Source organism: Heloderma suspectum, chromosome Z, assembly GCF_057233095.1.
Source record: "Heloderma suspectum isolate Gila_16-S chromosome Z, 16-S_ref, whole genome shotgun sequence".
In the NCBI taxonomy this organism is placed as follows: Eukaryota; Metazoa; Chordata; class Lepidosauria; order Squamata; family Helodermatidae; genus Heloderma; species Heloderma suspectum.
In genome coordinates, this window is record NC_139476.1 from 3624702 (window position 1) to 3880338 (window position 255637).

At 47.3% G+C, this 255637-nt stretch overlaps 9 protein-coding genes, 1 long non-coding RNA gene and 2 other non-coding genes across 21 annotated transcripts in view; 8 read left to right on the forward strand and 4 right to left on the reverse strand.

The window, feature by feature from the left end:
• The first annotated feature begins 783 nt into the window (after window positions 1-783).
• On the forward strand, window positions 784-5110 carry ARRDC5 (arrestin domain containing 5). Its single transcript, XM_084826365.1, has 3 exons — window positions 784-1033; window positions 3272-3480; window positions 4631-5110. Exons 1-3 carry the CDS (start codon window positions 784-786, stop codon window positions 5108-5110), a joined length of 939 nt encoding a protein of 312 aa, XP_084682491.1.
• A 15062-nt stretch (window positions 5111-20172) lies between these two features.
• On the forward strand, window positions 20173-44770 carry LOC146333502 (perilipin-3-like). The gene is made up of 7 exons (XM_084826269.1): window positions 20173-20220; window positions 23186-23381; window positions 28957-29039; window positions 30069-30579; window positions 31809-32008; window positions 38910-39041; window positions 41939-44770. The coding sequence occupies exons 1-7, from the start codon at window positions 20173-20175 to the stop codon at window positions 42593-42595; spliced, it is 1827 nt and encodes a 608-aa protein (XP_084682395.1). The 3' UTR covers window positions 42596-44770.
• Window positions 44771-46520: 1750 nt separating this feature from the next.
• Window positions 46521-58947, forward strand: TICAM1 (TIR domain containing adaptor molecule 1). The gene is made up of 2 exons (XM_084826268.1): window positions 46521-46607; window positions 51406-58947. Exon 2 carries the CDS (start codon window positions 51651-51653, stop codon window positions 53622-53624), a length of 1974 nt encoding a protein of 657 aa, XP_084682394.1. The 5' UTR covers window positions 46521-46607; window positions 51406-51650; the 3' UTR covers window positions 53625-58947.
• FEM1A (fem-1 homolog A) lies at window positions 54506-61884 on the reverse strand. Its single transcript, XM_084826267.1, has one exon. It carries the CDS (start codon window positions 61604-61606, stop codon window positions 59621-59623), a length of 1986 nt encoding a protein of 661 aa, XP_084682393.1. The 5' UTR covers window positions 61607-61884; the 3' UTR covers window positions 54506-59620.
• A 20765-nt stretch (window positions 61885-82649) lies between these two features.
• On the reverse strand, window positions 82650-100105 carry LOC146333505 (uncharacterized). The gene is made up of 5 exons (XR_014786509.1): window positions 99868-100105; window positions 92920-93073; window positions 89547-89659; window positions 89139-89331; window positions 82650-83909 (listed from the first exon to the last, which is right to left on the reverse strand). It is a non-coding gene; the product is annotated as an uncharacterized LOC146333505 (long non-coding RNA).
• A 15558-nt stretch (window positions 100106-115663) lies between these two features.
• On the reverse strand, window positions 115664-145269 carry LOC146333506 (uncharacterized). Of its 5 annotated transcripts, XM_084826430.1 has the most exons (6): window positions 145111-145269; window positions 122410-122506; window positions 121648-121751; window positions 118914-118983; window positions 117613-117650; window positions 115670-116442 (listed from the first exon to the last, which is right to left on the reverse strand). In XM_084826430.1, exons 1-5 carry the CDS (start codon window positions 145137-145139, stop codon window positions 117630-117632), a joined length of 321 nt encoding a protein of 106 aa, XP_084682556.1. In that variant the 5' UTR covers window positions 145140-145269; the 3' UTR covers window positions 115670-116442; window positions 117613-117629. The 5 variants fall into 5 exon arrangements, 3 of the variants coding, with proteins under 3 accessions (XP_084682554.1, XP_084682556.1, XP_084682555.1); XM_084826428.1 differs by lacking the exon at window positions 117613-117650 and having other exon boundaries at window positions 115664-116442; XM_084826429.1 differs by lacking the exon at window positions 117613-117650 and having other exon boundaries at window positions 115670-116264.
• On the forward strand, window positions 144378-144450 carry TRNAV-CAC (transfer RNA valine (anticodon CAC)). The gene has a single exon. It is a non-coding gene; the product is annotated as a tRNA-Val (tRNA).
• Window positions 144912-144983, reverse strand: TRNAG-UCC (transfer RNA glycine (anticodon UCC)). Its single transcript has one exon. It is a non-coding gene; the product is annotated as a tRNA-Gly (tRNA).
• A 645-nt stretch (window positions 145270-145914) lies between the features above and the next one.
• Window positions 145915-204086, forward strand: DPP9 (dipeptidyl peptidase 9). 5 transcript variants are annotated; one of them, XM_084826050.1, is made up of 27 exons: window positions 146026-146146; window positions 148728-148817; window positions 154265-154521; window positions 156156-156268; window positions 157877-158050; window positions 158710-158878; window positions 160267-160380; window positions 160870-160998; window positions 162837-162898; window positions 165643-165743; window positions 166582-166759; window positions 169054-169219; window positions 170396-170475; window positions 173077-173229; window positions 175044-175179; window positions 176338-176483; window positions 178947-179093; window positions 180236-180388; window positions 182206-182348; window positions 184952-185063; window positions 195695-195835; window positions 196926-197048; window positions 198190-198348; window positions 199850-200077; window positions 200895-201063; window positions 202188-202302; window positions 203703-204086. In XM_084826050.1, the coding sequence occupies exons 2-27, from the start codon at window positions 148762-148764 to the stop codon at window positions 203800-203802; spliced, it is 3624 nt and encodes a 1207-aa protein (XP_084682176.1). In that variant the 5' UTR covers window positions 146026-146146; window positions 148728-148761; the 3' UTR covers window positions 203803-204086. The 5 variants fall into 5 exon arrangements, with proteins under 5 accessions (XP_084682174.1, XP_084682172.1, XP_084682176.1 ...); XM_084826046.1 differs by lacking the exons at window positions 195695-195835; window positions 196926-197048; window positions 198190-198348; ... (2 more) ...; window positions 202188-202302; window positions 203703-204086 and adding an exon at window positions 186286-187951 and having other exon boundaries at window positions 145938-146146; XM_084826047.1 differs by lacking the exons at window positions 146026-146146; window positions 195695-195835; window positions 196926-197048; ... (3 more) ...; window positions 202188-202302; window positions 203703-204086 and adding exons at window positions 151728-151822; window positions 186286-187951.
• An 8825-nt stretch (window positions 204087-212911) lies between these two features.
• Window positions 212912-227382, forward strand: LOC146333510 (cathepsin K-like). Its single transcript, XM_084826072.1, has 8 exons — window positions 212912-212937; window positions 214204-214329; window positions 215640-215762; window positions 220290-220448; window positions 220789-221013; window positions 221961-222126; window positions 223719-223833; window positions 225825-227382. Exons 2-8 carry the CDS (start codon window positions 214207-214209, stop codon window positions 225919-225921), a joined length of 1008 nt encoding a protein of 335 aa, XP_084682198.1. The 5' UTR covers window positions 212912-212937; window positions 214204-214206; the 3' UTR covers window positions 225922-227382.
• A 3375-nt stretch (window positions 227383-230757) lies between these two features.
• EBI3 (Epstein-Barr virus induced 3) lies at window positions 230758-242454 on the forward strand. 2 transcript variants are annotated; one of them, XM_084826179.1, is made up of 7 exons: window positions 230758-230979; window positions 233847-233931; window positions 236168-236413; window positions 237170-237284; window positions 239160-239332; window positions 241046-241209; window positions 241687-242454. In XM_084826179.1, exons 1-7 carry the CDS (start codon window positions 230959-230961, stop codon window positions 241837-241839), a joined length of 957 nt encoding a protein of 318 aa, XP_084682305.1. In that variant the 5' UTR covers window positions 230758-230958; the 3' UTR covers window positions 241840-242454. The 2 variants fall into 2 exon arrangements, with proteins under 2 accessions (XP_084682305.1, XP_084682306.1); XM_084826180.1 differs by having other exon boundaries at window positions 230812-230979; window positions 236171-236413; window positions 241687-242264.
• A 2653-nt stretch (window positions 242455-245107) lies between these two features.
• YJU2 (YJU2 splicing factor homolog) overlaps window positions 245108-255637 on the forward strand; it is a 16158-nt gene continuing 5628 nt past the window's right edge. The window contains exons 1-6 of the mRNA XM_084826245.1: window positions 245108-245166; window positions 247316-247416; window positions 248997-249141; window positions 250199-250333; window positions 252708-252889; window positions 253808-253928. Coding sequence (XP_084682371.1) covers window positions 245143-245166; window positions 247316-247416; window positions 248997-249141; window positions 250199-250333; window positions 252708-252889; window positions 253808-253928 — 708 coding nt within the window. The 5' untranslated portion in view covers window positions 245108-245142. The remainder of the gene's footprint in view (window positions 245167-247315; window positions 247417-248996; window positions 249142-250198; window positions 250334-252707; window positions 252890-253807; window positions 253929-255637) is intronic.

Here is a 255637-nt window from a genome sequence, read left to right on the forward strand (position 1 = left end):
CGGGAGCTGCGTTACGCAGTTTCCAATGTGCCGCACAGCCTCCCCTCTCCCCTCCTGCTCCGAAGCTCCCCAGCTAGACAGGCGAAATTGGCCATCTAGCCAAAAATGCAGGGCTGCTGGGCATGGAAGTGAGAATCACCTCTGTGCTCTGGCCACCCTGCATTCGATGGCCTCTAGATAGGCTGACAAGCTATCTTCATAGGATTATGCCCTTATTTATTTGTGATATTTATATACCGCTAAATATAATAGAATCCCTAAGTCGTTTGCATACAAATATTAAAACCACATTTCAAATACAATGTTAAAAGCACAACGTTAAAAATAATTCCCATTGAAACAGTACAATACAAGGAGCAGTAAGCTGGAGCAGCGTGATTAATTTCATTACAAGCCCGGAAAAGCTTGGGTGAACAAGGAGCTGTTTGAAGGATGCCACATTTTCCGCTTCCTGAACCGCACAGGGGAGGGTTGTCCAAAGTGTAGATGCTGCTACCGAAAAGGCCCGCTGTCGAGGTATTGCACGGCAACCCGCTGTTAATTTCGGAATGACCATATAGGCAAAGACGGGCTTAAGGTAACCATAGCCAAGAATATGTAGGGCGTCCAGTGGCACCCCCAAGCTACTGACCCTATGAATGCTTTCTTGAAATATGCACACACAGTTGTGATGTCACAAACTCTCTGACATCAGCCAAAGCACCAGCCTCACAAACATAAGCCCTTGGGGGGAATTCCAGGCGGTGGAGATGACAGTTTCTGAACTCCTCAGAGTCCCCACCCATGTCGGTGGTGAAGTCCATGCAGCTGGTGATCCCGAAGGAAGTGTACATAGCCGGCTCTGACGTGGATGGGAAATTGGTGCTGAGCCTTCACAGTACACTGGTGGACCCGCTGGTGAAGGTCGACCTGATTGGAAGGGGCTACCTGGAGTGGATCGAAGAAGCCGACGTCAAGAAGGATTACAGCCAGCTGGCGACTTGCGTCAACAAGGCCGATTACGTCCACAAGACAAAAACCTTCAAGATAGAGCGTGAGGGCAAAAGGGGATCCATTCTGGCTTAACTGCAATTAGTACACTGCAGTTAAGCAATGGGCAAGGGCGGGGGTGTTTCGGGATATTTATTTATGAATTAATGAATGAATGGCCTGAAACACTTTACGAATATGTCTTGAACACTAAACAGATCTGAAGGTACCAATATGACCCTGGTCCACTTGTGTGAAAGAATGATAGAGTTTATTGATGGAAAATGGATGCAGAGAACAAAAGCCAAGAAAAGCTTACACGCATCCCTCTCTAGAGATGGGGAAGGTGCACCACCTGCTCAGATAACCAGCTCCTTGGGATGATGCCTGTTACTTCAAGGGAACCAGAGTAGCTACAGCTTTGTGCTGATGGGCATGTCTAAGCTTCTCTTTCCTTTTATTATCTGCACCCATTTTCCATCAATCAGCTCTATCATTTTTTCACACAAGCGGACATGAGTCATATTGGTACCTTCAAATCTGTTTTTTGAACTGTCCAGAGGGCTTCAGCTATTGGGCAATATAGAAATGAAATAAGTAAAATAGTGTGGGTCCTGGCTGGATCAGGCCCCAGGTTTAAGACAGAAGAATTCAGACAAATTTGATCAAATTCAGAGAAGGGTAACCAAAGATGATCAGGGGACTAGAAACTAAGGGGCAATCTACATTACAACTTTAAACTGGTTTCAAACCTGTTTTTAGTGATTACGGCTACCAAATACAGGAATTCTGGGAATTGTAGCTCTAGGAAGAGGGGCTGCTTGGGCAGAGGACAGGGGTCTCTAGCAAAGAATTCTCAGTACCCTCATGAAACTGCAGGATCCCTTTAGATAAACCGGTTTGAAACCAGTGTAAAGTTGTAATGTAGGTTGGCTCTAAAAGTAATGTGGAGAAAGATGGAAGGAACTGGGTGTGTTTAGCCTTCAGAACAGAAAACAGTACAGGGATATGCTAACATTTTTCAAGTACAGGGCTGTCACACAGAAGAGGACCTCAGCCTGTTATCTGTCATCCAAGACTGTAGGACATGAAATAACGGGCTTAAGTTATAGGAAGGCAGATTGCAGTAGAACTTCAGGAAAAAATTCCTAACGGTCAGAGTAGTCAGACAACATAAGCAACCGTCCAGAGAGGTGGTAGGCTCTCCGTCACTGGAGCTATTCAAGTAGTGACCAGACAGCCATCTGTCAGGGATTCTTTAAATGGGATTCCTGCTGTGCTGAGCAGGGTGTTGGACTCAATGGCTTAAATAACCACTTCCAGCACTATGATTCCATGTACACCATTTGTATCCCTCCCAATTAACAACATCCTCTAGGCCATTAACTGTAACCCACCCAAGTGTGAAAAATGCCCCCAGCTCTGAATTGCATGGCACAATAATAAAGGCAAGAGTGTCCCTAATCACTGGCAGAGTGCCATTCCTTCACAGCTGGGCAATCTCAGCAACCGGCTCCCTTTCGGACGTTCTGGAAAGAGCTCTTGTCAGAAACCTTGGAGAGCCACTGTCAGTCATTCTAGTCAACACAGAGTAGATGGACAGAAAATGCTGCCTTATACTGAATTAGACCCTTGGGTTGACCTAGCTCAGTATTGTCTATACCAGGGGTGGGGAACCTCTTTCAGCCTGAAGACAAAACTCAATTTCAGAGAAGAAATTCGGGGGCCACATTCCACTGGTGGACAGAGCCAAGGGCAAATCAAATAAATAAATAAATATCTGACAGAAAGACTGCCCCCTCCTATAGGAACCTGCCCGTACTTTACAATGTGCCTGATAGGCCCTTCTGTATGTCTCACCACCAAGAGAGGCTCAGTTGGAGGGAATACGGGACAGGGCCTTCTCCAGGGTGGCCCCCCAATTGTGGAAATCTCTCCCTAAGGAAATTAGACTGGCCACTTCTTTGCACAGTTTTAGGCAGATGGTTAAAAGTTTTTTGTTCCACGTGGCTTTCAAAGTAAAGTGATTCACAGTACTCTCTATTTTCAAGAGATCATTTCTCGCTGGCTCTTATTTTGACTGTGTGTGATGTCTTCCAGTTTCAGAATTGCTTTCAGATTCCAAATCGTAAGTCACCCCAGGGTCCCAATCTGGGCTGATTCAGAAGTGACTTGATTGATAGATAGATAAATAAATAAATACAAGAGATCCATTTTCCCAACTTCATCCTGGGCTCACGCCACAAAGAAGTCCATGTGCGAAAGCAAGGAAAAGTCAGCAAAATCTCTTTTTGGCCTGCAGGGAATTGGCTGGGTCCAGGTGTCCACACTTTTGACTTCCACTTCGTCTTACCTCCCAGGATCCCATCCACCTTCACGAGTCGGGTCGGCCAGATCTCCTACTTTCTCCAAGCCATTTGTGCCACACGGGAACTCATCCTTGGGAAGCAGAAGAAATATCTCATGGTTCAAGGGACCTCCGTCTTCCGCCAGGACACTCTGGAATCCGAGGTAAGACTCTGAGTAGCAGCCGCTCTTCTTTGCCGAGGGACGGAGCAAGCAAAGTCTCGGAAGGCCAACGCTCTACGCTGAGATCCGGCGTTCTGTTTTGCTCCTCTCCGTGGTCACCACAACCTTCCAAAATTCCAGAAGCCTGAAAACAAAAATGGACGGGACTGGATTAGACATGAGTTCTACCTTCTCAAGGAGAACAAATTAGGCCAGAACTAAACATGCAGGAGGATTATTATTTATTTAGAGTCCATCTTCCCTGCAAGGAGCTCATGCTCCCACACCCATTTTATCCTCATGCCAAGCCTGTGGGGTAGGTGACTGGAAGAGATAGTGACTAACTCAGTAGAGATTTGAACCCATTCCTCTGCAGCCCCACTGACCGTGTTAACAGCCACTACACATCACACTGGCGTTTAATAGAAGGCAGTACTGTGGTAAATGGACCCAGTGCTGGCCCCAAGTTCTTCCTCTTTCCCATCATGGCTGCAACGTCCTTGCATGACAGGCAGAGAGTCAGGGAGCAAGCAGGCAGGGGTGTCTCCTGCTCCACTTTCTCACCACCGCTGTTGTCTGGGCCGGAGCGAGAGGCCAGGGAACAAGCGGGTCGCAATGGGGAAGAGGAGGAGCAGCTCCAGCGGGCCCCTGCTGGGGTGTGGGCCCCTCAGCACATGCCCCACCATGCCTACTCTTGACGCTGGCCGTGATTTAGGAGGGAAAGCTGAAATTGCGAGAGGGAGGTGAACAAGCACGTTGCAAGGGTGAAGAGGGGGAACAAGTCCAGGGGGCTCTTGTCAATGGATTCCTCCTGGGGTGTAGGCAAGTGCCCAACCATGTCTACCCTTGACGCCAGCTCTGGATGGACCAAAGGTTCTGACCCAGTGGAATGGAATTCCTTTTGTTTCATGTATGTATGTATTGCATTTATACTCTGCCTTTCTTCCAAAGGGCGTAAGGAACATACCTATTTCTCCCCCAACATTTTATCCTCGCAACAATCCTGTGAGGTAGCTGCATCTTGAAGATGGCCAATGGCTTCCCACTGACCTTCACAGCGGAGTGGCGGGATTCAAACCCTCCTCTCTGAGGTCCTGTTCCAACACTCTCACACCGTGTGTGTCCTTTTTTTTCTCCCTCCGACCCCTCCAAGTACCCGTTGGTGGTGGAAGTCCGGAAGATCCTCCTGTACAACTGCTGCTTGAGGAGTGCACCCATCACCCTGCGCATCTCCCTGGGCAAAAGCATCTATGCGCCCGGCGACGACGTGACTTTCACGACGGAGATCACCAATCAGACTGGCAAACCCATCAAGAAAGTGGTCTTTGCCCTGCACTCTGTGGTCCTTTACAAGGCTTTCAACCTCCGGGCCGAGCAGCGCACACTGGAGCAGCGGGAAGAGATGATGCGCTTGGAGTCGCACATCGAGCGGGGCACCTGCGAGGTCACCCGGATCCACAGCACCCTCTCCCTGCCGCAGGTCCTGCCCATCAGCACCTCTTCGAAGTCTGACGACATCATGGACATTGGGTACGAACTGACGGGCATCGTCCATTTCCCCTGGTGCATGAGCACTGTGGTGGCAAAGATTCCTGTCGTGGTCAGAAACGACGCGGCCGACCCGAAAGAATGAGAGAACTGAGAGCGCCTCCCTGCCCCTCCCTTCTTATCCACATATGTTCCTCATTGATCCATGGATCTTATGTATAAAGACAGACATCTGAGTGTGTTGGAGCAATCCAGATGAATTAAAAGTTTGGTATACGTTTACATTTGGAGGACTCTCATTTTGATTCTCTCTGGGACAGGGGGCTTTTTTAGTTGCCAATTTATATTGATCACATTTATAGTCAGTTTAGGTGTATGTATTTTGATGGATGCCAGCTGCTTTGGGGAATCTTGTGTGGGGCCAAAAGGCAGAGTAGCAACAAACCCATAAACGCAAGGTTCGATCTCCAGCGTCTCCGGGTAGGGCTGGAAAACCCCTGCCTGAAACCCTGGAGAGTCACTACCAGTCAGTGTCGACAATACTGGGATGGATGGAATCAAAGGTCTGACTCATTAGAGCAGGGGTGGGGAACCACGTTCAGCCTGGGAGCCGAATTCCATTTCAGAGAAGCTCTGGGGGCCGCATTCCAGTGGTGAGCAGAACTGAAGGCAAAATGGGCAACCCAAAAATGCAACAAGACAAAAACAAAAAACACCCCACCATATTGTAGCTGAAGCATGCAATCCTAGCCATGTTTAGACAGAAGAACATGCCTAGGATGCCCAGCATGCCCCATTCTATGCTGCAGACCTAGCTGTTGGAGTTCCTTTCTGTCGAGTCCGGTCTAAGGCAACCACCTGGAGGCTCCTCGGCCCTTCACTCAAGGCCAGGCGCAGTCCCTGCTAATTGGGGAGTGACACCAGCTGGGTTTGGTGGGGAGTTCCAGCCTCTTGGGGGCCAGGGTGGCCCACTCAGGGGCTGAGCCGGTGACTGGCTAAAGGAAAATCTGTCCTGGGTTGCCAAGGCTGGGCTTTAAAAGTGGGCTGAGATCCAAGCATGGGGTCTCCCTTCGTCTTGGTGGTCCTGGACCTGCAAATGGCTGGTTGCTATCCAGGGAGACCCATTCTTAGGTATGTTAAGGATAGGCCAGGTAGCTTTCTTATTTTGCTTGAGTTTGCATTTATGAGTCTCTCTATGTTTAAGTAATTTGGTTTTGTACCCTCGGGTGCAACTTGATATTCCCCCTCTTCCTTTTCCCTGTACCCCCTTTTTTACCTTAATAAATATTTATCCAGTCTTTAGTTGGTATGATTTTCTCTGCATAACAGTGCTAATTTCAGTGCCTTTTGGCCGAGGAGGGTGGCTACTGGGTATTTTGGGGGACTGGAAGGCCAGGTTGGGCCAGTAGGAGAGCTGGAATTAGTTCCAGAGCTGTCCTTCCTTGCAGGAAGGTTGGAATTCATTCCAGCAATCCTTCACACCTTCCAGCTCTATGTTTCTATGATCCTGGCAGAAGGCCCGGCTGACTGGCTCCTTTGAACCTTGAACAGGAGCATCCACACAGCACTCTTTTTGTTGCAAAGTTCACTTGCATCGTAGGGCTGTGATCATAAAATATTTAAAGTAGCTGGGGTGGGAGGAGGGTGCAAACCTGTATCCCAGAGGTGGGGAACCCCAGGTCTGGGAGCTAAATTCAAACCTCCTGGGGATCCAATCCAGTACTCCAGGGTTCCCCACGTAGGTATCCCCTTACCCCCAATTACCCATCATTTGGTGGTTTCCCGGCTTTTGTGGTTTTTCCCCAATTGTAAACGGTTGAAATGCCTCTCCTAGAGCTTAGTTACTGTCAGTAAAAGCTTTCAGCTAAAAATGCTGACATTTTGGCTCTGCCTACCACAATGATGGTCCCGCCCCCGCCCCCGGGTTTTCCAAAATTGAATTTGACCCTTGGGCTGAAAGAGGTTCCCACCTGTGCTGTAATCAGTTTCCTGGGAGTAAGCCCCCTTAAACTGAATGGGACTTACCTTAGATGTAAACTGGGTTCATACATCACAACAGCCCATACTCAAAGTTGAGTACAGGTTGAGAGTGGGTTGTCAATGAGCCATTGGTTGTTGTGTTGTATGAACCCAGTCACGCTAACAAATTATGGTTTGTTAACCATGAGCAACCCAGAGTTCACAACCAAACAACAAACCATGGGTTATCTTCATGAGTTGTTCATGGTTAACAAACCATCCTTTTTAGCACAGCTGGGTTCACACAACACAACAGCCCATGGTCCAACAACAACCCACACTCAACCATAAGTATGGGTTGTTGTGCTGTGTAACATAGCACATAGGACTGTGCCATTAGACAGTAAGATCCTCAACAGCAGGGTCCCTCTTTTCCCCGTTGATGCTTCTCAGTGTGCATCATGCGCACGCAAAGTGTCATATCCATAATAACTGTGATCGTGATAAGGAAACACATATTCACAGCCCTAGAAACAGGGTACTGGGCTTGATCCCTAATGGCCCCTGCCTCAGACCCTCCATTCATCCCCCAACAGATGTACTCTGGGTTTGCGCATGGCCTCCCTTTTCTGGAGGCTTCTGGGATAGATCCACTCTCACCTAATTCCAAGTCCAGGCAGCAACAGAGTTTAGGAGCCTGTTGGCGGTTTTGAAATGTGCCATTCCTTAGGCTTTCGCAACCTCCGCCTCTCTGCTCCTTCCCCATTGGGCAGAGGAGGGAAAGATAATTCCTTGGTCGGACTCGTCTTCTTCCACCCATCACATGCTTAGCGATTACTTATATTAGCAGGTGCAGGCACAGCAAGTCTGCACAGGACTCTGTTGTCAGAGCCAGAAGGCGGGTTACGAGGACAAGAGAAAAGTGCAGGTAAGAAAAGTGGTTGTGAATCGGGTCGGGATGGAATGGAAGCCCCTGTTGGAAGAATTCTTTTTAATTGGGCTTGGGAAGTTTGAGAGTCCCTCCTCATCAAATACTTCTAGGGAACAAGAGACGTAGCTGAGGGCACATGAAAGAGCCACTTTGTCGAAGCTAAGCTGAAACAGACCTAGTCAGTTTTTGGATGGGAGGCCACGTAGGAGTCCCACGATGGGGGAAAAAGGGCATAAAAGCCTGCTGGATCAGACCAAGGTCCATCTAGTCCAGCATTCTGTTCACACAGTTGCCAACCAGCTGCCCACAGGAAGCCCACAAGCAGGACACGAGTGCAACAGCACCCTCCCGCCCATGTTCCCCAGCAACTGGTGTACATAGGCTCACTGCCTCTGATACTGGAGGTAGCATAGAGCCATCAGGACTAGTAGCTGTTGGTAGCCTTCTCTTCCAGGAATGTGTTCAGTCCGCTTTTAAAGCCATCCAATTTGGTCGCCATCACTATGTCTTGTAGTAGCGAATTCCATAGTATAACTACACGCTGTATCGGAATATACACAGAATATCAAACTTCTGAGTAAGTAAATAAGATACAAACTGGAACATGTCTAATGTAGAGCAAGGTGCCCAGGAGATCAAATCCGAGGAGGAAAGGTAGAAAAACTTGGGTGCTTTTCACCTTGAAAAGAGTAATCAAAGAAGCAATATGGCAGTTGTCTCCATTGCTAGGCACTTAAAAGACTCGGGTCTCAGGCCCGTAGGACACAAATCTGCATAAAATCCACATACGTTGATTTATATCTATAGATGCACATTTAGAAATAATTACTAGAATGTATTTAAATGTTACAGGAGGCAAAGCATCTAAAATAAAATAAAGATTTCAGATAATTTTCACCTTGACCTCAGTCATCCCAAACCAATGGAAACGGTTTTTTTTTCCTCAGCTCAATTGCTATGCAGGGGAAGGTTTTTTTTTCGCAGGGAGGGGTGTGTTGGTTACATATACTGCGTTTTTTTCTTCCAAGGAGCCCAGGGCCCCTTACATCGTCCTCCTCCTCTCTAGTTTATCCTCACAACAACCCTGTGAGGTAGGTGAGGCTGAGAGTCATTTACTGGCCCAAAGTCACCTACTGAGCTTCGTGGCCAAGTAGGTATTAGAACCCAGATCTCCCAAGTCCTAGTCCGACACTCGAACCACTATACCACACCGGGAAAATTATCCCCTGCGTGGCAGTTAAGCTGAGGCAAAAGAACACCTTCCATTGGCACCTATGGACACTCAGGGTTCTGGGGAACAGATCTGGGGTACTGGGAAATAAATGCAGAGCCGGGCCTCATGGGGCCCACGTTTAACAATGCTCCTGGTACAACCCAAAGCAGCAGTGTCAAATGAAAAGAAAGGCAGATTTCGACTAAGCATCAGGAAGGACGTCTTCCTGACAGTGTCCTCGAATAACTTTTGTGCAACAGCACAGCTATTGATGAGGGCGGAAGCTGAAAGGTTTAGCTTAAATATATATTTTTGAATACTCTGCTGTTAGTCTTTCTATCTTTCTTATACATTTATTTATTTACAACATTTATATTCCACTCCCCATCTAGACAGCTTCCAGAGCGGTGAACAATAAAAGATACAAGATGAGATAAAAGAATAAAACTCCATGTTAAAAATTATTATTTTTTTAAAAAGAAACAGAATTCCAATAGAACCATGGCTGGTCAGTCAAGCAAGGATTCCTGGAATAAAGATGTTTTCAGGAGGCACCAGAAACAGCAGAGTGGTGGTGCCTGCTTAACCTCCAGAGGCAGGGAGTTCCAAAGAAAAGGGGCCACCGCACTGAAGGCTCTTTTCCAGGTGGACTCCAATCGGACCATGGGTCTGTATGGAACCACCAGCAGCATGCCCACTGATGACCTCAGTGCCCGGGCAGGTTGGTAAGGGAGAAGGCACTCTCTCAGGTATCCTGGTCCCAAGTTGTTTAGGGCTTTGTACACTAGTGCCAAAACCTTAAACCTGGCTGGGTAGCGAATAGGCAGCCAGTGCAATTCCCCCAGCAAAGGAATTGCACACTGAAAAGGGGCAGCTCCTGACAACAGCTGAGCTGCTGCGTTCTGCACTAGCTCCAGCTTCCGGACCAGCTGCAAGGGCAGCCCCACATGGAGTGTGTTGCAGTAGTCCTGTCCTGAGGTTACTAGCACCTGTACCACTGTGGCCAAGCTGTCCCTGTCCAGGACAGGCCATAGCTGGTGAGCCAGCCAAAGCTGGTAAAAGGCACTCCGAGCCGCCATGGCCATTTTGGCCTCCAGTGACCATGATGGATCTAGGAGTACCCCAGACTACAGACCTGATCTTTCAGAGGGAGTGCAACCCCCTGGATCGGGAACCACTCACCGATAGGGCCTCCATCTTGCCAGAATTCAGGTTCAATGTACTGGCCCTCATCCAGCCCATTACCGAGTCTAGGCACTGATCCAAGACAGGCAAAGCCTCACCTGATTCAGATGGCACAGGGAGATAGCGCTGTGTGTCATCAGCATACTGATGGCACTTGGCTCCAAAGCCCGTAATGACTACTCATATAGATGTTGAACAGTATTGGGGACAAGATGATATTCTGAGGAACCACATAGCACAATTGCCAAGGGGCCAAGGAATAATCACCCAATGTTACTCTCTGAAATCGACTCCCTAAGTAGGACTGGAACTACTGTAATACAGTGCCTCCAATGCCCATCTCAAGGAGTCAATCCAGGAGGATACCATGGTCAATGGTATTAAAAGTTGATGAGAGAACAAGCAGAATTAACTGGGTTGCACTCCCCCTTTTCACTCTCTCTTTCTGTCACCCCCTTTTCACTCTCTCTTTCTGACACCCCCTTTTTACGCTCTCTCTCTTTCTCACCCCCCTTTCACTCTCTGTTACTGACACTCCCTTTTCACTCTCTTTCTGACACTCCCTTTTCCCTCTCTTTCTGACACCCCTTTTCACTCTCTCTCTTTCTGATATCCCCTTTCTTCTCTCTCTCTCTCTCTCTCTTCTGACACCCTCTTCTCCGCGCACCTTCCTCCCTGCCCAGCAGGCTGTCACGGGGCAGGGTTGCACTCCCCCTGTCTCGATAAAGACCATCCATCAGGGTGACCAAGGCTGATTCAGTCCCGTAATCAGGTCGAAACCCAGACTGGAGTGGGTCTAGATAATCAGTATCCTCCAAGAGTGCCTGCAGTCGCTCCGCCACAACCCTCTCAAGTATCTTCCCTAGGAAAGGAGTATTTGCGACTGGGCAGTAGTTGCTAATATCACTGGTTCCAGAGTAGGCTTCTTCAGGAGTGGTCAAAACTATATATCCCAATTAGTTTTACTAGGCACGAGGGCTTGCAAAAAATGGGTGGTCCCTGATATAAAAGTATTGTTAGGTCTCGCCACTAGCTTCAGCTATGTTCGCTACATCACGATGCCTCTGAAAAACATTAAGAAAAGACAACTAGTCCAAAACACAGCTCCTAGATTATTCATTGGAGCATGCCATGCAGTGCATATATTGTCTAGTTTCCATTGATGTCACTGGCTCCTATTTGGTTTCTGAGCCCAGTTCAAAGGGCTGGATGTGACTTTTATTTATTCAATATTTTCATCCCGCTCTTCAGGCAAAAAAATAAAAAAGGCTTGCAAGGCGGCTTACAATCAATCAGTCAAACAAGACAGCCCTGCCTGCAGACTTACAATCTAAAAAAGACATGATACACAAGGAAAAAGATAAGGGAAGGGAAGAGGAAAAAAATTGAGACTTTCAGAATGGCCCTGTTTCCCCTCTCATCTCCTGGGGGAAGGGCCATCCAACTGGAGCAGATCCAAGGTTCCCATTGCCTGACCCTATCTCCCTCACTCCTTCTTCTTTTCCACAGGGCAGTTGATGTCATTTAGCATTGTGGGGCTTGAGGTCTTTTAAAGCCCTAAATAGTCTGGGAATCAGGAACTGCCTGCTTGCTTAGATCATCTTCTGAATTCTTGTTCCAAATCTCCCTTCTGCTTGATATTTAGCAAGTGTCCTGCATGAGACAGGGCCTTCTGAGTGGTAGTGCCTAAATCAGATAACATGTTTTTATCCTGCTACAGGTGTTAATTAGCTCACCAATGGCAGGATGTGTGTTAACACTGAAACTGCTTTGCAAATGGTCACTGTATTTATTTTACATCTATGTATGCTTTAACATAATTGTCACAATCTGTATTTCTTTGCATTCCGTTGTGCTCTGACCTCACTGCTTACATTTTTTCTCTCTGTCTCTCCCCAATGTGCATATATAAACCTGCTTACCTGGCATAACACTTCATGCATCTGAAGAAGTGGATTCTAGTTTATTTTTATGTATTTATTTCAAGTTTTAAATAAGTATTTTAAAATATTTTTAGTTTTGTCTACAAAAGCCTATAATAAATTTGGCAGTCTTTAAGGGCACAATCCTGTCGGGATAGGTGGCCGCCTCCAAACTCAGAGGCAACCACCTATCTAATGCAGGGCAAGAGCAGCATGGAGGGGATTGTCCCCTCCGCCCTTCAGCCACCCTGCATTCATGGCTACAGCTATGGGAGGGGGTTCCAGGGAATCAACCTATCCTACGGCTGTCTAGCCGCTGACTAGCAGCCATAGGATTGCGTCCTAAGGTGCCACAAACTCTGTTGTTTTTACAGTAAGCTTTAGAATTTGCTCTTTTGAATAATGAGTGTTATCCCTAGGCCTTATTTGGTTTCTCTGCATTATTTTTTCTGTTGCCCCACCCCCATACACACACACACACATACACACACACACTTTTTGCTCTTGATTTCTGATCCTCCCTTTTCGCTCTCTGTTTCTGACACCCCCCTTTTTGCTCTCTCTGGTCACAACACAGGGGTAACATTTCTCAGTACGGTAAACCAGGGGTTCCCCAACATTATGGGCACCTCCAATACCGCCCAGGAAGAAGGTCCCACTGTGGCACTCACAGACACCCATAAAACTTTTTTTCAAATGTTAATGTCCCCCACATTTTAAAAATATACGTACATGGATTTGCATATATACATATGAATACAACTTTCTAGCAATTATACATGGGCTTCAACAAAAGCAGACCAAATATCCAAGGAAGTATCCATTTGGAGGTGGCGTCTATATGCCACCCATTCAAATATTGAAAGCACTGTAAGGCCCTCATTCCATTGCATTACAGGAGGTGAGTGTTTATTCTTGCATTGTTGTAATATTAGTCTTTTAGCTGTCAAAAGGGCACAGAGAATCCACTTATGCTGATCGTTTGTTAATTTCCACAAAGCAGGTAAATAATTTTTAAAAGCATGTACATCAGTGAATGGTAAAGACTGTTCCAGGCCAAAATTTATCAGTGTAATAACCTCCCCGCAAAATGAAGTAACTACTGGACATTGTCACATGTTTCAAAGAAGCATTAGCTGTACCGCGCTGCCAGCACTTAGCCGAATTAGACAATCCCTTATTGCGGTGCGCAATAGACACAAAACAAAAGTTTCTGCTGAATAAGACGCAGCCTAAGATCTGCAGATGTGACAGGTGGACACCAAAGCAGCGATCCACTGATTAGGCATTTTGTGATGGTGCCCACAGCAGTTTCTCAAATTCCCAAATGTGCCCTTCGGTCCAAAAAGATCGTGGGCCTTTTTTCCTAAACGACTGTGCCCTAGAACAGTTGGTTGACCAGTTCACCAGAGGGCACTTCAACCTCAATGTTGCAGCTCAGGTACTAGTAAGGGATGCATATATCACTGAAATGATTAGAAACAGTGAAAACAGAGCTATCAAATTTAATTTATACGCAAGTGGGAAATTGCCTAGGAAGTTCAACACAGTCACATTTTACCTCAAAAGAGGAAACTTCTCAAACATGAGGGAACTGGTAAAAGGAAGTTGAAAGGGGGAGTCAGGAGGGTCACATATCTCCAGGACACTTGGCAGGAGGGGTGGGGGTGTTACTCCAATCAACATTAATTGAAGCTCAGCTAGTCTCTATACTGCAGGTCAGGAAAAGTTGCACTGATGTCACTAACCTGGTTAAAAAGCAGTGTCAAGGAAGCCTTTAGAGAAAAGAAGGCTTCCTTCAGGAAATGGAAGTCTTGCCCAAATGAGGAGAACAAAATGGAACACAAACTTGCACAAAGAAAATGCAAGGTGAAAAAAAGGAGGCAATAAAGGGATTTTGAGGAGCATATCGCTAACAACATCAAGGCCAACAATAAAGAATTCTTTAAATATATCAGAAGCAGGAAAACAGCCAGGGACGTAGCTGTACCCCTGGATGACAATGGAGTTAAAGGAGTGCAAAAGGAAGATAAGATTTCAGAGAAGGGGAATGAATTATTTGTGTCTGTCTTCACTGCAGGAGATGTGAGGCAGATATCAGTGTCTGAACTGATATTTTCAGGAAGGGAGTCTGAGGGACTAAAGCAAATAGTGGTGATGAAGTTCTAGGCCTAGAAATCCCATCAGGCCTAGCCAATATAGCCAATGGGGAGAGATGATGGGAGTTGTAGGCCAAAACATCTGGAGGGCCACAAGTTGCCCACCCACGGCTTAGGCCTTATTGACAAATTGACAACAAACAAATCATTGGGCCCAGATATTACCTGAGAGTTCTTAAAGGGCTTAAAGATGAAATTGCGGATCTTTCAACAACATGTATCTTTTCCTCTGTACCACATATACACTGATGGGGTGTTAACTGATAACAGGATCTTGGGGTTGTGCTGGACAGCTCGATGAAGACATGTGCCCAGTGTACAGCTTCTGTGAAAAAGGGAAATTCCGTGCTGGCAATCATTACGAAAGGAATTGAAAATAAAACTGCCAATATGCCTGTATACAAATCTATGGTGTGACCATACTTGGAACGTCATGTACCTTTCTGGTCACCTCATCTCAAAACATGACGGAGGTGTATAAAATTATGCACGGGGTGGAGAAAGGGAAGAGGGAGAAAAACTCTCATAATACCAGATTCCAAAGGGGTCCGCCGAGGCAGCTGAATGGCGGGAGATTTAGAGTAGCTCAGAGGAAGAACTTCTTCACGCAGTGCTTAGTTAAACCATGGAATTTGCTGTCATAAGATGGAGTGATGGCCACCAATTTGGATGGCTTTAAAAGGGGGATTAGATAAATTCCTGGAGGAGAAGGCTATCAATGGTTATTAGTCCTGATGGCTCTATGCTACATGAGGTATCAGAGGCAGTATGCCTATGTACACCAGTTGCTGTGGAACATGGGCGGGAGGGTGCTGTTGTGCTCATGCCCTGCTTGTGGGTTTCCCATTGGGGCATCTATGGGAACTGAATGCTGGACTAAATATGCCTTTGATCTGATCCAGCAAGGCTCTTCTGATGTTCTCAATCACTCTGAGTCTCCAGCACAGAAAGTCTTCCCTTCATCTGCTACTGATCCTTTTTTTTTAACTGGTCATGGCAGGGATTGAAGCTGGAACATTTTGTCTCTCCCCAAGGTTTCTGTTTTAGTGTGCGTGTGCAAAGGCTAATGCCTTCACACCCTGGGTGTCGGCTTCCCAGACGCTGCTGGCTGCTGTCATCTAATAGCCCCTTTATCTACATGCCATTATATAAATTGGAGCACTGTGTGAGGTATGCGTGGGAACCTCGAGCACTCTTGGCCATGTGCCGTTAAGCCTTGGTCCACATCTCTCCCATTTCCCCAACCATCCACCCACCTGTGTCACGCTAAGTACAGCTGTGGCAACCACCAGCGCGTTCTCACATTGCGTTGTAAGGCTCTTGCCTAGATCCAGATTGCCCAATCAACCCACACATCTGATTGGGCAATGTAGACAATGCTTCAAAGAGCAAGCGATGGACAGATGCCCAGTTGGAAAGTTTCCTTTCCCCAGTGAGAGTTGGTGCTGTAGAGCCCTGCTGGAACAGCCGAAGGGTCCATCTTGTCCAGCATTCTGTTCACACAGTGGCCAGCCAGCTGCCCACAGGAAACCCACAAGAAGGACATGAGGGCAACAGCACCCTCCCGAACATGTTCCCCAGCACTGGTGTACATAGGGATACTGCCTCTGATGCTGGAGGTAGCACATAGCCATCAGGACCGGTAGCCATCGATAGCCTTCTCCTCCTCTTCGTTCCCCCAGTCAAACAACTGTTCACTGGGGGAACAGGGATGGAGTTAGGGGAAGGGTTATGGACATATGAGGAACGCTTGAGGGCTGGATTTGTCCCCCAGGCCTGAGGTTCCCACTCCCTGCCCTAAATATACGAAAGCTAATCCAAGTCAGACTGTTGGTCTATCTAGCCTAGAGCTTCTTAAATTCATGCCCCCCCTTGAGACCGCTGACAATGACTGTGGCCCACCAGTCATAAAATGGCAGCCTGGGACAGAGCCAGACACAAAATGGCAGCAGATGGAGGCAGAATTTGGCACTAACAGACTGAAATTACTGATATAATTTTATGTTGCTTCCCAATCCCTCTTTAGACATTGCTAAATTCTTTGCCACATATATTTCTTTGTAGCAGAGAGTTCCAAAATTCAGCTTTCCTCAACTGAAGTACAGAAATGGGCTCTGGAAGTATCATGGCTCAGCCTCCCTATTTCAGGCTGAATTTGCTCATCCAGACACTCTAACCGGTGGACTTTTGCTTATATGTTGTTTTCCTCCTTCCCCTGCGTGCCGCTCGAAGCAGTCTTACTCATCTCTTGTTATTTCTTCTCCCCTTCTCCTTTCACATTTAACTTCTAATTTCTCCCCCCACACTGCCAGTTTCTTTCATCCCCCTCCTACTGGAGATCCTGGGTGGATTACAGCACTGAGCCCCACCCAAAAGTAGGTTAAGTGTGCAACCCTATGCAAGTTCAGTCAGAAAAAAAAGTCCTACAACTCCCAGCAGGAATACTGGGAGTTGTAGGACTTTTTTTCTGACTAAACATGCATAGGGTTGTAGGACTTTTTTCTGTCTAAACATGCATAAGGGTTGGACCTTAACAGACCCAGCAGTGGTCCCCAGCTCACCGTTTGATAAACACTAATTTAGCCTCACATATTATTATCTTTATTTATTTATAGACCTCTCTATATCCAGTAAGATTCAGTAATTGTAATTATGTGTTGTAGTTGTTTTAACTGTTTTTTAATTGTTTTTATGAATGTTTTTGCAATTATTCTGCAATTTACTTGTATTTAATATGTAACATAATGTATTTTAATTTTTTTTTTCATTTTCTTGTAAATCACTTAGAGACATTATTAAATATGGGCAGTCGTATATAAATATATTAAATAAATAAATGCTTTCCCAGTTTTCTTTCCTGATAAAAAGAGAAAAAGACTCAAAAGACAAAATCAAAATATTTAAATTCAAGGGGTGCCGATAAAACGTGGCTAGTGATTCAGGAAAAGCTTGTTTAAATAAAAATGTCTTTCGCGGACACTAGAAAACAAAACATGGCCACCTGCCTGACATCAACAGGCAGGGAGTTCCACAGAGAGGGAGCCAGTACACTGAAGGCTGTACTCCAAGTGAGCTCCAGACAGACTGTGGGTCTATGTGGAACCACCAGGAATGCCTCATCGGATGAGCTCAGTCACCAGGCGGGCTAGTAAGGGAAAAGGCGCTCTCTCAGGTATCCTGGTCCCAAGCTGTTTAGGGCTTTATCCACCAATAACAAAACCATACACTTGGTCCAGTAGCAAATAGGCAGCCAGTACAATTCCTTCAGCAATGGTGTTGCATGCAAAAATGCGGCAGCCCTTGACAACAGCCAAGTTGCTTCATTCTGCACTAGCTTCCAGACCAACCTCAAGGGCAGCCCCACATAGAGCGTGTTGCAGTAGTCCAGTCTTGAGGTTACTAGTGCCTTACCACTGTGGCCAAGCTGTCCCTGTCCAAAAGAGGCCGTAGTTGGCATACCCATCAAAGCTGGTAGAGGGCACCTTGTGGCTACTTGGGCTTCCAGCAACAACGATGGATCCCCAAACTACGAACCTGATCTTTCAGAGGGAGTGCAGTCCCATTCCGGAACAGACAATATGCCTATCTCGTAGACTTGGGAACCTCTAACTCACAGGGCTTGGCTTCACCTTATTGGCCTGCATCCAGCCCATTGTTGAGGCCAGCCACTGATCCAGGACTTGCACAGCCTCACCCGATTCAGATGTCACAGGGAGACAGAGCTGTGTGTCAACAGCACAGTGACGGCGCTTTGCTCCAAATCCCCTAATGACTGCTCCCAGTGGCTTCATAGAACACTGGGGACCAGATGGTAGCCTGCAGAACCCCATAGCCCATTTGCTAGGGGGCTGAGTTACAGTCACTCGCTGTTACTGTCTGAAACCAACCCCACATACTGCTAGGGAGTATTCTTGGTCCTACTTTTGCTTCTGTGGTCAGGGGTATGTTTCAGGCCTGAAGCCAGCCTAAAAGGGTGTGTGTGTGTGGGGGGGGAAGGCAGTTTATCTGGTTTCCAAGCCTTTTAAAGACAAAACTGGAAACAGTTTTTTAATTATTTTGTAAAAAAAAATAGGGGCCAGAGAATTTTTTTTGGAGGGAAGGCTGCCCCCAGTCCCCCCCCCCACAACTACAGGCCCGGCACTTTTAAAAACATACGTGGCCTTTTCCAACCATTAACTTGTCTAAGCATTGTTATGCTTTTATAACAATGTATTGTTTTGAGATTTGTTGTAAAGCTCTTCAGGATTTTTAAAATGGGAGGCGGTCTATAAATATTCTAAAATAAATAAAATAAATTTCATCCGTGCCCAGGAAGATCATTCAGGGGTAGGTGACGTGGTGCCCTCCAGATGTTTTGGATGACAACTCCCATGGTAAATGGTCAGGGATTGTGGGGGTTGTCTTCCAGATGTTTTCAACTACACCAAGTTGTTTCTCTCTGTTCTACTGCATATTCCAGCATTCTCCATCAATAAATGTGTCAGACTACAACTCCATAACCCCAGTCAGCAGTAGTCCAACATATCTGGGCAGTGCCAGGTTGAAGGCTGTCTGGGCTGCATCCAGTTTGGACTACCAGCATACAGGCACCAGTGCTAATAGGGACCAGAAAAAACAGCTGTAAGGCTGGAAACCAAACTCAATAAAGAAACAGCTGCACCAATTCAGTTTCCAATATGTTTCGACACTTGGTCTTTATCAAGGGAAAAACTCTTGGAGATTCTTTTAGAGGATTCCCTTTCCAACATGTCGAAACACATTGGGAATTCAGTTGGTGCAGCTGTTTCTTTTTTGACTTTGACTACCAGCATACACGCTACCTGGGTCTGTCTTCGGAAATATCACCAGAAATGTCCACAAGTTCAGAATGCGGCAGCAGCAAGGGTGTTAGATGGTGGTCATCCCTGGGAGCATTGCACACCCACGTTGCCACAGCTCCCCTAGTTGCCACACCACTCTCCATCAATTTCGCTGAGAACAGAACCAGGTCCTTTGGCATGCCAAGCAGGTGCCCTCCCACGGAGCAACAGACGTGCTGTCATTGTCCACAATGAAAATAAATGGGTACTTCACAGCCTCGTGATGTTCTTGGAGCACAAACAGGTTGCAAAACAGGTTGTGTTTCCCTGTGTGTGTGTGGGGGGCAATTTAGGCCATGATGCATGCCTTTGATGTGCCACATAAATCCATAATCCTCATCATCCAATGGCCTTCCCCCATGCCCTTTTCCTGTAGGTTTTCGGGAATCTATTGCCAAGCAAGTTTCCGTTCTGGAAGATAAAATCTTGAGACATGATGGCCCACTGGCTCAGACAGGTTTAGAAATGGATTAGCCAGATCCATGCATCAGAAATGGATCAGCGGCTATTGGTCATGTGGCCTATGACAAAATGTTGAAGTGTGGAGTGTTCCTGCTTAGTGTTGCAGCCAGCCAGCAAGCCAGGCCCTTTCCCAGAATTCTCTGTCGAGTTTTCTGTTTCCCATCTTGAACAGCCAGGCAGCATTCCAACTGAGTGATGTTAGAGGGAAAATGAAATGCAAAAAGTACAGACCTGTGACAGTGATGTTAACGCTTAAATGAGCACAGTGACCATTCAAGAAGCAGAGTGCTGACGATGACACCTGGTCTTGGTAAGCTAATTCATACTTGGTTACCTGGCCTTGGGAAGCTAATTAACACTTGTAGTGGAATAAAAAAGCCATTATCTTGACTCAAGCCATAGGTGATAAAACTGAACTGCCTGAGAAGTTGTAATTCAGCCTGCCCGCCCAGAAGTCACCCTTGCTAATCAGCTTTCCTGGGTTTTGGCTCCCTCTGCAGTTGTGCTTGAACTCGCCATGGCCACTGATGTTAAAGAAGAGAGCCCTGAGGATGCAAAGACTGAGGTAGGTAAAGATCAATGAACTTGCAATCATGCAGTATAAATATGGCCCTGAAGCAGAGATGCTCCTCTGCCTGAACACCTTCTCACTGCCATTGTCACCAACAGCTCTTGCTCCTCCTCCTCTTCCTCATCATGGCTACCACTTGCTTGCCAGACAAGAGAGCCACTGAGCAAACAGGCAGGGGCCTCTCCTGCGCCTCCTTCTTGCCACCTCCATTATCTGGGCCAGAGCAAGAGGCAGGTGAACACTTAGGTGCAACGGGGAAGAGGGGGAGCAACTCCAGGGGAATCTTGTCAGTGTACCTCTGCTGGTGTGCGGTCCCTTGGCAGGTGCCCAACCATACCTACCTGTTATATAGGTAGAAGGAATGGCTGCAGAATTGGCAGGGCTCAAGCACAACTGTTCTTTAATTCGGCACACTCAGAAGTGACCACTTAGCAGAAGCTCCATCCCCTGTTGCTACTCCCAGATCTACAGGGAGCTGCCAAGGTTCAAAACAAGAACTAAGCCACAGTCCCGTCCCACAGGATACATAACACTACCCTTGATGCTGGCTCTGTCTAAGGAAGTTGTTGCTTCAGCAATGGGGCAGAGAAGATCTAGGTTCCTGGCCTGGGCATGGCTGAACCTTGACGCCCTACAAAGAGGCAACTAAGGGTTGGATGCGGGGAGTTGTTAAGGGCAGCGCGACAGACAAATTTGATCCAAGGGGCGCACACAGCTCATTTCAAGGAAAAAGCTTCTTGGTGGTGGTAGATACTTACTCGAAATGGCTGGAAGTAGTCTGAGTACCATCACAAACAGCTGCTGCAACAATCACAGCGTTGCACCACTTATTTGCAACCCATGGGTTGCCTGATACTAAGGGGCTCCTTCACACGGACCATTTTATCTTGCTATTGAGTGCGCTCACTCACAGAAGTTTGCAGGTCTTTTAGATGATGCCATGAACCTCCAGGGCACATCCAGAGGCATTTCCTGGTTATTTCATCTCTAAAAGATCTAGAATTAATGAACTATCTTTTCAACTTGGAATGTTATGTGATTAAAACAGCCACTAGACAGCGCTGTTTCATTGATCTCTATGGAACCTTGAAAATTAAAAGCTTCCCCACTCAGCAATCAGGTGGTTGCTGTCTGGAAGCCTGCTGTAAACACAGAAAGGCTCAAGAGCGGAAGGACTGTGCAGGTTTTCTTTAGTGCAAAGGCAGCTGTAGTCTTAGACAACGGGGCTGCTTTTACATCTGCTGAATTAAAAACATTTGCAGAAAAGAACCTTATTTGGGTGGTCACCGTTCTACCTCTTGGCAAATGGCCAAGGATGGTGCAGACAGCAAAAGATGCCCTGAAGCGTGTTGTGGCCAACATGCCTTGCCAAGTTTCTTGTTGCTCAACATGTTACTCCTTGCGCAACAACAGGAGTCAGTCCTGCAGAGTTACTTATGGGGCGGCGTCTAAAAACTTGCCTTGACTGTCTCCACCCAGATTTAGCTGAAGACTTGCAAAGCAAACAGGAGCAAACTCTGGATGCTGCCTTCTCAGCTCCTGCTCTCCGTTCATTTGCCCTACAAGATCAGGTGTTTGCTAGGAACTGTGGTGCTGGACCGAGGTGGGTTCTTTCCTCCATCATGGAGGTCACTGGACCGGTGTCATACAAGGTCCAGTGTACAGATGGGTCAGCGTGGCATCGCCATGTTGACCAGCTGAGAAGGTGTTCTGGGCAGGGTGGGTTGTCATCAGCAGAGGCAGGTGCTGAAGATCTGTCTGGAACCGATGTGTTTCTCTCACCACCAGCTGAAGCACCAGAACCACTAAGTGATGAGAGCAAGACTCCTTCCTTACCTATGGCAGTAATTGCAAGGATGTCATCTGAGCAAGCTACACCTACTAGTCGAGTGCAGAGGCGGTGCCGTCAAAGGGTACTTTCTCGTTGGTTGGAAGACTACGACTGCCGAGGGGGGAGGAATGTTATGTATCTTGGGGCAGGGCGGGGGCACTTCAGCTTAGTTATTGTTTTGAACCTTGGCAGCTCCTGTAGAGTTGAGAGTAGCAACAGTGGGTGGAACGTGTGCCATGTTCTTCACTTCTGTGTGTGATAAATACAGAACAGTTGTGTTTGAGGCCTGCTGATTCTTACAGTCATTCCCACTACCTGTACAACATCCACCATGACTGGTCTAAGCCCCTTCTAAGGCTGTCCAAGTTAGCAGCCCTCACGACATCTTGTGGTAGTGAGTTCCACAGTTTATGCGCTGCGTAAAAAAGTCCTTCATTGGAGACATAATGCTGCTGCCTGGCGCATACATCGCGCTCGTTTCAGCACCAGGTGAACACCTTTCTATTCTCCCAGGCATTTTCGTGTTTGTTTGTTTTTATCTGGTATTGTATTTTAAATTTTTGCACTGCTGCTGGCTTCTGTTGGTTATTTTTTATTTTTGTGTCGTAGTTTTAAACTTTTAAATTGTATTTTGATCGTCTGTATTTCACTGTCCGGATTTTATTTTATTTATTTACTTGTTACATTTCTATACCGCCCAATAGCCAAAGATCTCAGTGAGCCTGTGTGCACCATATGCTGGGGAACATGGGCGGGAGGGTGCTGTTGCACTCATGTCCTGCTTGTGGGTTCCCGGTCGACAGCTGGTTGGCCACTGTGTGAACAAAATGCTGGACTAGATGGACCCTTGGTCTGATCCAGCAGGGCTCTTCTGATGTTCTGATGTTCTTATCTCTGGGTGGTTCACAACAATTAAAACCAAAAATGTGTCATAAAATACATAAGAAATTTAAAAGCTCAAAACTACAATACAATATTTTATGGTTTTAATTGTTGTGAACCGCCCACAGAGCTTCAGCTATCGGGTGGTATAAAAATGTAATAGAGAAAACATCTGCAGGCCACAGGAGGTCTGTGGATCGTGTCCCAGCTGAGCCTGAAAGAATTCCCCTTCTCCGTCCCCTGCAGAGTGTCGTGACCAGGGTAATCAACCTCCCCTTGATCAGTTCTGCGTATGGCATTTGCTCCTCCTTGTACAACTATGCCAAAGAGAATCATCCACACATCAAAACTGCCTGCAACGTGGTGGAGGTCGTGGCTGCCGTGGCTGTCGGGAGCGTGGTCGGTGGTGTCCGGCCGCTTCTCAACCATTTTGGGTCCCAGGGTGAGTACAAAAATGCTGCCAGCTCGTGAGGAGTGAGGCGGGTGAGGGAAAATTCCCTTGGTGGAATGCCTCATCCCTCTGGCATTTCGCTCAGAATGTGGCGCACAGCGTCAAATGTTGCATAGTGAGACTCTGCTCTCATTCAGAAGACTGCCCAAGTTTCTAGACCTCATGGCTGAGACAAGATGTTTGCGAACATACACACAGTGCCTTGTGTTCAGACCTGCCACCCACTCCTTCCAATTTTAAGGCCATTCTCCCTGCCCTCTTCATTGCAGCTTAACTCGGCAAGGTTGCCTTTCTCCCTAACAGTTTCACATCCACTGATGTTTCCCAAATGTTCTTATATGGCAACTAAACTAAGTGGTCCAAAGACCTGCACCTGCTGGATCAAAAAGCAAAATCATTGGGTTGGATCCAGGCTTTCTCATATTTAGGGCACAATCCCATGCATGTTCCCCTTCATGGATCACTGCCTTGTTGTGGCGAAGGGGCTTGCGTAACTCAGTGAAGCCATAAGCTGTGCCGTGCAGGGCCACCCAAGACGGACAGGTCATGGTGGAGAGTTCTGGCAAAATGTGGTCCACTGGAGAAGGAAATGGCAACCCACTCCAGTATTCTTGCCAAGAAAACCCCATGGAACGTATCACAAGGCTAAAAGAGATGATGCCGAAAGATGAGACCCACAGGTCAGAAGGCGTCCAGTATACTACTGGGGAAGAGCAGAGGGGATTTCCAAGTAGCGCCAGAAAGAGTGAAGCGGCTGGGCCAAAGCCGAAAGGACACTCAGCTGTGGATGTGTCTGGTGGTGAAAAGAAAATCTGATGCTGTAAAGAACAATATTGTTTAGGAACCTGGAATGTAAGGTCAATGAATCAAGGTAAGCTGGAGGTGGTCAAGCGTGAGATGGCAAGATTGAACATCGACATCTTGGGAATCAGCAATCTAAAATGGACAGGCATGGGTGAATTTAATTCAGGTGACCATCATATCTACTACTGTGGGCAAGAATCCCTTAGAAGAAATGGAGTAGCACTCAGAGTCAACAAAAGGGTGGGAAAAGCAGTACTGGGGTACAATCTCAAAAACGACAGATTGATCTCAGTACAAATCCAAGGCAAACCATTCAACATCAAAGTAATTCAAATCTATGCTCCAACCACTGATGCCAGAGAAGCTGAGGTTGATCGGTTCTATGAAGACCTACAACACCTTCTAGAACTAACACCCAAAAAAGATGTCCTCTTCATCATAGGGGATTGGAATGCTAAAGTAGGAAGTCAAGAAATCACCGGGATAACAGGCAAGCATGGCCTTGGTGTACAAAATGAAGCAGGACAAAGGCTAATAGAGTTTTGCCAAGAGAACATGCTGATCATAACAAACACTCTTTTCCAACAGCACAAGAGGCGACTCTACACATGGACATCACCAGATGGTCAATATCGAAATCAGATTGATTATGTCCTTTGCAGCCAAAGATGGAGAAGCTCTATACAGTCAGTAAAAACAAGACCTGGAGCTGACTGTGGCTCAAATCATGAGCTTCTTATTGCAAAATTTCGGCTTAAATTGAAGAATGTAGGGAAAACCACTAAACCATTCAGGTATGACCTAAATCATATCCCTTATGAATATACAGTGGAGGTGAGGAATAGATTTCAGGGATTAGACCTGATAGACAGCGTGCCTGAGGAACTATGGACGGAGGTCCATAACACTGTTCAGGAGGCAGCAACTCAATCCATCCCAAAGAAAAAGAAACGCAAGAAATCAAAGTGGCTGTCTGAGGAGGCTTTACAAGTAGCTGAGGAAAGAAGGGAAGCGAAAAGCAAGGGAAAGAGGGGAAGATCTATCCAACTGAATGCAGAGTTCCAGAGATTAGCAAGGAGAGACAAGAAGGCCTTCTTAAATGAACAATGCAAAGACATCGAGGAAAACAACAGAATGGGAAAGACTAGAGATCTCTTCAAGAAAATCGGAGATATCAAGGGAACGTTTTGTGCAATGACGGGCATGATAAAGGACAAAGAAGGCAGGGACCTAACAGAAGCAGATGAGATTAAGAAGAGGTGGAAAGAATACACAGAAAAACTATACAGGAAAGATCTTAATGTCCCTGATAGCCATGATAGTGCGGTCACTGAACTTGAGCCGGACATCCTCGAGAGTGAAGTCAAGTGGGCCTTAGGAAGCATTACTAACAACAAAGCTAGCGGAGATGACAGTATTCCAGCTGAGCTATTTAAGATCCTAAAAGATGATGCTGTTAAAGTGCTGCACTCAGTATGCCAACAAATTTGGAACACTCAGCAATGGCCGCAAGACTGGAAAAGGTCAGTTTACATTCCAATTCCAAAGAAGGGCAATGTAGTGTTCAAACTACAGCACAATTGCGCTCATTTCACATGCCAGCAAGGTTATGCTCAAATCCTACAAGCTAGGCTTCAGCAGTATGCGAACTGAGAACTACCGGAAGTACAAGCTGGGTTTCAAAGAGGCAGAGGAACTAGAGATCAAATTGCCAACATTCGCTGGATCATGGAGAAAGCAAGAGAATTCCAGAGAAACGTCTATTTCTGCTTCATTGACTACGCTAAAGCCTTTGATTGTGTGGATCACAACAAACTCTGGCAAATTCTTAAAGAGATGGGAGTACCAGACCACCTTACCTGTCTCCTGAGAAACCTGTACGAGGGTCAAGAAGCAACAGTCAGAACCAGACATGGAACAAACGATTGGTTCAAAATTGGGAAAGGAGTACGACAAGGCTGTATATTGTCGCCCTGCTTATTTAATTTATATGCAGAGTACATCATGAGAAACGCCGGGTTGGATGAATCAGAGGTCGGAATTAAGATTGCCGGGAGAATTATCAACAACCTCAGCTACGCAGACGATACCACCCTAATGACAGAAAGCGAAGAGGATCTAAAGAGCCTCTTGTTGAGGGTGAAAGTGGAGAGTGCAAAAGTTGGTTTGAAACTCAACATTAAAACAACGAAGATCATGGCATCTGGCCCCATCACTTCCTGGCATATAGAAGGGGAAGAAATGGAAGCAGTGACAGATTTTACTTTCTTGGGCTCCAAGATCACCGCAGACGGTGACTGTAGCCATGAAATTAAAAGACACTTGCTCCTTGGGAGGAAAGCTATGGCAAACCTAGACAGCATAGTCAGAAGCAGAGACATCACCTTGCTGACATAGGTTCATATAATCAAAGCTATGGTTTTCCCAGTAGCAACGTATGGCTATGAGAGCTGGACTATAAGGAAGGCTGAGCGCCGAAGAATCAATGCTTTCGAACTGTGGTGCTGGAGAAGACTCTTACGAGTCCTCTGGATGGCAAGGAGGTCAAATCAGTCCATCCTAAAGGAAATCAACCCTGACTGCTCACTGGAAGGACAGATACTGAAGCTGAAGCTCAAATATTCTGGCCACGTAATGCGAAGAGAAAACTCCCTGGAAAAGACCCTGATGCTGGGAAAGACTGAAGGCAAAAGGAGAAGGGGACGGCAGAGGATGAGATGGCTGGATAGCATCACTGATGCAATGAATATGGACTTGAGCACGCTCCGGGAGAGTGCGCAGGACAGGAAGGCCTGGCGTGCTCTGGTCCATGGGGTCACGAAGAGTCGGACATGACTGAACGACTGAACGACATCAACAACAACCCATGCATGTTTAGGTAGGAAAAAGTCCTACACTTCCCAGCATTCTCCAGCCAGCATGACTGGCTGGGGCATGCTGGGAGTTGAAAGACTTTTTTCTGTCTAAATATGCATAGGATTGCGCCTTTTTTTATTTATTGCATTTATATCCCGCCTTTTTTCCTCTTGCAAAGAACTCAAGGCGGCTTACAGGTCCTCCTTCTCCTCATTTTATCCTCACAACTCATCTGTGAGGTAGGTTAGGCTGAGAGTCAGGGACTGGCCCAAAGTCCCATGCTGGATGTGCCCGATCTCGTCTGATCTCATCAGCTAAGCAGGGTCAGCCCCGGTTAGTACTTGGATGGGAGACCGCCTGGGAGTCAGGCTTCCTGCATTGAGCAGGGGGTTGGACACGATGCTGTCGCAGGCCCCTTCCAACCCTATGATTCTATGTCTATGTCACCCAGTGAGCTTCCATGGCTGAGTGGGGACTAGAATTCGGATCTCCCGAGTCCCAGCCCAGCACTTTAACCACTTCGCCACACTGGCCTTCAGAGTTTATATGGCTGTGTCATATAAAGGATATATATATATATATATGCATTACCATATATGCATGTGGGGGAGGAGGTTAATTACTCTAATGTTTTATTCCTGTTATACATTTTGTAATGTTGTAGAACTTTTATTACTTGGCTTTGGCTTGCAAAGAAATGACTGACGGACTGACATTAGAGTACACCCATGACAATGGATGGGACTTAAGTTTTTCACAACTCATTAGAGTTTAATTGATTTCAGTGGTTGTAGTCTAATTAAGACTAAGTCTGGATCCAAGTCATTCTCTGCAAGGCACCTCAGATCCCATGCAAGTGCCTTTTTGGCACAGCCTCAGCCCCTTTGCAGGTGAGTTAAGGCACATGAGCTGTTCTAGGGCTAATGACCCAGGTCTTGCAAGAAGACCTTAGCTTCATGACTGTAGCTTTTTTAAAAAAGAAGACGGTGTGTGTGTGTGTGTGTGTGTATCTCAAACAAAATAGAATCATAGAATAGCAGGGTTGGAAGGGGCCTATAAGACCATCAAGTCCAACCCCTGCTCAATGCAGGAATCCAAGTCAGAGCATCCCTGACAAATGGCTGTCCAGCCAGCCTCGTCTTGAATGCCTCCAGTGTGGGAATAAAGGCAGATTTCAGTTTCAATGGATTTTAAAGCTAAATATGCATTGTACAATTTCAGCACTCCAAATCAGAGTCAGACATCAAACATTTAGGTACCAGGGACACATTTTCCCCACCTTATTCTCTTCCTGACTTTACAAAGGCTTCGGAAACTTCCTAGGCTACGTGGCTTTTTGTGAGACATTTTTGGTGCTGGCTCAGGTATTATATTTTATGCTGATGACCTTTTGAACTATTTGGTATTGTTTCCATCATGGTTTTATTGCTGGTTTTGTTATTTTTATTCCATGAGCTGCCTCAGATGATTTTTTTATTTTTTATTTTTTTAAGTGGGGTATAAGTGATTAAAAGCAACCGTAACAAATACATTAGAATTATTATTTTTAAAATTTTTGTTCCATCCTGATGCTTTTTTCCAGTCTATTCTTGATTAGTTCTGGCTCAGACTATAAGTAGCATTCCGACACACTCTCATTTGTGACTGAAGCTGGCGTGTTATGCCGAAACATTTTCTCATTTTAAAATCTGTTTATTTTTTTAAAAACCCATCTTTTAAAATGTATACACTAAAGGTGCAATTGCTGATCTTTTATTGTGGTTTCAAGTGATGAGCCATGCACATCACATCACCAACATATCAGTTTATTATTAGTAGCATTAGTATTTTAAAAGCCTATACAAAATGAAATAATTTGTGAGACGGGCCAGGAGTGTTAAAATGTGTCTTGTTTACTTCTGCCTAGTTGTAACCATGAACGAATTTGCTTGCAAGGGGCTGGATAGACTGGAGGAGACCCTTCCATGCCTTCATCAGCAAAGTTATGAGGTAAGGCAGAGCTGCCTCCCACTCTGCAGAAACCTAGCTAAACGGGCGAAAAAGCCCATCTAGAGTAAATGCAGAGCAGGAGGAGTGTGGAGGTAAAGATCATGGGCTCCAAGTCTGGAAGCTGACGGGCATCCGGACAGGATTGTGCCCGAAAGGAAGGATGTTTACAGTGCAATCCTATGTGTGTCTACTCAGAAGTATGTCCCATTGTGTTTTATGGGGCTTACTGCCAGGTAAGCGGGTAGAGAATTGCACCCGTTCTTGGGCCTCTGTCAGAAGCTTATGATGCCGTCATAAAATTGTTAGCCTAATCGTATATATATCTCCACTCAGAAGTAAGTTTGATCCAGATTTAATTATGCTTAGAGTAGACCTATTGAAATCAGTGGGACCTAGCTTAGTCTTGACTTACTTGTCCCATTCATGCAAATAGGTCTCCTTTAAGTATGACTAAGTCTTGTTCCAACTCACTGAGTTCAGGATGGGGAACCTCAGGGCTAGGGTCCCAATCCAGGCTTCTGGGGTTCCCCAGATGGCCACGCCGCTTCCCTGGCCCTACCCTTTTTCTTTTCTTTCTTTCTTTATTAGATTTCTATACCACCTAGTAGCTGAAGCTCTTTGGAAGGTTCACAACCTTTCTCCCAAACACCAATCATTTGGTGGTTTCCCGGCTTTTGCGCAGTTTTCTTCCCACACTCTAAAAGGTTGAAACGCCTATTCTACTGCTGAGTTAGTGGCAGTAAGGGCTTTAAGCTACAATGGGCTGGGATTTGGGGGTTTGGGGCCCCAATTCTTTTCCCTTCAGCCTTGCCCAGCACTGGAATACAGCCCCTGAAACCCACCATCTTTCATACCACACACATACACATTTCTTGTGCGACAGCAGCAGGGAGGTAGGGGCTGGTGCCTGTTCTGCGGAGACCCCAGTTTGAGCCCTGCAGTCCCCAAGGGACAGTGCTGCAAGGTCTTTGGCTGCAACCTGAATTATTCTCTGTTGCCCTTTGGCTTTCCTCCTCCACCGTCTTCTAGATCATTGAAGATGGCGTCACCTTGACCAAATCAGTGGTTAGTTCCACAGTCAACACAGCCCGGGACGCCGCCACTGGGGCCCATCAAATTGTGACCCACAGAGTTGCCGAAGCAATAGACCTCACCAAGGACATCGTCCAGGACAGTGTCGCCTTGACCAAATCGGTGGTGAACACCACTGTCAACACCGCCGTGAATGCCGCCAACGAGGCCAAGGTGCTCGTCTCTCACAGGGTGGCCGATGTCGTCAACTTAGGCAAAGAGACAGCTCAGGAGACTGTTGACTTGACCAAGGCGGTGGTTAACTCCACGGTCAACACTGCCCTCCAAGCTGCCCATGGGACAAAGGATCTCGTCCTGACCGGAAAAGTGCAGAATTCTGGTACTGTCCAGGAAGGCATTGAGATGACCAATGTCATAAGACAGGTGTTGACAAGTGGAATGGGCGCCATGTTGAATAAGACAGAAGAGTTGGTGGATCACTACCTTCCCATGACTGAGGAAGAACTGGGTGAGAATGGGTTTTGATGCCCTGTGGCACTGGGCAACATTTTTATACATTCACTTCTGGAATGGTCTGGGGCGGGCTACAAATTAGTAGTAGAATTTATTTTATTTGAGATGATTTAGATGAGAATGTAATTGGCTGGGTTTGCCTCCTGTGAAATGTATATTAATCCTAATACTTATTTCTACATCTGAATATAAAGGTATGAAGTAGCGCGTGCAAATTTTATGCAGATTCACATCCTATGGGTCTGGGCCCTGAATCTTTTAGGTGCCTAGTGATGCCCCTGCTAATAGCTATCTCAATTCTCCAAGTGCGGACCGTTAGGTAGTGAAAACAGCACCATCCACATACAAGAAGGCTTAGTGGAATCCCAAGGTCTGCAGAACAACATACACACTTTAGGGGAAAGGAAGCTAAAGTGAAGGTGGGGACTCCAAACCAGCCCAGTGAGGATGGACTGTATGGATGGGGGAGAGAAAACTGGGTAGGAGAGGGAACGGAATGGAGTGTCCTGGAGGAGGAACTGGCTGGCCGGAACCCTGGACCGGAGAGCTTCACACTGCAACATGTTGTATACAATAATACCAAACTTACAATCATGGCAACAATATAAAATCTTCAAAAATATATCAACTGAGCAAAGATGTAGAAGGCTTTACATCTCTTGTGCTTACCCCCTCATTTCTTTTAAACCACAATTTTACATGAACCCAATATGACAAAGCAATCATAGAAATTGCCTATATCAGGGTGCGCAGCTGTTTTGGCCCTCGGTGCCAAATCCAGTCTTGCTGGGGGGATCCGAGGGCCCCACATACACTGGATTGGGTGGGGAGATGCACAGACACCTGCTTTGGGGTAACTGGGTAAGGCAGGAAGCTGCAACTTCCTCCTGCTCCTAGAGCCCCCGACACGACCGACATTTATCTCCACTAGAGAGAAGAGAAGGGATTCCTTTGGTTATCTCCAGTCTCTGATTGGAGATAACCAAAGGCCTGGCCAACTGGCAGAAGTAGCTTGGCGGGCCACATGCATCCCACAGACTATGCCTTTTGCACCCCAACCTATACTGTACATGTTGGGGGTGACTATTTCTGCCCCTTTCTCCAACCAGTTTAATCCAAACCCCTCTTCTCTGCCCAAGGCAGCAGTGTTTTGTTTAAAAAAATACAATTTGGGCAAATCCTTTCTGCATACACTGGGTCATACTGTTGTCAACTTTTTCACAGATAACCTGGCTGCGGAGGTCCAGGGTGACAGCCCAGCTTCTGTCCAAGAGCAGCGGCAACAGCAGAGTTATTTTGTCCGCCTGGGCTCCCTCTCCAGCAAAGTCCGCCATCGGGCCTACCTGCATTCTCTGAAGAGGCTCCATCTCGTGAAGGAAAACACTCAGAATACGCTCTCCCAGCTCCAGTTAGTCATCAGCCTGGTAAGGCTTCCTCACCACTTTGTGCAGTCCCAGCATTCTGGCATGTGCTCCGGTTAAATGACCATGTGCCCTGTTTTGAACACAAGAACATCAGAAGAGCCCTGCTGGATCAGACCAAAGGTCTATGTAGTCCAGCATTCTGTTCACACAGTGGCAGAACAGATGCCTTCCGGAAACCCACAAGCAGGACAGGAGTGCAACAGCACTTGTGTGTTCAGAGGCATTACTGTGACTAATGGCAAGCTGGTGTTTTGTAAACTAGCTTAGAATCATAGAATAGTAGGGTTGGAAGGGGCCTACAGGCCATCGAGTCCAACCCCCTGCTCAATGCAGGAATCCAAGTCAGAGCATCCCTGACAGATGGCTGTCCAGCCTTGTCTTGTATGCCTCCATGTGGGAGAGCCCGCCACCTCCCCAGGTCATTGGTTCCATTGTCGTATTGCTCTAACAGTCAGGAAGCTTTTCCTGATGTTCAGCCGGAATCTGGCTTCCTGTCACTTGAGCCCATTATTCCGTGTCCTGCACTCTGGGATGATCAAGAAGAGATCCTGGCCTTCTTCTCTGTGACAACCTTTCAAGTACTTGAAGAGTGCTATCATATCTCCCCTCAGTCTTCTCTTCTCAAGGCTAAGCATGCCCATTTCTTTCAGTCTCTCCTCACAGGGCTTTGTTTCCAGTCCCCTGATCATCTTTGTTGCCCTCCTCTGAACCCTCTCCAGTTTGTCTGCATCCTTCTTCAAGTGTGGTGCCCAGAACTGGACACAGTACTCCAGATGAGGCCTAACCAGTGCTGAGTAGAGGGGAACTAGTACTTCCTGGGATTTGGAAGCGATGCTTCTATGAATGCAGCCCAAAATGGAATTTGCCTTCTTTGTAGCCACATCACATTGTTGGCTCATATTCAGCTTGTGATCGACAACAATTCCAAGATCCTTCTCGATTGTAGTGTGGTTGAGCCACGTATCCCCCATCTTGTAACTGTGCATTTGGTTTCTTTTTCCTAGGTGCAGAACTCGGCATTTGTCCCTATTAAATGTCATTCTGTTGTTTTCTGCCCAGCGCTCCAGTCTGTCCAGATCACTTTGAATTTTGTTTCTGTCTTCCAAAGTATTAGCTATCCCGCCCAATTTTGTGTCATCTGCAGATTTGATCAGCATTCCCTGCACCTCCTCCTCCAAGTCCTTAATAAAAATGTTGAAGAGCACTGGGCCCAGGACTGAGCCCTGCGGTACCCCACTCGTTACCTCTCCCCAGCTTGAGAACGTCCCATTGACAGTTCATCTGGCCCTGGAGATTTGAACTCAAAGTAATTAGGTGTTCTTGACCATATGCCTGTTGATCTCAAGCTGCAATCCTGCCCCTTCAGCCTGCACTTCGCCTTTGCCAGGGGGTCATAGACCCTCTTTTGGGAGAAGACTGAGCCAAAGTAGGAATTGAGCCCCTCTGCCTTTTCTTTGTCATCTGTTATCATTTTGCCATCCTTATTTAATAGCTGAACAATCATTTATTTCCTCTGCCTTTTACTATGCACGTAGCTGAAGAAAGCCTTTTTGTTGTTTTTAGCATCTCTCGCTAACCTCAGCTCGTTCTCAGCTTTAGCCTTCCTGACGCCATCCCTGCAATTCTGTGCTACCTGCCTGTACTCTTCCTTTGTTACTTGGCCTTCTTTCCATTTCCTATATGTGTACTTTGTTGTTTTCAGGTCATCTCTAAGCTTTTTGTGAAGCCACATTGGCTTCTTCTGTTGTCTTCCACCTTTTCGTCTTGTTGGAATTGTTTGTGATTGTGCCTTGATAATTTCCTTTTTTAAAAGCTCCCACCCATCTTGGACTCCTTTTCTCGTTAGAGTCGCTTGCCATGGGTCATTACTGATCATTGTTCTGAGTTTATTAAAATCAGCTTTCCTAAAATCCAGGGTACGCGTTTGGCTACACTTGGCTTTTCCTTCCCTTAGAACCAAGAACTGAAGTACAACATGGTCGCTTTCCCCCAGGGTTCCTGTAACTGATGCTTCACCCACTAAGTCATCTCTGTTGGTTAGGATCAAGTCAAGGTTAGCCAATCCTCTAGTTCCTTCCTCTACCTTCTGCAGGAGGAAGTTATCCGCCACACAAGTCAGGAATGTCCTGGAGGGGCCATGTTTTGCAGAATTTGTCTCCCAACAAATATTGGGGAAATTGAAGTCCCCTATTACTACTACATCACGCTTCCTTAAAACATGGGCTATTTGCTTTTCAAAAGTTTCATCCTCATCTTCTCCTTAATTGGGTGGCCGGTAGTAGACTCCGACCACCTGGTTCCTTTTATTCTTTGCTTCATTTATTTTGATCCAGATGCTCTCGATGGGGCTACCAAGCTCCTCCTCCTCTATTTCTGTGCAGAGATAATGTATTTTTCACATACAGTACAACCCCACCTCCCTTTCTGTTCCTCCTGTTCTTTTTGAACATGTTATAACCTTCAATTGCTGTATTGTCATGAGAGTCATCCCACCAAGTCTCCGTTATACCTATCAAGTCATAATTTCCCTCTTGTATTAAGAGTTCAAGTTCAATTCTGTTTGTTTCCCATACTCTGGGCATTAGTATATAGACATCGAAGACCCTGTGCTTCATAGTCTGGCTTTCTTCCTACATGTGTCTGAAGACTATTATTGGGCGCTATCAGAGCTGTTCTCTCCGTTGCAGTGCATGCGCCTATGTCCATCGTTACCCCCAACATTACATCTCCCTTCCCCGTAAGATTCAGTTTAAAGCCCTCCTGATGAAGTTCTTCATGCTGTGGCCAAACACATTCTTCCCAGCCTTTGTGAGGTGCAACCCGTCCCTTGCCAACAGCCCATCTTCCCGGAAGTATAGCCCGTGGTCCCAGAATCCAAATCTCTCATGCCGGCACCACCTTTGTAGCCAGTCATTCACCCGGAGTATTTTTCATTCCCTTTCTATCCCTCTTCTAACTACTGGAAGGATGGATGAGAAAATAATCTGGGCCCCAAAGTTCTTGAGTTTCCTTCCCAAAGCTTCAAAGTCTGACGTGATTTCTTCGTAGCTCCGCTTGGCGGTGTCATTTGTTCCCACATGGATGAGAAGAAAGGGATACCTGTCAGTGGGCTTTATGAGTGCAGGCAACCTTTCAGTCATGTCTCTAATCCGTCCTCCCGGGAGACAACATACCTGGCGAGTCCACAGGTTTTCGCGACATACTTGGGTCTCGATCCCACGCAGCAAGGAGTCTCCCACTACTACCATTCTTCTCTTCATGTTGTTGTCGGCCTGGGTTTCATCGCCTCTGTTTGACTGAACTTCAGCCTCTTGCTCACTCTCATGTAGGTTCCCCTGTGATTCTTCCTCTGCAGGCTGCCCTCCAGTCTCATCCTCAAGTACCTGGAATCGGTTCCACAGCTCCACTGCTTCCACTGGTGCAGAGTGGCATCTAGTTCTTCTTCTAACTGTCACCTTTTCCAAGGAGTATCCCCTACTCCATTTTTCCTCCCCTCATCATTTCCCACTTCTGCCTCATCTTGCTGTTGCTCTTCAAGCTTCTGGTCTTCCCTTTGCTGCTGTAGTTCCCCCATTCTGTCCAAGAACTCTTCGTGTTCTCTTATTCCCCGGAGGGTCGACAGTCGCCGCTCTAGTCCACTTACTTTTTCCTCCAGCAGCGTGATCAACTTGCACTTGTTGCAGGTGTAGGCCATGTGGTTCTCAGGCAAGAAAACAAACATGGCACACACCTTGCAGGTCACCACCACTGGAGAGTCCTGTCCTTGCATTGCCTCTTTTCCCTTTTTGTGTCTAGCTTTGTGATTGTTCTAGACTAGCCTGTGCCTGCTCCTCTACTCAGTAGAGGTTAAAAGCAGAGTCCCACTGGTGTGGAAGTGTGTGTTACAAGACACATAAATGAAAAAAAGTTAGTTAAAAAATAAAAAAAAATAAAAAAATGAAAAAAAAGATGTTAGGGGCCTCCCCCTTGACCTCCCCTGCCGAACTCCCCTGGCCAACTCCTGTTTGCTCCTCCGTCCACTCACTCTGGTCGCTCGCTGTCTGGGAGCTTGCTTGCTTCTGTAGTGCCTGGACCAGCTGGAGCAGCTTGCTCTGCTCTGCCCTGCTCAGCTGGGAGGCGGGAAACATGCTGAAGCTTCCCGCCCACTCAGCTGCTGGGAGTACTCAGGCCACACACCCCCAATTCAGTTGGAGCTCTCAGAAGCACCTGGTGAGCTCGCAGCCACTCAGAAGGATAAAGGGCAGCCCCCTGGGCTTCCTGCAGCCCACTAACCTCTTTGCCTCTGTCTCCTTTGTCTCTTCTACCGCTGCAACTCCCTGGCCAACTCCTGTTTGCTCCCCCTGTCCGCTCGCTCTGGTCGCTCGCTCTCTGGGAGCTTGCTTGCTTCTGCAGTCCCTGGACCAGCTGGAGCAGCTTGCTCTGCTCTGCTCTGCTCAGCTGGGTGGCGGGAAACAGACTGAAGCTTCCCGCCCACTCAGCTGCTGGGAGTACTCAGGCCACACACACCCAATTCAGTTGGAGCTCTCAGAAGCACCTGGTGAGCTCACAGCCACTCAGAAGGATAAAGGGCAGCCCCCTGGGCTTCCTGCAGCCCACTTACCTCTTAGCCTCTGTCCCCTTTGTCTCCTTGGTCTCCTTTGTCTCTTCAACCACTGCAACTCCCTGGCCAACTCCTGTTTGCTCCCCCTGTCCGCTCGCTCTGGTCGCTCGCTCTCTGGGAGCTTGCTTGCTTCTGTAGTCCCTGGAGCAGCTGGAGCAGCTTGCTCTGCTCTGCTCTGCTCAGCTGGGAGGCGGGAAAAGCTTCTCTCTCTTCCCTTTCAGACCTCAGTTCTAAGGCATGTATCATTTTGTGTTTTATGTATATTATATCAGGAGGGAGCAGACCACAGATGAGTGGGTCTGCTTTGTTTTTTACTAGAACAAGGTTGCGGTTGTCTTTCTCTGAACTGCCATTATTTGGTGATTTTCCAGCTTTTGCACAGTTTTTCACCCATTCCAAACATTTGAAATACCCCTCCTAAGGCTTAGCTGCCAGAAGTATGAGCTTCAAGCTAAACTACGCTGGTGTTTTTTGTATTTTGGCCCTGCCAATTTTGCTGTTGGCCCCACCCCCTTTGCCTTTGGCCCCTCCCACCACTGGAATGCAGCTCCCGAGAGCTTCTCCAGAATGGAATTTGGCCCTTGGGCTGAAAGAGGTTCTGCACCCCTGGAGTAAAGCCCTGAGATGCACCAACCACAGTCTGGTGGAAAAAAATGACATACCTGTAGAGTTAAACTTCTGAATGAGAGTCTATGGCTGTTCTTCAATAGCAGTGACTGTAACCTCAGGATTGGACTACTACAATGCACTCCATGTAGGGCTTCCCTTGAGACTGGTCTGGAAACTGCAGCATATGTAGAATTTGGCAGTTAGGTTGCTGAGTGGGGCAGCCTAACGGAAACATGTCACACCTTTGGTCAGAGAACCACACTGGCTGCCAATACATTACCAGGCCAGGTTCAAGGTGATGTTATCGACATAAAACACCTAAACAACTTGGGACCAGGCTATCTGAGAGAGCACGTTATCCCATATCAACCTGCCCATTCACTGAGTCCACAGATCAGGTCCTCCTGGTTGTCTCATCACCTGCACAGGTACATCTGACAGCAACCAGGGACAGGGCCTTTTCCACTGTAACCCCCTACCTTTGGAATCTTCTCCTCCCCTCCCCGCCCCCAATGCGACATGCACAATCCTTGATGTTGTTTCGGTGCCTGGTGATGTACTGATTTTAATACTTAGCTTAGTAAATTGTTTGTTTCATTTTTATCTTTGTATTTTATTTTACTTGTTTTAATGAAAATTTTACATCACCCTGTGATTTGACAATGAAGGGTGGCATATAAATATAATTTTATTTATTTATTGCATTTATACCCCACCTTTTTTCCTCTTGCAAGGAACCCAAGGCGGCTTATATTATCCTCCTCCTCTCCATTTTATCCTCACAACAACAACCCTGTGAGGTGGGTTGGGCTGAGAGTGTGTGACTGGCCCAAAGTCACCCAGTGAGCTTCCATGGCCGAGTGGGGACTAGAACCCGGATCTCCCAGCTCCTAGTCCAACACTCTTGCCACTACACCACACTGGCATATAAATATAATACGATGCATAAATAAATATGAGTCAGCAGTGTGATGTGGCTGCAAAAAAGGCAAAGGCAATTTTAGGTGGCCTCAACGGAAGTATAGTTTCAAAATCACAGGAAGTAATAGTTCCACTCTACTCTGTGCTGGTCACACCTCACCTCGAATACTATGTCCAATTCTGGACACCACACTTTTAAGAAGGAATTGGAACAAGTAAATTGGAATGAGTTCAGAGAAGGGCAACAAAGATGATCAGGGGACTAGAAACAAAGTCCTGCATGGAAAGCTGGAAGGAACTGGGTATGTTTTGCCTTGAGACGAGAAGACTGAGCGGGGTATGATAGCACTTTTCAAGTACCACAAAGATTGTCACACAGAAGAGGGCTGTAACCTGTTCTCTATCATCCAAGGCTGCAGGACACAAAATAATGGGCTTAAGTTATGGGGAAGCAGATGATGGTAGAACATCAGGAAAAAATTCCTGAAGGCCAGAGCAGCAGTCAGACAATGTAAGCAACCGCCCAGAGAGGTGGTGGGCTCTCTGTCACTGGGGCTATTCAAGCAGTGACTGGACAGCCATCTGTAGGGATGCTTTGAACAGGATTCCTGCTGCACTGAGCCGGGCGTTGGACTCAATGGCCTCAATGCCCCCTTTCGACTCTATGATTCTACGATGTGAAATAAATAAACAATCAATAAATGTGCAAGTAAATCAGTGTTGTTGCAAAGATTGTCGGTTGTCTTGTACCTTTTCCCCCGACCTTGGCAGGTTGAGCACCTGAAGGAAGGAGTGGGGCGGCGATTCCAAGAGGCTCAACAGAAACTTAACCAACTCCTGCTGGAGTGGCTCCAGACACAGCCGGGAGAGAATCAGGCGGTGGGAGGAGACACACTGCCAGAGGTATCTCTTGCCCCTGTAGCCTTCAAAAAAAGCAATCCTACAGAATTCCACCATCTATAATAATAAGGGTGCACTGTCTGCTCGCCACCACCAGACCATGAAACTGAGACACCTGAAACCTGACATGCACACTAAGGGGATCAGAGGGGTGTGCACATCAGGGTTACTTTGCTTTTCAAAATGCATTAATTAATTTCAATTAATTTAAATGTGGCCATGTGGTTGAAGCTCGCAGGACCGACTTCAGTCAATAGGTGGCAACCTTCCCTAACTAGTCTGATTCCCCCCCCCCATGGAGTGGATAGGCCCCTCCCTCAGGGGGTTATAGGAGTGGTTGGGGATTATAGGAGTTGTAGTCTAAAACATCTGGAAGCATTTCTCAGAAGAGACATATTGGACCCTTGCCACCTGTCCTGGGATAAAGTCCCACTCTTTCATATATAGAGGTATTGGGGGACAGGCTGCTGTTACTCAGCACTGTGGGAAAGGTATTCTGTCCATGCTCAAAGGCTATGTTTAAATTCCCAAATCCAGATGTGTTTATTTTTCATTTGGCCGCTTGGCTGCAAAACGTTTATAACCCGAGAGCATGTTTTCATCTCTTGAACGCATCAGATCTGTGCAGTCCAACATTTCAGCGTCATGACAGTGTCTGAAAAATACACATTCCAGAACAGACATTCTGCAATTACCAGTCCCGCCCACCCCCAGGCCACTTTTCCAAAATCGAAATTAGAACGTTAGCAGATCCCCCTCTCCCGCAGACTCGATGGAGTAACTTCAAGATAAACATGCAATGTTTTTGTTTCACCGCTTGGCGATAGGAAAACCTTAAGTACTAGCAGGGCCAATAACAAAGGTCGCCATGGTTGGGCATGTACTGAGGGGCCCACGGCCCAGCAGGGGCCCACTGGCAAGCCTCCGCTGGAGCTGCTTCTCCTCTTCCCCATTGCAACCTGCTTGTTTACCGGCCTCTTGCTCCAGCCTGGGCATTGGTAAGGAGGAAGAGCAGGAGATGCCACAGCCTACTTGCTCACGGACTCTCTGCCTGGCAGGCAAGCAAGCAAGTGGTAGCCATGAGGAGAAACAGCAGCAGATACAGGGCTGGATTAAGGCATTTTTGTTGTTCAGTCGTTCAGTCGTGTCCGACTCTTCGTGACCCCGTGGACCATAGCACGCCAGGCCTTCCTGTCCTGCGCTCTCTCCCGGAGCGTGCTCAAGTTCATACTCATTGCATCCGTGATGCTATCTAGCCATCTCATCCTCTGCCGCCCCCTTCTCCTTTTGCCTTCAGTCTTTCCCAGCATCAGGGTCTTTTCCAGAGAGTTTTCTCTTCGCATTAGGTGGCCAAAATATTTCAGCTTCAGCTTCAGTATCTGTCCTTCCAATGAGCACTCAGGTTTTATTTCCTGATTAAGGCATGCTGAGGCCCTAAACCATGTCAAGATTCAGAGCCCCCATCCCATAAAAAATAAAGAGAACAACATGTGAATGTCAGCGTATGAAACATATACAGCATACTTATTTTTCTCTAGAAGCTTTTGAATAATTGCTTGGATTCTTCAAGTGAACTACTGTTGACGCTCTGAGCAACTTTTCTGTGTCCAGAATGAAATTTCGCCCTCAGTCAAGACACTTTCAACATTTCTCTTCATTGTTAGAATTATTATTTTTTGCTTGGCCAATGGTGCTATAAAAGTAGTCTTTAAAACAGTCTACATATTACATGAATAGGCCTCTAGGCCAGTGTGGTGTTGTAGTGGAAGGGTTTTGCACCGGGAGTTGTACTTAGAGGCATGCAAGGGAAGCAGAGAACAGTAGGGTTGGAAAAGGCCTATAAGACCATTGAGAAAGAGTCAGTGAGAGGGTAGAGTAGTTGGAGTGTGGCCTGATGGATTAGTTTTCAGTTTTGCTAAGCCCCTGAAATAAAAAAAAGCTTAAAGTCCTTATCTCTGGTAGACTATAATTCTTACAACGCAACATCCCCCTATATTTTTGTAGGGTGATGAGGCTGGCTAAAGGCCTGTGTGGTGGACTATGGAGGGGAGGGGGTTGGAAAGTGGCAAGGAGATGATTAGCGGAGTTGATGCCTGGTGCGGATCGGGACTTTAGAATGTGTTCGTAGGCTGACTCCCATTGTCTCCTCCGAGGTTGGAGGTGAGGCTGGGCAACGTGTGGATGACATGAGTCGTCCAGCAGCTCTGGAAGGGAAATTGATGGGGTTGGGGGTGCATTGGGATGGGGAGCGCAGGGTCCAGAATTTTGGTGGTGGATTTGATATGAAAAGTTACTTAAGCCAAAGGGATTTCAATCAGAATAAATCTTAGTTTTCTTCAAAGTATTTAGAGGCCCCTTGTAACATGAGGCCCTAAAGCCATGGTTTTCTTGGCTTGTTTCTAAGTCCGGCACTGAGCAGATAACAATGCTGGTGAGAAGTGAATGCACTGAGGGACCCATTCAATGTTACTTGCCTGTAAAAAGGTAAAGGTGTCCCCAACCAGTCGTGTCCGACTCTAGGGTGCGGTGCTCATCCCCGTTTCTAAGCCGAAGAGCCAGCGCTGTCCGAAGACGCTTCCGTGGCCATGTGGCCGGCATGACTGAACACCGAGGTGCACGGAACGCTGTTACCTTTTCCGCCGAGGCGGTACCTATGTATCTACTTGCAATTTCTTGCTTTCGAACTGCTAGGTTGGCAGGAGCTGGGACTGAAGGCGGGAGCTCACTCCGTCACGCGGCACTCGGGTCTTGGGTCTCGAACTGCTGTCCTGCTGACCTTCCGGTCTGCAATTCAGCGTCTTAACCACTAAGCCACCGCAGCCTGAGGGCCCTCAAAAAACCTGGATCCAGCACTGTCTATGTATAATAATAATAATAGTAATGTTGCTTTGTCTCTGCAGGTGGAATCCCGCACCCTCGCTATGCTTCTCATCATGACTAAAGACCTGGGACCGGCCTTCACACAGCTGTTGTTGAGGATCGCAGGGCTCCCAAGCCATCTCCGCGAAAGGATAGACAAAGCCATTTCCAACATCCGTCAGCTCCACACCTCTTTCTCATCTGCTGCTTCCATCCAGGATTTATCCTCCAGCATCCTGGCCCAGAGCAATGACAAAATAGCCCAGGCCCGTGAAGCTCTGGACGTGCTGGTGGACTACATCATGCAAAACACGCCCCTGAACTGGATTGTGGGGCCTTTCCAGCCATCGCCGGCTGCCGACGTGACGAAAATGGAAGTATCTCAGCCCGGTAAGCGGGAGACACCGAAAGAGTCGATGGACGCAGGTGAGGCAACGATCAAGTCATTGGAGGTGATGGAAGAGTGGGTTATGGCACCCAGACAGATGAAGGTTGTGCGCAAATCAGTGAAAAAAAAAGAGAAGGCAGAGAAAGAGGAAGACGGTGAACCCAAAGACACCACCAAGGCCTTGGTGGAGGAGTTTCCCGAGTCCCATACGCCGAAGAAAGCAAAGAAACTGCTCGAGGTTGTGGAGGAGGCGAAGGCTAACAAAAGCTCATTGAATCAGATCTCTGACGTTCCCAAGAAGGAGCTTTAGAAGGAAGTCTCCGGAGTTATTCCCAAAGATTTCCCAAAATGTCTTCACCACCCTGAACTGTAGCGCTTCCGTCTGCCAGTCCCGGCTTGTGTGCTGCACAAAAAGGGTTGTGTTTGCCGCCGTGATGAAACCCAGGTGCTTCCAAGCAACGCTGTTCTCCTGCCTCTTCCATGGAATATTTGGAGGGGTCCAGTTGACAGGGCCTTCCATTTGTGACTCTCCCATGTTTTCCCACCGCTTCTTCCAGTTTTTTTCTTATCAGGGAAAAATCCATCAAGAAGGAAAAGACGGAAGAGCTGCACGATGCCTGTAGACTGCTAGCACTTTGAGCCCTCTATCTGGAAGCACCCCAATCTATCAAAGGAAAGAAAAATAATATAGGTTGCTTGGAGTCCCAGCTCCAACTAGCCACTCACAGAAGATGGTGCCTTCTGAGTGACTGGCTACTCTTCCAATCAGGAAGCATGCTTGGAATATGCAGAAGCACAAGGGGCAGGGTCTTCTCTGGAAGAGGCGTGACAATGGTATAGCCACGCCCCCACGGAAAATCCATAGCCACGCCCCCACAGAAAATCCATAGCCACGCCCCCAAGAATCCATAGCCCCGCCCACAGGATATATATTACTTCTTTTCTATTGTTTATACTCAAAGGAGCAAACACTCCGGTTAAAAATTCAATCGCAAAACAGCAGCATCCTAAACAAATGAGGCAACTACGAATATAATCTCACAATGAAGTTTCCAGGTCACGACTACAGTCCTGTGCGCGGTTACCTGGGACTAAACAACACTGAACTCGGTGGTGCTTCCTTCTGAGTGCACCAGCTCATCTCACAAAATGCACTGAGCTTTAACAGCCAGCTGAAATGCAACCGTTAGCTTTGAATGAGAAATGCAAATGACCTTGCAAAGATATGTTCCCATTTAAATGGCTAGTGTGAAGTAGCGACCTGTAGAAGAAAAGGAACGAAGCATCCAGCCTCTGCGGGATTATTTTCCTTGTTCTCTGACTTCCTCTATGCTAACTTTGTCACAAGTAAAACTTGAAAGCCTCGTTATCACCACATACACTTGTTAGAGCAAGGAAGAGCTATCAGTTGCCCTGGCGCTCTGGCAGATAATGTAATGCCCTGGAAAATGTCCTGGAGCGCTGCTCTTTTGCAGCAGTGCGGGCTCCAGGTTTTGGAGGGTCCTTCGGCAGCAACCCCTCCCAGGGCCCCCTCCCTCAGCGAGTCCCCCTCCTCACTGCCACTGTCACCAGCTGCTCTTCCTCCTCCCCTTCCTTCTCGTCATGGCTACCAAATGCTTGCTTGGCCGCCAGAGAGCCAGGAGCAAGTAGGACATGACGTCTCCCGCTCCTCCTTCTCTCCACCACCACTGTCTGGGCCAGGCGAGAGGCAGGTGTACAAGCAGGTTGCAAAGGCGAAGAACAAGAGCAGCTCCAAGGACTCAGTGGGCCCCTGCTGGGGAGTGGGCCCTTGACAAGTGCCCAACCATGCCTACCCTTGACACTGTCCCTTGTCTTACCCCTCCACTACACCCCTGGGTGGGCTGATTTATGTCCTAAAAGGAATTCTTCTCGGGCGCAAGGCTGAAACATGGCTCTGCTTTTAATTCACAAAACAAAAGGCATCAGCTGTCAGCAACCTGGGATGCATGGGCTAGAGTAAGCTATATCTTGCATGAGGGATATTCTTCCCTGGGCTGATGGGTGTTTATTTATGCATCTATGTTAGAGAGAACTCTACGCCTTGATTTCGCCCCCCTCCCTTTCCCCTTTATGCGAAGCACGTTGCAGTAGCTAAAAGCAAGCAGGGCTGTGCATATTACTCCGGGCATCCATTATTGTGACACGCCAAGGAAGAAATTGGGATGGCACAGAATCTGAATCCACCCTTCCTTCAAAACCAACCGTCTAGTCCTCTGTGGTGCAGAGGTTAGCCTGAAAGCCGGATGGAGGACTGAGGGGTTGAGTTGAAGGCGTAATGGAAAAGGCAGGTCTGATAAGAGAATTGAACATGGGAGGAGTGGGAGTGGTTCAGCTGCTCTGGGAAAACGTTCGGTGTCCGGCTATGCTGGACTGTGGTGAGTTAAGCAGCAAGGATTCAAGAGTTCTGTGTAGCTCTTTGTTTCTGTCCTATGACCTGAAGAAAAAAATAAAATAAGGTGCATGCAAATTCTCATCATTCATGTAATTTATTCTGGGGGTACGCTCCTGTTTTTCGTAGTACAGAACTGGGGTTCTTTAGGCACAACTGCAGCTTGTTCTTGTTGTAAAGCATATGTACAAGTCTAGCGATAAGAAACTTGTAAAGAAATCTGTGAACATTTCTCAGCCGGCATAAATCTCTGCTAGCCCACCTGCCCAGAGTCCTCTATTGTATGCTGGTGGCTTAGAAGAAGAAAAACAGCCAACTTTTTAAAAGCTTCCCTCCCTATTCACCTGGAAACAGTTCCTTCTCGCCATAGGCAACTAGGAGTCGTTTTTACCACTCTGGGTGAGAAGGGAGTGTTCAGCAAGGCTGTTGTGTTCAGCATGCAAAAGTTTGGTTATTGGCTGCAGAGAAACTCAGCTAGTGTTTTTCAAAAACCATGTAAGTTTCTAGCTATTAATTCAAATGCGCCTGTGGTACAGTCCTTCCCTGATTGTACTACTTTAGACTGCCGGTGAGAAAAGGCATGTCTGAAAAATTTCTCACATGTGTTTTCATTTAGTTATTTGCCACATTTACATCCTTCCTACTGAAGAAGCTCAGGGTGGCCTGTGTAGAGATGAACCCTCCTTTTAAGCTTTCCTTTACCCTCACAACAACCCTGCAAGGTAGGACAGGCTGAGACTATGCAATTAGCACACGGTCACCCATCACAGCTGAGCAGATTTCAGCCCAGGTGTCAGGGCTGGGATGGGGGCAGCAGTCTGAGGTGACCCAGGAACCAGGAAGCCCCAGACAAGTCCGGACTCAGCACCAAAGGGAAACCAGAGGCCAGGGAAATGGGACTGAAGAACTAAGGCAGACTTCGCCAACCGGCTGTCTCCAGATGAATTGAATGAATGTGGGAGGACATCAGTGAGAAACAACCTGCTCTGCTCCAAAGAGATGCCCAAACCATGCCACAGGCATTTTACTAGCAAATAATAATCAACAACTGGAAAGTATTAAAAGCAATTTGTAACCAAGGGAGCAATTCATAACAAAGGGGGCAATTCATAAAAGAAGCAGTTGATAATAAAGGGAACCACAACGGGCTCTGTGCACACACCACGTTATCTGATCATTTCCCTGTGGTAGGAACATAGGAATCCATGTTATCCCAAGTTGGGGCATCAGTCCATATCGCTCTGTATTGCTTGCACTGGCTGGCATCCGTTCTTCAGGGTTTAAGATGAGAGTCTTTCCCAACCTCCCGGGTGATACCAGAGATTCTACCAGGGACCTTCTGCATGCAAAGCTGGTGCTCTGCTACTGAGCTATGGCCCTTCCCCTAAAATGAAAGCATGATTCCAGTCCTCATGGTTTTGTATAAAGGTCCCATTTAAACAGGAACACAGAAAGCTGGCTTATACCAAGTCAGACGATTGCTCTGTCCGGCTCGACACTGCCTACACGAGTATTCCCCAGCCTGGTGCCCTCCAGATATTTTAGACTTCAACTCCCATCAGCCCCAGCCAGCATGTTATGGGAGTTGTAGTCCAGCCTTTCTGGAGGGCGCCAGCTTGGCTAAGAAGTCACATTTGAGCCAGGAAATAGAAAGTAAGTTGAACTTTGCAGAAGGGAAACCCAAGTGGCATTTGGTACTCTTTCTTCCAACGCCCCCTGTTCCATTATGGCTTTACTCCTCCCTTCCCCATCGGGGGAGGAGGGACAGGCTGGCTGGGTTTTGCCTTTTGCCAGGGCAGCTTCCGCCTCTCAGTTCCTCTTCCTCCTCCGCCCGCCAACTGCTTTCCGAGGCTTGCAAGCCACTCTTGCAAGACCCATGCTGAACTTCTGGAACTTTTCTTCGGTGCGCCAGGTAAACCAGCGCGCTCAGGGGCCCTGGGTGTTTCCCCCCTAGAAAGTGTGCTGGGCTACTTGGAGAGGGGGCGGGGGGGGGAGAGAGAAATAGGCCATAGCTCTTTGGCAGAGGGCATGGTTTGTATGCGAAGGGTCAAGGGTTCTATGCCTGGCACCTCCAGATAAAATGACCAGATCCTGGGAAAGACCCTTCTTCGCTTAAGGCCCTCAAAGACTGCCAGGCAGAGTAGATAATGCTGAACTCCGTGGAGCCTGGGTCTGACTTGGTACAAGGCAGCATCCCTTTAAATCCAACCTTGATTCAGAACCATGAGGGCTGGGGCCTTCCTTTGGTGGCAGGGGAAGGAAGGGCTGTAACTCAGCGGTAAAGGGCACTTGCTGTGTCAACAGAATATCCCAGGTCCAGTCCTGGCATTCCCACGTAAGGGTGGAAAAGACCCTGCTCTGAAACTGAGCCACTCAACCTGATGTTTTGGACAACAGCTCCCCACACGGACATGCTGCTTGGGGCAGATGGGGGTTGAAGTCCCAAACACCCAGAGGGCACCGGGTTGGGGAAGGAGATAATGTTGGGCAAAAATGATCTGAGCTGGACCGAGGCTGCTTCCTATGTCTGCATGTTGTGGCGTTGATGCATGCCCGGTGCATGGGATTGCTGAACGTACCTGCCACTACCTCCCTGTACCACCCGCACTCTGACAAGGGTTGCTCCCCTTGTCTCCAATGATGGACAGCCTTGCCGTTCACCCGTCAGGTCTGTATTATTAGCCACAATGGTGAAAGGGAACCAGTATGCTCATTGGCAAGGTATTGCTGAGGTCTAGCTGCTTGAGACGGAATGGAATTTGGCCTTTTGGTTGAATGAGGTTCCCCACTGCTGGGCTAGATGGACCTTTAATCTGACACGCCAGGGCAACTCTAAGCAGAGGGCCAAAATAAACACAAGCCACCTTTTATCCATCACATTTGAGTCTGTCTGGGTGGCTAAATAATGGATTTTCCCAGTCTGGTTTTTAAAGAGCCAGATGTAAGCTGGCATCCCATAACAGCCTAAGAAGCTGCAATCCTATACACACACGTACCTGGAGTAAGTCCCATTGAACTCAACGGGTTTCACAGCTGAGCAGACAACATGTGCTGTGAGCTGCAAATCAGGGAGTCCTTGGCTTTTAATCTCTCCTCCATCATGAATTTATGGGGTAGCCTTAAACAAACGACTCTGCCTTCGTTCTTTCCTTCTGAAATATGGGGACAATGCTGATTTACCTAACAGGATTGTTGTGAGATAATGTATGTGAAGTACTCTGATCACTCCAAAAAAGGTGAATTATATTTATTGTTGTTGTTGTTGTTATTGATGATGATGATAATAATAACAACAATGGGTTTTAATCAGCTTTTCCTTATGTGAATGCATGGGGGCCAATTCTGAAACCTTTTAAAAAAAGATTTCATTAGCTTTCCAAAACAAGAGTAAAGAAACCAACAAAAAGAAAATTAAAAAATAGATTAAAATACATTGAATTTAAATCTAATTATTGACAGAGGGTAGTACATTTAACACACACACACACACATCTACACCCCCCCTTTACTTTACAAACCAAGATATAGGTGGAATCCAAAGGCTTCTTGAAAGTTTCCTTTATAATTCTTCACTATATCAAATAATTATATTTAGAGATATCAATGCATGTTTAGACAGAAAAACCTCCAACTCCCAGCATTTCCCAGCCAATATGGCTGGTTGGGGAATGCTGGGAGCTGTAGGACTTTTTTCTGTCTAAACATGCGTATGATTGCAACTTTAGGGCTTCTCTACACATGGCTTTTATCTTGTGGTCAAGATTGGCCACTCACAGAAGTTTGCAGGTCCATTATTATTATAATTACTATATTTATATAATGCCCAACAGCTGAGGCTGTCTGGGCAATTAACAACAGATTAAAACCATAAACGGACCATAAAATACAATGTTGTCAACCTCCACTGCTCTCCCGTGCTTTCCAACCATTTCCACGGCTTTATTTGAAACAGAGATAATGAGCTAGTTTTAAAACCCGATTTGAATTTGTCCATGTAAATAGGGATGTCAGAGAATTTCACCACGAATCTCGGGGAGGCCGAATGCCAGCACATTTGGTCCCCCGAAATTGGTGGCGAAACGGTCTGCCCCCCCCCCCCCCCCGGGATGGGACTTACCTTGGGCGAATCTTCCTGGCGGCGGCGGTGGCTCCGGCGGCGGCCAGTCTTCCAACCGGCTGCCACCGCCACCATTTCCAGTAAAAACAAAAACAAAAAAACGTGATAGGCTACGTAAAGATTTACGTAGCCTATCACGGCTAGATTTTTAAAAAATACGTTTTTTAAATAAATGTTTACGTAGCCTATCACGGCTGAGTAAAAAAAACCACGCGTATGCAAATGGCGGCGCCCATGGGCGCCGCCATGTGTGTTCCTTATTTTGGCACGTCTAGACTACATAAACATTTACGTAGACTACGGCGAAAATAAGGGGAATGCAAATAGCGTAGCGTCTACACTATTTGCGTTCCCCTTATTTTCGCTGTAGTCTACGTAAATGTTTACGTAGACTAGATGTGCCAAAATAAGGAACACAAATGGCGGCGCCCATGGGCGCCGCCATTTGCGTACGTGTGGTTTTGTTTTTTAGTCAGCCGTGATAGGCTATGTAAACATTTACATAGCCTATCATGGCTGACTGCAGGGACGCAAACGGCGGCGGCTATGGCCGCCGCCATTTGTGGACCCGGCCGGCCATGATTCGGGGGGGGGGAGGGACAAAGCGCCTCCCCCCCGGCCAGAATTTCAGGGGGAGGGACGGAGCGCCTCCCCCCCACCTCGAATCAAATTTCGTTGAAAGGTAAGTGACTTTCGTACATCCCTACATGTAAAGAGGAAGTTGTGCTATAACAGCAGTGCCATCTAGTGTCTGTATAATGAAAGATGTAGAACTTGTAGATAAAGACAATACCCCAGGAAAAAAAAGAAGAAGTACATGTGAAGGAGCCTGTCTTAATGCTGCAAAGAATCCAGAAGCGGAAGCCCTGCTAAAGTTGCGAGATAAATAGCCTGGTGTGGTGAAGCCCTTAGTCTCTTTTCCAGAGTCTGAGGAAAGGCTTTGACAAATACTATTGTGTATGTCCCTGATCAGTATATAAAATAAAATCCTGCCGTATTTGTTAAAAAGTCAGACGTTTGGAGTTTGCCTTTGGCTAGTTTCAGCTGGTGTGTCAGTTTTTCTGCCGTGGCAATTCGCCATCGTTCCATATAGCAAGATTTCAGTGTTAGAAGTTCTGCAGTTTTCCATTTCTGAACTGGAAAGAATAATCTTGAACCTTGACAGATGACTTCCACTGTCTGCGGGGCTGTCACACGTAAGATGGAGCAGAGATGTCCTCTGTTGCTCCCGAGGGCAGGACTAGAACGAAGGGATGGAAACTGCAAGCAAGCAAAACACTGTTTCACAGTGGAACAGGCTGCCCAAGGAGGTGGTGGGTTCTTCTTTGCTGGTGGCATTTTAGCAGAGGCTGGGCGGTCATCTGTCCAATTAAAATGTATATTCCACTAACTTGACTGTTTGTTTCGCCTCCCACCCTAACATTACCAATTCTGGGTACCGCTAGTTTTATAGATCTCAGAAACCAACAAGAAAATGTGTGTGTGTGTGTGTACACACACCTAGCTAGAGAGAGGGCATTTTAATCCTTAATATCGCCTTAAAATCCATCCACAAAGAGTTATGATTGGGGCTGTTATACTTTCTAAACAAATCCTTCCATGGTAATGTTGACAAAGATCAGAACACTCAAAAGCAAAATCCTGAAATGCTACCAACACATTTTGTTCATATTCATGGCGGGAGGGGGGATCATTTTGGATTATGCGTACAAAACTAAGCAACAGCGGTTTTTCTGGCCATGTTCCCCTCCCAGTTTTGTGTCATTTGCAAATCTGATGAGGATCCACTCCTTCATCTTAAGACATCATCCCTCTCGTGTGTGGTGATGCAATTTTGGGGCTATGCAGGGATCCAAACTTGGAGAATAAGTTCTCAGTTAGAATATAGGTGTGGTAGTAAATTTATTTATTAGTTGTTAAATGCATTTCTTTTTTGTCCCACTCTTCAGCAGCAACCGCTGCTAGAGCAGTTTATAGATCAACTAAAAAATGAGACAAAAATAACCTCCTCTGGCTCAGAAATCTAGAAAGACATGACACAAAAGGAAAAAGGAATGGGGAGGGAGGAGTGGAAAGAAGAAACAAAGTCAGTCACCAAAGTTACAGTTCTTATAATGTGCAGTGGGGATGGAAACAGTCCAGGAAGCACGACAGAATGGCTGCTGCGAGGTGACCGTTGAGGGAGGAGAGCCAAAGGCAGCTGGTGTCTCAGCAAAGGCAATGGCACGGCCCTGCAAACCTTCTTTCTCTCTGCCGATGGAAGAAGAAAGGGTTCCCCATCCCTGGTCTTGTTGTTGTTGTTTACTCGGTCAGTTGCTTCTGACTCTTCGTGACTTCATGGACCAGCCCACGCCAGAGCTTCCTGTCGGCCGTCGCCACCCCCAGCTCCCCCAAGGTCGAGTAGACCCCTGTCGAGTAGAAGTCGAGTAGACTTCTAGACCCCTGGTCTACAAGATATATATTCTGGAGTAATTCCTCTAGGGTACAACAGAGTAGTCAGTTTTGTGTCTTGAATGTGGTTCCTTCATTTGGGTTGCCCAGACTCTGCCAGAGCTGTGTCTAATATTTTCTCCCCTCCTTTTTTAATTTGCAGGTCTACAGAGCACAAAATGAATGAAAGAAGGCAACCTCTACACACGCCCCCTATCTAGAAGGATCCATGAAGATCTAAGCAACAAGACAAAGAAAAAATCTTGCTGGGAAAGTTGATGATTCACCATGCCTAGCCCCAAATCTCTTGGCACAGTAGCAGGCTGCTCCACTCTGCCCCGCCGCCACCACTCCAGGTTGTGACGTGCTGTTCCCCCAGGGCACTGCCTCGCCAGGTTGTTTGGCAAGATGGCAGAGAGTGCTGAGGCACATCCAAGCGTGCAGGGGATCTTTGGAGTCTTAGCCCGGGTCCCAGAAGACAGGCTGGTCCTCTACAAACACAAACTGAGCTGCATGCGGCAAGATCGAAGGAGCTGTCAGCTCCTGCATTCCATGATCCTGTTGACCTTGAGACGAGAGACAGAGGCCCGGGTGAGGTTAGAGGCTTTGGGGGACGACGCAGTAGTGGCCCATATCTATCGGAGCCACTGGGGCATTGCTGAGGCAAACGAGGCCAATCCAGTTCCCCTGAACCAAGAGGCAGGGGTGGCACAGGCTGTGGCTCGGATCTACTCGCTTCTGGTAGACGAGAAACTCTGCAGTCACTGGGCTAGAGACGAGGCCTACCGAGAGGCCATCAAAGCCTTCCAAGCGAGTGGCATCCAGAGAGCTAAGTTCAAGAGCTTCTGGGACGAAGCTCAGGAGAAGTGTGGGCAGGATTTCATGCCGACAGTGGCAAGTGTTCAATTTGGTGATTCAAGATCCAACACAGAGAGGTCTCCACTGCTGGCAGAAAGGAGTTCTGTGCCGATTAACACATCCTGGGATGCCTTGGATCTACGTTCCACTGGCAGCCCAACCTCCCTTCTCAGTCACTTAGAGATCAGCCAGTCCCCGACGGTGCCGTTTCTCACTGACTCAGTTCACCAGCACGGCGTCCCCGAGACCAGCAAGCTCTGCGGAAGTGCCTACAGTCCCTCCGTGCCTGTTGGCGAAGGGGATACCGGCCCTGGCTCACTGGACAACTCTGAGAGCTCAGCGAAGTCCTCTGCACAAGAAGGCCGGCCCCCAAACAGGGGTGGTGGTGATTTCCAAGGTGTACGGCCACTCGAGGAGACCGTGCAGCATCCCGCGCAATGCACTGAACTCCCAAACACAGAGCGGCAGGATGTTGGAGGAAGCGTACCCTCAAATCAGGAACCCTCATCCACGTCGCGACGTGGCTCAGGAGATTCTGCAGGCAGCGTCCAAAGGGGTGTAAGACAATCCTCTTCCCCATCACAAAGCACCGGCCCTGGCAGACGTTCTTCAAACTCTGCTCCTCCTCCTCCTCTGACAGAATCCTCATCAACAGATCTCCCGGAAGACAAAAAACAGTTCTTCACTTTCATGGTCCTGCATGCCTACGAAGACGAGGCCATCGCCTGCCGGGTGAAAGAGCGGCTGGAAGCCATGGGTGTCTCCAATGGGACAACGTTTAGCGAGGATTTCCTGATCCCCGGACGCTGCCAGCTCAGCTGCTTCCAGGATGCTTTGGACAACGCGGCCTATACGCTTTTGCTCCTGACGGAGAACTTCAAGGGCCAACTCTGTGCCTACCAAACCAGCGTAGCCTTGATGGACTCCTTCACACGTTTCATCAAGAACCACACGGTGATCCCGTTTGTGCCCAAGGAGAACCCCATCAAGCGAGCAGATATGCCCATCCTGCTGGCGGGCCTTGTGTCGCTGGATGAGAACTCCCCAGTTTTCCCCAAAAGGGTCAAGAAAACATTCACAGCAACGGCAATCAAAGACAAGAAAGTTGCGTGGAACTACATGCGACAAATCCAGGAAAGAGAGCGATTGCAGGAACAGAATCGCGATTACCTGAAGGCGCTCGAACGCCTGTCTGCGCTCAGCATCAACCCGCAAGATCCAAGGTCCTCTCCCGCACCGCTACCGGGCTTTGCTGGATTACAAGTTCCCCCTGGCCACGTTCCACAACCGTTCTTTCACCCAACGTTCCCCGCTCCTGGGATATCCCAGCCTCCGCCTGGATCTGACCAACCCTCCCTGCCCCAGCCATTTATGGTCTCCATGTCAGGGGGACCTCAGCCCCACCTCATTATTCAAAATGCCCAAATGGTTCAAATTGGAGACTACAACCACATGCAGGTGGAGAAGACCAATGCGACGCTGGGCACAGGCGGCGAAGAGGTTGGCGAGGACTGGCAGATGTAAGACACTGCAGGGAAAACACATGGATGCTGCAAACAAAAATGCCCCAATTACCGTTACGGCTTTATATATATGTAAAATGCATTGGGAATTGTGGCCGCGTTTGGATGATCGCAGGGGAGAAAGAACCCACCGTGGGTTCTTTCCCCGGCATGCCAGTTGTGCAGCCATAATTTCCATAATCAACACAGCAACCCGTGCTGCATTGTGCATAATTATGCAATTCATGGTCATGCGATTGGCACACGTGGGGAAAGAACCCACAATGGGTTCTTTTTTCCCTGCGATCGTCCAAACAGTCATTGTGTTTAGTTCCAGCTGTCCTGTCCCAAAAAGGACATCACAGAGCTGGAAAAGAGACAACCAAAATGATCAAGGGGTTTGGGGATCAACTTGGGGAAAGGCAAAGGTGTTTGGGGGGCTTCTCAGAGTAGGGTAAATGTCAAAAAGGAGAAAAGAAACAGGCTATGGAAATTAATAAAATGATGCGTATTGCTGAGAAGAGACGGTATCTCTCTCTGGTTCCCCACACCTGACCCAGCAAAACACATTTAAAAGAGGGCCCCATATGCAAGGTGGGAGCTGAAGTTTTAAAATCCCCCTCCTTTACCCATCAAGACCCATGCAGAACAAAACGTTTGTGGTTGTGTTTGGGGGTGAGGGACTCCACCTTGCTTCACCAGTGTAAACCAATGAGACTTTGAGAACTTTTGAGCTTTTATCTTTGAATATGGAGCTAGTTGGAACATGCTTCTCTTAAAAATGTACTACGATAAGGTCTGTTAAAAATTGTTCTTGAATGTGAGCATGTGTGCCATGATCTCTGTGTAAGTTTGCCACACCTCTTGCAGGAAAAAAAACCAGCAATAAAAAAGCTGCTTCAGTAAAGGATATTTTTCCTCCTGTTGTACAGCTCTTGATCTCAGGTGGCCCAACGTATCAGAAGGCAGATCTGGAAGGTTTTGGACCCCCAATTGTCTAAGAACAGCAACAGTGATCATACTGCCCCTATACAAACCTAGGGTGCAACCACACTTGGAATACTGCGTACAGTTCTGGTTACCACACCTGAAAAAGGATGTCATAGGGCTGGAAAAAGTGCAGAGGAGGGCAACTGAAATGATCAAGGGGCTGGAGCATCTCCCCTATGAGGTATGGTTACAACAGGTGAGATTGTTCAGCTTGGAAAAAAGGAGGGTCAGGGAAGACATGACAGAGGTCTACAAAACGATGCCTGGTGTGGAGAATGTGGATCGGGAGACACTTTTCTCCCTCTCTCATAATACTAAAACCCAGTGGGGTCCTCCTGTGAAGCTGATTGGTGGGAGATTCAGGACAGATAAAAGGAAGGACTTCTCCACACAGCGCCTGGTCAAACTATGGAATTTGCTACCACAGGATGCAGTGATGACCACCAATTTGGATGCCTTTAAAAGGGGGTTGGACAAATTCCTGGAAGAAAAGGCTATCGATGGCTACTAGTTCTGATGCTTCTATCCTTCCTCCAGTATCAGAGCCGGTGTGCCTGTGTACACCAGTTGCTGGGGAACATGGGTGGGAAGGTGCTGTTGCGCTCATGCCCTGCTTGTGGGTCCCTGGTCGACAGCTGGTTGGCCACTGTGTGAACAGAACGCCGGACTAGATGGACCCTTGGTCTGATCCAGCAGGGCTCTTCTGACGTTCCTAATTATAAGCTCACTTTTGGTACTGAATTCCTGCACCTGGCAACATGCTCCTTAGTTCAAAGTGTTTCTCTCTGCCCCTAAAATAGAGGGTGTCAAACTTCTCTTAGGCCAAGGGCCAAATACCAGTTTGAAGAAGCTCCAGGGTGTCTACAGACTGGGCCAGGAAAGACCCCCCCCCCCCCCCCCGAAGGAACCCTGGAGAACCACACTGCCACCTGGCGTGGGCCATATTGGGCTGGATGCAAGACATATAAGGCAGCTTCCTGTGTTGCATCTTTTGTGCCTGCCAGCTGTGCACAGCTGGAAAAGTGCCGCCACACTGACACTAAGCCCCACCAGGGCTAAAAGGGCCCTGAAAGAGAACCAATGCGCTACAGCACGTATTATTTCCTTATTTCGTCGCATCCACTGCTAGGATGCTTGACATATCTGAAGAGACATCTCAAAGTGGTTTGCAATACAAGATTCAAGGTGCAATCACATGAATGTTTAGACAGCAACAAATCCTACAACTCCCAGCATACCCAGACAGCATGGCTGGGGAATGCTGGGAGGTAGAGGACTTTATTACAGTCTAAACATTGCCAGAATCATGCCTTGAATGGAGCTTTGTTCTGAGCCTCACGGTAATTCTTCTGCTCGTAACCTGCTTTCCCATGGATACAAAGATCTGAAGAAATGTAGATTTCTTTTTCTCCAGCAAAGGAAATGCCATTCCTATTAAGCTGCCTTCCTCAACCTGGTGCCCTCCAAGTATCCTGGACTGCAATTCCCATCTTGGCCACTGGGAGCTCCAGCCCAACATATCTGGAGGGCACCAAGGGCAAAATCCAACGTAAGTCCTACTTACAGTAAACCCATCAAAATGAGTGGGAAGTTAGTCACGACTAACTGAAGTTCCAGTTATTTCAATAGGTCTAAGTAGGATTTATGTTGAATTTTGCCCCAGGTTGGGGAAAGCTGCTAGACAGTGAAGCAAACAGCCCCAGCCACGATTCAACATGCAATAATGAGACATCGATGTTTTTTGTTTTTAGCAGCAAGACTTTCCTTTTTCCCCCCTTTTCTTTTTGAAGGCTCCGTTTATTTATTTCAAGTTAGGATCATTGGCTCGCAAATTTTACACATTCCACTTTTGCAAGTTTACATTTCCACCCAACCTCACTCTTTTCCTTCATGGCAGAAACAAAAGCAACACACACACACACACACACACACAGAACACAAAACGAAAACAACCAACTGAAACCTTTTGTTTTATAAATCGAACTCTCAAATGCTTGCTTGCTTTTAACACTGCAAGAACTAAAACAGGCTGGGTGATGGCGTTCCTTGAAAGCCAGCCAGGAAAAAAAAAAGGTTGAGGTTTATGGTTCAGCTGTTGGCCTGTGCCGGCCTTTCCCAACCCGTGCGCACCAGACGTTGTGGACCGCAGCTCCCAGAACTCCTGACCATTGGCCATGCTGGCTGAGGTCCAAAATATCTGGAGGGTGCATTTGGGGAAGGCTGGCTATGCAGAGAAGCGTATAGCCTACTGCACAAGGGCCTTCTAAAGTCTGCTTACTACCGAGTAGCTGGTGTCACCCCTTCCCACAATTTCCCCCTCCTCTAACTAACATCCCTCAACCCAAATACCAAAGTCCTTTGGGGCAGCTTCCAATTCAAGCCAAACTGGATTTGCACTTTTCGTGGCCAATGTAGATGTAATGGGATTTTCTTGTATGCCTCGTATGTCTACTAGCGCCGTGCTTTCACCTGAGCTCCAAAACGACAAAAAACTAAAATGGATTCAGATGATGTCCCTGCCCCCCATCCTTGGTCTATGCTGAGTTGCTGAGTAACTACGCTTTGAGGATCACGTGGAACTGGGGGTTCAGCAGGAGGGGGATTCCACCACCAATGCGCACTGGAGAAGCAGACTGCAAGAGCTCATACATGCTGGGAGTTAAACCGCCTGTCCAAATCCACCCTCTGTATCCTGCTCAAGGAAGGGTCTCCAAACGGTTCCAGGCACCAACAATCCAAACATTATTTGAAAAATCACTCCAGAGTGATGGAAGGATCCATCACCAGTGGTGGAACACTGCTGAACTCTTGCCTTGCCTTGCCTCGCCCTGCCCCTGGCAAACACCAGCTCTCCTTGGGCCTAAGATGGCCCAAAGGCCATGTCAGCAGCTGTGAGAGAACGCCACTGAGAACACCAGGCATTCAGGGACCCGGTTTTGGGTTGGGAGCCATTACGACTGTTCCCAACTGCTCCCCAAAACATTGCAGGCTGGCGAACGGCCTATGCGTGCCTCCCACAAGTATCCCCGTGGTTTGCCGGGGCGTAGCTGCATATGCTACAGTGCGGGGGCTCCTTCATCAATAGAACGTAGCCTAATGGTGGATCAAATTCATTCCGTGGCAAACCACACTTATCTTTTCACCCACAATCTAAAACTTTACCCTCTTTTTCCCCCTTTACGATACAACCTAAATTCCAAACACAGCAATACCCTGCTCCACACCCCGCTTTTCCTCTTCCAAGATCTGAGGACAGGACTTTAAAAGAAATCAATTCAACTAACGCTATCTCAAGTCGGATGCTTACAGACACGTCTTCTGTCCACAAAGTGGGGTGAGTGTGTGCGTGTGTGTAGGGCGGTGCAGCTGTCCTTCAAAAACGGACAGCTGGGAGCCTCAGTTTGGTTTGGGGGCCACACGTTGTGTGGGCCTTTACAGCATGCTTTCTTACCAAGGGGGCAAACGCAACACACACTTTTGGGGATAGCTTCTTCTGTTTCCCGGGATCTTAACATGCGCTTTCCCCAGTTTGTTCAGTAACTTTGTGGGCCACATGCAGCCACAGCTGCATTTGGCAGCAAAAAATGGGAGGGGGGTTAAAATGCTTGTTTAAAATGGCCACATCCATGCTACAGAATGCTAAATAGGTTTGCTTGATTTAAAGCTATATTTGACCCTTTAGCGGAATGCTAAAAGGGTCAAAGGTAGCTTCAAAACAAGCAAAATTTAACCAGTTTAGTAGTACTAACATGGCCATTAAAAAAAAAATGCCCCGCCCCGCAAAATGCAGCCTGCAGGCGGAGGTGGGGATGACAACTGCCATAGTTGCCCACACCTGAACTGTGCAAAGGAGGAAGCGTCTGCAACCAAATCAAAACCAGATGGAACAACCAGATCTCAGCCATTAGCCATCCTAGAAGACCCCGCCCTCTATAACATGACCCCAATCACCCAAGATATTCTCTGCCAAAAGAATGGGGCTACCTTAGCTCAAATGATGTATAGGATCACCTTTAACTCATTTTAAAAGAGTCCAATTCTTGCCTGTGAAAGTAATGAAAATGCTGTCCTATCTCTCTTTTCTGGAGGGGAGGAAGGGGGGGGTTGAGATGAACCCACACCCGACTTCAGCACAGTACATGCTCAATTAGAAAGAAAACAAACAAACAACAAACAACCACCAGTCTTTAAAACAGGCAGCAAAATCTTAGCAGATGATATGTGGCCATTCAAAACAAGAAACCAAACTCAGAACACAATCCAGCCGCACTGCACTCCGCTCAGTCAACCGTGCAAGTAGCAATTAAATCACTTTCTGCTGGGCAGTAGCCAACCTGTTCTCTCCGGCTGATTATGGAGCTGAGCCAAAAAAAGAAAGAGTGGCTTTTAAGACTGTCTGCAGGGGTTGCCTGAAATCCTCACTTCTATCCCTAGATTTCCAAGGAGTGAAGGAAGGGTGCAAACTCAGCAACTCCAAGGCTGATAAGGCAGGCTGAATTTCAGAAAGCAGACCAAAGAATTCATGTGTGTGTGTTCTTAAAAATAATGAGTTGGCCATGTGGGGTCAGCAGCAAGCCTGATCAGATCTCCCAAGCCCACTTGCCCCCTGACTCTCAGTGCTGGCTGGCATAGGACTCTGCCACCTAGGGGTCAGGCTAGGGCTGGCTGGGGGGTCTTGTGGGAAATTTAAACGCATGGCTACATCCAGCTGCCTGGTGTGGCGTGGCTTGGCGTGCCAGACCAGAAAAACAGGTAAAGGGGACTCAGGGCAAACGTTAGCCGTGGCCCCCGCCAATGTGACGGGGCCTTGGCAGTTGCCCAGCAACGCCGAGTGCTGGTGCCCACCCAGGGATGAGCAAAGAACAGCTACCAACTTTTATAAATTTGGGTGGCTAAAGGGAGAGACTGTATAACCTGACCCAGTGCAAATGCTTTTAAAATTCAGATCACTGGAAGACTCCCAGTCCTCCACCCCTCGTCCCCCAACTGAGATCTAGGAAGAGAGACGCTGGGGTTACAGGCCTCCCTCTAGTGGAGCTCAATGAAGGCTTCCAGCTCTTCCGGGATGAAACCCTTGTAGGGTATCTTGTGTTTATCCAGCGCTCGGGCCGCAAGGCACTGTAAGGTGATGTAGTTGAAGGGTTGCATCATGGCCTTGGTGAGGAGCTTCTCATCCAAGAGCTCGTAGGCCGTCTGCTTGAAGGCGTTGGTAGCGTCCATGTGGGCCCCAGCCTCCATGAGGGCGCTCATGATGAGCGGGCAGTTGTTCCGGGCGGCCACGTGCAGGGGGGTGTTGTTGTCGTAGTCGCGGCTGTCAGGGTCGGCCCCACACTCCAGCAGCAGGTTGACCACGTGGAGGGAGGGGAACTTCCCCACCGGGTAGCGGCCAACGGAGGTGGTGTCCTTGTCCACCGCCATGTGCAAAGGGGTGAAGCCGTTCTTGGCCCGGGGATTGCACTTCAGCAAGCGGTAGATGGTTTGGCACTTCTGGTGCTCTTGCTCAGGGGCACACTCCACTTTCTCCAGGAGGAAGACCAAGTGCAGGATGATCGCCAGCGCTTTGGTGAACTGGGCGGAATCGGCCACGGGGTCCTTCCGGTGCAGCAATGCCCTCTCTACCTCGCGGACGCCTTTGCTCAGCACCCCCATGAGGTCGGAGAAGCCCAGCTGGGTCGCCAGGGTGCTCTTAGAGCGGTCCTGAAGCACATAGGAGAAGAGCTCGGCGAAGGAGAGGAAGCTGCTCGCCGTCATGGGGCTCAGCGGCTCCAGGTTGCACTGCTGCATCTCCAAGGCGTACTTCCACAGGTGGATGCAGCGCTCAAAGTTGCCCGAATCGGCGTAGACAGCCCCCCGGTAGCGAATGTAGTAAGACGTGTCTGGGTGAGAGGGACCAAGGATTCGCTCCCGGATCAACAGCGCTTGCATCCGCATTTCGTCCGGATCGGTCACCAAGGATTCCAGCTCCTCCATGGTGCTCACCTCTCGGGAATAGTCATAAGCCAGTACCAACTGCCGAGGGTTCGGCTTGGAGAGATACTGTCCACCCTGGTGACGGAGGTCCATCGCCCTCCGCCAGTGCTTGAGGGCCCCAAGGAGGTCACGCTTCTTGTCCACGAAGGTGGCTCCCAGCAGTTCCAACGCTTCCACCGCCACCTCCCGAGTGCAGTAAACATGGGGTCGGCCATCACAAGTTGCCAAGCAGCCGTCGTCTTCCTCACTCCCCACCCCATCACAATCGGTCTCGCTCTCTTCCCGCTTCCCCTCGTGCCCTGCCAGCGGCTCCTCCAGGGCCCCCTCTATGAGGTATTCCACGATATTGGTGTGGCCGGTCACGCTCGCGGCCAGCAGTGGGGTCATCCCATAGCCATCCTTCTCCATGCGCGCCCTGGAGCCCAGCAGCAGGCGCAAGATCTCAAGGCTGCCTGATTCGGCGCAGTCGTGCAGGGCGGTGTTGCCCTTGACGCTGCGGCGGTTCACGTCGGCCCCTCTCTCCAGAAGGTAGCGGGCGATCTCCGAGTGCCCTTTGTAGCAGGAAATCATTAGGCAGGTGTGGCCGTGGCGGTTGGCCACCTCCAGGTCGGCGCCCTGCTCTCCGACCAAGTAGCGCACGATCTCCAGGTGCCCGTCGAAGCAGGCCGCCCGCAGCGGGGTGGAGTTGGTCAGCGTTGTCTGGTTCACGGAGGCCCCCCGCTCCAGCAGGCTGCGGACCACGTCCAGGTGGCCGGCCGCTGAGGCGGCCCACAGGGGCGGGGCGCCCTCGATGGTCTCCCCGTCGAAGTTGACCGAGCCGCCCACTTCCACCCGGGCGCCGCACTGATCCAGCAGGTATTCCACCACCTCCCGGTGGCCGTGGCGGGAGGCGATCAGCAGCGGGGTGCCGCCGGCCCCTTCCCCGCCGCCGGGCCCCGCCGCCAGGCCTTCGAGCTCCTCACGGCTACGGCTGCCCAGCAGCTTCTGGAGGAGTTTCAGCTTCCCGTCCCGGGCAGCATTGTAGACGGCCAAGCGGAGATCCATGGCGAGGGCGCTGGCCACGGGGGCCCCCGCTCCCCATGGGCCAGCAGTGGCCCTCCCTGAACAGCTCCCCCCCCAGTAGCTCTGGGGGCTGAGGCCTGGGGAGCGCCTGTGTCTGTATATGTGGAAAGGCCTAGGAGGGGGCCTGCTTTCTGGTAACCTAGCAACTAAGCCGCTCCTTCCTCCCTTGCCCGCAGCTGCTGCGGCCACAGCTGCACCAGCAACCTTCAGCCTATTCCTCCCCACGACGCCATCTTAAGAAGAGTCGGGCAAAAACAAAATGGCTCGCTCCGTCTCTCGAGGGGGAAAAGGCCGAAGGGCACGCTGGGAGTTGTAGTTCCTCTCCCTAGGGCCGCCCTATCGGTTCCAAGGCAGAGCTGGGCCAGAGGAGACTACACTTCCCAGGAGCGCCAGAGGCAGGAGCTGGCGTCGCGGAGGGACGGTGGATCCTAAAGGGACGCTGGGAGCGGGGTGCGCAACGGCGCCTGGGAAATGCGGTTCGGAAGCGGCACAGCGAGCCTGTTGGCTGCTGCACTCTCGCGGAAAGGGGCTCTATTTGCGGGCAGGGAGAGCAAAGGCTCCTGGGAAAGGAGCAGGGCGGGGGCGAGCCTGGGGGCTTCTGGGAAATGTAGTTCAGCCCTATAGAGGAACTAACATCGCCTTTCCCAACGTGGCGCCCTGCAGTGGTGCTGGACTGCAACTTCCAGCTAGCTGGGGATGATGGGAGCTGTGGCCCCAAGCCCCTTGGAGGGCGCCACGTTGGGGAATGCTGATAAAACAATAAAACAGCAACTGCTGCCTGCATAAAAGGCAAGAAATTCCTCAAATGCAGGTCTACTCAGAAGTCAGTCTTCATGAGTTCAATGGGGCTTACTCCCAAGTAAGGCGGTATACAGGATTACAGTCTAATTTTTGGGGGGAAGGCATCTAAAATCACACAACCATCATTCCATTTTGTGGGTTTTTAAAATTCCATATCAATAAATGTAATTCCATGATAATAATAGTAATTATTATTATTATTATTATTATTAATAATAATAATAATACTGGGACTCAGGAGATCTGGGTTCAAGTCCCCACTTGGCCATGAAGCTCACTGGGTGACTTTGGGCCAGCCATCGACTCTCTGCCTAACCTACCTCACAGGGTTGTTGTTGAGGGTGAAGTGAGGAGGAGGAGGCCCATGTAACCTGCCCTGGGCTCCTTGTAAGAGGAAAAAAGCCTGGATATAAATGTATTAATAAATAAAATTTAAAAATCTATACATGCAGATGCTGTAAGCAAACTGGAGCTTTGAGTCTGAAAAGACAATAAAAGGCGTAGATCTGCAGCAAACGTTGCCGTTCAGTCGTTGCGTCGTGCCCGACTCTTCGTGACCCCGTGGACCATGGCACGCCAGGCCTTCCTGTCCTGCGCTCTCAAAGCAACTGCTCAGACCTCTCTCTCTCACTGCTGTGCATCGAATGAGGACAGGTCTCTGCCGGAAGGAGCTTACAAATCTAAAATTTCTAGAGGAAGTGGGGGAGAGGAGGCGAGCAGGGTGGGTTGGTAAATAATCACTGAAAAAGTGATTATTTCCGTTCTGCAGGCTTGCCTTGCAGACTGTTCAGGGGGTGGTTGTTCCACTGTTAATATCAGAATAGAGGAGTGTGCCTGTGTGCACCAGTTGCTGGGGGACATGGGTGGGAGGGTGGTATTGCACTCATGATCTGCTTGTGGGTTTCTGTGGGCAGCTGGTTGGCCACTACTGCTGGACGAGATGGACCCTGGGTCTGATCCACCATTAGGGCTCCTCTTATGTCCTTTCTGCAGGTTAGCGGTGGGACTGAGGGTGGCTTGGATTCCAGGCCAAAAACCACTCCCCTCCCAAAGGGAAAAAACGGAAAAACACATTACGGTCCATTGATCTGCAGGCAGGCATATTGCACTTTCAAACATTTAAAGGCCAAATAAATAAATACAACAAATTTAAAAATTTCAGACAAAATAAAAGAGACTTGGGAGAAGCATCACCTCTGTGTTTTGCTCACACCTATGCAACCCTGGGCATTTGCAGTTATTCAGGAGTGAGCCCCATTGACCTCAGTGGGGTTTACTTCAGAGTAAACACATACTGGATTGTGCTGCTAAAGCCTAAACATTTCTCCATTGTTTTCCTATGTTGTCATTCAGTCGTTCAGTCATGTCCGACTCTTCATGACCCCATGGACCATAGCACGCCAGGCCTTCCTGTCCTGCGCTCTCTCCCGGAGTGTGCTCAAGTCCATATTCATTGCATCGCTGATGCTATCTAGCCATCTCATCCTCTGCCGTCCCCTTCTCCTTTTGCCTTCAGTCCTTCCCAGCATCAGGGTCTTTTCCAGGGAGTTTGCTCTTCGCATTAGGTGGCTAAAATATTTGATCTTCAGCTTCAGTCTCTGTCCTTCCAATGAGCACTCAGGGTTGATTTCCTTTAGGATGGACTGTTTTGACCTCCTTGCAGTCCAGGGTACTCGTAAGAGTCTTCTCCAGCACCACAGTTCAAAGGCATCAATTCTTCGGCGCTCAGCCTTCCTTATAGTCCAGCTCTCACAGCCATACGTTGCTATGGGGAAAACCATAGCTTTGATTATGCGGACCTTTGTGGGCAAGGTGATGTCTCTGCTTCTTACTGTGCTGTCTAGGTTGGCCATAGCTTTCCTCCCAAGGAGCAAGCGTCTTTTAATTTCATGGCTACAGTCACCGTCTGCGGTGACCTTGGAGCCCAAGAAAGTAAAATCTGACACTGCTTCTATTTCTTCCCCTTCTATATGCCAGGAAGTGATGGGGCCAGATGCCATGATCTTAGTTTTTTTAATGTTGAGCTTCAAGCCAGCTTTTGCACTCTGCACTTTCACCCTCAACAAGAGGCTCTTTAGATCCTCTTCGCTTTCTGCCATTAGGGTGGTATCGTCTGCGCAGCTGAGGTTGATAATCCTCCCAGCAATCTTAATTCCGACCTGTGATTCATCCAACCCGGCGTTTCTCATAATGTACTCTGCATATAAGTTAAATTAGCAGGGCGACAAAGGGGAAGAAATGGAAGCAGTGACAGATTTTATTTTCTTGGGCTCCAAGATCACCGCAGATGGTGACTGTAGCCATGAAATTAAGACGCTTGCTCCTTGGGAGGAAAGCTATGGCACACATACACAGCACAGTAAGAAGCAGAGACATCACCTTGCCGACAAAGGTCCGTCTAATCAAAGGTATGGTTGTCCCAGTAGTAATGTATGGCTGTGAGAGCTGGACTATAAGGAAGGCTGAGCGCTGAAGAATCGATGCTTTCGAACTGTGGTGCTGGAGAAGACTCTTACAAGTCCTCTGGATGGCAAGGAGGTCAAATCAGTCCATCCTAAAGGAAATCAAGCCTGACTGCTCACTGGAAGGATAGAGACTGAAGCTGAAGCTCAAATATTTTGGCCACCTAATGCGAAGAGAAAACTCCCTGGAAAAGACCCTGATGCTGGGAAAGACTGAAGGCAAAAGGAGAAGGGGACGGCAGAGGATGAGATGGCTAGATAGCATCATAGAATCATAGAATAGTAGGGTTGGAAGGGGCCCACAAGGCCATCGAGTCCAACCCCCTGCTCAGTGCAGGAATCCAGGTCAGAGCATCCCTGACAGGTGGCTGTCCCGCCTCGTCTTGAAGGCCTCCAGTGTGGGACAGCCCACCACCTCCCTGGGTAATTGGTTCCATTGTCGTATTACTCTTACAGTCAGGAAGTTTTTCCTGATGTTCAGCCGGAATCTGGCTTCCTGTCACTTGAGCCCATTATTCCATGTCCTGCACTCTGGGATGATCAAGAAGAGATCCTGGCCTTCTTCTCTGGGACAACCTTTCAAGTACTTGAAGAGTGCTATCATATCTCCCCTCAGTCTTCTCTTCTCAAGGCTAAGCATGCCCAGTTCTTTCAGTCTCTCCTCACAGGGCTTTGTTTCCAGTCCCCTGATCATCTTTGTTGCCCTCCTCTGAACCCTCTCCAGTTTGTCTGCATCCTTCTTCAAGTGTGGTGCCCAGAACTGGACACAGTACTCCAGATGAGGCCTAACCAGTGCTGAGTAGAGGGGAACTAGTACTTCCCGGGATTTGGAAGCGATGCTTCTATGAATGCAGCCCAAAATGGAATTTGCCTTCTTTGTAGCCACATCACATTGTTGGCTCATATTCAGCTTGTGATCGACGACAATTCCAAGATCCTTCTCGATTGTAGTGTGGTTGAGCCACGTATCCCCCATCTTGTAACTGTGCATTTGGTTTCTTTTTCCTAGGTGCAGAACTCGGCATTTGTCCCTATTAAATGTCATTCTGTTGTTTTCTGCCCAGCGCTCCAGTCTGTCCAGATCACTCTGAATTTTGTTTCTGTCTTCCAAAGTATTAGCTATCCTGCCCAATTTTGTGTCATCTGCAGATTTGATCAGCATTCCCTGCACCTCCTCCTCCAAGTCCTTAATAAAAATGTTGAAGAGCACTGGGCCCAGGACTGAGCCCTGCGGTACCCCACTCGTTCCCTCTCCCCAGCTTGAGAAGGTCCCATTGATAAGCACTCTTTGAGTCCGATTCTGTAGCCAACTGTGGATCCACCAGATCGTTGTTTCATCTAGCCCACATTGAGCTAGTTTGCTCATCAGGAGATTATGGGGCACTTTGTCGAAAGCTTTGCTGAAGTCAAGGTATATGATGTCTACAGCATTCCCACGGTCTACAAGGGAGGTTACTTGATCAAAAAATGAGATCAGATTTGTCTGGCAGGACTTGTTTTTGACAAATCCATGTTGGCTTCAAGTAATCACGGCATTGTTGTCAAGGTGCTTCCAGATGGATTGCTTTATGATCTGCTCCAGAATTTTCCCAGGGATTGATGTCAGACTGACTGGTCTGTAGTTCCCAGGTTCCTCCTTTTTACGCTTTTTGAAGATAGGGACAACGTTAGCCCTCCTGCAGTCATCTGGCACTTCCCCCGTCCTCCATGATTTCTCAAAGAGAATAGACAGCGGTTCTGAGAGTTCTTCTGCCAGTTCCTTTATGACTCTAGGGTGCAGTTCATCTGGCCCTGGAGATTTGAATTCATTCAAAGTAATGAGGTGTTCCTTGACCATATGCCTATCGATCTCAAGCTGCAATCCTGCCCCTTCAGCCTGTACTTCGCCTTTGCCAGGGGGGTCATAGACCCTCTTTTGGGAGAAGACTGAGCCAAAGTAGGAATTGAGCACCTCTGCCTTTTCTTTGTCATCTGTTATCATTTTGCCATCCTTATTTAATAGCTGAACCACCATTTCTTTCCTCTGCCTTTTACTATGCACATAGCTGAAGAAAGCCTTTTTGTTGTTTTTAACATCCCTTGCTAACCTCAGCTCATTCTCAGCTTTAGCCTTCCTGACGCCATCCCTGCAATTCTGTGCTACCTGCCTGTACTCTTCCTTTGTTACTTAGCCTTCTTTCCACTTCCCATATGTGTCCTTTTTTGTTTTCAGGTCATCCCTAAGCTTTTTGTGAAGCCACATTGGCTTCTTCTGTTGTCTTCCACCTTTTCTTCTTGTTGGAATTGCTTATAATTGTGCCTTGAGAATTTCCTTTGTTAAAAGCTCCCACCCAACTTGGACTCCTTTTCTCGCTAGCATCGCTTGCCATGGGACCTTACTGATCATTGTTCTGGGTTTATGAAAATCAGCTTTCCTAAAATCCAGGGTACGTGTTTGACTACACTCAGTTTTTGCTTCCCTTAGAACCAAGAACTCAAGTACAACATGGTCGCTTTCCCCCAGAGTTCCTGTAACTGCTACTTTATCCACTAAGTCATCTCTGTTGGTTAGGATCAAGTCAAGGATAGCCGATCCTCTAGTTCCTTCCTCTACTTTCTGTAGGAGGAAGTTATCCGCCACACAAGTCAGGAATTTCCTGGAGGGGCCATGTTTTGCAGAATTTGTCTCCCAACAAATATCGGGGAAATTGAAGTCCCCCATTACTACTACATCATGCTTCCTTAAAACATTGGCTATTTGCTTTTCAAAAGTTTCATCCTTGTATCACCAATAGTATCACCGATGTAATGAAGATGAACTTGAGCACACTCTGGGAGAGAGCGCAGGACAGGAAGGCCTGGCGTGCTATGGTCCATGGGATCACGAAGAGTCGGACACGACTGAACGACTGAACAACAACAACAACTGCTTTTCCCACCCTTTTGTTGACTATGAGTGCTACTCCATTTCTTCTAAGGAATTCTTGCCCACAGTAGTAGATATGATGGTCACCTGAATTAAATTCGCCCATGCCTGTCCATTTTAGATTGCTGATTCCCAAGATGTCGATGTTCAATCTTGCCATCCCATGTTTGACCACCTCCAGCTTGCCTTGATTCATTGATCTGACATTCCAGGTTCCTAAACAATATTGTTCTTTACAGCATCGGATTTTCTTTTCACCGCCAGACACATCCACAGCTGAGTGTCCTTTCGGCTTTGGCCCAGCCGCTTCACTCTTTCTGGCGCTACTTGGAAATTCCCTCTGCTCTTCCCCAGTAGCATATTGGACACCTTCCGACCTGAGGGGCTCATCTTCCGGCGTCATCTCTTTTAGCCTTGTGATACGTTCCATGGGGTTTTCTTGGCAAGAATACTGGAGTGGGTTGCCATTTCCTTCTCCAGTGGACCACATTTTGTCAGAACTCTCTGCCATGACCTGTCCGTCTTGGGTGGCCCTGCATGGCATAGCTTATGGCTTCACTGAGTTACGCAAGCCCCTTCGCCACAACAAGGCAGTGATCCATGAAGGGGATCACTGTTTTTCTATAGGCAGCTCTAATTTCCAAGGGGTTGTGGACCATAATATGGCTTCAAAGTGAAACCCAGGAGTGAGGCCCATGTATGAGTCTAATTTTTAAGTCTACAGAACTAATAGTATGACTTTTCATAAGTCTGTTGTCTACTCTCCCCCCTCCCACACACACACTACTTTCTTTCTCTCACATTTCCTGCCCCCCTAGAATCTGCAGCTCCCTTAGTTTAACCCTGTGAAGGCCAAGCCATAGAAAACATGCCACTGTTTGTATCCAGTACATAGCAGGGAAACGCACCCTGGAGCTCTCCAGATGTTCTGGACTACAGCTCCCATAATTCCAGAGTATTGGCCATGCTGGCTAGGGCTGATAGGAGTTGTGGTTCTAAACATCTGGAGACCACCTAGGTGCTCACTCGTACAGTACATTGAGTTTTGCATAGTAATGCATAGCCTGCCTTTTCTTCCTGTGCATCCTTTCTGGGTTTCAGCAGAACCAGCCAGAATTCGAAAGTAGCTATCCAGGTTGCTGGCTCCAATCCCCCCAGATAGGTTCAACACCTTGGATAGCTCCTTTAGAGTTCTGACTGGTTCTGACTGAAACCAAGAGTGGATTCACAGCCCCACTGACACTGGCACCACCAGCCTCCGCTGGTCTTTATTTGGTTGTTGGCTCAGGAGCTGATGGGAGTTGTAGTCCCAAACATCTGGAGGAGAGCAGGCTGCCTTGCTTGCACTTTCCTCCTTTCACGCTTTTCACGCATCTATTTATTTGTCTTTTATTTAAATTTCTACCAAGCTTAATTTCATTCATCATTAAAAGAATTCTAATAGGAAGAAAAGGCAGTCTATGCATTTCTATGCAAAACTCAAAGTACTGTACAACAGAGGTGAACGACCTGGTAAAGACCATATTTTGATCTTGGGCTAACACCAGTGCAATCCTATACATGTCTGCTCAGAAGTCTGAGTTCAGTGGGGCTTACTCTCAGGTAAGTGGATTTAGGATTGAAGTCTAAAGGGTCTCTCTCTCTCTCTCTCTCTCTCTCTCTCAGGGTCTCTCTTGGTGCCTGCCAGGCTCCTGATTTTTATTTAATTTTTAAGTTAAAAATATTAACTGGAAGCTGGTATGCTGCAAAGCAAAATGAACCCGGGGCCTTTTGCACACAACACAGATGCTCTGCTCATGCTCTCCTCCCACCTCAGACAGCCTGTCTAGAAGGATATCATGGTCTGCTTTAGGGTGCCTATGTGTCCTCTTTGACAGAGGATACTCCTCTATTTGAAGGGCTGCCAGAGGTCTGTCCTGTATTTTGAAGGTGCCTGCTGTCTGAAGCTGTCCTGGCCAAATCTATTTTAAAGATTAACACCCATCAGAAGGAAGAGTTGGGCCTTGACGCTGCCCATCAACAGCACCTGGACAGCAGGCTGAGTGAGGCACTCAGGTCACCTGCGTAGTGGAAATGTGGAAGACCATCATATATCGGGAGACAGTGGTGCAACAGTTCTCCTGCCCATGCCTAGAGTGCCTGTTTGCTGAATTAATGGGGGGGGTAGCTATGCTAGTTGTTGATGCTGCACCACTGGTCGATGCTGTATCCAGGGTTTGTAAATAAAGATTTTGCCAGAAGCTCAGGGCCAGCCAACTGCAGAATGAGGAACCATCTCTTTTGAGCTACCGGCCTGCTGATGGTTGAGGCTGGTTGTTTTCCAGCCTACAAGAATGTAGCATGTATAAAGTCCTGGGATCATGTCCAGAATGGGAAGGATCAAGTGGATAGTATATGATTCCCTGGGACCCTCCCAATTCAGAACCTCTCCATGGGACGAGTCTACAGGGACCATGAGAACAAACACTGGAGTTTGTTCATCAGCAATCTGATTTGCTGCTCTTAACATAAGAGGACGAGGTTCCTGGTGACTGAAGGAATGTACACTTTATGCTTTGAATGTATTGTCTTGCTTCTTCTTGCTTTATTATCTTCTTTTAGCTAAATAAACTTCTTTCCTTCACCGGTTGGTATGTTCATTGTTTCTGAATATCCAAAAAGAACCATTGCCTACTGACAAAACAGTGGGCAAGACGCCTGAAAGTCTTTCCCACTACGGTGAGATATACTGTATTTCTATTTCAATTCTAATAATTATTTCTAAATTTGCATCTATATGTATAAATTAGCCTGTGCAAATTTTATATAAACCAGTGTCTTCCTTGTCCTGTTTTGGCGATTCACAAGCGCTCACCCTACCCTGCATCCACCAGGGTGACCAAAGCTCTTTTGGTGCCATTCCCAGGCCGGAAAGCAGGTTGAAATAGATTCTTGATCCTGGGTGTCATTGCAGAATGCCTGGAGTTGTGTGGCATCCCCCTTCTCAAACACCTCGTCCCCAAAAGGGCATGGGATGACAGTTGGAAAAATTGTGATGCACCCGTGCTTTTAATGGCTGCAAGAGAAGCAGAAATCTTGCAAAGGGAACTTTGTGGTCAGGGCCAGCCCAAGACATTTTGCTGCTTGAGGCAGAGCAGCAAAGACACCCCCCATTCCCGGCCAAGTCGACATGCATAGAACCCAAGGTTGGTCAAGTTATTTTCTCGCCTGAGGTCAAAAATGCCACAAGCATGTCTTCCCACCCCATCCATAAAAATATAACAACAACAAACAAATAACATAACAAATTGCTGCCCTTTCATGACACCCAAAATGTGCTGCCTGAGGCAAGTGCCTCACTCTGCCTTATGGCAGGGCCAGCCCACTTTGCAGTGGTCAGGAAAGCTTCACCTGTCATAGCTCTGTTTGTCTTTCACAAAAAAGGTGATAACTCTTTATTGCATAACCAGTGTGGGGTGGCGGTGGGGAGATCACAAGGGTGCTCGAGCGTGGGCGATGCATAGCTTTGAAGTAAAAGAGACCCTAGTGATGGATTGGACCATGTTATGTCGCTATGGTGCCCAGAGATGCTTTGACATTTTCATCTGAAGTGTCCATTAGTGAGAGATGAGTGGCAGGCTTCTTTCATTCACTTTGGTGCATCCAAGACCCTTTTAGGGCCTGCAAGCAGATCTGGGGGTGGCTGTTGTTGTGCTCCCAGAGCACACTCCATCGGAAGCATTGATTGTGTGGGCTGAATGTGTGTGTATTTGTGTAATCCTCTCCCAGATACGGTTTTCCAAATAACAGGGGGAAGATATCCAGTCTCTAAGCTCTCGAAAAAGTGTGAGAAATTGCCATCGGCTGCATAACCAACACCCCTGTGTTCTTCTGTCCAATTTTCTGGGTGAAGGCTAGACACAAACCTGGCTGCGAAAGGGTTGCGGAGAATTAAAAAAAACGTGCCTGAGGCGCGTGCCAAGGAAGGTGAACCTCACCCCCTGTGACATGACCTGCCAGACAGATGACATGGAGGAGGGTTTAATCTCTTTCTATAAATTGCCGCCTATTTTCTGTTTTCTTACTGACAGGTGGAGCAATTTCTGTGTTGGTTTGACTGCCGCCGGGAGCAGTTATCTGATTCCCCGCTAGCCAACTGGACTTCAGCTTGACACCTTAGGTCAATACTTTGAGAATAACCTTTTGGGACCAAAGAACCCTTGGCCCAGCTAGCTTAGAAACCTGTCTTTTGGCAGTAGCTAGTTAAACAAACAGGATGCTCGTGATGCAATTTGTGCCCTATTATTTCATAAACGCACATGGAAGCCACGGATGCAGGTCTTGACCCGAAGTTTCAAGGATTTCTTTCTCATCAGGGTCTCCAGGGAAGGGGTATATATAATGTGTGTGTGAGGGGCAACATGAAGGCTGTGCAGCCAGGATTCCTCCAGAAAAACTATGCCAGTGAATCAGTGCCAGCCCTACCATGGGTCAGAGTGAGACAGAGTGTTGGAGGCGGTGATGTAGTCGTAAATTTGGAAGCGCAGGTGATCATCATGACTGTCTCCACTGCCGCACCTCCAAGGGGAATCCAAAAAGGCAGGCCGCTGTCTTGATCCACATCTCTGCACACACACACCACAGCTCAAGATTTTCCAGGAGTTTCTTTTCCCAGAACTGTGGGAAAAACACTGTATTTCAAAATCCATAAGCCGTTCAAGCCATTTTTATCTCTTCCAGGAGCAGGTCTTTTGCCAAGCTAAGGGGTCTGAATTGCCTGTTCAAGACCAAGCCACTGCAAAATATATTACAACAGGGAACAATATACTGTTGACGGGAAAATGCATTTCCCCCAGCTACGGCAAGGATTGCGGCTAAGCTCAGAGGGGACGGGGAATGGCAGGTGATGTCAGCGTCCCCACTAATAAAAAGAGTCCTGGCGCTTTGACCCGGCAAGCCCTGACTCCACTATGCCACTGTTTGGAGGACAGAGCTGTGTGTATCCTGCAGCCTGCCCTGTGTCCCGTCAAAACCTAGCCTGCTTCAACCCTCAGGTGGGGTGGATTCAACTGACAGTCTGAAAGGCTTCTGTATGTGGAATTTGGGCTGGGCGAGGGACTCTCCTTCTCCTTTGCTCCAGGCAGAGAAATATCTTGTGCCAGGCCTAGTTGAACTGATGTCAAACTCACTGAGGTCATCAACTTGTGCTCCAGCTGTACTACTTCAGCTGGACTGAAAAGTAAAAATGGTAATATATCTGCATGTAGAAAGGTAGCTTGTCAGGAAGAAAATTTTAAGTCTGGCAGAATACTTTTCTATATTATGTTTGTTTTGGTGCCAGGTGAAGACCTTTTTATTCTCCCAGGCATTTTATTTTTCAGTTTGTTTTTATCTGGCATCGTATTTTAAACTTTTTGCACTGCGGCTAGTTTCTGTTTGGTTGTTATGTTTATTTTACACTGTAGTTTTAAGCTTTTGTATTTATTTTATCATCTGTGTTTTATTGTCTTGTATTGTATGGTTTTAATTGTTGTGAACCGCCTAGAGAGTTTCAGCCAATGGGTGGTATAAAATGTAATAAACAAATAAATAATATGCAGAGTTTGTGTGTATGATTTTATTTATTATTACATTTATACCCTGCCTTTCATCCCATTTGCAAGGAATCCACGGCAGGTTACATGGTCCTACCCCTCTCCATTTTATCCTCACAACTACCTTGTGAGGTAGGTTAGGCTGAGAGGCAGTGACTGGCCCAAAGCCCCGCAAAGAGCTTCGTGGCCAAGTGGGGACTGGAACTCAGGTCTCCCAAGTCCCGGTCCAACACTCTAACCACAGCACCACACTGCACACTGGTTACGGAGAAACGTTCCATGATGTGAAAAGTGGTACAGCCCAGTGGTACACCTTTACCCTCTCAGCGAGGACTACGCCACTTGTGTGGACAGAACTGGGGTGTTGGCATTAATGGGAATGATCCCACGTATATTAAGGAGTGTAAGCACTGAGATCTCACGTTTGTGCCACATTTGGTTGCTCCTGTCTGAAGGCCTCTAGGGCAGCTGCTGTCTGAGAAGCACATGGCCCTCCACATGCCGCCATGCTTAAGGTGATTGCGAAGAACAGCTTTGCTTTTAAGGAAGTGCTAGGTAATTTCAGTATCAATAGTTAAAAACAAAACACCAGCGACACAAACAACATGTCCTCTCTATTATCCAGCTCGCTGCAGGCGCCATTGTCCTCAATTTATGTGATAAATAACGCATTGAGGTCATGGCTACGTGGAGCACAGAGAAAATCTTCAGTCGGAATGGAGGTTGGAGCGCAAAGGAGGCAAAGGGACCCAATGCGCACTGAGAACCAGCATGGTGTGGTGGTTAAGGCATTGGACTAGGGCTGCGGAGATCTGGGTTCAAGTCCCCACGTGGCCATGAAGCACACTGGATGGGCCACTCACTGACTGTTGACCTAACCTACCTCACAAGGCTGTTGTGAGGATAAAACGGAGAGGGGGAGGACCATGTAACCTGCCTTGGGTTCCTTGCAAATGGGATAAAAGGCAAAGTATAAATGTAATAATAAATAAAATCATACACACACATTCTGCATATTATCCATTTGTTTATTTATTACATTTTTGTACTGCCCAATTGTCAAAGCTCTCTGGAGGATAAAATGGAGAAGAGGATTATGTATGCTGCCTTGGGATCCTTGGAGGAGAAGGCTATCAATGGTGACTAGTCCTGATGTTGATGTGCTACCTCCAGTACCAGAGGCAGTGATCCTCTGTACACCAGTTGCTGGGGAACATGGGTGGGAGGGTGCTGCTGTGCTCGTGCCCTGCTTGTGGGTCCCTGGTCGACAGCTGGTTGGCCACTGTGTGAACAGAATGCAGGACTAGATGGACCCTTGGCCTGATCCAGCACGACTCTTCTTATGCTCTTATATCAAGGCAGGATATAAATGTAATAAATAAATAAGTGGTATTTGAAAGCTGCAGATGAAAAGACAGAGAGATGACTACCAATTGAGGCGATACTTGGCTAGATGGAGCAAAGCTTTGATAAGTTAGATTTACAAGATGCTAAGAAAGACTGGGACATTATTCAAACAAATAGGATTTAGGAAATGATACATGTGAAAGAAACCTCTTCCATTCTTTTAATGCCCTGAACTCTTTTGAGTTGAGAAAAGCATACGGGATTATGTTCCCAGGTTATGCTGCCTTCCTATCTGGAGCTACGCAAATGTTCCATCATTTCAGCGGCTTTGTATATGTGGGGGTTATACATAGATGATTGGGGGGGGGGGGTACGGTGGTCCCAGGACGTACATTTCATGTACCATGGTTGAAAGGGATCTGAGAGAATCCAGCTTGAACCAATGTGTCATGCAGACTGATCCTTATTGAACTAATCTGAGATTAATTAGATTAGATTAATTAATCTAATTAATGACTTGTAGGTGCAGGGAATGCGTATCAAATTTGCAGAGGACACAAAATTGGGTGGGATAGCTAAAACCCTGGAAGACAGAAACAAATTCAAGGTGATCATGGTAGGCTGAAGCTGAAAACAACAGAATTAAATTTAATAGGGATAAATGCCAAGTTCTGCACCTAGGAAAAAGAAAACAAATACACAGTTACAAGATGGATGATAGTTGGCTCAACAATACTACAAGCGAGAAGGATCTTGGAATCGCTGTAGATCGCAAGCTGAACATGAGCCAACAATGTGATGTGGCTGCAAAAAAAGGCAAATGCTATTTTGGGCTGAATTAATAGAAGTATAGCTTCCAAATCATGTGAAATACTAGTTTCCCTATACTTGGCACTGGTTAGGCCTCATCTGGAGTACTGTGTCCAGTTCTGGGCACCGCACCTTAAGAAGGATGCAGACAAGCCGGAGAGGGTTTAGAGGAGGGCAACAAAGATGATCAGGGGACTGGAAACAAAGCCCTGTGAGGAGAGACTGAAAGAACTGGGCATGTTTAGCCGTGAAAAGAGAAGACTGAGGGGAGACAGGATAGCGCTCTTCAAGTCCGTGAACGATTGTCAGGGAGGAAGGCCAGGATCTCTTCTCGATCATCCCAGAGTGCAGGACACGGAATCATGGGCTCAAGGGACAGGAAGCCAGATTCCGGCTGAACATCAGGAGAAACTTCCTGACTGTTAGAGCAATACGACAATGGACCCCATGACCTGGGGAGGTGGTGGGCTCTCCCACCCTGGAGGCGTTCAAGACGAGGCTGGACAGCCACCTGTCAGGGATGCTCTGACTTGGATTCCTGCATGGAGCAGGGGGTTGGACTTGATGGTCTTGTAGGCCCCTTCCAACCCTGCTATTCTATGATTCTAATCCGGTGATCTTAAGTTGGATTCCAGAAACACACTTCCTTGGGAGTAAAGCTCCACTGAACCCAGCGAGACTTACTTCTGAGTAAACTTGCATAGGATTGTGCTGTTGTTTGTTATTGGTGCTAAAAAGATTTGAGCCAGCTTCCCCAACCTGCATCGTTCCCAGCCAATGGCCATGCTGCCTGGGAATGATGGGAGTTGTAGTCCAACACATGGTGGTCACGGACTGGCATACCCTGACCCAGAATCGTCATAGATGCCTTCCCCCAAGCCCTGATGGAATGGAGGAGTCAAGCATGTATTGCTCCGTGACACTTGTCTGATGGCGCTGGGAGCATATCAGGCAAGAAGCCACTGAAAGTAGAAGGTCTTGGCTTTCAGGTCAGGGTGTGTGTGTGTGTGTGTGTGTGTGTCCCTTTAAGAAGGCACACACCTCCAACATACAGAGGTGTAGCTTTCTTGGGGTGAACTGGATGGGGAGGACATAAGACAACGTCCAAGTTTTGTTGGAGTTTCTAGAGGCTGTGCTATCTGTCTACTAACCACTTTGATCCTGATGGGTAAACCTGCATAACTCAGGTAAGTGAGCCAAGCTGCATGTAGCACCAAAGATCCCCAACAAAGCCCCTTGTAGGACCCAATCCTAGGCATATTTAGACAGAAAAAAATGTCCTGCAACTCCCAGCAGTATGTAGCCACCCCCCACCCTACCCCGTCAATCTTGCCTTTTGATGCCAACTGATTTATTCTTATTTCTATTTATTTCCATCGTTTGTACCCAGCCTGTAAAAAAACAAATCAACATTGCTCAGCACACTTTGCATCATCCAAAATGGCAAGACAATACAAATGCAGTTAAAACACAATGTGGCCCACTTGGGATGTCATACTAAAACATTTTTTAGCGCTATGGGAAAGAGTTCGGTTCGCACATTCTCCTATGTGCCTCCAGCACAGTTGCAAAAAAACAGGATGCTTCTGAGTTTAAAGTAAGTTTGTTGTTTCATCCAAACTTGGTGGTGGTGGTGGTGGGACTCTGGTTAGTTTAAACTATGTTAAGTTCAAACAAACCAGGATCAAACTGTAATTTATGATCCTGGCTTATTCACTAACTATAGTTTAAGCCAAGGGTGCTGAACTTCTTTCATCCCGCAGCTGACTTCAGTTTCGGAAAATCTCTCAGGGGCTGCATTTCGGTGGTGGGCAGGGCCAAAGCCAAGGGAGATGGAACCAAATGTGAAAGGGGCAAGACCAAAAATACAAAATGTTAGCTTAAAGTTTTTACTGCCAGTAGCTATCCCGTAGGAGAGGCATTTCAACCTTTTTACGATGCGGGGGGGGGGAACTGTGTCAAAGCCGAGAAACCACCAAATGACTGGCACTCGGGTGAAGGGGCGGTGCCATCTGGGAAAACCCAGAAGGCCAGATTTGGCCCCTGGGCGGGCTGGATTTGGCTTCCAGGCCTAAGGTTCTGCACCCCTGATTTAAGCTAACCGGAGGTGTCCTGCCCCAGTTGAGACAAAACAACAAATTCTGCTTCCAAACTCCCTCTTGCACCTGTGGTAGAGAAAGAGAGCGTGGAGGACATGAGCTTGCAGCTGCTCAGTCCTGTAGTGTCAAGCCAGGGCTGCAGAACCTCTTTGGGAGAAGCTCTTGGGGGCCGCATTCCAATGGTGGGCTGAAGGCAAAAAGGGGCGGGAGCAAAAATACCAGCATATTTAAGCTCGAAGCTCTTCCTGCCAGCAAGTATGCCTTAGGAGAGGCAGGTCAACCTTTTAGAATGGGGAAGAAACTACATACATTCAGTGGTTGGGGGGAAAGGGCATGGGCGAGGAAAAGGGGAACACCAGAGGGCCACATTGGGAGGCTTTGGTGCTAAACTATGGTTTAGTGATGTGCAAAACGGGCCCATTTAAAAAGCACATTAGCATAATAAGGTACACACAAGAAAACTGTTCTTCAAAATCGTTCTGAAAGAAGACACTGAAAGATTGACCCATTCTGCCTTTTTACCCTGAACGATGGCGGTGGGGTTAGTAAATTCTTTGGAGGATGTGAAATATATGTGTGTGTGCATGCGTATATGTGCATGCACGTGCATATGCATGCCTGTACATGTGTGTATGTGCGTGTACACACACACACACACACACACACACACATAAATAAAAATCCCAGCTACCCAAACTCAGAACACTGGGAATGTTATTGAGCATAATTATATAAGGCACTGGTATCAAAGGTTGGGAATTAAATTGACCCATCCAAAATGATTGCCGCTGATACATCATGGGGATGGGAAGACGACGATCTTGGGTGCAGGAACAGGAAGTGGTGTTGCGACGGGGGCTGGTACGAGTTGCTGAGAGCGGGGTGAGCCCGTGCTGGATGGTAGGCTGTGATTTGTTGTCTCTTTTGCAAGTCAGAACAACAAAATCACTAGTCTTCCAAGCAGAAGCAGGCCAAAAATGATCTTCATGTCCTTAGCACCGAGACCCTCTGCAGATCTTGCTCCGTTTCCGTCACTCCCCTGTAGACTGCCCTGTCTTGGGGCTTCTTTTGAAAAGATAAGTTATTTGAATCAGAGTTGGAAGGGGTCCTGAGAGTCCAACCTCGATGTGCAATGCATGTCGCAATGCTAGCATCCCTGACAGAGGGTTGCCCAGACCCTCCGGAAATACCTCCACCAAAAAAGAGCCGCCCATCGATCCACTGTCAAAAAGCTCCTACCGGTAGAAGCGTATCCTGACTTTTAGCCAAAATTCGCCTCCATCAAATCTCTACCCATGGGTTTTTAGCCCTGTGGAAGAAATGGAGAACAAGTCTCTTCCATCTTCTGTGTGAAAGCTATTTGAGGAGTGCTATCGTGTCTCCCCTGCTCTTCTCCAGGCATAACATATCTGGCTCTTTCATCTGTTCCTCCCTGGCCATGGCTTCCAGAACTCCTGGTCTCCAACCTCAAGCACAGAATTATAGAATTTTAGAATAGGAAGGGGCCTTCAGGGTCATCTAGTCAGGGCCGGCCCAAGACATTGTGCTTCTTGAGGCAGGGCATCAAGACCCATCCCAGCCACCTTATTTTGGTACAGAATATACCATAAGCAACTTCCCCCATTCCTAGCAGAGGAAACACAATAATAACAAAGGAAATGATTAACAATTTGCTGCCCTTTTATGACAAAATCTGCTGCCTGAGGCAACTGCCTCACCCTGCCTCATGGTAGGGCCGGCCCTGCATCGAGTCCAACCCCCTGTTCAATGCAGGAATCATGAAACGACAGCAACCCTGATAGGTGGCCACCCAGGCTCTGCTTAAAATACTCCAGCGGAGAGCGCATCACCACCTAAAGCAGAACGTTTGCAGCATCAAACAGCTCTTACCATCAGGGAGTCTCTCCTAACGTTCAGCCAAAATCTGCTTTCCATCCATTGGTCCCAGTTCTCTCTGATCCCAAAGTGTGAAGGAGGATTAGGACGAAGGGGGAAGGAATCATTCTCCGTATGCTCAGAGGCAAACTTTATAGTTTTATTTCACATGCCCCTAGGATTGGAACCTGGTCAGATCCCAAGATGGAGTTTCGCAACCTGCCAAGGTCTCTCAGAGAAGCTTTGGCCTCACTGCCTGATGTGCCAAATCCCAAACATTCTTACACAACAGATGGAAGGTTGGAATTCAGCACACATGTTCTCAGGATTGCTACAAAAGTCTGGAAATGGGACATTTTTAATGGTGTTTGTGCAACATACAAATGAGGCGTTCCCCAGCCTGGTGCCCTCCAGACATCTTGGACTACATGTCCAATGAGACCCAGCTGCCTCTGGATTGTACCATGTCAGACTGCAGGCCTGGTCCTCCATTAAAAAATAAAAATAAAACCCACACATAACAAAGTAGCATATCAGGGAGATGTCTACAGTAGAACCTCTCTCTCTAGCTTTCTATGCACAGGGACTTGGGGGCAGTTGGTTTGAAAGAGCATCCTATCACATAAACACAGGCAAGATACAAATTTACCCCTCAGCAGGTGCCAGAGACGTAACAGACTAAGAACCCTTCCTCCACCCCACCCCACCCCACCCCAATTCAGGTTTTGCTCTCACAAACTATGTCAGTATAAAGGATTTATAATTTCAGGATTTATTTTCACATTAATTAATTGATTGATTTTTCACATTAATTCATCTCACATTAATTAATTAAGCATTCACATTAACTGGTTCCTCGGCTCCTAGAAGTAGAGAGTGAAGAATTTAAAAAAAAAATTTGTTTCTCCCAACTCTGTGGGCTGCCCCTGCAAGATCTTTTATTTTGTAACAGGACAGGCAAAAATATGGTGTGGCTTCCCTGAAACCTCGTGATAGGGTGGGCAATACATTTGAAGACGGCCTGCCAAAACACTTGGAAAAGGTTTTAGCCCACGCTTTCAGCCAGCAGTGGGAAACCTTAGGCAACATCCATCATAAGTCCTACTTAGCACAGACCCATTGAAATGAATGGGATTTACATTAGTCATGATTAACTTAAATCTCATACTCTAAGTAGGATTTAGGCTGGATTTCACCCCTCAGCTCACAGGTCCCAATCCAGCCTTCTGGGATTTCCAAGATGACCACACACCCTCTCCCCCCACCCCACCCCCCATTGTTTGTGGGTTTCCCAGTTTTGTGTGGCTTTTCTCTCCGTTCTAAAAGGTTTGTTTTCTGAACTTGTTTGTTTAGAAGAAGAGCTTCCTATTCTCTGCAGGATAATGCTGCAGTCTACATACCGTTTCAAAGGGGTTGGGGGAGAGAAAGAACAAGGCTGGAGTCTGGGAGCGGAGAGAAACAGCAAGATAAAGGAGCAAGTGGGAGAGAAAGAGCAAGGCTGGAGTCTGGGAGTGGAGAGAAGCAGCAAGATAAAGGAGTAAGTGGGAAAGAAAGAACAAGGCTAGAGTCTGGGAGTGGAGAGAAACAGCAAGATAAAAGAGTAAGTGGGAGAGAAAGAGCAAGGCTAGGAAAGGAGAGAAAGAAGGCGGCAAGGGATGGGGAAGGGAGAGAAATAGCGAGGTATCCTGCTCTAGATTAAGTCTTTACTGTTTGAGAGCAAATACAGGGAGCAATGCAATAGAATGGTCAAGATGGCAAGCAAAGGGTCAAGCACACAGGTTTCAGTCCAAGGAAGTTTAGGCTGAGGCAGGAGTGGTCAAAATCCAGGCAGAGGTCAGGACACAGTCAGTCAGGCAATGAGGATCGGGCAGCAACAGGAGAAGTCAAGTTAGCAAGCAAGAAGTCAAACACAGTAAATCAGGTACGTTCCACAGCCCAGAAGCAGGGCTGTTAGGCAGTCCAGAAGGCCAGCAAACAGAACATCAGTCATGGGGCACAATTCAGGAGGCAAGCTACATGGCAGAGAGGCTGGATGGATGAAGTTGTTTCAACACTGACTGAGTTTCTAGTAAAACCTTTTAAGCCCAAAGCCAGCCAGACCCACCCAGAGCTCAGCTGCAGCAATCAGAGCTCCCTTTCCAGAGCCTGCTTCTGAAGGTCCCTTTCTCCTGAGGAGACCTCTTCTGGATGCGAGCGCTCCTTCACACAGGAGCCCTACTAGCCTGTCGCTTGAGGTGACAACACTCCCAGGGGTCGGGGGTGGCTCAGCTCTGCAACTGCCTCCCCTGAGGGGTCAGGGTGCTGTGGGGCTGGTGGCAGGTCCTGGTCTGGGGTGCCTTGGGCTTCTGGGGGCCCCACCTCCTCCTCTGAGGAGGACTGTTCCAGTTGGGCCATGACATCAGGCTACACATAATTGTGAGGAAATTGAATTTTCATATATAGCAAGTTAATAGGTATTCATTGCTATGCAGAAATCCATGTATGTATATTAAAAAAAGCAGGAAAAATAATGATTAAAAAAAGCTTTGTGGGTGCCTGGGGGCATCCTGTTGGGGACCCCTGGACGAGATGGGCCTTTGGTCACATCCAGGATGACTCTCCTTATGTTTTTATCTGCATAATCATCTCAAGTATTCACAGTGTACAGAAGTGGTATAATTTCACCACAAATGGTTCCATGCAGCCTGGCAGGCAAAGAAGCCAGGGTAAGCGCTCTGTTCATTCAATGTGTACAGATACTATAGATGTTTGTAACTTTCCTGCCATCAAATGATGCATATATTATATCAGGCTGGGATAGATCAGCCTAAAATCATCTATGCTGCAAATGCATCATGCACACAAGTCACATAGCAAAGAAACTCTGACCCCATGCAAAGCAGGTCGCTCACAGAAGTGAGCCAAGCCACATGCTTCAGATCAAGCGAACCCATGGCAGAGAAGACAAAATGGATGGATGCAAAGCAGGCGATGCAAGGCAGCACACCACCGCTCTCATAAATGAACATATACAACTCTTTTTCATACAAACCCAGCTGACTGCACAAACACACAAACTTGTACACAACCCAGCATTTGGGTAACACACGCATCTCAATCATTCTCCCTTCCACCCAAAATGGGGTTGTGGGACATTGTATGTATTTTTTTTTTATGGTAAAAGCAGCCTGGGAGCAGGCTGCAGGGGCACTGTGGGTGGTTGCAATGCTGATGTTCTGTTTTTCTTCCATCCCTATATCACTCCTTCTAATAGCGGACTCTGGTGGTGAGTGCCAACAGCACCGGAGCCATAACGGGGCCTCTGAGAAACAAGAAGGAGATATCAACATGCTTGGGGGGATCCTGACATTTGCAGAAATGCAAAGAATAAAGTAAACATCCTTCTCTTCCCAGGATGTTTACTCAATCTAAATACCCCCCTCCTCCAAATTTGCCCCACTACGGAAAACGGAACAAATAGCTTTGTAGGGGATAATTTAAATCAAGGAAACAGCAGGGGTGGGAGATGTTAAAACACTCCAGCGCTCTTGCTTTGACCCAGTTTCTCTGCCCACTTCCACTTTCAACTTTTTAAAAATCTGATCCTAAAGATATCCTGCATTTCTGTTGTTTTGGCTCTCAAAAAGGAGTATCCATCTTTGTAACCAGCTGCCTTTGTGAATCCTCCCTCTCCCCGCTCAGCCGTGCTGGCTGGGACTGTTTCAGTGACACCACAATCGGAGAATCTGCAGCAATGAACATAAATCCCATGCAGAGCATGTCGCTCGAGGAAGTAAGCCAAGCTACGTGCTTCAAATCAACAGCTGCCTGGGACTGGAGGTTTAAGTGCTCAGTGCAGCCCATGGGCCATTGCCGGGACATGCTACCCTCCTCCCTCCACAAGGACTGAGGCCTACAGGTTGCTGGGTGCAAGCCGACCATTTAAAAATCTCCCCCCCCCCACCCCACCCCACCCCACCCCACCCCCACATGCAGGTAGATGGCAGTGTTGGTTTAGTGATTATGGTACTCCAGCACAACTGGAGGCACCTGGTTGGAGAAAGCGGCCCCATTCTGTATTGATTGCAGGTTTCTGAGGATCTTCCCACCCTTTTCTCCCATCCTCCCCCAAGTTCCACACAGAGAATACAGAATAATAAAAAGATGTCACCAGTGCAACCCGCGCTGTTATTCGTGCAACTTAATTGCTCCGAAAGTACCAGCCGCGGCCACTCAACCACTTTGCGGGAAAAGGGTAGGGGGATTTTTTTTTGGCCTTTTGACATATTATTGACAGGCTTTTGATCGTTTCCTTTGTTGAAGAGCAATTTTATCCTTTCCAGTCTACAATTTTCTACTTTTTCCTTCTTTTTCTTCTTCTTCTTTTTTGTCTTCTTCTTTTTTTAAATACTATATGTATATAAAAAGATAGTCCTTTGGAGGAGAAAAAAAGAAAAGAAAAAGAGTCATTTTAAAATAAAGAGCCGGTCTGGGAATGAACAATTGCTGGGCATTTGTCTGAAAGAGTGACAACCGTTTAGCGTGGTGGATGAATAGTGTTCTAGGACCAATGCCGAGATTTTGACCAGGGTGGAGTGGAAGCAGTCAGTCAGAGCCTCCTCCAAGACTACAGTGAAGTCCTATGCATGTCTACTCAGAAGTAGGTCCCATTGAGTCAAATGGGGTTTACTTCCAGGAAAGCGTGCCCAGAATTACAACTTCCACCAGCAAGAGCTGGGAGCTGCAGTCTAAGGGCAACATCCAACACAAGTCCTACTTAGAGTAGACCCACTGAAATGAATGGGACTTAAGTTAGTCATAACTAAATCCCACTCATTCCAATGGGCCTATTTTGAGTAGGACTTGTGTTGGATTTAACCTAAGCATTTATCTTCACTACCTCCAGCTTTGCTTGGAGCTCCTGTTCTAACCCCCTTCATGGATCACTGCCTTGTTGTGGCGAAGGGGCTTGCGTAACTCAGTGAAGCCATAAGCTATGCCGTGCAGGGCCACCCAAGACGGACAGGTCATGGAGGAGAGTTCTGGCAAAATGTGGTCCACTGGAGGAGGAAATGGCAACCCACTCCAGTATTCTTGCCAAGAAAACCCCATGGAACGTATCACAAGGCTAAAGACTGAAGGCAAAAGGAGAAGAGGACGGCAGAGGATGAGATGGCTAGATAGCATCACGGATGCAATGAATATGGACTTGAGCACGCTCCGGGAGAGAGCGCAGGACAGGAAGGCCTGGCGTGCTATGGTCCATGGGGTCACGAAGAGTCGGACACGACTGAACGACTGAACAACAACAACAACAACCTGTTCTAGCGCAGGACCTTTTTCGGCCTGATCCAGCCCCAGGAAACACCCAAGCATGGCCTGACTGGAACCAGGCATTCATTGTTCTACCGTGTTGGGATTCCACTGGGAAAAACCTTCGGATAGATTAAGGCAAGCCATGACGGCAGCCTCCTTGTATACTGATCATCGCCATCTCTCTTAGCCTGGCCTGCCTCGCAAAGCTGCTGTGAGAATGCAAAGGTGGTGGTGGAGAGAGCAAGGGTGAAAAGCAGGACTAACTACAGGAGCACATTGTCAGTGGGCCCTTGCTGGGGGCCCAACCATGCCTACTCTTGACGCCGAAACTCGATAATTTTTGAAAAAAATCTCTCGCAAGCCACTCTGTGCAGTAGAAGCACGGGGCATACTTTATTTTAATACATAAAAACTGCAGTCACCTAAATGGATGGTCTGTTACCCTAATTCACATAGGAAGCTGCCTCATACTGAACCAGACCATTGGTCCATTTAGCTCCGTAATTATTTTATTACTTACTTACTTACTTAATTAATATTAATTTATATAAAATATATAATTTATATATATTTATATAAAGGCATTTATATCCCACCTTTTTCCTCCTTAAGGAACCCAAGGCGGCTTACATTCTCCTCCTCCTCCTCTCCGTTTCATCCTGACAACAACAACCCTGTGACGCAGGTTGGGCTGAGAGTCTGTGACTGGCCCAAAGTCACCCAGTGAGGTTCTGTGGCCGAGTGGGGACTGAATCTCCCAGTCCAGCACTCCAGCCACTACACCACACTGATTCTTAATGTACTGTATTGTCTCTGCAGGGACCAGGGGCAGATCTCTAGGGTCTCACACAGCGATCTTTACCCAAGCCCTATCTGGAGATGCTGAGTATTGAACCTGGGACCTCCTTGACTCAAAGCAAGACCTCCGCTACTGACCAATCTCCCTTCCCCTAAAAATCAGGCAAGATTCCAGCCCTCCTGGTCCTGAATAAAGGACTGATTTAAATAGGAACTTAAGAAGCTGCCATATACTGAGTCAAATCATCACTCCCTCCAGGGTTTCAAACAGAGGTGGTCTTTCCCAGTCCAAACTGGAGATGCTGGGAATTAAACTGGGACTTCTGCATGCAAAGCAAGGACTCTACCACGGAGCCCTTCCTGGATCATCTCAACCTACAACGTGGAACCTTTTTTTGTTTCCTTTTTCAACAATTTTTTAAAACAAACTTTTGCTGTTGAGTTTACCTCCTCTCTCTAGGCACGGTGACCACCCTTTCTGGAAAACACTAGTGTATGAATCCATAAGATAAGATAAAATAATATAGGCTATTTGGCACCCCAGCCAGCAAACGGAAATACACTCAGCTGAGGCTGCGCTTAAAGGATGGCTACCGAACAGAGGTGCTGTGGCAGTTTCATTTCCTTGGTGGAGGGGCTGGACTAGAAGACTTTTGAGGTCCCTTCCAACTCTATAGGTAGTATCCAACCTTAGTCCTATGTAGAGTGATGGCCACCAATTTAGATAGCTTTAAAGATTAGATAAATTCATGGAGGAGAAGGCTATCGATGGCTACTAGTCCTGATGGCTCTATGCTACCCGCAGAATCAAAGGCAGTGAGCCCATGTACACAGTTGCTGGGGAGCATGGGCAGGAGGGTACTGTTGCACTCGTGTCCTAGTTGTGGGTTTCCCCACAGGCAGCTTGCTGGCCACTGTAGCTGGACTAGATGGACCCCTGGACTGATCCAGCAAGGCTCTTCTTGTCTTCTTAATTAAAAGGCCCTTTCTCTCTCTCTCTCTCTCTCTAAATGAGGCTGCGCTAATTAAGAAAGCTGTGAGAAAACAAGAACGATCAGCTCACTTTTGATACTAAATTCCTGGACTTGGCACATGCTCAGAGGCACCATGCTCCTTTGTTCGAAGTGTTTCTCTCTGCCCCAAAAATAGCGGTGTCAAACTTCTCTCAGCCCAAAGGCCAAATACCATGTTGCAGAAGTTCTCAGAGTAGACCCACTGGAATGAGTGGGACTTAAGTTAGTTGTGACTAACTTAAGTCCCATTGATTTTGACAGGTCTACTCTACGCAGGACTAACATTAGATACTACCCTCTGATTTGAACCTGCAGTCGAAGGGGTACAACCTTACCCTTATTTCCCCCACTGCCCACAAACAAGCACGGATTGTCTGCATGAGGTGTTTGATGTCTGTGGAATGAATATATTTCGCCCAAGTCGCTTCACGCACAGCAGCCTAAATCAAGCCATCTCTTCCTCCTGCTTCTGACCCCAGTGAGGGACTGCATTTCACTCCCTGCGGAAATATTGTGTTTTCGCCATTTAATGACCCCCAGCTGGAGCCGCTGGGCCTCACAGCTGGCGGAGGGCATTTTAAACAAGTTTTCCTCCTCTCCTGGCGGATGGACGCTTGCCTCACCAGTCCCAGCGTGATGGGAGCCGGTACAGCATCACAACTCTCGAATTAAGATGCTGTCACTAAGAGTCCAACAGACATCCACTGAGACACTTGGGAAGTAATCGGAGGCTCCGGCCATCCTTAAACTAAAGGCTGTTTGCAAAAACAAAAATCTTTATCTGTGTGCCTCTCTGCGTATTTGTGCATATATATCGTAAAGAATCTCTTCCTTGGCTCAGCTCTGGAAAAGCAAAAGTGTCGAGATCCTAAGACACCAAAAGAGCTGGCTACCTTCTGGCTACAACGACTGAAATTTAAGTGTTTGGAGGTTTTATTTTGTTCACCAGGGTCAGCACCAAGGCATGGTGGGGCTCCTGCCAAGGGCCCACACCCCAGCAGGGGCCCACTGATAAGAGCCTGTGGGAGTTGCTCCTCTTGTCCACAAAAACCTGAGGCCAGCCCTGAAGTTCACTGTGAGTTTTGGGATCGGATACAGAAATTAGAAATTCTTAGAATCTCAGATACTTTTTGAAAAGAAAATGTATGTTTCCGGTGTTTGTGGATAGGTTTCTAGCCCTCATGGAGGATGATGCTAACAATGGCTACTGGGTGAGGGCAGATGCAAAAGAGGGCAGGGCCTTTGAACCTTTAATAGTTGTGTAGAAAAGGGAATATTCCTATTTCCATGCCATGAGTGATAACTGGAGATCAAGTCCTATGAGGAAAGTCTGAAAGCGCTGGGTATGTCTAGTCTGGAGAAGAGGCATTATAATAGCCATCTTCAAATATCTGAAGGGCTGTCACATAGAGATACACAATGGAACAAATGTGTTTTCTGTTTCTCCAGAGGGGAAGACCTAAACCAACAGGCTCAAATTACAAGAAAGGGGATTTGGACTAAACGTTTGGAAGAAGTTCCTGATGATATGAGCTCTTTGACAGTAGGACAGGGTCCCTTGGAGGGTGGTGGACTCTCTGTTGGAGGCTTTTAAGTATATGCTGGACAACCACCTATCAGGGATGCTTTGACAATGGATTATCTCAATCGGCAGGGGGTCAAACTAGATGACCTTTTAGGTACTCTCCCAACTCTACAATTCAAACGCTACTTTTTCAGTCCGCCAAAGTGTTGCGCCGGGCTTTGAAACTGCTGCTGTGTTTAAGTTTTGTCACTGGACTGTTTCAGTTGCATTTTAAAAGAATATTGTTTTCTGTCATTTCGGTTACATCCGTAAGCCACCTTCAGTGGGCCTGCGAATAAATCTTTTCCTAGAAATGTTGTTTTTTTTCCATTTAAGCAGATTCCCATAGACAGCTATTCTTCAGCTGGTGGGATGTGGTCTACTCCCGGGTTGCAGCCACACTTAGGGCAGCTCGCCAACATACAAATATACAGTTGTGCAGCTAGATAATTTTGGATTCTGGACTTGTTGGTGGTCCTCTTTAGATGACCATATATATTAGTTGTGGAGCACACAACTCACATGTATTTATTTGCACTGTTTTACTCTGCTCTTCACCCCCAAAAGACTCCCAGAGCAGCTTACAAAGATTAAAAACGAGCCAGTCCTTGCCTTCAGGCCTACAGTCTAAAAGACATGACACAAAAAGAAAAGGGATTGGGAGGAATGGGGAAAAAACTGGTGAAATCTGTTCACTTCTTCCCCCTCAAGTTTTAACATTCCTCCTGCACTCCTGATATGTTAGATTTCAACAACAAAACTGTTTGCCAACCCTAATAATAATAATAAACCACAATAATAATAATCTGAGTGTATGGACTTTTGCATTTTAAGTTCATTTAAATCCCAGCACCATCACGACTACAGGAAAAAAAGAGCTTGCTTCTGTTGCCCTGTATGTTCTAATGTTACAGGCAGCTTGAAAATCATTTAAAATCAATAAATAATAGATTTAAAAAACAAAGAAATCACCTGCCATTCTCTGGGTGCTCATTTGATGACCTGAATCTAGGCTCCAAAGCCCAGGGCTTGCTGCACAACTATGTCTTTTTCTGTCCTCTTCTTGGGTGATGAATTTCCACTTTTCTAGCCATGCTATGCCACACTGGGCCAGAGAAGTTGTAGGGGAAAGACACAGAAAAGGACAGGTGAGCGAGACAGCATCCTGGGGTGGGAGGGAGAATGTATTGTGGATTATGGCATTTGTTTACCAGCTAAAATATTGTCTCCAGACCTCTAGTAAGAACCAAGTTCTACATCTCTATTATTTTTGGTGAATAACACCAAAGTCAGTATGCCTGCATTGGCAGCATCTAACAGGGGCTGATCCCCCACTAAGAAGTTTTGCTTTAATAATGCTCTAATCCTAAATAGGCTTACCTTAGATTAAGGTTGGGTTGAGTAAGGCTTAATCATAAGAAGGTGCATGCCCAGGGGGGTCACAACACAGAACTCTGAACAACGGATGAGCAAATTGGTGTTTCAGGTTTGCGCTGGGGATGAAATGAAAATGTGCAATGAAAATGTGCAGAAATGCAGCATTTGGTGAACTTTTTGGAATTCAAATTTGAATGGTGTGGGGAGGAGGTATATAATCAGTGCTTCAAACAGCAAACTCTGGTGGTGAGTGCTGACAGAAATGGAGCCAAATTGGGCTCACGGTGAGAAACCAGAGGAAAAGATCAGCGTGCTTGGGAGCCACCCCCAATTTTGTAGACCTACAAAAACTGTTTAAGAGAAACTCTTTGTCCACTCTTCTTGTCTTCTCCAGGCTAAATAAACTATGGGGTCATTGCAATTACAGCAGTAGTGGGCAACTTGTGGCCCTCCCAATGTTCTGGCCTACAACTCCCATCATCCTTCACCATTGGCTATGCTGGCTAGGGCTGATGGGAATTGTAGGTCAAAACATCAGGAGGGCTACAAGTTGCCCAAGCCTGCATTATGGGATGCTAGTTCAGTAGTAGAGCACCTACTTTGCGTGTAAAAGCCCCAGGCTCAATTTTGGGTGTCTTCAGTTAAAAGGATTGGGAAGTGGTTGTTGGGAAAACCCTTCTCTCCCAGAGACCCTGGAGAGTGGCTGCGTGTCTGTAGGCAATACTAGCTCGGATAGACAAATTGTCTGACCCGGTCTATGGCAGCTTCCCCTGCCTATATCGTGATGGGGATTTTGCTAGTAACCAAGAGATACACCTCTCCTGGGAATGCTGTCATTCCTTGTCATCTGTGCGGGATTTCAGCAGGAAGGTTGGATGGTGATTCAGTGCTAATGCCTGGTCCTTTCAAATCTGATTTTAAGTGTCTTTAAAAAAAAAAAATCTATCAGCATCCACACCATGCCTTTGGCAATGGACTTAGCTAGGAACAGAAAGCAGGGTCGGCATGAAGGGTCAGTGCAATTGGGCACTTGCCAAGGGCCCGGACCCCAGCAGGGGCCCGCTGACAAGAACCCCCTGGAGTTGCTCCTCCTCGTCCCCGTTGCAACCTGTGTGTTCGCCTGCCTCTCGCTCTGGCCCAGACAAGGGTGGTGGTGAGAAGGAGGAGCAGGAGATGCCACGGCCTCCTTGATCCCTGGCTCTCCGCTTGCCAAGCAAGCAAGTGGTAGCCATGATAAGAGAGAGGGTGAGGAGCAATTGCAGCTGGTAACAGTGGTGGTGAGAAGGGAGACTCACTGAGGGAGAGGGCCTGTGGAGGGGGTCTTGTACTGGAGCCAGTACTGATAGAAAGGGAGGGAGAGAGGAAGGGAGGGATGGAAGAAAGAAAGGATTTAAAACGGAACTAGAGCTGACCATCAACATAGCCATGGAACACTGAACAATTTTAAGGCACCTCGGGGGCCCATCTGAGCTGAAAGGCGGGACAACAAGATTAAGAACATGTAAACATTTCTTGCTTTCATAACTGAATCATTTATACCAGCCTTGTATTTAACCACTTGCTCAGTCGCCATAGGTGATAAAAGAATTATATGCAGGTGAGCGGGGTGCTGAGCTCCCTCCCGTTGACAGCCCTCAGAGTTCTATGCTGGGCGTGCAGGATGAGACGCCCCCATCCTTTGCGCCCAACCGAGAAATCAAGTCTACTATTTTGTTTTTGGTTTTTTGGCGAGACGGCATTTTTACTCATAAAAAGAGTATCTCCCCTACCAGCCATTCTTATGAATAAAAAACTGACTAGCCATTATCATCATCACCATTAATAATATTAATATTTTGCAGGCTAGTAACATTTGTGGGCTTCTTGAGAAGGCAGACTTTATACCTTGTTTTTTCTACGTATGATAAACACGCAAGGCAACTTATGATTGAACCCCATTCCAGCAAAAACACAATTTAAAAACTATTCAAAATAATAGTAATAATAATAATAATAATAATAATAATAATAATAAAATAGAACACAGAAATGAAACATGAAACATGGAATAGCCCTCCTCAGCAAAAGACGCAATAACACTGACCAAAAACAAATTCCCATCTCAAACGCTCTGAGCCACGATAGCTGCATAATAACCTCTGGGTGCAGCACAATAGAGAGTAAAGCATGCTCAAAGCTGCCATCCTATACACACTTACCTGAGAGTAAGCACTACTGAACACAGTGGGAGTTACTACTGAGTAAACATGCATAGGACGGCATGGTAAACTCATCCTTCCCCCTCCCCCCCCTCCATTTTTCTATTTTTTTAATTTTTACCCCAAAAGTCAGTTCCATGGCCAATCAGCATATTCAGCCTTCAGTGGGCAGGTTAGGTTGTTGTGGGGTTTTTGGTTGGGGGTGATGCACGCGTAAGGTTTTTTTTCCCTACAGACTTTTCTGCAAATCTTGGGGCTCTCCTGAGCTTGCTCATCCTTCCCTCTTGTGCATGGGTGGTGCTGTTTTGGCTACATAAGGATTGGCACACCTAGCCTGAACATCAGAATTAGAAGGAAAGAGAAAAGTACATTTCCTAGGGTTTGATCATGTTCTGGCATAACAATCGTCACACCAGAAAGGCAGTGATGGCAAGAGACAGAACCCAGGAAAATGTCCCCTACGTGTAAACAGTTTGAAAACTTGATTTAGATTGTAAGGAGAAAACATAAAGAAACAAACAAAAAAAACCCACAAGCATGCAACTGAAGTAATAGACATGGCTGTCTAAAGACTACTCCTTCATAGACCTTTAAGTCCAAATGACTTTGCCATACTACTGACTTCCCCTTCAGTTCACGGATTTGAGTTTCTCATGGAGCTCTTTTGCAGAAATGGAATGGATTTGTACGTCTGGCAGCATTGGATTGACTGAGGTTTGGTAGGGTGGGCACAAGGAACGGGGCCATTTTGGTAATGGCACCAGTGTTCCAGAACATCCTCCCGAGAATAGGCTCAAATGGCCCTGTTTAGGACGCCCAGTGCCTAAAAAGACCACTGTGGGATGCTGAACTGCTAATCTCTTCTAACTGCTGGTTCTATTATTGTAGCATTTTATGATGCTGGTTTTGAAAGCATCTCAGTTTATTTCCTAGATCTATGCTATTAGCTGCTTTGCATTCCTGTAGTGCAGCCTTCCTGACCTGGTGCCCTTCAGACTTTAACTCCCACCAGCCCTAACATGGTCAATGGTCAGGGGTGATGGGTGGTGAGGTCCCAGATCTGGGGGTGGGAGGCAAGTTGGGGAAAGCTGCCCTAGTGAAAGAAAAGTGGGATGGATTTAAAATAAATAAAATAAAATCTTTGCCAGTTTCATCGTATGCCAAAGTGATTCATCTACCTCCTTAGAGAAGCAGCTACAAACTATAGGACACAGGCTTTGTTCCAGAGCATCAGATTTCCATGCAGAAAATCCCAGGTTCGCTCTCCAACATTTCCAGTTAGAAGGATCAGGTCGCAGGGGGTGCAGAAAGTCCCTTCCCAGACTGAGACCTCTGGAATTGAAGGCAACAAAGATGATCAGGGGACTGGAAATGAAGAGAGACTGAAATAACTGGGCCTGTTTAGCCTTGAGAACAGAAGACTGAGAGGAGATATGATAACGCTATTCAAGTCCTTGAAAGGTTGTCACAGAGAGGAAGGCCAGGACCTCTTCTCGATCATCCCAGAGTGCAGGACACGGAATAATGGGCTCAAGTTGCAGGAAGCCAGATTCCGGCTGAACATCAGGAGAAACTTCCTGTCAGAGCAATACGACAATGGAACCCATTGCCTTGGGCTCTCCCACGCTGGAGGCCTTCAAGACGAGGCTGGACAGCCACCTGTCAGGGATGCTCTGACTTGGATTCCTGACTTGATCAGGGGGCTGGACTCGATGTTCTTATAGGCCCCTTCCAACCCTACTATTCTATGATTCTATGAATGTCGCTGCCTATCAAAGAAGATACTACTGGGCTGGATGAACCAAGGGTTGGAGATAGCTTAAACCACCTTCCTGTGTTCTTATTTAAATAAGCTCTCCAATCAGAACCGTGAGGACTGGAAACTTACTTTATTTTTAGATGAAGGACCATCACTCAGCAGTCGAGGCCCTGCTTTGCGTGAAAAAGTCCCAGATTCAATCACCAGCATCTCCAGTTAAAATGATCTAGTAGGCAGTTGATAGAGGAAGACACAGGAAGCTGCTTTATATGGAGTCAGTCCATTGGTCTATCTAGTCCAGTAATGTCTGCACTGACTGGCAGCAGTGACTCTCCAGGGTTTCAGGCAGGAATATTTCCAGCCGTACCTGGAGATGTCCGGAATTGAACCTGGGACCTGCTGCATGCAAACACACACACACACACACATTACATGCAGAATCCGACTTGCATCGCAGTTGAATCAACACTGGTCCCCCACTGTACTTGAGTGGGGCACAGAGCAGTCTAGCGGAGGGGATTTGGGGGGAATCGGGGCTGCTGCCATCCACCAGCATCTGCCATCCAAGGAAGCCATCTCACTCTGCTTAACAGTAGGGCTGGTCCTGTTAACATGGGCATATCCATGACAGCAAATCAGAGCCAAGTTTCTAAGGATTATACATGCGCACAGATAGATATTTTAATACTGCCGGCCTTGCTTCACCAAAACCATTGCCTTTGCTTTGGATTTGCTTCTGGAAAAATAGAGGAGCAAGTGGCTGGATCAAGCCCTTTCTCGGTCTAAGATTTCTGGCCTCCTCACCCATTTTCATAGTCCCTGATGTCTTCATTTGGTGGCCTCCCTTTTGGGTCTCTGGTTTTTGGTGGGGTCGGGGGTTGCCTCTTTGGGTCAAAGAGGTTTTACGTCCCAGAGAGGAAGACAGGCAAAGAAAACTTGGGAAGTAGTTTTGTTTTGGAGCACCTCTCACTAGGGTGACAGCACCTTTCAGGCTGCCACAAAACGCTTTGCCAGGCTTATTTATGAATTAAATTTCTTTATTAAATTTCTTACTCTCCCATCTGGGCAGTCACCCGACCACTCTGGGCGATGAACAATGGTACAATTTAAAACAGTAAAATTATAAAGGCTTGCTGGCTGATGAGGCTGTGTGGGGTTTATAAAGCAGGGGTACAAAACCTCAGGACCAGGGGCTAAATCCAGCCTTCTTGGGGTCCCAATCTGGCCCTCTGGGGTTCCCCAGAAGGGCACCTTCTTTCCCCCAACCACTGATCATGTGGCCGTTTCTCAGCTTCTGTATAGTTTTTTCTGAATGGTTGAAACGCCTCTCCAAAGGCTTCAGTTATTGGCACTAACAGCTTTGAGCTAAAATATGGTGGTATTTTTGGCCCTGTCTCTTTCGCATTTGGCTGCACCCACTGGTAGAATGCACCCCCTGAGAGTGTCTCGGAAAGGGCATTTGCTCCTCAGGCTGAAAGAGGTTCAACCCCCCTGTTATAAAGACTCCTAGGGCTAATGTGGTGTAGTGGTGAGAGCGTTGGACTGGGACTCGGGAGATCCGGGTTCTAGTCCCCACTCGGCCATGAATCTCACTGGGTGACTTGGGGCCAGTCGCAGACTCTCAGCCCAGCCCACCTCACAGGGTTGTTGTTGCGAGGATAAACTGGAGGAAGGAGGAGGACCACTCTCCGCAGGGCTCGGTCCTGGCCCCAGTGCTCTTCAACATTTTCATTAATGACTCGGAGGAGGAGGTGCAGGGAATGCTGATAAAATTTGCAGATGACACAAAATTGGGTGGGACAGCTAATACTTTGGAAGACAGAAACAAAATTCAAAGTGATCTGGATAGACTGGAGCGCTGGGCAGAAAACAACAGAATGACACTGAATAGGGAGAAATGCCACGTTCTGCACCTAGGACAAAGAAACCAAATGCACAGTTACAAGATAGGGGATACGTGGCTCAACCACACTACAAGCGAGAAGGATCTTGGAATTGTTGTCGATCACAAGCTGAATATGAGCCAACAATGTGATGTGGCTGCAAAAAAGGCAAATGCTATTTTGGGCTGCATTCATAGAAGCATCGCTTCCAAATCCCGGGAAGTACTAGTTCCCCTCTACTCAGCACTGGTTAGGCCTCATCTGGAGTACTGTGTCCAGTTCTGGGCACCACACTTGAAGAAGGATGCAGACAAACTGGAGAGGGTTCAGAGGAGGGCAACAAAGATGATCAGGGGACTGGAAACAAAGCCCTACGAGGAGAGACTGAAAGAACTGGGCATGTTTACCCTTGAGAAGAGAAGTCTTGGGGGAGATATGATAGCACTCTTCAAGTACTTGAAAGGTTGTCACAGAGAGGAAGGCCAGGATCTCTTCTTGATCATCCCAGAGTGCAGGACACGGAATAATGGGCTCAAGTTCCAGGAAGCCAGATTCCGGCTGAACATCAGGAAAAACTTCCTGACTGTCAGAGCAATACAACAATGGAGCCAATTACCTGGGGAGGTGGTGGGCTCTCCCACACTGGAGGCATGCAAGACGAGGCTGGACAGCCATCTGTCAGGGATGCTCTGACTTGGATTCCTGCATTGAGCAGGGGGTTGGACTCGATGGCCTTGTAGGCCCCTTCCAACCCTACTGTTCTATGAATCTATGAATCTATAAACCACGTAAGCCGCCTTGGGCTCCTTGGAAGAAAGGCAGGATATAAATATAACAATTAAATAAACAAACAAACAAACAAACCTGAGCATCTTAAGTAGGTCTCTATGCTGCATCAAAGGAATCCGCTTTTTTCTTTTACTAGAACCTTGAGATCCACCAATGGGATCCAGGTGCAAAATAGCAGCTTGGGTTGGCCAACGTACCACCCAATGAAGGGACAGGGGGCCACTGAGCATATGCTCAGCCCTGGAATTTGTGAAAGTACCAGAACCAATCTCACACATTATTTCATGCAAAAATCCACTCCTCGATTCCCCACATGTGCCTTCACCTCTGAAACCTAATTTGGGGGAGGGCAGAGAGAGCTTTTTAATTGTTGATACTGTTAGATAACGGGGAATCAAAAACCCTTGTCTTCTATTTATTTTCTATTTTATTTTATCATCTTTAAATTATTATTATTCATTTTCATATTTTTTTCCTTTATTTAATGTATTATATGCCTCCTAAAACAAGTTACTCCAGGCACTGGACAATTTAAAACATCATCACAACGATATCAATAAAATCCCAATAAAAACTAGCAATGTACAACTAATAAACATGCTAACCCAGGACAAAATATACTATCAGTTAGAAGAAGTAAAACCACATGGCCGGGACTAAAACAACAAAACACCGAACTATTGAAATATTTGGCAGAACAGGAAAGTCTTAGTCTGGTGTAGAACGGAAAGCAGGGTGCATGGCGTGCTTCCCTTGGGAAAGCGTTCCAGAATTGGGAGACATCACCAAAAAAGCCCTCTCTCTCAGTGTCACCCTCTGAGCCTCAGGAGCAGGGGAAACTTGAAAAAGGGCTTCTGTGGATGACCTTAAGATGGGGCGAGCTGAAGATAGATCTCCAGATGTTTTAGATTCATTTCCCAGAAGCTTCCACCAGAATGGCCAATGGTCTGGAATGCTGGGTGTTGATGTTCACAACATCTGGAGATCTACCTTCTGCCCACCCCGGTCAACATCACTCCCTCCCAACCTGGCACCCTCCAGATGTGTTGGACTACAACTCCCATCAGGCTGCTTGGGGATGATGGAAGTTGTAGCTCAACATAACTGGATACCACCTCTCTCTCTCTGACACACACACACACACACACACACACACCTGTCCAGGGTGCTGAAAAGAACTATGTGATATCTGGAAGCCTTTTCGTTCCTTCTGCCCAGAGTGTTGACCTAACCTGTGCTGCTGCAAAGGTGTGACATCTTGGCCAAGAGCAGGTTACGACGGATGCTATCTTGTTCGAACACTTACCTAAAGAACAAGCCACACTGAATACCACTGGATTTACTCCTGAGTAAACATATTACAACTATGAGCTATTCTGTGTTCTTTTGAAAGAGAGATATACAGCTAATACTAACACTAATAACAACTATTAATCTATATAGTCCCACCAGTATACAATATATAATAAGCATCCTTGGACGAGATGCTTGTGTTAATAGTTTTATCCACTGCCTGGAATCCTTTAGACAAAGAGTGGATAAGAAACACTTTAAATAATGTAAAATCTATCATAATCGATCTCACTAGATTCAGTGGAGTGGACTCTACTGAAAAAAAGCTTCTGCTATAATTAGTCTGCTAGCTTTATGGTGCCACAGGACTCTTTTTTTCTGGGGGAGGGTTTTTGTTTTGTTTTGCCACAACAGACTAACACGGCTGCTCCTCAGAAATTTGGTTCAAAAGACAGATCCCAGCCCTGAGGCATGTACAGTCTAAAATTCCCCCAAGCTGGTGCCCTCAAGATATTTTGGACTACAACCCCCACAATGTACCTGATCATCATCCATGCTGGCCAGGGGCTGATGGGCATTAAAGTCCCAAGCATCTGGATGACACCAGGTTCAGGAAAGATGTTGTAGTGGGAGGGGAGGAATGTGAAAGTGTGGGTAAATGGGTGGAGAACAGGTGTTTCATCAAGTCGTATGTTCTTAGATTTCGTTGCAGTAGAACAGCCTCCCCCAAATGCATGCCCTCCAGATGTTTTAGACCACAGGCGGGCAGAAAGAAGATTCCAGATGTGTTGGACTACCTGAATCATGCTGTGGGCGGGATGGTGGTGTCTCCTATGATTTCAGGGGTGGGCAGATGGTAGATCATAGAATCACAGAATACTAGGGTTGGAAGGGGCCTACAAGACCATCAAGTCTAACCCAGGTGGTAGGACTAGATGACCTCAGAGATCCCTTCCAACTCTACGATTCTAGCTCAGGATTGTCTAAACCAGCTTTCCCTAACCTGGTGCCCTCCAGATGTTTTGGTCTTCAACTCCCAGAAGCCCCTGGTGGCATGGCTAATAGTCAGAACGCTGGGAGTTGAAGTCCACAGCATCTGGAGAGTGACTTTCTAGCCGCCCCTGCTGTAAAACTTCTGTCGTTCCACCAGCTGTACTTTCTGGGGTGTCCAGAACACGAAAGCCTGCAGTCAAAGATGGGACTGAATGACTGATTTTATGAAGCTCTTTTAAAAATAATTGCAATAATGGGGCTGCTCCTGATCTCCCAGGAAAGCAAGCAGAGAAGAAGCAGAATGTTCCAATCCTTTCTCACACTCTGACTTCTCTTTAAAATAATAATAGAAATAATAAAAATACAGACAGACCAACATGACACCAGGAGGAGTCACTAGACCAAGCAATCTAAGCCCAGAATCAAGGTACTGACCCTGCTTGCCCAGAGGAGGGCTTGCAGCCGAAGTTAGATGGACAAGACAAAGGGAGAGAGACAGAGAGCGACCTGGAAGGAGGGAAGGAGAGTTATGGGTCAGGGGATGATCAGAGCTCTTGCAAAGAGGGGAGTCTCACAGAGCAGAGGTGGGGCGGGGGGGAGAAGGTAGATTGGAATCTACTGAGAGATCTCTGGGTGAACTTTCTGCAGCAGAGGGGGCAAGAGATGGGACCCCCGCAGTGGTTCCGCAGAAACAGCCACAAAATTACTTCCTCCCCTGCCGCCCCGCCTCCCCCACCCCCTCCAGCCCCTAAATCAGCCTTCCACAACCTGGTGCCTCCAGATGTTTTGGACTACAACTCCCATAATCCCTGGCTGGCTGGGGGAGCACACCAAGTTGGGGGAGCCTGCACTAAATGCCTGAATTCTCAGTGGATCCCCCAAACTCTTAAATTTGTAGTGGGTCCCTAAATGCTTGGATTCTAAGTGGATCTCTCAAATGCCTGAATTCTAGGTGGAGCTCCTGAGCACTTGAATTCTAAGCTGCTCCCCCGACTGCTTGAATTCGAAGTGGACCCCACAAATACTTGAATTCTCAGTGGATTCCCCAAATGCTTGCATCTTCGATGGACCCCCAAATGCTTGAATCCAAAGTGGATCCCCCAAATGCTGGAATCCTAAATGGGATCCTAAGTGGATCCTCACACCGCTTGAATTCTCAGTGGGTCCCCCAAATGCTGGAATTCTAAGCGGGTCCCACCTTTTTGCACCAACCTCTGGTTGGTGGATCTTCAGGCTCTTGCAAAAAAAGAGGAAAGAAGCAAGATCCCGCAGCCCAGCCTGAGAGGCGCACCATTTCCTCTGGTTGCCTAGGAGAATCCGCCAGGTAGATGCACCCCTTCCCCCTCACCTTCCTCCCGGCCCCCCGCACCCTGTGGGGGGGAGAGAAAGGAAAGCACCGAGGACCTCACCTGTCTCTCAAAAGTCAGGGCTGGGGGCGCAGAGGGGTGGCCACCCGGGTCTCCAGAAAGCAGCCTGGTCTCCAAGAGTCCCTTTTTATAGACTACTAGAGAAGGGAGCGGGGGGGACGGGTGACGCTCCGGAGCCTGCCGTGGCTCCCCCTCCCCCTTTTAATGCAACCAATAAGTTTCTCCCCCCCCCCCCGCTCGTATTATGGCAAAGGCACCGATTACATCATAGATAGTAGCCTCGATTTCACAATAAGAGTCTCCTCCCATCCTGGAAGGAAAGAGGAAAATCAGCTAGCAACAGGTCGAGGGAAGTCGGAGTCGTGGGGAAGGGAGGGGAGCAGAGAAGAAAGAAAGCCGAAGGCAAGCGGAGTCTGCCTCTGCGGGGGCAAATCTCTCCCCTTGCCCCACCTGTGCCATTTTGTGAACTTTCGATTAGCACAAGCGCTCTCTCCTCCGGTCTATCCAGAAATCTGTTGCATGTCTCTTTCCCTTTCTGTCTCTCTCTGTTTACGCACTTGTCTGTTGCATATTTTTCTCTATGTATGTGTCCATCTATCTCTTGCATGTTTCTCACTGCATCTGTCATATACAGCATGTTTTTCTTTCTCTGTCCATCCATCTATCTATTGCATGTTTCTCTCCACTGGTAGAATCCCCCATGAATGTGTCTAATCCCTTTTAAAGCCATCCAAATTGGTGGCCATCACTATATCTTGTAGCAGTGAGTTCTACAGTTTAACTATGTGATGTGTAAAGAAGTCCTTCCTTTTGTCTGTCCTGACCCTCCCATCACTCAACTTCCTAGGATGACCCCATTGAATTCTCCTATGAGAGAGGGAGAAACGTTTTCCCTATCCATTTTCTCTGCACTGTGTATAATTTTTAAACACTACCAGAATAAACATGTTAGTCTTTAAAGTGCCACAAGGATCTGTTGTTTTTGCTGAAATAGACTGACACAGCAACCCTTTGGAAAATGTTCTCCCCTTACCCTTTTTCTAGGCTGAACACTTCCAGATATAGTAAGCTTTCCTCATAGGGGAGATGCTCCAGCTCCTTGAAAAGTTTTGCTGCCCTTTTCTGCACTTTTTCAGCCCTGCAATATCCTTTTTGAAGTCCCTATCACTTCCTGGCATATAGAAGGGGAAGAAATGGAAGCAGTGACAGATTTTACTTTCTTGGGCTCCAAGATCACTGCAGACGGTGACTGTAGCCATGAAATTAAAAGACGCTTGCTCCTTGGGAGGAAAGCTATGGCCAACCTAGACAGCACAGTAAGAAGCAGAGACATCACCTTGCCCACAAAGGTCCGTCTAATCAAAGCTATGGTTTTCCCATTAGTAATGTATGGCTGTGAGAGCTGGACTATAAGGAAGGCTGAGCGCCGAAGAATTGATGCTTTCAAACTGTGGTGCTGGAGAAGACTCTTACGAGTGCCCTGGACTGCAAGGAGGTCAAATCAGTCCATCCTAAAGGAAATCAACCCTGAGTGCTCCTTGGAAGGACAGAGACTGAAGCTGAAGCTCCAATATTTTGGCCACCTAATGCGAAGAGAAAACTCCCTGGAAAAGACCCTGATGCTGGGAAAGACTGAAGGCAAAAGGAGAAGGGGACGGCAGAGGATGAGACGGCTAGATAGCATCACGGATGCAATGAATATGGACTTGAGCATGCTCCGGGAGAGAGCGCAGGACAGGAAGGCCTGGCGTGCTATGGTCCATGGGGTCACGAAGAGTCGGACACGACTGAACGACTGAACAACAACAACAACAACCAGAACTGGACACAGTACTCCAAGTATGGTCACACCATAGATTTGTATAAGGGGAATATGATCTTGACAATTTTATTTTCAATTCCTTTCCTAATTATGCCTAACATGGAATTTGCTTTCTTCACAGCAGCAGCACACTGGATCCACATTTTCATTGAGCTGTCCGCCACAACCCCCCAGAAATCTTTCTTGGTCAGTCACCACTAGTTCAGATCCCATCAGCTTATACTTGAACTTGGGATTTTTTGCTCCAGGGTGTATCACTTCACATTTGCTTATATTGAACCACATTTGCCATTTAGATGCCCATTCTCCCAGTTTGGAGGGATCCTTTTGGAGTTCTTTGCAATCTCTTTTTGTTTTAACCACCCTAAATAATTTGGTGTCATCCACAAACATGACCACCTCCTTGCTTTCTCCTAATTCCAGATCATTTATGAACAGGTTGAAATGCATTGATCCCAGTATAGATCCCTGTGGAACCCCACTGTTTACATCCCTCCATTGGGAGAGTTGACCATTTATTTCTACTTCTGTCCTTTAACCAGTTACCAATCCATAAGAGGACTTCTCCTCTTATCCCATGGCTGCTGGGTTTGTTCAGGAGACTTTAATGAGGAAATTTAATGAGGAAATTCAAAAGCCTTTTGGAAGTCCAAGTAAACAATGTCTACTAGATCATCCCTATTGACATGTTTACTGACACTCTCAAAGAACTCTAAAAGGTTAGCGCAACAGGACCTACCTTTATGGAAGCCATGTTGATTCTTCTTCAGCAAGATTTGCCCTTCCATATGCTTGATAATTGTACCTTTAAAGTTTACCCAGAACAAACATTAAGCTGACCGGCCTGTAATTTCCTTGATTCCCCTTTGATCCCTCCTTAAAAATGGGCATTATATTGGCCATTCTTGTCCTCTGGTTCAGAGGCTGATCTTAGGATATGTTACATATTTTTGTTAGAGGTTCAGCAGTTTCACACTTTGAGTTCTTTAAGAGTTCTAGGATGGATACCATCTAGGCCTGGTGATTTGTTAGCTTTCAATTTGTCAAGAAGGTCTAGAAATTCATCACCACTATTTGCCTCAGTTCCTCAGGCTTCCTTCCTGAAAATATCAGTTCAGACATGGATATCTGTCTTACATCTTCTGCAGTGAAAGCAGACATGAATAATTCATTCAGCCTCTCTACAATCTCCTTATCCTCCTTTAGTGCTCCTCTAACTCCCTTGTCATCCAGTGGCCCAGCTGTCTCCCGAGCCACTTTCCTGCTTGTGATGTATTTAAAGAATGGTCATAATGTTATTAGCAACACGCTTCTCAAAATCCTTTCTTTGCCTTTGTCCACTTGCATTTCTTTTGTGCAAGTTTGTGTTCCTTTTTGTTCTTTTTATTTGGGCAAGATTCCGTTTTCTGAAGGAAGCCTTCTTATCTCTAATAGCTTCCTTGACACTACTTTTCAATCATACTGGTGGTCTCTTGGATTCTGTACCACCCTTTCTGATTAGCAATATATATTCTAGCTGAGCTTCAATTAATGTGGTTTTGAGTAACACCTGCCTTCTTGTTCCTGACCACCCAGTGTTCTAGAAAGATGTGAATCTCTTGACTCCCCCTTTCAAGACCCTTTTACCAGTTCCCTCATTTTTTAGAAGTTTCCTCTTCTGAAGTCAAACATGACTGTGTTGAACTTCCTTGGCAATTTCCCACTTATGTATAAATTAAATGTGATTGCACTGTTTTCACTGTTTCCAATAACATTCACATCTTGCACCAGATCACGGGCACCACTTCAGATTAAGTCCAGGGTCACTTCCCCTCTGGTTGGTTCCAGGACTGACTGTTCTAGGGCACAGTCATTTAGGGAATTGAGAAATTTTACCTCCTTATCATGACCAGAATATGCATTTCAATTACCAGTCTATGCAAAGTAACACATTACTACAACATTTCCTCATTTGGAGGCCTCTCCAATTTCACTGACCATGTCAAATTCACCCTGAGCATTTTGGTCAGGGGTATGAGTAGAGATGTCAGAGAAATCCATTTTGGGGGTGGGGTTTAACACGTTTTCCTAAGCTTGGCCCCCAGACTTTGTTTCAGTTCCTGCTGCAGTGTCCAACTCAATCTGTAGAAAATCAGACCAGCTTACAGATTTTCCAGGCATTTTCCAGGTGTTTTGTAGGGAAAAGTTCTGCAATTTGTGCAAATTTCTAAGCAATTTGTGCAACTTGTGTCCGAATTTGCACAAATCACACAAATGATGTCCTCATTGGCACAATTTGCACAAATTTGGATGTAATTTGCACACACTCTGTGCAAATTACAAACGAGTCATACACCACACAGAACTCCACTGAACCAAAAAAGAACTAGATTTCCCTGCAACAAACTTCCCTAGGTATGAGAGCATGTTGCCCTCTTTGATATACAGAGTGACACCACCTCCAGTATGCCTTTCCCTGACCTTACTATAGAATAGTAAGGTCAGGGAAACCTTACTATGACCTTACTATAGTTTATTCCTACTTTGGCTCAGTCTTCTCCCAAAAGAGGGTCTATGACCCCCCTGGCAAAGGCGAAGTACAGGCTGAAGGGGCAGGATTGCAGCTTGAGATCGACAGGCATATGGTCAAGGAACACCTCATTACTTTGAATGAGTTCAAATCTCCAGGGCCAGATGAACTGCATCCTAGAGTCATAAAGGAACTGGCAGAAGAGCTCTCAGAACCGCTGTCTATTCTCTTTGAGAAATCATGGAGGACCGGGGAAGTGCCAGATGACTGGAGGAGGGCTAACGTTGTCCCTATCTTCAAAAAGGGTAAAAAGGAGGAACCTGGGAACTACAGACCAGTCAGTCTGACATCAATCCCTGGGAAAATTCTGGAGCAGATCATAAAGCAATCCATCTGGAAGCACCTTGACAACAATGCAGTGATTACTCGAAGCCAACATGGATTTGTCAAAAACAAGTCCTGCCAGACAAATCTGATCTCATTTTTTGATCAAGTCACCTCCCTTGTAGACCGTGGGAATGCTGTAGACATCATATACCTCGACTTCAGCAAAGCTTTCGACAAAGTGCCCCATGATATCCTGATGAGCAAACTAGCTCGAAGTGGGCTAGATGAAACAACGATCCAGTGGATCCACAGTTGGCTACAGAATCGGACTCAAAGAGTGCTTATCAATGGGACCTTCTCAAGCTGGGGAGAGGTAACGAGTGGGGTACCGCAGGGCTCAGTCCTGGGCCCAGTGCTCTTCAATATTTTTATTAATGACTTGGAGGAGGAGGTGCAGGGAATGCTGATCAAATTTGCAGATGACACAAAATTGGGAGGGATAGCTAATACTTTGGAAGACAGAAACAAAATTCAAAGTGATCTGGATAGACTGGAGTGCTGGGCAGAAAACAACAGAATGGCATTTAATAGGGACAAATGCCAAGTTCTGCACCTAGGAAAAAGAAACCAAATGCACAGTTACAAGATGGGGGATACGTGGCTCAACCACACTACGAGCGAGAAGGATCTTGGAATTGTCGTCGATCACAAGCTGAATATGAGCCAACAATGTGATGTGGCTGCAAAAAAGGCAAATGCTATTTTGGGCTGCATTCATAGAAGCATCGCTTCCAAATCCCGGGAAGTACTAGTTCCCCTCTACTCAGCACTGGTTAGGCCTCATCTGGAGTACTGTGTCCAGTTCTGGGCACCACACTTTAAGAAGGATGCAGACAAGCTGGAGAGGGTTCAAAGGAGGGCAACAAAGATGATCAGGGGACTGGAAACAAAGCCCTATGAAGAGAGACTGAAAGAACTGGGCATGTTTAGCCTTGAGAAGAGAAGACTGAGGGGAGATATGATAGCGCTCTTCAAGTACTTGAAAGGTTGTCACAGAGAAGAAGGCCAGGATCTCTTCTTGATCATCCCAGAGTGCAGGACACGGAATAATGGGCTCAAGTTACAGGAAGCCAGATTCCGACTGAACATCAGGAAAAACTTCCTGAGTGTCAGAGCAATACGGCAATGGAACCAATTACCTGGGGAGGTGGTGGGCTCTCCCACACTGGAGGCCTTCAAGACGAGGCTGGACAGCCATTTGTCAGGGATGCTCTGACTTGGATTCCTGCATTGAGCAGGGGGTTGGACTCGATGGCCTTGTAGGCCCCTTCCAACCCTACTATTCTATGATTCTATGATTCTATGAATTAGTATCCAGAGATGACTGTATCTCACTGGTTCTCTCCATTCCAACAAGTTCCCGAAATGCCCACCATATCTAAGTTCTCCTTTAAACCCAGGCACCCCAACTCTCCCATCTTGGCTCCTAGCATTAGATTAGAAACACCTATACACAATGTCCCTCTCCAAAGGTCTTGGGCATGCACCTTCAGCACTTAGGCCCATTTGACTGGCTACACTGTTTCTCCATATGCTCATGGCCTATTCCCTCCCTGTCCTGATTTGGGCAATCGGTAACATTTTCATCTTCACCCTTTAGATGTCAGGGGTATTTCTGAGCGCAGGGAGTGGGGTAGCACTTCAGATTCTGAAGAAGAACCACCAGACATGGGGGAGGTATTTTCCCAGGCTAATTCAGACATGACTAGGCAGGCTCTTCAGGTTTCAAAAGTCCAGCATGCAGAGGAGGAGGGTCCCTATTCACACACACCCGGTGAGAGACAGCGAACAGGGAGAGGTGGGGTCTGGGGAGTCTGAATTAATAGATGCCAGGTGCAGACGCAGAGCAAAGAGGGAGAAAGCCAAGGCGGAACTTAGATGGTCTACCCGATTGGCCTTTCGTGAACAGCTGTGCTTAGAAGCCTTACGAGGGAGAAAGAGACCTCCCCCCACCCCTTAAGTTAGGCTAGTGAGACCACCTTCTTCTTCAAACAGCGGTGGGCAACATTCGTAACTACCTTTTGAACCCCCTGAAGGCATTTCCTTGTAGACTGAGAGTCACTGAGAATTTGCATCTGTATGACCCATTGAAGTAACGGATTAAAAACTGTAGACTGAAGCCTCTTGTCTGTGTTTTGTGTCAGTGTTTGAAGTTAAGTGGGGGCAAAGGGAATCCTGACATTAGGAGTGATTCAGCTTGAGCCAGCTTTCCCTCAGTGTTGTTGTTGTTTATTTGGTCAGTCGCTTCCGACTCTTCGTGACTTCATGGACCAGCCCACGCCAGAGCTTCCTGTTGACTGTTGCCACCCCCAGCTCCCCCAAGGTTGAGTCTGTCACCTCCAGAATATCATCCATCCATCTTGCCCTTGGTCGGCCCCTCTTCCTCTTGCCCTCCACTGTCCCTAGCATCAGCATCTTCTCCAGGGTATCCTGTCTTCTCATGATGTGGCCAAAGTGCTTCAGTTTTGCCTTGAATATCATTCCCTCAAGTGAGCAGTCTGGCTTTATTTCCTGGAGTATGGACTGGTTTGACCTTCTTGCAGTCCAAGGCACTCTCAGAATTTTCCTCCAGCACCACAGTTCAAAAGCATCTATCTGCCTTCACTCAGCCTTCCTTATGGTCCAGCTCTCGCAGCCATAGGTTACTACGGGGAATACCATTGCTTTAACTATGCGGACCTTTGTTGGCAGCGTGATGTCTCTGCTCTTCACTATTTTATCAAGATTTGTCATTGCTCTCCTCCCAAGAAGTGAACGTCTTCTGATTTCCTGGCTACAGTCAGCGCCTGCAGTAATCTTTGCGCCTAGAAAGACAAAGTCTGTCACTGCCTCCACGTTTTCTCCCTCTATTTGCCATTTCTCAATCAAGCTGGTTGCCATAATTTTGGTTTTTTTGAGGTTTAACTGCAACCCAGCTTTTGCACTTTCTTCTTTCACCTTCATCATGAGGTTCCTCAGCTCCTCCTCGCTTTCAGCCATCAAAGTGGTATTGTCTGCATTGCTGAGATTGTTAATGTTTCTTCCAGTGATTTTAACTCCAGCCTTGGCTTCATCAAGCCCGGCACATCACATGATATGTTCTGTGTACAGGTTGAATAGGTAGGGTGAGAGTATACAGCCCTGCTGTACTCCTTTCCCTATCTTAAACCAGTCTGTTGTTCCATGGTCTGTTCTTACCGTGGCTACTTGGTCGTTATACAGATTCCCCAGGAGGCAGACAAGATGACTTGGTATCCGCATATCACCAAGAACTTGCCACAGTTTGTTATGATCCACACAGTCAAAGGCTTTAGAATAGTCAATAAAACAGAAATAGATGTTTTTCTGAAACTCCCTGGCTTTCTCCATTATCCAGCAGATATTGGCAATTTGGTCTGTAGTTCCTCTGCCTTTTCTAAGCCCAGCTTGTACATCTGGCAATTCTCGTTCCATGAATTGCTGGAGTCTACCTTGCAAGATCTTGAGCATTACCTTACTGGCATGTGAAATAAGTGCCACTGTTTGATAGTTTGAACATTCTTTGGTGCTTCCCTTTTTTGGTATGGGGATAGAAGTTGATTTTTTCCAATCTGTTGGCCATTCTTGTGTTTTCCAAATTTGCTGGCATATGGCATGCATCACCTTGACAGCATCATCTTGCAAGATTTTAAACAGTTCAGCTGGGATACCGTCGTCTCTTGCTGCCTTGTTATTAGCAATGCTTCTTAAGGCCCATTCAACCTCACTCTTCAGGATGTCTGGCTCTAGCTCACTGACCACACCGTCAAATCTCTCCCCGATATTATTATCCTTCCTATACGAATCTTCCGTATATTCTTGCCACCTTTTCTTGATCCCTTCTGCTTCTGTTAGGTCCTTGCCATCTTTGTTTTTGATCATATCCATTTTTGCCTGGAATTTTCCTCTGATGTTTCTAATTTTATGGAAGAGGTCTCTTGTCCTTCCTATTCTATTACCTTCTTCCACTTCCGCGCATTGCTTGTTTAAAAACAATTCCTTATCTCTTCTGGCTAACCTCTGGAATTTTGCATTTAATTGGGCATCTCTCCCCCTCTCACTGTTGCCTTTTGCTTTCCTTCTTTCTTGGGCTGCTTCCAGTGTCTCAGCAGACAGCCATCTTGCCTTCTTGGTTTTCTTTTTCTTTGGGACATTTTTTGTTGCTGCCTCCTGAACAATGTTGCGAACTTCTGTCCATAGTTCTTCCGGGACCCTATCTACTAAATCTAGTCCCTTAAATCTATTCTTCACCTCCACTGCATATTCATGAGGAATATTAGTGAGCTCATATCTAACTGCTCTGTGGGTCTTCCCTATTCTCTTTAGTCTGATTCTAAATTGTGCAATAAGAAGTTCGTGATCTGAACTACAATCAGCTCCAGGTCTTGTTTTTACCAACTGCATAGATGTCTGCCACCTTTGGCTACAAAGGATGTAGTCAATCTGATTTCGGTGGCGACTGTCTGGTGAAGTCCATGTAAAAAGTCGTCTCTTAGGTTGTTGGAAGAGAGTGTTTGTTATGCACAGTGAGTTGTCTTGGCAAAGTTCTATCAGCCTATGTCCTGCTTCATTTTGTTCTCCCAGACCATGCTTGCCTGTAATTCCAGGTGTCATTTGACTACCCACCTTAGCATTCCAGTCTCCTGTAATAAAAATAACATCTTTGTTTGACGTACTATCCAGTAGGTGCTGCAGATCCTCACAGAACTAATCTACTTCTGCTTCTTCAGCATCTGTGGCTGGGGCATATATTTGGATCACTGTGATGTTAAATGGCTTACCCTGAATTCGAATTGAGATCATTCTGTCATTTTTTGGATTGTATCCAAGCAATGCTTTAGCCACTTTATTATTAATTATGAAGGCTACTCCATTTCTTCTGTGGGCCTCTTGTCCACAGTAGTAGATCTGGTGGTCATCTGATGTGAAGTGGCCCATTCCAGTCCATTTCAGTTCACTGACACCCAAAATGTCTATATTTAATCTTGACATCTCCCCAATAACCACATCCAATTTGCCCTGGCTCATAGATCTTACATTCCAGGTTCCTATGGTGTGCTGATCTTTAGAACATCGGATTCGTCGTTCACCACCAGCACCGTCGGCCGCTAGCCGTCCTTTCGGCTTTGAGCTAGCTGCGTCATCACATCTGGGGCCACTTGAACTTATCCTCTGTTCCTCCCCAGTAGCATTTTGACCATCTTCCGATTTGGGAGTCCCATCTTCCGATGGTATACCGACATATCTCTGGTTGTACTGATCCATTTAGTTTTCACGGCAAGAATACTGGGGTGGGTTGCCATTTCCTTCCCCAGGGATCGTATGTAGTCTGACCTCTCTGCCGTGACCTTCCCGTCTTGGGTGTCCCTTCACGGTTTAGCTCATGATGTCACTGAGGTGCTCAAGCTCCAGCACCACGACAAGGTGACGATCTCAGTTTAAAAGCTACTTTGCTACCTTTCTATGTTAAGCATCAGCAGTCTGGTTCCATTCTGGTTCAAGTTGGGCCTGCCCTTCTTGTACAGGCCCGGCTTGTCCCAAAATGTTCCCCGGTGCTTAACAAATCTAAGCCCCTCCTCCTGGCATCACTGTCTCATCCACACCTCGAGATTCCTCAGCTTCACCTGCCTAGCTGGCCCTGCACATGGAACAGGTAGTGTTTTAGAGAAAGCTACCTTGGCAGTCCCAGCTTTCAACCTCCTATCTAGTAACCTAAATTTGGCTTCCAGGACCTCACAGCTCTATTGCCCCTTGTGTCAGTCTTCCCCCAACATGGTGCCCTCCAGGGGTGCTGGACTTCAAATCCCATCATCCACAGCCAGCAGGAGATGGCTAGCAGAAGGTAGGGTAGAGTCAACTGCCCTGGTCTCCTTGCCCTGCTGCTAAACTTAGCTGTGTGCTCAACTCACCTGTGTGCTCAAGGTCATCAGAACATCAGAACATAATCAGAGCCCTGCTGGATCAGACCAAGGGTTCATCTAGTCCAGCCTTCTTTTCGCACAGTGGCCAACCAGCTGTGAATGGGAAACTCACCAGCAGGATATGACTGCAACAGCACCCTCCTGCCCATGTTCCCCAGCAACTGGTATACACAGGCACACTGCCTCTGATACTGGAGGTAGCACATAGCCATCGGGACTAGTAGCCATTGATAGCCTTTTCTTCCAGGAATTTGTCCAATCCCCTTTTAAAGCCATCCAAATTGGTGGCCATCACTACCTCTTGCGGAAGTGAGTTCCATAGTTTGACCAGGCAGTGTGTGGAGAAGTCCTTCCTTTTATCTGTCCTGAATCTCCCACGGATCAGCTTCCATGCATCGTTTTGTAGACCTCTGTCATGTCTCCTCTGACCCTCCTTTTCCGCAAGCTAAACAATCCTCCAAGGTAATTGCCCCCCCCCCCGTCTTTTTACCTTGATGCTGCGTCACTGGGGCGCCACTTTGCATTTGTCAAGTTCCAAGTCTTTTTAATTGTTGTGAACCATCCAGAAAGCTTCGGCTATTCGGCGGTATAGAAATGTAATTAATCGATCAGTCAAGACAGCTGCGCGGGATGGTTCCTGGGCCTGAAAAGTCTTAGTTGCTACCATAGGACAGAGTGAGGCAACTGCCTCTGGCAGTGGATATTTAAAGTGCTGGGAAAGGGCAACCAAAGGTTAGCTATGAATTTATTTTTATTGCATTTTATATTACTCCTAAGGGGGAGGGGTGCTCATGGGATTTTCTCTCCCGGGGGCAAAAGAAACTGGCCAGCCTTGGGTACTGTGCACCTTAATTTGGGAATCCCCCCTCCCTGCTCCCCAGGCGATTGCTGTTCCACCCCAGGCTGCAAAAGGAGCGAGCCTTGCACTCCGTCTAGCTAAAGTGAGGGGGAAAGCTGTGTGTGCATGTGTGCGTAAAAAGGAACAAAAGAGAAACTGTAGTTTGAGACAGACAGACAGATGAGAGTCCATTTCAGCAGCCCTGCTAAAAGACCACCCACATGAAGAGTCTACATCACACAACTCTGAAAGACCACTTGCTTTTTCCTCTTCCCTCCCCCTCCCCTTTTCCTTGTGTGTTGTGTCTTTTTAATGTATGTTGCTGTTGTTGTTGTTACATTTATATCCCATCTTTCCCCTCCACAAGGAAACAACCCTCCTTACCTGATCCTCCTCCTCTCCATTTTACCCTTTTCTTTGTTTTTTATATTGTCCTTTTTCTTCTTAATAGAAATGTTTGTATGTAAGCATCTCCGGAATGGATTTATTTAATTACATGATTCTCCTCCTCTCCACCTTATCCTTTTTTAAAACATCACGTTGTCCTTTCCTTTTTTAAAATAGAAATGTCTGTATGTAAGCCTCTCCGGGATGGATTTATTTAATTAATTTAATGTCTGTAGTCGAACACATCTGGAGGGCACCAAGTTGGGGAAGGCTGCTTTTGAGTGTCCTAACCAAACACAAAAAGTTGTAGCCCCACTGCCTTCTCTTCCAACTCCGCTTCCCCACCCCTGTGTATCTTGAGGGTAGGGAGGGGGGTGGTAGCAGGGATAGATGTTAGAGAAATCTGCAACAGATTTAAATGAGTTCAGATTTCTATGAATCTGGCATTCCTGTCCAGAGGGCACAAGGTTGGGGAAATCTGTCCTAAGTCAGTGTCGTCCCCCCCCCCAAAGCAGTTTTGGGCTGTAGCAGCAGATGAGGGAAACACCTTTTCACTACTGCCAGCACACCTCGGAGGCAGCCTTTCCACCAGTCAGGGATGAACTGAGTTTCACAGATTTTCAAGCAGCAAAGAAACAGGCAGGAAATCCCATGCGTCTGAGCCAGATGTTTGTTTATTTGTTTGTTTGTTTATTTACATCAAGTATATGCTGCTCCACATCTAATCAGATTCTGGAGTGGTGAACAATAAAAGATAAAATGATAAAAACAGATAAAAGAAATGAAACACCATATTAAAGACTGTTATTTTTAAAAACAGAGTACCGATAAAAACCGTGGCTGGTCAGTCAAGGAAGCCTTCCTGGAATAAAACTGGTTTCAGGAGGTGCTAGAAACAGCAGAGTGTTGGTGCCTGCCTGACCTCCAGAGGCAGGGAGTTTCATAGGAAGGGGCCACCGCACTGAAGGCTCTTCTCCTGGTGGACTCCAGTCAGGCTGTGTGGAACCACCAGGTGCAGGCCCTCTGATGACCTCAGTGACAGGGGAGAAGGCACTGTCTCAGGTATCCTTTAAAGGTTGATAAGTGACCTGCCAATTCTTCGATTCCTTCCTTCCTGGAATGTCGGTAGAACAAATTTAGCTCTGTATTGTCTACACTGATAGACAGTGGCTCTTCAGGGTTTTGGACAGGTTCCCCCCCCAGCCCTATCTGGAGATGGTAGGGACCGAACTTTGGATCTGTTGCATGCAAAGCAGCAGCCAAGCCAAGGAGCATTTCTACCCAAGGCTTTACACAACGTCGTCAGCCTCCAGTGCATCTCCTCCACTTTCTGACCTTTATCCCGCTTTTTAAAAGATCAGAGATAACCCGTTAAGGAACGGTAATCCGATATATCGGCTGTGTGAAATTTACACAGTTCAACTATAACCGTAGCGCCATCTACTGGCTGTAAAATGAAACATATAGAACTTGTTGAGAAACGAATCCCCCAGTTCAAAGCACGTGTCTGCCTGTTTAAAGGAGCTGATTTTAATCCTGTAAAGAATCCGGAAACAAAAGCCCTGGTAGGTCGCAGGATAAAAAACCTGGTGTGGTGAAGCCCTAACAATCTCAACACTGCATTTTGTGATGGATTGCTATAACTATCGTTAGCCACTTTGTTTTCAAAGTGTAGAAACTGGAGAGTGGGACAGAAATACAGGGAAACTGAGATAATAAGATTAAATATTTAGCACTGCCCCTTCCATCTTTCACTCTGCCCCTTCTTTAAATGAAGAGATGCTAGGCCATGTTATATAATGAAGAAAAGCCCCTCTGAGTATGCACAGAGTGCTTTCCTTTCTCTCTACTGAGTAACTGCAACCCACCCTCTACATGCTTAGAGTTAAGGAACAGGACTTCCTTCCAAGGTAGACAGCTGGTATCCAACAAATGCACAAGACTCAGCACCACTCTTTGTAGAAGTTAAGCACTGACCCACCTAACCCAACAGCATTTTGATGGCACAGATCAAAAATGCTTTCAAACTTGTAAAAGCACATGGCTTGTGATGATACTCCTGGTACTTCATTCATGACCATATGCACTCAGTTTCATGGCAGTTTCCTTCTTTAATTTCCTTCCTTTTTTACTTGATTTCTTTCCTTCTTTGATTCCGTTCCTAATGTCCTCCCTTCCTTCCTATTTAACTTGATTTCCTTTCTAATTCCATCCTTCCCATTTAACACTCCTTCCTTCCTTCCTTCCTTCCTTCCTTTCCTTCTTAGCTTGAATTCCTCCCTTTCTATTGAACTTGTTCTTCCAGCTTTCCTTCCTATTTTCCTCCTTCCCTATTTAACTTGATTTTCTTCCTAATTATCTTCCTTCGTCTTTGATTTCCTCCCTTCTTTCCTCCCTTCCTAATTCCTTCTGTCCTATGTAATGTGATTTCTTTCCTTCTTCCTTATTTCCTCCTTTCCTTCCTATTTAACTCGGTTTCCTTCCTAATCATCTTCCTTTGTCTTTCATTTGATTTCCATTCTTCTTTCCTTCCCTCTTAATTCCTCCCTATTTAACTTGATTTCTTTCCTTCCTTGATATCCTTCCTCCCTTCCTAATTTCTTCCCTCCCTCCCTTCTTGTTTCACTTGATTTCCTTCCTTCCTTCCTTCCTTCCTTCCTTCCTTCCTCCTTCCCTCCCTTCCTATTTAACTTGATTTCCTCCTTTCCTATTTGACTAGATCCCCTTCCTTCTTTCCTTCCTTCCTAATTTCCTCCCTCCCTCTTTAAGTTGATTTCCCTCCTAATCATCTTCCTTCCTCTTTAATTTGATTCCCTCCTTCCCTTCTAATTCCTCCCTTCCTATTTAACTGATTTCTTTCCTTCCTTGATTTCCTCCCTCCCTTCCTCGTTTCCTCCCTCCCTTCCTGTTTCACTTGATTTCCTTCCTCCTTCCTGCTGGACTTCTTAAAAACAGTTCGCCTTCATCTCCTTCCATCCATGTTCTTGTGTCCACATCCCCGATGGAAGTAAAACCAAGGAGGACTCAGACACGCGTGTGCACACACGCCCAGGTCCGAGGTCCAAGCAAAGTCTCTCTGTGCAGCTCCCCACAGAGGCAAGAGGCTCTGAAGCCAGCAAGGATGGGTGTTCCCATGGCTGCACAGACATGTGAGGCCTTGGCTATGCTGGGCCAGTTAATCCTTCCCAACCTGGACGGAAAGCTCAGGTTTCAGAGCCACAACAGATGTGTAAATTTTAACCCTCCTTTCTAATCCCCACCAAGCTCCAAATCCCAGCCTGGACGGGAAAACATGAAACTCAGGTTCAGGTGGGTTGGAGGTCACCATCTGCCTCTACGGCCCTGTCTTGTAAACACTTCTAATAGCAATATTAGCGTCTCTATAGTAACAGCAGAGGAAGTGAGAAGGAGGAGACGCAAGGGGTGGAGATAGCCTTTTCTGAATTCACCACCGATGAAGCGGGAGAGGGTTTCCTGCATAAAATGCGGATGCTTCATGAGCAAGAATTTTTTTAAAAATTTAAAAATCAATAAACGAGTCCCAATCCTGCAGCTACATTTTTGGTATGCATCCTCTGTGTTGCAGGAAGACCAGTTTTTAAGGGCGAGGGTGTTCTCTGGCCACAGGGGCTGCATTTTCACAGAAGCGACTCCAAAGGTGACCTGTCTTGCCTTCTGGAGCATATTTTCCACGTGATGCAGAAACTTGGGGAGTGGTGGGGTGGGGAAAGTAGCAGAGGCTTCATCTTTCATTTGCACAGTGAGGACTAGCATGGTGTAGTGGTTAGAAAATTGGAGTAGAACTGTGGAGATCTGGACTCAAATCCCTGTTTGGCCAGAAAGCTCATTGGGTGTCTTTGGACCAATAACCTCCATGCCCTCTCTCAACCTCACAGGATGTTTGTCAGCTCTTAAATTTCTATCTGGCCTTTCCACCAAATGGTACTCAGTTTTATTTATTTATTTATTTATTTATTCATTCATTCATTCATTCATTCCATTTCGATATCTCCCATTAGCTGAAGCTCTCTGGATGGTTTGCAAAACAAAAGCAGCTAATGGCAATAAAACAGAGTCAAATGTAAATGATCAAACACAAAAAACCCAAGAAGGCAGGTGAAACACATCGATAGAAGTGATAAAAAACAACAACCAGCTAAACGAGACTTCCCCAACCTGGTGCCATTCAGATGTTTTGCACTACAACTCCTATCTGCCCCAGCCAGAATGGCCAATAGTCAGGAATGATGGGAGTTGTAGTTCAAAACATCTAGTTGGGGAAGGCGAGTGAAACTAATGACAGCGTATGCTTACAAGTTTAGCCAAAGGCTGGTCTGAATAGAAAGTCCTCCTTGAGTGCTGGCGGAAGCTCGTCAGAGAGGCAGAAGCTCATCAGAGACAGTCAGGGACGGTGGAAGCTCCTCAGAGATGGGGCTGGACAGACCTCCCTTAGCAAGCAGCCCCAGAGCCAGGAGCAGCTACCAAGAGGCCGCCCTCTCTCAAGTTCCCACCAAACATCCTTCCTGCTGGCGGGACAGAAAGAAGGGCCTTTCCGGAAGATCGTATCTCCTGGGCAAACTGAAATGGAAGGATACGCTCTTTCAGCTCACTCTGTAGTTGTGCAGGGCTTTTTTGGTCGCAAACAGTGCTTTGAATTGCGCCTGGAAACATCGGTAGCTGGTGAAGCAGTTGTAACATGGAAGGATTGCTGAGAGGATAAAGTTGTGCGTGTCTGGAGGGAAGAGACACCAGCTTCCTAGTGGAGAATTTCATAATGTTAACCATGCACAGTGTGACAGAGTCCTTCCTTTTATCTGTCCAATCTCCCATCGTTCAGCTCATGGGATGACCCCCAGTTCTAGTGTTATGAGAGAGGGAGAAAAATGTCTCTTGAAACACTTTCTCCACACGATGCATTGTTTTACATACCTCTCAGGTGTCCCCTCCCTTGATCAGCTTTTTTTTCTAAACTAAAAAGCCCTAAAAAGCCCTTTGCCATTTCCCTCCCCACCTCTTTAACTTGCTGTTTCTCCCCCTCCCACCATCTAGCCTTGCTCTTTCTCTCCCCTCTACTTCTTTGCCTTGCTGTTTCCCCTTCCCTCTCAACCTCTAGTCTCACTATTCCCCAATCCTGTGTAGCTCCCTTTTGACTAGCCAGACCCACGTAGCAGCTATTATGTTTTAGCAAACCATTAAAAATATGAAATATAATACAAAGAAACAATGCAACAAACAGCACAGGAATCAAGAAAGCAGCATTAAAAGTCTAGAAGTCTCTAAAATGCCTGGGAGAAAAGTCTTTGGCTGGTGCTGAAAAGATAACAGCGTGGGCATCAGGTGAATCTCTTTGGGAAGTTTATTGCCTAAGCGGTGCTGCCACTGAGAAGGCCCTGTCTCTTGTAGCCACCCACCTAGCTTCGTTTGGTGAGGGCACCTGAAGGAGGGCTTCCAAAGATGACCAAAGGGTTCAAGAGGGTACATATGGGAAGAGACATTCCGTTAGATATTCTGATCCCAAGTAGTTAGGGCTTTAAAGGTCAGCACTAACACTTTGAATTGGGCTCAGAAACAGATTGGAAGCCAGTGTGGCTCACAAAACACTGGCATCACAAGATCATATCAGCCAGTCCCAGCTGATAACCTAGCAGCTCTGTTTTGAACTAACTGAATTTTCTGAACCGTTTTCAAGGATAGCCCCCCATACAACACATTGCAGTAATGGTGCCAGGCTATCTCTGTCCAGGTACGGTCACAGCTTGTATATCATCCCCAAGTGACAACGATGCTGTGTGCCTCATCTTTCAGGGGAAGTGCAACCCCCTCCAGGACAGGTTGAATACCATCGGGCAGACAAACCACCTGCTAACAATACCTCCATCTTGTCTGGATTGAACTCTCATTTGTTGGCCCTCATCCAGTCCATTACCTTGCTCAGGCCCTGATTCAGAACAGGCACTGCCTCACCTGGGTTTGATGAGAAAGAGAGTTGGAGCTGGGTGTCACCGGCATATTGGTGGCTCTTCAGTCATCATCCCTGGATAACCTCCCCCAGTGATTTCATGTAGATGTTATACTGTATTTCTAATTAAATGGTTGTAATTATGTTTAAATTTGCATCTGTACATAAAAATCAACACATGCAGATTTTATGCCAGTCTCCACCCTCTTTTCTCCTCTTCTTGGCGATTCACTGGAGCTGGGAGATCTGGGTTCTAGTCCCCACTCGGCCATGAAAGCTCACTGGGTGACTTTGGGCCAGTCACACACTCTCAGCCCAACCCACCTCACAGGGTTGTTGTTGTGAGGATAAAATGGAGAGGAGGATAATGTAAGCCGCCTTGGGTTCCTTGTGAGAGGAAGAAAGGCAGGGTATAAATGCAATAAATAAATAAAATGCCTTACAGGGCTGGACAGCGTACCACTGCCAATCCAAGAAAGGATTTATCTCGTTAACCACCAGCAGCTTGCAGAGTTTCCATGGTGGGTGCAAAAGTTTCGTCTCTCCTGGTAGGGAATTGTTTCTAGCGCCAGGATATCCTTTTGGAGAAGCAGCAACCAGAACTGTATACCTGCTTCCTGTGAGGTGTTTTTTTTTGGGGGGGGGGTCGGTTTGTGATGAGTTTGTCAATTTGAATGATAACCTTGAACTGAACTGAAGGCGATCAGCCACATTCTGCTTTTTGTTGTTGAAAACATGGTTATTCACTAGGAATAAAGAGCCGTAAAGCTGGATGTTCAGAGACATTCTTTTTATTTGATTTCACGGTAGAACTAATCTGATCTGGCATTGTTTGGGGCATTGGGGGCGGGGAGGTGCAGCTGTGTGGGGTGGAAAAAGGCCCTGAATGGACAATGTCTCAGCCAAAGACAGAAATGAATAATTAGTGCAGCCAAACTTCAGTCAGAACCATGAACAACTCTGCCACCGCCAAGCGCTAAATTAGCCACTGTTTGAAATTCAAATCCGACTTTCAAATCCAATTTGGGTTGATTGCCTTCTGTGCTAAATAGCTGCTGGCCAAATGATACTCCTGGATTTAACATGTCTAGAGTGCTTTTCGGAAAGCAAAAGATACGGATCCAAACTGTCTGGTTGTATCCTGGTTCTCCCTCCAGCTCCCACAGATAGCCTGGAGAGCCACAGACTCATTGGATCCCCTTGGCAAATCTTTCTGTTTGAGTTCCTCCCGATTCTCATTGGTCAAAACACAAATAGCAACAGCCTACCTCATAGGGTTGTACCGAAGAGGTGGCAAAGCCCTCTCCATTAGTCCTGCATAGGTCTTCGCTGTCATGCCTGCCAACAAAAAAATGGAGATGGGATGCATATCCATTTGGAAGTGAAATGCCCCCCCCCCCCAGAAGAAAGGGTGCAAAGGCTGGATGGGGCATGCTGGGAGTTGTAGGCCTTTTTTCTGTTGAAACATGGATAGGATTGCATCTAAAGTATGGTTTCTGTTTGAGCTGTGCCGAAATCTCTCAGAAGATTTTTTACCTGAGAAAATATCTGTGATTTTTCATTTTTTCACCCCTGCCCCAAAGAAGGCCACTTTGCAGATTTTTTTTCTTAATATTCTCCACCTTCTTTTGGGTGGTAGTTGTCATGTCCTCCCCACAATGTCCCAGAATGAGGCTACATCTGGGGCATTGTGAAGGACGCAAAATGGTGTCCAGGTTGCCAACACACTTGCTACTTTTGCTACATGCAATACCCCCCCCCCAAAAAAAACCCTTAGGAAAAGGGTCAGTCTTTATTTATTTACAGCATTTATATAGCACTCTGCATCGAGACAGATTCCAGAGCAGTGAACAATAAGGGATAAAATTATAACAAGATAAAAGAAATGAAAGACCGTATTATAAATGGTTATTCCTAAAAACAGAGTACTGGTAAAAACCCTGGCTGGTCGGTCAAGGAAGGCTCCATGGTATAAAGATATTTTCAGGAGGTGCTGGAAACAATACAATGTTGGCACTTGCCCAACCTCTAAGGTCAGGGTTTTCCACAGGAAAGGGGCCACCACATTGAAGACTCTTCTCCAATTGGACTCCACTTGGGCCATGGGTCCATGCAGAACCACAAGGAGCATGCCATCGGATGACCTCAGTGACTGGGGAGGTTGATAGGGGAGCAGGCGCTCTCTCAGCGATCATAATGGTGGTGTAGTGGTATAGTGGGACCTGGGCTTGGAGGGTCAAAACACTGGGACCTTTTGATTAGCAGGGACTATGTCATAAATCCGCTGGTGGACTCATCTGAGGAAGAGTTAGAGTCTTTGGTGCCAGATGTCTTGGCTGCAATCCTCAGCAGCTGGGACTTGAGGGAAAAATGGATTTTCCCAGGAATAATATATTGTTGTGAGCTATCCTTGTTGTACTGCAAAGTATTTTGAGGTGGCTTCGAATGGGCAATTAAGACCCATTTGCTTTACAAAAGACCTGCTCCCAGTGGAAATGACAAGTGCTGGAACTTCTTTGCTGATCAACACTACCAACAACATTTTTTAAAAAAGATTTTATTAATTTTCTAAAATAAAATTCAACCAAACAACGGCAAGAGCGGGAGGAGATAAAAAGAAACTCTAAAGGAGCTGTCCAAGGCGCTGAACTCATTTTGGGGATAGGGTCTGCACCCTGGATACCTCCTTTAGAGTTCTGACTGAATCTGACTAAAACCCAGGATGGAATCACAGTCCCACTGAAATTGGAGCCCCCAGCCTCCACTGGTTCACCCCCAAGAAGGTTTGGAATAATTCCTCCTCCTTACTGGAGATATTTGGCCATGCTGGGTTGGAATTATAGGAGCTGCAGCCCAACACATCTGGAAGGAAACCATTATAACTTTCTTGCTTGTAAATTTTTGTACACTTTGTTTTTCCCATTGTGCGGGGTTTTTTTTAATTTAATGATTGATTTGTTTTTATTCTTAATTCTATCCTTAAATTTCGACTGTGGTGGCCTTTGGCTAGAAGTGCTCAAGTTCTTCGGAGGTTTGTTTTGGGGTCAAGTCTGGGGCTTCAGAGTTGGGTTGGGCCTGGTTCCAAAGGAGAAAGGCCCCCAGCCAACTTCAATGGCAAAAGGTCAGGCTTGCACATGTAATTATTTTTGAGTTGTTTTCCACATTGCTCCCCCCCCCCCGCTTTTGTGTAATTAGCAACCGAAGGTGTGTTTGGGGAGGGAGATGGGCTGTGTATGTGTGTGCATGGAGGTGGGGTGTGCGTGAACTGGACTTCGCCCTTTGCTGCCCTGATTCTTACAACCTGTCTGATTAATTCCCCAGCTCACATGACAACCGCTAGCAACCTGTTCCTGAGCTTTGCAGGTTGCCAAGGGAACTGTCTCAGCATCCAGCATGTAACAGAGCCCTCTACCAGTGGCAAAGACAAGCATCAAAACCCCAGCTGGAGAGACTAACCTGGGAGGGGATAAACTTTCATCCTTCATGGCACACTTTCCCCACCTGCCCAGACATTTTATGTTTTTTTCTGCACGAGGTGAGGACCTCTTTGTTCGTCCAGACCTCTGAATCAAGACCAGGATGCTTGCTATTTTCTTTATTAATTAAATCTGGGGTCTCCAATGTGGTACCTCTGGGCATCACAGCACCTGCAGACATATCTTTTGGTGCCCCCCAGGCTCCCTGCTCCTCCTGATTTAAAACCCACATTTGCTTTATATGTATTACACAATAAGATCAAACATTTTGTCCTTCAAGATTTTGCCACTCATCCACAAATTCAGCAGACCGTCGGTGACCATGCATGAGTAGTGCAACCTGAGATTTAGAGTCAAGGAGTGACATTCCCCCACTGAAAGACCACCAAGATCACACCCTATGCAGTGGTTTGGGGAGGAGGGGGAGATTTTGGTGCTCCTCAGAAATGTATCCAGGGTTTCCCAACAATTACCCTGTTCTGCAGAGGCCCAGAACCCACACAGGGGAATGCAGTAGTGGACTTACCGTAGGAAAATCTTGCTGGGTAGAGTCACTGTGGCCAAAGGCACATCAGGCAAAATATAGTAGCAATGTCCAGTCAGGTGAAGCCAGAGGAAGCAAGCCACATCCTGTAAGTAGAATCAAATTCAGATCATGGGAGTGTAGGTCTTGGAATCTGTAGCACAGTATATTCAGGTTCAGGTAAACCATTTCAAGACCTTGGGAAGCTCCCACCAAGCTTGACCCAGTTAGAGCAGGGTCGGGGATTCTCCAGTCCGTGGGCTGTATCCCACCTCTCAGGGTGCCCCATCTGGCCTGCCGGCTTCTTCCATGGGGCCACTTTGCCTTTGGCCCAACCCACCAATATAAGGTACCTCCCTAAGACCTTTCCCGGATTGGAATTCAGCCATCAGGCTGGAAAAAGTTTCCCCACTCCTGAGCTAGAGCGTCTGCCTGCTATCAGAAATAATGCAGAGATGTTGTCTCAGCAGAAAGCAGAGTGTCTGCCTGCTATCGTAAATAATGGAGAGATGTTGTCTCATCAGAGAGCTGAATCCATTGGAGGCCTTGTAAAGGCAGACATTAAAGGAGCTTTTTTTAAGGACCCTTACCTGGTTCTGTATGTGTTGCCTTCCACATGGTTGGGGAGATATAGGTGCTGCTGGGGACTCATCCTCCGAGTCTGAGGGAAGGTGGTAGAACCCCTTCCTCAGGCTGACAGAGCATCAGAGAAGGTACCTATTATTTTCCCTGGGCGGAAAAAAAGTAAGCTCATCCAAGTCTTACCACAGGGCCCTGTCCTTGAGGACCATGACACCAATAAGAACACTCATGGTAGACAAACGTTCTCCAAAAGATGTTTTTCCCCCACCTCTGTACCAATCTGAGAAAAAGAGAGGCAAAATCAACTCCGCTCCTCATGTTTTCATAGTGGTGGGGGAGAATTTTGCTGTAACATTGTTCAGGGGAGGGGGGATTCTGGGGAATAAAAATGGCATCCCACAACAGTGAGGAACAAAGAGGAGTCCTCTGGTCCTAGAACTTTGCCCAGATTCCTTCAAAAGCAGAAATGCCTCCCCCTCTAGGCAGCCTGTGAATGGGGCCATGTGTGTGTGTGTGTGTGTGTGGGTGAGAGAGAGAGAGAGAGAGAGAGATGTTCCCTTATGCACCTTGAACATGCACAAGGGACACTGTGGTAGCTGAGTCTCTGCAAAATGGATGAGAACTATCAAGCTGCAGCTTGATCCAGATAAGACAGAAGTACGGTGGGTTGGAAAGTCTGCTAACTTGGATTATATCTCATTCTGCTCACACTCCCCTAGAAGGACCAGCTGTGGAGACTGGGAGTGGAGGAACAGAAGGCCAGCTGCCAGAAGGAGTGCTTTCTAGCAGCTTAGACTGGTTCAGTAGGTGTGGCCCGATCTAGAGAAAGCAGACCTAGCCACACTGACACATGCCTTGGTTACACAGATTACTGCCATGCACTCTCTGTGGGGCTGCCCTTGAAGACTGTTCAAAAACTGCAACTAGTATAGAATGCAGCTGCTAGAATACTTGCGGAAGCCAGGTATTTGGGTCATGCTACTTCTATATTGGGCCATTTACATTGGCTGTCTGTTAGTTTCCAGGCACAATTCAAGGTGCTGGTTTTGGCCTTTAAAGACCTGAACAGTTTGGGACTGCGTTATCTGAAGGACTGCCTTACACCTGTATGAGCCAAGCATTATGATCAGCATCAGAGGCTCTGCTCTCTGCACCACCAGCAAATCCATTTGGTTAATGGGCACTAGGGATAGGACTTCCTCAGTGGTAGCCCCATACCAGTTCAGAACCCCTCCCTGGGAGATATGTATGGCCTCATTTCGTTTTAAAGAACCGTGAAGAGGCATTTATTCTAGTCTGCATTTGGGGCTTAAAAATCATGAACTGTTCTTGCTGCTGCTGGTACTGCTGTGTCTGCGTGTGTGTTTAATTGTCATTTGTATGTTAATAGTTTTGTAATATTCTAAGCCAAAGATGCGAAGCAAGGGAGCATCCAAAATTGACCCCAAATGGAAAGAAATGTCTCAGGAAGCTAGAACAAAGATTTAATTTGTTAAAAACCCAACACGTTTCAGCCTATTTCTATTTTCAGGCTTTCTTCAGGGGGTTATAAAAATGACTGCGGAAATTCCTGTAACAAATGTCTCCTACAGTAATTCACTGGTGCCCATTTGTTATAATAATTTCTGCAGATGTTTTTATAACCCCCTTAAAATAAAAATAGGCCGAAACACATTGGGCTTTTTACAAATAGAATCCTTGTGCTAGCATCTTGAGGCGTTTCTCTCCACTTTCGGATCTAATATTCTAAGCCACCATGTGAGGGCAGTGTGCCCTGAAAGGTGGTTAGAAAAAAAATAAACGTGGAAACGATCCTTGGGAAGTGCAAACATTTGGAAAGCATCGCTTGTGTAGGAGAGGCTGTCGCTTAGCGGTAGAGCTCCCATTTTGCCTGCAGAAGGTCGCACGGCCAGTACCTGGCATCTTCCTAGAGCGCTGCTGCCATTGAGATGACGTTAGTAGCTTAGCTGGACCAATGGCCAAGCTCTTTGTAAGGCAGCTTCCTACATTCTTATTTTAATCGCCTCTGCATTTAGAACCATGAGGACTGGGATCTTACTTGTAAGGCAGCTCCCTATGTTCTTACGTCAGTCATCTCTGAGAAATTCTTCTGTTCTGAAACCCTGGAGAGCGGAAGCTAGTCAGTACAGACCAGGGGTTCAGAACCTCTTTGAGCCCAAGGGCTAAAGTCCATTCTGGGGAAGCTCTTGGGGGCTGCATTCTGGTGGTGGGTGGGGCCAAAGGCAGAAGGGGTGGGGCTAAAATGCCAGCATAGTTTAGCTTGAAGCTCTTACTGGCAGTAACTAAGCTTTAGGGGAGGCATTTCAACCTTTCAGGATGACTGGGTGCGGGGTGGTGGATGGGGCAATGTATAAAATACTGTTTTATTGTGGTTTTACGCTTTCGTATTGTACATTGTTTTATGCTGCACTCAGTGATTTTAATTTTTGTGAACTGCCCAGAGAGCTTCGGCTGTTGGGCAGTATAGAAATGAAACGAAATAAAATAAGACCCAGGAAACCACCAAATGGTCGGTGGTTGGAAGAAAGGTGAATCCTTGAGCTACAGAGGTCAATGGTCTGAGAGAGACATTTCCTGCATTCTCCTTAGCTGCCCCAGAAATATTTTCTTGGAGCAGTCCCATTGCAACCAGCATCCAGCCATGGTCACACACCCAGGGCCAGCGTCAAGGGTAGGCATGGTTGGGCACTTGCTAAGGGCCCACACCTCAATAGGGGTCCACTGACAAGAGCCCCCTGGAGCTGCTGCTCCTCTTCGCCGTTGCAACCTGCTTGTTCACCTGCCTCTCTCTCCCCGGCCCAGACAACGGTGGTGGTGAGAAGACGGAGCAGGAGATGCCGCGGCCTCCTAGCTCCCGGGCGCTCTGCCTAGCAAGGCAGCAAGTCATGAAGAAGAGGAGCAAAAGTAGCTGGTGACGGTGGCGGTAAGAAGTTAGGCTCACTGAAGGAGGAGGGCTGTTGGGGGTGTCTTGCCCAAGCGTCTTCCAAAACCTTTATTCTCCAAGCATTTTAGCATTTTAGCTTCCCAGTCTTTGAGCTCTGGTGTTTTAAATCTGCATTTTAAATCTGAGCCACTGCTAGGTTTTACTCTCCTTCTACTGTTACATTGTGGTTTTACGCTTTCATATTTCATATTGTTTTATGTTGTATTTTGTGGTTTTAATTTTTGTGAACCGCCCAGAGAGCTTTGGCTATTGGGCGGTATAGAAATGAAATAAATAAATACACCCTCCCCATCTCTTTGGCTTTTGACTTTTGTATACTGTTTTTAAGCTGTGCTGTTTTAAGCTGTGCTGTTTTATTGCTGGATTTTTTAGAAATTGATTTTAGTTCAAGGTTGTTTTTAGATCTATGTTGTTTGTATATATTGCCCGTATGCTTTCATGTAAATGGTTGTTAAACTTTGTATACTGTATTTTATGTTTCAACTTCTGTGAACCGCTCAGAGAGCTTTGGCTATGGGACGGCATAGAAATGAGATTAATAATAATAATAATAATAGTAATAATAATAATATAATAATATAATATAATACACTGGAGCCGGCACTGCACACACACATACAAAAGGAACAGTCTCAATTGCATGTGGAAAGAAAACGCCACAAGCCCTCGCTCCCAGCGATCAGACAAACGTGTCTTCATCTTCCACTCTTTCCATTTTAGATATCTCCCCTCCTCCTCCTGTTTGTTCCTGAAGTTCCACTTTTGCATTTGCGGCAGGGACAGAACCAGCTGTTTCACGGTCCACAGCGAAGCGTGCTAAATCAGGCTGTTCCTGACAAGAGGTGGGTTCTGTTTGGTGCTGGGGGCTGTGCTGTGCTCCCACGGGAATCACAGTTGTGTGCTCCCTGAACACGTAAGGGGTGGCTGTTTTGTGTGTTGCTGGGACACCGTTGCAGCCAGAGCGATGCTGTTTCTCCCTTGCTGCTGATGGAATCATGTCTTGGCCAAAGCATCCACCACACACAGGAGAGTCACGGATTTTTGGTGGGGTGGGGTAGGGAGAGGCTTTCCCCATTTCGGAAAGGAAACGCTGCCTGTCAAAGCTTAACCTGATGGTGGTGAGGTGGCACGCTCTTGATGGACCTCCTTCCTAAGGAGATCCACCAAACCCCGTCCCATCTAGGTCTTTCATTCAGACGGAATCTAGTTCAAGCCCTTCCACCAGCCCTCCTGAAAGTCCGCTTAATCTTTTCCTCTTCCCTCCCCATCCCTTTTTCCTTGTGTTTTGTGCCCCCCCCTTTTTTTTTTTTTTAGATTGTATGCCTGTGGACAGGGACTGCCATGTTTAATGATTGATCGTGAGCTGAGGGGTGGGATAAAAATACATTAAATCATAAATAAATACATAAATGAATAAATAATTTTCTTGGAGGCACTTGGAATTCTAAATGTGTGTATGGCTTCAAAGCTTGTTGCTAAAGCACCTCTTGAATTTGTGAGCTGTGTTGCCTGCAAAGAAGCAAGGGATTCTCCAAAAGCATCTCCCAGAGTTTTTCCCGTGATCAATACAGACCAAGTGTTGAAACGCGTTAGGAATTAAATTGACGCAGCCGTTTCTTTTTCCCTATTGGAACAGTTGCATGCAAGTTTCCCCACCCCCTTCTTTTGGATAGCCCATTTGTTTTACTTGTTTCTTAAAAAAAAAACAAAAAAACTTCATTTCTTTTGTCATTTGTTCATTGACATCACCTTCATTTTGTCATTTGCTTTTGCACTTTTTGTATATGTCTGATTTTGCCAGCCACCTTCTTATTTTCTCAGAATGCCCTAGTTATTTTGTCATTCCGGGACATGTCGTTGGTGGGTGGGTGGGTGGAGATTTCACCGGAGTGGTGGTCACCACACAAACATAAAAATATAGTGATTCATGCAGAAGGAGGAGCAGACTTGTTCTCTGTTGCTCCCGAGGGCAGGACCAAGGGGCAGCGATGCCAGGGAAACAGATTTTGCCTGAACGTTAGGAGGAATTTCCTAATAGCGTGAGCTGTTTCACAGTGAGAACAGGCTGCCCTCAGGAGGTGATGGGTTTCCCATCACTGGACATTTTTAAGCAGAGGCTGAATGGCCATCTGTCGGGGAAGCTGTTGTTGGACAGAGCAAGGGGTGGACTAGATGACCTCCAAGGAACCCCTTCCAACTCTATGACTGTATGAACATGTCTGTGGCATGCTGGGAAAATAAAATGGTGCCTGCGTATCAGGAGGTAGCTGCCAAAATCAGTTCTGCCTCTGCCAGAGAAAAGTCAGTCCACCCCCCTCGAATGAATGACGAATGTGTACGAATGAGGTCACAACAACGGGTTTCCATTTTTATTTGCTATGAAATCAATGCATGCCCCCAATACCCCATGAGACGCAGTCCATTTGTAACTTGGACTGCTGGTTAAGAGGACCCAGCACCCACCTGACAGGCAATTTCAATTAATCTCTCCCCTCTTGTTCCCCCGGCCTTGCTTCCCTTTTCACCTCTGCTGTTTTATTCTCCCCCCTTCTCCCCTCTTTTCTTTTTTTTTCATTTTCAGCTCCCTTTCTCTTTCCTTCACTGCCATTGCAACCTCCACTCGAACTCAAACGCCAAAGTCTCTCTTTTCAGAGTGGGGAAGAAGATTATATACACACACACACACACACACACACACACAATAACATCTCTTGTGATGAGCGTTTTTCCCCCTCCTTTCCTCTGCTGGAGACTCTCTGTTCATTATGGTAATGGTCTGGTCTCCATTTGGGCTATCAGTGACACTCCAAAAGAGAAATGGGAGCTACTTTAAACTATTATCTCTATTCTTCCTTCACCAGACGCTGCCTGTCGCACTTCCGACATGGCATCAAGGCTCTAAGAGCAGGCTGCCACTTCTAAGGAGCCTTGTACATTAGGCGCAAGTGTCTCATTAACGTGCTCCGTCCGTTTTTGGACAAATGGACTCTTTGGCAGATCAGGAGCAAAATTAAAAATGAATTTTAAAAATTCCCTGGCCCCACCCACTTTCCCCCCCAACCACCAATAGCTGGGTGGCTTCCCGACTTTTCCGCAGTTTTTTTCCCATTCCAAAAGGCTGAAATGCCTCTCCTAAGGCTCTCCTAAGGCTTCGTTAGTGGCAGAAAGAGCTTAAAGAGACAATAGGCTGGTATTTTGGTAACTTTGGCCCCACCCCTTCTGCCTTTGGCTCCGCCCACCACCAGAATGGGGCCCCCAAAGCTTCTCAGAAATGGAATTCAGTCCTGGAGCTGAAAGAGGCTCCACATCCCTGATTTAGCCCAGTGCTCTGACTGACAATGTTTCTCCAGGGTCCAAAGCACAGAAGGGTCTTTCTGTCACCTGCTCTGTGATCTTTTAAATTGGGGATTGAACCAGGGCACCGTCAGCATTCAAAACGTGTGGTCTGCCACTGAACTATAGCCATACCCCATAAAAGCACCCTTAAATCCCACCCTTCTCTCCAGGAGCACTTGGCACCTTGTAATTGTTCTGATTATTATTTAGCAATGATGCCTCCTGTTAGAAAAGCAATTAGCAGAGAAAAAATAGAAGGCAAAACAGAAGGAGTATTTACCAGTCCCACACACACACACGCAGGCTATCTTAGCATAATAGAAGGAATTATTGTAGAAGGAATTCCCTTTCCTTCTTCAGTGAAGGAAAGGAAGCAGTTTTAGTCACAACTATTCTTGCATTTTGAATGCAGGCACAGCGCAGAGTTTCAAAAGTTTGTTCAGTTCATTTTGTGTTCCATTACACAGGCAGGGGCAAGAACAAATGCATGTACTCCCAGCAATGGTGGAAAGTGTGGGGGTGGGGGGGAGGAAGGGGAGGAGCAAAAGGAAAAAATCACAGGAAACCACACGGTAGGCTATAGAGATCCTAAGGCTAGCTGTGCTCAAAATCCCCATGAACACTGCAGCACTGCCCCCTTCCAGTAACTTGCAGACGAGGTTGCAATATTCCCAATGTGTTCTGCTCTGCCCCATGTCACTTAGTCTTCCCAAGAGCCCTGAGAGATAGCTTCAACTGTGTGTACATTCAGCTTGCCAGCCAAGTAGGGATTCGAACCCAGATCTTCACTTCAGAATCTAATTGCTAACTATGCTAGAAGGACAGTGCTACCAAAGTGACCTCTTACGACCTCCCTGTCATATATCCGTTGGGAAATCAAGATTTGTTCGCTCAACATGAGACCCATCCTTGTTACTTCCCTCTCACCTGCTGACCCCTGAATGTTTGATAAAAGATGGAAAAAATGTCTTCCATCTGCCAGCCATACCCTCTTCCAATTTACTTCATTCCATTTTCCCCTCCTTCCCACCTGATTTTCTGTGTTTTTGTACAGTGAATACTGAGCACACCCACTCCTCATTGCACTGTTTTGGGGGTTCCCTCCGAGGACAAACCTCGAGGTCCTGCAAACCTGCTGATACTTCCATGTTGTGTGTGTGTGGGGGGGTGCCCTTTCAACCATGTAAGCAGCGACACCTGGACATCAGAAATAGAGAGAATTGCTGACAGCCAGCAGGTGTATCTCATTGCAGAGCCAAGAAACTGCCATTGGTGGACACTTCCTTTCTCCCTCTGTCGCTCTCCCGCTCCAGCGCAGGAGAAGGAGGGAAGGCAATTAAAAAAGCTTAGATGTTTGTTAAATTAATTCCTGGCAGGTACAAAGCAACCTTTCTCAAGAGCTCTCGAAGGAAATGGAAAAAGACACTCCCCCTTTTTCCCGTACCCATAATTGTAGCTCCTATATTACAGTTCCATTATCCTTGAGCACTTTGGGGTTTTTTGGTAAACACTTGGGTACAAAAACGTTGCCATAGGTGCGGGGACCAAAATTAAGAGTCCTGCTGAAAAAGAGGATATCTCCCTCATGCCCCCACTCCCCAGTTGCAGAAATCATAAAGAGAAATTGTGTCTCTGAACCCCTCCGCCCTACTTTAAAAAAATCTACTGTGAATACTATTGGGGCAAAATTAAATAAATATATAGAATCTCTATCATTTTATCTGAATTTTAATTTCATACTGTCCTTTGCTTTGAAAGGCCAATGGCTGTTGCAAACATAATAATCTGAATCTCTGAGCCCCTGACTTTGCTCTTGGATACTTGAAGGAATGACCAGGCTGGGCTGTTATTATTATTTTTTTTACAGTATTTTTACCCTGCTCTGCAGCCAAACAGGTGGTATCATCTAAAAAAAGACACAACACACAAGGAAAAGGGATTGGGAGGGAGGAGGGTAGAAAGAGAAACTTCACTGAATGACCATTATTATTATTATTATTATTATTATTATTATTTACATTTCCATACCACTCCACCCCTTCATGGATCACTGCCTTGTTGTGGCGAAGGGACTTGCGTGACTCAGTGAAGCCATAAGCTATGCCGTGCAGGGCCACCCAAGACGGACTGGTCATGGTGGAGAGTTCTGACAAAATGTGGTCCACTGGAGAAGGAAATGGCAACCCACTCCAGTATTCTTGCCAAGAAAACCCCACGGACCGTATCACAAGGCTAAAAGAGATGACGCCGGAAGATGAGCCCCTCAGGTCGGAAGGTGTCCAATGTACTACTGGGGAAGAGCAGAGGGTATTTCCAAGTAGCGCCAGAAAGAGTGAAGCGGCTGGGCCAAAGCCGAAAGGACACTCAGCTGTGGACGTGTCTAGTGGTGAAAAGAAAATCCAATGCTGTAAAGAACAATATTGTTTAGGAACCTGGAATGTCAGATCAATGAATCAAGGCAAGCTGGAGGTGGTCAAACATGAGATGGCAAGATTGAACATCGACATCTTGGGAATCAGCGAACTAAAATGGACAGGCATGGGCGAATTTAATTCAGGTGACCATCATATCTACTATTGTGGGCAAGAATCCCTTAGAAGAAATGGAGTAGCACTCATAGTCAACAAAAGGGTGGGAAAAGCAGTACTGGGGTACAATCTCAAAAACGATAGAATGATCTCAGTACGAATCCAAGGCAAACCATTCAACATCACAGTAATACAAGTCTATGCCCCAACCACTGATGCCGAAGAAGCTGAGGTTGATCGGTTCTATGAAGACCTACAACACCTTCTAGAACTAACACCCAAAAAAGATGTCCTCTTGATCATAGGGGATTGGAATGCTAAAGTAGGAAGTCCAGAAATCACCGGGATAACAGGCAGGCATGGCCTTGGTGTACAAAGTGAAGCAGGACAAAGGCTAATAGAGTTTTGCAAAGAGAACATGCTGATCATAGCAAACACTCTTTTCCAACAGCACAAGAGACGACTCTACACATGGACATCACCAGATGGTCAATATCGAAATCAGATTGATTATGTCCTTTGCAGCCAAAGATGGAGAAGCTCTATACAGTCAGTAAAAACAAGACCTGGAGCTGACTGTGGCTCAAATCATGAGCTTCTTATCGCAAAATTTCGGCTTAAATTGAAGAATGTAGGGAAAACCACTAAACTATTCAGGTATGACCTAAATCATATCCCCTATGAATATACAGTGGAGGTGAGGAATAGATTTCAGGGATTAGACCTGATAGACAGAGTGCCTGAGGAACTATGGACGGAGGTCTGTAACATTGTTCAGGAGGCAGCAACTCAATCCATCCCAAAGAAAAAGAAATGCAAGAAAGCAAAGTGGCTGTCTGATGAGGCTTTACAACTAGCTGAGGAAAGAAGGGAAGCAAAAAGCAAGGGAGAAAGAGGAAGATATATACAACTGAATACAGAGTTCTAGAGAACAGCAAGGAGAGACAAGAAGGCCTTCTTAAATGAACAATGAAAAGACATCAAGGAAAACAATAGAATGGGAAAGACTAGAGATCTCTTCAAGAAAATCGGAGATCTCAAGGGAATGTTTTGTGCAAAGATGGGTATGATAAAGGACAAAGAAGGCAGGGACCTAACAGAAGCAGATGAGATTAAGAAGAGGTGGAAAGAATATACAGAAGAACTATGCAGGAAAGATCTTAATGTCCCTGATAGCCATGATAGTGGGGTCACTGAACCTGAGCCGGACATCCTAGAGAGTGAAGTCAAGTGGGCCTTAGGAAGCATTAGTAACAACAAAGCTAGCGGAGATGACAGTATTCCAGCTGAGCTATTTAAAATCCTAAAAGATGATGCTATTAAAGTGCTGCACTCAATATGCCAACAAATTTGGAACACTCAACAGTGGCCACAAGACTGGAAAAGGTCAGTTTACATTCCAATTCCAAAGAAGGGCAATGCCAAAGAGTGTTCAAACTACTGTACAACTGTGGTGCTGGAGAAGACTCTTATGAGTCCCCTGGACTGCAAGGAGGTCAAATCAGTCTATCCTAAAGGAAATCAACCCTGAGTGCTCATTGGAAGGACAGATACTGAAGCTGAAGCTGAAATATTTTGGCCACCTAATGCGAAGAGAAAACTCCCTGGAAAAGACCCTGATGCTGGGAAAGATTGAAGGCAAAAGGAGAAGGGGACGGCAGAGGATGAGATGGCTAGATAGCATCACCGATGCAATGAATATGGACTTGAGCACACTCTGGGAGACAGCGGAGGACAGGAAGGCCTGGCGTGCTGTGGTCCATGGGGTCACGAAGAGTCGGACACGACTGAATGACTGGACGACAACAACAACAACAACAACAACAACAAGGTGAACCAAAGATCTGACTCGGTATAAGGCAGCTTCCTATGTTTTTATTTAAATTGGTCCCTCATTCAGAAACATGAGGACTGGAATCTTATTTTGGTTTTATGAAAAGGATCATAGCCCAGGGGTAGAAACCGCTGCTTTGCATGCAGAAGGTCACAGATTTAATCTCCAGCATCTCCAGACTGGGCCAGGAAAGACCACCCCTCCGAGGGAACCCTGGAGAACCAAACTGCCACCTAACGTGGGCCATATTGGGCTGGATGCAAGACATATAAGGCAGCGATATAAGGCAGCTTCCTGTGTTCCATCTTTGTGCCTGACAGCTGTGCACAGCTGGAAAAGTGCCGCCACACTGACACTAAGCTCCACCAGGGCTAAAAGGGCCCCGAAAGAGAACCAATGCGCCACAGCACGTATTATTTCATTCTTTCGTCTCATCCACTGCTAGGATGCTTACCATATCTGAAGAGACATCTCAAAGTGGTTTGCAATACAAGATTCAAGGCGCAATGGTATGCATGTTTAGATAGAAAAAAATCCTACAACTCCCAGCATTCCCCAGCTAGCATGGTTGGCTGGGGAATGCTGGGAGTTGTGGGACTTTTTTTTTTTCTGTCTAAACATGCATAGGATTGCGCCCTAAAATGAATTTGTTTATTTATTTATTTATATTTTATTTATTAATTTTTGATATTTTATTTATTTATTTGTGATATTTATATATTGCTAAACATAATAAAATCCCTAAGTGGTTCACATATACATATTAAAACCACATTTAAAATACAATATTAAAAGCACAACATTAAAAACACTTCCAGTTACAATAAGAGCAATACAAGCAGCAGTCAGATGGAGCAGTGTGATTAATTTAATTACAGCCCAGGAAAGTCCAGGTGAACAAGTGCGTTTCCTGGAGGTGTTTGAAAGATGCCACATTTTCTGCCTCCTAAACTGCATGGAGGAGGGTTTTGCAAAGGGTGGGTGGTGCCCGCTGCCGGGGTATTGTGTGGCAACCTTCCATTAATTTCGAGATGACCAGCAAATAGAAAAGTACCCCAGAGTGTTGCACTAGGACCTGTGAGACCTGGGTTTGAATCTTGGATGCATGACCCTTTGCTCAGCCTCTGTCTTTCTCAGTCCAACCTAAAGATGGATGAATCTGTCAGTTTCTCTTTCTCCCATATTTGAATTCTTTAAATCTCACATTCTTTCTGCCCTGTATATGAAAGTATTTGGGTGAAACCCTTATCAAAAATGAACCAAAATGAAATTTGCACCTGTCTCTGCCACTCAGTACAGAGAGCACCACGTTGTACCTCCCAGCCATAAAACTAAGATGAGCAGCTTGGTAGAAAAAAAGAGGCACCAATCTAATTCTGCACCACAAACATGGCTGAATACATAGGGATTCAAACCCAGTCCTTTAAGACTTAAGCACTCAAAACTCTGGGTCTCAGTGGACTACTCTGTCAATTGGCTCCCTGGTTGGCTCCCTTGGTGAACACTATTGCATAGGCTGCACTTGTCTATGCACACTTTGTTGTTCAGTCGTTCAGTCGTGTCCGACTCTTCGTGACCCCATGGACCATAGCACGCCAGGCCTTCCTGTCCTCCGCTGTCTCCCGGAGTGTGCTCAAGTCCATATTCATTGCATCGGTGATGCTATCTAGCCATCTCATCCTCTGCCGTCCCCTTCTCCTTTTGCCTTCAATCTTTCCCAGCATCAGGGTCTTTTCCAGGGAGTTTTCTCTTCGCATTAGGTGGCCAAAATATTTCAGCTTCAGCTTCAGGATCTGTCCTTCCAATGAGCACTCAGGGTTGATTTCCTTTAGGATGGACTGATTTGACCTCCTTGCAGTCCGGGGGATTTGCAAGAGTCTTCTCCAGCACCACAGTTCGAAAGCATCAATTCTTCGGCGCTCAGCCTTCCTTATAGTCCAGCTCTCACAGCCATACGTTACTACTGGGAAACCATAGCTTTGATTAGACGGACCTTTGTCGGTAAGGTGATGTCTCTGCTTCTTACTATGCTGTCTAGGTTTGCCATAGCTTTCCTCCCAAGGAGCAAGCGTCTTTTAATTTCATGGCTACAGTCACTGACTGCGGTGATCTTGGAGACCAAGAAAGTAAAATCTGTCACTGCTTCCATTTCTTCCCCTTCTATATGCCAGGAAGTTATAGGGCCAGATGCCATGATCTTCGTTTTTTTAATGTTGAGTTTCAAACCAGCTTTTGCACTCTCCTCTTTCACCCTCAACAGGAGGCTCTTTAGATCCTCTTCGCTTTCTGCCATTAGGGTGGTATCGTCTGCGTAGCTGAGGTTGTTGATAATTCTCCCGGCAATCTTAATTCCGACCTCTGATTCATCCAACCCGGCATTTCTCATGATGTACTCTGCATATAAGTTAAATAAGCCGGGTGACAATATACAGCCTTGTCGTACTCCTTTCCCAAGTTTGAACCAATCGGTTGTTCCATGTCCGGTTCTTACTGTAGCTTCTTGACCCTCGTACAGGTTTCTCAGGAGGCAGGTAAGGTGGTCTGGTACTCCCATCTCTTTCAGAATTTGCCAGAGTTTGTTGTGATCCACACAATCAAAGGCTTTAGCGTAGTCAATGAAGCAGAAATAGACGTTTTTCTGGAATTCTCTTGCTTTCTCCATGATCCAGCAAATGTTGGCGATTTGATCTCTAGTTCCTCTGCCTCTTGGAAACCCAGCTTGTACTTCCGGTAGTTCTCGGTTCACATGCTGCTGAAGCCTAGCTTGTAGGATTTTGAGCATCATCTTGCTGGCATGTGAAATGAGCGCAATTGTGCGGTAGTTTGAACACTCTTTGGCGTTGCCCTTCTTTGGAATTGGAATGTAAACTGACCTTTTCCAGTCTTGCGGCCATTGCTGAGTGTTCCAAATTTGTTGGCATATTGAATGCAGCACTTTAACAGCATCATCTTTTAGGATTTTAAATAGCTCAGCTGGAATACTGTCATCTCCGCTAGCTTTGTTGTTACTAATGCTTCCTAAGGCCCACTTGACTTCACTCTCTAGGATGTCTGGCTCAAGTTCAGTGACCGCACTCTCATGGCTATCAGGGACATTCAGATCTTTCCTGTATAGTTCTTCTGTGTATTCTTTCCACCTCTTCTTCATCTCATTTGCTTCTGTTAGGTCCCTGCCTTCTTGGTCCTTTATCATGCCCGTCTTTGCACTAAACGTTCCCTTGAGATCTCCGATTTTCTTGAAGAGATCTCTAGTCTTTCCCATTCTGTTGTTTTCCTCGATTTCTTTGCATTGTTCATTTAAGAAGGCCTTCTTGTCTCTCCTTGCTATTCTCTGGAACTCTGCATTCAGTTGGATATATCTTCCCCTCTCTCCCTTGCTTTTCGCTTCCCTTCTTTCCTTAGCTACTTGTAAAGCCTCCTCAGACAGCCACTTTGATTTCTTGTGTTTCTTTTTCTTTGGGATGGATTGAGTTGCTGCCTCCTGAACAGTGTTATGGACCTCCGTCCATAGTTCCTCAGGCACTCTGTCTATCAGGTCTAATCCCTGAAATTCCTCACCTCCACTGTATATTCATAAGGGATATGATTGAGGTCATAACTGAATGGTTTAGTGGTTTTCCCTACGTTCTTCAATTTAAGCCAAAATTTTGCAAGAAGCAGCTCATGATCTGAGCCACAGTCAGCTCCAGGTCTTGTTTTGACTGACTGTATAGAGCTTCTCCATCTTTGGCTGCAAAGGACATAACCAATCTGATTTCGATATTGACCATCTGGTGATGTCCATGTGTAGAGTCGTCTCTTGTGCTGTTGGAAAAGAGTGTTTGCTATGATCAGCATGTTCTCTTTGCAAAACTCTATTAGCTTTTGTCCTGCTTCATTTTGCACACGAAGGCCATGCCTGCCTGTTATCCCAGTGGTTTCTTGACTTCCTACTTTAGCATTCCAATCCCCTATGATGAAGAGGACATCTTTTTTGGGTGTTAGTTCTAGAAGGTGTTGTAGGTCTTCATAGAACTGATCAACCTCAGCTTCTTCGGCATCAGTGGTTGGGGCATAGACTTATATTACTGTGATGTTGAATGGTTTGCCTTGGATTCGTACTGAGATCATTCTATCATTTTTAAGATTGTACCCCAGTACTGCTTTTCCTGCCCTTTTGTTGACTATGATTGCTACTCCATTTCTTCTAAGGGATTCTTGCCCACAATAGTAGATATGATGATCACCTGAATTAAATTCGCCCACTCCTGTCCATTTTAGTTCGCTGATTCCCAAGATGTCGATGTTCAATCTTGCCATCTCATGTTTGACCACCTCCAGCTTACCTTGATTCATTGATCTGACATTCCAGGTTCCTAAACAATATTGTTCTTTACAGCATCGGACTTTCTTTTCACTACCAGACACATCCACAGCTGAGTGTCCTTTCGGCTTTGGCCCAGCCGCTTCACTCTTTCTGGCGCTACTTGGAAATACCCTCTGCTCTTCCCCAGGAGTATATTGGACACCTTCCGACCTGAGGGGCTCATCTTCCGGCGTCATCTCTTTTAGCCTTGTGATACGGTCCGTGGGGTTTTCTTGGCAAGAATACTGGAGTGGGTTGCCATTTCCTTCTCCAGTGGACCACATTTTGTCAGAACTCTCTGCCATGACCTGTCCGTCTTGGGTGGCCCTGCACGGCATAGCTTATGGCTTCACTGAGTTACGCAAGCCCCTTCGCCACAACAAGGCAGTGATCCATGAAGGGGCTATGCACACTTACCCAGCATTAAACAAGGTGGAGCTGATTTCTGTGTAACCACGAGTAATGGTTTATGGAAGTATTTATCTCTTGCCCTTCAAAACAACAGCAGCAACTGTTTTTCCAGGGCAGCTTGCAAAGAGAAGAAATGTTAAAAAAAACCAAAAAAAAAACCAGCAACAACACCACATACCATGACAGTACAAGAAAATACAATAGATTTGCACTGTTAAGTCTGTTTTATTAAGTGTGTGTGGTCAAGGTTCCTCAAAGGATACTTCTGCCCGTTAGCTTGTGCTTTTTGGTGAGCCTGTTCTTGGGAACCAGAGTTCTTGGTCGCTAATAGGGGTTGGCGTGCTGAGGGCATGGTTCGGGAAGCGGCCTTTCCCCCCAGGAGCATGCGTCCGCCAAGAGCCAGGCCTGTGAGGCTGCTTCTGTCATGCCGATGCTAATCGTCTCTGTGGAAGGGAGAACGAGGGACTCACCTGGGGCTTGCTTCGTTCATTAACAGAGCAAGAAAAGGTGGTGTGGGTGGGGGGAGGGAAAAGGAAAAGAGATGTCACAAGCAACTACCAGCGGCCACAAAGCTGCCTTCTAGAAAAGCTGCCAACTGTGCAAAAGGCTGGAGTATTCTCATGGCAAATCTCGTCAGGCGTGACGAGGCAGTTTAGCGATGCCGTTCCAGGCCTGAGAGGGCCCCTGGCGTTGTGCCCTCTGTCTGGTTCCTCTTGTTTCTGCCATATTACCCAGGAGCACTTCACTAGGGGCTACTATTTATCATAGACCGTGACCCTGAACCCGTGTCCTCAGAGACTCCCGACCCCTTGTCCTCTGAAGAAGAGGCTTCAGAGCAATGGAGGCTGGTCGCTCCTATGTCTATGTTGTGGTGAATCTGCTCTGGGATTCAGTCAGAACCCGTCAGAACTCTGCAGCTTGGATAGGTCCTTGGATAGGTCCACCAGCCTCCACTGCTCCAGAGTGAACAGTTTAGGGAGAGGATTCAGCCACAGAAAGGCGTCACGACGTGTCCACCTCCCCAGGAACCCAATTCCCCCCAAAGTTCCCCGGGGTCAAGTCTGGACTTCCCAACACTGAAGCTCAGGTTTCAGTAAGGCTTTCATTGCAGCAATCCCAGCTTTGAGTCTTCGCAGTCCGAATATAAATCAGCAGAGAACAGATCACAGTGTAGTTTCTGAACCAGGATCGGTCTCTGGGTTTCCCACCAACGGATCCAAACAGATTCAGGTTCTGAATACAGAATATGGTTGGCTGGGGCATACTGGGAATTGTAGGACTTTTTCCTGTCTAAACATGCATAGGATTGTGCCTTTAATCAGGGGCGGGATGGCCTGCCTTGAGTAGGGGGTGGGCTAAATGAGCACTAAGGGCCCTTCCAACTCTAAAAATGCTCTGCTTTTATGATTCCAGGTAAATAACTGTCCCACCTTTGTCCTGTTTCTGCCTTTTGGGGGAGCGTTTGTGAAAATGCCTGTTTTTTATTTATTGTCTACATTGATGCCTTCAGCCACAAAGAAGTCAGTTTGTAGATGCAAAAAGAACAAGGTAGCAACAGATCGGTCAAAACAGCATCAGCATGGCCAAGGCAAGCATTAACCACAGAAGCTTACGCGAAGGGAACCCCATTGAGTTCAATGGGAACGACTCCCAGGTAAATGTGTGTACGATGCCAGACTAAAACTGCTGCATTTTTTTTAAAGGCCTGGGGAAATAAAGAAAAGATACAAAGAAAAATAATAATGCAACACTCTCCTGGGGAGCGAATTCCAAACGTGTGTCTACTACAACCAATTGCATTTATCATTTACTCTTACAGAATCCATCTTTCCTGCAGTGAGCTCAAGTCCACAGTTCTTCTGCCTCCCCTCCATTTTTAGCCACACAGCAACCCTGCATGGTTGGCTAGGGCTGCCCCAAGATCACACAGTGAGCGTCATTTCAGGGCTGAGCATGGATTTAAACTCAAGCCTCACCAATCTTAGTTTGATACTCTGATTTCAACACCAAGGAGGTCCTTTCTCTCTCTCTCACTCTCCCCCCCCCCTCTCAAAGCTGGAAAGGATCTCTTTGGTAGCTTACATCAATCCATTTTTCCTCTCTCTTCATCTTACCTTTATATCCTGGAGAAAAAACAAAACTGAATTAAAAGAATGAGTTAAATACAAATCAACAAACACATGAGTAAAATTCTTGAGGGCTGGCAACTGTACAGGGTGTGAAGAAAACGGCTGGGAGAAGCTGGGAACAACTTGTGTGATCCAGAGACTGATTTCAAGCAATTTCAGGGTGGCAAATGTCTAACACCGATAGACATCTAAAGGCAACTGTGCTTTCACACAAGGAAACTTGGAATTCTTTCAGAGCAACAGCAAGACAATTCCTGCTATCTCTAAGTGGGTGTGTGTAGTGTGTATTTTGTGAAGGGGCATGTAAGGTGGGCCTGTGTTTTCTTTTACAGGCCTCTATTTCAGGGATGAGTAACTGTTTTGAGCTGTGGGCACATTTGGCCATTTGAAAAACTGTCCCAGGCACCATCACAAAATGGCTGCCATGGGAGGCGTGGTAAATGATGGGTGACCTGCCCAAAGGACTCCATCTCTACAAGGCCTCAGGTCCAATGCACACTAAAAAATCCCTTTGAACTCATAGTGTTCAGCACCAACAGTAAACCTGTTTCACAGCAATCCCGGCTGCTGGCACAAAAATTTGTTATTTATTTATTTATTTTTAACTGGGAGGGGTAGGGCACATTGGTGGGTGCCAAAAAAGATGTGCGTGGGCGAATTGGTGGCCCTGGGTACTGCTTTGCCTGAGGAAGTTGCTCCACTCTGTCTTATGGCAGGGCCAGCCACTTTGGAAACGTAGGGTGCAATCCTGTGTAGGACTTTGTTCTGTCTAAACAGGCATAGGACTGTGCCCTTAACCCATTTTTTCGGACTTCCCTTTATTTGGCCAAAACATCTGAGAGCACTCCTCCTCCCTGCTCCCAATGATAGCGAACCTATCTTGTTCCCAGATCGTGAAGACCTAAACGGGTGTCCCACATGATTTAAGAGTCGCTGGTCTGCAAACTCCACAGTTGAGTGAATATTTCTGGAGCTTTATGTTTTGTCTTTGCTTTGATTTCTCTGGGTATTTGGATGAGAGTGGAAGGACTGCCTTTGATATCTGTGCTTCTCCTGACCTCTGGTGGCAAATCTTGCATCCTAAGACAGACGTTGCTTCCAGGCCTCACTTGGCAAAGTGACGACTGGATTGCAAAGGAGACCGCTGGATCCTTAACGTTTGTTGGTTCATCACATGTTTTTATCCTGCCCATCTTCCAAGGAAAACTTGGCATACATAGCTCTTTCCCCCCCTCCCCAAGTTAACTTCACAACAACCCCGTAAGGTCAGGGAAGCAAAGAAAACTGGCCACTTCTGCACGGCCCCAAAAGAGGAACACAGTGTCAGGGTGGACACTGAGCCCATAGAATCCCAGAGTAGTTCTGATTCTGAGGAAGAGCAGTCGCTCCTGGGAGAGGAGCGCGCTCCTTTTTCCCCAGGGCCAACAGCTGATGGAGATTCCTCCCACCAGCATTCCTAGCTTAGATAGCAGTCCTGGGAGTGACAGAGCGCGGGAAGCAGACTTGATGGACGCGCGACGCCGACGCAGAGAGCGGCGCCAAATGGAGGGCGCAGAAAGGAGGCGTAGTGCCCGGTTGGCACGCAAACAACGGCTGCGCCCAGAGGATCCAAGGGAAAAGGGGAGGGACTCTCCCTAGCCCATAAGTTCAGGGTCTGCCAGTGATTCCCTTTCAAACGGGGACCAACTGTTCCAACTTAGGGCATAGGTATTCTGCTGCTCATATCTAGTTGCTAACGGTAGAGTTGTTAAGTTGTAAAAGAGGAATAAAGCTTTGAAAAGAATCCCTTTGTCTGTGTCTGGACTTGGCTACTGGATTAGACTGAGAGAGGCCTCCAAGGAGCCCTTGACACACAGGTTTGTATAACACGTGCATGTGCTCATTGATCTGTATACATGCACATTTAGAAATGGATTGAAAATAATATGGGAAGATACTATTGGGGTAACAATAGAGCAAAAGGTATGGAATAAAGTATGGATGATACAATCAAAGGAAACTGTACCAACAGTTCTCAGAGAATGCGTTGAAATGGTTGCACTGATGGCATGTCACACCAGTACATCTGGAAAGAAGAACTAATACCAACAATACAAAATGTTGGAGACAGTGTAACCAGCAAGGTTTATACATCCATATGTGGTGGGCACGTCCTGTCGCATCACAGTTTTGGAACACCATATTCTCAGGAATGGCAAATATCACTCATCAAACCGTACTTGTTACATCAGCATTGGCCCTATTAACATTATGGGAAGAACAAAATGCGAAAGTGACATCAAAGGACTTAATTGCGTCATGCGGAAGGCGGCCCAAAGGGTCATAGCTGAAAGCTGGAAAACTGCAGAACTTCTTACACTGAAATCTTGCTATACGGAACTGTGGCAAAGAGCCACGGCAGAGAAACCGGCTTATCAGGTGAAACTAGCTGAAGGCAAAGTCGAAACATCCAACTTCTATAAAATTGACAGGATTTTATTTTATATACTAATCAGGGACATACACAGCAGTATTTCTCAAAGCCTTTCCTCAAACTATGGAAAAAAGACTAATTTAATCTGTTATGGTGAAGAATTATAAAGAAAATCCTGTACCTTGGCTTGTAAGGTAAAGGAAAAAATATACATATATGCTAAATGTACTACTCTCCATCAATAAGTAGATTTAAATCCAATGTGCTTCTTTTGTATTTCTTCTTCTCCTCCTCCTCCCCCCCCTCACATGTGGTCACCCACCTGACTGCTCGCATGGGTGGGCAAAGGAGAAGGGCCTCTCTTTTTGATCTTTAAGTGCGGGCAGGCTGATACGGGTGAAGCCAGCCCTTCAAGTAACTTGGTCCCAAACCGTTTAAGGCTTTAAAGGTCAAAGCCAGCACTTGGAACTGGTCTCGGAAACGCACCGTAGCCAGAGCAGCTGGCGCAGTACAGGTGTTATATGATTGAATCGCCTCGCCCCCACCAATACTCGGGCGGCTGCATTCTGCGCAAGCTGGAGTTTCTGTACTGCCTTCAAAGGCAGCCCCATGTATAGCACGTTACAGTAGTCCAGCCTGGACGTGACTAGTGCGTGGCTAACTGAGGCAAGGTCTGTCCTCTCTGGGTAGGGCTGCGGTTGGTGCACCAGCCTAAGCTGGTGAAAAGCGCTCCTGGACACCGCAGCCTGGGCTTCCCCAGTTAGCGCAGAGTCCAGGAGGACCCCCAGACTGCGCACTTGGTCTTCCACTGCAACCCCGGCCAAGACCAGTTGCAAACCTCCATCCGAAGTAGTTGGTTTCCCAGCCCACAGTACCTCCGTCTTGCCTGGATTCAGCTACGGCTGGTTCACCCTCATCCGTCCCAAAACAGCCTCCAGGCACTGTTTTGACAGTGTCTGTTTTATTTATGTCTGTTTTGACAGACATAAAAGACAGGACTTCTTCACACGGCGCAGAGTTAAACTGTGGGATCCACTTCCATTTGGATGGCTTTGCAAGGGGGTTCAACAAATTCATGGAGGATATGGCCATCCATGGCTACTAGTCCGGATGGCTGTATGCCACCTCCGGCTTCAGAGGCAGTATGCCTACGTACACCAGTTGCTGGGGAACATGGGCGGGGGCGCGCGGCGCTGTTGCACTCCTGTCCTGCTTGTAGGCTTCCGTGGGCAGCTGGTTGGCCACTACGTGAACAGAATGCTGGACTAGGTGGGCCCTGGGCCTGATCCAGCAGGGCGCTTCTTATGTGTGGCTGCTCAGCCCCTTATCTTGGAGCTAAGCTGTGGATGGGCACCTTCAAAGCTCTCTGGCTCTCTCATCTTAGAGTTCTTGGCTTTTAAAACCAGAGAGGACAGCCCTTCAAATAAAGCAGACTTCTTCAACGTGGCGCTGTCCAACTCCAAGCATCCTGAGCCAGCCATGATGGCTGGGGGAGGCTGGGAGCTGTAGTCCAACAGGTAGGCTGGAAAAGACGATGTCTTTAAATAGAGGACTGTAAGCAGGACACACAGCCACCCTAAAAGAGTGTGAAAGACCGAAGGTCACCTACTGAGCTACGTAGCTCGGTGGGGATTTGAACCCGGGTCACCTCAAATCCATAGGCTGGGTTCACACAACACGACCACCCACACTCAAGGCTGAGTATGGGTTGAGTGTGAGTTGTCATTGAACTGTGGGTTGTTGCTGAATCGTGGGTTGTTGTGCTGTGCGAACCCAGCCGCGCTAACAAACCATGGCTTATTCACCACAAACAGCCCACTACGAGAACCCATGGTTTGTTGTTCGGTTGTGGGCTGTTCATGGTGAGGCACCCTCTCGGTTTTTTTTTTTAATTAGTCTGCTTCCCTTGGGTTGAGCCCTAGATATTGAAAACAACGGTGACGGGGGGGAGGAAAAACTTTTTGCGTGCTCAGAGGCACCCTCCTATTTTCTTTAATTAGCCTGACGCGAGGCTGAATTAAAAGGTTCCAGGCCTGAGGAGCGCAGAAGGACTTAAACACTGGGATGGGGCACAGAAACATTTTGAAAAGAGAAATGGCGAATCAGAGAACAAAGTGGAAAGTGCAATTGTATGCTGGAAAGGCGGAGCAGCGACAGTATCAGGCGGCGCGAAAAGCCTCCAGCGTGCGGGTTTCCGTAGTGTAGCGGTTATCACGTTCGCCTCACACGCGAAAGGTCCCCGGTTCGATCCCGGGCGGAAACATGGTTTTCCTTGGGCGTCCGGTTTTAATTTTAATTTACACTCGCATGCCTCCTAGTGTGCCTGAGTAAGATAAACGCGTGCAATTACTGTCTTGATGCCGGTGAAGAATGGTACAGCAAGGGCGATAGAGATTGCTCTGGGCTGGCTGCGTGTTTTGCAAAAAAAAAACACAACAGCATGAAGCCCATTTCCATTGGACTCCCCCAGAAACCTGACTCGGCTTTCTGAACATCCATGCGAATATAAATGTGCGTTGCAAACAAACTGCCCTAGAATCATGGAAGGCTGGGTGTGAAGAGGGTGGGGTGGGGTGGGGTGGATGCATGATCAAGCCAATGCAAGCAGATGAAGGAGGAGGTCAGTGTAGGGCCTAGGAGAGAGGAATTAAATGACAAGGCAGCGGTCCTTCGGTGTTCTCGAAATCATAAGGAAAGTTAATGGAAGGGGATAAAAGCACTCGCTGCGTTGGCCGGGAATCGAACCCGGGTCAACTGCTTGGAAGGCAGCTATGCTCACCACTATACCACCAACGCCGCCGCCGGGAGCAGCGGGATTTTCCCGTCCTATAAAAGTGAACGCGTCAGTGGGCCATACCATCACCTACCCGGAGGGTTAGAAGCCCGAGGGGTTGGAGATATTCCTTCGCGACATTTTACTCACCTAGATGCCTGAATAGCAGCAAATGACATAAACTGAGGGGAAAAGGGAATTGGTTCCGTCCGCCTTCCCTCATCTACCCCCGCTCCCGCCCGTCTTCGGCGGGATGGAAGGCTCCACCCCTCTGCTTCAGGAGGTGGTCCCTTCCGAACGCCGCTTCCGCCTCCCCGCGGTCGGCAGCACCCGCCCCCCCGTTCCCATAGCGACGCGCCCCGCCGCCGCCGCTCCCCGGCCCGGCTTTGCGTTCCTTCTCCCGCAGCGATGAGAGGCCGCCCGCGTGCCGCCAGTACGCGATATTGGCGGCGCGTCTATGCGTTCGATGGCAACATCGGCGGGAGTAGAGTATCCGAGCAAATATTTATATTACGGAGCACGAGCGTGTAAATATTACATTTCGATATATTTATACGTTTCGTTTATGATGTAGAAACGCGTTTTATAAATATTATACACCCGGAACATTTTTTTTTTTATTATTCACCCCCTGCTCCTGTCGAATGGTCTCCCCCCCCGCCCCCCCGCCTTTTCCAGCCCCTTCGTATCGCCTCAGCAGCGCCTTCCACCCCTCCTGGTTTTCACCGAATGGCTCCTCCCAACCGTCGCACAGCTCCCCCCTTTCAAAGACCAATGGTCCCGCCCACGCCGACGTTCCCAGGCGGCGCCGGCCCGCCCCGCCCCCGCCTCTCGCTCCCTCCCGCGAGGTTTGCGGGAAGCCGCGTCCGCGCCGCGCCTCAAACCCAGGCCCCGCCCCTTTCGCTTCATCGTCTCGCGAGAGACGCGGAGAGCGCGAGACCTCGGGAGCAACGCGCGCCGCCGCAGACCCGACTTCCGGTTCCGGGTTGAAAGGTCGCGGTGGGAGGCTCGCGGAGGCCGGCGGTTTCCCTTTCCCCTCCTTCCCTCCCCCGTTTCCGGAGCTCCTGAGCCTCCAGGAAAGGAAATGGAGCGGGAGTGAAACCGCCGCGGGACCTCCCGACCCCTTCCCTCCCCCCTTCCCCGCAGCGGAGGAGCCTCGGCCTGGCGGAGGCCGGCAAGCCGCGGAGTGAGTGATGGGCGGGCGGGCGGGCGGGCGAGCGGGGCCACGCAGGGGAGGCCCCGCCCCATCGGGGCGGAGGGAGCCCCGCCGTCTTTCAAGGGGAGGGGTGGGGAGGTGGGCTGCCCGCCCCCTGCAGGGCGGGCAAGGGGCTTCTTTGGCCACGCCCCCATTGAGGGCCCCCTGGCCACGACCCCATGGCTTCGCTGTACTCCGGGAGGGTGGGGGAGCCTTCTGGCCGCTCCCCCCACAGAGGGCCCCGTGGCTGTGTCTCCGGCGCATTGGCTGCGCCTCAGCCCTGCCGGAGGAGTGGGAGGGGCAGCCTTTGGCCACGCCCCCGCGGCACTGCAGGCCACGCCCACCCTGCTGCCCCAAGGGGGCCCCTTTGAGGGTGGAGGGATCTTCCTTCAGCCCGGCCCTGGCTCTGCAGCAAGGCTCTCCGCCCGTTGGGTCTCGCATACTTGGTTGTTGTTATGTATTTATTTGAATTATTTCCATGCCGCTCCTCAGCTAGAAAGGCTCCCGTAACATCAGTGAAACGAGACAGCCCAGACAACCTAAAAAGACACGACACGCAAGGAGAAAGGAATGGGGAGGGAAGAGGAGAAAAAAATTTCCAGCCGCTCCACCTGCCTTCCTGTGGGGCTCTTGGGCAGCTGTGTCTTGCCCTTGTTCTTTCTTCTCCAAGTATCTCCTGTAGGACTCATGGATATTCATCACCAGCACCAACAGGAGCCAGTGAGGTGTGGGTAGAGCAGCTATCTCCACTGTGGCGCCCTCCAGATGTGCTGGACTACATATCTCATCATCCGTAACTCTGGGGGTGATGGGAGCTGTAGTCTAAGACTGGTTGAGGAAGACTAGTGTCAGAATATGACCTGGGGTGGACCCAGATTCAAATCCCCATTCAGCCATGGCGTTCTCTGGTTGAGTTTGGGCCAGCCACCAGCTCTCAGCGTAACCTATGCCATCTGGTTGTTGTGACGATAAATGAAGAAGGGAGAAGAGCGGTGGACATAGTGCTCCGGGTCCTTGGAGGAGGGGCAGAATAAAATTGGAGTTGCTCAATCGATCAATGCCATCACCTCTTCCAAGGCTGCTCTGGCCCCTTGTTTGCAGCCCTGTATAAGTGGCTTTGGCTCCACCCTTCATTAACTTTGCCGCCAGACTTGTTTATTAGGTGGTTTAGGTGGAATGACGGTAGGTGGCTTGGCCTCTGCTGGTGAAGAGACCCGCGGTCACTCAGAGGAAGAGGAAATGAGCAAGGCCTGTCTGGACCTTTGCCCTGAAGATTAATAATATAATATATTAGAGGCCCCTAGAATTAAGCATCAGAAGCTTTCCCCCCATCCAAGATGCTCTAACCATATCTTAGGAGCTAGAATGAAGCTCAGCTCCTTCTTAGGGGTTGGAAGGTGGATAACTGCAGGGTGGGAGGCTTTTGCCCTGCCCCTTAAACTAGTGAACTCCAGGACATGGGCTTCAGAATGAGGCTTTGCATACAATTCCATTCTGAAGGAGGGTCTAGAGGAGGGGTGGGCACTTTGTGGCCCTCCAGGTGTTCTGGGCTACAACACCCCTCAGCCCTAGCCAGCATAGCCAATGGTGAGGGATCATGGGAGTTGTAGGCCCAGACTTCTGGAGGGCCACACGTTTCTCACCCCTGGTCTAGAGGTTGTTCGGCTCCGCTCCTAAGATTGCTGCAGCACCTGCCCCATACCCAGTTTTAGCATTGCACTCAGGCCTTCTGCCTTTCCGTAGCCTTATTAGGGGCAAATGTTGAACTGTGGGATTTGGAAAAGAGGTTTGGCTCAGTGGCATCACGTGCAAAAGGCCCCAGTTTCAATCCCCAGCATCTCCAGGTAGGAATGGGAAAGGCCCCTGCCTGAAACTCTGAAGACCTGCTGCCTTTCAGTGAGCTAGGTGAATGAATGGTCTGACTGTATAAGGCAGCTTCCTTGGAGCGACGGGATGATCCCATGCCACTGAAAGTACATCCCTTTCTGTGAGTGATTCAGAAGCAGCATTCTCCCTTTGTGAAGAGAATTGGGAATGTGCTGTATCATGGTGGTTCTGCGAGAGCCTGAGGTGTGTTTAGAGTCAGAGTAGAGCTTTTAGTGTACTGATTCCCTCTGTTTGGAAGTCTCTGCCAGTTGATGTCAGGCAGGCTTCAGGCTTCTGTTTTCGGCATCTGCTAAAGACCTTTTTATTTAAGCAACCCTTCCGTGAGTAAAAACAGCCATGGTTTTATTATCATTTGATTTAAAATATTTTTTATCCTTTTGTATTTTGACTCTCCCCCCCCCCCCCTTCATAGATCTGGAATCTTTTTTTAGATGTAGAGTGGTTTATAAATGCTGTAAATAAATTAATACATTTCTCAGGCCAAGACTAGAATGTGGAGACCAGGTCTGTGTGGATAGAGAAGGGGTCTTTGAGCTCTGCTTCCAGGATTGCAACACTGTGGCTCAGTTTTTGGTGGGCAATAAAGGGTCTCAGCCACTCTAAGTGGATGTCTTTGCCAAACCATGTCCAAGCAATCACACCCCCTGTTCTGTTTGGCTTTTTCTCCCTTTTCTTCTTCATCTAGTTTCTTATCCTGTCCAAGGCTCGCTTAGCAGTTGATGCAGAAAATAAAGAGGGCTCGGCTGGAAAACGAAAGTGCAGGAAGTTGGAGAAGGTAACTTTCCTAAGCCAGTTTGGGTGGTCTGGAGAAGCAGGATCTGTTGTCAATTGAGAGGTTTCAAAAACAACCAGTGGCAGGTCATAGGGGCTTTTAAACATTGTGCTGAACCTCTGAGTTTTGGGTCCGAGTCAAGAAAACTCAACACTCCACTCTGAAATCATGCAGCTCTATAAATAAATAAAGTGTGCAAATGGGTTTCCTTTATGTAGTATAGAAGTGCTTCCTTTAAATGTTTTGAACTTGGTGATTCTCTTCTGTATTTTTCTCCTTTTCAGAATCTGGAGGGGGTTGGTTGGCAAAGAGTTGGGGTGGGTGGGAAAAGACGCTTCAAATATCTAGACAGATATTTCATTCTCCCACCCTTCCCCAAGCCACGGGAATGTGGATTTTGCAGAGGAAAGGCCCAGTTGTTCACCAGAGCACTCCCAAAACATGTTGGTACCTTAAGAAAATCGAAACACACCTCCTAGTCTCTTCTGCGCACTCATGCTTGGTGTGAAAAAAATGGACTAAGACGTTTGTCTCTCTCTTTCATAATGTTAGGACTCGAGGTCATGCATGAAGCTGATTAGCAGGGGATTCAGGACAGATGAAAGGGAGTCTGTCTTGACTCAACATAAGGCTTGTGCTGGAGAACATCTGAGTGAATTCTGCACAGTCGCTCAGATTCGTTAATGTCCCATTCTGCTCCATTAAGGGAGCCAGTTCAGCTCATAATCGAAGTATTATGATGCCCACCAGCTGACATTCAGCATATACAATATTTGCTGGAAGAGCTTAAGTCAGTCACGCTATGGGTGCTTTAGATCAGCTCCGCCCCTTTGGCTCATGACCCGTCTGCTCTCTTGTGACATGTTAACCTGTGTAGATCAGGTTGCTCTTTGGAAGAAGCCAGTATAGTACAGATAAAGGGGTACCGCTTTAGGAAACTAAGGCAGTACACAGTCTGAGTTAGAATCCTGGAATAATAGAATAGTAGGGTTGGAAGGGACCTACAAGACCATGGAGTCCAACCCCCTGCTCAGTGCAGGACTTTTCAGCAAAGCAGTTGAGGAGGCAAAGCAAATTACTTTGGCCAGTTTTAAGAGCATGCTCTGTAAAGCTTAAAAACACCTACCCCACCCTGGTGCCTCCAAATATTTTGGGCTTCAACTTCCATCGGCCCCAGGCAGCGTGGCTAATCGTCAGGAATTCTGGGAGTTGTCTAAAACATCACAAGGGCACCAGGTTGGGGAAGGCTGACCTACCTGGAGTGCAGGCAAGAGACCCACAATCTCTTGTCTGACTGTACTTCCATCTGCATTGTCCCTCAACATTTGGGGTCCCATCACAGGATGGAAAAAACAAACAAACCACTTCCATTTTGTAGATCCCCTTCAGATCTTCACATCCTTGCTACATTTTTCTTGTTACTCTCCTCACTACTTTTTTATTGTTTCCCACCTTGGTTGCCAACGGAAGCTGCCAGGATTACGTGGTGTGGCATTTGGATATGAACAGGGATTGGATGCGTGAGGGAAAGGGCAGGGGGGACCGTGGGTTGGATTGTCCCAAGTAGACTGCTATCCTCCCTCTACCCCATCTCTTTCCCCTTAAAAGAGGAAAGAGGGCAACCTCTTTCAGTCCAGGGGCCAAATTCCATTTCAGAGAAGCTCTTGTGGGCCACGTTCCAGTGGTGGGCAGGGCCCAGGCAAAATGGGGCAGAGCCAAAAGACCAGCCTGTTTTAGCTTAAGCTCTTCCTGCCAGGAACAGCCTTTGGAGAGGCATTTCAACCTTTTAGAATGGGGGAAAAGTTGCACAAAAGCCGGAAAACCACCACAAGATTGGTGGCTGGGGTAAAGAAGATGGGGTCAGGGAAAAGGGGCGTGGCCATCTATGGAACCTCAGCTGGATTTGGCCCTGGAACTTGGGATTTACTACCCCTGCCTTAAAATAACAGTTAAAAAATAGGCCAACTCAGCCTCAAAAAGAATAGATGGTGGATCATTTCGTGGAGGGAAGAGATGGTTTTATCCAGAATGTCCTTCTTCCTTGGCTGTTTGATATAGCCTTCCTAGCACTGTGTGTACGCATGTTTTCCTTGTTGCTGGGGGCTGACCCTGAATTCTTGGAAGTTCAGATCTTTGCATGGATGTTTGCAAAAAAAAATAATTTCAGTCCCATTTTTTGGGTATGTAAATTTTGTTTTTAACAAATCAAGCCTTACATAGAGCAGTGCAGGAATCCCCAGTAGCTGTGTTTGCATCCCTGAGGTGCTACATGGTCCCTGATCCATGTAAGGAACAAACCTGGGGGAAGCTTCCAGGTCTCGGGAACAAAAGAGCCATGCTCAGACAGGTACTTCTAAAATATTTGCAAATATAACAGAAACAAAAAAGAAAAAGGAGGGAGAAAATCAACAAAACAACATTGGCAAAGAAGCATATCCATTCTCAATAACTGTTTATTGAAACAGATAACTGTTTATTGGGATAAACAGTTATCTGTTTCCATAACACCATTAATAAAAAATCAAAAGGAGAAAAAAAGATTCACCAGTTCTGTTTCAAATATTTATGTTATATATACCTAAATAAGCATCCCGACAGAATTAATGACTGTAGGATATATGTTGAAATTCAGCAAGAGCAGTAAGATCTTATGACCACTGAATGATAGGTGGTGGGTGTCTATCCTTCCAGCCTTGAAGTATGAGTCTTTTTGCAACTGTAAGGGCACCCAAAGTCCACTTTTGCTGTCAGTCCCCACATCACAGGAATATAGTTTTAAATCCCGCAAACAGGTCCTAATGGGCTATTGCAACTCCCTAGACCCTTGAAAAGAACGTTTGGATTTTCTTAGGAGTATCATATGGTTCCCTATTTCAGGACCTGGATTTTTAAAAAAAATTAATCCTTTCAAAGGGGCTGCTGGCGATGCAATGAAAAAAGAAAAACTGAAACTGAAACCTGTTTTTGCTTATCGTGAGTGGGACTGTTCCATCCTTGGACTGTTAAAGGTGTGTGTGTGAGAGAGGGTGCGATTGGAACCTGGCCTTGAGACAGGCACACGTTTAATCATGTTTGAACACTGACATGGCTGGCCTTGAAGACTCTGTCCCTGATTGGGGGAGATGGGGCAGGCGTGTGCATAAACGCCGTGCTTGGATTTTTCTTAGCCGAGAAGTCTGGGAAATGGTGGGCTTTCTGCTGGTCATGTCTCTCAAGCTTCTGTGACTTTCCCCCCTTCCTGATCCTCATGACCTGTTGCTTTGGATGAGGACCAAAGTTCAGCGCTGCTTGGCTGATGCTTGGTGGGGGAGAGAGGGGTGTAAAGTTCTGGACTTTTTTGTCTTTAAATGGTGCATTCTCATGTCCTGGTTTTTGGCTGTCTCGGCAATTGCAGCTTGGCTTATGCTGCCTGCGTTGTCTGAATTGGAAAGCCCTTTTCTGTCTTCCGTGTGTTCCTGAGAGCTGCGCTGGTTTGCTCTGGAAATGTCAGGATTTTGGTGGTTGCGGTAAGCCTGTGTTTCTGGCATTCTGGTCTGGTCTCTTTTTCAGTAGTGTTGGATTAACAGCAGAATCCTATGCATGTTTACTCAGAAGTAAGCCCCTCTGTGTACAGTGTGGCTTACCCCCACGTAAGTGTGCATAAGATTGCAGCCATTGTGTGCCAGTCAGGGACCATAGCGGTACAAGTGGACCTTGCAACAAAATGTTGCAGTGTTGAAGTCCTTCAGTTCCCGGATTCTGGACACTCCATTCCCCTCCCACTCCTTTTCCAGTCCCCCCCCCCTCAGCATTCTGTCAGGACGCTGAGTCCTCATTACACTTTTTGTGGATCCCCCCTTTAGGTTTCCCCCCTTAATTTCTGTGAACCTTGGGGTTCCGCCAAGCCTATGGTACCTCCCCAAGGTGGGTGCTGTTGTGCTTACCGTTTTGGTTGTCAAACACCCTCCCCAGAGAGGCTTGCCTGACACCTGCATTGTAGTCCTTTCAGTGTTGATTGAAGACCTTTTTATTTTCCCAGGCATTTTAACCTTTTATTTCCTCACACAGTGTGTAGTTAAACTATGGAATTCACTACCACAAGATGTGCTGATGTCCACCAACGTGGATAGCTTTAAAAGGGGGTTGGACAAATTCCTGGAGGAGAAGGCTATCGATGGCTACTAGTCTTTATGGCTATGTGCTCCCTCCAGGATCAGAGGCAGTGAGCCTATGTACACCAGTTGCTGGGGAAAATGGGCGGGAGGGTGCTGTTGCGCTCATGCCCTGCTTGTGGGTTTCTGGTTGGCCACTGTGTGAACAGACTGCTGGACTAGATGGACCCTTGGTCTGATCCAGCAGGGCTCTCCTGATGTTCTTTTAGTACCTTCATTCTGCTATATTCATTGATTATTTTTATTGCTGCTACTGGGTTTATTTAAGTTTTATACTGTGGGTTTATTCTCCCTAATGATTTGGACGGTTTTCCTCTTCTACGGTCTTAAACGTTTTATTGTTAACCCTCCAGAGAACATTAGTTAATAAATAAATGTTAATAAATAAATAGTGGGAATGGTTTGGATTGTACGTCTTTGTGGTAGAGCCCCTGCTTTGCATGCAGAAGGTCCCAGGTTCAATCCCCGGCATCTCCAAGTAGGGCTGAGAACGACTCCTGTCTGAAACCCTGGAGAGCTGCTGCCAGTTGGTGTAGACCAGAGGTGGTCAATTTGAGGCCCTCCGTATATTTTGGCCTACAACTCCTATCAGCCCTTGCCAGCGTAGCCAGGGGTGAGGGATGATCAAAGTAGGCCAAAATATCTGGAGGGCTACAAGTTGCCTACCCCTGGCGTAGACAGAGCAGAGGTCAATGGATCTATGGTCTGGTTCGGTATGAATCAGCTTCCTGTGTTCCTAATGCGATCGGCCATTTCTTCAGAAGCATGAAGACTAGAGTCTTTCTTTACTTTTATGGGAAAGGTCATAACTCAGTGGTGAGTCTCTCCATTTTGGGCTGGGAAAGACCCCTTGATCCTAGCTAAACCCCGGAGAGCCAATGCCAACCAATGCGGACAGTACTGAGCAACACGCACTAGCGTGCTTTGATGTGATATAAAGCCAGCTTTCTCTGATCTTTTAAATAACCAGTGTGTTTAGTTCTTCTTCTGGGCTGGATTTTGGACTGCAGGTGAGGGTTTTTCATGCCAAAATCCTCCTTTCGTAAAGGGCCTCCTTGCACACTGTAAAATAAAATATCTGGGCAGAGGCTGAACTGAACTCTTCCCTCTGCTGGACGAGGTTTCTACATGCAGGGGATGTTTTCTAGTGGTGTGGGAGCATTTAAATGTGATTCTCCCACCTGCAGGACGAACTGGTTGAAGATGCTTCACCATTCTATTAAAGATAGAAGCTCCAGAGTGAATGATCTCACTCTGCTGTCATCATCCCCGCCTAATTCCCCCCCCCCTTTCTCCTAGTTCCTTGACCAGTTCGGGGGAAAGGCCGAGGATGACGGCGGTGGACTCTCTGCCAGATAGTGCGGAGGCAGTGGAGATGGAGGACACATCCGCTTCTCGCTTCCAGGTGGAGAAGCATTCGTGGGAGGGGCTGCGTGATATCATTCACGGCAGCCGGAAGTACACAGGGATGATCGTAAACAAGGCGCCCCACGACTTCCAGTTTGTCCGGAAAACAGAAGAATCAAGCCCTCATTCACATCGACTGTATTACCTAGGTGAGACTGGCTTTGTGGTGGGGTGCTGGTCTTTGGGCTGAAACCGAGCAAAGTTTGGGGTCACTTGCCAGCTTTGGACAGCAGGCCAGCTGTAGGGAGGAGCGGGAAACTTGCTTCCCTGCGTTTTTCTCCTCTTCCTCCCCCTGGCTTTTCACTTCTCATCATGCAGAAGAAGCACAGCCATGTGCAGCACAGCCAACCTGATGTCCTCCGGATGTGTTGGACTACAACCCCCATCATTCCCAGTCAGCATGGCCATTGGCTGGCTGGGGATGATGGGAGCTGCATTCCAACACACTTGGAGGGTACCAGGTTGGAAAAGGCTGGCCGTATGGATGAAGTTCTTCCCTTCCCTCTTGAAGCCAGGTATGAGCAGTTGATCTTGGGCTTTTAGGACAGTAGCAACTTCTGGGCTGCATTCAGCCCTCAGCCTGCCAGCTGCCAACTACTGAACTTGCTGCTCTTTGCATTATTATTATTATTATTATTATTATTAATAATAATAATACTAATAATACTAATAATAATAATAAGATTTATATGCCACCTTATCTGCTAAGAAGTTGTCAAGGCGGTGTGCAGCAATTTAAAACAATAACACCTTAAAACATAAACACAGCCTGCTGATAACTCCTTCGTGTATGTGTGTGGGGCACCATTTTAGCTACTCAAGGAACAGCACTTACCTCTGCACATTGGAAATAGCGGGAATGATTACACCTATGAATTTTGGTTAGTTGTGCAAGATATTTATTGATCTCTTTGCAATCCTTTGTATGTTTGCTCAGAAGTATTCTCATTGTATTCAGTAGGGTTTACTCCCAGGTAACTCTACATAAGATTGCAGCGTAGATGTTAATGGCCTCTTTCTTTTTGGGATAATATAGCTGAATACACATCATATCTGTAACTCATTTCCCTTTTATTTTCAAAGCATGAAATAAACACTTCTAAAAAGAACTAGGTTATCTATACAGATTTCACTGCATAATCCAGACCTGGGGAGTCACCCAGAACATAGCTGGAAATGTTAGGGGCTTTATTCTACAAGCTGAACACCCCATGTTCAGCTTTTCTGTAAGCTGAACTGGACTCAATTCAAGGTGCTGGTTTTGACCTCTTGAGTTTTACATGATCTGTGTCCTTCCATATCATTTCTACCCCCACCCTCTGGAAATTAACAGTTTGCTGTTGAGGGCCCATTTCAGATACGATCCTCTCTGGAGGTGTGGTTGTCATTTCTTCATGGTGGTTCTACCCGTCTCCTTCCTTTTGGCTGAAAAGTAAACAAGAACATTATTCCACCAGCTATTCAGGAATTATTGCTATTAGAGGTCATAAGTCCCTCTGCTATTTTAATATAATACTAGGTTGTTGTTTTTTAAAGAAGTTTTAATTAAGTGTGCAACATCAGTCAGTTAGATTAGCCAGTCAGATAAACACACACACATCTATATCTTGATAGACATGCCCCCAATTAATAGGCTGACAAAAATTCAATTTATTTTTATTTTTAAAGTACCATTATTGAAAAAAATTCAGGTGGGAGATTGTGAAGAATGTTAAAGGGCTGTGGGTTCTGGTCTACAGAAAAAGAAAAATAAGGTTTCTTCTTTCCTTGTTGCTTCCAAAAGGAATGCCATATGGAAGCAGGGAGAACTCCCTCCTCTACTCCGAGATTCCCAAAAAGGTACGGAAGGAAGCCCTGCTGTTGTTGTCGTGGAAACAGATGTTGGATCACTTCCAGGTGAGGGACACTGGATGATGTGCTGGGCTCCCTGGCTTTGTGGTGCCCGGTGCAATCAGGAATTCTACTCTGTCAAATAAATAAAAAATAAAATACTTACTCCGCATTTAGACTAAATCTGGCAACTCAAGTGTGATGTGGTGGGAACGCCTCACTTGGCACCTGCCAGCCTCCCTGTCCCTCCTGGTTTTAAACTTTTATAAGGTTTTTCTTTAATGTTTTTTTTTTTTAAACTGGGAGGTTGGTATGCTGCAAAGGAAAGCACCAGCCTCCAGCACCACCTTTCTTTCCAAGAATGTCTCTGTGGTCCATGTGATATTCTTTCAAAATAAGGTGGCTGTTGTCCAGAAAAAAAGAAGAAACCACTAAGTTGAGGTGGTAGAGAATGTTCTGGGGTGACAGATGGGATGTTGGGTAGCCAGGTGTGTGTCTTCCCTGGCTTTTATGAGTGTGTGTCTTCCCTGGCTTTTATGAGTGTGTGTGTGTGTGTGTGTGTGTGTGTATTTAGCTTGTGCATGATGCAAATGGGTGTTTTGCCTGTGTAGGTGTTAGTTCCTCTGAGCACCCCCAGTTTGCCTACTGTGAAATGGGTAACGGAGCAGAGAACTGTGATTGGTTTTATGTTTTAGTTCTCAGACCCCATTTCTTCCTTGTACTTAAGTTCTTGGGCAATTTTTCTTTTAGCCTCCCCAGTTTGCCTTCTGGGAAATAGCTGTTTCCTGACTCGCCACACTCACCGTGGCAGCTTTTTTGTGAATGGGCAAGCCCCTCCCATGACAGCCATCTTGTGAGAGTGTCCCACAACACCCTCAAAATTCCAAATGTGCCCATTGGTCCCGAAAAGGATGATAACCCTTGGATTAAACGATGCGTGTTTTACCAAGCTCTTTCAGATCTGTGCTGTGATAGGGCAGTGGTGGGGAAACTGTGGACTGACTGATGTTGAACTCCAGCTCCCATCAGTTAATATGGCCAATGGTTAGGGCCGATTGGAGTTGTAATCAAACATCTGGAGGGTCCCAGTCAGGAACACTTAAAAGATTCAGGGCCCAGTCTTTCCATTGGTATTGATGCGAGGTTTTTCCTAAGCATGATTGGTCTGCGGAGGGGGGGCACAGAAAGGAGAGGGTTAATCCTTCCCTTCACATCTGTGATTCCACTAGAAATCCCCCCCTGTGTGGCCTCTAACCGTACGGGGAAAAACTCCCAATTGAAAGATTTTTTCTAAGTTTAATTGCCATGCCAGGTGGGGGGGGGGGAGGTTGGAATCCCCCTGGAAAATTGCCCCCGCTTTACAGCTAAACTGGGAAGAAGAGCTTCCCTTGGCACCAATGGACACTGAGTGCTCTGAGGAATAGACCTGGGACTGTAAGTAATAGGTTCAGGACCACGGGGCCAGGCGTAGCACTGCCCCAGGCCCCCCACCCCTTTGATCAAGGCTCTGCCCCTCTCCAGGAACGGAAGCTGAAGTGTGAGTGAGGACTAGCTCAAGGTTGTGCTCTGTGGCTGAGCTTCCTCGCGCTCGGCCCTCTGTCTGCCGCGCCACCCTTGATTCGTGCACGCCTGGCCCCTCCTTCACCCTTGCCGGCTCTCTCCACTGTCCACCAGGCTACCCCTCACCACGGGATGTATTCCAGGGAGGAGGAGCTCCTGAGGGAGCGCAAGCGGCTGGGCGTCTTTGGGATCACCTCCTACGACTTCCACAGCGAGAGCGGCCTCTTCCTTTTCCAGGCCAGTAACAGCCTCTTCCACTGTCGGGACGGAGGCAAAAATGGCTTCATGGTGAGTCTTTTGCCACTCGGTAGAGCTCGCTTCAAGGATGTGGCGCAATTCTTGAACAATCCCATCCGGTGTTGCCGAGCTGCTCCTGTTGGTTCCATCCTGGGCCCTGATTCTGAGTAGCCTTTTCGAGTCTTCCCCTGGAAGTTGAATGAAGTCCCGGAGTGGCTTTGCACGTTCATAAGAATGTAAGAAGAGGCTTATTGGATCAGACTGAAGCCTCTCTAGCCCAGTATGCTCTATCTTAGAGTGGCCAGCCAGGTGTCTCCGGGAAGCTCTCAAGCAGGACATGAGTGCAAGGGCACCCTCCTGCTCCTGTTCCCCAGCATGCTGCCTCTGATTTCAGAGTTAAAATATAGCCATTGTGAGTAGGAGCCATTGACTGCTTTATCCTCCATTAATAAAATAAAAATAAATAGGAAACTAAAATGCTAAAATACCAGGAGAATAAAAAGGTCTTCACCTGGCGCTGGAAGGAGAACAATGTTGGCTCCAGGCGAACCGCTCTAGAGTTTTTGTCTGTCCAGAATCTCCCACCATTCAGCTTCATGGGATGGCCCCTTTCCTAGGGATTCCAGTATTATGGGAGACAGAGATACCCCCCCCCCCGTTTCTCCCTAAACCATGCCTAATTTGGGAGTATTTGCCTTCTCTGCCCACAGATGTCCCCAATGAAGCCTCTAGAGATCAAGACGCAGTGCTCAGGTCCCCGGATGGATCCCAAGATCTGCTCTGCCGATCCGTCGTTCTTCTCATTCATCAACAACAATGACTTGTGGGTGGCAAATATTGACACGGGAGAAGAGCGGCGGCTGACCTTCTGCCAGAAAGGTAGCCATTTTGACGTGTTCACTGCCCTCACCCACACCTCCTCTCTAGAAGGGAAACTGCTGAAAGGGACATTTGCTGATATGCAGCTCTCTGTGTACTTTGCTTTTGTCTGGTTGTTGCCAGGGGCCCCTTCGTAGTAATAATATTTTCTTGCTGTTTCTAGGGGATGTATGGATTTTGTAAAATCCGTTCTTTTTGTATGTCGAGGGCTGTCCGGTACCTTTAATTCCATCATCCGCTCATCGATGGAATTGGATTTTTTCCGATTTCCTGAATTTACACAATTCAAATTTTTCCCCATTTCCTGAATTTACGCTATGCAAATGCGAATTTGCTCAAATTCACACTTGCGAAAATGTGTGACTCCCGCCCCTCCAGTGCGTGTTTTCACGCTTTAGCCTATGGAGATATGCGTATTTTTGGCCAGTGTTCTTTTATTTCACATATTTTTCTTTGACTGAATTTGTGTGAAATTCCAGAAAGTGGGAAAAAAGCTGGTCCGCAAGGCTATGGAATCTGTGTGACTCAGGTAGCAGGTGATGGTGAAAACCTTTCTTTGCCTTGAGACCCTGGAGAGCCATTGACAGAGCAAACAGTACCGGACTGGATGGGTGAATGGTGGCTTAAGGAAGAGGGCTTGGGACAGCCTTGGCTGGGAGAGGCTGGGTGTGGTAGTCCAACTATTTGGAGGCCGCCTGGTTAGGAAAGGCTGGCCTAAGGCCCTCTTCCCTTTTCAGCTGGGCTGGGTCTGTTGCTCAGTGACAGCAGCATGTGCTGCATCTTCAGAAGGTCCTCATCGTCTCCAGCTAAAAAGGATCTCCAGCACTTGGTCCGAGAAGGCTGCTCCTCCTGGTCCTTGAGAAAGGGCCTTACTCACTGGCTGAGCTTTTGCTTAGCATGTAGACGGCCTCAGGTTCGATCCCTGACTGATCTAGCTAGGGCTGGGAATGGCCCACGTGAAACCTGGAGAACGGCCACCAGTCACCGTAGACATGACTGTGCCAGACAGACTGGTAAGGCAGCTTCCTCTCCTCCTTTTTAAATCGTCCCTTCATTCAGAACCATGAGGACTGGAACCTTGCTTTATTTTTTAGTAAGGCAGAGCCCCTGCTTTGCATGCAGAAGGTCCCAGATTCATTCCCCAGCATTTCCAGGTAGGACAAGGAAAGACCCTCTGCCTGAAACCCTGGGCAGCTGTTGCCAGTCATAGAAAGCTAGAAGGACCAGTTGGTTTGACTCTGTATAAGGCAACTCCTTATGTTATGGAGAGCTGCCGCCCATCAGAGAAAACCATACAGGGTGGGATGGATCAGTGTAGAGCCTAGTATAAGGCATCCTTGTTTGTTCCGTTCCCTCGCCAAAGCTGTTCTCCTTCCTTCTTTCCGCAGGCTTATCTAGTGTGCTGGAGGACCCCAAATCGGCGGGTGTGGCCACTTTCGTCATTCAGGAAGAATTCGACAGGTTTACAGGGTACTGGTGGTGTCCCACGTCTTGCCAAGAAGGTGGGTGTTCTCAGTGTCCAGGTTGTGGGCAATTATAACTGAGTATGGTGCCCTCCAGAGGTGTTGCACTGCAACCCCATCATCCCCAGCTGGCTGGGAACGATGGGAGTTGCAGTCCAACACCTCTGGGGGGCACCAGGTTAGGGGTGGCTGGTGTAGATCTTGGAAGGTCCGTTCTCCGGCTCACAGTCCTGGATAGTCAGTGGCAGAACCTGGGAACTTGAAGTGGAAAAGAATCTGGAGCTGCACAGAGTAGGCAGAAGGCACCACTTTGAGTAGGTGAAGGCTGACAGCCAGGTTCGTGGTGTTTTTCTGGGGAGATATCTGGTGCTCGATGGACAGCACGATCCTTGGAGAAATCCCTGCCTGAAAACCTGGGGAGCAGGACCACTCCCCAAGAAGCATGGCTAGGATTTGAGGCCGATGTGAGCGCTTGTGGAAGCTGCTGCTGCAGCAGCAACCTTTCTTACCTTGCCTATTTTATTCCAGGTCCTGAGGGCTGGAAAACATTCCGGATCTTGTACGAGGAGGTGGATGAGTCGGAGGTGGAGGTTATTCATGTTCCATCCCCTGCCCTTGAGGAGCGGAAGACGGACTCCTACCGGTATCCCAGAACAGGTCAGTGGGGAAGAGGTGGGGTGAGGATGAGCAGAGCTTTCCTTGGGTGGACCTCTACTCTGATCCAGTAGGGTTCTTCTTACGTCAGCGGTGAGAACCTCAGGCCCGGGGCCAAATCCAGCCTTCCTGGGGGCTCAGTCTGCCCCTCCATGCTTCTCAGATAGCCACATCCTCTTTTCCCCAACCTCCGATCATTAGGTGTTTTCCCAGCTTTTGTGCAGTTTTCACCCCTCATTCTGAATGGTTGAAATGTCTCTCCGAAGGCTTGAATGAATGAATGAATGAATGACATTTACTGCGTTAGTCTTAAACCATAGCAGCAGTGTGAGCCAGTGTGGTGTAGTGGCAAGAGTGTTGGACTAGGAGCTGGGAGATCCGGGTTCTAGTCCCCACTCGGCCATGGAAGCTCACTGGGTGACTTTGGGCCAGTCACACACTCTCAGCCCAACCCACCTCACAGGGTTGTTGTTGTGAGGATAAAGGGGAGAGGAGGAGGATAATGTAAGCCGCCTTGGGTTCCTTGCAAGAGGAAAAAAGGCGGGGTATAAATGCAATAAATAAATAAATAAATAAATAGCAGCAGAAAACCAAGTAACAAAAACTAACATAAGAATACAATAATGGCTCATTAAAACTAGAAGTTAAAAATACTGACATGAAAACATATTCTTAAAATAGCAAGCTTTACATATAAAATACACCACGGCATTATAGACTTATATGAGAGCCTGTGTGGTGTAGTGGCTAGAGTGCTGGACTGGGAGTCGAGACATCTGAGCTCTTGTCCCCCACTCGGCCGTGGAAGCTCACTGGGTGACTTTAGGCAGTCACAGACTCTCAGCCCAACCTACCACACAGGGTGGTTGTTGTGAGGGTAAAATGGCAAGGAGGCAGGTTATGTACGCCACCTTGGGTTCCTTCAGGAGGAAAAAAGGCGGGATATAAATTTAATTAATAAATAAATAAAATAAATATAAGAATACATTTCTCAAGTTTTCGAATCTCCTGGACGCTTCACAGCAATAAAATCTACATACCTTCCCCTACATTTAGCAGCCTTTACTGCAAAAGGCTTAGTGACGGGCAGTAAGAGCTTTAGCCTAAAACATGCTGGTATTATTTGTTCTTTGGACCCTACCTTTTTGCCCTTGGCCATGCCCACTGAGAGGTAGGTGGCCCCAATCGCTTCCATGAAATTGAATTCAGCCGTCAGGCTGAAAGAGGTTTCCCACCCCGTCTTATGATCTTATGGGTCGAGGGTCCTTTTAAGACAGCTTTGTATGTTTGCACAGACCATGTAGATAAGGGTGCCTGGCTCTCTCTTCCTAAACAAGAATGAAGGGAAAATGCCATATAACCATATGGGTCTGCCTTATATCACATCAGACTGTTGGTCCGTCTAGCTCAGTTCTGTGACCAGCAACAGCTCTGCAGCGTCTCCAGCACCGAAGGATCTTTTTAGTCACCTGCTATATGATCCTTTTCGCTGAAATGCCCAGGATTGAATCTGGAATCTTCTGCAGGAACTGCGGGGGCTCTACTACCGAGCTCTCGAAATTCCCCTGTTAATAATCGCACAATAGCAGAACCCCACTGGGCGCTGCAAGGACCTTGCATAAATAAAATATGGCCCCGTGGTCCCAGTGCTTGGCAACAGCTGGTTTGCCCGTTAAGCAAACGCTCATCAGGTGCGGATACGTTAAGCAATAGACGTGCATGTCATCAACTAGGCCATAGTGTGAACACAAACACTTTTTTAATTGCTGAAGGGAGATGTGGGTGGGAGTGTGAGAAGTTCAGAGCACCCATCTTTTACATTCCTTTACCCTCCATTTCAGGCAGCAAGAACCCCAAGATCTCGTTGAAGCTAGCTGAATTTCAGACGGACAGCCAAGGGAAGGTAAGCGCATTTTGCCCATTTGAATTGGCGAGTTGGTTGTGTGTTTTTAAATTTTATTTTAGTAATTTATATTCTCCTGTTCTTCATGAAGTGAATTCAAAGCAGCTCACATGATTTAAAAAAAAAAAAGTCATCCATCTCACCTTCTGGAAAGATCTCTCCTCTGCAGTGCTGTGTGTGTGCTTTTGACAGTTATTAAAAACACACTTGCTTGCCTGCCTTTTCCCAACATTGATTTTAACTGATTTTAAGGGTGCAATCCTATGCATGTTTAGATGGGAAAAAACTCCTACAACTCCCTGCATGCCCCAGCCAGAATGGGGCATGCTGGGAATTGTAGGGCTTTTTTTTCTGACTAAACTAAGGATTGTGGCCTGAGTTGTTTTAAGTGTTGTCTTATGGAGCCTAGTAATTTGTAGTACTGTAGTTTTAGAGTGTGTTGTTGTTTTATAATTTATTATAAAATGCTTTGGGAAGTGAAATACCAATAGCAAATTGGATGTAGTTATTGGGGAGATATTCTGGAGGTGACATACTCGACCTTGGGGGAGCTGGGGGTGGCGATGGCTGAAAGGAAGCTCTGGCGTGGGCTGGTCCATGAAGTCAAGAAGAGTCGGAAGCTACTGAACGAATAAACAACAACAACAAAGTAAAAAATAAAGACAGCCAGCTCAGTTTGATGTGCCAGCAGTGGCTTTTATCTGGTGAGGTCTGACCTGCCCGCCAGCACGCTTGCCTCAAGAACACGCAGTTGAGACGGCTGGAGCGCCTACTCCACGGGTGCCACTGAAGAATCCTTTGATGCTTCCAGATGTATCCATGAGATTTCGGATGGAAGCTTGCCATAGAGGGCGCAGGATGCCAGATCTGTGTTAACCGCATTGGTTCCCCATTTGGGCCAGTTTAGAGCACTGGCATGGGCCTTTACACCAGGGTTTTTATCTATCTATTACATTTCTATGCCGCCTTTTTTCCTCCTTAAGGAACCCAAGGCGGCGTACATAATCCTCCTCCTCTCCATTTTATCCTCACAACAACAACCCTGTGACGTGGGTTGGGCTGAGAGTCTGTGACTGGGTGACTGTGAAAGTCACCCAGTGAGCTTCCATGGCTGAGTGGGGACTAGAACCTGGGTCTCCCAGCTTCCAGTCCAACATTCTAGCCGCTCCACCAGAGGGCTCTCACAGTTTTGAACTGTGAGGTTTTGAACCTCTTTCAAAAGAGGGTTTTGAACCTCCTTCAGCCTGAGGGCCAAATGCAGTGTTGGAGAAGCTCTTGCGGGCTGGGTTCCAGTGGTGGCCAGGGCCAAAAATACAAAATGCACCAGCATATTTTAACTCAAAGCTCTCAAGGCTTTAGGCATTTCAACCTTTTAGAAGGGGGGTGGGGAGGGGGAAAGCATGCAAAGCCAGGAAACCCCCAAATGTGGGGGAAGGAGGTGGGGTGACGGAAAGGGGGCGGGGCTATCTGGCCCATGGACCACAATTGACCTGCAGGCCTGAAGTTTGACACTCCTGCTTTACAGCCATAAGCCGTTTGGGAGCTCGATTCGTTAAGGACGGCCTTCTCCTCTGCTATTGCACAGTGTGTTTGGAGGAAGAAGGTCAGCCTTTCAGTCTGTTGTATGTTTTTGCTCGTGTGTTTTTTTTATCCTCGCTGCTGCTGCTGCTGCGTTAATCTGCTTGGCTAAATCTTTATGGATTCTCCCCACCCCCGCCCCCGTAGTTTGTTGCATTGTATGTGTGTTTTTTCCTCATGAAAATTTTACTTTATTTCGAAATAAGGTTAACAAAATAAAGGCAACAAAAAGAAGAACATACATAATATTGAATCAAAATCACTAAAGAGACAAAGGGATTCACTAATTATAAATCTTGTTCCATAAGCATATCTGTTATAGACTATCTACAGTAAAATGACCTAAGTAGGAACTCAGTACTTAATGAAAGTAAAAATGCAAGATCTGCAACATATAAAAGGAATGTGTATAAGTGTGTGTCATTTTGTGTGCTTGTGCACATTAATCAGAAAAAATACAGGCAACTGTACTTTGTAGGAACTTTGTCAGAAGTTTGAAGAGCCTCAATATAGGAAATGAATGGAAACTGTGGTGCCGTAATATCATTCTTCTACTTAGGACTCCTTTCTCACTGCACTTGCTGAATAACTTTATACATACTCATAGTCCCCCAATTTCTATCTATCCGCTGCTCTTTAATTGGCTGTTTTGGAAACTTCCAATTACCTGCTGTACACGAGTTTGCAGCTGTATACAATTGCTTAAGAAGCTCTTTATGGAGGAATCCAAGGTCATGGAGTTCAAAAAGATGAAGCAGCATTGCTCTAGGAGTGATCAGTGGTCTAACATGAAGACATTCTTGACAGTAATCGGCAACTGTGTTCCCAAACTCCCGCGCTGTGGAACATTCCCACCAAAGCTGAAAGTATGAACCGATGTGACCATTCCCCTTCCAACAAGGGCAAGACCCATGAAATCCTGACACGTGGGAGCACTCTGCTTTCCTCTTTCGGAAACAGGGAGCCGAAAAGCTTTCATAGAAAAGCAACTGCAGTCCCCGCAGCCGGCCGACTTTGTTGAAAGCACTGCGATTTCAGCCCCGTTAAAGTGTGTTTTTTGTTACTTTTTGTGAGCTGCTTTTGGGTGCTTTTTCGGCAGGAAAGCAGGATATACATCTTTTCGAATAAACAAATGATTCTTAATTGACGGTTTCTCCCCTCTGTAGATAGTGTACGCCCAGGACAAGGAGCTGGTATATCCCTTTGCTACGATGTTTCCAAGGGTGGAGTACATTGCACGGGCTGGCTGGACCCGGGATGGAAAATAGTAAGTAGATTTTGTCATGAGGTGGGGGACATAGGCGGTTGCCTTACCCAGAGTCAGAGCCTTGGTCCATCTAGCCCAGTATTGTCAGCACTGATGCCCAGCAATGGCTCTCCAGGGTTTCAGGCCGGAGTTTTTCCCAGCTCTGCCTGGGGATGCCGGGGATTGAACCTGGGACCTTCTGCATGCAAAGCAGGGGCTCTGCCCTCGAGCAACAGCCTTTCCCCTAAAAATAAAGCAAGTTCCCAGTTCTCATGATTCTAACTCAAGAGCTGAATTAAATCGGAACCTAGGAAGCTTTCTTTTACCGAGTCAGACAGTCGGTCAACCCGGCTCAGTTTTCTCTGTGCTGACTGGCAACGGCTCTGTCTGGGGTCTCGTGGTGGTGGTGGGGTGTCTTTCACAGTCCTGCCTAGAGATGCTGGGGATGGAACTGGGCACCATCTGTGTGCAAAGCTAATGAGCTGGAGGCCCCTCTGTGTTTGTCCGTCACCCTGTCTGAGCGAAATCCTTGGAGGGACAGGATGTTGATGGCTACCAGCCACAATAGTTATATGCAGCCTTGTTCCCAGAGGTAGTCCACCTGTAGATGCCAGCCGCTGCAGGGAGCAGCAACAGAAGAGCTGCTGTGTTCTGCTTATGGGCTTCTTAGAGGCATCTGGTTGGCTTCCTCTGGGGAACAGGACTAGATGGACGCACTGCGGACTGATCCAGCTCTGTTCACTGAGTTGGCTCCAGCGATGCTGCTGGAGTCTAAAGAGTCATTGCTCCATCCTGGTTGCTCAGTCTTGACTTTCGTGTTCTCTCTCCCTCCCCCCCGCCCCGGTCCTGCTTTGCGCAGTGCTTGGGCCATGTTCCTAGACAGACCTCAGCAGCAACTCCAGCTCGTCCTTTTCCCTCCCGCGCTCTTTATCCCAGTGCCAGAAAGTGAGGAGCAGCGCCAGGAGTTTGCCAAAGCCGTGCCTGAAAACGTCCACCCGTTTGTTATCTACGAAGAAGTCACCGATGTGTGGATCAACGTAAGGGAACGAGGCAGTGCTCAAATTGGGGTGTGTGGTGGCAGCGGCAAAGGGTCCAAAGCCCCGCTGACCCCCCCCCAACGAGCTGACTTGTTTTTAGAAGATTCCAGAGGTGGAAGTATGATGCCCCCCTACGCCAACCCTGGATCTCTCCACTGTAGCTCTGGTAGAGCTTCTGCTTTGCATGCAGAAGGTTCCAGGTTCAACCCCTGACATCTCTACTTATGGTCCTCTTCCTTTTAGAGCTCTGCAAGTGATGGCTAGAAACTTGGGGAGTCGATACAGGAATAAAGCGTAGATGCTTGGAAATGGCTTTGTCCATTTCACCTAGGGACTTTGGGTATAGGATGGACGTCATGACGTGGCTCTTGACGTCGCTGTTGCTGCACTGGGCACTCTTGCGTGCTTTAATTTATTGTATTCTTAATTTGTTATTAACATTTATATACCGCCTCATCTGCCGACAGCAGGCATCAATTATTATTATTATTATTATTAAATTTATTAATCGCCCATCTGGCTGGTCACCCAGCCACTCTGGGCGATGTACAACATACAATAAAACAGTTTAAAACAATAAAATTCTACAATAAAAACATTTTCTAAAATACCCTAACCCACCCCAAATGCCTGCCTGAACAACCACGTTTTTAATGCACGACGGAAGCTCATTAAAAGAGGGGGCATGACGGAGTTCCCTAGGGAGGGAGTTCCACAGAGTGGGGGCCACCACAGAAAAGGCCCTCTCCCTCGTCCCCACCAGTCTAGCTGTCCTGGCTGATGGGACAGAGAAAAGGCCATCCGAGGCTGATCTTGTTAAGCGGCCTGTCTGGTGCTGCTGGAGGCGCTCCTTAAGATAGGCTGGGCCGGAACCATATAGGGTTTTAAAGGTCAAAACCAACACCTTGAATTTGGCCCGGAAAACAACTGGTAACCAGTGCAACTCCTTCAGCACTGGAGTGATGTGATCTCGCCGGCGGCTGCCTTTAATCAGGCAAGCTGCCGCGTTCTGTACCAGCTGCAGTTTCCGAACTGTCTTCAAGGGTAACCCCATGTAGAACGCATTACAGTAGTCTAAACGAGAGGTGACCAGGGCATGTACCACCGATGGGAGCAGATGGTCGGAAAGGAAGGGGCGCAGCCGCCGTATCAGATGGAGTTGATACAGCGCTGTCCGGCTCACAGCTGACACCTGAGCCTCCATGGACAGCTGGGAGTCCAAAATGACCCCCAGGCTGCGGACCTGGTCTTTCAAGGGTAGCCGTACCCCATTCAACACCAGGTCAACATTCCCCAGCCTCCTCTTGTCTCCCACCGAAAGTACCTCGGTCTCGTCAGGGTTCAGCTTCAGCTTATTCCTCCCCATCCAGCCACTCACTGTCTCCAGACATTTGGACAGGGATTCTACAGCCAACCTTGGTGAAGATTTGAATGAGAGGTAGAGCTGCGTGTCATCCGTATATTGATGACACTGCACCCCAAACCTCCTGATGATAGCCCCCAGCAGCTTCGCATAGATGTTAAATAGCATCAGGGAGAGGATGGAACCCTGTGGCACCCCACAAGTAAGATGGCGTACAACTATTTTAAAACAATAAAACCTTAAAATAATAAAACAAGAACATTAAAGAGAATTAAAACATTCAAACTACACATTTTTAAAAGCTAAATTGAAAAGATCCATCTTCGCACCCTTTCTAAAAGCCGAGGATGTGGGGGCCAGTCGTAATTCTTGAGGGAGGACGTTCCACAGGTTGGGAACAACGCAGGAGAAAACCCTTTCACATGTGCCTGCCAAACAGGTCTCTTCAGGTCAACGTGCGCTCAAGAGTGCGTCTCCTGCAGACCTTAATAACCAGATAGGTTCATAATGAGACCAGCGGGCCCCTTAGATACCAGCTCCTAAGCCATTTAGGGCTTTAAAGGTTCAGTGCCTTCAATTGCAACAAGAAAGCAATTGGTGACCTGCGCAGGTGTTTCAGGCCAGGTGTAATATGATACCATACACTGGTTAGCAGCTCAGCTGCCGCATTTTGCACCAGTCGAAGCTTCCAGGCGCTCTTCAGGAGCAGCCCCATGCATTGCAGTGGTCTAAACGTGCTGTAATGTAATGTTAGGCGCTTCCTCTCCTTACCGCTACCCTGAAAGTAGGCTGGTGGGAAGAGTTGAGACCGGCGGCGGGCACTTTGCCTGAGACTGAGCTGAGGAGTTGAGTTGGCGGAGCGCTCCCCCCCCCCCCCCCAATAGCTCCATGCTCTTTGCTGTAACATTTACCTCTCCTCTTTCCTGGGTAGGTCCATGACATCTTCTACCCTTTCAGCCTGCCAGAGGGGGAAGAGGAGGAGCTGTGTTTTATCCGAGCCAACGAATGCAAGACGGGCTTTTGCCACCTGTACAGGGTCACGGCCGTCCTGCAGCGGAACAGCTGTGACTGGACCCAGCCGTACGTCCCCAGCAAAGGTGAGATCCCAAAGCATCCCGCTCCTTGGCAGTTGCAGCTCGCCGTGTGAACTTTCTGGGAAATTTCAGATCAGGAAATTTCCCGGTGGGTCTGCATCGCGAATGTTTCCCCAAACATAATTGAACTTCATAATTGAAGTGATATATTTTGATTATATATTTGAATAGAGGGAACAAAGTAAAGTCAACTATCATGCAATCCTATTCATGTTTACTCTCAAGTAAGTCTCACTGGCTGTGTTTGGATGATCAGCAGGGGAAACAATGCGGTGTGGGTTGCTTCCCCCACAAGACTGGCATTTCCCTAATTACCCATGCTGCAGGTTGCCATGTCATCTGAAACTGGCATTTGGGGTGGCGGGGGTGGGTTCTTACCCACCCCCAGAACCCCTAGTCCAAGCCCTGGTTTGTGGGGTGGGTAAGAAGCCATGACACTGCAGCCTGTGAGGCGGTGCAAGTAATTAGGGAAATGGCAGTTGTGTGACCACCACGCGCGTGGGCAGGGAAAACAACCCGTACTGCGTTACTTTCCCCAGCAATCATCTGAACCCTGTCACTGAGTGAGGCTTCAAGCACGTGAGCACACTTAAATTAATTTAAATTAATTAGGGCATAATCCCATGAATGTTTAGACAGAAAAAAAACCCCTACAACTCCCAGCGTTCCCTAGCTAGCCATGCTGGCTAGGGAATGCTGAGAGTCGTAGGGCTGTTTTCTGTCTAAAAGTGCATAGGTTTGAGCCTTTAATGTGTTCTAAAAAAAGCAACTCCTGAGATGCACACCCCACGGTTGCCCTTGGTATGCATGCTGAATTTCAGGTGTCTAGGTTTCACAGTCTTGGAGCTAATGCAGTGACGGATGGATGGACAGACACATCCTCTTTTATTATTATAGATGGATAGATACGAGATTTCATAAATATCTGGGCGGGGGGGGAATGTGGGGAGAGAATTTGCAACTGACACAGTAGGCTGTGGGGGGGGGTCTTGCTCCATTTCCTCCTGTCTTTGTCTGAAGGGTACAAAATACGTCACGGCGAGCACCAGAGGAATCAGAAAATACGGCCTGAGCCTGACCTGTCAGCTTCCACAGCTTTGCCACATTTTTATTCTGTTGTTGTTCATAATCTTTGGCCTCTAATCTTTGTTCTCTGTTTTCCCCTCTCTCTCTTGTAAGGGGACTTCAAATGCCCTCTCAAAGAGGAACTCGCCCTAACTAGCGGAGAATGGGAGGTTCTAGCCCGGCATGGATACAAGGTACAAGGACCCTTCTGCAAAAACTCTTACCCGTGCCCTGGTCATCTCTTGTCTTGGCTACTGCACTCCTGTTCTCTGTGGGAATTCTCTTGCCTCACCTTCATCCACTCCCCTCCATCCAACTCTCTACTGCCAAAATTACTCACCTCCCTTACTTCCTGACCCCTACTTCAGAGCTCCCCATGGCCTTGCCCCTCTTTAACTCTCTCCACCTGTATCCCTCCTGACACATCCTTCCTGCTCTCTGAAGCGACTCCACCCATTTTCCCTCACTGCCCCTTATGCCTGGAACTGCCTCTCGGAACGGCCACCTCCCACTCTTTAAGTCCCTTCTAAGAGCTCACCTTTTCCAGGCAGGCTTTGCATCAGCTCTCTCATTCAGGGGTGTTGAGCTTCTTTTGGCCCAAGGTCCGAAGCCCTTGGGGGCCGCATTGCACTGGTGGGCAAAGCAGGGCCAAAAAGATAAAATACCAGAAAATACCAGCATCTTGTAACTTAGAAGCTCTTCCCGCCGGTAACTAAGCCATAGGAGAGGCGTTTCGATCTTATAGAATGGGCGGAAAAGCTGCTCAAAATGAAGAAAGGATCGGTGGTTTTGGGAAAGGGGGTGTGGAACTCCAGAGGGCTGGATTTGGCTCACAGACCGGAGGTTCAACACCCCTGCCTTAGTCCTTGTACCTTACTGTAACTAAACCAAAGCACAGTGTCAACTAGAATAATTTCTGGGGGGATGCCCCTCCCTTAACAGTTATGCCCCCCTGTGTAGGCTATCACGCATAGCCAACTGGGTGGAACGTCTGAGCTCCGCCTCTAACTTTTCCCACTTTGCTCTGCACTGGACCCTAGCATCCCTCAGGTCACCCTCTACGTTCTCCTCCTCCTCCGAGACCTGAGTTCTCACAGGGGAGGAAGAGGGGGGGCTTCAGGCTGAGCCATCTGTGTGCCAAGGTTCCTGAGAAGAATGTCTATCCATATCAGAGCTCACTAGGGAGGGAGCCTCCTCCAGTTCTGGCTGTTCCCATTCTGAGTCTGAGCTGCTAACTATCCCCACACGCTCAGATTCATTCCTGACACACATGTCTTTAAAATAAACACCTATTCTTCCCATGCCTCCATCTCCTTGCCCCCCATCTCCCCGCCCCCCCAGGCCCTTCCTCTGTTGTTCCCCTGTGTCTGTTTTAAATTGTAATCCCCATGGGCTGGCACCTGTCTTACCTGTCCTTTTTAAACTGCTGTGTACACAGATGGCGGTATTTAAATAAATAACAAGGAGCCCATTTGATGTGACACAACCTGTGGTGTGTACATATGTGTGCGTGTGCACACTCTGTGGCACCAAATTAAAATCCTGCAACCGGTTTGGTTTTATTTCTGTCAGCCGTCAGCAGGGCTTTGTGCTAAAAATAAATGCTGTCCAGACTGGAGCCAGGCAAGGTTTTCTGGGGGCGGCATTCCATAGCCAGGGTGCCACACGCAACTGTTACTGCCCTAATCTTCACAGCCCAAACAGTGTCTGTTACATTTATAACCAGCCTTGTAAATAATGCTAGTCCCCTGTAGCTGCTTAGCCAGCTTTATCAGGAGGAGATTGCAGTGCATAATGGTGCTCTTCACCTCACCAGCAAGCAATTAGGTGAGCAGGTTCCCGTTCAGGCTCCTTTTAGAGGGTGTGAAAGGCATGGACCTCCTGCATCCCCTGGTGTTGACATCTGCCTTTCCAATGACGGCCCTGATAGCAAGAGTGCTCTGCAAAAATTTGAGTGGAGAGGATGCAGGTAATCAGAGTTATGACTTAAGAATAACCAGAGAAATAATGTGGAAGGCAGAACAAATTTATTTATTTATTTGCTGCCCATCTAGCCGGCTACCTGGCCACTCTAGGTGGCATACAATACTAATAACACGAGTGATACAAATGAGTTGGTGATACACCCTACCTGTGAACCAGAAAACTCTGGAGTGGACTAATGGAGGAGAAAGCTGGAGAGATCCACCCATGTTCACTTGCCTGCATGAAATCCCTTGTCGCTTATGGCAACCAGGCGAGTCGTTAAATACAAGGGTAGATATAGCTTTAATGAGCTTCCGTCGTGCATTAAAAACGTTGTTGTTCAGGCAGGCATTTGGGGTGGGTTAGGGTATTTTTTAAAAAAAAATTTATGGTAAAATTTTATTGTTTTAAATTGTTTATGGTGGGTTGTACATCGCCCAGAGTGGCTGGGTGACCAGTCAGATGGGCGATTAATAAATTTAATAAATAAATAAATAAATAGATATCTTCTCGAGGGATCATCACCTGATAAAGTTAACTGCAGCTTTGAAACTGCCTGATTTAATTATATCCATTGGTTATGTCCTTCACTAATTTTACAATGCAATATGTTTTCAGAAATGGAAACCTTTCCGCAGGACAGTATAGCAGTGGGAAATTTTCCATGCCACATGGCACACCACCTGAATTCCTGAGGGGAGAGGGATGGGATAAAAATGTAATTGATATAAAGGGAGCCTACAAATGTATTGGGGGCATGTGCCCCATCTTTTCCAAATCTTAAAGCAATTTTCCTTTGTGTGAGTGCTCTCTCTCTCTCCCCACTGCAGATTTGGGTGAACGAAGAAACCAAGCTTGTGTACTTCCAGGGCACAAAGGACACCCCTCTGGAACATCATCTCTACGCCGTCAGCTACGAGTCTCCTGGGGAGGTGGTGAGGCTCACCACTTTGGGCTTTTCCCACAGCTGTTCAATGAGCCAGGTCTGTACCTCCAGGTCAAAAGTCAAGAATCCTGCAGTGAGGACATCCAAGCTCTATGGATTTCCTTTTAAAAACAAAACTCTTTTATGGGACTATTAGCAAAAATAAGGCAGAGCGTTTTTCTGCATACCCATGTGTGTCCATGTTTCTGCTCATGACCCTCACCATGGCAAGCCTTCTGCTTCTGTCTGGTGAGCACGGTAGGAAATGCCATGAGCGCAACAGCACCCCCCCACCCATGTTCTCCAGCAACTGCTGTACATAGGCTCGCTATAGGCTCTGGTACTGGAATTCCTGGTCGCCTATCATCTTCATAGCAGCAGTGTGCTGGAAAGTATAGCCCAACTAAGGGAAAGATCCTCGCTCTCTTCTACAGTTGGGGAGGGGAACAAGGGATAGTTAGCACCAAGCACATTACACCTGGGCAAACCACTTGTCCATCCAGCTCAGCACTGTTTTTTCTGACTGCCAGAGGCTCTCCAGCATCTTGGGGGAAAGAAGGGTCTTTCCCATCCCCTCCTATCTGGCCATTAATTGGAGGTGCCAGGGATTGAACCTTCTGCATGCAAAGCAGGGGCTTTTCCGCTGAGCTATGGTCCCTTCCTAGAATCCTGGATATCTAATCCAAAAGTGGTAGACACCTCTGTGATGGTTATAGCACTCTGACTGTTTTTGGTATGTATTTATATAGTGCCATTTATGTACATGGCAGTGGGGCCGCGGTGGCTTAGTGGGTAAGACGCTGAACTGCAGACCAGAAGGTTGGCAGGACAGCAGTTCGAGACCCCGAGCGCTGCGTGACGGAGTGCGCTCCCGTCTTCAGCCCGAGCTCCTGCCAACCTAGCAGTTCGAAAGCAAGAAATTGCAGGTAGATACCGCTACCGCTTCAAAGGTACCGCCTCGGCGGGAAAGGTAACAGCGTTCCGTGCACCTCGGTGTTCAGTCATGCCAGCCTCATGGCCATGGAAGCATCTTCAGGCAGCGCTGGCTCTTGGGCTTAGAAATGGAGATGAGCACCACCCCCTAGAGTCGGACATGACCGGCTAGGGACACCTTTACCTTTATGTACATGGCACTTCACTAAGTAGGACGTAAGCCAGGCATGGGGAGCTTCCATCCCCCAGGCCAGATATGACCTGTGGGGTTTCTCCATCCAGCCCACCAGCAGCTGGTTTGGACATAATAGCTTATCCCTGATCAGCAGTGGTTCAGCCCTGCTTGCTTCTGAGGCTTGTCATGCTTGCTTCTGAGCAGATGTGCAGAGGCTTGGTATTTGGGATGCTATTTGAAAGTGCTGCTGGGTGATGGAGTCCTGCCTGCTTCTGAAGCTGATTTTGCAGAGCCTTGCCCCATTTGCTTGTGGGGAGAGATGCTGCTTATGCTTACTTCTGAGCACATGTGTGGAGGCAAGTCCTGCTTACGTCTGAGTAGGCTTAAAATTGGTAAGAATCACATTTGGCACCACCCACTCTGTGTTTCAACATGCCCACGACGGGACGCGGCCCTCGAGACCTTTACCAGATTGGAATTTGGCCCTTCGGTTGAAAATATATTTTGTATAGAGGAGAAGACAAACAGGGAAGGAGGGAGGAAAGGCCAACAGGAAAATAAATAGATGCAAGTATAATTACATTTACTTAAGCTTATTTTCTGTACAGGGAGCAAAGGCAACATCCCAATAGCAAAATCAGTGCAGCAAGGGGATGATTAGACAGTATGTAGTGCGGGGAAAGAAGTGTTAAAATTGGTTGGGTAGCCACAGGGTCAGGCTGCGTCCACCCCAACCCTTGTCAATCCTCTTTGCCCTCCCACAGAATTTCGACATGTTCATCAGCCATTACAGCAGCGTCAGCACCCCTCCCTGCGTTCACGTTTACAAGCTCAGCGGCCCCGAGGAAGACCCCCTCCACAAGCAGCCCAAATTTTGGGCCAGCATGATGGAAGCGGCCAGTGAGTAGATCTCTGTCCCTCTTTGCTTCCTGGCTCTTCAATTTACCCCAAGGCTGCGTTGAAAACCAGTTGACCAAGCCCAATTTTCAGTGTCATGAATCCCTCTCAAGGGGTTCCCTAAGTTATGGCTCTCAGGGAGTTTTAAACGGGTTTCAAACTGGCTGAAAACCCACCGCATATCTTTGCAAATTCTGGAACTGAGTTATCCGCCAGCTTCCACACTTTCCGGATGATCGGTTGCACTTCTTGCCTCAAAAGGCACATCGAAATACATTTCATTGTGAGAGGAGAACGTGGTTAGAAAAACATGTTCAAATGCACATGTCTCTGTGGATTTAAACAATAATGAACACAGTTTAATGTGGAAATGGAAGGGACTTACGGGTGTATGCATGTGGTGGTGACACAGACTGGAAATTAGAGATGGATGGATGAATCTGTCTGCTTTGCTTTCTTCTGCATTCATTTTTTTTAGATCTTGAGTTCTTTCCGTCCTGAATATGAAGAAAATTATGAATTTTGAAAAATTTGTACCCAAAACAAATGGAAACAAAATTCTCATCCACCCCTACCAGAAATACGCTGATCTGCCAATCCCTTGACCTAAATTGGCTTGACCTAAATTCTTGCATATATTATACATCTTCTTTCTTGGCCTTGTTCCTTCCCCTCCCCCCTCCTGCCCCAAGTTGATGTTTAGGCCTGGTTTGCAGGTAATGCTAACTCATGGTTTATTTAACCCATGGTGGTTTGGTGCTCTACGTGGGGTTTATTCGGCAGATGATCGAGCAAACCGTGTTTGTTTTCTCAACCCTGGTTGTTTGTTTTCCTCCTCCTCCAGCCTCACTCTCCCTGTATCCCAAATACCTTTGTGGTGATGTAGTACTGCCACATACAGCAGCTCTTGTTGTTTTTAGCCCTCTTGCTTGCCACCTCTGTGTCTTGGCAAAACAACCCATGGTTTGCACTGCTGCAGAACTGTGGTTTGTCCCTTCTGCAAAGGAGGCACAGGCCTGCTTTTTCTGATTTTTTTTGTAGGCCATTTATGCAAGCAAATGGGTGTGACAACGCCCCCATGACAATGGGCATTTTCATTGGTTGATGATGTATTGCACGATGATCCCCAGAGTGGCTTTCCCCCCTTTTGGCCTTTTGCAGGCTGCCCTGCTGATTACATCCCCCCGGAGATCTTTCACTTCCGCACCCAGTCAGATGTTGAGCTGTATGGGATGGTGTACAAACCTCACGACCTTCAACCAGGGAAGAAGCATCCCACTGTACTGTTCATCTACGGAGGGCCCCAGGTAAGGGAGCTGTTGGCCCACAGCCGAAAAACTTGCCCGGGCTGACTTAACCCAGTGTTGTATTTAACAATTTGCCTGGTTGCCATAGGTGATCAGGAATTCCATGTAGGCGAGTGAGCAGGCTGGTGGAGGGACAGATCTCTGTCCTTCCTCTGCCAGTCCACTTGGTTTCCACGCTGGCCGCAAAGGAAGGAAAGCTCCTTCTGCTACGACTAGTATGGAAGTCAAGCAGTCTGGCAAAGGAGGGATGGATTGGTTCCACTTTGTTTGTTAAAAGGCTTTGTTTTAATTAGCTTTTTAAGAGGCATCCAGCCTGTCTGCAGACACTTCTCTTAGCACCTACCAGCTCCCTGCCTCCTAATTTTTACCTTATTTTTAAATATATTTTTTTTTATCTGGGGGGACTGGCATGCTGCAAAGCAAAGTGCTGCCCTCCAGCATCATCATTATTTGAGTTCAGAGGAATGGTTTTGGAACTCAGACCCCGTCTCTGCCTTGTACTTAGATTCTTGGGCAAGTTATTTTTATTTTAGTCTCACCAGTTTGCATTCTGGGAAATAGCAGTTTCATGACTGGCCACGCCTACCATGACAGCCATTTTATGAGTGGGCAAGCCTCCCCTGTGTGGCAACCATTTTGTGAGAGTGCCCATGACATTCTCTCAGAATTCTCTTCTAGGTTGTTTACTCTTCTAGGTTGTTTACAAGACTGAATTACCCCATCTCCTTTTGCTCTGTGATTAAATAACATTTACTTTTGCAAGTTGGCTGGGTTACGATACATCCTGTTGTGACATATATGGTGGAACTGAAGGGTAAAGTGTGTGTGTGTGGGGGGGAAGGTCGTGGTGAGCTGAGGGCCATTTGCACACCTCACAGGTTTACTGCTAATGCTCATGCCTCACAGGGAGATGTTTCCAATCCTGGCTTCCTGGCAAATGTATTGGTATGATTGATTGATTGATTGATTGATTAAGTATTTTTTTTATCCTGCTCCTCAGCCAAAAAAGTATCTCAGAGCAACTTACAACCAAATGGTTAACAAGAGACAGTCCTTGCCCCCAGGTTTACAGCCTTAAAAAAAAGACACAACACACAAGGAAAAAGGGATGGGGAGGGAAGAGGAAAAAATTAAGCAGACATTCAACAGGGCTGTTGGAATGGCCTTGCTGACCCTCTCATCTCCTTGCAAGTGGGGAGACAGTCCCAACTGGATCATGCTCTTATGCTATGCACCTGTGTGGCATTCACACTCAACGCAGTAGGACTTCTCTTAAGAGATGCTTTTCTGGCTGAAGGCTGCCCAAAGTGGCTTACCACCGATATTTATAAATAATAGCAGCTTCTGGTTGTTACTTCTTTAAAGCACCTAAAATGCATTAAGGGCTGCACAAGGATTTAAAAAACAATATCATCTTTGCTTGCAAGTTTACAACTTAAAAGACACCTGCTACCACAGCTTTCCCCAACATGTTGCCCTCCAGATGTTTTGGACAACAATTCCCTTACTTCCTAACCATTGGCCATGCTGGCTGGGGCTGATGGGAGTTGCACTCTCAAACATCTGGAGGGCCTCAGGTTGGGGAAGGCTGCTGACCAAGGCTTAGCCACTTAGTCTGTTTCTGAGCAAGGAGTAGCTCCAGCTAAATTGCTTAGTTCTGGGCGTGGGTTGGAGGGGGACATGCTAGAAGTCCATAGAACAATGCATGGCATGGCGAACGTGGATAGGGAGAAGTCTTTCTCCCTCTCCCACAATACTAGAACCCAGCAAGGTCCTCCCTTGAAGCTGATGGGTGGGAGATTCTGGACTGATCAAAGGAAGGACTTCTTTACACAGCGCAGGGTTAGACTTTGGGATTCGCTCCCACATGACGTGGTGATGGCCGCTAATGTGGATGGCTTTAAAAGGGGGTTGGACAACTTCCTGGAGGAGAAGGCTATCCATGGCTACTGGGTCCTGATGGCTATGTGCTGCCTTCAGTACCAGAGGCCGTATGCCTATGTACACCAGTTGCTGGGGAACCTGGGCGGGAGGGTGCTGTCACACTTGTGTTCTGCTTGTGGGCTTCCCACAGGCGCTATGGAAACAGAATGCTGGACTAAGTAGGTCAGCCTTTCCCAGCCTTGGATCCTCAGGCAAAGTTGGAGTATGGCTCCCGTCACCCCGACCCATTGGCCAGGCTGGCAGGGGATGGTGGAGCTTGTAGTCCAACAATATCTGGGGACCCGAGGCTGGGAAAGGGGCCGAGAGAGATCTGATTCAGCAAGGCTCCTCTTACATTTGTGCAGTGTGTTGCGAGTGATAGGGGAAGGTGGAGTGGATCTTCTCTCCTGGGTGAGACGGAAAGGGGGCGGTCGTATGCCGCTCCCTGGGAGATGCTGAGGATGGAGTGGCTAGGGGTAGAGGAGAACTTCTGTATGGCTGTGATTATTTTTCCCTTCCCCTCTCTCCCCACCTCATTAGGTCCAGTTAGTGAATAACTCCTTTAAAGGCATCAAGTATCTGCGGCTCAACACACTGGCTTCCCTCGGCTATGCTGTGGTGGTGATTGACGGTCGGGGGTCATGCCAGAGAGGCCTTCAGTTCGAGGGGGCTCTTAAGAACCAAATGGTAAGTTCTGGTTGTGGCACATGCATCTGTTTACATGTCCAGAATGCGGCAGTTACCTCACCCCCTGCGCAATTGCCTCACCCCCTGGGCGCAATAACTGCCCCCCACGCTCAGTAACCCCTCTCATGCGCAACAAATCCATATAATTGCTACACCGCCAGTGTGGAATCTGGCTCTGTGGACAATAGGCGGGAATTCCAGTACCAGAGGCACTGAGCCTACGTATGTATACCAGTGTCTGGGGAACATGGGTGGGAGGGTGCTGTTGCACTCAGGATCTGCTTGTGGGTTTCTGTGGGCAGCTGGTTGACCACTGTGTGAACAGAATGCTGGACTGGAGGAACCCTTGGTCTGATCCAGCAGGGCTCTTCTTACGTTCTTAATTCCATGCATGTGAGTGAGCAGGCTGATGGAGGATGGACGGACCTTTTTGTCCCTTCTCTGCCAGTCCATCTGGTTTCTGTGGAAGCCCCTTCCTCCCTGACCAACTTGGAAATGGAGCAGACTGGTCAAGGAGGGAGAGCTCCCTCTCAGTCTGCTTGATAAAGCCCCCCCCCCCTTTTTAAATGAGCCTGCTAAGAGGCTGTCTGCGTTTCCATGCCGGCTGCAGAGGACGGGTGTAGGATGGTGCTTGGTAAAAATGTCAGGAGCCCAAATGAGTGGTCAGATGGGAAAGACTATGGAAGGTTGGAAGGAGCTCAGCCAGGGCACTCCACTTCCCAACTACTTGGTGCATGGGGGGTGGGGGGTGTTGCCCCCTTAGTTGTTTCCTTTAAGGCATTTTTGTACTTCTGCAAACCTAAGGGTTCCCTCAAGCAGACTGCTTCCTCTTTTTGTTTCTCAGGGGGCCCCCATTTTGGCTCCATTTCTGTTTGCACTCACCACCTGAGCTCGCTATTAGAGAGAACTGATGATAGTGGTGAACAAGTGTAGGTTTTGTTTGAATTATGTTTGTGTATTTTGCATATACAAAATATGCTTGTATATGAAATACATTATGTTTTTATATCTTGTATCTGTGAGGAGAGAACTCCCTCTCACAAACACACAACACCATGATCGCTGGGGGAAAAATGTGGGCTAGGTGTCCAAAACAGAGAAAGTAACTCAAACGAACATCTTCTTTTGCCGTCTCCTTTCAGGGCCAGGTGGAGATTGAGGACCAGGTGGAAGGTTTACATTACGTGGCAGAGAAATACGGGTTCGTCGACCTCAGCCGCGTCGCCATCCATGGCTGGTCTTACGGAGGCTTCCTCTCCCTCATGGGGCTCATCTATAAGCCTCACGTCTTCAAGGTACATTTACGGTTTGCTTCACTCCATACATCGCCGTGAAGATCTCAAGGCGCTTTCGGTGCCGGCCTCCACTACGCCTCTGTGCAGCTGCAGTTCTCTTGTGCCTGTTTTGCAGGCTGGTACCTTGAGGTTGCTGAAAAATAATTTGCCCTTGGCTGAATGATGAGTGAGGGAGACTCAAACCCAGGTCATCTGGGACCAGAAGGTCTGAGTATATAACACCGATTCTGGCCCGCTTGCACTGGCTGCCTGTACATTTTTGAGCCCAATTCACAGTGCTGGTTTTGTCCTATAAAGTCCTACATGGCTTGGGACCACAATACCTGATGGAACACCTCTCCTAGTATGAACCTACCTGTACACTATGAACAACGTCTGGGGACCTCCTCTGAGAGCCTCCTCCAAGGTGCCACACCAAGGGCCTACTCAGTGTGGCACCCCAATTGTGGAACTCTCTTGCCAGTGCGGTCTGCCTGGTGCCAGCAGCGTCCCCTTTTCAGCGCAGGGTTAAGACTTTCCCCTACTCCCAGGCATTTGATGGCATATGATGGAGCTTTCTTTTAGTATTTTTTATTGGGCCTTGGTCATATTACTGTTAATTGTTTTTAACATGTTTCAGTGTTTGAATGTGAAAGCTTTTAATTTCTGTTTTATCACGTTGTGAACCGCACAGAGAACTTTGGCTGTTGGATGGCATAGAAATGTAATACTTGAAATGAAAACCTGCTCCTAACTCAACTAGGGAATCGGCAAAGTAGCTCTTGCCCAAAGCTCAGCATTTTTGGTGACTTGTTTAGAAAATGTCACCCAGTTTTTTAATAAAAAAATAAATAAATCCATGCCTGTATTTTAACTGGACTTTTTCTGCCGCTCCAAGAATATTTGCTTCAGTAAACTTCCTCTATATGTTGCTGTGGTCCCTGGACCCTTCCACAGCCAAAGGCTTCAAGGACACGGGAAGGCTTGTAGCTCAGTGGGTGATGTTCACAGGGGTGTGTGGAGTATGTATAAGAGGGACTATTACTTCTTTATATATCTGGTGTTGAGCATGGTGGGGTTGAGGCATTTTGCTTTTAGGTAGACTAGCCTTCCCCAACCTGGTGTTGGACTGCATCTTCCATCATTTCCAGCAAGCAGGTCCCCCCACTTAGAGCTTGTTCCCCCAGGATCCCCCCCCCCCGAAATCTAGAGCCAATACCATGCGATTCCATACCAAAAACAGTGGGTGCAGAATTCATCTTCTTGTGAACATCGGTATTTCCTTAAAAGGGGAAGAAAAGTTTCTAGTCCTTATGGATGCAAAGATATGCCTGAACCAGGTGTGGAGCTGGATAAACTTCTTATTTTATTTATTTATTCCATTTCTATACCGCCCAATAGCTGAAGCTCTCTGGGCGGTTCACAAAAATTAAATCCACAAAATACAACATAAAATACAATATAAAACAGAAGAGCTTAAAACTATGGTATCAAAGTACAACCAGAGTAAAACCTAGCAGGAATGCAGAGATTTAAATAACAATAGCAGATTTAAAACCACAGATTTAAAGAGCTAAAAGACTAAAATGCTGACAACTTTCCCATGGAAAAAGTTGCTTGGACTTCAGAGATGCATGCAGCTTTTATAAAAATGTGTGTCGCACATCAGGCACACAGAATACATTATGCAAAATGATATGCAAATATAATTATTAGCATAACTTATACCAGTTGCAGAATTCACCTGTTCTCAGTGCATTAAAAACAAGCAAACATGGAACACACCTTGAGCTGAGCATAACTGTGGCCTTCTTCTGTGTTTGTCTTCAATTCCTCAGGTTGCTATCGCCGGGGCCCCCGTCACGGTCTGGATGGCATATGATACTGGATACACAGAACGGTACATGGATGTCCCCGAAAACAACCAGCACGGCTATGAAGCGGGCTCAGTGGCACTGCATGTAGAGAAACTCCCCAACGAGTAAGTACCTTTTGAATCTGGGGGAAGGGTGACATAGAGCTGTAGGAATGTTCATGTCTAGCCTTGAGAAGAGAAGACTGAGGGGAGACTGGATAGCGCTCTTCAAGGACTTGAAAGGTGGTCTCAGAGAGGAAGGCCAGGATCTCTTCTCCATCATCCCAGAGTGCAGGGCATGGAATGATGGGCTCAAGCTACAGGAAGCCACATTCTGGCTGAACATCGGGAAAAACTTCCTGGCTGTTAGAGCAATATGACAATGGAGCCAATGACCTAGGGAGGTAGTGGGCTGTCCCACACTGGAGGCATTCAAGACGAGGCTGGACGGCCATCTGTCCGGGGTGCTCTGACTTGGATTCCTGTATTGAGCAGGGGGTTGGACTTGATGGTCTTAGAGGCCCCTTCCAACCCTACTATTCTATGATTCTTACCTTTCTGTACCGCCCAATAGGCAGTGCTCTCGGCATGTAAGACCTTTAACGATCAGGAACTGAAAACCGTTTCAAAAGAAGCGGAAAACAATGAACAACAAAGCTACCAGGACCTGATAAAAACTCTGAAGTGCTCCGTTATCTTCTGTCAAATGCCTGGAAGTAGAGGGCGGTCTTTGCCAGATGCTGAAAAGATGCCCATGTGGGTAGTAGACAGCCCTCATTGCAGAGAGCATTCCACAGTTGCGGGGCCACCACTGACAAGACCTTCTCCGTTGTTGGTATAGGTAGCTGCCTTACGCAGAATCAGTGCCTTGGTTCGTCTAGCCTGGAATTGTTTCCACTGACTGGCAGGGGCTCTCCAGGGGTTTCAGACAAGGGTTTTTCCCAGCCCTGCTTGGAGATGCTGGGAATTGAACCTTCCGCATGCAAACAGCTATGGCCTTTCTGCAAAGTTCTTGTCCTCATTGTTCTGAATAAAGGGACGATTGAGGAACCTGCCTTAAACTGACTCAGGCCACTGGCCCAGCTAACTCAGTACTGCTTACTCCAACTGGTAGATCACCCTGTGCTTTGCTTGCAGAGAAGGTCCTGGGTTCAACCCCTAAGCATTTCGATTTATAAAGATAGCCAGGCTGGGAAAGCCAGATTGATGTAGATGGCGTTTCTCAGCGATGCTACTTCAGATATTTTCGAAAATGGTTGTGCCGTTCTGAGCACTAAACCATGCCAATTTGGAACTAAATGGAACAATATGTACAGCATGCACGAGGGGATGCCTCGGATCATCTTTTGAAACCACTTGGTTTTTTCTTTTAGAACATGCTGGCACCGGGGTGGGGCATACCACTATTTGGGGGGGGCAAATTGCCCCCCACTGGGCCCTCCACCAGGCCCTCCACCAGCCAGAGGATGTCAGTTTTCCCTTTCTATGCTTCTCTCAGCGTGCCAAAAGGGACTTGGGGTGGTGCTGAGAAGTGACCCTGACGCGCCCATTGGGTTGGCATGTGCTAAGCAAACAAACTTGGACAGTCCTCAGAAGAGCAGCTCCTCCTCCTAACGGCCCCACTGTTGTTTCTGATCGGAATAACAGTGGCGGAGGGCCAAGCCCCACCCTCTGGAGGAATCCAAGGATGCTCCTCTAGCCAGTTGGGGAACTTCTGCCGGCCAGAGGTTCCCCTCTCTTGTGTTACGGAATACCCCGCTCAGTGGATAACTTTGATGGTTACCGGCATTAATCAGATTCTTTAAAATTAGTCAAGTTATTATTTAAGGGAAGCTTAGGATTTACCATTTTAAAAGCAGCAACCCTGACTTTACTTTTTTATCATCCAGTTTTTCAAATCTTTTAAGTCATCAACTTTTATCCACCCTGGGTGGGACATGATAGCTAGCGCTTTATAAAGTTATAAGTGGTCGTAGCTTTACTCCACAACCCCCTTAAATTTTGAATGGGTTTGATGAGCATGTCCATACAGTAGCTTTTTAAAACTACACTTATAAATGGTGCAAAGAAGGCCATGCACCAGAGACATTCACTGAGAACAGAGTTCATTCATAAACCACTGGAACTGCCAGGGATCGGTCTTCATTGCATGTTGGCTTTCCCGGACACAGATCAACGATGACAGCAGGGTGCCTCTCTCTGTCTCCTCCCCAAATGCCCGGTAGCCTCCAGAGGGTGGTCTGGAGAAGGGGTTTGAGGAGCAGAGGAGGCCCATGGAAAGGAGCCCAAGCCTCCATGGGACGTTCCCCATCCCTGCCCTATGTGAACTAAGATCACGCCCTCAAATGCACTCAGCACCTCTCTGTGGCTGCATGTTACAGGGGGAGATCAGGAGTGATGGATGTCTGCCTTTCAGGGGGCTCTTGTCCGGAGCGACCGATCCTTTCAGTAAGGTAGCCTTGATAACTTTCAGAAACACCATTTGAAAAGACACCATGCTAAAGAAGCTCGATCGTTCCTTCAGGATGCTGCAACAAGCCTTTTGTTTCCTTTTGTCTGTGCCAGGCTGTGACTTTTAATGAGTGCTGCTTGATCCGCTCACTTTCATCTTGTCTCCCTAAGTCGCTGGCCGCTTACGTCTGACCAGGCCTCTCCGGTGAAGCAGCTCCGAGGCCCGGCCTGCCCTTTGGTGGCTCTCACGCTCATGCCATTTCCTGTCTCCCTCCCAGGCCCAATCGCTTGCTGATCCTCCATGGGTTTCTGGATGAAAATGTGCACTTTTTCCATACCAATTTCCTGATCTCCCAGCTAATCCGGGCTGGGAAACCTTATCAGCTACAGGTAGGTGAGGGCAGTGGGAGTGAGGTGGCACAGCCCTTCCCATTCACATCTTTCTCTTGGGCTGGATGGCGGCGGCAACGAAGGGCAATGGAGGCTAATAACGTTTTTCTTATTAGCCGAGATATCCATGGGGCTGTACATACTATGGGAGAAAAAATGGTTTTGCCCGGTGTGATTAAGAGACCCGGTGTGGTGTTAGCGTGTCGGACTAGACCACATTCATATCCTAGTTTAGTCCTGAAGCTCACAGGGAAACTTTGTCTCTGAGCCTAACCCTAACCTACCTCACAGGGTTGTTGTGTGGATAAGTTGGAGGGGGAAACCATGTATGCCGTCCCTGGACTTCTGGGAGGAAAGGTGGGATGAAAAAGTAGTAAATGAATACTTTTTCATATTCTGCATTGAGAATGCTTGATTCTGTAACATCAGCAAACTTGCCTACCACGTCTCATCTGTTTGGTTCGTACTGTTTTTGTCTTTTTCAGTTCGCCCTCATAGGGCAGGGTGGGGGGAGGAAATACTGAAACCCCTTCCCCAACCCTACTCAGTGACTTCTTCTTCATTCACCTCTCTGACTTGTGAGACTTTGGACGCTGTTATATTATGTCTTTACAGCCATAAGCCATAATAACTGCTTCAAGTCCCTTATCTGCCACTTTAGAAGTACTTTGAACAGGGGGATATAAACATTTCAATTAAAGTAAATGAATAGGAGCTAGAACTGTCCCTTGAAAAAGGAGATTATTGCAGAAATAGAATTCTGGGCCTTTTACTGGCTCAGCAGCTTTTATCTGCTGTTGAGTCACGGCTGTATGGTGGGAGTGCACAAGCTTTTTGGCCCCAAGGCCCCATCTAGGATGTGGAGGGGGACGACGACCGGGGACTGCACATGCACCCGGCTGGACATTTGACATTCACAAGGCCAGCTGTTTAACATTTAAATGTTTTAGATCGCTCTTACCTCCCATCGCTGATCAGAGATAAGAACAGGGTTTCCTTGCTTACCTCCTTTCTCTGGCCTTTCTCCACAGCCCAGCTGGGCTTCCTCGAAAAGTGGGTGGGGTCTGCCCATCCCACAGCCACGGGCCGCCTGTAGAGCAGTCGGAGAATCTTGCTTTGGTCGTGGCTATTTTGAGATCTGGAGGGGGAGGTTTGCTTTGTGGAGGGCATGTACCTTCTGATCGCTCTCCTCCTCTCCCCGCCACATTTTTGTTTCATGCAGATCTACCCCAACGAGCGACACAGTATTCGCTGCCCCGAGTCCGGGGAGCACTACGAAATCACGCTGCTGCACTTTCTTCAAGAATACCTCTGAGGGGGCGGACCTCTATCCTCCCGCAAACCGTTGTGGATGCTGACGGCTCGCGCCTCGCCTCCTGCTGCCTCTTTCTCGTTTGTTTCTTTGCCCCTCGGCAGCCGGCACACCCAGAGCACAAAGTCGCCTTGGCCGAATCTCCCCGCGCCCCCCGCTCTCATGTCATCCCGAATTGGCAAGGAGAGCAAAGGTGGCCTGCTCTTTCTGGATGGCGCAGCTCTGATCCGTGTTCCCCCAGTCTCTCTTAGGGTGTCCCTTATCTCCCCCGCCCCCATATTTTGCTGCTACTGTCTTGTGCTGGGAATAAAAGATGGGCACCTCCCATCCTTCTCCACCTCTCTGTTTCTCTCCTGGCTGCAGTTCTGTGTGTCTCCCTTCCCTGCTTGTGCGCGCTCTCTCTCTCTCTCTCTCTCTCCCCTCCTCTCTCCCTGTTCTCTCTCCCTCGCCCTTGTGAGATACCTCTTTCCAGAGTCTGGAGACAGATCAGCCCCTAGTAGCATATTGCCAAAAAGGGGTGGGGTGAGGGAAGTGGTCAAGTGGTGTGAGATGTCTGGAATGTATCACCTGCTGCCACTGCTTCCTTGCCGTGATGCTCTGAGAAGCCAGGAACTGGAGGAGTACCGGGTGGGTTTGTTTTGAAGCAAGAGCTGCCGATGTTTGGGTTCTCCTCCCCCTCTCCCACTTCGTCCTCGAGCATCATCGTTTTGGAAGGGGCGAGCAGCCCAAGGCTGTCCTCTGGGCAAACTGCAGTAGCATCTGAACAGTGGCCTTGTCTGGTTTTGTGTATGTGTGTGTTTTTTTTTTAGTTGCAAGGTTATTTATGCAAACATGGGTACTTGCCTGTTCCCCCCTCTACTCCGTACTGTGTCCTTCCCCTGTCCCGCAACCCTCCTTCTTTTTTGCCTCCGTGTCCTGAAGTTTCAGGAACGGCCTTGAAACATTGATGTTCGTTGCTTCAGTTCTCTGCAGGTCAGCGACTGTACTCCTTTGTCTGTCCTATTCTCACCAATGTGTGCTTGTCCGTTCTCTCTCCCACTGTTTGTACTCCTTTAGACCAACCTTCCTCAACCTCCAGTGCCCTCTGGAGGTGTTGGATCACAACTCCCATCATCCCTAAGCTGGAGGTGATGGGAGTTGTTAGTTCAGCCCTTCTGGAAACTGCCAGGTTGGGGTGAAGTTTGCTTTAGATTTTACCTGGTTAGCATGAACTGCAGTCTTGCCGGGTGTGGGGTGGGTGGGTGGGCAGGCAGAGGTGGGGGTCACTATGATTTGCACCTCGGGAAAAATTCCCTGCCCGCTTCTTCATGTTCCTCCCCCCTGCAGCCCCCACACAGTTCGACCCACCACCACTACCCCTGTTTCCTCCTCTGGGATGGGGTGAATTTCAAGCAAGAAGAAACTTCGACTTGCCTAACAACAACATGAACCACAAAGGACTTGCCCGAGTATCTTTTAAGTGCGTATTATGAAAAGAAAATATTTTTATGGATTCTTATTCTTTTATAATTATGAGTGGTAAGATGTAGTGACTCATTAAAATATTGGAAACCGGCACGTTGCTGCTCTCCACACCAACTGTGGTTTTATTTGTTTTTAGCTTATGGCTGTGTGCATGTATGAACATGGTTGTGTGTGTGTGTGTGCAGACGATCTTGTTAGCTGAGAGAACTTTAGTACTGTGCTTGCTAGGATGCTAGGCTTTTTCTCGAAAGAAACATCTATCTTCCACTCACTTTTTACTAAGAATCTGATTTGCAGCAATTCCCCCCACACCACTTAACTATGCAGTTTCAGCACGAGATTGCACTGGCAAAGAGTTAGCTCACCTTCCCCAACCTGGTGCCCTCTTGATGTGTTGGGCTACAACTCTTGGCAGCCCCCAGCCAACATCTGTAGTCCAACACATCAAAAGGGCACCAGGTTGGGGAAAGCTGAGCTAGAGGCTTTTAAAAAGGCTACTGTGCCTTTAACTAGAAGCTTCCTCCTTGGGGCTTCTGCCTCTAAATTCATTGCTTCCTGTTCAGTAGAGCATGGCATTAGCAACAAATGGTGCCTTAAGTAGTTAGTTCCTGTTCCTTGGGGAAGGGTGTTAAATCAAATTAATACCTTCCACCAAGGCTGAGTTCATTGCAACACAGCAGAATAAAATAATGAAAACATTGAACTGCAGTATAAAACAGAAGAAGCAAGCAAAGGGCAACACCACTGCACCATGCAACCTGAGTAGAAATGCAGCAGTTAAAATAGCTCTAGCCCTCAAACTGGTTAAGGCAGCCACAAAAGAATAAAAATAGAATGTCAAAGGACCTGCCCTTTATGCTGTCTTGATAACTTTTCTGAGGGTAGCCAAAATATCTTTTAAATTAAAAAAGTGGGAAAGCTGCATGTACCATCTCTGTTGGAGACAGCTGTGGCAGACTCCCCCCCCCCCGTTGCAATTCCCCCAATCAGTGTAGGATATATCTGATTGCCATAGAAGGTCTTATAAGAGTTTTTGGCTCTTTTCCCTGATTGGCCTCTGGGAAAGGTATGTTTCCCTCACTTCCATGACTGGAGGGCGCTTGGTTTGGCTGGTGAGGTTAGGGCAACCGACTGTTTAAAAGTCTAACACAACCAGCAGAGTGAAGACTTTGGGGTACATCCCAAACTACTTGAGTGTTGCAAGAAGGCTTACGCCTGCCTCCCCTGGTCCCCTCCAAATATAAATAAATAAATAAATAAATAAATATAAAAAATATACTTTGTATTCTATTTTTTATCTTTATAAATGAAATCAACAGTACCAACAACCTAGTCATTATCTACAGTTTCCACAATACAGTATTCTTAGGAGGCCACAGAAATAACGAGAAAGAAAGAAAAAAGAAAAGGAAGAAGAAAGCAAGAAAAAAAAAATATTAAAAAGTTACTTAAAAGGATTAAATTCAAACTGCATTACACACAAACTTCAAAAGTTCTACCTATAACATTGCCAATATTACAATTTGAGTACAGCATAGATAATCAACCTTGCATTTCAATATATCATCAGTCTTACAGCAAGGGAGCAAGCCTACAATTCATTTCCAGTAACCATATATTATTGCCCTTCAGTTAACATACAACCCTCCAAATATTTTGGACTTCGATTCCCATCAGCTCCCGCCAGCATGGCGGGCGGTCAGGGGTGCTGGGAGTCGTAGTCCAAAACTTCTGAAGGTTGGGGAAAGCTGGCTTGCCCAGCAACCTGTCGGAGCTTGTCGGCTGAAGGGGCATGACACGGAGACCGCTCTTCGGACTCATTGACCGTACGCCTGAACGGGGCGGTAATGGCTGGTAGGGCTTCATCCCCCTACCGTTCAGGGGTGCAGCTAGTAAAAAGCAAAGGTGTGGCACCAACGTATCCCACGGTTTGAGCGAGGGGAAGAAGGTGCCCAACCAAGGCAGGCGGCAGGAGCACACTGCCTGTCGAAGTGCTTCCATGTTCCTGTCCCTCAGGAATGCTGTCCTCTGCTGCTCATGCATCTACCAGACAATGTCGCTAGCCTGTTGTGATTCCGGGGTCTCCTGAATTTCCTGAATCGTGAGGTTTTCCTCCCATAAGCTTAAAGCGGGAGTGCAGAACCTCTTTCACCTGGAGGGTTGCATTCCATTTCGGAGAAGTTCCCAGGGGCTGTATCCCAGTAGTTGAAGGCAAAGGGGGAAGGCCCAAAATACGAGCATATTTTAGCGGAAAGCTCTTGCAGTCAGTAACTACGCCAAGAGAGAGAGGTATTTCAACCTTTCAGAATAGGGAGGGAGGGAATTGCAGAAAACATGGGAAAACACCCAACTGGCGGGGGGGGGGGGCTGTAGCCTTCTGGGGAAACCAGGCAGGCAGGATGTGGCCCCCCAGTCCTGACTTTCTGCATCTTGGTGTAAAGGCTGCTGCAAAGCTGGACTGTCTGGGATGAACAGGCATAGCACAATTAGCACCCCCGTTGGAAAGAATATTTAGTTCTCAACTCCGTTGGGGACAGCCCGGCATTTCCTGGTTGTAGTATGGTTATTAATAATAATGATAATAATATTACATTTATATCCTGCCTTTTTTCTTCCAAGGAACCCAAGACAGCTTACACGATCCTCCTCTCCATTTTATCCTCACAACAAGCCTGTGAGGTAGGTGAGGCTTAGAGTCCATGATAAAGTCACCCAGTGAGCTTCATGGCTGAGTGGGGATTCGAACCTGGATTTCCTGAGTCTTAGCCCAACACTAAACCACGCATGTTATTCGGTGTCCTTTACTCGTTTTCCAGTGGATTTTTGGCAAGGCACCGCAGATGGAAACTGCAGCTGGGGACCCAGTGAATGACTTAATTCTCCTTTGAATCAGTGCATGAAAGCATCAACAGTTCAATTTTGTTTTTAAATGGTGGAGCTGCAGCATGGAAGCATACATGGCCTTTGCAAACCTATAACCAGCTCCAAGAGAAAAGGAAAGATGGTATTTTAACCAACTTGTTCCGTTGTAGATCAGCCAAGTTGATGAAAATTGTGATCTTTAATGTCCACATCTTGAATCTGCCTTAGGTCAGGCTATTTGTCAGTATCGTCTGCTCTCTAGAGTCTTGGGCAGAGAATGGTTTTTCCCATCTCCTGCTACCTGATGCTTCCAGGTGGAGGTGGTAAGGACTGAACCTGCATGCCAAGTATGGTTCTTCCCTGCGCTGCTTAAAGTAAAGTAAGTTTCTAGTCCTCATGGTTTTGAACAAAGGACATTTAAACAGGAATGCAGGAAACTGCCTTGTATCAAGTCAAGAGTATGTGACTTTCTACATGCTAACCATGGAAACCTTATTCATCCATTCTCGAGATGTGCAAGATTATTGAAGGTGTTGTCCACAGACATCTATAAGGGCTAGAAACTCCACCCCCGCCCCCCACCAAGGCTGAGTTTCTTAGGACCCTGGCCAATACAGCCAAAACATCTTCCTGCACCTTTATTTTGCATGTGAGCCCAGCTGTGACACATGGCCTGTGGTGTTGCCTTTGTGGTTTTCAGTTGTTTTCCCGGAAGTGGAGTTGTGTAAACCGGGCTGCAAAGGGACGTTGGGCTGGGGGGCATAGTTGAAAGGAAGTTGTGTTCCTTGGGACAGCCTCTTGATAAGAGACACGCTGGTTATTTTCCTCTTGTAGAAAGAGACAGACAGGACACAAGGTCTTTTTTCTAACCCTTTCTGCTGGAAAGAGGTAGGTCGAGGGTGGGAAGGGACCATAGCCCAATGGGTAGAGCACCCACTTTGCATGCCAAAGATCCCAGGTTCAGTGCCCAGCACCTCCAACTAAGGATCAGGTAGCAAGAGATGGGAAAGATGTAATACTGCTGGCCAGGCAGAGTAGATACATACGTGTTAGATGGACAAATAGTTTGTCCTGTTATAAAGCAGCTTCCTATTTCAATCAGCCTTTATCTAGAATATTGAGGACTAGAATCTTACTTGATATTTAAGGGAAGAACCATAGCTGAGCACCTGCTTTGCATGCAGAAGGTCCCAGGTTCAATTCTTAACATCTCCAGGTAGAAAGGTCGGGTAGCAGAAGATGGGAGAAACCAGAGACCCAGGAGAACTGTCAATCAGCGTAGACAGTACAGGGTGAGGTGGACCGATGGCCTGACCTTTCGATGCGCGTGAGAACGGAAAATCATCCGTTACTGTGGAGGAAGCTGTTGTCTCTGAGTGGTTTTGCAGTGGAATAAAGCACACAAAGCCACAACTGACGTGAAAGCGTCGTAGAGGCAGGAATGGTGCAGAGAGGGCAAAAAAAGGCCTAGTCGGCTTCTCAGAACGCAACCACGGGTTGGGCATCGCTGTCCACCACCATGAGTTCCTTGGCCAGTGCAAAATGCTTCCAAACGAGCCCTGCAGATGGTTGGGTTGGGTGGCAGGACAAGCTGCAGCAAGGTCCTGCATCATGAACGGCCATCCTGCGGAACTCATCGCTGCGGCATGCAGAGGCAGGACGAAAACGGCCAGGGAGGAAATAATAAATGGGTACAGCGTATGGGTGTGCGTGCATCTCATTGCTGGTTCTGTGACTACTATGGAATGGGCACTAACTGCAAGTGATGGTTTTCGTCTCCACTGGTCTTTTAATAGCAAAAGAAAAACTCTGGTGCATCTGAGTTGAGCTCCATCTAGTCCTGCAGCCTGATTCCCGCAGGACCAACTAGGTGCCTATGGGAAGCCCACAAACATCACCCACCCCTGTTGCTCAGCAGCTGGTATTCAGCCATCACACCTAGTTAACCATTGACAGGTTTCTCCTTCATGAATTTGCCCCTTAGAAGCTGTCTCAGCTGGCGGCCATCACCATCTCGGGGCAAGAGAATATCGTAAATCATTGGATGGGGAGCCTCTATTGGCCCAAGGGCTCTTGGGGCCCGCATTCTAATGGTGAGCGGGGCTGAAGCCAAACAGGGTGGGCCAACTGGTTAGGCCTCATCTGGAGTACAGTGTCCAGTTCTGGGCGCCGCATTTTAAGAAGGATGCAGACAAGCCGGAGAGGGTTCAGAGGAGGGCAACGAAGATGATCAGGGGACTGGAAACAAAGCCCTGTGAGGAGAGACTGAAAGAACTGGGCATGTTTAGCCTTGGGAAGAGAAGACCGAGGGGAGATATGATAGCACTCTTCAAGTCCTTGAAAGGTTGTCCCAGAGCGGAAGGCCAGGATCTCTTCTCGATCGTCCCAGAGCGCAGGACACGGAATCATGGGCTCAAGTGCCAGGAAGCCAGATTCTGGCTGAACATCAGGAAAAACGTCCTGACTGTCAGAGCAATACAACAATGGAACCAATTCCCTAGGGAGGCGGTGGGCTCTCCCACACTGGAGGCCTTCAAGACGAGGCTGGACAGCCACCTGTCAGGGATGCTCTGACATGGATCCTGCATTGAGCAGGGGCTTGGACTCGATGGTCTTGCAAGCCCCTTCCAACCCTACTATTCTATGATTCTATGAAAACGACGAAAAATCCCAGCATGTTTTAGCCTCAAGCTCTTACTGCCATGAACGAAGCCTTAGGAGAGCCATTTTAAACATTTAGAATGGGGAGCAATGCACAAAAACGGGGAAACCACCAAACACTTAGAGGTCAAGGGGAAAGGGGTGGAGCCAGGGGAAAGGGGGTGTGGCCATGTGGGGAACCCAGGAAGGGTGGATTTTCCCCTTAAGACTAAGGTTCCCGACCCCTGCTGTAAATGAATGCTTGGCTAGGAGAACTAAGATGTTTAGAGGCGGGGGAAGTGATGGAGGTTTTTAAAGTTATGAATGATGCAGAGAGAATGTCTAGAGATCTTTTTTTCCCCCAACTTCATTATTATGATACTAGAGATCAACCAAAGACCCAGGAAGTAGAGTAAGGGGGAAATATATTTCTCCAGGCAACACAGAACTAAATTTTTGAACTCGCCTCCACAAGACGTGGAAAAGGCTGCTAAGTTTAGGTGGCCTTAAAAACAGGTATGAGACAGTTTTGGGGAGGATAACCATTTGTCAACAGCTAAATGGAGCCTCCTGTTTCAGGGCACTGGACCTCAGAATGCCAGGGACCAGAGAGCAAACAGCAGGCAAAGCCTCTAAAGTACAGGATGTTAGACGACATTTCTCTCACGCAACAGGACTTTTTATTTTTATTTTTTCTCTCTGCATATTGATGCATAGTCGGCTGTTCCAGCATTAGCCAAACGTTCAGCATGAACTTTTTAAGAGCCCTTTTTGGAGGTCATGGCAAGGTGTGTGTGTGTGTGTTTTAACAGTGGTGTATTTTTCTGAAGTGGTGGCTTTTGCATAACATTTCTTTCCACATCCTCTGTAGCTGAGTCTGTGCTGTCACGGTGTGGCAAGATTAGCATCCGCAGTGTGATTTGCTTGCAATGAGAAGGTGACAACATCATGTCCTTGAGGCGGCGAAGGCCGCTGGTAACCTTGCAGAAGAAGACAAGTTGCCTGAATGTGAAACTGCAAAGAAGGGCTAATGTTGCATGTCAGAAGGAGCCCCTGCTAGACTGGATGGGCAGGGAAACGGGGCTGGATCTAACCAAGCACCCTGTTTCCCACAGTGGCCAAAGAGAAGGCGTGTTGTGGGACCTGAGGTCCTCGGGACTCAACCCTGAATCCATTTCCATTGCCCCTGGGTCTGTTCCCCAGAGCCCTGAGTGTCTATTGGTAACAATGGAAGGTTTGGGGTTCCCTTCCAGCTTAATTACTATGTTGGGGGGCAAATTTTCAAGGGGATCACACCTGGGGAGGGAAAGCTGAACCCCATCCCCATCCAAGTATGGCAATTAAACTTAGAAAAAAGTCTTTTCATCAGTGCCCATGGGAGATTTTTCCTAAGCTTAACTTAAGGGGGTTACTTCTAGCGGGAACACAGTTAGGGAGGGAAGCATTGCCCTTCCCTATCTGTGCCCCCCTCCCCCATGAATCCCCCCTCCACATGGCAACAATGCTTAGAAAAAAACCTTCCATCGATACCAATGGAAAGATTGGGGCTGGAACCTTTTAAGTGCCTAGCAACACCCCTCCAACCACATGCTTCTGCAGAGGCCATGAGGACTTACTTGTCCCGGTGGCAGCTGGCATTATGGGTAGACAGCTCCTGACAATGGGGGTTCCACCTTGGCATCATGGCTAATAGTGGTACTGACCACCTCCTTCTCTTCCTCCCTGAACTGGTCTCAACTCCTTTTAAAGCCACCTAAGGGCACAGTCCTATCAACTGCGCCCTCGATGATCATAAGCCTCTGAACCCAGAGACTTACGATCGTCCTATGCAAAGTGGGAGCAGTGGCGGAGGCGATCTTTGCCTCCCTGTCCTGTGCTGCATTTTTCGCTAGATGGGCTTTTAACCACCTGTAGTGATGGCCTTTTCTGCCTTTCCAGTCTCCTCCCCGCCCTGCCAACCAAAATGCCCCCCTTTCCCCCTCTCTGAGGTTGCATTCCTGACCTAGGAGGGCAGCTGGCATGGTTCTTTCCACGCTGGTTCCAGCGGGGAGGGGGCAGATCTCCGATTCCCAGATCCGAGGTTGGAACGCTGTCTCCAGCCTCGGAGAAAGGCAGCGGAGGCTGGTGGCTCCGATGTCAATGGGGCAGTGAATCTGCTCTGGGTTTCAGTCAGAACCAGTCAGAACTCTAAGGGAGCTCTTCAAGGTGCTGAGCCCATTTTGGGGAGGGGCATGGCAGGTGCCAAGAGAGGTATCATCAGGCACTTTGGTGCCCTCGGACACCATGCTGGATGGCCAAGCTCTAGCGTCAAACGCTCTTGCCTTAAAACCTGACACAGATGCTGTTTGTCTAGGCGGGTGAAAACATGCCTCCTCTCTTCATGACAACGATGACGTGGATGGTCTTCCTGAGAACTTTCTCTAGCGCACTGGATCCGGCCCTGGAGGGAGCTTGGAAAGGGTGGAAGGAGCTCCACAGCAAGGATTACCAGGAGGTGAGTTTGCTGTGGGATACACCAGAACCGCGGCTACTTCTCACTTTCCGAAATCTCCGTTCTGCTCTTGGTCTCTGCCCAGTCTGTCATAGTCTGCTTGGGTTTCTCGGAGGGGTCGAATGAAACTGGAGAACATCCAAAAGAACCCAATTGAATGAAGAGACAAAGTCTCAGAATGTTGGGGGAAAATATAGTTTTATTACTTGAAGTAGCCCAACGTGTTTCAGCTCCGTATCCTATATTGCCTTTCTATAGGGGACAATATTAAAAAAAAAAAAAAAAAACCTGCAGAGAAAATGCCTGAAAAGATATGTCCTGGCTGAATCCTGTGACTAGCATTTGAAAGAAAGAAAGAAATCTCAACCTCTGAAGATGGCCCATATATATGATTCAGAGTCAAAATGCATTGGGCTATTTCAAGGAATAAAACTGTTTTTTTAACATCCCCAGACTTTGTCTCCTCATTCCATTGGCTTTCTCCTGGACCAACCAAATCCTTCCAGAGCCTCTTTCTGTGTCCTGCACCGGTTCTCTCTGCTTCTTCCATCTCTATAACTGGGGCCCTGCCTACCTGAACTATTTTTCAAATCGCAAGTTGTTGACAAGTTTGCCATTTAACTTCAGACATTGCATGGGTGGGTGGGGGGCTCTGTGCAAGCTCAGAGGCCCTCTCTTCCCCCGCCAAATTCTGGTCCGATTAAAATGTAGCTGTGCTTTTGAGGGCCGGCTCTGGGTTTGAGTTGTCCCTCAGCAAAGCACCTTCCACTGAGCTCCCTTCTGCCTCAGTGGGTCTGGACGGTGGCAATACTAAACAGGTTGGCAGCAGCCAGCATTAAACATTTTCCCACAATGCAGCATTACTCTGGGGCAGCCTCCCTCAACCAAGCCCGTTCCAGATGCATTGGATTACAAGTCCCATCGTTGATGGGAGTTGCAGTCTAGCACATCTGGAGGCATGAGGCATCACGGGCAGTTGGATGTTAGCGCTGGAACTGTCTCTTGGAGCTGAACTTAAATTGTTCCCTCTCTCCCCTGAGGTGGGTGGATGTTCCATCCATAACCAGGTGACTGGTGCTGTGCATGCTTGCAGGAGGAAGAGGCTTTTCGTCGGGAGGTCTGGGAGAAGAACCTGCAGAGGGTCGAACAGCACAACGCGGAGGCTTCTCGGGGGAAACACACCTTCCAGTTGGCCATGAACCACCTGGGTGATTTGGTAACTGAGCTCTGTTGTATTGCACTTGGGGCAGTGAAACCTCCGGCACAGATTGGCCAGGGCTGGTGTGAGGTCACAGAATGTTCGCATTTGAATGTCGGTCTCTAGGGAAGGGCCGTAGCTCTGCTTTGCAGGCAGAACACCCCAGGTTGAACCCGGGAAGACTCCTGTCTGAAACCCTGGGGAGCCTCTGCCCACGGCTTCAGCTGTTGGGGCAATATAGAAATTTAATGAATGAATGAATGAATGAATGGGTGTAGACAATAATGAGCTGGGTAGACAATGTCTGACTTGGTAAGCATAAGGTTGCTTCCTGTGATCCTATTTAAATCAGAACCGTAAGGACTGGAATCTTATTTTATTTTTAGGGGAAGGACCTTAGCTCAGTGGCTGGGAAAGACCCCTGCCTGAAACCCTGGAGAGCAGCTGCTGCTGGCCAGAGTAGACAATCCTGAGCAGCTCCTTATGTTCCTAACAACATGGGGAAGAAAGCTGTTAGAATGTTTGCAGTTCTGCTTCTGTGAGGGAACCGGGGCGGGGAGGTGTTTTGTCAGTTTGGCTAGGAGAAGTGAAACTTCTCCACATAGGCCCTAGGAGGCAAGAGTTGCTTTTGTGGGGCAGGCTGAAGACAGGGAAGAGAGGTGTATGTACGAAGGGGGGAGAAGTGTGAGGCAGGGAGCAAGAAGGGTGGGTACAAGAAGAGGCAGTGGTCGAAAAATAGGAATTGTAGGTGAGGGGGAAAAGAGAAGGAAGGAACTGAACCCAGAAAAAAGAGCCCTGGAGCTGACGTAGTTTTATTTCCCTCCTGTTGAGAGCAAGCGCAGGGAACCGTGAAAAAAGAAGACTGCAAAAGTCTGAAAAGAAGCCCAAACAAAGGGGGAAATACCATCCACTCTACAACCAAAATGTTTCCTCCACCTTTGTTTTCCCCTCTCCCTACTCTGTAGGAGCTTTATGCAACCTGGTGCCTCCCAATGTGTTGGACCACAACTCCAGAATCCTGCAGGCTGCAGGGTTCTGGGAGTTGTAGTCCAACACATCTGGAGGGTGCAAGGATGGGGAAAACTGTTCTGCACAACCTCTTGGGTGAGAAAATAGGATCTGGAATTGGCAGAACGTTAACTCTGCTTCCCTTCCTCAGACTGATGAAGAGTTCAACCAGATGCTGAACGGCTTCCGTCCTGAGCGGGCCAAGTCCCGTGACAAGAATGTTGCCTTGTTCCAAGAATCAGCCACTCTGGCGGCCCCCAAGGAAGTGGACTGGCGGGCCAAAGGTTACGTCACCCCAGTGAAAGACCAGGTGAGTCGAGAACGGCCTAGGCTGAGTGATCTGTAGATGGCTATGAGGCTAAGTATCTCAAGTCTGAGGGTGTTTTTAAAAAAACAAAAAACAGAACCAAGCTTCTAGTCCTCATGGCTGTGAATCCTGGATGTCCTGGCACTGTTTCAAGTTGAAAGTGGTGAAGATTCAATGCTTGATTTAATGGTTCCTGTTTGCAAACTCTCTCCGTTGGAGAGAAGTGTCATTGGTGAGCCATGCAGCCTTGAAACCATTTTTGATTCTTCTCTTCCCACCCGCCACTCTTTCACTTCCCAGATCCAAGCTGTTACCAGCTTGCTTTGCCTCCCCTCTTCTTAAAAATAAGTCCAAGATCTGCATTCGATCAGAGGCAGGACCGGAACCAGGGTGGGTGGGTAGGAGAGAAGGGGGACATAGGTACATGTGTGTTGTGTTGCGGTTTTAGTTTGGGTTGGATCCCATTGAAATCAGTGGGATGTTATTAATGCCTAACTTAAATCCTTGAACTTGAGCACACTCTGGGAGAGAGCGCAGGACAGGAAGGCCTGGCGTGCTATGGTCCATGGGGTCATGAAGAGTCGGACACGACTGAACGACTGAACAACAACAACAACAACTTAAATCCTATTGATTTTAGTGGGTCTACCCTAAGTATGACTAAAACTGGATCCAACCCAATCTTTTAAATTATGTATAACGGCTGTATTTTTTAATTATGTTCTGTACCGCCCTGGGCGCCCTTTGGAGGAAGAGAAGTATGACGGTGATAATAATAATTGCAAGTGATAAAAATAAAATAAGCAATAATAATTTATGAGCAAAATAATAATTGATAATAATAAATAAACATCAGAAAATTCATAACTGCTAATAATGAAGGAGGAGGAGGAGAGAAAAGGATCATCCCAGAGTGCGGGACATGGAATAATGGGCTCAAGCTATATATATAGGCCCCTTCCAACCCTACTATTCGATGATCCTATGCTTCTGAACAGCCACTGCCTCACCTGTATTTGAAGAAAAGGAGAGACAGAACTGGGTGTCATCTGCATATTGATGATACCTCAGCCCACACCTCTGGATAACCTCTCCCAGTGGTTTCATGTAGATGTGGAATAGCATGGGGGATAGAATAGAGCCCTGTGGAACCCTACAGCATAGCTGCCAAGGCACACAGCAATAACCCCGGTGGGCTCCCCCACACTGGAGGCATGCAAGACGAGGCTTGACAGGGATGCTCGGACTTGGATTCCTGCACTGAGCAGGGGCTTGGGCTTGATGGTCTTAGAGGCCCCTCTCAACCCTACTATTCTATGTTTCTATGATTCTAAGGAAGAAATTAGAAGAGGGAGGAATAAGAGAAATAGAAAATGAGAAATTTGCCCAAATACATCTAGGGTAAATGTGAGCCAAGATCACTCAGATCAGCTCAGAAGCTGACCTAGATGGATGCACCCCGGTGTGATCCAGCAGGGCTCTTCTTATGTTCCTATGTTTCCAGGGCCACTGTGGAGCATGCTGGGCCTTCAGTGCCACTGGGGCCCTGGAGGGTTTGCTGTTCAACAAGACTAGGAAGTTGATTCCGCTGAGCGAACAGAACCTGATCGATTGTTCCTGGAAGCTAGGGAACCACGGGTGCCATGGGGGATATATCATTCAGGCCTTTCAGTATGTGCATGATAACGGAGGCATCGACTCGGAGCAGGACTACCCCTACGTAGGGGAGAGGGTAAGGGAGACGTACAAGTCCATGTGTGTGTATCCTGCACGGTGCTGTATTCGGGTCATGCTGGCACAGGCACAGGTCTCCGTGTCTTTGGCATCAGCCTTTTCAGACGATTGCTCCTTTTATTTCCACTGCTCCGGCTGTGAGTGCTGTTGTGCAGGTAGTGAAAATGGTGCCACCCGCACAGAAGAAAGAAGGATCAGCAGGGCTGTGGTGGTGGTGGACGGAACCGAAGGTTTGTAGAAATGCAAATAATATTTAGGGAGAAAAAAAACTAAATGGGTAACTCCCGCCTAGCCCAGTGAGTGGCCATAGAATGCAGACTGGCTGTTCGGGGAAATAAACAGAAAATCAGGTTGGGAGGAACAGAATGGAGTATTGTAGGGAAGGACATGGCTGGCTGGAACTGTGGCCTTCACACTGCAATTCCGCGCTGCAACGTTTTGTTGCAGGTCTTGCTTGTTTGTTTTGATTTATTGTGTTTAGATCCCGCCTTTCGTCCAAGGAGATCAAAAGGGCATAAATCGTTCTTCCTCCCACTGGCTGCTGCCACCATCATTTTATGGTCACAACAGATCGCTTTGGCCTACAACTCCCATGAGCCAGCATGAGGGATCATGCAAATTTATGTATTTATTTATTAAATTTATTAACCGCCCATCTGGCCGGTCACCCAGCCACTCTGGGTGATGTACAAAGTGTATAATAAAATTGTAGGTCAACACATCTGGAGGCCACGAGTGTCCCACCCCTGCCATAAACGATGAGGGGCCACCAAAACAAATGCCAAATGAAACGCTTGCTTGTTGCTTCCCTGAAGGAGGAACACGGGTGTCGTTACAAACCACAGAACCGAGTGGCCAACTGCACTTCCGTGGTGAGGCTTCAAGAGGGGAGCGAGGCAGCCCTGGAGGAAGCCGTGGCAACGGTCGGGCCGATTTCTGTGGCCGTGGATGCCAAGAACTTTCCATTCCATTTCTACAGGTCAGGTAAGGCATCTCTTAGACCAGCAGGGTGACTCTGGGCACATCACGATCGTGACCGTGTGACTGGTGGACCACTGAATGGGCCTGAGAAATCTGTGTGCTGGACCGTTGTTGGAGGGGATGGGACTCCAGAGGGACATACTGTCACTTTGAGGGTCACTGTCCCTCCAAACATATGCTGGTGGCTAAAAATTGAATCATGGGCAGCTGGCATGTACCAAGTCAGACCATCTTGCTTGGTAACATTCAGCCCCCTTTAGCCCAAGTGCCAAATTCCATTTCGGAGAACCTCTGGCATTCCAGGATTGGGCGGTGCTGAAGGAAGAATGGGACTGGCCCCAAATCTCCCAGTGAGCTTCATGGCCAAGAGGGGACTAAAACGCAGGTCTCCTGGGTCCCAGCCCAACACTCTCACCTCTTCACCACACTGGTGGAGGTGGTTTTTACACCATCAGCGTCCATGGCAGTTTAGAGAGTACAAAAGGACAGGTCTCTGCTTACAATCTAAAATCCGACTCTGGGGAGAACAAGAGAGGGTGGAGTAAACAGTGACATGCGTTTGGGCTTAGCTGCCTATTGGCAGCAAATAAAAAACGAACAGGCTTGGAGATTGAACCCGGGACCTTCTGTCTGCAAAACAGGTGCTTCTCTGCCACTGAGCTACAACCCATTTGCTCCCACAGCCCCCACAGTCCCCCCACCCCGCCAAGAAGTTCATATAGCTGCCCTTACTCTCTCTCTGCTCATCTCTCCTGCAGCTGGTCTGAAAACAAACTGGGGCGAAGGAGGTTTATGCATGCTATTTTGTGACCTTGATTTGGCTTGCTTGCTTTCTTTCTTTCTTTCTTTCTTTCTTTCTTTCTTTCTTTATTTATTTATTTATTTATTTATTTATTTATTTATTAAATTTATTAATCGCCCATCTGACTGGTCACCCAGCCACTTTATAAAGGAATTGCCCTAATGTGGAGTTTGGCCTTTTTCTCATGGCCATCTATTCGCTTTTTGTGTTCCTCCTTCTTGGCATGCGGACTGGATTTCAGAGTGGCGGTTGTGTGTGCATCTGGTGTGTAAGCAAGCTCACAGGCGTCTCCGTTTTCTGTCCCCCAAACTTCTTCTCTGTCCAGGAATCTTTTCCAGTATCTGGTGCAGCCATCTGGTGAACCACGCCATGTTGCTGGTTGGCTATGGCACATCCCAGGAGGACGGGACGAACACGGATTATTGGATCCTCAAGAACAGGTGACAAAGAGGGGCAGGGGTGTGGGAAGATGTCATGGCCTTTGTCTATAAGTGAACTGCCAGTCCTGCCTGGTGCCATCATCCCTCATGGTAGGACAAATGCTAGGCCCCATGGATTTTTAAATTAAAAACATGTTAAATGTATTTTTAAAGGGCCCAGCACTGGAAAAAGAAGCAGATGGTGGCCGCTAAAGCTCAGTAGTAGCCCTGTACCTCTTCTTTCAGTGCCAGGTGACTTGGAAGGAGAAGACGTCTGTTGGCCCAGGTGGGGTTTTTGCCCTGTGCCCGGTAAGCCAAATGGATCTGAGATGGGACTTTGGGGAGATGCCCATCTCCCCAAATTGCCCCCCTCTCCTGCCCATCTGGCTGGCACATTTATTGGGTGCAGCGACATTGATCCTGCCCTGGGTAGCAAGACTTTCCCCCCTTACTAGCAACTCGGAGCCAAAAGGAGAATTTCCACCCTGCACCAGCCCTTTCTGGTGCTTTTTTGTGTTCCTGCAGCTCAGTAAAGGGGTGGGTGGGGAATCACCTCCTGGGATGTGCTTTGGGGATTGCCTCCGCCCCCCGAGGTTCTTGGAGGGGCACTTTCCTTGGCTGGCCCTAGGACTGATCCAAGTCATGGCGATGGCTTAGTTGAATACTGATATCCTGTCATTAAACTGATCAACAGTAATTTACAACCAAATAAGAAAATGCATCAAAGTGAAAGCAACCAATGAAGATGATCTATTTATTATTTCTATTTGTTGCACTTGTGTCCTGCTTGCGGGCTTCCCGTGGGCAGCTGGTTGGCTGCCGTGTGAACAGAATGGTGGACAAGATGGACCCTGGTCTGATCCAGCAGGGCTCTTCTTATTTCGTATCCTGCCTTTTCCTCCAAGGCACTCAAGTCGGTGTACACAGTTCTCCTTCTTTCCATTTTATCCTCACAACAACAATCCTGTGAGGTAGGCTAGGCTGAGAGTCAGGGACTGGCCCCAAGTCTCCCAGTGAGCTTCATGGCCAAGAGGGGACTAAAACGCAGGTCTCCTGGGTCCCAGCCCAACACCCTCACCTCTGCACCACACCGGTGGAGGTGGTTTTTATACCATCAGCGTCCATGGCAGTTTAGAGAGTACAAAAGGACAGGTCTCTGCTTACTATCTAAAATCTGACTCTGGGGAGAACAAGAGAGGGTGGAGTAAACAGTGACATGCGTTTGGGCTTAGCTGCCTACTGGCAGCAAATAAAAAACGAACAGGCTTGGAGATTGAACCCGGGACCTTCTGTCTGCAAAACAGGTGCTTCTCTGCCACTGAGCTACAACCCATTTGCTCCCACAGCCCCCACAGTCCCCCCACACCACCAAGAAGTTCATATAGATGCCCTTACTCTCTCTCTGTTCATCTCTCCTGCAGCTGGTCTGAAAACTGGGGCGAAGGAGGTTACATGCGATTGGTGAAAGGCGCTGACAATCACTGTGGTGTGGCAAATCAAGCCAGCTTCCCCACCCTGTAACTGGCTGGGGAGGTGTGGGCAGGGGGGGCTTGGATCCCTTTCCCCAGAACCTTCCCAGCTGTTGAGCTTTCAATATGCCAGCGATCAAGCCACCACTTCCAACGTTGGCATCTCAGCGAGGAAGGACGTTTCCGAATATTGTGTGCGATTCTTCTTCCGGCCTTCTGATTCCGCCCTCTTATGTGGCTTTAAAATTACCCACTGGTCTTGTCAGCCACTTTTGACTGCTTGGAAAAGTGGCACATGCACAGTAAATAAAATTCTGTCGATGCTGTCAAATTCAATCAAGGTTTTTTGGTTTGGATTTTTTCCTCCCCACTGTTCCAGGGAAGATTTTGGACCACGCGTACAGTCACCTTTTGAAAGCACGGATCCAGCTGGTGCAGCAATTTGAAAGTGCTCATCTCTGGCTGCAGAGAAGATTTAGGCAGAGGCTGCCATGGGCACCACAAGCCACAGGTTTCAAGGGTGCCCATGTGCGTGGTGCTCCGAAAAAGAAGAAGAAATGCACCTGCAGAAAAAGAGGACAAAAATGTGCACATGCTAATTTATGTATGTACAGACACAACTTTAGAAATAATTCCGATCATTTATATAGCAGGGAGGAAATGTGACCAAGCAATCTCTGTGCTGGTTCCGTTCGCTGTTCGGGTGTTACCTGATGGTTCTTTATCTTTTGTATTGATCTGGGGTCCTGCCAGGTCCCAGTCAAATTAGATTCTTTTGGATTACCAAGATGAAACGAAGCTAAAGGAGGGCTGTTTATTGATAGAAAATGGATGCAGAAAGAAATAGGCAAAGAAAGCTCACACCTCTCATCAGCTGGCGATGCTGTCGCAGCTGGGTGTCTGTATGGATCCCCAAGTCGTTCCTAAGGCTAGTGCGCGTATTCCCCCTTGGAGTGAGACCCTGCTGGATTTTATAGGTTTCTCCCTCTCCCTCTCTCTTTCCTTCCCATGGGAAGTGAAATTTATCTCTCTCCCAGGATGACATCATCCAGCTGGCCCAAACAACTTCAAGGTGAAGCTGTAAATCACCGGCCTGTGTGAGAGGCCTTTGTAATTAATTATAAAGCTGCTGGTTAGGCCAAACATGTCTCTGTACATTCAACAAGCATATAGGATAGGACACTGCGTAAGTTCAAACCTGACATCTTGCCAGTTCTTCCAAAATCAAACTCGCTACGCCTTTAAACCGGACTCGGATAGGACAGCCTTTCAAGTAAATGTGGCCGCTTATGAAGGAAGACGTGCATTACCAGAACAAGAGGGCAAAAGAAGATTTTGCCCTCTTGTTCTGGTTTGGGTGCAATTTGCATAAGCTAATTTTGTAGGAATAGGTGCCAATTTAGAAATTATATTGATAATTTAAATAGAAATACAGTACATCTCATCATAATGCGTAAGACTGTGACCAGGTGATCTGTGCGTCTACCTGTTCAGTCTGTTGTCCAGGTCTGTGGATGGACAATAGTTCTTAGGTTTTTTTAATCTTTAAACCAGAATTGGACTGGACAGCCCTTCAAACAGAAACTGGTCCTCTGTAAAATAGAAGACATGGCCACCCTATTTCCAGTTGTGCCCTATCCTCTGTTAAGCAGGTGACATAACCATCTTACAGGTTGCCCACTCCTAATTTAAGTTTTTTTGGGGTAGCCACCTATGTTAGTCTGTTGGAGCAAAAATTACAAAAGAGTTTTGGGTCACCTTAAAGACTAATGAATTCATGATGGCATCAGCTTTTGTAGACTAGAGTATGCTTTGTCAGATGCACAGAGAGTTATCTGGAGTTGGCAGGTACTCTACACATGGGTAGAGAAACTAAAGTGGGGTCAGGGAGAAGCAAAACTTAAGAAGTACAGACTGTGACAATTTAATGTATGTAAAATAAGCAGGGCAACCTTTCATGAAGCAGTGGTGACAACACACACATCCTGGCATTAGGGAGCTAAGGACACCTACAGATGCGATAAAAACCCATTATCTTGATTCAGGCCATGAGTGATAGAAGTGAACTTCTTGATCATTTTAATTCAGCGGTTTCATACTGGAGTCACCCTTTGAGGGATCTCAGTTCAAAAATGGCCACTTTAAGGTCTGTAAGCATGTCCTTGGGAGGTTGCATGTTCTCTCACTAGCTTTTGAACCCTTTCTGGTATCAGATCTGTCTTCATTTATTCTTTTGCCTACTAGCGACTGGCCTGTTTGTCCTTCGTAGAATGCAGAGGGTCACTGCTGGGAGATGGTAGCTCATATGTCACATGGGAAGGTAGCCAGCTATTACTGACCCCACAGCTCAAGGCCAGGTGATTAGAACCAAGCTAAAATGAGACAGAAACTAGGCAGAACTTGCTGGGTTAACGGTGGAACCAGGAAGGAAGCATGCAGGTTGTGGGTGAAGTATTGGCAAAGAAGTCTAGCAGTGGCTAAGGCTGCAATTTGATACACGGGGCTGGGGGGAGGATGATTTTTTGTTTGGTTTTTCTGGTGAGGGCTGTATTCCTTCAATGTAATCCGTCAGGAACTGCATGGGTATGGCAAAAGTCAGTGGTGAGGAGGCATGTGCATGTGTGCCAACCCCCCTCCCCCTGCCACCACTACTCTCTCTCTCTCTCTCTCTCCCTGACACCACTTCTCTTTCTGTGCATGTGCACATGTGCCAGCCCCCCCTCTCCCTGCCACTCTTTTTCTCTGTCTCTCTCCCAGCCACCCCTTCTCTCTCTCTCTCTGCCACCCCTTCTCTCTCTTTCTCTCTCTTTCTCTCTCTCTCTCTCTCTCTCTCCCTGCCACCCCTTTTCTCTCTCATATGCTAAGGATGGTGTCCTGCATACAGTAGTCCCACTGAAATGAATGGGACTTAGGTTAGTACAGACTAACTTAAGTCCCATTCATTTCAGTGGGTCTACTACCCTAAGAATCTAGAGTTCTTGGATTTGCAGAAGACTCCAGTCTTGGTTACCTGCCCAGACACACTTTGACCGTCTAGATAGATAGATAGATAGATAGGATTCTTTCCCGCTCCCCTCCACCTTTGTCTTTCTCTTTCATGTTCTCTTTCTGTGTTCCTGTGTCTACATGACCACAAGCCACTTCATAGAAACCACACGCTTGCAACTCAGAAAGAAAATTCTACAATAACATCATGGGTGGAAATACCTGCATACAGGTGTTTTACTCATTTGGATCTCGGCCTTCAGGGTCATGAGATATTTCTACAGCAGCACCAGAGGATGGGGAAGAACTTCATATCCTAAGGAAGCAGGCATCCTGTGAAAATGAAGCTCAGTACTGTCTAACCTTGTGGGAGATGGTTCTTGCATCTAAGGCAACATCCATGTATTCTTGTTATCACCTGATACCTGTGAATGGCTGCTGTTAATAAGATAATGGTCACTGTCTGTACTTTCTGTATTTAATTTCCCTCTGATCTCATGGACTACAATTCTCTCCTCGCGCCCGAACCGTGTGTGTGTGTGTGTGTGTGTGTGTGTGTACTTATAACTCAGGAAACACTTCACCCGTGTGAGGAAGAGAGCTTTAGTTCATGAAAGCTTGTGCTGTAATAAATGTATTTAGTATTTAAGGAGCTCATAAGACTTTCTTGGTTGTCTTTTCTTGGCGGAGACCCTTTTGAGTGGGATATTCCCCGGGTTTAACCTGGGATCTCTGGCCTGCAAAACAGGGGTTTTGCTGCTGAGCTACAACCCTCCTTCCATTAAAAAGAAAGTAAGTTCCCTGCCCTCATGGTTCTGAATAAAGGACTGTTTTAAATTGAAACTCAGGAAGCTACTTTATACCCAGCCCACCACGCTGGGTGGGTTTGTATGGCGAGACGTTGACTGGTGGCATTTCTGTGATAGAAGAATTGTTTACAGATATATACAAGCTGATCATAAGTTGAGGGTTTACAGCACAAGCAGTCCCTGTTCCCATGAGATGTCCAGGGGAATCCATTGTGTGTTAGGATTCCCTGCAGAGAGGAAAGTCAGATCTCTGCCTCCTTCTCAGATCCAGTTCCAGCACAGACTGACCTTTACACACCCAGAGAGACACTGATCTTGCTTCTATTGTTCTCATCCCAGACCCAGTTAGCACATTCGTTAGGTAGAAGGAAAGGTAAAAGAATGTTACTGGCCATAGCTGTCTATGGTCAGGTCTTTCAGTGGCATTGCCTCTGGCATCTATACTAATCACTGTATTTATTCATTATTATTATTATTATTTTATTTAGAATACATTTGTATTATTATTATTATTATTTTCATTTCTGTACTGCCCAATATCTGAAGCTGTCTTTGTACTGCTTGATATACTAAAATTGTTAAGTGGTTCACAATAATACACACACACACACACTATAACAATATCAAACAAGGTAAAATAATAAATAATTAAAAACATTGCAACAAAATAATACAGAAACAGGGCAGTAACAGAATCCTTTACAGGTCGGGGAATGCCTGCATGAAGAAATGTATTTATAGAAACTTTAGAGGTAAGAATTACATAGTTGGAAGGAATCCCAAATCTTTTTGCAGTCAGAGGTACCGGGCTGTAAGGGTACACTGGAAGGTCATTTAGACTGATCCCAAACACATAACTATGCATCTCTTTATCTGTTCTGTCATCTGTCTATGTGGTGGGAGAATGTCTGCTTTCTTTTTCTTTTTCTTGAAACTTTAGCGTATTTTCCCATTTTATCTGCTGCTGTCTTGGGTATTACATGCTAGACTTTAGAGGGCATCTGATACCAGATGTGTAGAACAATGCATCATGGCAATGCATCATGGCAATTCTGGAAAAACAACCAACAAAGCAATAAAACCCCCACCATCCCCAGCCAACAGGGCTATTCTGCTTTGGTCAGACCTGGCCTGGTGTACTTTGTCCAGTTCTGGACACCTGCAATTCAAGAAGGATATTGACATACTAGAACACGTCTGGCAGAGGCAACAAAGATGGCGGGGAGCTAGAGACCAAGCCCTACATGGAAAGGGTTGGGTATGTTTAGCCTGGAGAAGAGATGTTTTAAGAGGTGATATAATAGCCTTCTTCAAGTATCTGAAGGGCTGACACATAGAGATACCCGATGGAAGAAGTTTGTTTTCTGTTGATGCACAGGGTAGGACCCAAACCAACAGCTTCACATTACAAGAAACGAGATGTTTGGGAGAACTTACTGATGGCACAAGCAGTCCAACAGTGGAGCAGGCTATGTTGGAAGTGTTAGAAAGTCTGGAGTAACTTAGAAACATAGAATAGCCGGGTTGGAAGGGGCCCATAAGACCATCAGGTCCAACTTCCTGCTCAGTGCGGGAATCCAAGTCAGAGCATCCCTGACAGGTGGCTGTCCAGCCTTGTCTTGAATGCCTCCAGCGTGGGAAAGCCCGCCACCTCCCCAGGGAATGCATTCCATTGTCGGATTGCTGTAACAGTCAGGAGGTTTTTCCTGATGTTCAGCCGGAATGTTGCTTCCTGTAGCTTGAGCCCATCATTCCGTGCCCTGCGGTCTGGGATGATGGAGAAGAGATCCTGGCCTTCCTCTCTGGGACAACCTTTCAAGTACTTAAAGAGTGCTATCATATCTCCCCTCAGTCTCCTCTTCTTCAGGCTAAACATGCCCAGTTCTTTCAGTCTCTCTTCATAGGGCTTTGTTTCCAGTCCCCTGATCATCTTTGCTGCCCTCCTCTGAACCCACTCCAGCTTGTCTGCATCCTTCTTAAAGTGTGGTGCCCAGAACTGGTCACAGTACTCCAGATGAGGCCTAACCAGTGCTGAGTAGAGGGGAACTAGTATTTCATGTGATCTGGAAGCTATACTTCCATTAATGCAGCCCAAAATAGCATTGTACTTACAGCAAAGTTGCTTTATACAGAGAAAGCGTGGCAATGCAGCATTTAGTACTGGAGGCAAGAAACGCAAGCAAGATCCAGTTTAGAAGAAGTTCAAATCAACTTACTTTATTAATGCTTTTATACACATCGTTGCAGAAGGTGATCTAACACAAGAACCCCCCAATGCTGGTTGTGTGAGTGTAACTAAGTGAAGGCGAGAGATATGGACCTTCCTGGAGAGAGCGCATGACACTTGTTGCAGAGGCAAGAAAAGGAAGAGGAAGGGAAGGGAGCAGGAAATAGGAACTGATCAAGCTACAGGACATACTCTATCACCCCCTAGTGTCTGGAAGCATGCGGAGTTGTTCCTATTATCCAAGAGGAAGGTGCTCGACTCTCCTTTGTTACAGGTTTTTAAGCAGAGATTGAATTGGATGGCTACTGAGGATGCTATAGCAGGGAATTTCCTGCATTGGAAGGGGTTGGCCTAGATGACTTATGGTTTACTTCCAGCTCCATGATTCTATGAGAGATCTGACCGATGGTGTATTTGTAATATTTGGGTTTATTTATGAATGCATGAAGTTGGGTGTAGGTGAAGACCAACAGCTCAACAGCCCTACAGGCAGAAAGTCCATTGCCTCCACATCAGTTCTCCAGAGAGGAGCACCCCTAGATGATTTCCTATCAGCCACCTCCCTCTCCATCTTTCTGTCTTCCAAAAACAGGGGTTACTTCCCACCCACCCCTTTTACACACAAAATGACCTCAATTAACTCAGGGATGAAGGGAATTCATCACCTTCTCCAGATCTCTGCTAGAATTTCTGGACCATTTACCTGAAATCTCCTCTTCCTCCTCCTCCTCCTCCTCCTCCTTATTATTATTATTATTATTATTAACATTTCTATACCGCCCCATAAGGGAAGCTCCCTCAGCAGTTTACAAAAGTTAAAGCATTAAAATACAGTATACAAAGTTTAAAAACCATTTACATAAAAGCATACAGGCAATATACACAAACAACATATGACTAAAACAAATTCGAACTAAAAACAATTTTAAAAAATCCAACAATAAAACAACACAGCTTAAAACAACACAGCTTAAAAGCAGTATACAAAAGTCAGCAAAAGGAACTAGAGTTCTAAAGAGGGAAGCCCTGCCGGAATAACAGCTCTTTAATGCCTGCTTAAAAACTTTCAAAGAGGTCAGCAGGCGGCACACTTGACCACTGGCCATCAGAAAACAAAAAGGGACAGCAAACAGCTCCAAGACCGGGAGAGTGGGCGACACAAATTCTGCTTTGGATGAATATAATCCATTCAATTTATATTTTGCTTGTTGTAATCTTTGATAGAGGCCTGACTGACTTAATAAGGACTTCAGTTTTATCCAGTTCTGCTTCCTGGATCACCTTAATTTTTTTTTTATAAGAAGAAAATGCAATAACCTTTCTCCTTATATAAGCCTTCAATGCCTCCCATTCAATAGCATCGTAGCTGTACCCTCGTTAATCTCATAATATTAATTAAGTTCAGAAGCCATCTGTGTTTTAAAATTCTCGTCATTAAGCAGTGAAACATTCTTGTGCCAAGTGCCAGAACCTTTAAGAGAGCTGGGCAATTTGATTCCAATATCACACACTGTCATAATCTAACCTAAAACAATTTTAGGTTAATCTAACTTAAAACAACCTAACCTAAAAGAATTTTGATGCACAGCAAAATTCCCCTGGATGGGGAATGCTGAGAGTTGTAGGACCTTTTCCTGTCTAAGCATACATAGGATTGCGCCTTTAGTGTTGTTTTAGCTAGTGAGTGCTGTTTTTTTTTAATCACATTGATTGATTTGCTTTAAAGTTTTAATTAGTTCTGTATTGTACAACACAACAGGAAGACCCTGAGAGACTCGATCAGCCATTTAGCTTTTCATTAGTACTGGACCGGGGGCAGAATAAGTTTCAAAATGGGGCCCCTGGATTCCCAACACTTGAGAAAACCCTGATCGGAGACTAAAATACGTAAGATATCAGAAACGTTCTAACTGCTAGGATGCGATTAGGCATCAGACCTTCACAGAAAGACCATATCAAGGATGTGGTTTTCCTTTGAAGTGGTTCTGACATCACCAAGCCAATATCGATACTTCTAAGAGCTTTTGAGAGACCATTTCAGAGAGTTCTATATCATTTCTTAAGAAATGAAACAAATCTGGTTAATTTGAGAGAGGGTGTTTTTTTTAACATTATGGTGTGCGTGCGTATATGTGACTCTGGGTTTTCAGCTTGCCCTATAAGAGAAGCAATTGGCTTCCCCATCTAACAGTTGCTGCTTCGATTTGTATGGATAACTTTCCTGGGAATTAACATCGCAGCTGTCTATGGTAATGTATGAGCTAGGCAGGACCTTTCTTGATATCTCTAGTTTAAGTTGGGTTCTGTGTTTGAGCGACTTCATGCCAAAAAGTGGGATTGTTTGTTTGTTTGTTTATCTGTCTGTTTACAGCATTTTCACCCTACTCTTCAGCAAAAAAAAAAAGCCTTGCAAAGATTAAGAATGAGATATTCCCTGCTCTCTGGCTTACAATCTAAAAGATACAACGCAAGAGGAAAAGGGATTGGGAGGGAGGAGGAAAAAAGCAGAACTCAGGTGCCAGCTCTTAGCTTCAAAGTTCTTATGTGTGTTCTTTCTGGTAGGGAAAGGTGAAAACAAGCTCCCTGCAGCTGTTCCTTCTTTGGCCAACATATGGGGCTAGGTTGATTTCTCCCTTGCCGTGATGTTCTTCCTGTGATTTTTTCAGATCACCATTTGCTGCCCCAGTCCTCCTGGGTAAATTTGACAAGCCACTAGTTCAGTACTGAACTCAACTCAGATGCCTATGTTTTTCGATGGAGATATATCTACAGCGCCTCCATAAAGTGTGCGCAATAAGACCGTAGAAGGGAGATCCAGATCTGATGCTAGATCTCAGGTTTGCTGGTAGAACTCTAGTAAATCAACAAGCATTTTTGATTCCCAGACATTTAATAAGAGCAGCAGCAAAATGACTCCCCCTAAATTATACTGCTGAAAGGACGAAAGATTGGGGTAACCACGACTGGGTTTTGTGTGTGTGTGTGTGTGTGTAAAGAAGGGCTATGACCTCTGTTCACTTCTGGTACTTGGAACGAATTCCAGGGATCAGCATTTTTTTAATTCTAAGCATGTATCTTTTGCAGCTGACTCCTGTTTGCAGATCTTTGCTGTTCCAGTTAAAAAAAACGAAGTAACTTCAGCAAACCTGCTCTGCCTGCTGCTGAGGTTTGTGTGGATTTGCAGGATTTTAAATTTTTGCATAATTAAGTAAGCATAAGAAAGATGTATACTGGCTTCTTTAACTACAGTATTCAGATGTTCTATCAGAAATGGTTAAACAGCAACAACAACACTTATATGTTAGCTTTCTGTTCTGTAATTATACATCTTTAATATTTTCCATAGCATCATATCTATTTGTGTTGCCAGACAGCTGATATGCAGTAGTGTTTAGGACATTTTGTTTTAACACCGTGAAACTAATTGGGATATATCCTTAAACAGCGTATTAATGGGTTTGTTTGTTTTTTAAGAAAAAAGGCAAATGGTTGAATTTCGAATTGCTGATGTCAGACTTACAATTCTTACATGTTGGATGTTGAATTCTGAAACCAAAAGCTGAATTCTCACATTTTGGATCTCAGTTTCGCCCACCGAACATTGTATCTGTAAATATTTTCTAGAGATGGATCAGGAGTGGTACAGAGAGAATGAATAAGAATTAAGGATACAATCCTATCTGTTTTTAGATAGAAAAAAGTCCTACACCTCCCAGCATCCCCCAGCCAATCATGCTGGGAGGTGTAGCATTTTCTTCTGTCTAAGCACCGTAGGATTTCACTCTTAATCCATCCAAAAAAAATTAACACCCCAGCCCCCACCCCCAAATAAACAGGGATAGTGGAAGGCATATATTCTGCCATTGCTTTTGGGAGAAAATATGGGATGCATTTATAATAAATCAGTTTGTGCCCATCTGCGGAAATGTTAGGCACTGGAATTGTAGGATAAAGAAAAATAAGGATCACATGATCCACCTGTAGAACTCCTTGTCACAAGATTTTGTGCTTGCAAAGCAAATTAGTTTTTTTTTTTTTAAAGGATTAGATGCTTACAGTTCATAGGAAATTAGGCCTATACCCTATAGGCAGCTCTGAGCCCATGATGGTCTACTTACACCAGGGGTCTGGGGAACCTTAAACCTGTGTGCCAAATTTGGCCCCCCTGGGGTCCAAATGGATACGCCGTTTTCCGCGGAGCAACGATCGTTTGGTGGTTTCCTGGGTTTTGTGCAGTTTTTTCCCCATCCTAAAGGGCTGAAATGCCTCTCCGAAGGCTTCGTGACTGCTACTAAGAGCTTTAAGCTAAAATACGCTGGTATTTTTCCCCACCCTTTTTGACAGTGGAGGCTGAAACTGGGAGAAACGGGTGTGGGGCATAATACAGACATAGTGACATAGTGACTGCCATGGGAATTCTTTGCTTTCCTAGACAATGATCTCGGTGGTGGCCTTGACTTGGTTGGTCTTTGTGAAGACTGTGTTTGCAGCGCTGGATCTGGCCCTGGAAGGAGCCTGGAGGGACTGGAAGAGCACCCACGCGAAAGAATACCTAGAGGTGAGTCTGTCGCTGTGTAACCTGGGTGGGCATCCTCTGAGCATGCACATCACAGTGTAACTGGGATTGGCAACTGCAGCTGAGTGCTCCTGAGCATGTACAGACTATCATTGTGGAAGGGCAATGCTTTAAAGGGTTTAACGGGACGTTATGTATTTATTTATTCATTTCATTTCTATAGTGCCTAATAGCCGAATTTCTCTGGGTGGTTTGCAACAATTCCCAAGAAAAATAACAGCGCAAAAATTTAAAATATACAAAATTTAAAACAATTTGAGCTGCTCAAAACAATTTCCATAAAATAATGGACATGTTCAGACAGCGGCATAAATGCTCCATTAAAGCCCGGAATAGAACTGTATTTGTTTTATTATTGTTCTAATCAAATTTTATTTAAAAATTATTAGTTTTTTAGTTCCTATGATTGTGAGCCAACTTGGGAGCCATTTTCGTGGCAGAAAGCCTGGGCAATCAATCAATCAATCAATCAATGTATATCAATCAAACTTTTTATTTCCAGTCTGCCGACCACGAGACAGTAAAACAGAGTGAGATAAAATAAGAATTAATTGCCAAAAATATATACACTTACATTAAAAAAAAAAAGCCAAATGGAACCTCATGAACATAACAGCAACTGGGAAGCAAGCATGACTGGTTTGATGATTGTTGTTCCTATATTTTAAAATCAGAGGCATCAAACTGCTTTTGGTCTGGGACTCAAATTTCGTCACCTCCCCTCGAACCAATCCAGCAGGCTGGATGACATCAGTAGGGTAGGGTTTCCTCTGGGGGCCACATGGGAAATCTCCTCAGGCCGCATGGCTGCCCATCCATGTTTTAAAATGTTGCCACTTGCTCTGTAATTAAACCATCAGAATAAATTGGTCAACAGGGACTCTGTGGAATGACTCGGAAATAATCGTGCCAGGGGTATATTGAAATATCTGCAACCTGGTGACCTCCAGATGTATCAGACTACAACCCCCATCATTCCCAGATGGAACATGCAAAACAATCTTCCTCGCATCACAATGGCAAGGGAAACATCCTTTAGAACAGGGCTAGCCTTCCAGAGGTTGTTGAACTACAATGCCTATCACCCTACCCACTGGCCCATGTTTGCTGTGGTTGATGGGTGTTGGAGTCCAACAGCATCTGAAGGGTCACAGGTATCCTGCCACTGATTTAGAGGGGCTCTGTGAGGGAATTGTGTCTGTGCATGTACAAAAAACTTTCTTTGGGGAGAAGGAAATTCGTTTCCGCAAAGCACAGCCCTGTCTTTTCTTAACCAAGTGCCTTCCTTGTAGGGGCAAGACGTCTTCCGGAGAGCGGTGTGGGAGAAAAATCTGCGGATGATTGAACAGCATAACCGTGAGGCTTCCCTGGGGAAACACACCTACCGGCTGGGCATGAACCACTTTGGCGATTTGGTAAGCAAATTCCAGCTCACCTCATGGACTTTGCTGCTAATCAGTTTTCCTTAACCCAACCACAATGGTGAATCCATTGTCTGTGCAGCTGGCTTCAGTCATCTATGCTCTGGTAAACTCCAAGTTAGATTACTGCAATGTGCTCTACGAGGGGCTGCCCGTGAAGACGGCTTAGAAGCTGCAGCTCATGCACAACATGGCAGCCAGATTGATAACAGGGACAAGAAGGTCTGAACATATAACGCTGATTCTGGCCTGCTTGGACTGGCTGCCTGTCTGTTTCTGTCCCAGATTCAAGGTGCTGGTTTTAACTTATATAGCCTTACACGGGTCGGGACCTATGCAATACCTGATGCAGCGCCTCTCCTGACATGAACCTACCTGGAGCTATGGTCAACACTAAGGCCCTCTTCCAGGTGCCTCCTCTGAAGGAGGCTCGGAAGGTGGCAACAAGGGAGAGGGCCTTCTCAGTGGTGGCCACCCAGTTCTGGAATGATTTCCCCTCAGAGGAGACACCCAGAGGAGGGCCTTGGATGATGAACGTAGTGTACGAGTACATAGCTGTTGATAGGCTTATTCTCCATGAATTTGTCAGTTGTTCAGTTGTTAAGTCATGTCCGACTCTTCGTGACCCCATGGACCATAGCACGCCAGGCCTTCCTGTCCTCTGCTCTCTCCCGGAGTGTGCTCAAGTCCATATTCATAGAATCATAGAATAGTAGGGTTGGAAGGGGCCTACAAGGCCATCGAGTCCAACCCCCTGCTCAATGCAGGAATCCAAGTCACAGCATCCCTGACAAATGGCTGTCCAGCCTCATCTTGAAGGCCTCCAGGGTGGGACAGCCCACCACCTCCCCAGGTAATTGGTTCCATTGTCATATTGCTCTTACAGTCAGGAAGTTTTTCCTGATGTTCAGCCAGAATCTGGCTTCATTGCATATAATATTCATTGCATCGGTGTTGCTATCTAGCCATCCCATCCTCTGCCGTCCCCCTCTCCTTTTGTCTTCAATCTTTCCCAGCATCAGGGTCTTTTCCAGTGTCTTTTCTCTTCACGTTAGGTGGCCAAAATATTGGAGCTTCAGCTTCAGTATCTGTCCTTCCAATGAGCAATCAGGGTTGATTTCCTTTAGGATGGCCTGATTTGACCTCCTTGCAGTCCAGGGGATTCGTAAGAGTCTTCTCCAGCACCACAGTTCGAAAGCATCGATTCTTCGGTGCTCAGCCTTCTGTATAGTCCAGCTCTCACAGCCATACGTTGCTACTGGGAAAACCATAGCTTTGATTATGTGGACCTTTGTTGGCAAGGTGATGTCTCTGCTTCTTACTATGCTGTCTAGGTGTGCCATAGCTTTCCTCCCAAGGAGCAAGCGTCTTTTAATTTCATGGCTACAGTCACCATCTGCGGTGATCTTGGAGCCCAAGAAAATAAAATCTGTCACTGCTTCCATTTCTTCCCCTTCTATATGCCAGGAAGTGATGGGGCCAGATGCCATGATCTTCGTTTTTTTAATGTTGAGCTTCAAGCCAGCTTTTGCACTCTCCACTTTCACCCTCAACAAGAGGCTCTTGAGATCCTCTTCGCTTTCTGCCATTAGGGTGGTATCGTCTGCGTAGCTGAGGTTGTTGATAATTCTCCCGGCAATCTTAATTCCGACCTGTGATTCATCCAACCCGGCATTTCTCATGATGTACTCTGCATATAAGTTAAATAAGCAGGGCGACAATATGCAGCCTTGTCGTACTCCTTTCCCAAGTTTGAACCAATCGTTTGTTCCATGTCTGGTTCTTACTGTTGCTTCTTGACCCTCGTACAGGTTTCTAAGGAGACAGGTAAGGTGGTCTGGTACTCCCATCTCTTTTAAGGATTTGCCAGAGTTTGTTGTGATCCACACAATCAAAGGCTTTAGCGTAGTCAATGAAGCAGAAATAGACGTTTTTCTGGAATTCTCTTGCTTTCTCCATGATGCAGCGAATGTTGGCGATTTGATCTCTAGTTCCTCTGCCTCTTTGAAACCCAGCTTATACTTCCAGTAGTTCTTCTCGGTTCATATACTGCTGAAGCCTAGCTTGTAGGATTTTGAGCATAACCGTGCTGGCATGTGAAATGAGGCCAATTGTGTGGTAGTTTGAACACTCTTTGGCATTGCCCTTCTTTGGAATTAGAATGTAAACTGACCTTTTCCAGTCTTGTGGCCACTGTTGAGTGTTCCAAATTTGTTGGCATATTGAGTGCAGCACTTTAACAGCATCATCTTTTAGGATCTTAAATAGCTCAGCTGGAATACTGTCATCTCCACTAGCTTTGTTGTTACTAATGCTTCCTAAGGCCCACTTGACTTCACTCTCTAGGATGTCCGACTCAAGTTCAGTGACCGCACTCTCATGGCTATCAGGGACATTCAGATCTTTCCTGTATAGTTCTTCTGTGTATTCTTTCCACCTCTTCTTCATCTCATCTGCTTCTGTTAGGTCCCTGCCTTCTTTGTCCTTTATCATGCCCGTCTTTGCACAAAACGTTCCCTTGAGATCTCCGATTTTCTTGAAGAGATCTCTAGTCTTTCCCATTCTGTTGTTTTCCTCGATTTCTTTGCATTGTTCATTTAAGAAGGCCTTCTTGTCTCTCCTTGCTATTCTCTGGAACTCTGCATTCAGTTGGATATATCTTCCCCCTTCTCCCTTGCTTTTTGCTTCCCTTCTTTCCTCAGCTAGTTGTAAAGCCTCATCAGACAGCCACTTTGCTTTCTTGCATTTCTTTTTCTTTGGGATGGATTGAGTTGCTGCCTCCTGAACAATGTTACGGACCTCCGTCCATAGTTCCTCAGGCACTCTGTCGATCAGGTCTAATCCCTGAAATCTATTCCTCACCTCCACTGTATATTCATAGGGGATATGATTGAGGTCATACCTGAATGGTTTAGTGGTTTTCCCTACGTTCTTCAATTTAAGCTGAAATTTTGCAAGAAGCAGCTCATGATCTGAGCCACAGTCAGCTCCAGGTCTTGTTTTTACTGACTGTATAGAGCTTCTCCATCTTTGGCTGCAAAGGACATAATCAACCTGATTTCGATATTGACCATCTGGTGATGTCCATGTGTGGAGTCGCCTCTTGTGCTGTTGGAAAAGAGTGTTTGCTATGATCAGCGTGTTGTTTTGGCAAAACTCTATTAGCCTTTGTCCTGCTTCATTTTGTACACCAAGGCCATGCCTGCCTGTTATCCTGGTGATTTCTTGACTTCCTACTTTGGCATTCCAATCCCCTATGATGAAGAGGACATCTTTTTTTGGTGTTAGTTCTAGAAGGTGTTGGAGGTCTTCATAGAACCGATCAACCTCAGCTTCTTCGGCCTCAGTGGTTGGGGCATAGACTTGAATTACTGTGATGCTGAATGGTTTGCCTTGGATTCGTTCTGAGATCATTCTATCGTTTTTGAGATTGTGCCCCAGTACTGCTTTTCCCACCCTTTTGTTGACTATGAGTGCTACTCCATTTCTTCTAAGGGATTCTTGCCCACAGTAGTAGATATGATGGTCACCTGAATTGAAATTCGCCCCTTTTAAAGCGACCCAAATTGGTGGCCATCACTACATCTTGTGGGAGCAAAGTACACAATTTAACTATGCGCTGTGTGAAGAAGGACTCCCTTTATATAATTCGCACCATTTTTGGCTGCCCTTAGTAGACCAGCCAAAGCTTGTGGCTGTCTCTCCATTCATTCCTGATCTCATGCTGCACCTCCTGCATGCAGGGTCAGGGCCAATCCCTCACTCCTTTCCCCAGTTCCAAATCTCGAGCTGGAAAAATGGCGGGGCCTTCTCGGCTTGGCCCCATGCTGCCCAACAATCCCTAGCCCTCCTAGCAACTTTGGAGATAGGCCGGGCCAGGGAACGCATCACAACCCTGGGGACGACTGTGGGAGTCGTCGTGCTGATGGAATTGTAGATGTCTGGAGTTGGAAGGAGCTGTAGACCAACCCAGTGGAGGCTGGTGACTCTGATATCAGTGGGGCAGTGGATCCACTCTGGGTTTCAGTCAGAACCAGACAGAACTCTAAAGGAGCTATCCAAGGTGCAGCCCTTGAACTGCTCATACCATTAGGAAACATGTAACGCCTAGCCCAAATCTGCTTCCCTGCCATTTTCCAGCCTTTGGTTCTAGTCCTCCTCTCTGGACCAACAGAGAAGAACTCTGCTCCATCTTCTCTGCATCAGGGTTGGGGAACCTTTCTTTTTCTGTCGAGGGCTGCATTTTCTTGTGGGCAATCTGTCGGGGGCCACAGGCCAGAGGTATGTGGGACCAGAGCCAGTTGCAGCCTGGGCCCAGAGCCAACACGGGCAGGACACCCCATTTCTCTCTTCGTTTCCCTTTCACTTCCTTCTTGTCTCTCTCCCTCTGTCTCTCACTCTTTCGGCAGACCTTTTCCTCTGTTTTTTCCCTCTCCTTGCCCCTGGCCTGAAATCAGGCTGAGTGCCTCAGGTTGCCTTCCCCTGTTCCACGTGACTCACCAACTCTGCTTTCCTCCCCAGACGAGTGAAGAGTTTAACCAGAGGATGACCGGCTTCCATCCTGACCTGGCTGAACAAGAAGGGGACAATGCCACCTTGTTCCAAGAATCGGCCACCCTGAGAGTTCCCAGGCACGTCGACTGGCGCACCAGGGGATACGTCACCCCAGTGAAAGACCAGGTGAGTCCAGAACAGCCTTGGGAACACTTGATGGAGGTCCTAGTTGGTTACGGTTCCATGTGACTCCCTGGGATTAAAGCCCATATCCACATCTGGGGTCTTCAGCATGGTGCCTATGCGCACCAATGTATCTGCGGACACCTCTGTTTATATATTTACCAACTTTTTACCCTGCATCTTGCCTTCCCCTGTGTCCTGAGACCCCTCATCTGACAACAGGGGATTGTCTCCCAGGCTGGGACAAGCTGGCCCAGAATAACTCACCCAAGGCCACAGAGGTGGGGTTCGGGCCCAGGTCCAAACCTGCTCTCAAAATCAGGCTGGTTTTCTCTTCCTGCAGGGTGACTGTGGGTCTTGCTGGGCGTTCAGCGCCACCGGAGCCCTGGAAGGTTTGCATTTCAAGCGGACCGGCAAGCTGGTCTCGCTGAGTGAACAGAACCTCATCGACTGCTCGGAGAAGCAGCGTAACTACGGGTGTCGAGGCGGGAATGCCACTCGGGCCTTTAGCTACGTGCTGGCAAATGGAGGCATCAACTCTGAGGACTCGTATCCCTACAAGGGAAAGGTAAGATGGAAACAGCCAGTGTGGTGTAGTGGTTCGAGTGTTGGTAAATCCCACTGGGTGTTGGTAAATCCCACTGAGTGTTGGTAAACTCCCACTGGGACTTGGGAGACCTGGGTTCTAGTCCCCACTGGGCCATGAAGCTGAGCGGGGGACTTCAGACCAGTCCCTGACTCTCAGCCTGATCTACCCCACAGGGCGGTTGTTGCGAGGATAACTTGGAGAGGAGATGGAGGACCATGTAAGGGCTTTGGCTTCTTGGAGGAAAAGGCAGAATATAAATATAATAAATAAACAAATAGCTCTGCGTGTGATTGAGGCACACGTGGGCAGAATAGGCTTTGGGTAAGAGGGTCACAAGTAGCCAAACGGGATGTTTGCAAAGGCAAACTCCATTGACTGATGGCTTACAAGGAGGTTCCGGGGGGAACACGGCCATGCCTGGGCTGGCGAATCAAAGCTGTGTTTGCCCCGATCCTCAAACTGCTTCCACTACTTCCTCCCTTCCTCTGCTCCAGGGCCCCTAAATAAAATGTACCTTGTTCACAGTGCCAGCTCCAGGCTTTTTACAGCCCTTGGTTGAGCACCCCCTCCAGGGCCCCCCTCCCTCAGTGGGTCTCCCTTCTCGCCACCATGGTCCCCTCCTCCTCCTCCTCCTCCTCATGGCGCCCACTTGCTTGCTTGGCCGGCAGAGAGCCAGGGAGCAAGCAGGCAGGGGCGTCTCCTGCTCCTTGTCCTTCTTGCCACCACCGTTGTCCAGGCCGGAGCGAGAGGCAGGTGAACAAGCAGGTTGCAATGGCGAAGAGGAGGAGCGACTCCTGCCCCTGGGCCCCTGCTGAAATATGGGCCCTTGGTAGATGCCTGACCATTCCGCCCCTGGATTGCAGCCCTGCTCGCTTCCACGCCCGGCCCACCTCAGAACAAACCCCAGCGTTGCCGTTTCTCAACAGAATGCATTGTGTCATTACAACCCCGCAAAAGTAGCCGCCAAGTGCACAGCAATTAAAAATGTCCCGAAGGGGAACGAGAGAGCCCTGGAGCAAGCCGTGGCAATGTTCGGCCCTGTTTCTGTTGCTGTGGACTCTAGGAGCAAACAGTTCCAGTTCTACAAGTCAGGTGAGGGGCCCTTTGGAGAGGGAGGAGGCCTCTGAGGCTTCTGAAAATGCGATTTCTTTCTTTTCATCCACACAAAAACAAGACGACGAAATCACCACCTCCATGTAGCAGCGATTTTGTAAAGACTCAGCAAGGGGCGTTGTCACAGCCTACCTTAGCTAGGACGCTGAGTGTGTGTACAGAATAAAATAAGATTACAGGATGGGATAAGGCATCCAGCATCCATCTTCCTGAGACGATCTGTCCTCATTACGAAGAAAAAGCAAGTTTCTAGCCCTTAAGGTGGTGAAGATTGGCTTGAGAGGTGTGTGAGTTTGGGGAATCTGTGTTCAGTTCTGCGCTTGAACACTAGGAGAAATGTCTTGACAATGAGAGCAGTGTGACAATAGAACCAATTGCCTAGAAGGTGAGCTGGCTCCCCCTCGCAGGAGATCTCCATGTTGGGGCTGGGAAGGTCCAGCTCAGGGGTCACCTTTTTGTGTCACTGGGCATGTTTGGAATTCTGAGAGAATGTCATGGGTGCTCTCACAAAATGGCTTCTGTAGGGGTAGGGCTTGCCCATCCATAAAATGGCTGCCACGGTGGGTGTGGCCGGTCACAAAATGATCATTTCCCAGACGGTAAAGTGGTGAGCCTGTGTCGAGTGCTAAGTCTCCGGTCATCTTTGTAGTCACACAGTGAAGATGACCTCTTAGTAAATAGCTTTTATTATGCAAGTCAGAGGCAGATCAGCTGTGCTTCAGGTTACAGATGTAATCCACATACAGCAACACAGAGCTAGGGTCATCCGTTGCTGGGAAGTCTGGGCTCGCCGGATCTTTGCAGCGGCCTAGACTCAGCTGGCATCTGTAAGCCAAGTCATGTTTTTTTCCAGAAATCTGGGAACTTTTTCATTTTTTAAATTTTATTTTGTTTGTGTAAATAGACATTTGTGAAAATTTTGGCTGCAATTCGCGCAAATTGTGGCCTCAGTTTGCACAAATCACAGCTGAAATGTGCTCAAATGCCGGTTTAAGCGATTTTTTTTTTTTAAAGACGGAAAATCTGCCAGGTGGCCCAACTTGCTGTGGACCATGTTGGGCCAGGTGGTGGAAGTCGGAACAGAGTCCAGCAGGGGCGGGGAGCTGACAAAAGCTCGTCGAACTCCACCCCCCAACCGAATTCCTCTGACATCCCTTCACAGAGCTAAGTTCTCTCGTCAGCTTTGTTTGATGCTGCTTAGACTACAAGAAGCTACTTTTTGATGAATACACCATGATAGGAAGTTGTAACGAAACCAGCCAACAGTACGAAAGCTGAGTAGCTTTTCCAGTCCCACCTTCAGGGAGTGTCTTCCCCTAGCAACCTCTTTTGAGCGGCCAACCTGTTAGAATGCCTCACGTCCTGAAATTGTTTGAGGGAACTCTGAGGTTTGCAGAAAGAAAGAAAAAACTTTAATAAAGAATAAAAACCTAAGGAGGCAACACCTCCCTGCTCCCCGCAAACGGCCTGATGGGAACTGAGCTTGTTCAGCGGTCATGGAATGTTGAGTGTTGGTTGGAAAAGAAAAATGCTAAATGTAAATGTTAAATGAAACCGTTCCCTCTTCCCAGGAATCTTCTACAGCCCATGGGGCGGCGATATGTTGAACCATGCCATGCTGGTTGTTGGCTACAGCACCTCCCAGGAAAGTGGGAAAGGCACCGGTTACTGGATCCTGAAAAACAGGTGAGACGCCGTGCACGCGTGTGCAGGGATAGAGTCACCACAAACACAGAGTGTGCAAAGGATGGTGGGGACATAGGTGGAGAGGTGATCCTAGCCATTAAAGGCACAGATGTGGTGGAGGCAGGGATCGCAGGGACACAGCCCAGAACATTTTTATTAGCAGGGACACTGATGTTGTCTGCCATCCCCCAGATTCCTGTGTTCCCTCTGAGTTTAGCTGCAATCGTCTCAGCAAATGGGAAGAAATGGATTTCCCCAGCCACAATATCTTGTTCCCTGATGTAATCCAAAGTATTTTGGGATGGCTTGGTCTTGAATGGGCAATGAAGACCGATTTGCCTTTCAAAAGACCTGCTCCTGGTGGAGATGAAAATGGCTGGAATGGGTTTGTTGGTTTGGATCAGCACAGCTGTCTGCCTTTTTGGACTCTGTCCTTGGGGACGAGGCTATAGAGACTGTTATTACAAGCACCTTCCAAATTGACCACCACACCACTGGGTGAGGGCTTTTGGTCTGAGAAACAGGAGCTTGAATCAAGTCAGGAAAAGGATAGGCAATCAGGGAGCCAGTGGAACAATACCATAGTGACGTGTGCTAATTGGCCAGACCCAGACAGCAAGCAGGCAGCAGAATTTTGCACCAGCTGCAGTTTCTGGATATTTTCCAAGGGCAGCCTCTTGTTTTTATTGATTGATTTGAAACATTTATACCCCGCTCTTCAGTTGGAAACGCTGCCAGAGTGGTTGACAGATTGATTAAAATGAGAATAAACTCACAAATGGATATATATGGCACGACACAAAAGGAAAATGGGATGAGGAGGGAAAAAGAGAGAAAAAGAGAACTCAGGCACCAGTTTTTAATGTTACATAACAGCCTTTCCCAATTGGAGGACCTCCAGATGTGCTGGACTACAACTCCCAGCATTCATGGCTATTGGCCATGCTGGGTGGGGCTGATGGAAGTTGAAGTCCAAAACATCTGGAGGCCAGCCAGTAAGGGACAGCCAGTGTATAAATTACTGAGATAGCTGTAACAATGGTCTGACGTTCCTAACGAAGCTTCTGACATTCCTATTTTTAACCCTCATCAACTAGGCTGGGGTGTCAAACCTAACCCAAGTGCACTTGACATTGTGGAATTTACACAGAAGAAGACCTACAACATCATCCTCCCATGACATTGTTGAGTCCTGTCACCTCCACAACAGCCCAAAATTTCAGTGCCTTACCACATACTGTTTTCTTTCCGGAAAGGAAAACACACCTGGGGCATAAAATATCCCCAGAAACAGTGGAAGCTGGTGACCGGTGTCAATGGGGCCGTGAATCCCTATTGTCTGGGGATTCTGGGTTTCAGCCAGACCTCTAAAGGAGCTATCCAAGGTGCGGAACCCATTCTGGGGCTGGGATTCAGCACCCTGGGTAGCTCCTTCAGAGGTCTGACTGGTTCTGACTGAAACCCAGAGCGGATTCAGTGCCTCACCGACATCAGAGTCACCAACCTCCACTGCCCAGAATCCCTTGATTTTCCCACTGGGGTGTCTTCAGAGAAGCTGGGGGGGGGGGCTGCATTCCAGTGGTAGGTGGGGCCAAAGCCAAAAGGGGTGGGGCAAAAATACAACTCCTCCCCTCCAGCATATTTTAGCTGAAGGCTTTTACTGCCAGCATGTAAGCCCTCGGAGAGGCATTTCAGCCTTTTGGAATTGGGGGGGGGGACTGCAGAAAAGCCATGAAGCCAGTGATTGATGGTTAGGGGGGAAAGGTTGGAGCCACGAAAAGGGGATGTGACCGTTTGGGGAATGCAGGAGATTCCCCACCCCTGGCATAGACTCATCCTTGGCTCAGATGACTTCTTCCCTCACCCCCTGCAACTCCTTCAGCATTATATCTGACCAACAGCCCAGACTCTGCCTGGGCCCCTCATCGCCAAAGGTTCCTCTGTGGTCCTCACTCTCTCTCTCTCTCTTTTCATGTTGTCCTCCCACACAGCTGGTCTAAAAACTGGGGCGAGAAAGGCTACATGAGGCTGGAGAAAGGCACCAATCAATGCGGCGTAGCGAGCGGTGCATGCTACCCCACCCTGTAACCTATTGGAGGTGGGGTGGGTGGCGATCCTGTCCACTGCCCTGTCGGACAGCTGCAGCCTCACCCGACATTTCCGAGGGAGCCCAAATGCCAATTCCAGACAGATTTTGAAGCCTGGTGAACGTCTGAATGCATTTCATGAAGCTTGCATATTTGGGGGGAGGGGGACGTAGGGTGTGGGGTGGGGAGGACAAGATATTGCTGACTATGGGGGTGCAACCGTAGAGGTAATTAGGGATGGACAGTTGCAGACCCCATGCTTTGATGCAGAAGGTCAGGTCCCAGTTTCAATCTCCAAGTAGGGCTGAGAAAGGTCTTGACTCGGTGGAAGGCAGGTTCCTATTCATTTTTCGAATCATGAGGATTGGAATCTTAACTTTATTTTTAAGGGGTGGCCCATCACTCTGCAGTAGAACCCTTGCTTTGATGCAGAAGGTCCTAGGTTCCATCTCCAGGTAGGGCTGTGGAAGGTCTGACTCAATGGAAGGCAGCTTCCTGGGTTTCTATTTATTTTAGTTTCATGAGGACTGGAATCTTAACTCTGTTTGTAGGGGAAGGCCCATAACTGAGTGGTAGATCCCCTGCTGTGTGTGTCAAAAGGCCCAGGTTCAGTTCTTGGCATCTCCAGGCACGGTTGGGAAAAAAAACCCTGTCTGGACTGCTGCTGCCAGTCTGTGTAAACAGGACTGGACTTGATAAGATGGCTTGCTGTGTCCGTGTATTGTTTAAAAGGAGGGACCATAGCTCAGTGGTAGAGCCCCTGCTTTGCATGCAGAAGGTCCTGGGTTCAAATCCCATGATCTCCTGTTAAAAGGATCAGGGAGCAAGTGACAGGAAAGACTCTTCTCTACCTGAGTCCCTGGAGAGTTGCTGACAGTGAGAGCAGACGATACCAAACGCCCTGGTCTGAGGCAGCTTCCTGCATTCCTGTTCAAACCAGCTCTTTCTTCAGAAACATGAGGACTAGAAGCTTGCTTTAGGGGAAGGACCCTAGCTGAGTGGCAGAGCACCTGCTTTGCATGCAGAAGATCCCAGGGTCGATCCCGGTAGAAGGTTCAGGTGGCAAAGGCTGGGAGAAAGACCCTCTTCTGCCTGAAACCCCGGAGAGCCAGTCAGTGGAGACAGTACCTAGCTAGATAGACAAAGAGTCCAATCTGGTAGAAAGGCCTGTGTTCTTCTGAACCCAGGAAGGCTTTTTCCCCTTCAGTGCACTTGTCATCTTTTGCACTAGGTGCAACCTGATATCATTCGCCTCGCCAGAGCATCGTGTGTTCCTCTCCCCCAAATCTCCGACCTACAATCTCTCTCTCTCTCTTTCCACCCCCTGCTCCATCTCCCCTTTAATTTATTTATCTGTACATCCAGTCCGAGGGAGGCTTTCGCAAAACCCCAAAGCTATGTCTCTGCTTTGTGATTATTATTATTTTTTTAACTCACTCCTATTAAAATGTATTTATAATTAAATGTGTTGTGTGTGACTGTTTGGATTCCTCCTCCAGCCCACCCCAGCGCAGCTGTGCCTTTTGTCTCCAGAGAAAAAAGTTTGCATGCATTCAGTGGAGGCTGGATGTCAGTAGGGGCTGTGAATCTGCTCTGGGGTTCAGCCAGAGCTCTAAAGGAGGTGCCTGAGGGGCTGAACCTGACCCACAAAATTGGTTCAGCACTTTGGACAGCTCCTTCAGAGTTCTGGCTGGTTCTGACCGAGATCCAGAATGGATTCGTGGCCCCACCGAAATCGGAGCCACCAGCCTCCACCGCATTTGAGTTAGTTACCTTTTCCTTCCCCCAACTTCTGTCACCACTAATTTGGCTGGGGGAGCACCGTCCCTCTTCATTGGCCATGCAGGTTTGGGCTGATGGGAGATAGTGTCTCTGATGTTTGGCAAAGCCACACCTGTTGAATGTCTGCCTTGGCAAGTTTTGCCAAGCTCAATGCTGGGTTGGAAGACTTGCACCGTGTGTGGGTACATGGAGACTAATTTGCAAATGGGAATAATAAGTGAGACTGTGTGAAGTCTTTACCGCTTACATCAGCGGTGGGGTGAATTTTCGCCCCACCAGGGCCCACATTCCATCCTGGCTGACTTTCTGAGCCCTGGGTGGGAGCAGTGGGTGGGCCCCTGAAGAAGTGGGTGGGGCCAAAGCAAAAAGGGGGCAGGCCCAACTAAAGTGGGCAAGACCTCCCCCTCTCTCAGACACCCAACACACACGTCCATTCTTGCATATAGCACATAGCCATTCATGCTATCTTGCATGCACACATGGTGATACACTGTGCGTTGACATATTACATAAAACACACACATATATAATGCATACACACAAAACAGACTTCCACCTCACCTCGCTCTCTCTCTCTCTCTCTCTCTCTCACATGCACATGCACACGTGCACAACACAGATACTTCTACATCTCTCTCACTCCCACATACTTCTACACATCTCTCTTTCTCTCTCTCTCTCTCTCTCTCTCTCTCTCTCTCTCTCTCTCTCTCACACACACACACACACACACACACCCCTCTACACATATAACCACAGTGCCTGTAAGTTGCCTGTGGGTCAAGTGCTGGTTTTATTATTTTGTAACTGTTATGTTTTTATTGTATTTTAGTGTGCTTTATTGTTTTAATCGATTGTGAATTGTTTTTGTATGCTGCCTTGAGTGCCATCTTTCAGTAGAAAGGTGGGATATAAATCAAGTCAATAAATAAATAAACAAACAAACAAATACACATGGAGGTTTGGGGGAAAGGCCTGAAAAGAAGTCCCATGGGCACCAATGGGAGGCTTCTTTCAAACCTAATTCGTGTGTGTGTGTGTGTGTGTGTGTGTGTGAGAGAGAGCGAGAGGGGGGGCGGTTCTTTGTGTGTGTGTGTGGGCTGCATGGAGTGGGGAGGCTTAAGTACACCTGGCCCTTACACGCTGAGGAAGGCATGAGTGAATTTGCAAGCACCTTAACTCTTCTCTGAAACACGTGGTGGTCGTCGGGTTGAGGGGATGTCACCAAACCGATGAGTTCCAAAGTCCTTCGTTGATGCCACATGAACACAAGACCAAGATAGCATTGGCACCTGCCCTTGTGGAACAGATCCAGCAAAACTACAGCTGCAAAATACATGCTTACCTGGGAGTAGTAAGCCCCATTGAATTCAGTTCATTGACTTCAATGAGGCTTGCTTTTGAGTTGACATTGTGGGAAGATGAAAATATCTGCAGAGATAAATAGATCTATTTTGCACGTCCTTCTTCTGAGATACCGTGAAGGAAGATTGGCATAGTTTTCTTTTCTGCTCTTGTCACCAGACTTGGAACACGTGGTGTGGGGAAAAAAGCTATAGAATTCATCTACCACTTCCAAACAAATTGAAACAATCTTGGTCACCAGCATTTTATTTTATTCCCAAAGCCTCTAAGATCTAACTTATTGCTGGAAAAATCACATGCACTGAAATTATCTGTGGAACATTTCAGGAGCAAATTGTGCTTCAAGTGTTTCCTAGGGTGGCATGAGGTAAAGACAAAAGACTCACACTCTCTTGTAACCCTGGTCTCTCTTCTTTCTGATCACATCTGATGGTAGAAAGGGCCAATTGGAGAGAGTCCAATGTTTCATATGGTTGCCCCCCCCTTCTGCCTCCCACGAGGACTGTGACCTCAGATGGACTCCCAGTTAATTGGTTTGGAAATTGAATAGCGGCCAGGCCGAGTAAGAAGAACAATTAACGCTGTCCAACAATTAATGGCTCTTGCAATCTTTGTGTCTTCTGAAATGGGAAAGGCTATTAGTCCTGGTGGCTATGTGCTGCCTCCAGTATCGGAGGCAGTATGCCTGGGTACACCAGCTGCTGGGGAGCATGGGCAGGAGGTGCTGTTGCACTCATGTCCTGGTTGAGGGTTTCCTTTGGGCAGCTGGTTGCCCCCCGTGTGAACAGAATACTGGACTAGATGGACCCTTGGTCTGATCCAGCAGGGCTCTTCTGATGTTCTTATTTTATCAAGACAGCCTCAGTGAAGATCGTACCAATTGCAGGAAGGCAAAACATCTGGAGCCTAGAATGTCTCATCATCATGATTATTTATTAAACTGATGTGTCGCTCCCCACCCTAAAAAGGATTCGAAGCAACTTACACAGACATGCAGAGATCCATAATGAATGTAACAGAATCAATATAAACCATAATCAGCACAATGATACAAATACAAGTAAACAGCTTGAAAACATCATCTAAAAACAATACAATAAGAGAAGTGTACATCCGTTGTACACAAATCTCTCCTGCCCCACTTACAGCCTAGAATGAATGCCACAAAAACAGCCTGCAACAGTTGGGCCAGAACTAATGTCCAGATGCCTGGGAAAATATGTCTTCATTTGGTGCCAGAAAGCTGACAGTGTCAGATTTACCACCCCGCCTTTCCACGAACCATTCCCAGCAATAATTAGAGAAATCAATAAAAGAATTTAAAGATAGTAGGAAAAACTATCGAAATAATTACAAAAACAATAAATAGGCAGGGTTAAAGAGCAAGAGTGATTGAATGAGTGAAAACAGCCTTGCTCTTTGCATTTCTAACAGCTGCCCTAAAAGCAAAAATGCCATCTAGGCCAGCTCATGGGTGTGTCTTTTTTATAAATCCTGGCCAGTTAGCTTCCCTCGTAGGGTTGTTGTGAGTGTTAAAAGCAATGGAGCTGGTTAATAAGCTCTTTTCTAATTTAAAATTGCAATATAAAATGTTAAGTGAGAGTAAAGAATACGTGCACACACACGCAGAGGTGTCTCTGGAAGCCCCTGTTTTTGCCATTCCGGATGTCCATGTCAGGGGTGTGACGGAGAGAGGAAATCCGTGACAGAGGGCTTTGGCTGTTGCAACCCATCTCTGGGAATTGGCTCTTCTGATGAGGAAAGCTTCCTGAGCCGAACTGTGGGGAGGTAAAGGGTGAAGAAACGAGGCGAATGCCTATGGACTGAGGTGAAATTGGATGATCCAGTTTTCTGAAGAAGGGCAGTCATTTCTTATCCTGGCCAGTCTCGGATGGCAAATTCTTTACTTCTGGTGAGTTCTTCCCCCTTTTGCTCCCCCTTTAAAAAGCTTTTAAACTCTGTTTACTGTTGTTGTTGTTATTGTTATTGTTATTGTTATTGTTATTGTTATTGACAGCACCATCAGTATACATACAATACAATGTTCAGTGTAGGATGCAATGGAAAACTGGGTGTATGTAACAAATTCAAGAGATACAAATGCTAAATTTTGGGTTTAGGCCAAATAACTAAATTCAAATGCGCAGCTACAAGATGGGGGATACCTGATATGGCAGGGGCACATGTAAAAAACACCTTGGGATTGTAGTGAATCTCAGGTTGAACACAAGGCAGCAGTGCTATGCGGCTGAAAAAAAGGCTGATGTGATTTTAGGTGGCATTAATGGAACTGTAATTTAGTAATAGCCCCTTCATGGATCACTGCCTTGTTGTGGCGAAGGGGCTTGCGTAACTCAGTGAAGCCATAAGCTATGCCGTGCAGGGCCACGCGAGGGTCAAGAAGCAACAGTAAGAACCAGACATGGAACAACCGATTGGTTCAAAATTGGGAAAGGAGTACGACAAGGCTGCATATTGTCACCCTGCTTATTTAACTTATATGCAGAGTACATCATGAGAAACGCCGGGTTGGATGAATCAGAGGTCGGAATTAAGATTGCCGGGAGAATTATCAACAACCTCCGATATGCAGACGATACCACCCTAATGGCAGAAAGCGAAGAGGATCTCAAGAGCCTCTTGTTGAGGGTGAAAGAGGAGAGTGCAAAAGCTGGCTTGAAACTCAACATTAAAAAAACTAAGATCATGGCATCTGGCCCCATCACTTCCTGGCATATAGAAGGGGAAGAAATGGAAGCAGTGACAGATTTTACTTTCTTGGGCTCCAAGATCACCGCAGACGGTGACTGTAGCCATGAAATTAAAAGACGCTTGCTCCTTGGGAGGAAAGCTATGGCAAACCTAGACAGCATAGTAAGAAGCAGAGACATCACCTTGCCCACAAAGGTCCGTCTAATCAAAGCTATGGTTTTCCCAGTAGTAATGTATGGCTGTGAGAGCTGGACTATAAGGAAGGCTGAGCGCCGAAGAATTGATGCTTTCGAACTGTGGTGCTGGAGAAGACTCTTACGAGTCCCCTGGACTGCAAGGAGGTCAAATCAGTCCATCCTAAAGGAAATCAACCCTGAGTGCTCATTGAAAGGACAGATACTGAAGCTGAAGCTCAAATATTTTGGCCACCTAATGCGAAGAGAAAACTCTCTGGAAAAGACCCTGATGCTGGGAAAGACTGAAGGCAAAAGGAGAAGGGGACGGCAGAGGATGAGATGGCTAGATAGCATCACGGATGCAATGAATATGAACTTGAGCACGCTCCGGGAGAGAGCGCAGGACAGGAAGGCCTGGCGTGCTATGGTCCACGGGGTCACGAAGAGTCGGACACGACTGAACGACTGAACAACAAAATTTAGTAATAGCTCCACTTTATCCTAATCAGACTGCAGGATAAAGTAGAACTGGAACCACCCAGTTCTGGGCACTGCATTTGAAAGTGGATATAGAGAAATTGGAAAAGGTTCAGAGGAAAACAAGGAAGATGCTTTGGGTATGGAAAACAAGCCAGCAGTGTGATGCTGCTGCAAAAAAGGCTAATGGGATTCCAGGCTGCAGCCATAGAGCCATAGTTTCCCAGTCACAAGAAGTAAAAGTTCCACTTTATTCTACATGAGTCAGACCTCTACTGGAGCAGTGTGTCCAGTTCTGAATACTGCACTTTAAGAAGGATATAGACAAATTGCACCAGGTTCAGAAGAGGGCAATGAAGACAGTGGTATGGAAAACAAGTCCAGTTAGGAAAGATTGAAGGAATTGGGTATGCTTAGCTTGGAGAAGACATGATAGCACTCTTCACATCCCACAAGAGCTGTCATGTAGGCAAAGACTTGTTTTCTGCTGCCCTGGAGCACAGGAATAGATCTAATGGGCTTAAAATTACAGGAGGGAAGATTTACTCTGGACAGTAGGCAGAACGTCTCGATGGGAAGAGCAGTTGGTTAATGGAACTAGTTATGTAGAGAGTTGTTGGGCTCCCTGAACATTTTAAATGGAGAAGCTGGGAACTGAAACTGGAACCTTTTGAATGCCAGGCATGTGTCCTACAGGTGACCTAAGGGCATTAGTTTGTCGCAAACCCAGAAGGTGGTTGTGCTAACAAGCTTCTCGCACTCAGGCCTCAAGATGAGTTACAGTACAGGAGTTTTGGGGTTGCTGCTGCCCCAGTGCCACAGATTTAGGACTGGGTGAGCAAGAATACCCCTGGGTTAAGATCAGCATTAATACTCTGGACACAGATGGGGATGGTAGGGAGCTGTTCTAAGTTGTTGCCCAGCTTCTTGAAAAAAGGGCACGAAAAAACCAAGCAGAGTGAAACTTGTATGGATCCAGGGCAGAAGTATTGAATAACTAGAGCAAAGCATAAAAGGGAAAAGGTTTATTCAGGCAAAGGAAGGAAGGAAGGAAGGAAGGAAGGAAGAAAGAAAGAAAGAAAGAAAGAAAGAAAGAACACAACCCAGGACTAAATAAATACAGTGTTCTAAGGTACATGTTGAAAAGAAGACATGTCAGGATACTGTTCTGGCATTTTTGCCTCCTAAGTATCAGTTTGCTCCCTTTTCCTGGATGTCCCCTAATCATGGCTGAATTGTACATTTGAAAATATAGCAGAGTAAGATTATATCTTACTAGGGTAAGATATCAGAGTAAATATATAAGAGTAAGTTACTATATCAGAGTAAGATATGGCAGAGTAAGATTTTTTTCTTTTTTTAATGCAAGTGAAGGTTTAAAGATTATTTCAAACCTTTCTTCCTAATGTTGAAGATGTGGTGGATACTGATCTTTGCCTTCGTCCTACCCACCTGCTCTGCACCATATGAAGACGCCGCTGGGCTCACTGAAGAGGGAGGTATGAATTGGGCCCATTTCCCAGTGAATGAATGGAGGGGCTGGCATTTTGGAGGCTTAGTTATTTCCATCACTATTCCAAAGTCATGTGCAAATTTACTAAAGCTTCATGAGGTCAAGGATCTTGTTTCCTGGGGCACCCCTTGCCGTGTTTTCCATAGCACACCTTTCTCAAATTCAGGACTGGGGTAAGATTGCTGGGATCCCAAGAGCAGATCAACTCTGATATTGACATGTCCCTTGGCAGCCTCCATGCTTTCGTTCAATATGCACTATAGGTAAGTGGACCGCACCATTGTGCATTTAAGTCCATGTGGTACAGTCAGGAGTTGGAGCAATCTTTCTACCACCGCAAGTGCAAACGTGGGTGCCTGTCAGCAACTCAAAGCAAGCCCACCCCAAAGAAACTTTTATACAGGGACAAGTGGTATAGCAATTAACATACTGTAGCTGCTTCTAATCTAAGCAGTCAACCCAGATTCAATTCCTGGCAAACACAACTTGCATTTGAGGGGGAAGGCCTGCAGCACAGTGACAGAGCCCCTGCTTTGCATTCAGAAGGTCCCTGGTTCAATTCCTGGCATCTCCAGGTGGGCTGGGAAAGACCCCTGCCTGAAATCGCTGCTGGTCACTGTAGACAAAACTAAGCTAGATGTTTAAGACAACTTTAAGATGTATAAAAATTACAAGACAACTTTCTATGACCTGTGGACCTTTGGTCAGTATATTGCTGCAGGGGTGGGGTACATGGGTGACCCTTCAAACGTTGGTGGACTTCAACTTCTATCAGTTCCAGCATAGGGATGTCAGAGAAATCCGCAACGGATACAAATGAGATCGGATTTCTGTGAATCTGTTTTTCACTTTTGGGTGGGGGTTTTGTGCTAATCCACATTAGCTAGTGTGTATTAGGGCATTTGCACAAGTTACTTGTGCAAGTAGAATGAAATTCTGGCAAAAAGAATCTGATTCCATCAGTAAGTAGATAATGGAATGGAAGACTTCTGACAATCTGCGAAACACAGACAGAGCAGATCTACCAACATTCATATATCCCTACTCCTGGCCACATGGCGAATGGTCAGGGATGATGGGTGTTGTAGTCCAACAGCATCTAGAGGACGACAGATTCCCTATCCCTGTCTTACTGGTCTGACTGGTGAACCTGTGGTTATGTCTGTGTTAATTATTCTTTTTATATGATAAATCGTGCCTTTCAACCTTAACAATGTACTGAGGTGGCTAAGGGTTGAAATACCAAACAGAGGATTAAAAAGGAAAACAATAAAACTACAAGGAAGAATGACAACAGCAAATCCTCACAGAAACATCACTCCTCAGCATGCTAGTAAAAGCAAGAATAAAATAGTAGTAGGAAATTTTTAAAACCCAACAGCGACAAAACCTTCCAAGTGAGAATATTATAATCTTTACATATAGGGTAAAAGAATATAGAATGAACTATGGGTTCGGGGGGGGGGGACGGGGACGGTGGGGAATGGATAGAGAGAAGTGTGTCTCCCTCTCTGCACTTGGCAGGGAATCCTGGGGGGAGAACGGGCAATTGATAGTTAATCTGTGGAACTCAACGCCACAGGATTTGGTTTTGGCTCCTTGCTTTAAAAGGGGATTAGAAAAATGTGTGGCACATATGGCAGTCAATCTGGTCGCTTGTGCATTGCCAAAAAGGAGGGCAAAAGAGAATACTGCTTTGCATAAGATTCGCATCTGCTAATGTACAGGTATAGATGCAAATGCTGAAAGTATTCCTGTAATTAGAATAGAAACACAATCTCACCTGTGGACGGGCAACTCCAAGGCTCCTGTTGCTCTCCCTTAGGGATCTTGAAACCACAGTTGAACCAGACAACTCTTCAAATAGAGGACTGTCTTGCGTAAAGTGGGGTACATGGCCCCCTTATGGCTAAATGTCACAAAACCTCCATGATCAGGGGCATTCTCCCTCTGAGTAGGTGGGAGACAATGAAAGGGGATCCCTTTTGTGGTTTGCTTCTGGCCTCCCTGGAAGCATTTGGCTGGCCATTTTGGGAGAGGATGCTAGACTAACCGTTGTTCTTATTAAAAAGGGATTAGACATGGTTCTGTCTAATTCATAGCCATTAGCTTTGATCGCTAAATGAAACTGCCATGTTCAAAGGCAGTATGCCCCTAAAGCAGGGGTGAGGAAACTCAGGCCCACAGGCCTATTATTGTTGTTGTTGTTATTACTGGCACAGAAGACCCCATAGACTGGCACTATGCCAACCTCGGGGCACCCGAAGTTATCTTGCCATGCGCCGTCGCTGAAGGCACATCTGTGGTGGAATGGAAAGTGAACGGCACGTCGGGCGGTGTTTCGACACTGGCAAGAAGAGACAGCAGCCTGGCCTTGCAAAATGCCAGCCTGGATCAAGAGGGGGAATACAGTTGCCACGAACCCGCCACGGGGAGGATGCTGCGAAGGGTCCGTCTGAAGCTGGGCTGTGAGTGAAATTAACAAGCAAACTATGCCACCCATTTGTCACATGTGTGTGTATAGTCCTTGTTCTTCAGCCTGTATTTCGTATGACCCCCTCTGGCCACTATTGAGCTACAGCCTTTTAGCACCGTCTGAGTTAATGGGGAGGCTGGTAGCAAAACTGCTGGGTAAGCCAAGCAGAAAATACACCCCTCTTGAGTTTGGACCTTCACCCTGAGCAGAGCCAGCTCCAGGTTTTGGAGGGCCCTTGAGCAAGATACCCCCATGGGCAACCTCCTTCAGTGAGTCAACCTTCTCGCCACCGTTGTCACCAGTGGCTTTTGCTCCCCCACCTCTTCCTCACCCTTGCAATCATGTGCTTGCTTGGCAGGCAGAGTGCCGGTCTGGGCTGGAGTGCGAGGCAGGTGAGCAAGCAGGGTGCAATGGAGAAGAGGAGGAGTCAGTTCTTATCACTGGGCCCCTGCCGGGGTGCGGGCCCTCAGCATGTGCCCAACCATGCCCACCCTTGATGCTGGCCCAGATCCTGAGACTTTATTCCTTCCCCTGGAGATCCCAAGGAAGTGGAAGAAACCTTGAAACAGAGACCTGGCAACCCTAGAAATGAGGCAATGGCGAATAAGTGGATGTATGCAAAACCCAAATGTAACCACACACACCCTCCCCTCCCGCCATAAATTATCTGGTAGGGAAGGATGAGGGAAAGAAGGAAGACCAAACTGGGGTCATTTTCTTCTCCATTTCTTTTTCTCCTTTCCCACAGACCCGCCTGAGAAGCCTTCAATCCAGTGTCGCTCTGCCAGCTACCCAGCTGTCAATTGCACCTGGAATTTGGAAAGCAAGGGGCACCTACTCACTTCTTTCTTCTCCACATACAGGTAAAAAGTGGGAGCGTAAGGAGAAACAGTATCTTGACTGGCATTTAGCCCAATTTCCCCTCTTTTAAGTGCACTCATTTAGCACTACTCCTGCTTATCCTGAGGTTCTTTATCTATTCAAGGCATGATGATTATTTATTCAAGGTTCCTTGGCCCAAAAGGCGGTTTACCTACATCCCGTAAAAACTGGCTGGGGAATTCTGGGAGTTGTAGGACTTTGTTCTGTCTAAATATGCATAGGATTGCGTCTGGAGGGAGTAATCCTATGGCCGCTAGTCAGCAGCCAGACGGCCATAGGATATGTGGGTTTCTGGGAACCGACCTCGGAGTGCGGGCTCCGAGGTTGGTTCCCGGAGAACCGACCTTCCCCTCTTCCTGCGCTGCTTCGCAGGCAGCTTGGAATGGCCCCACGCTCTGTGCTCAGAAGAGGAGTGCAGAGCAGCAAAAATGGGGTGTTCCAGGGGGCGTTCCAAGGTGGCAAAGGCAGAAATGCCAGTATGACACATCTTATGTGTCGTCTGGCAGCCTCCTCCTCCGCTCCGCCTTCCCACAGCTAGACAGCTGAAATCAGCTGTCTAACCACAAATGCAGGATGGCTGAAGCACGGAGGGACAATCCCCTCCATGCTTCTCCTGCCGTGCACTGGATAGGTGGTCCCCTCTGAGTTCGAAGCTGGCTGCCTATTCCCATAGGATTGTGCCCCTTAAATATCCTAAGATCGCTACACAATTCACTCCATATAATACAGCATAAAAGCAATATAAAAACAGTGTAAGAGCAATAATGACAATAAATAAAAACCTTAAAACAGGACGATCACAAAACGGAGCTGTGTTGTAATCCATAAATGTTAGAGAAAGCCTGTGCAAACAAATATGTTTTTAAGAAGAGCTTAAAGCTCAACACACTTCCTGCCTCTCAAACAATGCATGGGTGTTCCTGAGAGTAGGTGCCACTACCAAGAAGGCCTGTTCATGTGCTGTTACCTGACCATAACCTGCTGCTTGTACAATGACTAAGAAGCCTCCTTTAGAAGATCTCAGGGGGTTGATCTGACGTATATAAGGGAAGACAGTTTGCTAGGTACCCTGTCCCAAGTTGTTTAGGGTTTTGAATGACAGCAACATTGCTTGGTCGTGAACAGGCAGACAGTGCAGCTCTTTTAAGACAGATGTAATATGTGTATATCTAGGTGCTCCACTGACAGGGATGTACAGATGTTGTTAAATCTGTTCTGTCTGTGTTCCGCGGATTGTTAGGTGCCTTTTTTCCCCGTCATCTGCTCATTGATGGAACCAGATTCTGTTTATGGATGTATGAGAATTTCCTTCCACTTGTGCTAACGCACATTAGCATTATTTCACATTTGCGCTAATGTGCATTAGCGCTAATTCACACACACCAATGTGCATTAGCACAAGTGCGGAATTGCGCAAATCCCCCTCAAAAGTTAAAAAATGGTCTGCACAACTCCAAAGAAGTGGGTCTCCTGTGGAATCCACAAATTGGATTCACAGAAATCCAAACTCACTTGAATCCATTGAGGATTTCTCTGACCTCCCTATCCACTGAGCATCCTAACTGCTGCATTCTCCACTAGCTGCAGCTTCCGAACAAGGTGCAAGGGTAGCCCCACATCCAGTGCATGAAAGTAGCTTAATCGTGAGGTTCTGATAGCTTGAGGCAAAAGGAAAAGCAATTATCAAAGGAAAAGACAATTTCATTCATCACTAGATCATAGCAGCTAGGCTACTCTTATCCAGGAATGGGCATAATTTTGGCACACCAACCACAGTTGGTGATGCAGCTCAACTAGTTTCCTTAGCAGCTGGACAGGGAACACTACACTAACCATGTGCCTCTTTTGCGAAACAGGCATGGCATGGAAGGAGAGATCTTTGAGTGCGCCCAACCCTTCGCAGGTGCCAACAGCTGCTCCATCACCAACATGGAAATGTTCTCTATCAATCCTTACGTGCTGAATGTGACTGCGGTGAACCCTCTGGGGACGGCAACCAGCCTCTTCTCCATCTTCTTGGACCAGATCCGTGAGTTCTCGCAGAATCCCTACCCCCTGCTCCGCCCCTGGATTTCCCCAATCCTTCTGATGGAAGCAAACAGACTTATTTTTGTGGGCCATCATGTTTTCGTTCAAGAATGGACTGTCCTCTAGCAGAGGAAGAATAGTCAGGTTCCATGACCAGTTTGCAGGGACAAATGGCTATTCCGATACCTTTGAACAGCGTTCCCCAACCTGCCAACCTCCAGATGTGCTGGGCTACAACCTCCCTTAACCCCTGCCAGCATAGATATGTTAGGCGGGGATTATGGGAACTGTAATTCAAAACACCTGGAGCATGCCAGGTTGGGAAACACTGCCTTAGAAATAGCAGACATACATTGGCCCGGGGTGACCCTTCCAAATAATGTGACAATTTTTGAGGATAGGAGTGTTACTCCCCGCCCCCACCCCCCCGGAAAGACAACAAAGAACTTACACGGCATTTTAAAGGCTAACAAATTGATTATGCCATAGCGTGTGCTTCTTGATGCACAGAGTGTTATCCTCAATTGGCAGGTACATATAAACCTGGGTGTCACTGGTGATAACACGAGCATCCTAGCACTGCTAAATTAATCGACACTTGCAGTGGGATGGGAAACCATTGTCTCAGTTCAAGCCTAAAGAGATAGAATCAAACTTTTTTTGGAATGACGGTAGGGACACATTCTAATTCAGCTGTTTCATGCTGGACTCTCCCTTCTGGGTTCCTTCACTGAAGAATGGCCATGAAAGGCCGCACCAACCTTCTAAGCAGAATTCAAAGCCTTTGCTTGTGTGTGTTTGTGATTACTAACCAATTTGGAATTCCCTATCTCTCCCCTCTGCAACTACCAGCCACCAGCCAGCATAGCTCATTTAGGGTGCAATCCTACGCATGTTTAGACAGAAAAAAAGTCCTACTCTCAGCATTCCCCAGCCAGCTTGCAGCAGTTGTAGGACTTTTTTTTTCTGTCTAAACATGCATAGGATTGAGCCTTTAAAAAAAAACCTTCTCGCTACCAGTGAGGATGCATTAAATGCGGATTTTGGAAGGGAAACCCCCCCCCCCCAATATTCAACAGGAACAGCTGGGCTAACCCATTTACCATAGCAGGCATTTTTGTGTTCTAGTTGGCCACAATACATTTGCTCATCTTTAAAACTTGCTAGTCTCTCTGTGTCGATCAAAATTCAAGTTGAAATGAAGCGCAATTTCATAAAGGAAATTGTCCCAAGCAAGCATTTAAACCAGCCTGGTATCTAACCATTTGCCTATTCACCATAGGCGACCAAGAATTCCATGCAGGCGAGTGAGCTTGTGGTAAAGGGACCGGTCTCTCTGTTCCTCCTTTGCCAGACCACTTGGTTTTCATGCTAGCTGTGGCAACCAAGCAGTCCAGACAGAGGAATCACTCCATCCTATCTCCACTAGACAGCTTGATAGACGGCGCTTCGTTTTTTTCTTGCTAGCCTGGTAAGAGGGTAGTAACCTGCATTTCCATGCTGGCCATAGAGGGAAGGAAATCCCCTCAGCAGGCTAGTAAATAATTGTTTGCAGGCTAGTAGCTTTTGCGCTTATTTATAAAACTGACTTACGCCAGTTTTCCCCATCCTATCCGAGTATTCCTTACTTCTTGTCCGCGGTCATAGCCTTCTCAGTTGCTTGATCATGTTTTTGTACAATTGCCTCCCTCTGCTGTGGCTTTTTTTTATACAGTCAAGCCTGACCCCCCGGAAGACCTGAAGGTCTCCCCAATCCCAGGGGAGAGGAAGAAATTGCATTTGGAATGGAAACCCCCCAGTTCCTGGCTGCTCCTTGAATATTTCCCCCTCAAGTACGAGATCCGTTACTCGAGAGACGGATCCAACAGCAGCAAAACGGTGAGAATCGAGGGCAATTAATGAATCGAGGCTCTGCCACCTTTAACGCAGGTACTCTGGAGCGTCTTGGGTTCTTATATTGAACCAGGTGGGGCTGTCTCGTGATGCAAAGAGGTCCTCCCTTTGTGCCAGCTGTGGGGAACGCCTGGCACGCGGGCTGAATTCGGCCTGCAGAGGTTGCTAATGTATATGTGGTTTGCCCACACATATTCCAGCTGTCCCTGTTTACCAGGGAGGTCTCTACTTTGTTGCTGGGCAGGGAGATTGTTTAAACATTCTGCTCTGAAGTTCCTCCAGTTTCAGCACTCTCTGAGGCCTCTTGAATCTCTGAGCAAGGAGCGGATACGTTCAGACACCCCTGCCCATGCATGCTCTAGGGCAGGCCATTACTGCCTTTTGCTTTTTAACTGGCAAAGCAGCATGGATCTTTAAATAATAGTGATAAAATTATGTATCTGGTGCTATTGCCTCTCTCAGACCAGGGTAACCGAACAAACCTCCTTTGTCTTGACTGGGATCCGTCCTGGAGCAATGTACCGCGTCCAGGTTGCGGCCAAAGACTTCCTAGATAACGGCGAGTACAGTGCCTGGAGTTCTCCAGCAACTGGGACACCCTGGTTGCCAGAGTGATGGGCTTTGAGACTCAGTCCCTATGACAAAAGGGGGCTTTCATATCTGCTTACCCCTCCACCCTCGTTCTGGCCAAAGCTGTTCATTTTCTGTGACTCCATCTGTGCGGAAGTCACATAGAGCCTGACCTGTGAAAACATAATATCTGTTTCCATGGGGAAATTCACCTCTCTCTCATTCTTTGTTTTCTTCCTTTTTGTTTTGTTCTGATAAAATCAAGTTTTTATCCACTATTGGCAGGGGTAGTTGCTGTTGTTTTTTAAAATCTGCCAGTTGCATCCATGACACCTTTTTCAGTGTTCAGAGAACTGATATCCTATTACCAGTACGTGGAACTGCAGAATTACATCATCCACTATAGGGAGCAAATCTGTCTTTTTCTTCTTCTTTTTAATGAAATAAAATTCCTTCAGCCAGTTGTAACCAAATATCTTTGTGTTCCTTTTGGTTATGGGGCAACCCCCTTTCAGAACTGTTTATGGGCTTGGAGAGCTTCATGCACCCTCTTCATCTACAGCCAAACACTAGGGTTTTTTTTCCTTATGAGTAAGAGCAAAAGTACCACACATTTGCCGAGAACATGAATGTGGGCAATAAAGGCTGGGGAGAAACCTGTAGCCAGGAGCAAGGCTGAGGTGGTTTATGCAGGAGCTCAGCCTGTGTGTGTGTGTGTGTGTGTGTATTGGGGGCGCGGGGATACAAATTCTTCTGGGGTGTTTTGCATTGTAGAATCGAGACCTCCCTGATTTTACCTACAGTCCCCCACGATGCCTGCATTGGGTTGCAAGGTTTTCTGAGGCTCAGGAGGTCATGCCTGGGAATTCAAAAGATCCTTGGTTGATAGTGGAATTGGCTCCCTAGAGAGCTTTGCCTGGCGCCTACGTTTTTACTCCTTCTGGTGCCAGGTGAAGACCTTTGTATTCTCCCAGTATTTTTGCTGTTTAGCTTCCTCATCTTTTAGCTCCGGTGTTTTAAATCTATATTTTAAATATCACCATTGCTGCTAGGCTTTATTCTGGTTGTACTGTTATATTGTGGTTTTAAGCATTCAGATTTTATATTGTTTTATGCTGCACTTTGTGGTTTTAATTTTTGTGAACTGCCCAGAGAGTTTTGGCTATTAGGCAGTATAGAAATGAAATGAATTATATATATATATATATATATATATATATAAATAAAATAGTGTCTGAGAGGGATTTCACCCTGGGGCCTTGACAGACCTGCAGGTTGTTGCTAGGCATGAAAAAAAAATCAGGGCCAAGGTTCATAGGATACAAATCTGCATAAAATCTGTGTATGCTGATTTCTATCTACATATGCAAATTTAGAAATATTTCCTAGGATTTATTTAAATTTCACAGGAGGGAAAGTCAGCCAATTAATTTCCTATCCATATCTATCTCAAATAGAATAAGCTCTTCAACTAATTTGCACCCTGACTCAAATCATCCCAAACCAATGAGAAAAAAAGTTTTTTCTAAGCTTAATTGCCATGCGGGCAAAGATCCTGAGAAAGAGGCAACCCCCCTCAAACCTTAAGCCAATCCTGGTCTCACTTTAGCATTACAAGGGAAACACAGGGCTGGGTTTTCCCTGATGGTCAGGATTTAGTGTTGACTGAGCATGCTCAGTCCTCATTGGGTTGTTTGTTTCTTATTTCCCTCATTATATTTTTTCCCTAAAGTTTTGTGATACTTCTGCAAACCTTGAGGTTCCCCCCAAGCCCTGTTGATATTTCCCTCGTGTGTGTGTGTGTGTGTGTGTGTGTCTATGGTGCTGCTTTTGCTATGTAAGGATTGGCACTCACACCTGAACATCAGAAATAGCGGGATCGATGAAACTTGCTTAATTTTTGCCAATACAACGTCTGTGTTTGCTAAGTGAGAATGAGTGGGTTTTCCTCAAGTTTGCCCCAAGACATGACTGGTGTGTGATGCAAGAGACTGAAAAATTGCACCTGTAATTAAAGCTTCCTATTTGTCTCATGTTCCTTTCTGACTCAGCGGCCTGGTCTGCACATGCAGCAGGAAGGAGCAGTCGAACGGACGTTGTTGCTTCAGGCTGACGTTAAAAACCAGAGCACAACGGCAAATGAAAGCCTTGAGTTTAAAAAACACACACCAAAAATCTCAGTACGAATAGAAAGCTGACTCATGAGGGAGAAATGTCTTCTCTCCCGGCTGTGCTAGTTGCAATGAAAATTAAAACTTGCAATGAAGTTTTAATTTTTTTTAATTTCGTGAGGGAAAGAACTAGGAAAAGAACTGCCCCTCCTGCCAACACAGCCTTGCAACGGGGGGGGGGGGGGGAGGGAGGCAGTCTGCCAAATAAGAAATTATATCATACAAGGACTCCCCATCTGTGGGGGCCGCTGCTGCAGCAGGTGGTTACGGTGAGGCTGCGGTGCCTCGCCCTTTAAAGCAACCTGGTGGTCCCCTTGCGGTGCTGTACTGCAATCTGCATCGCACCCAGGACGATGGGAGTTGCAGTGCAACACATCTGGAGAGCCAGGTTGGGAAAGGCGGCAGTCTAAAGAACACCCCGGGGGCGCCTCACACTTAGATGCGTGCGCGTGCAGAAGCGCTTCTCTCTCTTGCAGGGGGGAAGAAGTCCGCAGCTCTCAGGGGCACCGTGCTCTTGGTTTCTCTCCTTTCCGAAAGGCTTTTCTCGTTTGAGGATGAACTTTGCACATGCTCAGAGGCACTCAGCCCGGGAATTGTTTTAAGGAGCTCACTTCCACTTTTTCTTGGGGGGGGAAGGAGAGAAGGGGCAGATAAACTCTGTACATGCTCGGGGCATTTCACCCTCGGGCCATTTGGGGGGAGAGGGTACTTTTCTTTCCTATTAGGGAGAAAGGAGCTTGGGGGAAGGAGATTGTCTTTCCTATGACGGGGGAAAGCAGTGCTCAGAGGCACTCCCTCCATGGATTCTATTTTATTCGAAGTACTTGCCCCTCTCTCGTTTCGGTGGGGAGGAACTCTGCCCATGCTCAGAGGCACCTCAACGAGTTTTTTTTCCCCCTCGCCCCGGAACCATCGGCGCGAGGGCTCCTGTTGCACCGACGGACCACTTTTAGGCGAGGACGCGCGCCCTGACGCGCGCCCTGCGGAAGGCGGCTACCGCCTCTGGGGCGGGGCTTGCCCTTGACTGACGCTCGCCGCAACCAGTGGAGCGTCGCAGCCGCCGATAGACCGCCATGAAGACCAATAGGGTCTTCCAATAGCATCCAATAGCAGGGGAGGAGGCGGGCCCGAGCCGGCGGGCCAATCCCGGAAGCGGAGAGGAGAGTGAGGAGGCAAAATGTCGGAGAGAAAAGTCTTAAATGTTAGTGAAAGCGAGCGGGGCGAAGCAGCGGGGGCCGGCGGGAGGCTGTGGGGCCGGCGGGAGGCTGTGGGGCCGGCCCGCGTCCTTGGTGGTTTTCTGGGGAAACTTCCGGTGGGGACAGCGGTCTACCCTACAGGGCTGTTGTGAAGACGAAATGGGGGCCGGCGCTGGGGGAGGTGGACGCCCTCCTGGGATGAAGGGCGATCAGATAAATAAATAAATAAATAAGCGAGCAGCGAGCACAGCTTTGCCCGGCCTGGCGCCCGCCAGGCGTGCCAGCACTACAGCCCCCATCATCCCCAGCCAGCTGCGCTGCGTTGAGGCCACAGCTGTGCCACGATGTGCCGGGACCCGGTGCTCCCCAGACGCCGCTGGGGCTACCACCCCCGTCTTCGGGGATGATGGAGGCTGTAGTCCCAGCGCGCCGGGAGGGCGCCAGGCTGGGAGGAGCGGGGTTAGGGTAGCGCTCTGCCGGACCACGGCCTTCCCCAACCTGGTGTCCCTCCACCTGTTTTGGACTGCAGCTCCCGGCATTCCTGGCCGTGCCGGCTGGGGCGGATGGGGGCTGAGGCGCAAGACCTCCGAAGGGCGCCAAGCTGGGGAAGGCTAGGTTATGGGGAGGGCAGGGAGGAAGTGGGGGGCTTTTGTGAGGTTAGGTAGGGGAGCTAGAGAGAGCTGGCACGTGGCTATCGCTGGGAAGCTTCACATGGGGGCAGAGGTGACCTCACAGGGCTGTTGTGAGGATAACATAGGGCCAGGTGGAGTGTGGAGGGTGGACAAAGCTACATGTGCCTCCTAACTCCTAGGGTAAAAAATGCAATAATAACTGGTTAGGCTGCGGCTAGTGTGGGGCTGGCATCGGTTTATGTGGACGTGGGATTAGGGGGGCGGTTTAACTCGGTGCTAGATCACATGCTTTGGATGGATAAGATCCTAGGTGACCCATAGATCCTAGATTCAAACCCTAAGTCCGAAAGTTGTTGTTGTTGTTGTTCAGTCGTGTCCGACTCTTCGTGACCCCATGGACCACAGCACGCCAGGCCTTCTTGTCCTGCGCTGTCTCCCGGAGCGTGCTCAAGTTCATATTCATTGCGTCGGTGATGCTATCTAGCCATCTCATCCTCTGCCGTCCCCTTCTCCTTTTGCCTTCAGTCTTTCCCAGCATCAGGGTCTTTTCCAGAGAGTTTTCTCTTCGCATTAGGTGGCCAAAATGTTTGAGCTTCAGCTTCAGGATCTGTCCTTCCAGTGAGCAGTCAGGGTTGATTTCCTTTAGGATGGTCTGATTTGACCTCCTTGCAGTCCAGGGGACTCGTAAGAGTCTTCTCCAGCACCACAGTTCGAAAGCATCAATTCTTCGGCGCTCAGCCTTCCTTATAGTCTGGCTCTCACATCCATACATTACTACTGGGAAAACCATAGCTTTGATTAGACGGACCTTTGTCGGCAAGGTGATGTCTCTGCTTCTTACTGTGCTGTCTATGTGTGCCATAGCTTTCCTGCCAAGGAGCAAGCGTCTTTTAGTTTCATGGCTACAGTCACCGTCTGTGGTGATCTTGGAGCCCAAGAAAGCAAAATCTGTCACTGCTTCCATTTCTTCCCCTTCTATATGCTAAATGTATGTAAGGTAACAGTGATGTAGGTTATATTCCACCTTTCCTCAAAGGAGCTCTAGGTTTTGCATAGCGTTCTCCCCCCGCTCCCTTCCATTTCACCCTTACAGCAATCCTGTGAGGTTAGGCTGGGAGATGACAGTGGACCCAAGCTCACTGAGGGAGGTTCATGGCTGAGTGAGGATTTGAACCTGGGCCTCTGACACCCTAACCAAGACCCTGTACTGGCTAGACAGACCTGTGGTCCAGCCTGGTCTGTGGCAGTTTCGTGTGCCTCAATGGATCACATAGGGCAGGAACTGGAAGACCTTGGAATAGATATGACGGCCATGACCTGAGAACAAGAAGCAGATTAGCAAGAGCGGCTGATGAAATGGAGGGGTTCACACTGCACCATGGTTGAGAACTTTTGGCAATGCCGGGATCGGCATGAGGATGCCACTAGGTTACACAGTTGGTGTCCGTATTGCGGGAGAAAGCATGCTGCATGTGTGAAATGGCTTATGCTTTCAACTGACCCATCTCTCCTTGCATCCTAGAAATACTACCCCCCGGACTTCGATCCCTCTAAAATCCCCAAGCTTAAACTCCCAAAGGACCGGCAGTATGTGGTTCGGCTGATGGCTCCTTTTAACATGCGGTAAGAGAAGGAATCCTCGGATCTGTGTTAGACCCATTTCTCTCTTGAGAAATTCCAGAGTTTACTAAGTCAGTTATATCCCTGGATCCTGTGGGGAGGGGCGGGGGGCAGCTGGGATTTTAGTTTTGTTTATCTGTTTGGCTGGGTAGAGAAGAAACATATGGATCCCCTCAAATTTGTTGCTGTTGCCTCTTAGGAATTTAAATACATTCTCAGCTCTGGTTTCTAAACTTTTGTGAAGTTCATTGGTTGCGTGGTCTTTCATGCTACCTTTCCCCACATCTAAAAATTTGTTACCGAAAAAAGTGATGAGTCCTTTTTATCCATACCATTTTAAAAGCCAATGCCCTTCCTTGAAGCTTCAGCATAAGGTATGTGTATGGGGGAATATATGGATGAGTAAAATGATACTGCTCGATGCAGATGTTCTTATGATGTTCTTTTCACCACTGTATTGAAGAACTTCTTTTGAGGAAAATGTTTTTACTTTGTTTTTCTTAGAGGCCCAATTCATGTGATCATATCTCAGCTTCTTAAGCCAAGATATGTAGGAGCCTTTTGCTTTTTCGCCAAGTCCCTTTGCTCTTCCCTTAGCCATGATTAAACCAGGATTCTTCTAATTAACTATAGTTTCCTGTTTCATCTGAGCTGGAAACACAGTTTGATATCGGTTTAATATCATGGCTTGTTTTGAAGCTGGTAACCAGAGTTTCCCAGTTTGGATGAAACAGGCAACTATGGTTAATTAAATACTTTGTAGTTTAATCAGGGGAGCCTCGTGTGGCGCAGAGTGGTAGGCGGCAGTATTGCAGCCGAAACTCTCCCCACGACCTGAGTTCGATCCCAGCGGAAGCCGGGTATAGGGTAGCTGGCTCAGGTTGACTCAGCCTTCCATCCTTCCGAGGTCGGTAAAATGAGTACCCAGCTTGCTGGGGGAAAGGTAGTCACGACTGGGGAAGGCAATGGCAAACCACCCGCTATAGTCTGCCATGAAAACGCCAGCAAAAGCGGCGTCCCTCTAGGGGTCAGTAATGACCCGGTGCTTGCACAGGAGGAACCTTTCCTTTCCTTCCTTTAATCAGGGCTTGTGACAAAGGGGCTATGTATGTTGGAAAAAACCCTAAAGTTTTCTAGCCATTGTAAAAAGAATGGAAAAATGACAGTCCCCACCCTTGGGCTTACTGTTAAAAGATGCAACACAAAAAGAAAACGGTATGGGGAGGGATGAAGAAAAGAAGCAAATCCAGGTGCCGAAACTTTCCTGTTTTATAATGACCAAGCAGAATGGCTGTTGAGAAGGCAATTCAGAGAGGAAGAGGTGGACACAAATAGCCTTTGGTCCCAAGCCAAGCTGATGAAGTGAGCTATACTGTCTCATCTCTTCCTCGGATGCAGCCAAGTGCAGTTAGCTATGTGTCGTTTTCCGCACATGCATTTTGAGAAAGACTTGGGAGAGGGACATTGACCTGAAAGTGAGACAGAGTTGGCCATACCAAGTGGCATTGACGTGGAACTTGAAGCCCCGTTCTCAGGGTCTGTAGATTACAAGAAGTTAACAGTTGCTGTCTAAAACCTTACAGGTGCAAGACGTGTGGCGAGTACATCTACAAAGGCAAAAAATTCAACGCCCGGAAGGAGACGGTCCAGAATGAATCGTACCTGGGGCTTCCCATCTTCCGGTTTTACATCAAATGTACCCGTTGTCTTGCAGAAATCACCTTCAAGGTTAAAGCTCTTTTGGTCCCCCCCCCCCCCCCCAGTGCTGTTGACAGCAAATAATTAAAAACACAATCTGATGCAATATATCAGCCTTCCTCAACCTAGTGCTCTCCAAGGGTCAGGAATGCTTGGGGGTTGGAGTCCAAAACATCTGAAGGGCACTGAAGGGATTAGGGAAGGCTGCAATAAAAGAATAACAACAAAACAAGAAACTACCACCGTTAAAATGAGAGATAAATTATGATGTAAAAATCCTGTCCAGAGTGGCAGTGGGACTGTTTATTAATGGACAAGCTCACAGGAACAACATTAGAGGCCTTGCAAAACAGGAAACATTTTATGCACTGTGGTACCTGTCATTTAGATATGTAAATCATACATCCAAGACCAAAGATCTCTCTCCCTCCCTCAGATCCTTACAAGATAATTACACTTAGAAGGTTTTGTGACTCTGTAACCCCACCCTGCATCCTAACTACCTTGGCTGTATTTGATTAACCGTCTTTCTTAAATCATTTTGGCTGTGTTTAGCTTGTGTTTGCAGAATGCTGGAAAAATCTGTATAAAAAATAAAATGTTTTTTTAATTTTAATTTTAGTTTTGGATGTTTAAAAAAAAAACATCCAAAACTAAACTTTAGCAACAGCTTGGCCAAATAAAAGGTGATAGTTTGTGACTGAAAGATAGAAAGAACATAACAACATGTTGCTGAATCAGACCACCTAAACGGGATATTATTGTAGAATTCAGGAAAAGTACAGAAAGGAGCAAGTAAGGGTGCAATCTTATGCAGGTTTAGACAGAAAAAGCTGGCTGGGGAATGCTGGGAGTTGTAGGACTTTTTTCTGTCTAAACCTGCATAGGATTGTGCCCTAAAATGATCAAGGGGCTGGAGCAACTCCCCTATGAGGGAAGGTTACAGCAGTTTGGATTGTTTGGCTCAGAAAGGAGGAGAGTGAGGGGAGACATGATGCCTGGTGTAGAGAAAGTGGATAGGCAGACATTTTTGCCCTTCTCTCATAATACTCTAATAGTTCTCTCTTGTTTCCCTTGCCCACCTCAGACAGACCCGGAGAACACAGACTATGCCATGGAGCACGGGGCTACTCGGAACTTCCAAGCTGAGAAGCTGCTGGAGGAAGAGGAGAAGCGGTTGCAGAAAGAGAGAGAAGACGAAGAGCTTAACAACCCAATGAAGGTTTGCCACTGGTCCATCCCTGCGTATGGATCGTCTGTCTTATGTTCTTCCAAACAGATTTGGGGAGAGCGGGAACTGGAACCTCATGATAGCTGTGTTTCCACACACACAAAAACACACACAACACCAACCAGGTCATATTTTCTAGATTTCATCATTCCAAGGGTTTGGGGTGGGTAATAATCTGGACAGAGGTGCTAAGTGCAGAATTTAGCTTCTTGAAAATCTTACATTGGTGGTTTATTTATTTTATTATTTATTGAAGAGATTTTTAACCTGCATTTCAGGGCACACTGCCCTCACAAGGCGGCTTACACTACAACAAAAACATGACCATATAAATTACAATAAAACACATGCAGCAGCAGCAGTTAATGCTTTTAAAGCTGCAAATGCAGACTGGAATAAAAATGTCTTCAGGCGTTGTTTTTTTGAAAGTCTGCAGTGATGAGGCAATATGCACCACCCTGGGAGGGAGTTTCAAACTGGTGGGAGCTACCACTTAAAAAGCCCTCTCCTTAGCACCTGCCAGCCTACTGACTCTTGCTGGTGGATCAGAGATTAGACCTCTGACATGATCTTAAAACTTGGGCAGGCTCATACAGGTGTAGGCGGTGCACACGTACACAAATATATTAACAGAGACACATGCAAAGTTCATTTTGGAAAGAGAACTCGAATGCACCCTGGCTTGACAGTAGTACGTGTGAAAAGCATCTTGGAGTTATAGTCAATCGCAAGCTGAATATGAGCCAACAGTGTGATGTTGCTGCAAAAAAAGGCAAATGCAATTTTAGGTCGCATCAATAGAAGTGTAGTTTCTAAATCACAGGAAGTAATAGTTCTGCTCTACATTGTGCTGGTCAGACCTCACCTCGAATACTGTGTCCAGTTCTGAAAGATTCAGATAAATTGGAATGAGTTCAGAGAAAGGCTAGAAACTAGAAACTAGTTGGAAACTAGAAACTAAGTCCTATGAGAAAAGATTGAAGATTGGTTATGTTTAGCCTTGAGAAGAGAAGACTGAGGGGGGTTATGAGAGCACTTTTCAAGTCTCTAAAGGGTTGTCACTCAGAAGAGGGCTGCAACCTGTTCTCTGTCATTCAAGAATGGGGGCACAAAATAACGGGCTTAAGTTGCAGGAAGGCAAATTTCAGTGGAACACCAGGAAAACCTTCCTGAGGGACAGAACAGTCAGACAGCGGAACCCACTGCCTCAGGAGGTGGTGGGCTCTTCGTTGCTGGACGTATTCAAGCAGAGACTGGAAATCCACGTGTCAGGGATGCTTTAAACGGGATTCAGGCACTGTGCAGGGTGCTGGACTCGACGGCCTAAAGGGGCGCTTCCAATGCTATGGTACCTCTGCCTGGGGCTTACTCCCAGATAAGTGCATAGCATGGATGGGGAACGTGTGACCCTCCAGATGTTGTTGAGCTGCAACTCCCATCATCCCTCACCATTGGCTATGCTGGGCTATGGGGGTGCAAGCTACACACAACATCTGGAGGGCCACAAGTTCTCCACCTGTGGCATATAGGACTGCAGCCTAAAATCAGCATTAAAAGAGACAAAAATAAAGCAAATTAGAAATAGAAGAGATTAAAAGGCCTGGGGAAATAAAGAAACCTTTGCCTGGTACCAAAATGACATCAAAGTAGCAGCCAGGTGAGCCCTCTGGAGGGAGCATCCCATAGCTGGGGTGCCACCACTGAAAACGTCTTTCCCCCAGTAGCCACCCGCTGCACCTCATCCAGCGAGAGCACCTGGGGAAGCCTTAGAAGATCTCAAGGGCTAGTCACCACATGTGGGAACAAGTGATTTTTCGGGTGCCCTGGTCCTAAGCCACAAAGGGCTTTAAAGGTAAAATCCTTCAGGGTTTAGAATAGACTTGAAAGTACGTGTGTGCGTTGTTTGGTAAACTACTAGAAGCTGTTTTTGGGCCAGGCAGAAGGAACTGCATAGGGCAACAGAAGCCAAGCCCCTTGGCCCTCAGTAGAACCATAAGAATTTTGGAGTTCGACGGGAATTTGGAGATTACTTTGTCCACTCCCCTGCTCAAGGCAGGAATCTTGCAACCACAGCATCCCTGACAGAGGGCCGCCCAGCCTCTGCTTAAATACCTCCACGGCCTCTTGAGGTAGCCTGTCCCACTATCGAACAGCTCTGACCCTCAGGAAGTGTCTCCTAATGTCTAACCGCTTCCCTGGATTTTCCCACCCATTGGCTTTGGGAGCAGCCCAGAGCCGGAGCTGTCATTAGTGGGTCGAAATTGCAAGAAGCAGACATCCTTAAGTTGCTTCCTTAATTCTCCCCCCGCCACACCCTTGCCCTGGTGCCGCCCCAGTCCTCAGGCATTTCTGCTTGACTTGTCAGGTTCTGGAGAACAGAACCAAAGACTCCAAGCTCGAGATGGAAGTCCTGGAGAACCTGCAGGAGCTGAAGGATCTGAACCAGCGCCAGGCCCATGTGGACTTTGAATCCATGCTGCAGCAGTACAAGGATTATGAGGAGCAGCAGAAACAGCGGGAGTTGGAGGAGGATGAACAGGAGATGAAGTGAGGATCTGTGGGGTTCACTCTGGCCAGTTACTGACACCCTCCAACACATCCTGAGTTGCCCTGGCATGCCGGCGGGTGGTGGTGGTAGCGGCCTTTATTTTTATTAATGTAGAATCACTCCCCATCTTTCTCCTCTAAAGAACCCAGAGTGGCTTTATTTATCCTGCTTTTTGGACAAAACTGCCCTCCCCCTGCAAGTCACAGCAGTTTAGAATCCAATTTGCAACTATGCCGGCAGGTGTTTTATGTGAACTAAAATAAGACACATGATCCCTGCTTACAAAGGGCAAGGTGCAGAAGGCAAAGGGAATGGAAGGGCAAGGTGGAGGAGGGAGGTCAGGCATTTACGCCCATCTGGTCTCAAGTTGGCTTTCCCTCGCTGGTCTTCTTGCTGGAGAGGAGGCGATGGGTCTGTCCCCTCACTTCTGCAGTTGCACCAATGTCTTGAGCCAGTAAAGGCAGTTTGTCTCGTCTAACCCAGATAGCTTTTGTGGGCTGCAGCCCACCTCCTGGGATGTGTGAAACGGTCTTCTCAATCAGAAGGGTGCAGAGCTCCAGGTGTTTTGGCCTACAACTCCCACCCTCGGTCACCATTGGATATGCTGGTAAGGGCTGATGGGACTCGAAGGCCGAAACATCTGGAGAGCTGCAACTTTCCCACCCATGGTGTAGAGGGAAGGGAGAAAAACACACACAAAACAGTGAGGTCAGAAGGAAAGGAAATGCAAAAGATACCGTTTGTAAAGGGGGAGAAAAAAATCAGCTAATCAAATTCAGTGGCAGGTAGAGGAAAATGGAAATACATTTTTTAAAAAAAATGGAGTGGTGTTACAGCTGCACATCCCTGGGGGCAGTGCTAACCTTCATGGAGGCAGGGACTCCCATCCGCTGTGCTCTCTTCTCTCTCTTTCCCAGAGCTATGCTGGAGAAAGCCCAAAGCCGGAGGTTGCTGGAAGACTCAGATTCAGATGATGAACCTGCCCCAGTCCCTGCAAAATCCTTTGCGAAAGCAAAGCCGACGGACATCCTGCAGGAGGTATGCAGTGAGGCTGGAATATAATCAAAGAGTTCCCCTTTCGCTGTGGAGAGGGGGCTGTCCCATCACAGCGAGGCCCTTCCTTAGGATGGGGGCTGCCCTGTGAGACCCCCAACAGAACCCTACCATGGTTCTTGTTTCCTTTGTGTCATTAGCGATATATTCACACTTGGGACTGTTATCCTGCGTGCGTGGATTGTATCAGATTTGTTTGTTTGTTTATTCCATTTCTGTACTGCCCAGTAGTTGAAGCTCTCTGGGCAATTCACAACAACTAAAACCACAAAATGCACCATAAATGCAATATAAAATGTAAAAGCTGAAAACTACAGTATAAAAGTATAAACCACGAAAAAGCCTAGAAGCAATGCAGAGATTTAAAATATAACAATAGTTTTAAAAGAACAGAGCTAAAAGACTAAAATGCCTGGGAAAATAAGAAGGTCTTCACCTGGTGCCAGAAAGAGGCACCAGGCGAGCCTCTCTGGGAAGCTTATTCCACAGCTGGGGTGGCACAGCAGAAAATCATAGAATCATAGAATAGTAGGGTTGGAAGGGGCCTACAAGGCCATCGAGTCCAACCCCCTGCTCAATGCAGGAATCCAAGTCAGAGCATCCCTGACAAATGGCTGTCCAGCCTCGTCTTGAAGGCCTCCAGTGTGGGAGAGCCCACCACCTCCCCAGGTAATTGGTTCCATTGCCGTATTGCTCTGACACTCAGGAAGTTTTTCCTGATGTTCAGTCGGAATCTGGCTTCCTGTAACTTGAGCCCATTATTCCGTGTCCTGCACTCTGGGATGATCAAGAAGAGATCCTGGCCTTCTTCTCTGTGACAACCTTTCAAGTACTTGAAGAGTGCTATCATATCTCCCCTCAGTCTTCTCTTCTCAAGGCTAAACATGCCCAGTTCTTTCAGTCTCTCTTCATAGGGCTTTGTTTCCAGTCCCCTGATCATCTTTGTTGCCCTCCTTTGAACCCTCTCCAGCTTGTCTGCATCCTTCTTAAAGTGTGGTGCCCAGAACTGGACACAGTACTCCAGATGAGGCCTAACCAGTGCTGAGTAGAGGGGAACTAGTACTTCCCGGGATTTGGAAGCGATGCTTCTATGAATGCAGCCCAAAATAGCATTTGCCTTTTTTGCAGCCACATCACACTGTTGGCTCATATTCAGCTTGTGATCGACGACAATTCCAAGATCCTTCTCGCTCGTAGTGTGGTTGAGCCACGTATCCCCCATCTTGTAACTGTGCATTTGGTTTCTTTTTCCTAGGTGCAGAACTTGGCATTTGTCCCTATTAAATGCCATTCTGTTGTTTTCTGCCCAGCACTCCAGTCTATCCAGATCACTTTGAATTTTGTTTCTGTCTTCCAAAGTATTAGCTATCCCTCCCAATTTTGTGTCATCTGCAAATTTGATCAGCATTCCCTGCACCTCCTCCTCCAAGTCATTAATAAAAATGTTGAAGAGCACTGGGCCCAGGACTGAGCCCTGCGGTACCCCACTCGTTACCTCTCCCCAGCTTGAGAAGGTCCCATTGATAAGCACTCTTTGAGTCCGATTCTGTAGCCAACTGTGGATCCACCGGATCGTTGTTTCATCTAGCCCACTTCGAGCTAGTTTGCTCATCAGGATATCATGGGGCACTTTGTCGAAAGCTTTGCTGAAGTTGAGGTATATGATGTCTACAGCATTCCCACGGTCTACAAGG

What these genes read in the sequence shown, in the direction of transcription:
- ARRDC5 (XM_084826365.1), top strand. Translation starts at nt 784, where the DNA reads ATGTCGGTGGTGAAGTCCATGCAGCTGGTGATCCCGAAGGAAGTGTAC. An exon ending in AAAAACCTTCAAGATAGAGC is followed by an intron (nt 1,034 to 3,271) that starts GTGAGGGCAAAA and finishes TTTGGCCTGCAG; the next exon opens with GGAATTGGCTGGGTCCAGGT. An exon ending in AGGACACTCTGGAATCCGAG is followed by an intron (nt 3,481 to 4,630) that starts GTAAGACTCTGA and finishes GACCCCTCCAAG; the next exon opens with TACCCGTTGGTGGTGGAAGT.
- LOC146333502 (XM_084826269.1), top strand. Translation starts at nt 20,173, where the DNA reads ATGGCCACTGATGTTAAAGAAGAGAGCCCTGAGGATGCAAAGACTGAG. An exon ending in CATGACTGAGGAAGAACTGG is followed by an intron (nt 30,580 to 31,808) that starts GTGAGAATGGGT and finishes ACTTTTTCACAG; the next exon opens with ATAACCTGGCTGCGGAGGTC. An exon ending in GAGGAGACACACTGCCAGAG is followed by an intron (nt 39,042 to 41,938) that starts GTATCTCTTGCC and finishes TTGTCTCTGCAG; the next exon opens with GTGGAATCCCGCACCCTCGC.
- TICAM1 (XM_084826268.1), top strand. Translation starts at nt 51,651, where the DNA reads ATGGCAGAGAGTGCTGAGGCACATCCAAGCGTGCAGGGGATCTTTGGA.
- FEM1A (XM_084826267.1), bottom strand. Translation starts at nt 61,606, where the DNA reads ATGGATCTCCGCTTGGCCGTCTACAATGCTGCCCGGGACGGGAAGCTG.
- LOC146333506 (XM_084826428.1), bottom strand. Translation starts at nt 145,139, where the DNA reads ATGTCATTTGCTGCTATTCAGGCATCTAG. An exon ending in GCTGCTATTCAGGCATCTAG is followed by an intron (nt 122,507 to 145,110) that starts GTGAGTAAAATG and finishes TCTTTTTCTCAG; the next exon opens with ATTGGTACAGAGGTGGGGGA. An exon ending in CTCAAGGACAGGGCCCTGTG is followed by an intron (nt 121,752 to 122,409) that starts GTAAGACTTGGA and finishes TTCTACTTACAG; the next exon opens with GATGTGGCTTGCTTCCTCTG.
- DPP9 (XM_084826050.1), top strand. Translation starts at nt 148,762, where the DNA reads ATGCAGAAAATAAAGAGGGCTCGGCTGGAAAACGAAAGTGCAGGAAGT. An exon ending in GTAGAGAAACTCCCCAACGA is followed by an intron (nt 182,349 to 184,951) that starts GTAAGTACCTTT and finishes TCTCCCTCCCAG; the next exon opens with GCCCAATCGCTTGCTGATCC. An exon ending in TGAACCACCTGGGTGATTTG is followed by an intron (nt 197,049 to 198,189) that starts GTAACTGAGCTC and finishes TCCCTTCCTCAG; the next exon opens with ACTGATGAAGAGTTCAACCA.
- LOC146333510 (XM_084826072.1), top strand. Translation starts at nt 214,207, where the DNA reads ATGATCTCGGTGGTGGCCTTGACTTGGTTGGTCTTTGTGAAGACTGTG. An exon ending in TGAACCACTTTGGCGATTTG is followed by an intron (nt 215,763 to 220,289) that starts GTAAGCAAATTC and finishes TTTCCTCCCCAG; the next exon opens with ACGAGTGAAGAGTTTAACCA. An exon ending in GTTCCAGTTCTACAAGTCAG is followed by an intron (nt 222,127 to 223,718) that starts GTGAGGGGCCCT and finishes CCCTCTTCCCAG; the next exon opens with GAATCTTCTACAGCCCATGG.
- EBI3 (XM_084826179.1), top strand. Translation starts at nt 230,959, where the DNA reads ATGGCAAATTCTTTACTTCTG. An exon ending in GGTCCGTCTGAAGCTGGGCT is followed by an intron (nt 236,414 to 237,169) that starts GTGAGTGAAATT and finishes CCTTTCCCACAG; the next exon opens with ACCCGCCTGAGAAGCCTTCA. An exon ending in GATCCAACAGCAGCAAAACG is followed by an intron (nt 241,210 to 241,686) that starts GTGAGAATCGAG and finishes TGCCTCTCTCAG; the next exon opens with ACCAGGGTAACCGAACAAAC.